At 38.8% G+C, this 243,793-nt stretch overlaps 4 protein-coding genes across 18 annotated transcripts; 1 reads left to right on the forward strand and 3 right to left on the reverse strand.

Annotated features, from left to right (window-relative positions):
• Window positions 1-24,884: 24,884 nt before the first annotated feature.
• On the reverse strand, window positions 24,885-49,167 carry LOC120525119 (ceramide-1-phosphate transfer protein-like). 2 transcript variants are annotated; one of them, XM_039747144.1, is made up of 4 exons: window positions 48,842-49,167; window positions 37,512-37,597; window positions 35,976-36,151; window positions 24,885-26,284 (listed from the first exon to the last, which is right to left on the reverse strand). In XM_039747144.1, the coding sequence occupies exons 1-4, from the start codon at window positions 48,942-48,944 to the stop codon at window positions 25,771-25,773; spliced, it is 879 nt and encodes a 292-aa protein (XP_039603078.1). In that variant the 5' UTR covers window positions 48,945-49,167; the 3' UTR covers window positions 24,885-25,770. The 2 variants fall into 2 exon arrangements, with proteins under 2 accessions (XP_039603078.1, XP_039603079.1); XM_039747145.1 differs by having other exon boundaries at window positions 37,512-37,594; window positions 48,842-49,165.
• A 17,184-nt stretch (window positions 49,168-66,351) lies between these two features.
• On the reverse strand, window positions 66,352-107,623 carry LOC120525120 (espin-like). Of its 11 annotated transcripts, XM_039747147.1 has the most exons (6): window positions 103,148-103,162; window positions 102,453-102,570; window positions 86,335-86,414; window positions 74,027-74,201; window positions 71,047-71,162; window positions 66,352-66,848 (listed from the first exon to the last, which is right to left on the reverse strand). In XM_039747147.1, exons 3-6 carry the CDS (start codon window positions 86,347-86,349, stop codon window positions 66,741-66,743), a joined length of 414 nt encoding a protein of 137 aa, XP_039603081.1. In that variant the 5' UTR covers window positions 86,350-86,414; window positions 102,453-102,570; window positions 103,148-103,162; the 3' UTR covers window positions 66,352-66,740. The 11 variants fall into 11 exon arrangements, with proteins under 11 accessions (XP_039603081.1, XP_039603089.1, XP_039603091.1 ...); XM_039747155.1 differs by lacking the exons at window positions 102,453-102,570; window positions 103,148-103,162 and adding an exon at window positions 107,586-107,623; XM_039747157.1 differs by lacking the exons at window positions 102,453-102,570; window positions 103,148-103,162 and adding an exon at window positions 102,727-102,750.
• An 8,112-nt stretch (window positions 107,624-115,735) lies between these two features.
• On the forward strand, window positions 115,736-189,997 carry chrne (cholinergic receptor, nicotinic, epsilon). 2 transcript variants are annotated; one of them, XM_039747159.1, is made up of 12 exons: window positions 115,736-115,908; window positions 131,581-131,714; window positions 143,992-144,036; window positions 146,646-146,755; window positions 149,717-149,872; window positions 149,968-150,065; window positions 152,625-152,825; window positions 152,953-153,067; window positions 159,342-159,456; window positions 162,265-162,475; window positions 181,199-181,332; window positions 189,343-189,997. In XM_039747159.1, exons 1-12 carry the CDS (start codon window positions 115,848-115,850, stop codon window positions 189,505-189,507), a joined length of 1,545 nt encoding a protein of 514 aa, XP_039603093.1. In that variant the 5' UTR covers window positions 115,736-115,847; the 3' UTR covers window positions 189,508-189,997. The 2 variants fall into 2 exon arrangements, with proteins under 2 accessions (XP_039603093.1, XP_039603092.1); XM_039747158.1 differs by having other exon boundaries at window positions 115,738-115,908; window positions 131,578-131,714.
• A 5,724-nt stretch (window positions 189,998-195,721) lies between these two features.
• On the reverse strand, window positions 195,722-238,306 carry LOC120525123 (eukaryotic translation initiation factor 4E type 2-like). 3 transcript variants are annotated; one of them, XM_039747163.1, is made up of 7 exons: window positions 238,236-238,306; window positions 216,955-217,054; window positions 215,988-216,122; window positions 199,618-199,722; window positions 197,978-198,130; window positions 197,500-197,636; window positions 195,722-197,313 (listed from the first exon to the last, which is right to left on the reverse strand). In XM_039747163.1, the coding sequence occupies exons 1-7, from the start codon at window positions 238,274-238,276 to the stop codon at window positions 197,250-197,252; spliced, it is 735 nt and encodes a 244-aa protein (XP_039603097.1). In that variant the 5' UTR covers window positions 238,277-238,306; the 3' UTR covers window positions 195,722-197,249. The 3 variants fall into 3 exon arrangements, with proteins under 3 accessions (XP_039603097.1, XP_039603094.1, XP_039603096.1); XM_039747160.1 differs by lacking the exon at window positions 238,236-238,306 and adding an exon at window positions 237,796-238,019; XM_039747162.1 differs by lacking the exon at window positions 238,236-238,306 and adding an exon at window positions 237,796-238,013 and having other exon boundaries at window positions 195,722-197,289.
• Between the last annotated feature and the right edge of the window lie 5,487 nt (window positions 238,307-243,793).

Consider the following 243,793-nt stretch of genomic DNA (forward strand, 5'->3'; position numbering starts at 1 on the left):
CCCATAGTTAATGTGGGAATACAGTAATCCCTCGCTATATCGCGATTCGACTTTCGCGGCTTCACTCTATCGCGGATTTTAAATGTATGCATATCTAAATATATATCACAGATTTTTCACTGGTTCGCGGATTTCTGCGGACAATGGGTCTTTTAATTTATGGTACATGCTTCCTTAGTTTGTTTGCCCAGTTGATTTCATACAAGGGACGCTACTAGCGGATGGCTTAGAAGCTACCCAATCATGTATTACATATTAACTAAAACTCCTCAATGATATAAGATATGCTTCTCGCACGGTGCTTGATTGTTTGCTTGTCTCTGCCTCTCTCTCACCCTCTCTGACATTCTCTACGCCTGACGAAGGGGTTGTGAGCAGAGGGGTTGTTTGCACAGAGGCTATTTACGTAGAAGATACAGACGCTCCTCTAAAAATGTTGCTTTATCACGGTGCTTCGGCATACTTAAAAGCCCAAAAGTACGTATTGATTTTTTGATTATTTGCTTTTCTCTCGCTCTCTCTCTCTGACATTCTCTGCTCCTGACACGCATTCTTTGAAGAGGAAGATATGTTTGCATTCTTTTAATTGTGAGAAAGAACTGTCATCTCTGTCTTGTCATGGAGCACAGTTTAAACGTTTGACTAAAGGGTGTTATTTCATGTCTAGAGGGCTCTAATAATGTTAACAGTGTGGGAGAGTTTATAAGGGCTTAAAATATATAAAAATAACCATACAAACATATGGTTTCTACTTTGCGGATTTTCACCTATCGCGGGGGGTTCTGGAACGCAACCCCCGCGATCGAGGAGGGATTACTGTAGTGGAAAGCTGAATATACCCACATACAACTTTAGGTGTTATCTTTGAGGCCTGTCTTGTAAATTTACCACCCGATATGACAGAGGAAGGTTTTTCATCTCCTTGTGTAAACTCTCAATTAGTGGATACACGAATTGTGTAATCTCGGAGATCAAACTGAGTTACCTTTATTGTCTGGTGAAAAGAAAAAAAAGAGATCAAAGCCCTAATTGAAAACTGTTAAGTCAGTGTTTGCGACTCATAAGGGGAAATCTGGGTTGTGCAGATCTGGTGATATATGATATTCCAGTAAGACACACATATATACAAATTCCACCATTATGATATGTTGCTATTAAAGCTCATGCTCAACAATTGCTAGAAAATCAGATTATTAGGGAGAACAGTAGTCCCTATGCATCCCTGATTGTGCTAGTGTATAAGAAGGATGGTACCATGAGAATGTGCACAGAATTTTATGGCCTTAATCCCTGGTAGGGAACCATCCTTCTTCCAGGTCGAGACACCAGTACAACTCTGTCCTTTTTCTATTCCAGGAAAGGAACTATCCTCCATCTGGGTCAGGCCTGTCCTTCCTGTATGGCATACACACTGGACAGAGCAAGTTCAGACAATGGATCTGTGAACGTATACTGTTTTATAAGGTTGTTTTCATTATTAAAAATAATGCAATGTCCTTCTTAAATTTTTGAATATTTACATACACAAACATGGTATTTGACCTGAGGCAGCAGTAAGCTGATCAAAAAAATCTATTTTTTAAATGTTGTCTGGCTTTGAAACATCACACAGAATATCATGTGCTAAACTAAAATTATCCACCCTTTCCACTGTCACAATCTGTTTATTCTATTACAGGGTGATAAGGAGCTTAGTCTATCACAACGTCGTGGCAGTGGCCGGCACAGTGTGGGGTGGAAGCTCATTGTAGGGAATACACAAACCACAGATCAATGCAATTTTCATGTGCCTGTGTTTACACCATTTTGAACAACTGTGGTGGTGGGCTGACATGTGCCAGTAATTCTGTTATGTTATTTTGATGCTGTAAAAGTCCATCATCCAATGAATTCAGCTCTTCAGGGGTTGAATAGGTTGCCAGATCCCTATTAGGCAGGTGAATGTAATAAAGCAATTACTTTAAAGCTAGCAACAAACAGGAAGAATTTCTAAAATATCTAAAATTCATTAAATGGTTCCCCTCTATCTTCTTAGACTTTGCATGACCAACCAACCCATCAATCCAACTCTTACTAAATCATATTCCACCTTTCTGAAATAATGACTAAAATATATGCATTATATTAGCCAGAAAGACAATAAAAGGGGTAGGATGCACATTGAGGCCTACTGGCTAAGGGGTGTGCTGGTTCTGTTTTCATCACTGAGAATGGCCGCTTCCTGATAAAGAAATATTGGAAACAGATGTGTTTTGTGAGTTGGAAATAGGTGTTGGCTAAATAAAAACAATACCAAATACATTTTAATATTACTATTTATAGTATTTCTATTGTAAACATTAGAACATTAAAAAGATTTTGTTGAGAACAGGACATTCAGCCCAACAAACCTTATCACTTCTATCCACCAATGTTCTCTAAGAAAGCATTAAGTCAAGATTTGAATGTCCCAAATGTCCTACTCTCTACCACACTAGCTGGTCTGTGGTTCCCTGTGTGAAGAAAAACTTGTATGAAACATACCCTTAACAAGTTTCTAAATGTGCCTCTGGATCTCCTTGAGCTCATGTTTAAGTAACACCCTGGATTGACTGTACTGGTTTCTTCTCATAATTAAAAAAATCTTCTATCATGTCCCCTCCTATTCTCCGTTTGCTTAAACTGAGGAGGTTTTTCTTCAATCTTTCCTCATGGCCCATTCCTCTCTGGAATCCAGAATCAGCCAAGTTGCTCTTCTCTGGGTTTTATCTCTAGTGCTTCTGTGTATTTTTGTAATATTTAGAACAAAACTGAACACAGCAGTCCAGGTCAGGACTTACTAGTGTGTTATGAAGCTTCATCATAACCTCCTTGGACTTGTACTCGACACATCATGCTGCATCACCTACAATTCTGTTAGCCTTCTTAATGGCTTCTGTCATGATGTAGCTAGTGACAAGTTCTTTATGACTCCCAGGTCCTTCTCATGAGGTGTACTTTGAAGTTTCAGTCCTCTCATTTTGTATTCAAACCTAACATATTTACTTCCTAAATGTAATATTTTACATATACTACCATGAAATTTCATCTGTTACAAGTCTTCCCAAGCCTGCATGCTGTTTAAGTCCCCCATATGCTGCTTTAAATTTTATCATTTTAGATTTTCGCTTTTTATATTTATTTTTTTGTATTCTGTTTTGTCTTTGTATGTTGTGCCAATACTATCAAGACAAATTCCTAGTATAAGTTAGTGTACCTGGCCAATAAAGTGAATTTTGATTCTGATTCTGAAATGATTCCAGATTATTTTCCAAACCTCCTGTCTTGGTATCATCTGCAAACTTAATCAGCTTGTTATTTATATTCCTATCCACCCCCAGCAGTGACCCCTGTATGCCACTTTTAACATCACCCAATTTTGATACGGTACTTCACACCATAACCCTCTGTTTTCTTGTATTTGAGCAATTCTAAATGCACAGGTAACCAATGATGTCACTACTGTCATTTATAATTGCCTTTAAAATACTGCTTATGGTTTACAAAGCCTTAAATAATCTTTCTCTGTCCTATATTTCAGAATGCCTTTCACCTTACACTCCAAATCGTAACCTTAGATGGTGGTGAGGCGGCCTTCTGCTGTTATGCACCTAAAATCTGGAATAGCTTACCAATAGAAATTCACCAAGCTAATACGGTGGAGCACTTTAAAAAAACTGCTAAAAACACATTATTTTTACATGGCTTTCTCATAACTTCATTTTTGTTTAATCCTGATACTCTGTATATGCATTTAATTATCAATATAATTCCTGGTGGCTCCGAAATCCATACTAACCCCTACTTTCTCTGCTGATCTTTTTCTGGTTTTCTGTGGTCGCGATCTGTGCCACCACTACCTGATCAAAGCACCGTGTTGTCTCTACATTGATGGATTGAAGGCCAGAGATCCACATGACCATCATCATCAAGTTCTTCCATGCGAAGCCTGAAAACCATGAGGACTGATTGAGATAATTTATGTTAAGTAGAATGCCTAGAGGGGGCTGGGCGGTCTCATGGCCTGGAACCCCATCAGATTTTGTTTTTTTCTCCAGCCGTCTGGAGTTTTTTTGATTTTTCTGTCTTCCCTGGCCATCGGACCTTACTCTCATTCTATGTTAATTAGTATTGCCTAATTTTATTTTTAAATTTGGTCTTTTTTTCTCTTTCTTCATCCTGTAAAGCACTTTGAGCTACATCATTTGTATGAAAATGTGCTTTATAAATAAATGTGATTGTTGTTGAGCCAATGTTGTACCCACCTGCACACCATGACTTGAATATCCCAATGTCCATGCTAAACTGCCCACCTCAGCCTAGTCATTCTGGACCCCTAATCATCCCCAGTCTCTAACTGCTTCCCTATCGCACCTCTTCCCCACCTAACATCTAATGAGTGGTGAACGTACTGGCACCAATAAGTCTGCCATTGGATTATCTAGGTGGACGCTACACATTAGTGGTGGATTAAATGGCTCCCCACTCACTATGTAAAGTGTTTTGAGTAGTGAGAAAAGCACTGCATAAATGTAACAATTTATTATTATTATATTATTACCCATGATGCAACACTCTCCCAAGGTCCATTATAGACAAAGTTTTAAACAAATATTTATATATTCCTACAACTTCAGTACTGGCATTCGAAATTTTTTTTTGTTCCAGTAATTTTTTAGTGTGTTTGCATAAAATTCAAAAAGACCTTTCAGCATCACTTCTGTTTATTAGTTTTTGTCTGTTTGATATAATTTGGCCCCCGTTAAACTGATTAAATGTTTGTTGCAATATTTGATTAGAGCACAATGTACAAATTTCTATAGCTTCTTACTAGCATGAGTATCTACATGTGCTGCCAAGCCACACCAGATGATCAAAGCACAGCAGCACATCGTAATTTTAACCAAATTTTCTGAAGTCAATGTCTTATTGAAAAAAAATAATAAGTATCCATTCTATCTTTGATCAAAGCCCAAAAGTGAAGCCAAAACTCATAGTTAAAATTGCATAGCAATTCTCTTGAACAAGTGAAGCTTATGACATGAAAAACACACTAACTTGCAGAGATTAGTTTTAAATTACCCATAATCCTGGATGTTCAGGAATTGCATGACACCAATCTTTGTCTTGTTGCGGGAATGACACTGAATGCCATACACTTCCAGTTGTTAACCCAAGCAACTCCACGGCAATGGATGGCAGTGCTCATAAACAAACATGGTATCAGGAAAAGACGTGAAACAAAAAAATTCTGAACTATTTTTAACATGAAAAGAAGTAGCACAAAAATGAATGCTGAATATAACAAAACCCTAAAAAAAGGAATGTTCAAAGATGCAAGAGTGTGTCCTCCGTCTACATTCAAACCCTTGATGCTTGCCTACAGTGCAGTCAATAAATCAGCACCTATGTATATGGAGGCACTCATTAGGTCCTACGCTCCTTCTCAGCTACTAATCTCAGGTCTGCTAATGAATGGTGTCTGGTGAAACCACCTCAGCATGGCACTAAATCACAATCCAGACTCTTTAATGTGTACCACTTGGCCTTTAAAACAAGATGTCCACTTTCATCCAAACTGCTGATTCCCACACTCTGTTTAAGAAGAGTTTGAAGACTCTCTTCTGCAGTGAATATCTGTCTAATTGATAATAAGGGCTTCCTTGTAGCTAAGAAAAGAGTAACTACTCAAATGTTCCTCTCTTTGATTTGGAGCTCTTCACTTGTGGTGATCGATTTTGTAACCTTATCCAGTAACACTTGTTACTGGATAAAAGTCCCACTGAGTGTTATTTGCTAGATTATGTTGACCTCTTTTATAAGTCACTTTGGAAGAAAGCATCAGCTGAATGAGTGAATGTAAATGTAATTTCAAAAGCTTCCGTTACTATTGAAGAGTTCTTAGAATTGTCCATCTTAAAATAGAGAAATGTTCTGTATAACCTCAGATAGAGGATAATTTACTCTTTCAGATTATTTCAGCTGTCTCAATTCTCTGTGCCCTTGTCCTAAATAAATAAAATAAAACCAGAGGCTGGGTCACTCGCTTGGGCACACAGAGCCAGTGTAGCTCCATCCCTGCTAATAGCCACTCTTAATTGCAGTGTTAATCCCCAATACAAGGTACTGAAATGCTAGCGGTGTTCACTTGCTGTGAGATCAGTGGTTAGCATGTTGGCAGAATCCATAAACTCTCCACAACCAACAACTACCAAGAAAGCATCACTTTGGTGTCCATGAAACCAAATTCAGCCACCCCAAGCTAATTTTGTACTAACTCAAAGTGAGAAAGGGAAAATTTAAGAATGGGATCAGGAGAAAAGATGTGGTCAAAGACGGGCATAGATCAATACCAAAAAGACAGCTGACCAGTCATCAAAAATCAGAACACTAACTCAAAAATTAAAGACAAAAGCATTGAGTTTAATAAACCAGTAAGTCAAAATGTCTACATGAAATCCAAAAAGAGAATCTTAATATGAGATGCTCAGGAAACCTTTGAGCAGACCTTTATGTCGACACTCTGAAAGATGCCATGTGTCACCCAGGCCTAGGGGTTGTTGGAAAGGATCGTTGTGGCAATGAATGATGCTAACTCAACAAAAGGTAATGCAAAATAAAACAACAAAATTACACTGAGATAAAATGCTGTAAAACCTAAACTTTTTAACTGTTACAAATCGTTAAAATTCATATTCCTTGTAGTTCAAACCTCCAAATCCATGGGACATATGTTGCCAAAAACCATACAGAAGGCAGGGAAAATAAAACAAGACATCTCATTATAACAGATATGGTCTTTAACTACAAATTATTATAAAATGCTGTTAAAAGTGAGTTTTATAAACTGTGTACTACGTACGAGGGACATTCAAAAAGTTTCCACAATTTTATATTTTCATTTGAAACTGTGAAGGCGGGAGGAGTAGTAATTGGGCATTAAAAAGTTGTCACGACGCTGGGAAAATTGCATCGCAAACGAAGGTGACTATGTAGAAAAGTGATGTAATTTGTTTTTGAAATTCTTATTAAATAGAGTTTAAACAAAGTGCGGAAACTTTTTGAACATCTCTCAGATAATTATATTCCACAGCTGAAAAAAAATAAGCAATGCTCCAGCTTTCAAAAGGGATAACTAAGCACCTGAATGCACATGAATGTTATGCCATGCATTGATTTCCTAATTTATTTAATCTGCTTTATTCAGTACAGAATCACAGAGAATTTCAATCAGCCACCAATTCTGAGATGTTCTACACACAGGAGGGCATGCACCAGCAATTGCACACATCAACACTCAGCAATACTGAATTAGTTTTAGAGATGCTGATTAATGGAACATGCACACATTTAGGGTGACAATATAAAACCTGGAAAAAAAATCAATCCATACAGACACTTGGAAAGCATACAACCTTCACATAAACAATGGCTGTGCCAGGAATTAATTGTGACACACTACACAGAGATGAATAACCAATCCACTGATGTTTAATAAGAGTAAAGAAGACCAAAACAGCCTTTATTAAGGTCTTGTTAGATAAGAGTAAAAGAGGAATAGTTGCATTTTTGCAGTACCTAAACTAAAGTGTTACCAAAATTTTGAATGATCTGGCTTGGTGTAATGGTGGTAGTTGTGGAATTGTGAGAAGAATTTAGGTGGTATTCTTATTCTTTTAATTTAGATAATTGAACTATGCCTGAAACCTATCCTTGTAGCACTGGAAACAAGGTAGGAACAAACTCAAGATAAGGTGACTGTCCAGTTTAGAGTCACCAATTCATTTAACCTGCACATCTTTGGGTTGAAGGAGTAAACCATGAGTACCCAGAAAAAAAATCCATATAAAGTGACCCAGCTAAGATTGAATCCAGTCTTCAGGGGGTCTAAGGAAGCAGTTCCACTGACTGGATCTCATTGCCTTGAGGGTGTCAGACTAGACAACTGAAAATAGCAGAGGATGACAAAATTACCACTAGACTCCCTGAAGCCTATGAAAAAACTTGGAATCCTAGCCCACCTTAAATTCCTTTGCACCTATCCATCAGTGTCTTTTGTTTTGTAAATGTGTTGATCGGCACAAGCACCAAGAAACCTGCTATCCCATCCCTACCCCTCAACGGAACTCAACTCGAGCAAAAAGTTCTCCCAGCTCAAGCCAAGGTTCCTAATCTGCATGTGAGGTTCATGGAGTTGTATTAGGTAAATAACACAGTATATCGTTATTTGGAATACATTCATTTAACGTGTGTTCTGTGTCTACAACAATCTGTGTAAATGTAGGCAGAAATGTGAGGCAAGAATTGTTGGACACATAACTAAAAAAGAAATTTTTCCATATTTTAGTAATAATTGACAAAATGTAGACATGAATTATATGATGTGCGAAGACTGAAGTCCAAATATCAAATAAACACTTTTGCAAAAGGTACAAATAAAAGCAAAACAAGTGTGCTTTTATTCAAGAATATAAACCCTGTAAGCCCTGCTTTTTCTTTGAAGGACACTCGTGCGGCACATTGACTGACACCCGACCTGTTGCTGCATCCAAACGGTGCCATCTTTCACCTTTATGCCTGGTGCAGCTGCGTTGTTCTTATATGTGAGTGGACGTTTCTTTCTCTGATGTAGAACCCTCATTCTCATCTGAGTTCACCACTGTTATAGCACATCTTAATGTGAAAGCAGCAGTGTGAGATCGGGGGGAGTGTGAACATGATGGAGAGAATAAAACTGAATAAAAAAAGGGTAACTTTTACAAGTACCATACATTTACACCGGCTGTTATAGACTGAAATCAAATGTATGTTTTTATTCTATAATAGTAACAATAAGAGTAGCTCACTACTCAAAACAGTCACGCTCAGAATCGAGCCAGCGACCTCTTGATTATGAGTCAACAGTTCTTACCACTGCACCACCAAAGCTGTCATGTCAGTGTTGTACCCTAACCAGATTTCTTTTTCTACAGTTATATTCTTGAATAAAAGCATGTTTGTTTTGTTATATTTGTACCTTTTGTGAAATGCGTCAGTGACTCTAGTGTTACATGACTAGATGATAAACTTTAAACTTTACGAAATATTGTAAGCTCGAAGCATGCAGAAACACCAATAATTAAATTGACTGACAATGATGATGCCTGTTCCAAGTATGGTTGTTTCAACCACAATCGCAGCCCTTTTATTTTCCTCCTTTATTCTGGTCATGGTATGACACACATGAGGTATCAGATAGATGAACCTCTTTTATAGCTGAGTGGTTGAAAATATCCAAGTTCATTCTTTCCTTGCGACCACATTCTATGCTTTGTGCTTCTGGATTAGCTCCAACTTGTGGATAAGTATTATCTGGCAGATAGGGCCTTTTATTTCACCATAGCCATTTCAAAAATGTAAAGATACTGCACTAAGAGGGGTTGGAGTGCAGTGAGCTAGAAAAGTGTACACAACTATAACTTCTTAATTTCCTCAACAGAGAGACCAATACCAATCTGTGACAAAGAAGAACGAAACTCTTTCAGTAATGGACCTATAGAAAATGATCATTAAATCGCAAAGACGTCCGAGGATAACAGAGCTAAAGGTCGGAGAGTCTGTTTCATGGTGAATGAAACTCACTCCTGCTTACATCATCTGCAATATCTAACCATCAAGTGCCATCCATTTAACCTGCTTAGGGAGTTCAGCTTAGTTATCACCACTGTAGTTTACATACAACCTCATACGGACATAGGTAGGGCTTTGTCTGAACTACACAATGTGCTTAGTGTGACACAAAACAAACACCCAGATGCAGTGATCATTGTGATAGAGGACTTTAATAAAGCGAACCTCAGACAAGTTAGGCTGAATCTTTGTCAACATGTTACGTGTACAACCAGAGGAGCTAACACTCTGGATCACTGTTTCATGCTGTACAAGCACAGATACAAAGCTAGAATATAAAGAAAAGTTTCATCTGGAAGTTCTGGTCACAAGGGATGTAAAGTACTGGTCTGCCCAATCAGAATCCATGGTACAGGCTGTGCTCGATGGCGTAGACTGGGAGATGTTCTGGTCATGCGCAGATGACAACAATCAATGTGTTTGCAGAAAAAGTTGTTAGCTTTGTTAGCATGCTTGAAAATGACATTATCCCCATTATCTGGGCATTCATATCACTTAGGATTTGATATGGAATGAACATATTGAAACCAGTCCAAAAGGACAAAGCAGTGTCCAAAGGACTATATACTCTGGTTGCTGTAGAAAGTGTCTTGACTCTCACCTTCTGGCTTAGGAACAGATATGTAAGGAACTACAGAGAGTGACCCAGGCATCGGATCGGTGCACCAGATCTGATATACAGTCTCTGCAGGATATCTATACTAGGAGATGCAAAAACAGAGCAACTAGGATCATCAGAGGCTCATCTTACTCCAGTAAATATTTGTTTGACCTGCTGAAATCAGGCAAATGCTTTAGGAGTATTCTGGCCAGAACAGAGAAGATCAGGAGGAGCTTCTATCTGCAGGCTATAAGATTCCTTAACTTGGACATGTCATCACACTTTTTTTCAGCAGTTCATCATAACATAAACTGAATTTCTTACCCCACTGTCTCTTAGCTAACACCACATTATTTTGGTCTTTTACATTAAGCAGAAAACTAGAACACTGCACTTACAGTTCATAGATATTCTATTCTATTACATATGCACACAGTTCAAATCTTGTTTAAAATTGTAATGCTTATTGGATATATACATTTTTTATATTTTGTATCACCTTAGTTCTACCCTTTTAAATTTCCTTTTAATTTAAATGTATTTTTAAATTTAATTTAATTTAATTTTTCTACTTGTTAACTTTATTGCACAGTCTCATGGCCTATTCAGGACACTTTTCATTACTTATTGTACTTATATAATAATCTTAAGTCTCTCTTGGATGGTTGAAGACCAGACATGCTGGTAAATTTTGAATCATCTGCAGTGGCTTGGTGAAACATGATCTTGCTTAAGCCAGAAGAGAATTGCAGTATTCCAGATGTGACAATACCAAAGCCTGAACCAGGAGATGTGCTGCCTGCTCTGTTATATATGAACTGATTTTGCAGATGTTGTATACAGTGAATTTGCAAGACTGAGAGACCACTGAAATATGGTCAGGGAAGGACAGCCGGTCATTGATCTCCACCTCACAGTTGTGCAGACACATGATGGTAGTTAGCAATAGTGAGCCAAGCTGAACAGAGATGGGGTGCTGAATAGACGAATGAGCTGGAATAACAAGAAGTTCCATATTAGTCAGGCAGAGCTAGAGATGGTGCTCCTTCATCCAAGTTGCAAAAACAGTAAGACATGCAAAGATTCTAGCTGAAAACGTGTTGTTCTCGGTAGGAAACAACAGGTACAACTGACTATCATCAGCAAAATACTGATAAGAAAACAAAATGGAGGACCCAGCACTGATCCTTGGGGCACCCTGGTGCTTGCCTGGTGCACCCTTGAAATCTCTCTGCATAATGTTAGGACTTGAACCACCTGAGAACCGTTCATGTAATGCCAAGGTCAGAGAGGGTGGCAAGGTGGATTTGATAGTTGACCGTGTTGTGGCAGAATACAGTTCTAGCAGGATGAGGATTCTAACACACACTGAATACAATTCAATGTTATATGAGGGGCCTATCCCTATCATGGCAGCACAGGGCTCAAAGCAGAAATCATTCACGGACACATCTTCAATCAAATTATGCCAATTTAGATTCACCAACTAATTTAACTCGCATGTCTTTTGGGATGTGGGAGTAAAAGTGGAGTACCGTCAAAAAAACACATTTAAATATGCAGTGGGTATGGAAACTGCACCCAGTCAGCCACTGGACACCACATTTGAACCCTAGACTCTGGAACCATGCATGCATGTGCAAATAAAGAAAAAAAGAACACTAAAAGAAAGTGTAATTACATTTTAAAAAGTAAACTCTGGAGTGAAATGTGCATACGCACCAAACTGTATGTGTCCTCACCTTACTGAGTTCTTTGTGTTTCTAATTTATGGTTAGCATTTCTTATTTATCAATACAGCACAAATAATAAGTTAGCCATAGCAAGGTTAACTTTATACCTGTAAGCTTGTCATTGTTCAGGCCTCCACCTTAAAGCTGCTTTTATAATAGTACTCACAACAGAACCATAACCTGCTTTGTGTCAACTTGTACTTTAAAATAGTAGACCTTTGAAATCCTTTGTAGTGTTAAATATTTTACCTGGGCTGGTACCTTCAACTCCAAATTACTTACTGGTTTTTATTCTTTCACGTCCTGTTCCATGTGGCAATTTATATTCCTTTCTTTATGTGGTACACTCTAAAACTGATCAAAATACACGTTCACGAGCATGAGTTACATTGCACAACCTCATCATTCCTTAGCTGGCATGACCACACTGACTGTCTGTCCAGCAGTAAATGACCTGAGCAGCTCTTCCACATTTTTACAGAGCTGTGATTTTCAGCCCATCAGCATTGTTCTGTTCATTGATTATCTCCTAAACAAACATGGCCTTCTGATATTAGCCTTCTCATTCAGTTCAGCTACTGCTCTCTGGAACTTTGCCCTTTGGTCTTCTTGTGAGGCTTTATGTGTATAATTCCTTGAAAACTTACTGTTTTCTATCTACTGTATTATGATGATTTTATTGTGTGGACTATCATCGCCTAACATGTTTACTTCATTGTTTTATATAGAGGCTGGATGTGTGGATGTTCGATATCTGTGGTGAGATATCTTATCCTGTGCTGCTTTATGTTGTTGTACGTACAAAGCACTTGATGACAAAGTGCTCGTTGAATGTTTAACCATTCATTCATTTCCTAAATATACTTCCCTTAGAATGTGGATAATGGATCCTATCCCAAAAATATCAGCGTTATTATGAACGTTAGTCATTAATGTTTTTTATTAGTTTTCCCTTTTGCCCAATTCTGATTGGATAGCCTTTGGCTCCTACAACACTGAAGTGGATTGAGAAGGTTCTAGAACCTACCTAGTGAACTCAGTCCCTTTAAGGCTACAGTGCCTGCACAGTCCTCACATGCACCTGAATGTTACACCTTGTATGTGTTTTTTTTTTTACTTGTTTGCTCATGCAGCCTTTCTGCTGTTTTTGAATAATTTTGTATATTATATAATGAATTCTCTTTTTGGTTTAGTTTTGTCTTTGCATTTATGTAATATGGCTTTATTAATGTAACATTTTTTGTTCATTATTTTTTAATTTTATACTTTGCTAAGCGTATATGCATTAAGTGTTATTTGTCTTCTGCCCTGTCTCCTTAAGATAGAGTTTCAAGCAGCGGGACCACCTGGCAATCCAACCCGTTTTAGACAACCGTGTCTTTCCAGAAGTGTTTAGCATTCAATAAATAATTATGCATGACATTGAGCGTGTGTCTACCCGGCGTGGGTAAGCCGTTGAACCCCATTCGGGCTGCAAACCATGGAATTCCCACTAAGTGCGACTCATACACTCCCACTGTTTTTTGTCCCTACCCTTTGTACGACCTCGCTGCTACCGTGGTCGGGTGTCTTGGTGGATTATATATAGAAAAGCAGCCAAAACCGCACAGAGCAATGAAAAGTCTACGTCAGTCACAGGTACATCTGGACTGTGTAAAGACGACGACTCAAGTGACGAGTTGGAGGTGGGCACATGAGCGGGCAGTGCATACTGAATGAGAAATCAGCAGACTAGCATGACGGACGGAGCTGAATGGACATCATTCTCCTCTCCTCCCGTTCCAGACTCCGCGCCGTGCACCCCCATCCCTCCGTCTGGCAGGAGAAGGCGCGAGGACGGTCCGCCAGTTTTCAGTCACAGACGATTGTGTGTTGGTTCGTTTCGTGCATTGTTACAATGTTGCTTTTCTTGCTGATTTATTACATTACCGATTTTTCAAATGTTAATTTTCTCCCTGTGCTTAAAAATCATTAAAAAAACTGGCCTGATTATGCGCCGTATGGTACGCCGCGGGTTGGCTAGTAATGTATTAAATGTGCATCATTTCAATCAATGCAATTTAACCACAAAAATGGCCTTTTTTATTGTATACAGTTGAACAAAGTGAAAGGTCATTAATTACATTTATATAGCACATTTCTAAACTACTCACAGTGCTTTACACAGACAGTAGGGAAACCCCTTCAGCCACCACCAATGTGCAACATCTAAGTTGGATGATGAATCGGCAGTCAATCATGTGTCAGTGTGCTCAACATACATTAGCTGTTAGTTTATGACGGGGTCAGAGAGATAGTTAGTCAGTTAGGGACAGGGGATGATTAGAGGGCTAGAATGATCTGGCCGTGGTGGGCAAAATAGCTAGGACATCAGGAAACACTCTGCTCTTGTTGAAGGAGGTCCATCTTATATAACCACATAAAGTCAGGCCCTCAGTTTTACATCTCATTCGATGGACGGCACTACACTGCGGCATGGGGATCCACACATTAGCTATAGAGAAAACAGCCCGTGCTTTTCTAGTCTGTGGGAGACATGAAAGAATTGTATCATACAACACATAAATGACAACGTTATTGAACCTGAAATTCATCTTGTATGTTTTACTACTGTTAAGTGTAACACTAACCCTCCAGTCACAGGAACATAGAAGAAAATACTAAGTGATAATAAAAGTGCAATCCCCATGGTAGCTCTGGCTTTATACTAAATCTGATTGCTGTTGCCAGGGTCATTACTGACCGAAGATCAGTTGTAATTGAGGATAGTCTTTTCTTTTTCAAAATTAATGCTGTATTTTATAATCAGTAAGTACATTTGGAATATTGTTCTCTCCAGTTCATTACTGGTTTTCAAAGAAGAACTCTGAGGTTGTGGGTTCAAATCCTTATATTGACACTGTGTGACTCTAAGCAATGGGATGGAATGAAGATCATCACTGGCTGCAGCTCAAAGCGGGGTGCCACCATTGAGAGAGATGTGGAGAGAGCAAACCAGATGAACAACTTCTTCAACAGGTTTGACCACCCTAACCTATTCTCACCTTGGAGTACTGCACCCTCCACCCATCCTTCTGCTGATACCAGCATAGGAGAGAGTTTCCCCCAACCCACAATTACAGCAGCCCAGGTAAGCAGAGAGGTGAGGAGACTTTGTGCCAGCAAAGCAGCAGGTCCAGATGGAGTATTGCTACGACTGCTGAAGGCCTGTGCATTGGAGCTGGGGAGTCCTCTACAGCGCATCTTCAACCTGAGCCTGGGACAGGGAAGAGTCCCAAGGCTTTGGAAAACACCTTGCATCATCCCAGTCCCAAAGATATCACGTCCTAGTGAGCTGAACGACTTTTGGCCTGTTGCTCTGATGTCACATGTGATGAAGACCATGGAACGGCTGCTGCTTTTCCACCTGAGGCCACAGGTCCGCCACGCCCTCGACCCTCTGCAGTTCGCATACCAGGAGAAGGTGGGAGCGGAGGATGCCATCATCTATATGCTACACCAATCCCTCTCCCACTTGGATAGAGGCAGTGGTGCTGTAAGAATTATGTTTCTGGACTTCTCTAGTGCCTTCAACACCATCCAATCCTCTGCTCCTTAGGGACAAGCTGACAGAGATGAGAGTAGATTCATACCTGGTAGCATGGATCATGGACTATGTTACAGACTGACCTCAGTATGTGCATCTCGAGAACTGCAGGTCTGACATTGTGGTCAGCAACACAGGAGCGCTGCAGGGGACTGTACTTTCTCCGGTACTGTTCAGCCTATATACATCCGACTTCCATTACAACTCGGAGTCCTGCCACGTGCAAATGTTTGCAGATGGCACTGCTATCGTGGGCTGCATCAGGAGTGGGCAGGAGGAGGAGTATAGGAAACTAATCAAGGACTTTGTTAATGTCATCAAACCACCTACAACTGAACACCAGCAAAACCAAGGAGCAGGTGGTGGATTTTAGGAGGCCCAGGCCCCTCATGGATCCCGTGATCATCAGAGGTGACTGTGTGCAGAGGGTGCAGACTTATAAATACCTGGGAGTGCAGCTGGATGATAAATTGGACTGGAGTGCCAATACTGATGCTCTGTGTAAGAAAGGACAGAGCCGACTATACTTCCTTAGAAGGCTGGCGTCCTTCAACATCTGCAATAAGATGCTGCAGATGTTCTATCAGACAGTTGGTGAGCGCCCTCTTCTACGTGGTGGTGTGCTGGGGAGGCAGCATAAAGAAGAGGGATGCCTCATGCCTGGACAAACTGGTGAGGAAGGCAGGGTCTATTGTAGGCACAAAGCTGGACAGTTTGACATCCGTGGCAGAGTAACGGAAGCTGAGCAGGCTCCTGTCAATCATGGAGAATCCACTGCATCCACTGAACAAGATCATCTCCAGACAGAGGAGCAGCTTCAGCTACAGACTGCTGTCATTGTCCTGCTCTACTGACAGACTGATGAGACTGTACCCCCCACACTATGAGACTCTTCAGTTCCACCCACGGGGGAGTTTAACAATTTAATATTGTTCTTTATCAGTATGCTGCTGCTGGAGTATGCGAATTTCCCCTTGGGATTAATAAAGTATCTATCTATCTATCTATCTATCTATCTATCTATCTATCTATCTATCTATCTATCTATCTATCTATCTATCTATCTATCTATCTATCTACCTTGATCTAGCTGTGCTCTAAGTGGAAAACCAAAAGAAATGTAGCCAATTGTATAATAATTGTTGTAAGTTGCCTTGGATGAAAGGCGTCAGCTACATTTTAAATGGATGTGGAGAAATGTGCACTCATGTCTTTTCTTGCTGGCCTGGTGAGCTCATAACCTTGTATATATAAATTCTCGTGTCTCCTAGAATACATTTTGATGGGCCATATGTATATCCATCATCTTTGTGTTGTGCTCAGATTCTGTCTTTGATCAGGGCCTTACCTCACCCTCCTTTTTAGCTGTGTACCTGGCACAGAGCCATAGTTTGAGAACAAATGTGTAATCACACACACACACACACACACATAATCATAAATTGGCTGTATGCTAGCTTTTAAGGAAAGGTCGTAGTTTTTCCTGACTGTGCAACACTCCACTTCCAGGAACCAGTCAAGCTTTGCCCAGCAGAGAGTTTTAGCCACTTGGAAGGACCAGGGCCTCAGGTATGAATGGTGTGTACGCCGATTTCCATGCACACTTTGAGATATATAAAAACTGAAGTTACCGTAAAGCACTTTTTCACAGCAGCCTTCCTCTTTGCCTCAGCACTTTTGTACTTGGTTTTGCAAACTGGCAGCCCCAGTGTCAAAGCAGTGCTACAGTTTCTGTGGTCTGATTTTCTTGTTTAGATTCATACCTATGATGCATGTTTTATCAAATACACTGAAATTAATTGCATGTCGTTTACAATTTTAATTCACTTGATTGTAATATTTCTGTAACAATATAATGGTGCACGGAATGGCCAAACTATTCCAACTACTATAGTTGCTTTAGCGTTGTTAGAAGGCATCGCAAATGGAGGAATTAGAAGAGAGTGCGTATTTATAGATGATGGTGACTGGCTTCTAAGTCTATGTCAGTTTTCAAGAGCTGTCCTCTTGGAGCTGTGTGCTGAACAGTCACCTGCTTTACAAAGGCAGACTTTGAGGAATTGTGTTCTCCCTGCGCCTTTGTAGGTTCTGTTCACTCTCGGGTTTTTAGGCACAGGAGCTTTTCAAAATGAACTTTCTGACTGGTTAGTATTTATTTGTCAGTCATCACTGAGTCGTGCCATGCCAGCTGTATAGGATGGTATTATTCGCTTGTAACTAAGAAACATGAAAGCACAATTCGCAGCAAACGTAATTGGAGCGGTCAACGCCATGCACATTGCTATTACAACAGCACTGGACAAGTTTCATTAGCCAGGGATGAATCACCAAAAGAATGAGCTGGCATTACATCATCTATAGCAGGAGAACCTGTAACAATGGCAGCTTCACACAGTTTGCAGGTGCTTTTTCCAAATAGTGTGGCAGAAGGCAAGTAGTTCTATTAAGGATAGTGAGTTACCAGAAAAGAGAGAATCAATCCGTTGTGGCACTCAGCGCCAATGCTACACTATAAAAGTGCCTTCACAGAATGAATCTGGTTAAATAGAAAGCATTACCACTCTATTAATGTGCTGCTGTATAATCCACAGAAAGTATGTCATATTGTGCATCAGACAGTATTATAACTTTGTTTGAATGTAATTAGCAGAATGTAAGAACAGGTAATCAGATGCAGCATTTTTTTTTAACCAATTCATTTAATTTGTGGTTAAAATCACATAGTACAGCCCTTATATTCCTAGGTCAATTGGTCACATCTCTTACATCATCCACTTTTGCATTTTATGACTCCAGAACGTCTGTTAACACACAGCCAGAAAGTCACCTGGCAATTTCTGAGGCAGATGTGCTGGGCACAGCAGCACCATCACCACATGGATTTGCATCCTCAGCGCGGGGTCAACTTTTGTAATGTTGTCTGAAACAGAATAAACAGACAGTGGGCTGTGACTCACTTTTCACGTTGACTTTGATTTCTTTTTTATTGTGGGTACTGCGTGACTTTCTGAACTTTAACGTCCGAGTGTCACTGCCATGTTGTATCACTCCATAAATATTCTTTTGATGTTTATACCACTGCTTAAGCCAACAAAAAGTATGCTTTTTCTTGCCTCCACTTCACATTCGCTGAATTTTTTTTTTCCATGTACTTTTGCCATTGTGTTTTAACAAAGCACTGAAGAAAAGGGGCTATATATATTTATTCTGGGAGGAGTTGGGTTGGGGCTGTAGGCATGTGCCTGTGCATTACATTTCACATTCGTTGGGATTTTAAGAGGGGAAGTGCATGGAACTTGGCGTATGCACAGATTTATGCATCTGGATTTTTTTGTGCATACAGACATTTCCACATTTGTCCACACGATATGTTTTATTGTGAGTTCTACACACAGCGTTATACATGAGGCCCCAGATATAATGCTTGGAATTCAACCGTGGAAAAATTGTTCTGCATACAGCATTACATAAAATATACACTAGTGATAAAATGACATGTAACAATAACACTAATCAATCACAAAACAATATTTTTATACTTAGCTTTTCTTAAAGAATCTTCCAACATATAAATACACAATCAGAATCTGTCGGGAGACTCCTAATAAAAATTGAAAGAATATTTTGCGTGTGCTTTGAGAATAGGCAACTAGACAGGCCTTCCACAAAGCAATTATACGTTTAAATATGGCCATATGGAGCAGATTGGATTTGAATATTCTTTATCTTACTGCTGGCCTTTTGTATTGTTTCAGCATAGCATTACAGTGGGTAGCATTGCTATCTGAGTGGGATGTTCCAACTATGTTCATGTTAACTTTTTTCAGTGGATTCTTGCTTCCACCTACAGTGTAGACATTTATTGTTAACATGAGTTGTGAGAAGAGGCTGGCCCTGATGAATGTGTGCTTGAGTCAACTGGCATACCAACAGTACATTACAACTGGGGACTAAATTGGTAAGTTACATTTTAAAAAATGATTCGATTTGGGTTTTTAAGCCAAGCCAGTAAGGACAAGTAAATAGCAATATCATAAATATCTGGCCATCCACTTTCTCAACTCGTTTTTTTCCTTTACACCCTATGGTATCTGTTGAAAGTCACGAAACACAACACAAGGCTACAGTATCATACACAATCCATCTATGTTCATACTGAATTAATGAACATGTTCATTATCAAACCCATTTAATCCAGTTCTTAGACATAGTGACCATTCTTATCAAGCCAGAATTGCATATATGGCAGGAACCAAGACAGGAGTGCCCATCCATTACAGAACATACTTACGCACACACATAATTTGAAGTATCAATCCACCTAAACCTTACGTATGTGGGATGTGGAATGTGAAAATCTGGAGAAAGAAACATACAGTAAAAACAGGAATAACATAACAACTCTAAACATACAGTGGACAGGCTGGGTTTGAAATCCAGATCTGTGAGGCAGCCAGCACACCAACATTCTGCCCCAAACCTAACTACAATATGATAATAAACGAATAAAGCACTAGTGGAAGGAATTAATCTTATACAGTACATAATTGCAAATACAAATTTCTTTAAATTCTTTGCTTTTCACATAATCATGGGTATTGCCTCTCTGTATACAGACATTTCTCACAGGGTTTCATTGCCCTTAGGCTAGCATTAAACAGATGTCCAGTCCAAGATCCTCCTTTGAACACACTCATCAAACTGGAAGAATTCATTTTTACCCTCAATGCTTTCTCTTATGATAACATCTTTTTTCACCAAATCAGTGTAATTACATTGGGAACTAGCTATGTCAATATCTTTGTCAGATGGGCAGAAGACCATTTCTCTTCTTCCTGCCTAGGCTTTGTACTGGACTTGTACAAAAGATATATCAGCCACTGTGTTGAGGCTGCCTGTTTCTTCAAAAGCTTGTTACAGAAATTAATTAACGATTTTACTAGTTTCCATCCATCTCTCAGATTTACAGTTGAAGTTCCCACCACTACTCTGCCAAGTTTAGATATGAATGTTTCTATCGACTTTGCAGGACTTAAAACCTCTGTCTACTGGTTAACTGACTCACACAATTACCTTTTCTACAGCTCCTTCCAACCCTCTTTTCACAGGTTCTTAGACTCCACTTCCTCTGTGGTCATGAGATATTCTTCTGTACTCAAGCACTCAGAATGAGGAGTTTCTTTAACAACAGAGGATCCCCTTCTCATATTGTGAACAAGGCCTCAATCAATCCAGGAGTAGACCTTGTCACATCTACTTTAAGTGGAACATCAATAATGAAACCTGAATCCTGTTGGTTGTCCCATTCCACCCTGATGGTCTATCTCTCCCATAGGTTATCAAACAACATTTTACAACTTTGTATATTGATTCTTCCACAACAGCCATTTTTCCTAAGCAAGATTTCCCCATTTTTCAGACTGATGTTTCAACATGAGACTTTTTTACCTAACCTTCTATTTATCTCCTTCTATTGGCCACCTAACTTATGCAAAGTTCTCATTTGCAGCTCACAGTCCCCCACCAGGCACTTTGAGTTGTGTCACTTACAAATACTGTATGTCATGAACAATACCCTTGTACCTGGTCTCTTTGGTAAATTCAGTATTAAGCAGTGGGCCTTTTTGCCCGTCTTAAAATATTATTTACTGCATTCCTTGTAGGAAGTGTCCAGACGTCTACATAGATGAAACAGGATGACAGTTAGCAGACCATTTCAGGTAGAACGTTTAAGCTGTTTAAACCAATGACCTTACAAAGTGTATTAAAGGACATTTCACATCTGTTCATCATACACACACTGAGCTCTCTGTGTTCTTTCACAGGGCTTAAAAAAACAAAAGAAGCTAAGCACATTCTCAGACTGGAATCACATGTTTTCACAGGTCTTAATGTCTGACTAAGTTTCTAATTTTTCCCTTCACCTTCTTAAATGGCAACTTTTTCTCACCTACTCTGACATTCTCCTTTCCTCTTCCCTGGCTTTGTTCCCTCCTGTATACGTTACCTGCTCTTTCCTTATCAGTTGCACATCTGATGAAGGCTTTATAACCAAAACATTGTGCCATTAACCTTCTTTCTTTTTCAGCATGGAAATAAGCTTTAATCTTTTTTTTATTTCACTATGCTGTGACAATACAACAGCTAATATTACTACTCTTAAGGGCTGTGTAACAAAGGAACATTGAGCTGCATGACATGACTCACTCAGGGCACACTCACGCTAACATTAGGCCATTTAAGAGTTTCTAGTTAACCTAACTCTGAATGTCATAGAAAGAAACACTCTGTGACATAGAACATGGCCAGCATCAATAACCAGTCTCCTTGAGGTGTGAGGCAGCAGTGCTAACCACTGCACAGCCATTAGAACACATTTATAGATATGTGGGGCAGGTAGGCAGTAAAAATAAAAAAGTAAAGATAAACACATATTATTGATAAATTCAGACAAATGTTTTAAAAAAAGGCAGGTGTACAAATTCTGCTGTTAAGTGCATTCACTGAAAAGATCTGTTACTATGATTTCTACAGCAAATCACCCACCAATCAACAAATCAGTACATAAAAAATTCACAGAGCACTACAAAGCAATCAAAACTTACAAGATGAAAGATGGCATCTTTTGATGTACCTGTCTTGTAGGCAGCTGCATCCGTAGTTCAGGGCATAAAAAGGGCAGGCATCAGACAAAGAAAGAAAATAAAACATGACTAACTGAGGAGGAGAATTTCAGTTTAAACTCATAAGCTTGGACTGCAAAAAGTGGACCTGAAGGTAATGAAAGAAAGTTAAAAGACAAAGGAAGCTATGCACTGAATGGCTTAAAATGAACCTTTAATAAGGCTTTAAATCAAATAAAGTACTCCTGTACTACATACATGTAAAACTATCAGTCTATCCCTTTTTGAACTTGTTTGTTGTAATTCTGAGTTATGAAGAACTAAAATATACAGAGGAGCACTTGGGAGCAAATGGGAAACCAACTCTGGATGGCCTGCTGTTTCATCACAGGATATACATGCATAATTGAGCCCCAAGCAAACACATATTAAAAATAAAGCATTCTAAGTTTCTTCCTCCATAATGATGTAATAAGGATTACTAGCCCCCACGGTAGCTTTGACCTGATCCAAGTCATGGGGTCTCTGTTCTTTCAACACTTTCTTTGTTTAGCTTTAAGAACTTTTCTGCAAGGTGACAATGTTATGCCCTCTGGAGTTCCACAAGGTCTCATTGCACTTTGCTGCCACACAACAACCACCAGCAGGCAGAGACTTGATTGACCTGCCTATATGTGCTGACAGGAACCTCTTCCAACAATTTCTTACACTATTGACTAGAATGAACTTCAGAGTACAGCCAAGTGAAATGTTTTTTAAGACAATTGAAAATAGAAATCTGCTTTATTTTTATAGTTCTTGTGTTTGTGATGTGTATAGTAAAGCTGTATATCCACAAATATGAGTATGCTAGTTTAATTAGTGATTTGAAACTGGAACAGTGTGGACCAGTGTGGCTGAGTATGTAAGTGGGTCCTAAGATGGACTCTGCACCCTTTCCAGGGTTGCCTTGCATCCAACAGTGACAGGGTAGACTTTGAGCTCCAAACCCATGATCCTAAATTAGATAAAATTTGAGAAAGTTATGAGAAATACATACATAGTGAATTTTTATTCTTTAACAGAAACAGTATGAGCTTATCAGATTGAAATGTGCTGCTTAATCAAGATGGCTACAGCTGTGGCAACCTCAGAATAATTGTAGACACACATTTGAAATAAGGCTGGTCAGGCTATGAAGAATGGCGGTTGGATGATTTCAAAAGTTGTTCTCAAGGACCATTCAAGAACTCTAGAAAATTGGTCTGGTTGTTATGGTTTGACCTTAATAGAAGATTATATCTCCAGGTGAAGGGATGAAGCTCACATCATTGTCATGTTAGAGCTTTTCATTTATACTAAACACACAACCATAATCACAGTTATCAGTGTAGTAATTAGATTGTCTTGGATCTACAGATCAGGCTGAGTTGAACTGACGAGTCAATAAAGCAAAGGTTTCAGCAGATGCTAAAATGAAGGCGTGAGTTGGAAGGGTCAGTCCTGTAGCCTTGCTTGCAGCAAAGATTGTCTGCTACCACATGAGTAATATGAGAACCTGAACTTCATTCAATGTAGAAAATAGACATCAGTGTGTCAGATTTGACTGTTGAGTCAAGAATGCAACTATGTGGAAGCTTCAGAGTGGAAAAAAGGAAGGCCAATGTATAAGCAAACATTAAGAATGACTTTTAGAGAAATTAGGAAATGGTTTACTGGCTATGAAAGGTAAGATGAGATATCGACTTTTACCTTTATTATGTCAATCACTGTAAAAAAAATGGATGTTTAAGATGTCCAGTTTAGAATGAAGTTCATTTAGACCATGTGGTAGTCATGAAACCCTTAAAACAGAGCAAGCAGTGCAGAGAATTGATAACATTGCTTTTTGGAACTCATTATTGATGTTCTGAGAACAGACAGAGTGCCTCATTACACCCCCTCACACACCACCTCCCAACCCCTAATCCATTTTCGAATGTGCTGGTGCTGAAGGTGTTGGAGCTGGCTACATAATTTTCAGAAAAAAAGATTAACCCTGTCAATAATTTAAGAGAATCAGCTTTGGACGATGACATTTTTTTATACTAATGAGAAGTATTTAGGATAGTATTCAGTTACTGCAGATCTGTTTAGTCCTCCAGCAAAAGAAATGCAGAGCCAAATTTTACCTTGATGACAGCTTGTTTGGACTCCTGCAAGTTGGTGGTGTGCAAGTCCTCAGGAATCTGGGGGCAAAGGCCATGACTCAGTGCTAATTCTCAAGAAGCTTAACATATTTGCCTATTGCATGTCTGCTGGGACTGATGGAAAAGAAATAGCTTGTGGTCCCTTGAAGTTCTGTATTCACAAAAACTAAATCATGTGAAAATAAAATTTTGTTAAAGGTCTATCTGTAAATCACACACTAAGAGGGGACCACCAGTATACCACTCCATCTCCAAAAGTCTATAGGTTTACAGGGAACGTAGATGTTTATAGGTTCATAGTGTCATTATTAGTGATATGCTGGAAACTACAACCCTTTACCAAATATCCAAAAGAATTCTCAAACATGGAAACAGTAGGATAAATAAAAAACAGACACTGGACTGTTAGCAGACTAATGATAATAATTCTTTGCATTTTCTCACTACTCAAATCGCTCAGCAATTGCAGGTTAAGAGCCTTTCTCAAGGGTCCCAACAGAGCAGAGTCCCTTTTGACATTTACGGGATTCCAACTGGCAACCTTCTGATTGCCAGTGCAGATCCCTACCTCAGAGCCACCATTACTACATCACTACAAGTGGCTATGTTTGAAAAACAGTTAAAATAGTCCTGGTTTATTGAATACAATGTGGGAGTTTGAACTGGCATATTTGTGGTTTACAGTTCTTCAGCAGTGGGCCAAATTGCCAGATGTGAGTCTCCAACATTTGATGGGTATGAAAGGCTTGACTCCTTTAGGATGTTAACAGCTGGATGTTGGCTGTTATTTTTAGGGATGTGTGGGGGTGGCTGTTAGTTCCATGTCATTTTCTGGGATGTGAAAGGATAAAGGCTGGCTGCCTGTGTTATTTCTAGTGATGGGGGGTGGGGGGAGTGTTGTATTTTATATTTAGACACACAACTGACTCTACATTGTTATTAGAGGTGTATCAGTAGTCTTATTATCAATGCCAATACTTGATTTTTTTCTCTTTGCTATTTTTAGAGACTTGTGGCAGACACACTTGCTCTCATGTTAAAGAGATAAAGGAGTGGGAGGATGGCTCTGCCTCTTGGTGGGTGCAAGGGGGTGGAATATTGGTTGTTAATTTCATGAACATGTAGTAGTCAAATTAGCACATCCAGTAATTGATAAATATCAGCTAAAGGTAAGCACTGGGGTTCCTTTAGTCTGTGTCCTCACTGTTTTAACCATAGAGAGAAGATGATGGCTCCTTTGTCGTTTTTCAGTTCTTATTGAATCGGCTAATGTTGGAATGTTATGGAGAGCAAAGGTTATGGAAAACATTGCCTTTTCTGAGGCCTTTGAGTGATGGACTAACTTTATCCTCCATGGAATCTCTGACAGTCTCTAAGGCAGGTATAGCATACCCCGAGAATGGTAGGCCTCCTGCGTGATATTGTACACATGGACGATAGAGCGAACTGTCCTCTCTAGGACCAGTTGGGCCTCACCTTCATGTTCAATGCAGACAATATCAAAAAAGACCTTCCTCCCAGGCAATGCCAAGAAAGCCATAGATGCAGCTTGCCGCACAATCCAACTGTGGTAAGGGGCTAGGGCTTCATCATAGGCCTCCTGGCACAAGTCAGATGTATTGCTCTCATCTGAGCTCATCCCTAGCTTATGCAGGAACAATTCCAGCCACTTGAGAGCACGGTGGAGCCGTAGCAGAGTGCGGCAACCTGAATTGGTCTGTTTGTGAAAGTTCACTAGGTTGTGCCGCAGCTCATGGTCCATCATGGAACGGACAGAATAGTACTCATTTCCTCTCGCTGTGCTCTGCAGCTCACGTAGGATGCCAATCTTTCCTTTGACTTCTTGAGAGATGAAACTAAACACTGTCCCCAGGGCTTCCATGAACCTGAAAATAAAAGGAGAGTGTCCCAGAGTCAGGAAATTATTCTGATCTCAGCAGCTGCTTCTAGACATACTTCAAAAGACTAAAGAGGCATTGCAGGGAACCCAATGACTCCCGAAATGACCTAGAATCAAGACTGTCTGAGTTGAAGACTAGCAACAGCTGTGACTCTCAGATTACCACTAAGAGCCGAGTTTCATTGCAAATTCAATTTCACATTAATCATTTCACTCATCACTAATGTCTACTTATGGGTTCATGCACAATGATGTGATTTGTGATGCTTTGTATTTCTTAAGTGCAACTAACTGGCCACAACTCATCTCTTCGTCTATGATGAAATAGTTTTGATTAATCAAACACATGCATATTAAGTTAGCTACTGAGTCTAAAATGGCCTAGTGTGAATGAGTGTGCCTGGTGATTGGCTCGTGGACAGTCTAGGCTGGGTTCCTTTCTGGGTTCCTCCTTTTACCTCCTTTAAGGTTCCAGCACTATATGAAATAGACTTGAAAGGGGATGGATTGACATTGGCATCTCAAAGTGACAAGGTTTCTTATATTTCTGAAATACAAAACATTATGGATAGAAAAAATATGGGACATTGTCCCCTCAAATGAAATGTCCTGCCCCTTAGTTTAGATGAAAAGATTTATGGGCAATTTCCCTGCCAAAGCCTGTACCATAAAAATAGTTGTATTTTGTCAGTGGTTAGATAAATACACCGATTTGTTTTCAATCCTATTTTTGTAAAATTGATCTATTTATATGGAATGTTGTGTGATTTCAATAAAATGTAAACATAAAAATTAAAAAAAAAAAAAGTTAAATACACTGGCCACTAATTCACATCAAAAGTGACACACTAGTGCAGCATTGGTGCTTGTCTGTCCAGTTCACACAAACTCCATTCTCTATTGAAATGCAACCAACAAGATTAAATACATCTGCCTTCAATGTTTTTGAGTACTTGGCTACAATAATTTCTAAACACCTCTGGATTAATTATGTAGTAACATACATTTCTGTTGATGTCATTTTTGTTTTTATTAATCTAAAAGCAATTGTTCTACAGAAAATTCAGAGAAAAGTAAGTAGGCTGATTTTAGGACTGAAGGGGAATAGGTGACATAACTGAATAATTTTAAATTTTGTAGGGAATTAGTACAGTGGATCCCAGCTGTTACTTTTAAATTAATCCTTCAATAAGAAAATAGAAACAAAGTTGGAAACCAATTAAGTCCAGATTTCACACAAATGTTAGAAAGTTTTCTTAACACAAAGAAACAGAGACACAAGGTAGAAATTACCAAGTATTGTGGTAGAGAGCAGGCCTTCAGGGACCTTTAAATATCAACTTGATCTTATTTTGGACAATCTAAGTGAATAGGACGGGCGAGTTTGTTGGGCTGAATGGACTGTGCTCATCACAATTGTTCTAATGGTTTGAGTCTCTTATTGGCTTAGCAGGCGAATTGAGCTTTCTAATTATAGAAGTGAATATACCACATATACTGCAGCACTTTTACCTTGCATTAACATTTATATATACGTTGTACAGAAAATCAATAAACCTGTTAAGACACATGTTGGAGAAAATCAAAAATACAGCCAGATTACATTTTTTCTGGAGAGAATATTAAAGGGATAACGAAATATCTCTCTGTATACTGTATTCATTTATTTAATTTTCCTTTTTATTAATTTTATTGCAATCCATACAAATCAATCAAGTTTTTACAAAAAGAAAAATTGAGTTAAGAACAAATCGATCCCCACCCCTGAGAAAGAGAGCAAGCCAAACAGCATGAAATTTAAGACCTGTAAACATACCTAAATTAATAAATTCTCTGTGCTTTATGAGATTATTTTAAAATATTATTGATTAGATCCTGCCATGTTTTGAAAAAAGTCTGTACGGATCCTCTAACTGAGTATTTGATTTTTCCAATTTCAAATAATATAACACATCAGTTTCCCACTGACTTAAAAGAGGAGAGTTTGGGTTCTTCCAGTTTATCAGAATAAGTCTGCGTGCCAACAGTGTAGTGAATGCAATCACAGTTTGTTTGTCTTTCTCCACTTTAAACCCCTCTCTGGAAGAACCCCAAACACAGCTGTTAATGGGTTAGGAGGGATTGTGAGTCCAAGGCTGTCTGAGAGGTAATTAAAAATTTTGTCCAGAATGATGTTAATTTGGTGCAGGCCCAGAACATGTGACCCAGTGAGGCTGGGGCTTGGTTGCAACGTTCGCAGGTTGGATCATGCCCTGGAAACATTTTGGAGAGTTTTAGTCGAGACAGATGTGCTCGATATATAATTTTGAGTTGTATAATTGTATGCTTTGCGCATATGGAGCTCAAGTGAATTCTCTGCATTGCTACTTTCCACTCCTTTTCTGATATATTAATTGAGAGATCTTTTTCCCAGTGTCCTCTTGGATCTTTGAAAGGGAGGGATTGTAAAATGATTTTATATATTGTAGAGATGGTGTCCTTGAGATTGAGCAATATTTTTTCCATCATGGATGTGGGTGCAAGATGAGGAAAATCTGGAAGGTTCTGTTTAACAAAGTTCCTGATTTGAAGATAGTGAAAGAAATTTGTAGTTGGAATGCTAAATTTGGAATGTAATTGTTCATAGGATGCAAAGACGTTGTCTATATAAAGATCTCTAAGCAAGTTAATTCCAAATTTTTCCAGATATTAAAACTGCATATGTTTGTGAAGGTTGAAAGAGGTGGTTCTCTTGCAGAGGTGCCACAGATAGAAGCTTCTCCGTCTTAAAATGCTTTCTACATTGGTTCCAGATTCTAAGTGAGTGGAGCACAATTGGGTTATTAGTGTATTGCCGATAACGTGTGTTTATTGGAGCACAGAGCAAGGAATACAAAGAAGTACTGCAGGATTTTACTTCTATTGCGGTCCAAGCCTGTATATGTTCTTCTATTTGTGTCCAGGTTATTATCGCCTGTATATTTGCTGCCCAGTAATAAAACTGGAAGTTAGGTAGAGCCATGCCGCCTTCTTCCTTTTGTCTTTGTAGGGTCGCTCTTTGATGCGTGGATGTTTTGAATTCCAAATAAATGAGGTTATTGTTGAATCTAATTGCTTAAAGAATGATTTATTAATGTATATTGGAATGTTTTGAAATAAAAAAGGAGCTTAGGAAGAATATTCATCTTAACAGTGTTAATTCTTCCAGCTAGTGTGAGATGAAGGGTTGACCATCTATGCAAGTCTTGTTTAATTTTTTCCATGTAGACAGCGAAATTTTGTTGATAAAGAGCTTTATGTTTACTTGTAATGTTTACCCCGAGGTATTTAAACTGTTCTACAATGATAAAAGGTAGGGTATCTAATCTAATATTATATGCTTGAGAATTCACTGGAAAGAGTACACTTTTATTCAGATTAATTCTGAGACCAGAGATCTTTTGAAATTCTGTGAGTGCTGTTAAGACTGCAGGCACAGAATTTTCTGGGTCCAATATATACAGTACCATATCATCTGCATATAATGAGATTTTCTGTTCCAGTCCTTCTCTGCTAATCCCCTTTATCTGATCAGCATTTTGACAATGTATTGCCAGTGGTTCAAGGGGCATCCTTGTCTAGTACTACGTTCTATATACTGTATTTAAAATCCAATGTCTGTCCGCCTGTCTGTATGTATGTCTGTCCGCCTTTCATGAGAGATTCTAGAATTTGCTTGAACATTCCAGTTGATTTTGCGACTTCTCTCATTGCGCTAAGAATCATAGTTCACATGCAGGAGTGATATATTTGCATTAATCCGAGACAGAGGCTGTGGATTGAGGGAGCGGGAATCATAACGTCAGGAGTATGGGGCCAGGCAGGACCCTTCTCACTGTCCTATTTCATTACTATGCAGGTAGAGCCATGGGGGACAGCTCATGGATAATAATAAAAAACTTTTGACCAACTTATAATGCCAAAAATTAGTAGTTAGGGTAAGTGAGTAAGTAAATAAAGTTTATTTATAAAACACCTTTTGCAGATAAGAAGTTACAAAACGCTGTACAATAAAATGAAGAAAAAAAAAAGAAAAGGTGAAACTAGGCAAGACATAGATATATTAAGATATAGAGTAAAGTAAAAGCTAACAAATAAATTAAGCAAATTCAAATAAAATAAAAATAAAATTAATAACAATTAGACCCTAAGCAAAAGCCTGACTAAACAAGGACGTTTTTAACTGTTTTTTAAAAGAGTCCACAGAGTCAGCAATAGAAAGGTACACAATGAGATTGCTCCAGAGTTTTGGTGCATAAGATTGAAAGGGGGTAGACCCCTATCTCCCCTTGTTTTATCCTTGTATTGTGGAGCAACTAAAAGATTTTGAACCTAAGCTCTAAGCATGCGAGAGGCAGTAAGTTTGAGAATGGAGATTGAATAAATAGCCCGGAGGTTGTCCATTAAGTGCTGTTTAAACAAGTGCCAGAATTTCAAAACAAATTCTAAAATGATCCGGAAGCCAATGCAAAGAGTATATAATAGGTGTAATATGATCTCTTTTTCTAGAATGTGTTAGCAACCTGGCCGCACCATTTTGTAAAGGCTTGAAAATATTCCAAAAGGGATGATTTGTCCAAGCGAGTAAAGAATGCAATTACAGTAATCTAAGTACGAGGAAATAAATGCATGAACAGTTTTTTTCCAGCTCCTGTGGTGAAACTATAGAATGCAGTTTAGAAATGTTAATTAAATTAAAGTAACAGGAAAGAGAAATAGATTTAACATGCAAATTAACACCCATACAAGAATCAAGTAAAACCCCAAGGTTTTGAACACTAGACTTAGCAGTCAATCACGAAGATGCAAGTGCCTGATTAATCTTAGGATAAGGGTCAGGGGAAGCCATAATCATAGTTTCTGTTTCGCTGGAATTTAAATATTAGCAATTGTTAAAAAGCCACTTATTTATCCACGAAACACAATCAACTATGGTGGACAACTTATCAAGCTTGGTTAATATGCAGCTCAATCATCATCAGCATAACAGTGATAAGAGCTTTCTTTAAAAGACTGAATGATCCCTGCCAAAGGATGTAAGTAAAGTGAAAATAAGAATGGAGCAAGAATGGAGCATTGGGGAACTTCACAGTTTAGAGAAGTAGTGAAAGATGAAAATGTATTTGTACTAACAGAAAAGCTCCTATTTGATAAGTAGGATGAAAACCAGTCTAAGGCCGAGTCAGAAACACCAGCCTACTGTCTAAGCTTATTAAGTAAAATATTATGATCCACAGTATCAGAAGCTGTACTGTACGAGTACGGAACAATTTCCTACATCAGAAGCCATTAGGAGATCATTATAGACCTTTAAATGAGCAGTCTCAGTAGAGTGCCGCTTTTGAAAACCAGATTGTAAAAGATCAAAAATCTGTAAATTGTGTAAGAGGGATTTAACTTGGATTTCAGCAACCTTTTTCTGATATTTTACTAATAAACAGTAATTTTGAAATTGCACAAATAATTATACAAAAAATGGTTAAGACATGTATTACAGTCATCATCTGAAAGAAGGAAAAACATGCTGGGGAGAAGGTGTAACAGTGTTGCTACTGGTATTGAATAATACCTTGAGATTATTTTTCTATGAGTTATGAGATTAGCAAAATAAGAAATCCTAGCTTGTTTCAATGATTCATTATAAGAGTAAAGTAATTCTTTAAAATGTTCATGGTGGACAACCCAACCTGTGGACTTCCATAGATGCTCCGCTTTCCAACAGTATTGTTGAAGACCACGAGTAAGATTGTTAAACTAATATTTGCGAAAAACAGCAGAACGACAACTAATTTTATAAGGGCCAACCTTATCAAGAATGGCTTTGCAATGACAAGGAGCACAACATTATCGTAAGAACCAGACAAATTAAAAAGAGAAGAAAATTAAGATATAACAGAGTTCATTATTATTCCAGTGTTTACTGAGGCTAAAAGTCTAATTAAAGTATTGCTTAAGTAGCGCCACAGCTCATTTTCCACCAAAATACAAAAACCCACACCAAAGAATTGGCAAATAATATTGCAGAAGACACTGAAGGTGGATGGCCTCTCTGACAAGATTGATATTTAATTTTCATGCTTCTTTTGACTGTCCATCCATTCATCCATTCATTCATCAATCCATCTTCTAAACCCATTTTGAGATATGCAGGTGAATGAGCCTCTGGTATCCTGGATAATGGAATCTCTGTCAAGCACACCACAGTTTATGAGACTCAAGGACTGTGTCTGTGATATGGATGTGAGCAATATTGGAGCACCTAAAGAAACTATCTCCTTTTCTCTTTGTGCTGAACACTTCTGACTAGAAATATATCACCAAGTCATGGTAGTTGCAGTCATTCTCAGATGATTCTGCTCATATGTGGGGTATCACTTGGAGAACTTTGTTTTTTGGTGCAAAGAGAATTGTCTGCAACATAACATCAACAACCAAGAAATCAGTTATAGACATTCGCCATATCAAAAAGTCTTTATGTTCGGTCAGTGCTGATGCTAGGGTATTTTGCACCCTAGGCCAAGCTTATTAGTGCGCCAACCGACTGTTCGGTCCCCGTGCCCCCCCCCCCTTAAGATCTGTGCCCTAGACAATGCCTAATTCGCCTTAATGGTGGTACCAGCCCTGTGTCCGGTCACTATTCAAGGAGTGGATTTAAATATGTCACACACCTACAAATACTTGGGGATCTACATTAATGACAGCCTGGACTGCTCTTGGAACACAGAGGAACAATGTAAGAAACTGCAGAGCAGGCTCTTTTTTTAGGAGTCAGCATTCCTTTAATGTAGGAAGTGACATCCTTCACATCTTCTACAGCTCTGTGATGGTCAATGCAAGTTCCTATGCTGGGCTGTAAACATCACTTCAAGAGAGGTCCACCGAATCAATAAACTGATTAAAAGGGGAGGCTCAGTTATGGGACACACACTGAGCCCCTTTGAGGTGATAGCAAAGAAGGGAACTAAAACAAAACTGAATTATATTATGAACAATGCTGCACATCTTCTCTCTGACACACCAACGCTGAGGACTTTCAGCCACTGGGGCACCTTTACACCAACAACAATATACCTGCATATTACCTCACTGTGACTGCAACTGTCAAGTCAGAAGTTTTCTTTCTTCCTTTTTAAATTTCTTGCTTTTTACTCACTTTGGTGTGTGCTTGGGCCATAGTGTGTGTATATATGTATTTATCTATTTGTTTATTTATTCATTATTTTAGAGGCCAATTTCCATAGTGGGGACAAATAAAGTCTATCTATCTATCTATCTATCTATCTATCTATCTATCTATCTATCTATCTATCTATCTATCTATCTATCTATAGTATTGGGCCATGGCAGAAACAATCCCTGGATGGGATGCCAGCCCATGTGCTATCTATAATCATATTTATCATTTTGTCAGATTTGAGGTCTCAGTGATATCATTGACAGCCCCTTCATTCTTGAGTAAACTGAAGTGCCATCCAACCAGGCTTAATGAATCAGTGTGAAAGTTGACTGAATTGCAGTATTTGATATGCGGTCAGTTCTGTGGCTTTGCTGACTCTTCTAATTAATAGTCCCTATCTAAAATGAAAAGAGATAACAATTTATGGCCTGTGTGTGACAATATGTAATCTTTGAGACTTCAAATTGTTAAACATAACTCCTTGTTTTCTTTGTCTAGTTACTTAGTTAGTTTGGTCCAGACAGTATAAAGCTCTCAATTGACAGGAACAGGATGACAGTTTTTTCGTGTGGAGCAGAATTAATTAAATTTCATATAACATGACTGCTTTCAATCAATCAGTTTTCGTCTGTTAATCTGCTAGTACTGTGACCTATTGAATTAGCAACTGTCATGGACACTGTGAGAGGGACTTTAAAGTCACAGTGCTTATGGGCAACTTCAAAACACAGCAAGAGAGAAAAGAATGGGAAGTCAAACTCATGTTAAAATTTAATACATTACAGCACGGCTTGAACAGAGACAAGGATTTTATAGCCAGGTATGAGGACTGTTTGCATCTCTCAGACTGACGCAGATAACCTGTCTAAAAAGTCTTGGAAGATTCTGAAACCTTAAGCTTTAGGCATCAGAGGTACCCTACAATCCTGGATCTCAAGGTGGTTATGTGGCAGGAGACAAAGAGAAAAAATAAGAGGAGAATGCTCTATGTGGGGTATGGTCATCAGCGGTCTACTTTGGAGGTCTGTTTGTGGATTTTTACTTATTGTGATTTCTGTTTATGACACTGATTCCAGTATAATCTGTAAACTTGTGAAATTTGCAGATGACACTAACATTGGAGGAATGGTAGATGCTGAAAAGGTAGGAGAAAAATTAAGAAAGACTGGGACAATCTTCAGACTCTACATGAACACTTGGAAAATACAGTTTAATGTCGAAAAGTGCAAAGTGCTAATCGTGGGCAAAAGAAATGTCATATAATATACAAGATGGGAAACACTGTCCAACAGAAAGCAACCTCTGAAAAGGATTTAGAGGTTTATGTTGACACAACATTTTCATAATCTAATCATAAAAACTGTTTAATATAAATTAAGGAACATTATGCTCAGACTATATAATGCACTAGTGAGACCGCATCTGGAGTATAGAGTGCAGTTTGTGTCACCAGGCTACATGAAAGACATAGCAGCACTTGAAGATGGACAGTGGAGAGCAACCAAGCATATCCTAGGAATTAAGGAGACATCCTACTGTGACAAACTCGGAGAATTAAATCAGTTTATTCTTGAGCAGAGAAGACTGTTTGGGAATCTAATTCAGGTCTTCAAAATCTTCAAAGGCATAGATCTCTTCAACTTAATGGTGAATTACATACTCAGGGACACCAGTGGAAATCAAGGGGAAGTACATAGGGCTAAACTCAGGAAGCAATTCTTTGTGTAAAGAGTTGTGGGAATCTGGAAAAAACTAATGAGGCATTAAGTTGAAGCAGAAACCTTCACAACCTTTAAGAAGTGTCTAGATGAGATATTGGGACAATTTAGCTATTAACTAAACCAATGAGATTGATGGGCTGAATGGTTTCCTCTCCTTTGTCAAATGTCTTACGTTCTGCTTCTGTTCTTATGTTCACACCTTGAGAAAATGGAGGCACTTGGTAGCAGTGTCCACAAATCTAGTTTTTGCTCCAAAATGATTTGTTTAAAGGACACCCAAACCAGCCTGAAAGTTCCTGGTCATGGTCACAGGAATTCAAGGCCTATCCCAGCAGCAATGAGCATCCATTACTAATTAAGACAGTTTATGCACAAATAAAGACAGAAAAATTCTTTCTTCTCCATGGGGGTCTTACTGTGCAGATTTTTGTATGCTGTCTACTGTTTGGGGACACATTCATACTTGTTCACCATAGTCACATAAGTAGCACATTACCCAGGTCCTTATATTGTAGAAATAAGGTACCTCAGAGTGTGGTCCCCTGAGGGTCCAGTCCATCACAGTGCTCCACACCTGTTTACCACATTTAAATGGTCAGATGCTCACGTAAGTTTTCCTAATCTACACTTTATCCTGCCAATACCGATTTGACCATTGCTCTCATTTCTTGATGCAAGGTCTGCTTTGAACCCATAAAAAATTTAAAAAGCCAAACTATACTTAATCACAGGCAACACTGAAAAGGCCCCGGTCTACTTACTTGATAAGCTCATCCCAGCCCACCAAGTACTGCTCCAATAAGATCTCCTCATCTTTGGTCACGGCTGAATTAAAAGAGACAAGCACCCGAGAAATTTGAAAGTCCTGGCCACTGCAATGCTTGCTGAACTCTGTGGTGATGCGTTCAAGACTTTGAGTGTCTCCATTTATGGCATCCTATCAAGCAAGAAAATAAAAAATGTTACCATTGCCTCTCTCAACAATATAACAAAGCTTTTCTTGAAGTTCTTAAAGAATGAGGCCCTTACACATTGCCAACTGTTATGATAGAATCTTCTTTTAATTTTGTGAAGCTCTTTTGATGCTTTTCATGGAAAAATTGCTAGATTATTGACAACACATTGTTTCCTTATTCTGTTTATTCCACCTCCCATAATACTGGACAGAACACTAACTGGATGAGTCGCATGACTTTATAATGACTGTATATAACTAAGTAGTGCACAGAAGGAAGTGGCTTATAATCAGGGCTACTTTAAGAGGGTGGCCAACAAGGCACTGCCCAAATTCATTCGGGCTTGTAAAAGTGTGCTAAAAGAAGTGGCACAGCGGCAAGGGGAACCTAAACTACTTTGATGGCCTACTGCACCCACAAAAGAAGGAAACTGATCCATCAGTCCTGAAAACAAAAATCCAGGTGTGTTAATCTCATTGTTGGTAATTACATATCAGCACCAAGCTATCTTTAAAATGACATGGACAGAGAATAAGACGTTATAGAACAACAAATCAGACACTATGTATTTAACTTCAAAGTAGCCTCACTATTAGAGAAGAAATCCTCTGTTGGTAAAGTATATAAGAAGTGGAGACAAACACAATAATATAGTTGGTTAACGTGATTGAAGGAGAAGGCCAGCCCCAGACTGATATCTACCCTTGCTTTAGCATGAATCAGAATCAATGATCCAATGTCCATAGTTGTCTGCTACATTAGACCTTTCTCAAAACACAAAGACATTTAACACTCCCATTTCCTCACTCCACAGAGGACTGCATTTGCTTGAACATCCAGACACTGACTTCAAGTCAACAGGAGTGGAGCTGCTTGAAGAAGTGGAATGGCAAGAGGAGTAAGCAGCACCTCTGTGTGTAGATGAATCCAATCAGAAACTTTTAGTTCAAATATGTTTAATGGTTAACTCAAATCAGCCGAAGTAACACATTTCATTCATCAATTTTCTGAAAAACCTTAATCCAATAATGGGCCTATTAATATTGGGTACAGGGCAGAATCCAGCCACACTAATATGCAGACTCGCAATAACACATCCTAGGATGACTCAGATCCTAACACACCTGAGTAACCTTAAGTGATTCACAACAACAAATTCCTTGGTGGGTGAAAGAAAGATGAACTAAATAGAATATTGGAAATATAAATACATAAAAAGTGCAGATCACTAGAATAAATTTAAGGTTGAATGATTATTTTTGGTCACCCAGTACTAAGTATGTGTAACTGTGATGTCTCAGGTACTATATTTGAATTTTAACTGTGGTCTGTAACACTTACTATCTCATTTTTAATGCTCTCCACTGATCTGTGATGCTCCAGACATGGTCCTCCATTCATGCTACACTTCCTCAGGTGGTCATCTGCTGCCGGAGAGAGACAAAATTACACTTTTAGTGACACATATTCACTCTTACCAGATGACAACTGACCTTAAAGCATAAAAAGTATAGGATGACTGGTAAAGCCATGGCGAGTTCCAAAGGGTTGTTTCTAACTCTGTTCAAACTGTAGGAACAAGCCAGGTGTTGTTATAGAGATGGTTCAAGATTCCTTCCAAAGTGGCATTTTTCCTTCCATCTGCAGACTTATGCTACATTAATGGATGAATGGTTGCACTTTAAAGAAAGATGGTAGTATTGCCTCTGATATGATAAAAGCATTTCTGAGAACCTAAGTAGTTTGTCAATTAAGAGTGGGGAATATTAGATCTATTGCAGCATAATGACCAGAAACAATATTGTGGCCATACAAAAAACACAATAGCGAGATATTATTTAAAAAAAACAAATTAAACACTAAATTACATTGCTTTGCCTAAATTACAAATAAAGACGTACTAAATATTTATCAAATTAAATGCAAAATCTCACATCACAACAGGATTCTTTGTGCATTTATTGTGTGAATCGTTACTCATTCATTGTGTTTCCCATTCGTTGTTCATTATTTTAGTTAATGATACACCCTTGGAATTTATTCTGGGTACTGGGATTGACTTTGAGCACCTTGTTGTTCACACTGGGTTTTTATAAAACATGTGAATAGCTAACTGGTATTGCCAAGCATATTATAACAACTGTGGTCAAGAAAGGGTAACAATTTATGCCATTGTACAGCCAATGCTGTTTGAAGACCCCTATGGACCCCTGGGTGTGAACCCTTGAGCCTCACCTCACTCAAATACATATTTTCACACATTATAAATATTCTAAATAATATTAATAATAAATCAGGTAGAGGGATTAAAGATAGAGGAGAGGTTAAGAGCACGCACTGATACAGAGCATTGCTGCCCCCTCCACATGACAGACCAACTCAGGATCCCAGATTAGGACTCAAATGCAGCCAAGCAATGGGTGACACCTCAACACCATTCTAGTTCAGATGGAGTGGAACCAGTGTGAGGTTTTTTATGGTGGCTGGGAGTGCCAATTCTGACACCAACCCCCAGGTTTTCCCTGCAGGTTGGAGGGCCTCCATGCAGGGAGATTGATTAAAGTAGAATAAAATTCAAATCTTTATATCAGGTCAGGTTGACCTTCATTTTTGGTTCATCAGTGCATTACAGTGAGTGTGAGATACACATTTATGAGTGCAGTGTCACATCTGCAGAAAACTGATTTAAACATTTTTAAAAGGACTCTGCCCGTTTATTGTAAAAAGGTGATATATAACTGAGCATTTTAGGTTCTCATATTAGCACCAAATGGAATAAAAGACCATTCATTTAGGTTTATCATTGTTTGGTGTGTCTTATTTCCTGCAGTGGCCTTGTTGTCCTCCATATTGTTGCTCACATTTATGTCAGTGTTAGAGGATGCAGTAGAATCAGACTGCACTTTCTTACTTGGAGCAGCGATATCAGCCTTCTCCAGACTATCTGTAAGGTTGTTCTCTTCAGTCTCAATTTCAATATTTACAACTGGTTCAAAGTACTTCTTCAAATCGTTATTTTGATTTATTTTTTGAAAATGTCAGATATAGTTTTCACCAAAATATAATTTTGTGTATCTCTCTCTTTTAAAATGTTGTTTTTCTTTTTGTTTTGACACTTGGCTCTCATTTTGATTGACAGCCCATTTTTCTTTTTTGAGACATGGTACAACATCAAATGTAAGATCTCATAAAAGTGACCCATAGAACAATGCTCTGTGTGAGTCCCACTCATATTAACCAACCAGGACTGATATTTTTCTTTCAAAATCTTTTTATTTAGGTAGGTTGGATAATTTTATATTCATAAGGATTGAAGTTGAATGTGATGTTCATAGTTATTTATAGAGCCTGCTACTGCTATAAATAAAGAATGTTTTAGAAACCTTCATGTGCATTGGACTTTAGTGAACCAAAAATGTTTCTCCTTCACTTAGCAATGCTCTGGCAATGAACCACTCTGAGACCTTTATTTTTAAGTGTGTATATAGTTCATAGTCTGTCTAACATAACAAACCTCATACACTGGCTAAGCACTTTGCAAAACATTAAGGAGTATAAAAGTGAAAATTAAATTAATATAAAGTTTGATAATGTAAACTCACTGTTGAGGGAAAGGTTCTTTTAATACAAGCAATTTAATCGGCAATTGTGTTGTATGCAGCATCAGCTTTCTTTCCACTCTGTCAGAAATGTTAATAGAAAAATACAATTTAAAAAAAAATAAAAAAAAAACTCTATTTGGCTTCTTTTGAAGAACAAAAATTGAAGAGTTAGGAATAAGTAAAGTAATGATAGACAAGGACAAAGGAGGAAAGGACTTCCCTAACATCCATAACTGATTATTCTAAAATATACTGCTACAACACCAATCAGAAGAGAAAGAAACATCAGATATGGCTACATATTTGTTTGGCTGAGATCTGTTACAATATACAAACCAGTGCTTAACAGGTCAACAGCTCAGAAAGAATTCAAATATTATAGTAAATTCATTGAAGATGGTGAAGAATGTATAAATACACTCTTACCAATAAAAGTGACAGTACTGAGCGATGCCATAGGGCAAGGGTACCCAAGTCCAATCCAGGAGGGCCACAGTGGCTACAGGTTTACATTGTAACTTTCTTAATTAGTGATTGTGGTATAGCGGGTCCACAGCTCAAATTAAAAAGACCAGTTTTAAATAAACAATCGCTGCACTTGTTGGGGTTGGGGGGTGGGATTTGGTAATGTGGCCAGAGTGGTTCCCGGGCGTTTCTGTGATTGAAGCTGGGAGCTGCTAATCGCCACACCAGAACCACGTCCCCGTAATAAATAGGAGAAACGGGAGGCAGAATGGGAAGGAAAAAACTGGAGAGCGAGAGAGCAGAACTGGGGTAGTGCAAGTCAATGGACGAGCCAGCCAGCTGAGTAAAAGGAAGGTCAGTGTGGTCGGGGGTCCCAGATAGACCAAGCGAGCGATCGATCGGCGCTAAAGGGACAGACAGTGCCCACTGACTATGTGAAGGAATGGAGGAGGAGTCCGTCCTAGGGATCTGAGGGATGACCACGTGTGCAAGAAGGAAGACGGAAGGACAACCGACCCCGAGCAGTCTAGCAGACACCGCCGGAGGCAGCTAAGACTGGGGTCGGTAGAGAGGACTGCGGCGGCTGAAGTCTCGTAGTCTGAGGAAACCTTCGATGAGCTGAAGACACTGGGAAGGATCTGTGTCTGGCTGGTGTAGCCCCAGTGTCTGCTGCTGTTTTAGCCTTGTTTTAACCTTTGGGAATTTTTACCTTTATAATGGATTATATGTTTAATGAATATTTGACTCCACTAATTATTTGAACACTGTTTTTTGTTTCGTTTTAATAAAAGCACTTCTGTACTATCTTGCACCATTCCCTTGCTTCGTTGTGTCTCACTGTCCAGCTCATCGGTGACATTACAGACGGTGTCGGGTTCGAGAGCTCCCCAGAAGCATCGTAACAGTGACCAGGTTTTACTACTAATTAATTTCATTTAACTGATTTACTATATAAGATAATTCAGTAGTGAGCAACGTCGGTCCTGGAAGGCATCAGTTTTTTGTTCCAACACCAATTTCTTCATTTATTGCTGATGAAGCATGTATTGTTCAAGTGACATTGTTCTGCTTCAGTTTAGTTTTGCTTGGAATTCAAATTCTTAATTGCCTATTTTAGTCTTTAACAGTTGCATTCACAGTTTTAATGGATCCTTATCAACAATATGATGCAAATGACAAAGAAACCAGGAGTTCTCCAACTAACCTGTCTCCATTTGCCCCTGTGTATTTATGATGCACTCTTTGGTTTACTAAAGTACTCAGAAGGAAACTGAAGAGAAAGTGAAGGGCTGAAAAGTATTAGTCTTTCTTAGGCTTTAAATCATTTGGATGATATTATTTGAAAGGAAGAAAAATGTGATTTAAGAATGACCTGCCTTTGCAGAGTTAAAACACTAACAAGTCATGATATCATATAATCCTGTTATTGACATGGATTGTTTTCTTAAGCAACTGTGTTGGAAGGAAAATGTCCAGCCACGGCAGTTCTCCAGTACTGACATTGATCATCCTTGCCATAAAAGACCCATCCACAAGAAAGTTCCAGACCAAACATTTATTTTATTTAGGTCCGTAATAGGCTCCATACAGTAAATAACTATGAATAGATGGTAACAGATGTATGAAATACCAATGGGTTCCTGATGTTAAAGGGACTCTTGGTGCATGCAATAATACAAGCTAAGTCCAGGTTTTCGTAATCTGTTAGTGTCCTTACCATATAGTACATTAAATATTCTATTTGTTTTACATATATTAGGAAGTTTTTTAGATAACAAAGAACCAACTTCATACGCAAAACATCCTTCCCAGAATGAAATTGTTCCTTGACAAGCAATAGTTATACAAGGAACCACTCAACAAAGTAAAAACACCATAAAGTGGCATCATTTTTAAGAATTTAACAAGAGAAAAATACAGAAATGTGGCAAAAGTGGGAAGACTTTTAAAAATGAGAATAATAAATTAACAGCCAACATTTTTTGTCATACAAGGAATCCAATCAAGAATTTAAGACGTAAATAGAAAGATATCTGGTGGCCAGCTGTAAGAAAAGTGTTAAAAGTGAGAGGTTAGGAACATGCGCTGATACAACGCATTGCCGCACCCACCACATGACAAACCGACTCAGGAACCCAGATTAGGAACCGAGTGCAGCCATGCAACGGGTGACACCTCAGTACCACACTAGTTCAGATGGAAGGGAACAGTATAAGGATTTTCATAGAGGCTGGAGTGCCAATTCTGCCACCAACCCCCAGGTTTCTCCCTGCAGGTTGGAGGGCCTACAGGCAGGGCTGGTTGCAGATTAACGTTATACCCAGGATGGAGCAATTGCAGGTTAAGGACCTTGCTCAAGGGCCCAACAAAGTAGAGTCACTTTTGGCGTTTACAGGATTTGAACCTTCCAATTACCAGTGCAAATCCCTAGCCTCAGAGCCACCACTCCACCCCATGTCTCCAAACCACCTATTTTTACTAAAATATTGTTAAACAAATTGCTTCCAGAAGACTCTCTTGTGAACGAAAACAGAGCATAGACAAAAGTGAATGAGAATTTGAATTGTATATTGGCCTCCCATCGTTACAATTAAACTCAGAGCAGTGAGACACAGCTGGAGTACCTCAGGATTATTTTGTGTCAGTCTATGAAACTGCACAGGCGAAGCTGTATTCTGCTTCTTGAAGCATCTTGGATATGTAAAATTACAAGGCATACAGTGTCTTGTGAAAGTATTCATCCTCCTCAATATTTGTCCTGTTTTGCCACATTACATTCTGGAACTAAAATGGATTTTCATTTGGATTTTATGTAATGAACTTAACAATATAGTCCAAATTGTTGAAATGGAATGGACGTAAAAAACCCTGTATATATATATATATATATATATATATATATATATATATATATATATATATATATATATATATATAGTGTCACACACATGCGATTGGGAGGACAGTAAAGGGCCTAAATAATAGTAGTTCCACATTAGACCAGGGCCTGGCGAGGTGCACTAACTGTCTCTCTGTCATCCAGGGGAAAACCCGCACAGTTTTGGCCACACTGATGATGTTGCTTCCGGTCACACTGATGATGTCACTTCCGGATCTAACCCCACTGATGGCGTCTCTTCCAGTCATGGCCTTTATAGCCGTCATTTTTGCGACCTTTAGTCAGCTGTTTTGGACTCAGACCTGTGAACATCTCACAATCTATTTATTCATTTTACAGCCAGGGCACAATATACGGGTGGCTGCCCCAAACCTTTTTGATGTCTTTCGTCTATTCTTGTGACAATAGATATTGTGAGCTGGGGGGCTGATTTCACCCTTTAGAGAATACAGACGTTCCTGGGAAAATCCCTGAATAACATTAACAGACTACCTTCACATTGCTCCTTACCTTACTTGCGGTGTACTCTGTCGCGTGATAAACCTCTCGCGCGGTACTCATCTTACTTAAAAAGCCTATACGGCACCTGTCAGTTTTGGAATTGATTGTTTTGCTTTTCTCTCTCTCTCTCTCTCTCTCTCTCTCTCAGACATTTCCTGCTCCTGATGTGTACTCCTTTGAAGAAGAAGATACATTTGCATTCTTTTAATTGAGAGACAGAACTGTCATCTCTGTCCTGTCAAGGAGCATGTTTAAACTTTTGGCGGTCGGGGAAGATCTATAGCCCCAATTAGATATTGAACCTGATCTCTCCAGCGAGACTTAGGGAGACACCCTCCCAATTTCCCAAAGTGACACACAGACCCATCTACATCTTCTCAGCTTACAAATGTCTCCGAACTCAAACCAAGCACTAGCCAGCAGTCAGATTTTGTGTGCTTGCAGCATGCTGATAGCTCATTAGAATATGCATTTAAACAGGCTAGCTCTGCTAGTGACTCCTATTACCAAGATCATGATTCCGGGACATTGAAAACTCGCACTTTCTAGAAAAAGACGGTTGCTTTTTTAGAGTGATTTCAGATCATTTAATGGGGAATTTATTGAACAAACTGAAGTACATAGGAAAATTCTTTTGCAGCTGGCCCACTCTCACATCTTGGGAGGGCACCTGGGAGCTGATAAGACCAGAGATCGGTTATCAAAACGATTTTATTGGCTGAATATGGGAAAAGATTTTGAACGGTTCTGTACTTCATGTCCTGATTGCCAGATTATCTCAGCTCATAAACCTCCTCGGGCTCCCCATTGTCCTATGCCTATTCTAGAAGTCCTTTTTCAACGAGTGGGATGAGATATTGTAGGTTCTCTTCCTAAGAGTAAAAATGGGTATCAATATATGCTGGTGTTGGTTGACTATGCAACACGATATCCTGAAGTGGCTGCTTTGAAAAAGGCCAACTCCTTCCCTGTAGCCAAAGCTCTGTGCGAGATTTTTACTCGTATTGGTATCCCAAGAGCAATTTTAATTGATCAGGGCACCCCTTTCACTTCTCGCTTGATGAAACAAATGTGTGACAGCCTTGCTATTAAGAAATTGAGTACCACTGTTTACCATCCACAGACAAATGGTTTGACTGAACAATTTAACAAGACTTTAAAACAGATGATCAGGCGAGTCGCTCATGATGATCCCACATCTTAGGACTCTGTCCTGCCTTTCGTTATGTTCGTGACGTGAGCAGGAAACTCAAAAACGTCTTTACGATAGGCGCTGTAAGCTCCGTGAATGCAAACCTGGTGATCGTGTTTAGGTACTGATTCCGTCTGACCTGTACAAATTCCTAGCCAAATGGCAGGGCCCTGCCATTATTGAGGAGCGTATGGGACCAGTGACTTACAAGGTTAGAATACCAGGCCGGCACAAACCATTTCAGATTTTACACGTTAATCTCTTTAAGGGATGGCATGACCCGCAGGAGGGTTACACTTCCTTGGCTGCTGTCTCTCAGACTGATGTTGCCATTGGTAACGATTTGACTGACCCGCAAAAAACAGAATTGTTACCTTTGATTGAATGGAACACTGATGTTTTTTCAGACTTGCCTGACGTGACTAACCTTGCAGAACTTAAAATTACCACAGATGTGGCCGTTTTGGATTCCGGAAGCACGACGAAATATTGTTTGTGAAGAAGTCAAGAAGATGCTGGCATTGGGTATAATTTGTGAAAGTAAAAGTGACTGGTGCAGTCTGGTTGTATTAGTCCCAAGGCAAGATGGATTGGTTCGCTTCTGTATCGATTTCAGGCGCTTGAATATGGTCTCTAAATTTGATACTTATCCAATGCCCCATGTTGACGAGCTGTTGGAAAAACTGGGTCAGGCGACCTATATCTCCATGCTACAGTAGATCTCATGAAAGGTTATTGGCAGGTGCCTCTAGAGGCTGGCAGTTGTGAGAAAACAGCATTTGCAACTCCTGACGGACTTTATGAATTTACAAGACCTCTGTTTGGTCTTCATGGGGCACCTCTAACTTTCCAGCATATGATCGATCAGATCTTGCATCCTCATTCTGAATATTCCAGGACATACCTTGATAATTGTAAACTAACCCTCACCTATTCTGTTTCTCTTCTCTGTATTCAAATGTGGCACTTGGTGCCAAGACCCACCTGCCAAGTTGTTTTGCCTGCCTAAGGTAAAGTCATCCCTGATGGAGTATCACAGGAATCGTGGGAAAGAGGGGTCTTTTCATCAGATTAGTGCTATTTCAGCTGTGGAATGACCAAATGGGTGAGTCAGCTTGATGAATGAGGTCTACAGTACTCAAACAAATCCAAATCATATTATGTGATATCATCTACTGTTAAATTCTACTCCGTACTTCTAAAATTTTAGCAATGTTAGCCAATGAATTAGCCATAACTCCTGACCAATGGAGTGTTCAATTCAAATGCTTGGTGACATATGAATGCATTCTGTTTTCGTTCAAGACACCATTTTCCAGAAGTGATTTATTTAACAATATCTTTGTAAAATTATGTGTATTTAGGTCATTGTGCACATACATCTGGATGACTTGATGTAGATTACAATGGTCTACGAAAACATTTTTTGTTTGTAAATGTGAACTTCAGAATAGCTCTTTAAGTTTTTTACATAGATTTTATATATGAAATTGGAATTACGCTAGCACGTCAGGTTTTTGAGATACTTATCATTGATGTTTTGACACTTTTGAATATCAATATATAAACACAATATTTGGAGTTTGAACTATGTCCCACGAAAATTGTTTTGATGCGTTTATTCTGAAAACTAACCAGAAGACGATACCACAAACACGTTAAAAAATGTTTATGTCAGATTACCTCAATATAAAAGGGAGGTCATCATGCTCAGAAATGTTTGAGGCACTTGCTTTTGCACTTCCATCTCTCTTTGCAAGAACCAACAGTAGTCACCCATCACACTCAGAGTAAATTTTTCCCTGATATTGGTTTTCCATCACCAATATATCATACATTATATCTGACATCACCCAGATTTGGTGGAAAAAAGTCAAGGTGAGAATGTAAAAAATGCATCATCAGAGACATTCTGGCTCCCATAAGCTGATGTGCTTTCAGCAGGTTCACCACAAGCTTAGCAGAATTCTCTGCTCTGTGACTGCTAAGAAAATTCTGGGCAACCTGCACGAATGCTTCCCATGCTGCTGATTCAGTTGGCTTCAGTTTCCTTTTGAACTCGTTGTCAAGAATCAGTTCATGGACTTCAGGACCAACACCTTGCTTAATTTTGGCTTCGCTTTTCTTGAGACCAAATTTATTTCTTAAATGCTCAAACACATCCCTGTTTCTGTCCATCGCTTTAACAATTTTCAAATTAATGGTGAATCTATTGAATGAAATATCCCAAAATGTAATGTTATATTAAGGAAACAGTAAAACCGACTACCTACTGCAGCATCATGTCTTAGTTGTGTCATTATGCTTTAGAATTATATAAGTCTTGGTAATCAGTAACAAATATTTTTCCTTTAATTTAAAATGAATCATTTTTAAATAAAATGAATAATGACAAGGTAAACAACTCACAGCTGTTAGTAACATGTGGCAAATTTATTTATCTTAATGGCATCCCTAGTGGAATTACTGGTATTTATCAAAATGAGTTTCCGCCTTTACTGTCCAGTTACCCTAGTTTTCCAAAACCTGGAAAATCATAACTAAAAAATGGGACGTGCTTGACAAAAACGGTTTTCAGATTTGGAGTCAGCAAGTGAAATTTATTAAAGTACAGGTGAAAGAATCCCAGTAGTGAAATGCTTGTTGACCAGATTTATGCAACGCATGTAATATGAGATTTTTTCATAGACACTTGATACTGTTTGCTGATGTCTAGTTTTGGTCTCCATGAGATTCAGAATTTTTCTCTGTCATCACTACAAGTGATATGGGGTAAATAGCATTTAAAAAATATTATTTGTTTATGGATTGTTCCTTTAAAAACTGACTTTTAATTTGCCTTATCCATGTAATCATACAGTAGAAGCACAGTAAAGAGTGTGACATACCGATTACAGGGAGTCTACAAGAGTAGCATAGAAATTATTTTACAACTAATAGGAACACTGTAAAAAGATGTGAAAGAAAACCAGTAGTAACATTCAGTATTTTAATTACACATACTGGCACCCCCTGAGTAGGAGTTTTAGGACTTTCAGAAAATGGTGGATACATGCACAAGAGCACAAAATTTAAGTGGAGGTCCCCTTTGTGAATAATTTGGCCATTTACCAGTTTGAAAATGTCTTGAACCTAATGCTTATGAGATGGACTCTGGTTCCATGTTTAAAACTGAACTACATTTTGCAAATAGAATGGCTTTAAGTGTGCATTATACTTTTATAGTATTCTGAACATGACTATTTGTATTTGTACCACACCACAGAAACTGGTCACTTCCTTTTCATAATTTTTTTCCCCTTTTAGCTCTTTTTGGTCACACTGGAAATATCCCTTTGTCTCCTCTGGCCCTCTACTCTAGATGATAGTGCTTCATTCATTTTCTGAATCCACAGTTTCTATTACAGAATGAGAAGGAGCTAAGTCTAAACTAGCACCATCAGGTTCAAGACATAAGGTTTGGATTAGTCAAAAAGGTTTTATAGGATAATGCAAAATGTATAGCAAGGGGTAGCAGAAGGCACATCATGATTAAAATATGTTACCGCTACCTCTGAAGTATGAGGAATAAAGAACTGAAGTGGAAGATGAAGGGTGAGGTGCTCCCCTTGGAACAGCGAGAAACCATAAAGAGACAAGATGAACATGACCACAACTGAACACAAAGAAGCCCGGTTGGACTTGTGAAATCCATAACGGCATCCAAAAACTATTACATTGTTACAATAAAACTTACAAATCACACAAAAGAAATGGCAGGGGCCTTTTTTTAACAAGCTGGCCCATGCAGGTCTTTAACTATGCTTTCCTCACCTTCATTTACACTTCTATTGGCCATTTCCTCTTCATTAATCATCCAAATATTAAGAATGCATGAAGTGGACAGAAAACAAAATTAAGTAAACAATTTAACTTTTTCTTTTTCTCCTTGTGTCTGACAGCATTAGGCCTGGCCTCCTTGGACCTTGCACCTTGAACGAGTTACTTTTAAAAATAAAAGAGCCATACTTACGTAATCTAATGCTGAGATAAAGGAAGAGCAGCCCCACCAGGCTCAGAGGCATAAAGAATTTACAAAACTTTGGCGATGCCATCCCTCTCCTGGCCAACATCATCTCTGATTTTTAATATCCATTGCCGTGAATTAACTCAAACATAATGCCCTGCCTGCCTTGTCGGGGTGTCTGTTTTTCTCTAGATCTCCAAACTACATGTTACCGCCTCCACAGAGCTGCACTGCCTGACTTTGTCACAGCTTGCACAATTCTTAGTGATTGTGTCTCTGCTGAGTCAGTGCACTTCTCTGATAATGCAAAATCAACCTTGCTCCCCACCAACAGTGAGAGTAGCTTGCATTGCTGATACCTGCAACTAGAGCAAACAAGTTAGCAAGCAAGTCTGGGTCATTTCTGGGGCCTGCAGCACTCTTGGCACAGTTGGACACCTGGGCAGGAGGCCATTCTTTAAACAAAATAATCATCAAACACCCTGCCCTCTACCTGCCCCACCAAACAAACCCTACCACCAAGGTCAAAAGAAGGGCTAGTTTGGCTAGAAGTCAACATTTATGGGACACAGTGACCTGAGACACATGGGTTGCAGCTTACTAAACAAAGAATTAAAGGAAAAGCTTGAAGCTCTTTAATATATGTCATCTGAGAGCCCTGCCTAGCCCACCAAAGCCTAACTCAGTCAAACTCTGGCAACAGCTCTTTCCACTTCAGCTCTTTATTTTTTCTGCACTATCTTAGAAAACCCATGGACTCTTCAAGTTTCTGACATCCTTGTGTTTTTCCACATGGTTTAGCACATTTCGTAAATGGAGCTTAGATTTTCTTTAGAGTTCCAGAAGATTTCTTTTCATAATTTATTATACTGGTAGATCCAGTTGTTTTTGGACACTATGTCCTATTCTGCAATGTCATCCCATCACATCTCTTCCTCACGATGAAGGTCTCATTGCCCTCAGAATAGCATTCAACAGACATCCAGTCCAGGCTCCTCCTATGAATACCCTCATCAAAATGGCAGAAAAGGCCCTTACTCTCAATACCTTCTCTTTTGATATTACCTTTTGTTCACCATGTCAATGCAGTTACAGTGGGTACTAAAATGGAATGTAGCTATGCCAGCATCTTCTTTGGCTTTTTGGGAGGGCAATTCTTTTCTTCCTACCATGTCTTTGTGTTAGATATGCACAAAAGATATATTGATGATTTTGTTGATGATGCCTCTTGCTCCAGAAGCCAGCTCTGCTTTATGATCCATGTTTCCACTGCATTTCCAGCATTTTTAGATATTCTTGTTTATATCAGCTTTCCAGGACTTAAACTCTCTGTCTATGAAAAGCCAACAGACTCACACAGCTACATTCTCTACAGCTTCATCAATCTCTGGCATACTAAATCACAGTTCCATCAGTCCCCCCATTCCACCCTAATGCTCTATCAAAGATCATTAAGTAAAATTTTCCCATTTAGACCGATGCTTTCTTTTTTCCTAACCCTTCCTTGTACACCTAACTTAACACTAGAATTACTAGAGCCTACGAAAAAACTCGTAATTCCGTCCCACCTTAAACTGCTTCTTAAATCCCTTCACACCTCTCCGCCAGCGCCCTTTGTCTTCTAAATGTGCTGATAAAGAGAAGCCGGCTATTCCATCCCCCACTAATTTAGAACGTGCACGAACTTCTCTCAGCTCATGCCTTGATTGAGTATCTGGGAGTGAAGTGGAGTTTTAGAGTGAAATAATAGATCGTTGTTTGGAACACACGCATTTCATGTCTGTTCCGTTTCTACAGTAATCTGTGTCAACACATTGTTAAAACAGAAACTTTTTTTATATTCTAGTAGTAGATGACAAAATGTAGGCATAAACTATATAATGTATGAAGCCTGAAGTCCAAATAGCAAAGAAACATTTTCACAAGAATAACACAATTGCACTTTTATTCAAACATATAACTGCAGAAAGAAAAAGCCGCCTTAACATGTGACAATGACACCAGTTTACTATAACTGACTCTGTGGTTCAATAGATACAGCCCCCGCTTGGGAATCAAGGGGTCACGGGTTTGATCCTGCTCCCCTCCCTTTTGAGAAGTAAACTGTTCTTAGTCTTACTGTTTTAGAATAAAAACATACATTTGATTTCAGTCTGTAACAGCCGGTGCAATTTATGATCTTTGTAAAGGCTAGCTTTTTTTTTTTTATTCACTTTTCACTCTCTCAGTCGCGTTCAGAATCAATCCATACAACCCCATCTGACACGGCTGTTTTCACTAAAGACGCGCTTATAGCTCTGCAGTGTACCACGATGCATACTAACACCCCCCACCCCCGCCAGTCCCCGCATGTTGCTGTATGCTTTTTCTTTTGCACCCCATGACATGCAGAAGAAAGAATGGTAAAGACCAACTTCGGCGCTATATGCAATCATCAGACACTCCCCATCTGCCCGTGTCGTTCAAACACAGGAACATATATTGGTGTAAAAGTATAACAAAAGTGCACTTTTATTCAAGTGCACTTTTTCCATAGCCTTTTCCTGTAAGAAGCAGTGTACACACTTCTCTCTATGCTATGGTTTCTATTACACACCTGAAAGAAAGACAATATATGTGAAAATATAATCGCATAATCGTATGCATCGTGGTACACTGCAGAGCTATAGCGCGTCTTTAGTGAAAACAGCCGTGTCAGATGGGGTTGTATGGATTGATTCTGAATGCGACTGAGAGAGTGAAAAGTGAATAAAAAAAAAAAAGCTAACCTTTACAAAGATCATAAATTGCACCGGCTGTTACAGACTGAAATCAAATGTATGTTTTTATTCTAAAACAGTAAGACTAAGAACAGTTTACTTCTCAAAAGGGAGGGGCGCAGGATCGAACCCGTGACCCTTGATTCCAAGCAGGGCTGTATCTATTGAACCACAGAGTCAGTTATAGTAAACTGGTGTCAATGTCGCAAGTTAAGGCGGCTTTTTCTTTCTGCAGTTATATGTTTGAATAAAAGTGCAATTGTGTCATTCTTGTGAAAATGTTTCTTTGCTATTTGGACTTCAGGCTTCATACATTATATAGTTTATGCCTACATTTTGTCATCTACTACTAGAATATAAAAAAAGTTTCTGTTTTAACAATGTGTTGACACAGATTACTGTAGAAACGGAACAGACATGAAATGCGTGTGTTCCAAACAACGATCTATTATTTCACTCTAAAACTCCACTTCACTCCCAGATACTCAATCAAGGCATGAGCTGAGAGAAGTTCATGCACGTTCTAAATTAGTGGGGGGATGGAATAGCCGGCTTCTCTTTATCAGCACATTTAGAAGACAAAGGGCGCTATGGAGAGGTGTGAAGGGATTTAAGAAGCAGTTTAAGGTGGGACGGAATTACGAGTTTTTTCGTAGGCTCTGGTAATTCTAGTGTTAAGCAAAATTTTTTGTACACAGTTCACTTCACAGAAGAGAGCTACTTTCATCACCAGGCATTTTGATCTACTGTATAAAAGGGACCAATGTGTCACTTGCATATATGTCACCAGCAATAACCTCATATCTGGCCCCTCGGGTAAATTCAAAATTTAACAATGGCCCTCCTGCCAATCTTAAAAGCTTTATTTATTTTATTTCTTGTAGGAAAAGTCCATCCATCTACATAGGAGATAGTTAGCAGACCGTTTCAGTGAGCACGTTCAAGCCATTAAAATCAAAGACCTTACAATGCCTATTGTAGAACACTTCACATACGCTAATCATAGCCATACTGATCTTTCTGTTTGTGTTTTTTTTCACAGGGCTTTAAAGACACTTAGCAAAAAAAAAAAAAAACAGATACAGCTATACTCATTCTCAGCTAGGGATCACATAATGACTGACTAACTTTTTAATCTCTCCCTTCATCTTTTGTATTGGCACTTTTTTCTTTCCTACTCTTACCTTTTCTCCTTTCATCTGACTTTGCTTTGTTCCCTCCTTCCCCTCCTACATATATGTTTACTTGTGCACTTGATGAACATCATACAGTTGAAATGTTGTGTTGTTTATCTACATTCCTTTTCAGCATGAAAATAACCTTTAACTTTTTTCCCCCTATATAAAATACATTGAATTAAATGAAAGAAACAAGAACCAATAGTCCATGAAAGCCATACTTGTATACATGTCATGTGGTTTCGATTTGGTTCATACTTTATTAAATGACATCAGAAATGAAAAAAATATATACTCACACTCACTGTTAAGCCAGTGCTTTAACTGCTTATACATACAGACAAGATGTACACAACCATTCAGAGTCAGAGAAGTGGGCTATGAGCAGCTAAAGCACAACTGTAAGCACATTCAGATGTGCTGGGAAGAGGCATGGGTGGCAACAAAAACAGTACACAGATCATTGTGTTAATATTTTGTGATGGATTGCCATCTACTTCAGGGCTGTTCTTTGCCATGTGAATGGCTAATGAGCTCCAAACCCCTGTGACCCTATACTGTGAATTGGGTAGGTTCAATAAACAGATCACCATGGGGGCAAGAGAACACAATTGCCCATAAGTTTAAAATGAACACTCACATATTCTGTTGTATGCTGGGAAGAAGCGTGTAGAGTTTATGGTACCTAAGATCACACAATAGTCCTACTGTACATATAGAAGGGTAGTGCAGGCATTTCTGTCTCTGACTTTATTCTTACTTTCTCAGGTATCTTCCATTTTGTGCCTCCTCTGATTTTCTTTCTAGCAGCTACAAGCTTACTACAGTATGTCTCACACTCACATGTATTATGAGGTATGCTGACGAGATCCCTGAAATGTTTAAAATGAGGCAGAAATGTTTATACAACCAGTGGCCTCTTTATTAGATATACCTTCTTATTAATTCAGATAGCCTCCAAACAGCCAACCAGATGGCATGGTCAGGTGGTTTACTGGTTACTTAATGAATATTTAAATACGTAAGACACATGACCCAAGTTAATTTGAGCACAGAATGAATGCTGGTGCTATGTATAATAGGACCAGCATTTCACAAATATAGAATTTGCCCTGCGGTCAAAGGAGAATGTCCAGGCTCATTGGTGCTAACAGAAAAGCCACATATACTAAAATAAGAAAGGTGTTCAAAAGGACATTTCTGAATGTGCTAGTCCTTGAAGTGGATGGTCTACAGCAGCAAGTTCCACTCCTGGTTGTGAGTACAGGAAGATGATACGACAATAGATACCTGATTACCTAAACTGGACAACTGAAGACTAGAAAGATGTGACTAGGGCTGGAAAACCTTGATTTCTGCTGCAACATGAATATGGTCTGGTAAGAATTTGACTTAGAGGACATGAATCCATAGATCCGTCCTCCCTGTTGATGCGACATGCTATTGAAGCAAGTGCAATAAGAATGGGAATGCTTTCTTGGTACACATTAGGCCCCCTAGTACCAATTAAATGTCATTAAAAGCCACACTGTACCAAAGCATTGTTGCTGACCATGTGCATCTCTTTTTGGCTTCAGTCTTTGCTTTTCAAAAGGGTATTTCTAGCAGGATAATGTGTCACATTACAAAGCATACACCATCTCTGTAAACATTAAAGCAACTTCAGTGACCTGCAGAGTTCTCAGATCAGTCTATTAAAGCATTTTTGTACTGAAGTAGACCCGAGGGCTCACAGCATGAACGTGTGGCTTAAAATCTATAGAACTGAGTCAGCATGATTAAACGTCATATGAAAGATTCCAGGACCTCAATGAATTAAATCCTCCAAGAATTCTGCCAGCTCTCAAGGCCACACAGGTGGGCAGACCCCCCAAAAGATGTACAGCATATAGACTTGATATATTTTATTATATGTAGTACACAAAACAGAAAAGTTTTTTTCAGGAAAGCAGCTGCTGGAAATCACATTCCAAATTATACTGTTTCTATATTGTGCCCAGCAGAACCCTTCAAGGTGGGAATTGAACTGGAAGTATAAGGTCTCAAGCCCAGTACATAACGAAATGTGTGTGCTTCCTTAAGTTGGCTCCTTAACTTCTTCTTGGAACGTGAGTGACTGAGTAGACAGGCTCCTGTATCCCAGCCCTTTATGCTCTCACCTTCAGCTGATGCACACAGAGTGGTTAGATAACAGATACAAGGTTGAACAACAACCAAAATCTGCTTTTTCAAATGAGTTAAACCTGTTGCTTCCTCAGAACACAACCTGAGGTGGATTGAAATTGGGTCAGTGATTGGTTTTGTCGCATTTCCCTCTACTCAGTCATACTTATACATTCATCATTTAACCTGCGCTCTATCCGGAAGGAACAGCTTTCTCACATTTACACTTGACTTTATTGCCATAAGTGCACAAAAACTGAGACATCACAAAATTCTGGAGTAAACTGATAATATGAACACCATATGCTGTTCCCTTAGACCATAATAATGCAGCTTCTACAAGCTTCCCATTCCTAACTTAGTTGTGCCAGAGCTGACAGTCACAGTCTCAACCGATCTGGAGCGTGGCAGAGTAGCTCTGAACCCAAGGGATTAATCATTAGTTCCTTAACTGGTCATATACCTTAACTCAATTCCTTGGCCCTTCATGGACCTGCTACTGACAAGAAAGGAATTTGGAGCAGGAATGAAGAGAGTCATTTGGTAGAGATGGATTAGAAGGAGTTTGGAGTGACAACATAGAGCATAGGCGATAAAGTAACATAGGCGTGTGCAACAAAAGTGTGGAGCACCTAGGAAAGACTTTAAAGTTGTGTACGAAGCTGTAAGTTGGGAATGGAGTGGATACAATGACAAATCAGAGGGGCAGTTTCCATTGTTAAAGTAGCAGACCACTTCCCCAAAATGCTATTGACACCTTGCTAGATAGTCTTCAAGATAAATCACTCGGTAAGATGGTTAACTGAGACACAGGAAACATTCACATTGTGACCCTTCCTTTAAAGGGAATCGAGCCCAATTCTGTACTTGAGGGCATTAAGCCATTAATGCCATGTTCCCATACAGACCCAAAACCAACTATTTAAACACCAATTCCTGGTACTCAGTTAATTTTGCTTCCTATTGCTTTTACAAGTTGATTGGCACCAAAAACTATACACCTAAAGGGGGCAGAGAAGGAAGATACATAGATTAAAATGCAGAAAATAAAACACACTATTAAAACAGTAAGAGGTTACTAAAAACAGGAGTGAACCTGACTGTACACCCCTCCACTGAAAGGGCAAAGAACACCAAGAAGTAATTCATTAATCTGAAAACAGCTGGAAAATTAACCAGACAGTGCCACGTCACTCAGATAGCACGCTGCTATTGGTACTCTAACCTGTTGTGTTATTAAAACTGCACCTGTAGAATTTCACAAAAATACATGCACATTGCCTGTTGTACTCCCCACCTCCATACCATGTATTTGTTGAGCCAATGACCTTTCACAGCAGGATTGTGGCTCAGAGTGCTTGGGTTAATCCAGGTGTGGGGTTGATGTTGTTTTATGTGCTGCTGATGACACCTCTGATTGGATGACATTTATTCAAACTGAATCAAGAAAGAACCTTTACAGCTAATGCTTGGACGTCGACTGTCCTAGATGGGATCTTTCACAAATGACTGAACAGTGCCAAGCTATATCTTTGAATAATCAAATGATCACCCTCTGAACCGACTCAATCTAATTTGAGTTTTTTGGAGATGGACTGTCATGGAAACTATCCTATCAATTTGGGGCACACAGCAGAAACCACAGATGTGTGGGGCGACTGTCCATCATATAACACAATCACAAGCTCATTTGTATGGGGAAAATTTAGAGTTACCATTTAAGTTAACCTAACCTATGTATCTTGAGGATGTGAGATGAAAACCATGCCACTTTCTGAAAAGAAAAGAGGATAATATTATAATTAATATAATAATAATAATATTATATAACTTCATTAAACTAGAAGATGATGATGATGATGATGATGATGAAGGGAGAAGTTTCAAATGAATGAACAGAGATTCAAACCCATGGCACAGAAGCTTTGAATCATCTGCATTGTTTGCACATAAGTGAAGAATATCAAAATTGATTTATTAACACTTCTTTGGTGCCTTTTACAATGGACTGAACACTTATTTTTTTGTTACTTGCAAAACTTTTAGATGTACTTTGGAGATTTGAGGGTACTGAATCCAAACCTGGCAACAGAAATGCTTTGATCCTATCCTGTCATTGAGAGATGAAGATTCATATAAAAAACTATCCAGGAGGTAAAAAAAAAAAACACAACAGATGTGTTTTAAATATAACTATTACTTACAAAAAGTAGTGACCTGGTAGTTTTGTTTCCCCTTCTTATAATCCTATAATATGTTTCACAATGGAATGACCAATAGATCTAACACAAGCATAGATTTAGTTCACTTTCCTCTAGAACATCTCTTCATTTGAGAGATGTCCTCCTGGAACCTCTTCCTATGTTTATCAGAGGTCATATTCTGTTTTACCATTTGCTTAACTGCTATCTGGTTAAAACAACAGATGGATCATCTTAAATTTAGCAAAAAATAAATAAATAAATAACCAAATGTCTCTGCTTTTGATAATAAAATGGCATAATTGCTAACCTTCTAAATATAAACCTCTGGCTATTTTGAAGGAATAAGAGGAGGAAAAAAAATACTGATTAGCAGCAAAACATGTGTGGCAAATTTTGATTTTAGGTTGCTTCCAACTCAACTAACAGCAAGAATGATTTTTTGCTCAAAAATACATATTAATTTGAATAATATTCTGGGCTTGAAACCCACTTATACCATAAAACAACTTATTTTAAAAAAATATTTTAAACACTTTTTACTGAATAATTTCTCTTCTTTCCTTCCAAATATTTAACCAAATAGTGCACAATAAATACACACAGGTGTAAAGGGTAACAAGCAAAATGGATAACTGCTGGTTTCTTTTGTCATTTGCATCTTATTGTTAATAAGGAGCAATTAAAAACCGAGAATGCAGCTGTTTAAGACTTAAATAAGCAATAAGGGTTCAAAATCTTAATGAGGGAGATAACTAAAATGAAGTAGAAGTGTTTCTAGAGCAATAAGTGATTCTTATTAAGCAATTGGGTTGAAACAAAAACATGCAGAAACTGCAACCCTCCAGGAATGACTTTGCCCACCCCTGCTTTAAAAGGATTTGCAAACTATAGAAAATAACCAAAAAGTAGGAATGTGTGCATAAGAAGCCCTGCAAAGCAGCAGCCTAACTAAGTGGTTCCTCCTTTCTGCCCAGCGCTGTCAGCCCCCTAGCCCTTGAGCTTACGTAGGCTGAAGAATGTTACTGTACTTAGTATTAAATGAATTTCATAAGTTAAAAAGTCTTGAAGACATGATAGGTTGCAAGATGAAGCTGTTTAGAAATTTTGTTGTGCTGTAAGATATTTAACTTCACCTCACCACAATACAAAGACCTGACATTTGCATGCAAAGAAAAAAATACAGTTGTGATTGTCTTACCATTATAATCTTCCCAGGTTGGCCCTCTTTACATGGCAGAACACTGGTGATAAGGCTGTATCCAGTTTTGCCATGTCTGTACCTCTCGAGGGGTAGGTTATGGATGCACTTCCGGTCATCAAACTTGCAAAACGTGAATGTGGTGATGTCTCATAAGCAAAGCAACCCCTGTTTAAAATTTGACACCAAGTTCTCCTCATGTCTGCTTCAGTTTTCTGCCCACATTCCAAAACACAATGCATGTTAGAAAAATAAGTAGCTGTGTATTAATGAAAGTGCTAGTGAATGCACGAGTGGCATCTGGGATGAACTGGTGTCAACCTTTTGCTCAGAGATACCTGGGATAGACTTTGGTCCCAATAATCCTAAACTGGATGTAGCAACTCATTGCAGGACTCTAGGGCAATAACAACAATTGTGCACGGTATTTTCACATTTGTTATTCCTACGTGTTTTATCTTGGTAGATTTCGATATCACTCTCATCCACAACACTACTGTAATACAGTTTTCCAAATTCATTACGGGTTGGCCTACTTTTGCCCCTGTAAGCAAACATACACATAGATAAATATGCACATATACATAAACCCTAACCATATAAGTGACCGTATGAATGACAAATGCACTGCCCGTCACTACCTAGCACTCCAATTTGGGACTCGCTACAACACGAACAAACAAACGTGGGTGTCCCTGTGACACACATGAAGTCTCAACATTATCTTAGTTATTATATACCTTTTGTTAAATCAAACAATGTTTTACTTCCACTGCATTGTACTGTACATTGGGTGCCCTAAAATTCACAAACATATTGTAACGACCCGGCAGCAAGCGCTGGCGGAGTGATGCCGTATGGGTAATTTATGTAAATAGTTTGTGGGGAATTTATGGGTAATTTATGTAAAGCTTATTGTTGTGTCGAAATTAACTTAATAACCTAATTGTCTTTCTTGTTGTAAGTGTTGTATGCGTTTGTGCTCAATCAGTGGGGTGGGTTGGGTTATCGCCGTCCGGGGTTGTTGTTATTGTAAATAGTCACCATCAATGAGAAAGATGGCTCTGTAAATGACCTTGACCATGGCTATACAATGAGTTTTAAGCTTTGTTTTACTGACTATCTGTTAATAAAAAGATACAACAGGACAACAGGACAGAGCTGTATCATTGCTAAGATTCTATCTAAGCAATTATTGCCGAGACACTCGGAGTCGTGCGGTGTATGGGACACGAGTGCTCGTTATCTAAAGAGCTGGGTGCATAACGCTGGCAATCCGCTAGCCGACAGCTTGGGAGAGGTGCATGGCAGAGTTCGGCTCTAAAATCTTTAAAGACTCCACCACGGGTCGCTACAATACACACACGCGTACGTCAAAACAGTATTTGAAAACACAGTGCATGTGTTAGCCCAAAATCCTGCCGACTATGCTAGTTGTTTTGTCTTGGTAGAGCTATATAGTACCTTTACTTTCCCCTTTTGAATTATTATTGTGTAGCCTTTGTCAGAATGCCTCAAATCCCACAGACTTACTACTGTTTTTTAAGGTATTGTACTTTATAACCTCTTTCCACCTTCTAGTCTACATCTATAACCACAGTAAATTATATAGAGTAAAAGGACAAGCAGGAGTTAAGTTACAACTTAATGTATTATTGATAATATTCATAACAACAAGCAAAGTAGATTTGAATATTGGCAACCATACAACCTGATAAATGCTGATGTGTAGGTTCAGGTGGAACACAGACTTGCAGTTACATTAAAATGTCTCTAGTTAAGTCATCACTTTTAGTAATGTTTTCTTTAGAACAGGACACATGCCTGTCTCAATATGGGTGCCAAGTTCTGTTTCTCAGTGGGGTCTCTTCTTCATTTCATGATGTGTGAGATGCTCCTTCATCATGATGGTGAGAGAGAGAGAGAGAGAGAGAGGCAGGGATAAAGCAACCAAATTTGTATTTTTTCTGCAAATCCCTACACCAATAGGGTGTTGCACTACAGAATGTCCTCTGAATCAAACCAATCCCAAAACAGTCATACTTAAGACCAATAGGGGCACACAGTATCTTTCAAACCTGTCCTCAAAACCATTTCCTGAGCTGATGCTTGCCACCTACTGCAGGTAATTTGGTTTTCCTTTTGGGGTTGATTAAGAGAGTCCTGCAGATAAACTCTTGACAAACTGGTTTTAGGCACTTCACCCAACTCTGTCATAAAATTACAAAGACTCAGTCCTACAAGGAGGACGGTGCGGGGTATGGGCTGGTTAGCCAAATATCAAACCACAGCTGTTCCTATTAATGATAACACGAATATTACATTGCTTTGTGAAAGTTACAAAAAGACATACAAAATATTAATCAACATGTATACAAAATGTCACACCACAACACTACGAGTGCCCATATTCATGGCATGCTGCAAAAGAAATGGGCAGATCATGAGATGATTTAGACCTATGGACTACCACAATTTTAAGAGTTTTCACACTAAATGAGGCTGGACACACATGTTCAAATGACAATAGAGGATATTTGCAGAACACATACAAACACACAAATAGAGCAATTCTGGGTAATTTTTTATTTTTATGCTGGCGATATACTCCATTTTTTAATGACATAAGCTATTTGAATGCAAGTAGTAATTCAGTAATGCACTTTATTGAACCATAAGGACCCAGACATAACATTAAGAGGAACTTGGGTTCACCAGGCCTGCAGCCAACATCAAAAGTCAAATATTAAGCAGTGATTTTAGTTTCATGTAAATGGATGTTTGGTGATAGGAGCAGAAATTCACATTACATTATCAAATTAAGGTCACATTCTGATTCTGCGATGTTCAAAACTTTGAGGCAATGTTGATTTCAGCATGGTGTCTATATGTGTGTTGGTCTTAAAATTAAAATTTCTGTCAATCAGGTATGCTGTTTTGTGTTGTAACGTGGTCAAAAAAATTGTTATAAAGTTATCTTGAGATTCTGGTTCTTCGATGTTCAAAATGTGAAGAGAAAATTGAGTTTAGCATGACGTCTGTATATATGTCTGTGGAAAATTGAAAGCAATTTTCTTATAACTGGAAATATTTGTTAGAAAATTGTTTTTATTTGTGTTGTGTAGAGCGCTCGAAGGACTACAACCTTGCAAAGATACAAACATTTAAAATGAGTGTTTCCTGAACATTGAGAAACCTGTACAATAACTTCTGGGGGCAAAAAAACAAAAAAAAAGAAGCTATCAAGTTGCATCAGGTTTGCCTTGCTACAGACTTCAGGCTTATTGTTTTTGGTGCAGTTTGGTTCAGTACTTAACCTTCAAAAATGGTTTGACCTTTAACCAAAAATAATTACTGTAGGAATTATTTAACTGGGATTTTTGCAGTGTGTTACAATTAATAATGGGACTGGACTTATTGATTTGCAAATGTAGTGCATGAGTTTATTTAAATGTACATGTACATACTAAGGGAGGCACATTCACAGAACTTAATTAGTGAAGATAGCCGACAGCATGCTTGGTCTACCAGAACACATGCTGGATGATGGAGAAAGAAATAAACACACACCCCACAATAGGTCGGTAAAGCGACATGGAATAAGGCATTGAGCCACCCCATAATAATCTCGGCAGCTTGTTTACTTTGTTTGAGGCAATGTTGTTAGTTTCAAATTAAATTGTTATTTAAGCTGCTCACTTGATTCAATTCCCTGTTCACCTTGCTCTATATTTATTTGTGTACAAAATAATGAGTTAATGCATCTGAATGTTATTTTATAGTACAATCAATTGCATTATATTGTAAAACCTTCCACTAAGTGATGTCCTGTGGCATCACTGAAATTTAATTTATATTAAAAGTACCATAATGACCATTCCATTGAGATTTTTCTTGAATGACTCAACAATGTTACTGAAGTGTTACTGAAACTGCATTTTGTCAAGTAAATATCAAAGGTGAGGTTTTACTTTCATTTACAGATGCAGAAAGTCTAGAGATAGCTTGTGTTACAAGCAGAATTGACAGTTACAGTATATTTTATCTTGGCCTGCCCAGAAGTTTAACTGAGCGTTTGAAAATAATGCACTATGCAGCTGGATGATTATGGCCAAATAAGTGAATGCATATCACTCGTGTTCTTAAGACCCTGCACTGCATTCCAGTGACATTTGGTATTGCTTAAAGGTTCTTTAATTAGCTTATAAGGCCCTAAATTATTTAGATTTTTCCTATACAATATTACAGAGAACCAACTCTTGGGGCTAGCTGTCTGTGTTTGGCAATTCCTTCAGTTAATTTTAGGTCACCAAATTATGGAATGGATTCTCATAGTAGCTAAGAAACTCTCCTACTTTTAATAGTTTTGAGGCTAATTTTAAAAAATACTTATTGTTTAAATTTATAAATGTATTAATTTATTTATTATGGTTGCATTCTCTTTTACGGTGCGTCTGAAACACTTTGACACAGTAAGTGCACTCAACCTTAACAGAAAGACCTAGAAGTCATAGTGGACTATTCACTGTAAAGAAGTGATGAAGAAGGTGAACATGATACAGCATGATGTGTAAAGTACAAGTCAAAAGATGTCAATGCTGAAGCTTACACATTAGTGAGGCTCATCTCAGCTTATTGCACAAAAAAAAAAAAAAAAGACATAGCAGCGCTAGAGGAAGTCCAGAGAAGAGTGACTAGGCTGATTCCAGCAACTGCGACATACAGTATGAACTGTGAGGAAAGAATAAAGGGTTCAAAAATTGTTAGTTTACGCAAATATTCAAAATTAAAATGAAACTACTACAGTGGATCCAGGCTGTTATTTTAAAACATGTTCATCAACAGAAACCTGGGGATACAGATGGAAAGTAGATAAAAAGATTAAACTTTCTAATAAAAAAGTTACACGTTTTTCTTCTTTACACAGAGAATCACAGACAAATGGAATAACTTACCAAATAGGTTTTGGACAGTAGTTCTTTGGAGATCTTCCAAGGTCAACCTGATGAAACTTTGGAGACATAAATCAAATAGGATCGAGGGGCTTGTTGGGCAAAATGGCCTGTTCTCATCAAAATTGCTCTCATGTTCTAATAGCTGCTATATAAATAAAAATATTATTATTATTAGGCATCATGGGGAGAAAGTGTAGTGTTCTTAAGGACTTTACTGACAGCCACTGTTAATGAAAGCTTTGGCTCAGCAGACATGTTTCAGTGTGATGCCTCTTTAAGCAGAGGAGCATGGCAGGCTGATGACAGATGATGTTGGAACAACATATGGCAATGACACTTAGCCTCTTGAGTTTTTTTTTTTTTTATAAAAAAAAACACCCTCTGCAATGTGGAAGTGCACTGCTCATGAAGTTTTGGAGTGTGCCCACTCAAGATATAAATATACACACACACACACACCACAAACACAATTTTACAGGAGCTTTTGGCCACTGAGGCCATCTAAAAGTTTTTCTTTATTATTACCACCAAGTGCTTTGCTGCTTTCAATGTACTGACCATGCAGAACATCATTTTAAAATGTAAGCGATAATGAAGTTTGTTTTTCCTCCTGGCAACCGTTGTTGGAGGTGTAGCGAGTACCACATCAAAATAAAAATATTCAAGTGCCTAAGGAAGGTAGGGAGTATATATGTAAACCCTTGGCATGTATTTTTCAAAAATCTCTGCACACTGAGGAAATGACTAAAGACTATAGGCTTCATAATACTGTATATAGACGGTATATATGATGGTGTATAAAACACATGATCAGGCATATCCAGGTAACTACAGGCAAGTAAGCTTAGCATACATCACAGGGAAGTTAAACAAAGCAGTTTTTAAGGAGAAGATCAAGCAGCACCTGTCTACTACTCTTTTTTTTTTTTTAACTCTCTCTTCTGTTTCTTTGTGGTGGCGGCCTGCGGCACCACCACCTACTCAAAGCATCATGATGCACCAACATTGATGGACTGAAAGCTAGAAGTCTATGTGACCATCATCATCAGGTCCTTCCATGAAAACCCTAAATACAAAGAGGACTGTTTGACTTATGTTAGGTAGATTGCCCAGAGGGGACTGGGCGGTCTCGTGGTCTGGAACCCCTACAGATTTTATTTTTTTCCAGCCTTTGGAGTTTTTTTTTTTTGTTTTTTCTGTCCACCCTGGCCATCGGACTATTCATTTTGTAAAGCACTTTGAGCTACATTTTTTTGTATGAATATGTGCTATATAAATAAATGTAGATTGATTGTCTAGAATAGGAGTTTTAGTAAATAGTCAAATTGGGATCATACTGGGAAGGTCATGTTTTACTAAACATGCTGGAATTCTATGAAAAAAACAACAAAAGCATATGATCAGAGAGTTGCATGTGATAATATTTATCATGATTTTCATAAGGCTTTTGATAAAAAGTACCACATAAAAGGTTAGGTGATCAAGCTACAAGAAATGGGAATACAGGGAACGGTCTGGAAGTGGGTAACACAGTTGGCTCAGACATAGGAAGCAAAAGGCAATGGCGAGGGGACCTTTTTCAGAATGAAGTTATTTTAAAGGAGGTGCCCCTCAGGGGTCAGTGCTAGGACCACTGCTGCTCTTAATAAACAAACATGATTTGGACAAGAATATTACTAATAAACCAATTAAGTTTGCAGATAAGTGCAGATCATGTAGATTCAGCTGAATTGTTACAGTGGGATTTGATTAGCATACACATATGTTTGAATACACAAATGGGAGGTCTGAAACTTGAAAATGCACCTCATGAGAAGGACCTAGGAGTCGCAATGGACTCTTTACTATCATCAGACAGTGCACAAAAGTTATTAATGTGTGGAATATAGTGCAGTTATGTCAAAGTTATTTAATGCACTAGTGAGGTGGCATCTGGAGGAATATCCTCAGTATTTATCTCCATATTACCAAAAAGACATAGCAGCACTAGAAAAAATCCAGAGGACAGCAATTAGGCACATTTCTGGCCTAAGAAGTGTGAGATATGAGAAGAGAGCTGAACTTTTTCAGTTTAAGCAAACAGATTAAGAGGCGAGTGTTTAAAATTACAAAAAGAATTAGTATGGTATATCTTAGTTGATACCTTAAATACAACAACAAGAAGAACACAGGTAAACAACTGGAAACCTGTTAAGGGCAGATTTCACAAATGTTTGAAAGGTTTTCTTGGCAAAAAAAAAAACCAAGACACACATAGGATAAAATTATCAAGTTGTGTGGTGGAGAGTAGGACATTAGGGACATTCCTACCTCAACTTGACGTTAATTTAAGTAATCTAGTTGCATAAGACAGGTAAGTTTGTTGGGTTGAATGGTCGGTTTTCAACAAAACTTTTCTAATGTTGTAGTGAGTATGTGTGAAAAAACAAAATCACAAAAACTAGAAACTTGATGTTCAGCTTCATCAATGGTGGTCATAGTCCATCTTTAAGTGAAGCATACCCTGACCTTGCCATCCAAAATAGCTACAACTGGTAATTTATATCCTCACAAGGTATCTGGTGACCAACAGGAAATGCAGCCCGAAAGAAATCTGAATATATGAGCACGTGCTTTAGCAGAGAAAAGGCACTCATTGAAACTCTTTATTAAGCCAATTCGCCAAAATTTAGATCTCAGTGAAATCTATTCTTATTTTGTTTACTACTTATTGTGATAAAAGGTGACAGTTTGTTGAACCAGCTCATCAGCAGGAGTCTAAAGGCAACAGTAGACAAAACAGGCTTAAAAAAAAAAAAAAAAAAGAGTGGCAAGTCAAATGGCGAATGTGAAGTGGAGTTATTAGCATCTTGACTGCTAGCCTTTAGGCTCCTGCCGGCCTGAAAATTCAATTAAGCAGCAAAGGAAAATGGATGGATGGAAAGAATGCATGAGCATCAAGTAAGATGCCCGTTATGTGCACTTAGGGTAAACTAATACAATAATCTGATACATACTTAACAGAATTTATAAATGGGATATTTATCATAGTGTACACATTAGATAATTTCTCATTAGACTAACACTTTTATCGTATTTTATTGTGCTGCCAGCTGCAATACTACATAAGACATCTTATAATTCATGATTTTCACCTTCACAGACTCAGCACGTGAGGTTTCAAGGTACAGTGGATGAACTGGCAGCAGGCTTGCAAGGTTTTGGATTTAGGCAGTTACCAGGTAGGTTCCCATTTTTGAAAAGTTACAGGCCTTTGCAGCAGCAGCATAGCGTACAGCATAGGTTGAAAAACTGCAGGTGTAGGAGACATTACTAGAGTTACATTGCACAGACAGGTTTTGGCACAAAGCTGTCTTCAGTCTATTAGGCACTCTCGACCCTGAGAGGATCACGTTAAGTTTCATTGGTGAACTATCTTCCTGCGGCATACATAACCGCTGAAAAAATGTCAGTGGTTACTTCTGCCACGGCTGGTCAATGGCATCTCTACTCCTTCTCTGCTCATCCTGTTCACCTTGGCTGGCCCATTTGGTTGTACATCCTGAGAGAGTTGGGGCTGCAACAGGTCAAAGAGATATTATTTCATTTGTGTGTTCATTTCTTTTATAAAAATTACATCAACTGCTAATCCAAAGACATTTTACATAAGCATCCTATTTCAAAGTACCTTATGAAAAAGCAAAACAGGCTGTACATTGAACCAACTAACTGCCCTACATTCAAGTTTCCCCATTTTTCATGGAGTGGCCACTTGAAAGCTATGAATACTCATCTTCATTAAGATGACCAACGTTAGTAAACAACGACCCATACACTTCCAACAATTAATGCTACATTCACATAAAATGGGACAGAGGCACATGCCGAAGTTGGAAATGTTACATGAAGGTTTTACAGTTTTATGGCTACCAAGCAAACAATTCACATACAGTAAATGCTATTTGAATAAGCCAATCTGTGATGTAATGTTGAGTCTCATTCCATTCAGTAATATAGAAAATAATAATCAGATGTCCCATAAATAGCAGTTTTGTGGACCAATTGTGTGTGTATATATATATATATATATATATATATATATATATATATATATATATATATATATATATATACATATATATATATATATACACACACACACACACACACACACACACACACACACACACACACACACACATATATGTATATTATAAAGGCAAAGCCCTCACTGACTGACTGACTCACTCACTCATCACTAATTTTCCAACTTCCCGTGTAGGTAGAAGGCTGAAATTTGGCAGGCTCATTCCTTACAGCTTACTTACAAAAGTTGGGCAGGTTCCATCCATCCACCCATCCTCTTCCGCTTATCCGAGGTCGGGTTGCGGGGGCAGCAGCTTAGGCAGAGAGACCGAGACTTCCCTCTCCCCGGCCACTTCCTCCAGCTCTTCTGGGAGAATCCCAAGGCGTTCCCAGGCCAGCCGGGAGACATAGTCCCTCCAGCGTGTCCTGGGTCTTCCCCGGGGCCTCCTCCCAGTTGGACGTGCCCGGAACACCTCACCAGGGAGGCGTCCAGGAGGCATCCTGATCAGATGCCCGAGCCACCTCATCTGACTCCTCTCGATGCGGAGGAGCAGCGGCTCTACTCCGAGCCCCTCCCGGATGACTGAGCTTCTCACCCTATCTTTAAGGGAAAGCCCAGACACCCTGCGGAGGAAACTCATTTCAGCCGCTTGTATTCGCGATCTCGTTCTTTCTGTCACTACCCATAAGCTCATGACCATAGGTGAGGGTAGGAACGTAGATCGACTGGTAAATTGAGATTTTTCACCACGACAGACCAATGCAGAGCCCGCATCACTGTGGATGCCGCACCGATCCGCCCGTCGATCTCACGTTACATTCTTCCCTCACTCGTGAACAAGACCCCGAGATACTTGAACTCCTCCACTTGGGGCAGGATCTCTCCCCCAACCCTGAGATGGCACTCCACCCTTTTCCGGCTGAGGACCATGCTCTCGGATTTGGAGGTGCTGATTTTCATCCCAGCCGCTTCACACTCAGCTGCGAACCGATCCAGAGAGAGCTGAAGATCACGGCCTGATGAAGCAAACAGGACAACATCTGCAAAAAGCAGTGACCCAATCCTGAGTCCACCAAACCGGACCCCTTCAACACCCTTGCTGCGCCTAGAAATTCTATCCATAAAAGTTATGAACAGAATCGGTGACAAAGGGCAGCCCTGGCGGAGTCCAACTCTTACTGGAAACGGGCTCGACTTACTGCCGACAATGCGGACCAGGCTCTGACACCGGTTGTACAGAGACCGAACAGCTCTTATCAGGGGGTCCGGTACCCCATACTCCCGGAGCACCCCCCACAGGATTCCCCGAGGGACACGGTCGAACGCCTTTTCCAAGTCCACAAAACACATGTAAACTGGTCGGGCAAACTCCCATGTACCCTCCAGGACTCTGCTAAGGGTGAAGAGCTGGTCCACGGTTCCGCGACTAGTTGGGCAGGTTTCATTTAGAAATTCTACGCGTAATTGTCATAACTGGAACCTATTTTTTCATCCATATACTGTAATAGACTGCGGCTCGATGGCCGTGGGAGGCGGAGTTGCGTGTCGCATCATCACGCCTCCCAAGTAATCGAGTGCCTGCCCATATAAGGCCGTCTGTCAGTGGCAATCCAATAGAAACACTGCTGCTAAATATTCACGGGTGAAGGACTGTGCTTATGCAAATGAAGATGAGATGGTCAGGGTGGTGTTTGGCACAAACTCAGCAAAACTGTGAGAGAAACTTAAGTGCCGGGTCTTAGCTAACATTAAATAAAGCTGTGGACATCGCACGAGATGGCACAAGCACAGCTGGGAACCTTCAATGCATGTACACGAGCGGCTCACGTGAACTGACGCAGTACGCAGACAAAAAGCAACAGTTCCAAAGAGCGCTGAACAAAAACTGAATTACACAATTGAGAAGGAAGCAAAAAAATATGAAGTGTGTGACGCATACAACTATATTCATAAGTGCAACTACTGCGGAAACAAAGCACACGGTGGAAAAAGTCAATGTCCAGCTAAACGAAGACAGTGTAAAAAAAACACGTGCATGCAGTGTGTCACATCTCAGATAAAGAGGAAGACGAGCGGTTTATTGATGCAGTAAGAAACGAATTGATGAATGAAACCGGTTATCTTTACAAATTTTGACAAACACGGAATGTAACTTGAACACAACACATCCTCCAAATATGAATCTGATTGAAAGAAATAATGATAATCAAATCCGTGATGACAGCAACACTCATAACAGTCACAAAACAATTATATTGACAATCATGTTACATTATTTTTAAAATGTTCCCTTTTCTTTTTCATACTTCTCCGCTGCGAGCGCGGGTATTTTGCTAGTACTTAATACAGGGATGGGCTATCCATGAACTGCCCAAACTGCTAGAGAAGGACGTGACTACATCTCCCTGAGTGGGATGCTATCAGAAGCTCAGTGACGTTTCAGTCACTTGAGTCCTCCAGTTCAGACCTAGCGGACAACAGTCTATTATCCCTGAAAGCTTGTTTAGTTAGAAACATAAATTTTGTCTTGATTTAACAATCCATCCATTCTCTGTGCCGCTTTCATCCTCCATAGAGCCGTTGGAACCTGAAGCTCTTTCCAGCTCCTTGGACAAAAGGTCCTTGCTGGAAATGCTGTCCATCATGGTGTACAAAAGCACATTTTAAGCAGACAATTTAAAAACATTTATTTTTTTACACTTCTCTTCACCAAGATTGGATTATTTAGAGACTAGGGGGCTTCATCCCCTGTTCACTTCGCTCGCCAACCCCCAGGCCTGCACTAATGCGTCAGCCACTTTGCACCTCTGGATTTCACTTTCACCAAACAACAAATTTTTTATTCTTGTGGATACGCCTCTTCATTGGGATGAAACACTACTTTTCCCTGATGGTAAACCGAATTAGACGATCTACAAGTCTCCGACTTAAAGTTTAAATCCGAACAATATATTTGATCTCTTTTCGCTATTCCATTATTTCACTGAGTAATAATTTCCGTTTGTTTGCATTAATACGATCTTTACTATCTTTATTATTTTTTGAGCCTTTCGAATTTTAGTACTTTCATTATCTTTAACCTGCTCTGCATGTATATGGTGCCAACGTTTTTGAATACGTTACGACATTCTACTTTGTCATCTTTTATTTCTAGCCCCAGACGTGGTTAAATCTCTTGGCACAAAGTCTCGTCTCACGGGACATGAAAGTATTGCTCGGAAAATGTCAGGATTTTTTTTATTAAAATAGAGAGATATCAGTTAGTGCTCAGTAATAGGCAGACACTTTTACCCAAAAATAATTTACAAAAGCAGGACACACAGTTCAGGGTTTTTTCTTTTACCAAAAACCAATGGAGCACAAATTGTTTAGGTGACTTGATCAGAGTAATTATAAATTAATGGGAGATGGCAATGTACTGAGCAACCTCCTGGATTAAAGTCCTTTTCCATTAATACTGTCTGTCAATTAACCTAATTTTAATCTATGTGATGAGTAAAGGAACCCATAAATCCAGTCACAAAAATCACATTTCTAAATTAAGCTAGTGATGCGCTCAAGGGAAAAATTCCTCTCATTCATTCAATGTGCAACATTTTAACATGTACTTCTCCATGGGTCTCTTAGAAGTTGCTTAGGTCACTCCCTTACATGTTAATCTATCTCTTTTGCTAGCAGGGTAACTCACAGTGCGGCCTCGGCCTGAGAAGACAGTAGTCAATCCGGTGCTTTGACGGACATGCCTCAGGGACTTGCCAGCCTTCAACTCGGTGAGTAATTCTGGACTACTCAATGACGGCATAGCTGGAGAGAGAGGAGGAAGCAGATGGAGAACGAGAGAGGTCTGTTAGTAGAGAAACTCTTGCAGGAAAGTAGCAATGAGAGAGACGAGATGATCAATGGTTACAATGGGGAGGAATCAGCAGCTTACTGGAAAAACGTGTCTTATATGAGAGCTGGGAATTTTAAGTGTGTGTTTAGCAGATACTAAAAACATTAAAGCATGACATATTTGGACATGAGGCTGAATGTCCAGGGTTATAACAAGCACTGAATGGTTGATATACTGGCAGAGAAGAGGCACTTTGGCATAGGGGCACTTAGTACATAATGGGTTACACTGTTACACATGAGTCAGCATTGGGAAACTTCAGACTGTGAATTTCCCCTTGGGATTAATAAAGTATCTATCTATCTAACAGTGTGAATGTCAAACTCAGCCATGGTAGGCAAAAACTCTTCTTTCGGCTTCTCCAGTTAGGGGTTGCCACAATGGATCATGTTTTTCCATATCTTTCTGTCCTCTGCATCTTGTTCTGTTGCACCCATCACCTGCATGTCCTCTCTTACCACATCCATAAAACTTCTCTTAGAGCTGCCAGGGAAGAGGAAAAGAGGAAGGCCTATCCTTAGCATCCTTCTCCCAATACATCCAGCATCTCTCCTCTGCACATGTCCAAAGCAACGCAATCTCACCTCTCTGACTTTATCTCCAAACTTGAGTTGATCCACTAATATACTCATTTCTAATCCTATCCATCCTCATCACACCCAGTGCAAATCTTAACATCTTTAACTATGCCACCTCCAGCTCTGTCTCCTGCTTTCTGGTCAGTGCCACCTTCTCCAGCCCATAGAACATAGCTGTCTCACTACCATCCTGTAGACCTTCCCTTTCACTCTTGCTGATACCCGTCTGTGATAAATTACTCCCAACACTCTTTTCCACCCATTCCACCATGCCTGCACTCTCTTTTTCACCCATCTTCCACACTCCCCATTACTCTGTGCTGTTGATCCCAAGTATTTAAACTCATCCACCTTCGCCAACTCTACTCCCTGCATCCTCACCATTCCACTGACCTCCGTCTCATTTACACACAAGTATTCGGTCTTGTTCCAAGGACCTTCATTCCTATCCTCTCTACAGCGTATCTCCACCTTTCAGGGGTCTCCTCAACCTGGTCCCTACTATTACTACAGATCACAATGTCATCAGCAAACATCATAGCCCACGGGGACTCCCGTTTAATCTCATCTGTCAACCTGTCCATCACCATTGCAAATAAGAAAGGGCACAGAGCCAATCCCGGATATAGTCCCACCTCCAACTTGAATGCATCCATCACTCCTACCGCAGACCTCACCACTGTCACACGTCCCTCGTACATATCCTGTACAACTCTTATGTACTTTTCTGCTACTCCCGACTTCCTCATACAATACCACAGCTCCTATCGAGGCACCCTGTCATAGGCTTTCTCCAGGTCCACAAAGATGCAATGCATCTCCTTCTGGCCTTCTGTAAACTTCTCCATCAACATCCTCAGAGCAAACATTGCATCTGTGGTGTTCTTTCTTGGCATGAAACCATAGTGCTGCTCACTAATCATCACCTCACTTCTTAGCCTAGCTTCCACTTCTTTCCCACAACTTCATGCTGTGACTCATCAGTTTTATTCCACTGTAGTTACTGCAGTCCTTCACATTTCCCTTATTTTTAAATATCGGCCCCAGTATACTACTTATCTACTCCTCGGGCATCCTCTCACTTTTCAAGATTTCATTAAACAATCTGGTTACAAACTCCACTGCCATCTCTCCTATGCACCTCCATGCTTCCATAGGTATGTCATCTGGACCAACAGTCTTTCCATTTTTCATAGCTGTCCTTACTTCCTCCTTGCTAATCCATTGCACTTCCTGATTCACTATCTCCACATCATCCAACCTTTTCTCTCTCTCGTTCTCTTCAACCTACCCATCACCTCCTCGTATCCACTAATTCCTTCACCAACATGTCAAATGAAATCCGCTCCAATCACCACTTTCTGTCCCTTGGGTACACTGTTCATCACTTCATCCAACTTACTCCAAAAATCTCTCCCACCCATTGCACATCCAACTTGAGGTGTGATGATGAATGTTGTTAGTGCATATGCACCGATATTTCCAGCTTCATAATCATTACAATGCCCGACACTTTTTTCACCTCCAAAACACTCTTGACATACTGTTCCTTCAGAATAACTCCTACCCCATGTCTCTTTCCACCCATACCATGATAGAACAATTTGAATCCACCTCCAATATACCTGGCCTTACTCCCCTTCCATTTAGTCTCTTGCACGCACAATATATCAACCTTCCTTCTCTCTATCATATCTGCTAACTCTCTTCCCTTACCAGTCATACTGCCAACATTCAAATTTCCTACCCACAGTTCCACTCTCTTTACTTTCCTCCTCTCCTGTCTCCGGACACGTCTCCCCCCTCTTCTTCGGCCAACAGTAGCCCAATTTCCGCCAGCACCCTGTTGGCTAACAGTACTGGTGGCGGTCATTGTTAACCCGGGGCTCGACTAATCCAGTATGGAAATTTGTATTGTTGTCCGCATATTGATTTGGCAAAATTTTACACCGGGTGCCCTTCCCGATATAACCCTCCCCATTTATCCGGGCTTGGGACCGGCACAAAGAAACACACTGGTTTGTGCATCCCCTGTGGCTGGGTTCATGGTAGGCAAAAACAAGATAGGGAAATTAATGGCAAGATAGAACATTGTAACATTTCAAATTGATTTCTACAATAGAAAAACTGTCTCTGTTCTATAAATTCTGTAGCTGCATGGTAACAATGAAATGGGCAATGCAGCAAGGCCCCCTTACATTGTGCAGATGCAGGGATCCCTTTTGACGAGTGCGGTCTAAGCAACTCAGCGTCATTGTCAGGAGACTGAGGTGGAGTTAGGTCATCAGCAGGATGGAGGCCCTGCAGAGGAACCACAATGCGTTCTGGCTGTGACTGGAGATCACCCTTTGAGGAGGGAGGAGTAGGCAGCGTCTGTTGGGAGATATGAGATGGTGACACAAAAAGACAGGCATTTCCAGCACTATACCATTAGGGTAAATGTTTAAAAATTATCCTCTTTAAAGAAAATGAAGGATTACACAAAAAGAGATCTTGATACCATTTGAGAAGCTCTTGTGACGCGCTGCAGTTTGACTCTGCTTTTTGATAAATTACATAGTGCACATAATATATAGTGACATACAAACCAAACTGACAGGTATATCGGAGAAGAATAATGAATGAAGAAGAATGCAATGTGCTCAACACTTTTCATCTGCTGCTCAAACCACAGCCTTTATGTTTTTATTTACAAAAGTAGTGCTTACTTCCAATTAAAAAGCAAACATTACAAATAAAATAATCATTTAAAGACAATATTAATGGATCCATAAAATGCTTAAAAGGGTTTGGCATGCATCACAAAAAACATCTTTCATATTTTATTTTACATCACATGAAGTTCAATAATGGGTACTCGGTGTTTGACACAACAGACACACTCTCACCTTCTTATACTCTTCATTTACTTTTCTTTCTTCACATAATAGGTCAACATGACAAATACAGTCTGTGATTTTTCAGGCAAGGAAAACAGAACTTTCAACATAAGACTTATATACTCCCTAAGCATGGAATGGAAACTTGTTGCCTGGTGATTAGCACATGCAAGTAAGATTTTTAGCTGTACTCCGCCCAGGTGACAACTTTATAAACCATATGAAATGCACATAAGAGTTTATTAGTAAAAACCTTCAGAATATAGAAAGAAGTAAAAGTTATATGCTTTAAATGTAGGTGGCATTTCAATTGGCACCCAAGTACAAGACCTAGCACTGTAATAACCAATCTTGGGATCTTTCACAGCAACCACCAGTACAAGGCACTACTAAAAAAAAAAGGATGCTTTGCAGAATTACAAACCCTTAGTAGAGTTTTTTGATGCAAATGACAAAATACAATTAAATGCTATGGAAATGCACAATTTAAATATATTTCTAAAGCAGCCACCATTACTGAGACTTTACAAAACCAAACATATATTATAATGTAACTAGCCGACGCCCACCGTAGCATACGGTGGTGTAAGAATAGGAACAGAAAACGGTGAGAAAGGAATTCAGAAGTCAAGAAGAAAGAAATACTTCTTGAAAGATGCAGTTGTGAATAGGTGTTTTGCTGGAGATGACAGATCAGTCGAAAGATCTAACCATAGAAAAAGCCACGTACAACAATAGTTTTGTTGCATGTATCTTGGACTTCCTGGAAATGTGGACGGTAATATGATAATTTTGCCTACACGTACGTTATTTTCAGCCTTTGCTTGCAGTGCGTCCGATAGTCCTTCGTATTGCTCCACGTGCAGATCTTGTTGATGTAAATCGGAGATAGTTGAGACGCGCACCCTCTGTTTTAACATACGCATCTACGACGTACTGTTGGAATAGTTTGCCACTGGAATGCAAAATACTAAATGTATTCCTCATTGATAATCTGTACGCGTAAAATTGGCATTGAGTAAGCCTGATTCGGTTGGCAGTTCTTTTATCATGAACATGTAGTAAATTTTTGTGCCAGCCAATGTCTCCGTAAGGGTAAATCATAGGATCGTAATTCATATTGAGCGTGAAAATCTGTTTATAGGAGTTGTCTCTGGGATAGATGCAAATGACCCTTTCGGCATGGGGTTCGCCATCTTCTCCGACGAAAATCGCTGCAACATCGGTGTGACATGTCGGGGCATTGTATCGTCGTAAATCCTGCCCAGGGTTTTCCTTGAAAACCATTCGTACAGATGCTGTTGGATTGGACTGAGTGATTTCATGCATGTGTTTGTATGATTTAGTGAAGGGTTTGATGGTTCTGAGCATGGAATCTAGCTGGAGAAGTAAATTTTCGTTGCATGCAGAGTTTGCTTTATATTGTAAGCGTACTTCATTAGCTTGCGCTGCGTCAAAAACATACAGCTGTCCATATCCTGGAGAGGTAGAAGTGTTAGCGTATAGTGGAGAGATTTGGTGATGAATTTGCCTGTGTATTTTAAAACAGTATGGTCCTGGAGGTTAAGTTATCTGTGGAAGAGGACGAATAGGAATCAAGAAATGCCGTGCTAGCAGGACCAGTTTTTATAGTGCTAGCAGGACAAACCTATTATAAATAAAATAAATTTCTGTTCTGGTTCGTCCTGCTAGCACATATACATATACAGTGATCCCTCGCTATATCACGCTTCGACTTTCGCGGCTTCACTCTATCGCGATTTTTTTCTCATACACGCTTACGTCACTACGCATGCGCTTTCTGAGAATTTTTATCTAAGCCCTACGATGGCTCCTAAACGTGCTGCTTTTTCTAAGCCTTCTGAGAATAAAACTAAGTGCCCGAGGAAGATGCTTACTATCCAGAAGAAGGTGAAACTCTTGTATATGATTAAAGATGGCAATACCCTACAAAAGCCTCCTCACGCATGTGAAAAGACAGCGCCAGCAACTGCCTATCAAGATGTTCTTCAGCCGCGCACCCACTGCCTACTCCTAGTACTTCTTTAGCGGAAGAAGACAACAACGCACCTGCTGAAGATACTGCACCACCTCTGAAGACTCTCCTACTGAGGTCGTGCCTTCATAGGTTAGTGGTTGTGTGCAATTAAATGTACAGTACAATAATCTACTATAGAAAAGCGTTCGGGATTGTCCTTCCGTCCCATGAGTGCAAAGTGTAGTAGTATTCCGCTTATTACAGACTTACTACTTGCGGCTTGAGGTACGAAGCGATGCGATGTGAGCAGAGTTCTGGTGCTCTCATCGTTCCCTTGCTTTTGTGCGCGATGCGCTGGAAAAATAGAAAAAATTATGTCTCTGGAAATAATTAATGTTGATGGAGTACAAATGCCTCACCGCGTAGTAAATATCAGGGAGATGGTGCTTGCTTATTCTCATCTATAGCTTATTTAGTGCATGAAACTCCATCTTTAGCGGTACAGATTCGGGCTGACATTGTACGACTTTGGACAGGCACTTGAGGGGATAAAAAAAAAAAAAAGATGTTATGAATGGACACTTTGATGTTCTCATTCTCTACACTTACATGCCTGATGTACACATGGAGCGCACAATAATTGAAGATAAAAGTCGGTCGCCTTAAAAGGCGAGTGCGCCTAGTAATATGATATTTGTAACGTTTTATATGTCTTATTTTCTCTTATTTTGTCTAATATATTGAGTAATACGAGTGTAATGGTGACTAAAGGGTGTCGTTTCATGTCTAGAGGGCTCTAATAATGTTAAAAAACGTATTTAGAAGGTCGTAAATAGGTTTTCTATACTCTAACCGCGAAAATATTTGATTTATAAATAAAGAATCCTACTTTTCGAAAATTAATTTATCACGGTAGAGTCTGGAACGGATTAACCGCGATAAAGGAGGGTTCACTGTATGTATGTATATGTATATATATATAGTGAACCCTCCTTTGATATATATCAGTTTGTAAATCAGATTCAACTATCCATAAGGAAACTGTGTACAGTACAAGCACTCTTGACAAGATGAAGTGTATGCAGTTGCTTTCATGATGAAAGGTTTTGAGCAAAGCTACCAACCATTAACAATTAGCCAATTAACAGTGTGTAACACCACAGGGTCCAAAATCCCACATACGAATATTGGCATAAAGTACTGACCATCTGATTTTGAGAGAGAGACACTATCTCTGCATCTGTTTAACTTCTGAACTATGACAAACCATCTTCAAATGCACTTTTTCCTTGCAAAAGATACATCTTTGGACACAAATCTTCAGTTAAATAAAAAGTGACACTGGTGCGAAGCTTTGTGACTTTGAAACAAAGGTGCATATGTTTATTCTGGCTTTATATCCAGACTTTGCTTTTATTATTCTTTTTTTACTTCTATTATTCCATCCATGCATTTTCAAAACTTGTTTATCTAGTGCAGAAACACGGGGCAGCTGGAGTCTATCCCAGCATTTTTGCTAATAAATATTGCTAGGCTTGAGACCTCTGTACTTTTTCTTCACACCTTGGGTGATCAAAGTAATAAAGGAAATAAAGGACACCTGGTGTGGTTAAGTTGCCACTTTTTTCCCCACAGGGTCAGTGGCTGAGAAATGACGCCTTCAATAGTTAGCAGCACAGGATGGAGTGATGTGTCATTGGCGAGTGTACAGTGTCTATGGGACACCCAGGAACACCCATCGGCTCTGCTCAAGACAAATCCTGGAAGTCCTTTTCTGGAGTACTGAGTAGGGGCTGAGTTAGGTCTCTGCTGCCCATGATTAACTTGTGTGTAAGTGTGGGAATTTCTGTGTGAGAAAGAGAGAGAGATAAGTTTAATCTAATAAGTCCTGCTTATATTGGACAAACACACATCCAGCTTTATATATATTAGAGAAGAGAGAACAAAGACATTTACACTAAAGTGTAGGTCAAAGATCTTTACAAATAGAGCAAGAAAAAAATGAAATAAAAATATACATAAATAGAGGACTCCCTAATGGAAATTAAAGAATAAGTTTGGTATTTTTCAAGTCAAAGTTGTTTCTTCACAATCATATTAATTTGCCTCATGAAACTGCATTCTAAAGTGAAGAATATTTCTTATACTTTAAAACAGAACTAGTCCGTTTTTGCATTTTATAAATGGTACTAATGGATATCAGAATCCAAATGTGATGAAAAGCATCAAAACTTAATACATTAATTTTTAAAGAAACTAGCGGGCTTTGCCACCTGCTCGCTTCGCTTGCCAGCCCTTGGGCCAGTGCTCAGGCACTCATGTATGGGGATGCGGATGTACAATTTAAACAGATAGTTATTTTGATAGGAATTGTTACAAATGAATAATAGAACTAACTATTTTACATTACAGCGAGTAATTAACCGTATTAAAAAATAGTAAAATTCAAAAGTAAACTATATTTCATTTTGCTTTAAAGTTATGTGTTGCGTTATACGATTTTGTTCTGTTTGGATTTGAAATTAACAAGCAAATACTTTTTAAAGTACACTAACTGTAAAACTTCATTAAAAACTTTTTTTAAATAAAATTTTCCTCAATATCGCATTGAATTTTGATTCTGTGTTTGGACTTGCATCATGACAATGCAACATATGACTGCCCATGAGTGAATTGTTTCTTTCCCTCTAATTAATAAACCGGCTTTTTCAAATGTTTGTCTCTGTGATTTGTTAATTGTCTTTGCAAAAGCTATTCTAACAGGAAACTGTTAATGTTTTAATACAAAAGATATATCAAGATCTCCTTTCGTGTCTAAGTGTCAGGACAGAGTGGTGGCTCCGAGGCTAAGGACCTGCACTGGTATTCCGAAGGTTGCCAGTTCAAATCCCCGTCATGGGCAAAGAGAGATCCTACTCTGCTGGGCATTTGAGCAAGGCCCTTAACCTTCAATTGCTCCAGGGGCGATATACAATGGCTGACCATGAGCTCTGACCACAAGGGGTATGCGAAAACTAACAAATTCCTAATATGAGAAATTGTATTAAAAAAAAATAATAATGTAATCCGCGGGAGATGAACTACATTACCTTTCTTGGATACATCCTACTTTCAACAGTAATTCTGGTGGTGGAAGACTGTACGGTGTTAACCTTTTTAGATACTCTTCATGATATTGTAAGTTGTTGTTTTCATTTTCCACACGATCAGCACCAACTGTTTCAGCATAGTCTATTTATACGCATTTAACCAATCTGCCCTGTAACCGACTGACAATTTTCGCGTTTGACTTCATTGTTTCTCGGTGCTAGGATTGCCCGTTATAAGATGGCCAGGAACCCTGTCCCACCGGGATGCCTGGAGGAAGGAGGAACCAGGAGAGCGGCACTTCTTTTCCCTGGGTAACAGCACTTCTGGGACACCAGTGATGGTTTATGCCTGGAGTGCTTCCGGATGCAAGGGCAACACTTTTGCCACACTGGGGAATGCTGCTGGAAGTCCATCATCAGGTACCTGGAGCACATCCGGGGGTGGATAAAAGGGGCCGCCTCACTCCATTTGGGTAGCCGGTGTCGGAAGGAAAAAAAAAAAAAGTGCCGCTCTCCCGGTTCCTCCTTCCTCCAGGCATCCTGGCGGGGCAGGATTCCTGGCCGTCTAGCACACCGTGTACTCATTTCTTCTGTTGATAACTCTTTAGGATGAAATTTTTCAATAAGAGTTGGACAGAAGTCTTCTTTTATTGAGAACTTAAAGTGAGGATAACGTAAAAATTTATAAGAATTTAAAGAGCAGGAACTGTGTCTGTCAAAAGCATTCACACGAATGAGAGGCGAGAGGGCCATGTGCGTTGGATATTGTTGAGAGTAGGGCGTGACTTCAAAAAATCTCATGGCCAAAGGCTCGTCTCGTGGGACTTGAAATTATCTCTTTGAAAAAGTCTCGTTTCAGGATTTCCTTTTATAATAGAGAGAAATGTTATTGAATTTGAGACTACACACAAATTGAAAAGAAAACAAAAAAAAAAAAAAAAAAAAAAAATGTATCCATGTTGTTTAAAGAAGAAAAAATCAAAAAGCAAAACATTGAGATTCAGCTAGTTTAAAAGGAAACCTATTGGGCACTTTACTACGCTGCACATCCTCCTCTGTAGCAGCCATTCAGGGCGAGGGGCATGGCTTCACCCTAAAAAGCCACCGTCAAATGTAATTATTGACAATATTCATGATTAGGTAAAGATACGGCCTACTGCCACCCAGTATCAAAAGGCATGCGTATGTTTCAGTGGTCTAGCAAGAAAAAGATTGAGCATACATGTAGATAACAATCATGTGACAAGAACTGAACAGACCTTATAGGCATACATTTAGTTTTAATTGGGTTAATGTTTTGTAAGTTCAGATATTCTAGCATAGGCAGCATGATAACAGAGTTATCATTCTTGCCTCATAGTACCAAGGTCTACATCAGTGGTTCTCAACCTGTGGGGCGGGCCCCCCTAGGGGGGCAAGTAACAACAGGGGGTGTGAAGATGTGAAAAAAGAAAACTAGAATCAAAAATATGAAACCAAAACAAATTAACAAACTACATTCTGATACTAGAATAATAAATATAGGAGTTAGATAAATGCAGATAAAAGTTAAATAGGTATAATAAAATATGGTCTACTTTAAAAAAAAAAAAAAAAAGAAAAAATGTTAGGGGGGTAAAACTGTTATGAAAGCTCGGGTGGCAAATACTTAAAGGTTGAGAAACGCTGGTCTACATGGAGTTTACAGGTTAACCCTGTTTAATTTTGCATTTACTGGTATTAGTGAGGGTCAGCAAGTTTACTCACTCAAAAACATCCTTAGTTATTTTATTACCATATCCTCAACAAGAGCGACTCACCATACATTAAAATGAAATTGATAACTGGTTGGTGGTGCTTCAATCTGCTCTATCACTCACCGTTTTTTTTTTTTTCATTTTTAGATTACTCAACACTGCCACGCAAGTGCAACATACAGGTGGCATTTGTTAAAAATTGTAATGTAGTTTAATCACTTTTAGCTCAGATTTACTGTTATTTAAATGAAGTACGATGAAACTCCAATGTGGGTTCCTTATTAGCACCGTGTTCCACAGAATTAAACTCACTCTATAGGCTATGTAAAATAACAATGAATGTAACGGGTGTAATGTTTGGCCTGTTTGGGGGAAAAAAAAAAAAAAAAATAGTCCTATGATTTCAGCGTGCATCTGTTTTGCTGTTACAAGACATGGCAGAACATTACTGCTGAAGAAACAGAATTAGAGAAACAAAAAAGTGGGATTATAATCAGAACAGAGCTTGGTTGAGGGTGGGGATGTCATGACTCCATCCACAGCACCAGCAATGATCAGATAAGCGAACAGAAAACATATCCTTACCTCAAGAAAAATAGACCCGAGAATCTGTAATAAAACTTATTTCCAGTTTACTTTTGTTGTCACAAGAATACTTTGGAAATTGAGAAGGCATTTGTCTTAAACAAAAACTTCTGTTAATACCAAATAGACATTCCGTAAGTATTATGGCTTCTTTTAACACCTGGACCAGGGTATCAATCAGCCCCATTACAAAATGAAAGAGAAGGCTATTTATTTTTTTAAATTTAGAAAATATGCTTCACTTTGGAATGCAATTTCATGTAGCAATTAACACATACAATGAAAGTGAAGAAATAGTTTTGAATTCAGTTGCAATTTAATTTACCTTAAAGGATAAGTGTGAGTCAAACCTAAGTAGTCTACAGATCTCACAAATGTGTCTACTGTCTACCACTCAAACATATTGTGCCTTTTACATGAAACACCATCACAACATTTTGCAAAAGACAGAACACACCACAATAGCTTGCACATCTCCATGTATAACCAGTTGGGGTGCTTGCTCTCTTAAGGCTTCAGTCTATAGCAAGAGGAAAATTCATATCATTAACAAGACTCTTCATTGATCCTTCATTTTTTCATCCACTTAGCTCAATTCTGGGCCACAGGGAGGCACCCCCTATCTACAATACACACTTACTGTACACACCTCCACACTAAATCATAGCCACAAGTTAAAGATCATCAAATCAATCTAACACTTCATGTTTCCTCCCACATTTCAAAGATCGATTATCTGGATGAAAAGTGTCAGTGGACTGGGGAGAACATGCAGCTTCATACAGACTTTGACTGAGCCAGTCCCTGAAGCTGAATGGTAGCATGATTTTCTAGTATATTTGTAGTGTGCTTCCTAGCAAAAAACCACCCTGAGACTTAAAAATAAATAAATAAATAAATAAAACAAAACAACATGTATTCACCTTTCACAAAAACTAGTCTGGCTTTTAATATCCATTGATTTCTTTCAGCATCTAACGTTAGGCTGGCTTTTCCATTTGCAGATGCACGATGGCTCAGCTCTTACTAAGTATATATAATACAAAGAAACATCAGCCATCTAAAATTCTCACATAGGTCAGCTACTTTCAAATTTTATACTCCAAAGATGCACTTTGGAAGGGAGCTCCAATCAACTGACAAATAGCCGATTGATCTTTAGGTTATTAAATGCCTTTTACAGAAAGCACCATCACAAGTCAAGTCAAGCTGGGGAGCATGCACTGGTACAGGTCATTGCTGCATCCACTATATGCCGAAACTCGGGATCCTGGTTGACAACCCCCCCAAGCAGGCACACGGTCCAGTCCCACCCTCCAGAAATGACCCTCTATCTGTTGCAGCCGGGTGTTACGTGGGTCACGCGACCCCTTGGCCTGGTCCAGCCACTCGGGTCCCCAACAATAAGGATCTTACGAGCCGGATCACCCACTGGGAAATGCGCCACATGGCCGTAATCGACGCTCCCTCACAATGTAGGTAATGTGCCTCATTCAGGACTGCTCATTCGACACAAATTCAAACCAAAAGGTACCCAAGGATTTTCCGGAGAGACACAGTACCAAAGGAGACCAGTCTTCATCTCAGGTCACTGGATAGCGTTCATGTCTCGCAACCATATAGCAAGACAGGAAGCACCAGGACTCTCAAGACTTGGACCTTCATCCTTTTGCATAGTAATCAGGAACTCCACAGCCCCCTTTCCAGCGACCTCTTGATCCCCCATGCTCTCCCAATCTGTCTACTGACTTTATAGGAAGAGTCACCAGAGCCATAAATGTCACTGCCAAGGTAAGTAAACCTCTCGACAAGGTCAACACTCTCTCCACACACACACTGCTGATGGCTGTGCCCAAGAGGTCATTAAATGCCTGGATCTTGGTTTTTATCAGGACACTCGCAAGCCCAGACACTCAGACTCCTCGCTCAGTCTCTAGACCACCCCGATCAGAGCCCCCAATGACTCCATGAAGATCACAGCATCGTCAGCAAAGTCAAGATCCGTGAATCATTCTTCACCAACAGATGCCCCACAGCCGCTGGACCCCACAACCTTGCCCAACACCCAGTACATACAAGCATTGATCAGAGTAGGAGCAAGAACACACCCCTGATGAACCTCAGAATCAACTGGAAAAAACACAGAGGTCCTGCCTCCACTCTGCACAACACTCACAGTACCAGTTTACAGGCCGGCCATGATATCCAGAAACCTCGAGGGAATCCCACGACCCTTCAGGATGTCCCACAGGGCAGCTTGATCAACTGAGAAGAACACTTTGTGAAAAATCGACAAAGGCTGCTAAGAAACTCTGCCGATATTCGCATTTGTGCTCCTTGATAACCCTCAGTGCCAGGATGTGGTCAATGGTAGACTTCTTAGGTGTAAAACCAGACTGTTCTGGCCGCTGGTAGGCGAGCAAGTGATCACGGATCCTATTGAGGATGACCCTAGCAAGGGCCTTACCCGACAATGAGAGCAGTGTTACCCCCCTGTAGTTGTCGCAATCCAGGCGATCACCATTCCCTTTCCAGACAGGGATGACAAGTCCTGTTTTCCAGTCAGTTGGGATGATGACAGTCTCTCAAATGGAAGGAAAGATTGCTTGCAATGCCAGGAGGATAGCCTTACCACCAGGCTGGAGAAGTTCACCCCAGATACCACAGATCCCTGCAGCCTTTCCCACCTCAGCTGGTTCATTACCTGTGCAATCTCAATAAGATTGAGTGGTTCACAGCTAATTGGAGGATCAGCCTCAAGGACCGTGAACCCAGAGATATCCAATGTCCGGAGGATCAGCTTTGAACAACTGCTCAAAGTAGCCAGCCCAGCGGGTTACAACTGCAGTGTCATCCGGAAGGACCATTCCATCAGCTGCCCTGACTGTGACTTTTCAAATAACAGATGCAGATGTGCGTAATGCTTTGATTCCTCTGTAAGCAGGACGTGGGTCGCTAGACCACAGATGGTGTGTCAGTTGCTCACAGATTCCTCTAACACACACCTCTTTATCTGCCCTCAGAGCCCTTGCAGCTAACCTTATCAGTTCCCACTACAGACCACAGTTGCCATTGAGTCGTGCACTGCGACTCCTCTCAATGATATCCAGGGTGTCCTGCAAAATGAAACGCCTCTGTCTGGGAACACCGGCAACATCAGCACAACCCTCAGCAACCTTCCGGGTCTTGTCACAGAAGGTCTCCCACATCACATTAGGTCGTACCAAAAATCTGAAAGCTCCTCATACAAACTGTGTGCAAACTTATTAGAATCAGTCTGGTCTTGGAGTCTGGCCAAGTCCAAGCTCATTTTCCTAGTAGGTGGGAACCTACTGGACCTAAGCTAGATCCTAAGAGTAGCAACAACAAGTCTGTAGTCAGAATTCACACACTGGGCACTTCTGTAGACCCTGCATTTTTGCAAGAACCTCCAGCATCTGCCCACGAGGATGTGATTGATCTCCTTCACTGCACCACCAGTATTGGAGTACCAAGTCCAACGATGTGGTACTGGGTGCTGGACCCAGGATCTAGTGATTTGCAGCCCCTGACCTTTGGCAAAGTCAAGGAACACAAAGCCACTTTCACCATGGTCACCAGACCCATGGGGGCGGAGTCAATCCTCATAGCCAGCCCCGTCAGTGCCAGTGGCTGCATTGAAGTCACCCATGGCCAGAGGAGTGTCACCTCGTGAGCACTAAACAACCACCGAGCGAAGCTGCAAATAAAATGTCTACCTCGCTGAGACATTATTCACCGCGGTCAGAGCATACACAGACAATAGACAAGGCAGCACCCAGGGAGTGCCGTAATCCGAGTCTCATAATACGCTCATTGAAAGGAGTGACATTGGACACCATCGGAAGAAGCCAATCTGCTACAGTAACAGCTACTCCCCAAGTATGATCGCCATCAGACCGATAAAATGTGTATCCACCATCACAAATACTTGATAAAATAAATGACACGGGAATGAGACAAACAAATTGTCAGGTCCATATCTCTTTAAAGTTTAGGCTCCCACCAGCCATTGCACAACTACAATAAATATGAAGACCCACACCCACATTCTGGATAAGCTGGAACCAAGGAGCCACTTTTACCAAATGGCTTCACAGCGGCAGGCAGTCAGCTACATCAAACTCCTCAGAAGACCGTTCTTGCAACGATCTGGACACTTCATTCATACAAAATGGAGTGCCACAGTATGAGAGGCACTCAGGGCCGAGTTCATCTTACCTGGTTATCTTCCATTGTTCCTTGAGACAGGCAGGGCCTGTGGTGCTAGGAACTGAAGACTGTATGTGTCAGCTGTTGACCTGAAAGACCAAAGAAAAAGGTTCACATTATGTGTTACTCTAGATGTGATGAAAGTCTCAAAAGGGGCTAGTTTAGTGTTAAGTAGAAAAGGCACAATATACATGCTTGTGTAAATCTGTGGGGCAACTGTGGGGCAGTACTCTGTTTTGGAAAAGTGGTGCTGCACCTTCACACCACCAGTGGGGCATTGGTGTACCCTAAGCCAGCACACTGTGGTAAAAATTAGATGAGCAAAACACACACTGATGTGACTAACATTTTCCTGTCAATCACACTCCAGTCCATTGCAAACAGGGAGCCATTTAGGACATAAAAGGCCAGCACTTATTAGAGACAAAAGATTTGATCTTGAAAACAATATACCAGTAATTCTGAGAAAGCCAAAATTCAACCTGGTTCATACTTTCAAATCCAGGAATAGATAAACAGCTTAAAAAAATAAAACAATAATAAAATAAAAACAAAATTGGGAGTGGTCTCCCTTTGACTTTCTTGTATACTCGGATATGTGATGAATATTTGAGGAGTAAACCACAAGACAATGATAATATAAAAATATAATTTATATTAAAGAACCAACGACAACAAATCAAATTAATAATATACTGAACAACTATTATAAAAGTAAAATTCAATAAATCGGACTCTGCAGCTGCATGAAGAAAAGGTAAAGTACAACTTCCGGTTGACAGAAATACCCCAGAAGTTGATAGAAATCTACGTTTTGTACCCAATACTTGTATAAAAAATTTCGTTGACCTAAGTGAAAGCATACTCAAGTTATTCTGCTTACATACACACACACACACACACACACACACACACACACACACACAAATTCTAAAAATGGTATCTTCAGACTCAGGGAGATCTAATATGTAGAGATTCATCAAAATCTCAAAATGAAATTTTTGGAGGATTCCAATATGAGAGTCAGGGAGCTCTAAACCATCAAGATTCATCAAAATCGTTGGGCGATTACATTAAAAGAGCTGACAATTGGCTAAACCGAAAATACAGCACTTCTGTGGCCCACCATGATCCCTTATAATGAAATGCAGATATAATGAAGGAGTTCAAATGGCCCAGGGAGAAACTGTTGTGACCTCCACGGTTATGCAGCCAGCACTATACCATGCCTAAACCAAACCATTTTACTTCCACGTGCCATGAATGACCTGTCAATAGCAGCACAGACATACAGCACTACAAATGGTGAGACTGTCAGCTGTCACAATGGACATTTTTATGTATGTCAGAGTGTTGTAGTACAGGGTTGGTTCTTCCTGGTTTGTGGGGTGTTTCTATGCCCTCCAAGGGTTCATGTGAATTTCAACATAGATGCGTTAGCTTTAAAAGGAATCATATTTAGATCTGAAGCCAGGAAGCAATTCTTATTCAAAGGAGTGGCAGGAATCTGGAACAAACTAATCAATCCATGAAGATGAAAAAGAAACCTTCACAAGTAACTGGATGAGATATTGGGGCAGCTTAGCTATTAGCTAAACAAATAAGCTCAATGGACCAAATGTTCTCCACAACATCTTAAAGTCTTTCATATTAAGTGGACTGTTGAACCTTTTTTGCCCCAATTCAGGCCTTATCGTAGGGCTGCCACCTTGTCCAGAATTAGCTCCCACAGAACAGACTCAGGCTCACCTTTAATGGAAAATGAACAACAAAATTTGAACTCATTATTAGAAGTGTGCTGCCTGAAATTGTTCTTACTTCCCAAAGTTGAAAAAGTAAGGAATATCTAAAGTTTCCTTCTGATTGAAATTACTTTTACTATTTTATTTGCTAATCTCCATTAAAAAAAAAAAAAAATCTGAATGCTAATGGTCTGTATTTTCTTAAAGTGCTGTAACATGGCAGCTTCCAATAAAATTACTTTTATTTAAATTTATTTAACTGACACTTGTATTCATATCATAATACAGTTGCTTCTGTAGTTCTAAATTAAAAGCAGGCCCCATATGCTTGTCTCACAGATTCATAGTCTCATGTTTAAATCCAAGGCTTTCTTCACTGCATTTGTAAAGTTTAGAAAATTAGAATAAATGAGATGGGCATCAAGCATTAAATCTAACAAGGTTGTCCATCCATCAACAGGACTGTACAAAGTAACATCAAGCCAAGATCTGAAAGTCCCTAAAGTTGTGCTATCCAACATGCTACTTGGTAAATTATTCAATGTGTCTATGGTTGTTTGCGTGAAGAAAAACTGTGTAACATTTGTGTAAAATCTGCCCTTAAGTTTCCAACTGCCTCCTTGGGTTCTTGTTCTAGAATTCCTTAAATTTTATTTTATTTTTTTTATATAAACACTTCAACATCATATCTCTGATAGCTTAACTTCTAAAGGTTAATCTCCTTCAGTCTCTTCTCAAAGCTCACACTTCAGTCCTGAAATCAGTCTAGTCCTAGACCTTTTCTAGTGTTTTGATGTCTGTCTTTTTTGTAATAATGAAACCAAAACTGAACACAGTACTCTGGATGTGTACAGTTTGCACATCCCTTCCATGTCAAAGAGTTTCAGTCTAGATAGATAGATACTTTATTAATCCCAAGGGGAAATTCACATAATCCAGCATCATACTGATACAAAGAAACAAATATTGAATTAAATAGTAATAAAAATGAAAAAAAAAAAAATAAAGCAGACAATAACTTTGAGTAATCTACAGTAGTCTACAAGTCTACATCGCTTACTTAGATTTCAACTCATCTTAGGAAGGTAGCACAACTACTTTACAACTAAAATTAAACAAGGCACTTATAATTTATTTGAACATGTTAGCCATGGCTAACATGAAATTGAAGTTAAGTAAGTTGTAGTATAGTGATTCAGACATTCTTTTGATGTTCATTGAAAATAAAACTAAAATAACTCGCTTACTCCAATTCAAGGCCTCCCGGTGCTACACCCTATTTTGACAGCACTGGGTGCAAATCAGGAAATGGCTCTAGAAAGGGTGCCAATCCACTGCAGGACACTCTCACCAATACCCTGGGCTAATTAACCTGAAACACACATCTTTAGAACACACAGTTTCATTATATGGCACCTTTCACAGTAAATGTACAAGAAAAGCAACTCTAAAATGAGAGAAAAATAATGAAACTTCACTGAAGTGTGATCACAAGGACAAGGTATAAAAATCTGCAATTTGTGCCAAATTATACGGATTTTTAAAAAAAAAAAAAAAAAAAGGAAAATATGAATCACATGAAAAAGTGCAGCAAAATGTAGCTATATATTGTACATACATATACACACACGGTCAAAAGTTTTAGAACACCTTACTTTTTCCACTTTTTAAAAAAAATTTAAATCAGTTGAAATGCAATGAATGACATAACATGTTTAAAATGCAAAACACACAACATTAAAAGTTTAGGTTAGCAAAAACTGAAAAAAAAGAAAATGTTACAACCTAGATGTTCTGCATCAAAGTAAATTAAGCCTTGCAAGATGAAGCAATCAATTAGCACAAGAGACCCAACTTCTGTTAAATTACTTAAAAACCCATCTTAAAAGCAGAGGTGGAACAGACTATGCTACTCCAACCTCTGAAGTACTACTTGGACAAAATTAAACTGGCACTGAACAAATAAACAATGGCAAAAAAAAAAAAAATCTACAAATTTTTGATTCTTCATTTGCTGACAGAACTACCAAACTGTGGTAACCCATTTGATTCGGAATGCCAGTCACTCTGTACAAGTCAACAACTCTGCCTCCAGCAAAAGAATGCCAGACCATCACACTTCCTCCTCCGTGTTTAACAGTTTGTGTCACACACTGAGGAACCACCCTTTCACCAACTCAATAGTGTAGAAAATACCCTGCATGAAGAACGAAAGACTTCAAATATTTGATTCATCGGCCCATAAGACTTTCTTCCAGTCTCCAGTAGTCCACAGCTGGTATTTCAAGGCCCTATTTTGTCCTTTAAGGAATGGCTTTCTTAGTGCCACTCACCTTGTCAAACCTGTAGCACAAAGTCTCCTGTTCAAAGTAAAAACAGACTGTTGTGCTGTGAGGTGTCTATCACACAAGGTGGTGACCCTGAGAAACTTGTCCTCAGATTGAGTGGTGACTTTGAGCCTGCCAGATCTCTTCCTATCAAGATTATTTTCCAGTTTCCAATTGCCTTTAGATTGTGTACTCATAGACACTATCATTTAGAGAAATTGCAAAAAAAAAAAAAAAAGCCTACACTTCTTGGGTAATAATGCTCTCTCTAATTTCATTTGTTAATTGTCATTTTCTTGCCATTATCACTGGAATTTACAACTTCCTAGGGTGCAGAGAGTGTAATGTAATAGACAGTTTGCTCCAACCTTGCTTTAAAGACAGAGAGGGAATTTTTAAGTAATCAATATAAGTTGTGAGACCTGTGCAAATTGTTTGCTTCAACTTGCAAGGCTTAATTTAGTTTAACTGCTGCAGAACATCTGTAGGTTGTAAGCTATTAGTTGGTCCCTTCAGAAGGCCTATTTATAATACTCTAGAATTCACCCTCCAGCCCCCACCCCCTGTTTTTGCTAACCTAAACTTTACATTTAAAACTCTGGCAGTTTATTGCTTACCTTTTCACCATCTAAGGTCATTCATTGCATTTCATGTGATTAAATCTGAAGATAAACTAGAAAAACCTCAAGTGTTCTAAAACATTTGACTGATGTGTTTTAATATATATATATTAAATCTTTATTATAAAATATCTGGAGAGGAGCGAAACACTACGGCAAGATCACGGAAAACACTTAAAAGAAACTGCGAGATGATAGAGATTAAGGTCCCGCGAGATGCTCCGTGTCCAAACATGAGACTTTGTGCCAAAAGATACTGTATGTATGTAATTTGTGCCAAGAGATATGTATGTAATGTATGTGTATAGAGTCTCGCGATGACGTGGAACATGAGATTCTTGCAAGACACGCCCTACTTACAATCAATATCAAATAAGCCAAGAGGCAGCAAAACACTCAGTCATGTAAAGGAGGCTTTGAGCACAAACAGATCCAGGGCTCTCCATGCATATAAAGCGTATAAGAGCAATACGTTATAAATGAAACGTAGACAACTAAGTGAAGAAGAAAACCGTGCGGAGAAAACAGACTCAAAAGCGTTGGAGAGAAAAAAAAAAAAAAGAATTCTAGGTGCAAATTCAGAAAATAAGGAAAGTAATTATCAGCCTGGAACAAGTGGAACTGGGGAAAAAAAAGCACATCCAGTCTGGCTCAGAATTAAAAGACAGAGAGTAAAAGACAAAGTAGAACTTCATAAAGACGTTCACAAACGTTGGTGCTATACACATGTAGAGCAGCTTAGAGATTATGAAAGCAGTGGAATTCGAAAGGCTCGAAAAATAAAAGTATAAAAAAAGAAAGTAAACATTAGAGTAGTGCAAACAAACTGAAATTACTACTCGAAAAAGGGAAAATAATCACCATGGACCAGGTGTCATTGAAGGAAGAAAAAAAAAAAAAAAAAAAGCAGGATAAAGCGAGGTCAGAAATAAGACAGTAGAAAACAAAGTAAAATGTCATAAAAAGGTTAAACAAAAAAAACACATTCAGTACAGGTTAGAGATAATGAAAACTGGAATTCAAAAGACTCCAAAAAAAAAAAAAAACGCGAAACACATGCAGAGCAAGATAAAGAATATGAAAGCAGAAGAAAAAAAAAAACGACAGTATCAAAACAAAGAAAGTTAACATCGCATTAGCTCAAAGAGAGAGAAATTATTACTCGGAGAAATAACGAAAAGGTGAATAGAGATCGAATACATGGACACGGGTGATGTGTCAGAAGTATATAAATATTGTAAGGCTTTGAAGTTTAAGTCAGAGAATTTCAAAAACAGAGTTTACCTCACATGCATTTGTTAATTACTTTGCCAAAAAAAAAAAAAATGATTAACTGCTGATGATGTCGATTGTTTTGTCTGCTGAAATTCCACACGGAGAAACCTATCCTGAATTATGGCACAAAGTTATTAAACAAATGTCTCGGTATATTGGGACTCAGATTCCTAATATTGTTTTTACAGAAGTTCTAAAATAAAAGTGAAACTAATGAAATAGCATCAATTCGAAGGAAAAAAAAAAAAATCTTAAGTGTGTATCCAGAAAACCAAACACAGGGGTTGGCAAGAGTAGCGAGCAGGGGGCAAAGCCCCCTAGCTGTGAAAAAAAAAAAAAAAAATAATAAATATACATTATTTTTATCTTGTTTTAATAATGCAGTTAGAGCAAATTATTGCACAGTTTACTTCAAAATGGCATTATTCTTAAAGACTTATTCTGTTTTAAAATTGTAAAATCATTAAATACATATTTACAAATTACTCTTTCATGTCTGTGCTATTTATTTCAGATTACCTCTTTTCATGGTTTCATACCCTTTCAATCAAGACTAATGGGTGGGACTAAACAAGACCATTAGTTGATTACATATTCAGACCCAAGCAATAGCAAGGTGAACACACACACACACACAGACATTTTAGCCTCACCAAGTCACGTATCGTACCCATATTTGAACCATGGGAGGAAAGCAGAGTACCCACAGTAAACCCACTTAGACATGGGAAAAACATGCAAGGTCCTTATTGCAGGGAGCACCCAAGACTTGAAACCCAGTCTCCTCATTGAAATACAGCAGTGCTAGGTAGGGCTGTGCCACCATGCCACCCACCTAAAAGCCTTTGTTCCTATTCAGTCCACAAGTTTCCATATATTTCATACCACCCACCAAGATACACAATATAACAACCCAAGTCATTGGCTTATGAAAACACAAGAGGGCTGAGCCTATCAGCCTGGGTGCACTGGTCCCTGCTTTCTATACTCTTAGGTCAAGAAGGGAGGCCATTTCACACCTTACATTAGCCAAGCCTTCCAAAGTGTGCATAATAATTTTAGGTGATGGGGAAAAGATTCACTTTTATTGCCAGTTACCTGCCCAGTTATCATACCACACACTCAAACGTTTAGACATCTTGGGAGTTGTAGGGAAATACGGCAAATGACATCACATCTGGCAAACTTCATAAATCACACAAAGACTCGCTTATCTTCAGACTCAAGAGATTCCTTAAGAATGTACATTAAGCTCACAAACGAATCGTTTTCAATACGAGACCCAGTACCTGCAAAAGAAAATTCCTCCTTCTACTAGTATGTGGGAGCATTTTGCTCTTGACAAACTTCCACAAGGCCATCTGCAGCTTGAGTTCTTACAGACATGTAGTCTGTGGCAGGGTTTCAGCCCCTCGTTTTCAAGGGCTCCGATGTCAAGGGCTTCAATTCCTTCAACCCAGTGATTCACATTCTGATTCCGAAGTTACTATTAGGTTACTTCATTCAAAGGGTAGCACAGTTCCAGAGACCTTGGTTCGTCCCTGGCCTAGTCGTATTTGTAGGAAGGGTAGGTTTTCAAAGCGTCTACATGCTCTCATGTCCAGGTGCTCACAAACTCAATCAATTCAGGTGAAATGGAATAGCTAAACTGTTGAGTGTGCCATGTGATTAACTGACATGCCAGCCAGGGCCACTTTATGCCTTGTACTCCATAATTATATGGAACAGTGTTTAGTGCATGACATCCTAAAAATGGATTGAGTGGGCCCAAAAAAATAGGTGAATGGTTAGGTCATTAATAAGTTTACCCAAAGTGACCTAGAACCACGTACTGCATGCATAGCTCACAGGTTTTTACATTTCTATATATGAAATACTAGCCGTTCCCTGCAGCTTTGCCCGAGTAGTAGTGAAACAAAAGAAACTTTAAAAATCAATAAACAAAAAGGTATCGCTAGCTAAGGTGAGGCAAGTTACACTCCAAAACACAGAGGTAGACCAACTGCCCACTCCTGATGTCACTCATCCCCCTCCCGTCGGCCTGCAGCCTCTGTCTCAGATTAGCTTGTATATCTCGCTCCTGCAAGTGAATTATGATTCTTAGAGTGATGAGAGAAGTCGGAAAATCAACCAGAGTGTTCAAGCAAATTATATAAAAAAAAACTGATCTAAATCTGTTAATTAGTTCTCTCGTGAAAAGTGGACGGACATTGCTGCACAGACGACAAGCAACCACCACAATCCAAGGTTTGAAAAAGGCATACATTAGATTCCTATTTCAGATGTTTACAAAGGGAGAAATGTTAAATGCTGCATGGGCCATTCTGTACGCTTGCTTTTCAAAATTGAACTTTTCCGGATTTTTTTGCAGTAAAGTCCTTGATCTGTTCACTAAAATCTTGTTTCCAAACTTCCAGATCACTCTCAAATTGTCAAAAGTCTCAAGATTCAGTCTTTCTTGTCCCATTGTGGACCTTAACTGAATTTCATCTGAGCCTGAACTAGGAGAACAATTACTCAATGTCAGGTAAAGCCTGAAGGTTTACGAGTCCTAATTGTAAAGGCTCTGGAGTGGGTGAAATGCTTATGAATTCTTTGAACAGCACAATTTACCAACCACAGTGTCAAACTGCAATGACACAGACAGGCCAATTACCACAAAGAAAATACAACAAATGGCTACAAACTAAGAAAATATGAAAAACACACACACACACACACACTTAAACATGTATATATGAACAACAATGATAAAATCATAACGCAGAATACTACTACAAGTCATTCATCTCTCTGAAGCTCCCAAGGTCTTGTTACACCTAACAGAAGGGCTCAGTGGTATTATTATTCTTCTGGACAGATTTTCAATTCATATGTATCTAGTTATAGGTACTGAATTTCAAGGAATCTAAAAATAATTTGAAATGAAAAGATGCTAAGATTTGCACTGGGTGTGATGAGGATGGACAGGATTAGAAACAAGTACATTAGAGGGTCAGCTCAAATTGAACAGTTGGGAGACAAAGTCAGAGAAGCGAGATTGCATTGGTTTGGACATGTGCAGAGGAGAGATGCTGGGTATATTGGGAGAAGGATGTTAAAGAGGAGCTGCCAGGGAAGAGGAAAAGAGGAAGGTCTAAGAGGAGGTTTATGGATGTGATGAGAGAGGACATGCAGGTGATGGGTGTAACAGAACAAGATGCAAAGGACAGAAAGATATGGAAGATGACGATCTGCTGTGGCAACCCCTAATGGGAGCAGTCGAAAGAGAAAGAAAAAGAAGGAGAGGTGAAATGAAAAAAGGTGACGATATTTACCATCTTATCATGATGCTAGATTTGTTGTTTGGGAGCAATTGTATCAGCCATTGCCATGGCAATATATCCCAGAAACACTCAATAATGAGCAACACATATCACAATATCAGCTTTATGGGGTCTCTAGGGGAGAAGAGAGGAGGGAGGGAAAGGAAAAAAAAAAAAAAAAAGACTAAGCCAAGTGCATGGCAAATTTTCAGGAAAAAAAAAATCTGCAAACAAAGCTGTAGGCAAACCCAGCAAATTTGCTGTGAACTTTTTTTGGGGTCCCGTGGCTACTGTCCAAATAAGCCCTTGCAACAATATGAGCAGACCTACAGGCTAGTAATAGAGGTTTATAACACACCTATGTCTAGGATTCTTTATACCAATCACACAGTTGTTTTTAAGCAATGTACACTGTCAGGTAAAGTGACTCACTCGAGGTCCTTCCATGCCTAACATTTGAGCGACACAAGCCTGACAAAATGTAAGTGAAGGCTGGAGAACTTATTTGTAGAAAATGACCTTTCATAGCATTTTTTAATTGCTAGGCCACACTGCCAATACAGTTCCAATACAGGAGTACAAAACATATCTAGGAAATGGAAGAAAATATATGTAAAGTCACTTCAGGACATCGCTGCTGTACGTAGGTCACTTGCATATAACTTAAGAGTCACAACCCTTTAAAAAGAACACAAAGTAAAAAAAAAAAAAAACACACACACACTACTCCAAATCTACATTTTGAAAAAAACACAAAAAATAAAAACAAAACCTCCCAAGACTGCACATGCTATCTGATGTACCTATTTAAACTCATCTTTCTAATGCATCTGTAAGACGCAAATAAATTGTCTAACTCTAAACAGCCACAGTGTAGTTTCTGTTGCTTTCTTTCAAATACATACACAGCCTTATGAATATAAATATTAAAGGCTCCACTAAAATCTAGATGGACACATTACATTTCTTCACATACAGCATTTACATGTTATGTATATTACTGGGCTTTGTACACTCTTAAAAATAAAAAAAGTGCCAGAGAGGTTCTTCAGAGGAATCCCACTTTTGGCTCCAAATGAACTGTTAAAATGAAGCTTCCAGAAAGAACCTTTATTTAGATCTGTGACAGATTATACAAGCTGCCTCAAACAGATGACAGCGCTTTTTATTTTTTAAATTACCACTGGTTTCAGGATTTTAAATGGACTCCTGCTAAATAAAACAACACAGAACAGGGTTTCTTGGTCCGTTAGTATCCTTCTAGGTCAGTGGTTTCTAACTCCGGTCCTGGAGGGCTGCAGGTTTTCATTCTAACCCTTTTCTGAATTCGTGAACTGTTGTTGCTGTTAATTAACTTATTTTGAATTAATTTTAATTGACTTTTTTTTTTTTAAAGATTGCTTCATTTCTTTCCCTAAATGACACGCAAACAGAAATGAAATGTGAAGTAAATGAGCCAACAGACGACCAAGTCAGGGCCTCAAATTCCAACCAGTTCCAAAACTGGTTATTTAATTCCATGGTTTGTTGCTGCTCTCATTGTGCAATGGCATACTTTTCTGAAATTGCTGATTTTCTCTTTTCCAAGAGCTCTGTTGAAATGTTTTGGGATCCTGAGTAGATGAACATTTCCAAAACCTTCACTTTTTTTTTTTTTTTTATTTTATTCCTGTATGATGGACAGTGTTTTCTGGTCCTGTTTTGGCTCATTTTGGATTTCATTATTGTTTTACTGCAGTCTTCAAGAACAAGTCAGTTCATTAATTCTAAAGAAGTTAACTAACAGCAAACACAGGTTACTAATTAAGAAAAGGGTTAGAATGAAAACCTGCAGCCACTGTGGCCCTCCAGGACTGGATTTGGGGACCCCTGTTCTAGGTAAGCATATTTTTATTACTGAAAGGAAAGTGACATTCCATACAATCAAGTCAAACTTACCAAAACAGAATTCAGCCCCCACTTAAACTTAATATTTAACAATTAGATCATCATCATCAATCATATTAGAAACCTTTTCAAAGTCCATGCAGAATGAAATGCTTCTTTGTCAAACAACTGCAACCTTTTAAAAAAAGAAAGTGTGTCTAAAAATTGGAACACATTTTTGGATGGTATGGCTGACATTTATGAAGCTGCTCATCCACCCATTTGCTGAAGCTACTTTTGTACACTACCTCAGTGTGTAGGAGTCTTTCCCGGAATTAATAGACTGAAGACAGAGACCAGTCCTGAAAGGAATGCTTGTCCATTTTAGGTACAAACAAACACTAAGAGGGCGGCGCAGTGGTAGCACTGCTGCCTCGCAGTAAACAGACCGGAGTTTGCTTCCTGGGTCGTCCCTGTGTGGAGTTTGCATGTTCTCCCCGTGGGTTTCCTCCCACAGTCCAAAGACATGCAGGTTGGGTGCATTGATGTCCTTAGTGTGTGGGTGTGTGTACCCTGCAGTGGGCGGACACCCTGCCTGGGGTTTGTTCCTGCCTTGTGCCCTGTGTTGACTGGGATTGGCTCCAGCAGACCCCTGTGACTGACTGACTGACAAACACTAAGCAATGGAACAGCAGATCTTTAAAACACAAGGAAACCTTGGGAACGTAGGGAGAACATACAAACTCTAAACAGACAAAATTCAGCTCAGCAGTATCTTAAATAATATCTTAGTAAAGCTAATTAAGACACTGCCATGCCATCTTACATTAGAAACAGAAAACACATGAACAAGTTAACTAAAAAAAACTGGCAAAAATATTCAGCTTTGCTTTCACTATAAAGCACGGTGTTGCAGATTTAAATCACTGGGTGACTTAATTCAGCCTGCCAAGATTTCGAAATGCACAGACTTGCCAGTACTCTAAGACTTCTTGAAGAGTAGTTCACATATATATTGTAGCCAAAGTGAAAGATGCGGATAAACCAGGCTTTATTATTAGCAGCTCGCACCAGTGCTTCCACAGCTAACACTAATTCCTCTAAAAGAAAACCCTGCCACTATTTTTAAATGGCAACTGTGTGCTCTTTTCTTTTTAAATAGATCAGAAAAAGACAAGACGTACAGCAGTCTGTCCAGCTCCCTGAAACCCACCAGGGTTACAATATGTTCAATAAAACAAGTGTGTTTATGTGCATCCCTATTCTAAATCGGCTTATTCACAGGGCTGCTGGAGTGAACATATTTAAAACACAAATTTGTAAAAACATGCAAATTACATTTCTATTCATCACTTCTGCATCCCCCGTAAAATATCTATTTTTTAATTACCTTCATTACAGTAGTGCATAGATGTACCCACAAAACTGTTCCCCTCTCTGCTGCAATGCATATTCTAAATTATGTATGCATGGGTCTAAAGGAATATTTAACCTTGAGAGAAGAGCGCAAGTAACTATGGACCATCCATGCCAGACCCTCCACTGCTCCTCGTGACCCGACTTTTCCTTTGCAGGGTTGTGGGAGGGGCTAAGGCGCAAAACAGGAGACCACTGTGAAATATTCACTCTAGAGTAGCTTGCGTTTTGGAAGGAAGTACATGGAATAGTAGCGCGGCACCGAGGTAAAAGACGGATTAAAAAAAATCAATCAATATCCTTGACACATGCAGACTTAGGACTTCGCCGGCAGGGCACTTTCCTAAGCAATATTCCATGTATGTTATTTATCCCTAATATACGCATACGCCCATTCCATTTCGTCCACTTATTTTCCCTTTGACAATTTCGCGGCAACTTCTCCAGATAGTGTCTTTCTCCTCTTTCCTAAGTAAATGAACGCTACGTGCAGCCGCAGTATACGGGCCAAGAAAACTTCCTGTCGCATTTATTTTGACATGATGGTCTTGTTTACATTTTTAAACAAACAAGACGTGCACACTATAGTTTAAGAATAAACGCGTCTACTGGACACAATCCAGCCGAGGCTTACCTGCAAAAGAAAGCCAGCCGGTGACATCGCCGAATACCAAGGAATTCCAAGGTTCGACCCTGCTTTACAGTGTGTAACAAGAGGACACAACGTTCATATCCGTATATTTTGAAGATCACTTACGGAAAATGACATCGCAATTAATGATTGACTTACCACGGCAATAAGAACAGAGGGCGTTGCTCATGGCAACGCAGAAGATCCTGGGCACCTGGGTGACCTATGATAAATAACGCAAGGGGGCACAGAACCACGTCTGGACATTACAAATAATCTGCAGAGGATGGAAAATGTTCAATTAGTGGGTGATGTCATAATTAAAATATAAGGAGGTAAGCACGTCTTTTAAACAAATGGTGCTTTTTCAACCCTATTTTTGAAGAAGGAAACGATTTTGTGTACCTGCGAAAACTTACAGGCGTCCCACCTTCTCAACCAAATTTGGCATTGATCTAACCATTTTCGTATTGTAGAAAACTGCGCTCTAGTGCCAACATTCATTGAAACGTGGTTATTCCAAAAGCTAAACGCTGACTTTAGTGATGTTAACCAAAGTAAATCGATCACCCTGGTTAACACTCCGTCCTTTAATTATGGGTGCAAAGCAGCAACCAATCCAATGCGGTTAACAGAGGCAGCAGAAAGTCCAATCAGTAGGGAAACTCCATATAAAGAAACAAGAAAGCCGAGCAAATTTCAACCTCAGCATCCTGAATCTGAGTTGGAAAACTTATGGCACCGCTCGTCGCCGAAATAAACAGCAGTTCTTTAATCACTAAGAGACAGACAGACCTTTTTAAACAGAGCACAGCGCAAAGAAAGCACGCGCCCGTGAATTTCACCACAATATTATTTATTTTTATATATAATATTATATATTTATTTATTTTTATATATAATATTATATATTTTTATATATACACATTTCCCCCCCAAGTCCAGAGCTGGCAAAGCGACGGGCTCAACGCAAGAGCCCTCTACAGGCGAGGTGCTAATTTTAATATATCAGTCGGGACCCACTAGTCTCAATTATAGTCGTCACTCATTGATTTCAGGGTGAAAAGCTGGAATCAGTCCCAGACCGGCACACCCGTTAACCCTGCCACGCTCACTAGGCCAATTTACAAAGCTCACTCATCCGTTCACTCTAGTACTGTATTATTCACTTTAGGGTCTTATTGAAAGAACCCCCAACGACTTGCCAGACAGAACGTTTAACTTACAGTACTTAGATCCGTAACAGGTTCCAAAAACTTTCACAAATAACCGATTTCTAAAATGCCAACGGGCTCCTGATCTTTACAAAGACTCTTGCTGTATACAATCTACAGGCTAAGTTCAGGTTTTCCCTGCTTGTCAGTATCCTGGTAGGTAAGCCTGTCAAAAATGTATTTTGTCCACATATTAGGGGCCTTTTCAAAGCTCAAAGAACCAATTCCTTATACATACGCAGAACCATTCCCAGAATTAAACCACTCTTTGACCATCAATAAACAACCGGTAAAGTCCCATTAAAGAATCAGCATGTTTAAGAGTATAGCACACAATGGGGTGAAATAATGATAAAGCGGGTTCGAAAACGGATGGATGGAGAGATGGTAATTGATTTGTTAGTTATCAATGGGGGGTCCGATTTTAAAAGGACTCTCGCTATGTACAAAAACACAGGCTAAGTTCAGGTTTCTAGACTTCGGCAGCTACACATTCAATATTTCTGTGTTTTGTCCACATATTACGAACCTTTTCAAAGATCAAAGAATTTAACTTCATATGCAAACAACCGTTCCCAAAATGAAACAGTTCATTGTCAAGCAATGAGTAGCCTATACATGAAGCCACACAACCTAATAAAAATTTCCGCAAGCAATCGGCAGAAAATGCTGAACCTCGCATGGCGTAAACATTCGGGATCTTTTTAAAGTCGCCGGTTAATATTACAGTCACTTCTTCGGGTTATGGGAAGGAACCCGATGGAAATACAAGAAAGGGAAAAACGTGCCAACTCCACACCGAGAGAGGGATCTGGCTTTGGCTCCAGTGTAACACTCGGAGGCAGCATTCACTAACCTGCCATCCTGTACTAACAGCAATATCGCCTCAGCCCAGACATTTAAAAAGGTTGTAGTTCACATAAAACTACGTACAAGTCGCAACAACAGGAGATGGCTCCCAAATCCTTACCGGTATTTTTGGACGCGCATGCTCCTTTGCGAGTTCTGTGGAGTTTTAACTCCCAGCCGGCCTCCGGTCAGTTCTAAGTATGTAACTGACATGGACGACCGGGGTCACGGAGCACCTGAACCAATCCGTAACAATTCTATTCTTAGAAAATAAATCACCAATCATTCAGTACGTATTTAACGAAAAATTCGAATAGGTTATATCTAAATAAATCAGAAAGAATCAAGCACCACATTCTGAAATGTATTAATTATAAAATATACGGAGCCGAATTAGACGATTAAAATACCGTCCTAGCCCAATTTATGACAACCAGACATGAAAGTAAAACGTTTCCGAAACGCGGAGGTGCAGTAACGGATATTGTTTAAGATCAGAAACACTTCTAGATCCACAATGAACGGATCAAATTAATTAAACATACTGAAAACTATTAATTGAAAACAATTGCTCTCCTGATACAACGACTTCTTCAGATTGAACTAATGCAGGATAGACCGGTCGTACAATTCCAACAGTGAGAAAAGTGATCTCAATCTCCGTTAACCAGAGAAGCAGCCATATGCGCCCTACAACACCTTGCACCCGCTTTGCTTTAATTCTCCGCACTCATACACATTATATATGTAAATTTCAAGGGTGTGTCTTATTTTGCCACTTGCGTCTAAACATTGAAACGTTTTTGTCAACATATATTACTCAGTCATCTGCAATGCTTTAAAGATCTTTCGCCAAAAGGAGCTAAAGTAAACCAAACAAACCCTTTAATCATCGTCCTTTAAGTAGTCTTATGGATGAGCCGTGACGCTCAAACTCCTGTTTGAATCATCTTCAGAATGAGGTTGCTGTAAAGTCCAGTACCTGTACGTTGATCGGCAACTAAAACAAAAATAACTGCGAGTAATTTTTTCCAGAAAATAAAAAAGGATCACCACCCCCTCCCCCCAAAAAATCAAAGCGGAAGTAAAGCCTCTTAATCAGATCGGCAAGGAGTGCAGATTTGATTGAAAAAAAAGAAACCCTGAGAGAACAAACCCTGAAATGCGGGTTCAATGCAAAGACCCAGAAGTGGATTATTTACTAAACCCACTAAACCACGTGCTGAAGTAGTCAGCAAGTGCCGCGCAGTTTCAGGTAGCTCGTTCCATTTAAAGGGACAGAACAATGAGTGACTACTTTTTGGTGTCATTCTTGAAATGTCTTATCTAGCTTTATTGATTAATCAGCATAAGACACGATAAAACTATGTGGAGAGTCAATGAAACAGTCTAATTTTATATCGAATCTCAAATAGCACACTGTGCACCGCGCGGCTCTTTATAAATTACACAAATGTACAACGTGAGATTTAGTCCAAATCCCGCCCTTGGATGCTCAGCTCTGCATGTTCTCCCAGGGTGTACATTGTTTTGTCTACTACTTCCCAAATGACGTGTGTTTTGGGTTAAATTGTAACCTGAATCTAAATTAGTTCCGTGTGAGCAAGTGCGCGACTGAAACTTGCAATGGACTTTCGACCCATCCAGGATTATTTCGTGTATTTCATCCAGCGCAGACGATAAAAACCCCGTCCCACTTCATTGGGTTAAACCTACTTAAAAGGCTGGCGTTAATTAATGAACGTCAACGTTGTACTCAGTAAATATATTTCTAATGGGTCCATTGACAAGAAATTTTCACCAGATGTTGGTAACAACCCAAGTAATCCACACATACAAAGAAATTAAAACAAATAAATCCATAAATTATGTGTAATAAAGTGGAATGACACAGGATAAAAGTATTGAACACATGAAGAAAAGAAAGTGTAAAAAGGAATGGAAAGCGAAGAAATCAGCTGAAATCTGTCAGTATTTAGAAAGCAATCCTGTCCCCTATCGGTGCAAATTAATATCAGCTGGTTTAGGCCTAATTGATGGCCTATAAAAAGGGTTATCATTGCCAAGGTGTCACACAAGAAGCATTTCATGATGGGTAAAAGCCAAAGAGCTCTTTTAAGCCTTTACAACCTTACTGTTGCAAAACATACTGATGGCACTGGTTACAGATGTATTTCTGAACTTCTGAATGTTTCAGTGAGCACCATTGGGGGCCATAATCCGGAAGTGGAAAGAACGTCATTTCACCATAAACTGTCCACGAGCAGGTGGCCCTCGCAAGATTTCTGACAGAGAAGTCAAAAGAATAATCAGAAAAGTTGTCCAAGAGCCAAGGACCACTCACAGAGAGCTTCAGAAAGACTTGGAATTAGCAGGTACAGTTGATTCAAAGAAAACCAATAAGTAATGCACTTAACTGCCATTGCCTTTATGCACACTCACTGCATAAGACTCCACTGCTGAAGAAAAAGCATGTTGAAGCTCATTTAAAGTTTGCTGCACAACAGCCAAAAAAACTCTCAGTTGGTTTCTGAGAAAGAAAATAAAGCTGCTATATGGCCCAGTCAATCACCAAACTTGAATCCGGTTGAAAATCTATGGCAAGAACTGATGATCAGAGTTCATAGAAGATCCCCTGGAACCTTCAAAATTTGAAGACAGTTTGTGTGGAAGAATGAGCCAAAATCCCACCTGAACAATGCATGTAACTAGTTTCTCCATACAAGAGGCATCTTGAAAGCTGTCATTACCAACTAAGACTTTCAGTGAGTATTAAATAAATTTCAGTTAACGTGTTCAATACTTATTCCACTTTATTACACAATTTATGGAGTTCTTTATGTGAATTACTTGGATTGTTACCAACATCTGGTGAAAATTTCATGTCAATAGCATCATTAGAAATGTTTACTGAGAAAAACGTTGACGTGTTCAGTACTTTCGGTAGCGGTCAATTACTAATCTTTTTAAAAGGTACACAAAAAATATAACTCTATGCTGCACTGATTGTTGCTGGTGCCCCGCATCTCCATTATACTGGGTTTGAATCCTTTATCTTGAGAAGGGTCATGGGGAAGCAGTAGACCATTCCAGCAAGCATTGGACATACCTGGACAGGGTACCAGCCAGACCTGATTATTTGAACCGATTATTGTGTAAGTCGCACATTGGATTGAAGAGTTTTCCCCGTGGTACTTCACGCAAGTCGTATGCACAGCTGGGGCAAGGGTCTGCTCAAAAATCAGGGGCTTAAATGCCAAAAGGACGCCACCAGTCCATTGCACGGGGAACACACTCCAAACACACACACTCACTCGTGCCAATGAGCAACTCCAATTTATCTAAACGACATATCCTGGTTTCTTCCACAGTTCAAGAGCACCCGAAGGAACCCCAACCTCGTTTTCATATGTTTATGGGATGTGTTACGGATATAATTAATAGTTCTTTCAAAAGAACCTTTATATACTCTGAGATGGTTCTTTTGGGAATCAAATCTAGTTTCCCAACGGCATCGCTCTGAAGTACCCTTTCGGCATCTTTTATTTAAGAGTGTACGTTGGACTGGGGTCCTGTGATTTGTTCCAGCTTAGCACCTAATTGTATTAGAACTATAGGTTTAAAAGGGAATAGACATGGGATGACGTCATAAATTGTTCAAAATGCAATGTTACAATATAGCCTAAATCGAATGATAACTCCTTTAAAACTTTGAAATGATGACAAAGTACACCACGCCCATTAATGATACTGAAATGGCAGAAAATGTGTGTGTGCTTAGTATATTTGCAAAAAACTTTCATATTTTTAAACAATTTAAATGTATGTATAACGTAATATTCAGGAGTTCTGGCATTAAGTTAACCAATAAGGGCAGAGTGGTGGGTCTGAGGTTAAGGATATGCACTGGTATCCCGGAGGTTGCCGGATTGAATCCCTGTCACTGCCAAAAGAGATCCTACTCTGCTGGGTCCTTGAGCAGGGGCCCTGTACAATGGCTGAGCCTGCTCTCTGACCCCAAGGGGTATGCGAAAACTACGAAATTCCTAATATGAGAAATTGTAAAAAGCGAAATAAAGAACAAAAAAAAAAATGTTAAAGACATGCAGGTCTGGATAATGCTAAATTGGTGTGTATGTGCTAGGGGTGGTGCACGCTTAAAGGTAACAGTAATGCCAATTTATGGTTATTTACTGGGTTGTGTGTTTCCTCATAGAACCCTTGCGTACCCAGGAACGATTTTGTTTTGGTAAAGGTTCTATGAAGCATATGAAGTTGATGCTTTTTGCTTTGAAAAAATTCTTAATATGTAAAAACAAGTGAAATCTTTAATGAATGGTAGGCTATCTAGCAGGACAGCAACATTAAGAAAACCTGGACTTGGCCTGTCTGATTGTATATAGCGAAAGTCCTTTTCATAAATCTGGTATCTATTCCTGATCATTTACTCTATGGAGCCTGCAATAAAGGTTCTTTCTGGAACCTTCGTGCGGATGGGTCTTTTAGGAAACCCAGTGATATCACTCTAAAGAAACACACTGGCACAGTTATTTTTAACAGTACACAATAGGCTGGCGTCCTGTCCAGGGAACGTTCCTACCTTGTGTCCGATGGTCGCTGGGTTAAGCACCAGCTTTCCTGCGTTCTTACTCTAGATTGATGGAAAATTGGAGCATATTTCATTTTGCTTTTACTTCACCAAAAGGACATTTTCGGCTTGTTAAATATTTTGTCATGGCTGTGAGTGCGACGCGTTGCTAAAGCTTGCTCAGACGGCGGCACCGCCCCTTGTACAGGTAGCACATTCCAGCATGACGCGGGTACGGGGGCGACTTTGCAAAAGGATCTGTTTTGCCGACAGGAGCGGTTATCTGACATGCATAGGAAGAAATAATATTTAATACACAACATATCAGTTGAAGTGACCTATCTCAAAGTAACTTCAAAACAGTAACTTATGAAGTACAGAATGTCTGTTTTAGGGGTTTGCGGAAGTGAAACAATAAGTTGCTTAAAGGACAAATTAAGTGTAATTGAGTGATTAACAATTAACATAATATCATTAGCTATGCCCTTAAAAATTTTAGAAAAAATAACCCCTTCATTGGAGACTCCCACCTCCGCCTTAAACTCCGCCTACAATCATAAATAAAGGTGCCAGAGTAGCAGGAGCTCTTCAAAGCGATGTCACGGGGGGACCAGGTTTGTTTCCTTAAAGAACCATCCGCTTGAAAGTTCTAGAAAGGCCCTTTATTTATTTAGATCAGTAAGGGGCTCCATAAAAAACATGAATAGATAACGGATTTAGAAAATACCAACGGTTCTTGATTAAAAAAAATATATTGCTGCATACAATAACAGACTAAGTTCAGCTTTTCTCGATGTGTTAGTATCCAGCTAGGTAACTTACATTAAATATTTCGTATTTTTTCACATACTCAGAACTTTTACGAAACCCAAAGAACCACCTTCACGTGCTTCATAGAATGAAATGGATCTTTATCAATCAAATGTAAAGTGTCATTGTAGAACTTTTATTTTTAAGAGCGTATGCTAGGACTCTGAATCAAAGAAAATAAGTAATTCGATCGATGGGTCAATTCGTATCTATTTTTGAACCTCTTTTCACACCGAACATGTGAAAATTATTCTAAATATATTGTCATTCCACCTAACGATGACCCGTGATTTCCAATACGCCAGTGGTTCTCAACATGTGGGGCTGCCCCCCTAGGGTGGCGCGAAGATGTGGAAAAAAAAAAAGAAAACAAGAATCAAAAATATGAAAACTACATCTATTGAAACCAAAACAAATTAACTTAAACTACATTCTGATACTAGAAAAATAAATATAGATAGATAAATGCCGATAAAAGCTAAGTAGGTATAATAAAATATGCATCTATGATATATCATTAATTTAAAAAGAACAAATTGGTATTAGTGGGCTCCTTTCAAAAATAGTTAGGGGGCGCGATTAAAATTGTCATGAAAACTCGGGTCGCATATACGTACAGGTTGAGAAAGGCTTCCATAAGCCATTAGTGGATGGCGCAGCACTTTAAAAAGACTAATGCTGCATCTGCTTCTCAGGTTGTGTTTAACGTTACAAGTGGTTTTAATTTTAATATCGCCACCTAGTGGAAGCAGTGAATATTGCAATTTTATGCCATTCGTTTGAAAATGTTTTTTTGCAGAGAAGAATAATAACAGGTAAAATACATAGAGTGGGCAACTAAGCCGATGGACAGAACATAACCCACTTTCTATTGTCGCCTTCACTGTTGACAGGGTCAACACTCGCCCGTCGCCGGTTCTTTCACACCTGTCACTGCCAGCTGTCAGGCCTCCTTCCCAAACTGACTTCCTCCTTACTGGGAGATGGCTGCCCTGTTAAGAATGACTGCTTACCCGATTTACTGAGTAAAGCAAAGCGCTGAAGTGAACTAGCTGGCAGTAGCAGCGACGAGACGTATTTCGCGGAGATGGTCACATAGCCTTCTGTTCAGCGTTCTGGCGTGCGTCCATTTCTCTTTAAGTCTTTACTTCAGCGATGATTTTAAGTCGTGCGACACAGAACCGCTGCAATTTAGGTTTGTTACAGAGGTATCCTGGTCTTACTTTTTTCCACATACATAACCTCAAAAAAATAATTGTGATGATGCCTTTGAGATTATTTCTGTTCTGATCAAATGCATATACTGTACCTGTATACATAATATTGTCGTTCTTCTACGGTTGACAAAAAGCAAAGGCTAAGCAAACTTTGTGAGTGAAGTCACAACAGCTGGTATTCGTAACAGTACGTATTCTCAATATGTGAGGTGCAAGAACATAACTTGATGTTAAGAGTAATTTTCAATAATTGACTTAATTTATCTGTATGTTTTGTTAAACTGGTTGGTGCTGGAATGTGGAACAATAACTGCTCTCCTTACGCTGCCTGTTGTATTGATGAGCTTCACCAGATCAAGTTAATTCTATCCAACTAGTTGTTGGGGCAGTAAAGGATATCATTATCATTATAAAACTCCTGGACTTTCTAAAATTACAGATTAATAATTAATAATGGCTCTACAATACACTGGTGCTTTGATTTTTGTTTCATACCTAAAACTGCCAGGACAGGCTCTGGCAACCTGTAAATACTACTAGTGCAACAACATTGCATCCAAGAAGCACTTCCAGGTCAGATGGAACTTCTCTCCACCCTTTAAAGGTGAGTGATGCAATAGGGGGGTCCATTTTTTGTTCCCAAAAGAAAAATCTATGTGAAGATTCTAGAAGGAACCTTATTTTATTTAGATCATTGGCTCCATGAAAAACCATGAACAGATGATAACATATTTATGAAATACCAATGGGTTTCTGATTTGTAAAGGACTTTTGCTAAATACAACAGCACAGGCTAAATTCAGATTTTCTTGATCAATTAGTATCCTGTTAGGTAGCCTGCTCTCCATTCAAGATTTGATTTTTATCCCCATGTTAGGGATCTGAAGAACCAATTTCATGAGAAAAGAAACCCTCTCAGAATTAAATGATTCTTTATCAAGCACTGGTTATACAACCCCAATTCCAGTGAAGTTGGGACGTTGTGTAAAACATAAATAAAAACAGAATGCAATGATTTGCAAATCCTTTTCAATCTATATTCAATTGAATACACTACGAAGACAAGATATCTAATGTTCAAACTGATAACCTTTATTGCTGTTTTGCAAATCTTCACTCATTTTGAATTTGATGCCTGCAACACGTTCCAAAAAAGCTAGACAGGGGCATGTTTACCACTGTGTTATATCACCTTTCCTTTTAACAACACTCAATAAGCGTTTGGGAACTGAGGACACTAATTGTTGAAGCTGTATAGGTGGAATTATTTCCCATTCTTGCTTGACGTACAACTTCAGTTGCTCCAGAGTAACATTATCGTGAAATTTGCAGATGACACTACCGTGGTGGGGCTCATATCTGGGGGAGATGAGTCTGCCTACAGAGATGAGGTGGAGCAGCTGTCTTCTTGGTGCAAGGATAACAACCTCCTCTTAAATACTAAAAAGACAAAAGAACTCATAATAGATTTTAGAAGAAACAAGACAGAAGTTCAACCACTAAGCATCAGCGGTGACTGTGTGGAGAGGGTGGCAGACTTTCGGTTCTTGGGAGTCAACATAGAGGAAAGCCTATCCTGGAGCGTGAACACCTCTGAGTTGCTGAAAAACACCCAACAGAGACTGTTCTTCCTGAGGGTACTCAGGAGGAATAACACCACACAGAGACTGCTGGTGTGCTATTATAGAGCTTCCATAGAAAGCATCCTAACATACTGCATATGCATATGGTATGCTAGCTGCACAGTGGCTCAGAGGAGAGCACTTCAGGGAGTCATCAACGTTGCCCAAAGGATTATCGGCTGCCCTCTCCTTACACTCGAAGATCTACACGGCTCCCGCTGCCTCAAGAAAGCCAATGATACAATAAAGGACACCTCACACCCTGGTCACTCCCTTTTTGAACTGCTGCCGTCAGGAAAATGGTACAGAGCAATACACGCAAGGACAAACAGACTCAAACATAGCTTTTACCCAATTGCAATAGCACGTCTTAATGCCACTAAAAGTAGAAATGGTCACAAATAGCTATATGAGTTACGTACTTATGTATGCACTAATTTATGTAAATCTCACTACTGTATGTTGTTTATATTGTTTGTTTAGTTCTACCTGTTTTCTTTATTGTTATATATGTGATAAGGCACTGACCAGAGACATCTTTTTAATTTCGTTGTACTTGTGACAATGACAATAAAGGATCATTCATTCATTCAACAGTCCGGGGTCTCCGTTGTCGTATTTTGCGCTCCATAATGCAACACACATTTTCAATGGAAGACAGATCTGGACTGCAGACAGGCCAGTCTACTGTAGTACCCACACTCTTTAACTACGAAGCCACGCTGTTGTAACACATGCAGAATGTGGCTTTGCATTGTCCTGCTGAAATAAGCAGGGACGTCCCTGAAAAAGATGTCGCTTGGATGGCAGCATATGCTGCTTCAAAACCAGATGTGCAAGTTACCCATGCCTTGGGCACTAACACACCCCCATACCATCACAGATGCTGGCTTTTGAACTTTGTGCTGATAACAATCCGCATGGTCCTTTTCCTCTTTGGCCTGGAGGACACGATGTCCATGATTTCCAAAAACTATTTGAAATGTGGACTCGTCAGACCACAGCACACTTTTCCACTTTGCGTCAGTCCATCCCAGATGAGCTCGGGCCCAGAGAAGCTGGTGGCATTTTTGGGTGTTGTTGATTCGCTTTGCATGGTAGAGTTTTAACTTGCACTTGTAGATGTAGTGATGAATTGTTTTAACTGACAGTGGTTTTCTGAAGTATTCCTGAGCCCACGTGGTAATATCCTTTATAGAATGATGTTGGTTTTTAATGCAGTGCTGCCTGAGGGATCGAAGGTCACGGGCATCCAGTGTTGGTTTTTGACCTTGCCGCTTACGTACAGAGATTTCTCCAGATTCTCTGAATCTTATGATGATATTATGGACAGTAGATGATGAAATCCCTAGATTCCTTGCAATTGTACATTGAGAAACGTTGTTCTTAAACTGCTGGACTATTTGCCCATGCAGTTGTTCACAAAGTGATGAACCTCACCCCATCCTTGCTTGTGAACGACTGAGCCTTTTCGGGATGCTCCTTTTATACCCAATCATGACAAACACCTGTTTCCAATTAACCTGTTCACCTGTGGAATGTTCAAAACAGGTGTTTTTTTGAACATTTCTCAACTTTCCCAGTCTTTGCTGCCCCTGTCCCAGTTTTGTTGGAATGTGTTGCAGGTGTCAGATTCAAAATGAGTGAAGATTTGCTAAACAACAATAAAGTTTATCAGTTTGAACATTAGATATCTTGTCTTCATAGTGTATTCAGTTGAATATAGGTTGAAAAGGATTTGCAAATCATTGTATTCTGTTTTTATTTACGTTTTACACAACGTCCCAACTTCATTGGAATTGGGGTTGTACAAGGAACCACACAACCTAGTAAAGTGCCATTAAGCAACACCTTTATTTAAGAGTGTAGGACAGGGGTGTGTGTCCCTGTGGCACCCAAGTACTCCAACAGGGTGCATTGTGGCTATAGCTCCTATGCTTTCATGCAAGTGCACAAGCTGGAGCACCACCAGAGGGATGCTGCCACCTAGCATACAGGAGGAACACAAGTCTGAGGAAGGCTGCCTCATACTGTCCTGCCATTATAATGGTCTTCTAGATGGGTAAGCAACCACCACCCATCCTAGCCAGAATGTCTGCTTGACCTTGCCTTCTTTGACTGTATATAATATATAAAGCTCCCCAGATCGGGAGCTAGAGAGGAACATTCTACTCAGGTGGCAGAGACGGTCTGGGCCAAGGAAAACATCAAAGTCTTAAGCAAAATTCCAACAATAGTATGCCTGATTCAAATTAAGCAGATGTGTTTAGCCAAGCAAGGTGTACTAATGGTACTATTTAACAAATAAATGGGCACACTGGACTGTAACCACAAATACAGGGGCATATTAAAGGAGAGGTTTAGAAATAGCCAGCTTAACACATTTTGAAAAACGTAATTTCAAAGTTTTGTATAGGACCACAGTGAGCAAGAATAGCAGAGTAATCCAAATTTTCAAGGTGTAATGTTCAAGCTGCCCTAGGAAAATCTACAGAAAGAGGATGAGCTAAATGCCAAAAACTCAACTGAAGACCCAAAAAGCAATTTGTGTCTGATGAATAGTACTTCAAAGGAAATTTATTAAGGAAAAGAATCCCGTGAAGTGCTTGCTCAGCAACTATTACTAAATGTGGCGTATGGCCGGCCATTTATCCCAGCCAATACCCCAAGCCGCCAGGTGGAGCCCTCCCTGCAGTATGGAGGTTCCCCGAAGACCAGCAGGGCATCATGGACATTGCAGTTTTTATACGCAGCCCTGCTGGATGCCGTGGGGGCCAATAGGAGGCGCTGCAGGCAGGAACAACGGGTATTTTCCCTACGCCCGGAAGCACACATGGACAAGGGGAATGACGGGCTTCCAGGGTGAAGAAAAGGACATTTTACCTGACCTGGAAGTGATTGAGAGTCACATGAACTGGGGATTGGAACACTTCCGGGTCAGGGTATTTAAAAGGACTGTGGGAGCTCCCAGACGGCGAGCTGAGGTAGGCGGAAAGGTGGCAACGCGTCTGGGAGTTGGAAGATTGTACTATTGTTCTTGATTGTGATTTGTATGAGTATAGTGGAGGAGAGGGTGCTTTGTGCACTGTGGCGATTTAATAAAGTCAAGTCTTGGACTTGTACCTGGTGTTTGGAGTTGTGGACAAGGGTTCAAGGGAGCGATAGTGCCCAATATCTGTCACACAAAGGACACATTTTGACCATGCAAAGAAGTTTCAAATTAAATGTTCTTGTAGGATGTGTTGCAGCTATGGAAACCTTCTTACAGAAAGGCAACAAAATAGAAGAAACTGTAGCACACAAGACCATAAACACATGGAGTGACAACCAGTGGTAAAAAGTAGTATGGAGCAATGAATCCAAATTTGACATTTTTGGTTCATTAAGGTACCATATGTGCACTAATGGCAGTCTGCAGCCTTCTGTGAAGCATGGTGATGGATCTGTGATGGTTTGGAGTGCACTTATGGGCCTCATAGTGTCTGAGGTGTGAGGATCTGTTTTGAGGCTAAAAACTGTTGTGGAAGATCAGCCTCAACACAGACAGGCAGAGACCAATGTTCAACTCACAACACGTTTATTTACAAGTTCATAAAGTCCCACACACAACCCAGTGCCCCTGCACCAAGCACCCTCGGTCCAGGCCTCTCAACAAATCCTGTCCTCTCTTCGCCGCCTCCATTCCTCTCTTCCAAGCTTCGTCCTCTTCCACCCGACTTCAGCTGATGACTGGAGGGAGGTGGCCCCTTTTATGTCCACCCGGACCAGGTGCCCCCTGATGAGCTTCCTGCGGCACTTCCCAGTGTGGCGGAAGTGCCGCAAGTGTACCTGGAAGTGCTCCGGGTGTCCCTGGTAATACTTCCGCCAGCACCTCCGGGTCTAATAGAAGTGCTGACGTCCAGGGCTTCAGAGTCTTCAGGACACCCCCTGGCGGTAGCCACAGGCCCCTATAGGGTTGAGCTTCCATGCTCAATTCCTGTGGCCCCCACACACACCAGGGTCCGGGGGAGGCATAGTCTCTCTCCCAGTCCTTCTTGGCGTCCCAGCTGGGCACAGCTCCCACCTGCCAAACACACACTGTCTTGGCTGCAGCTTGATACTTCTTTTAGTACCATAGAGAGACATTTCAGACAAAACGTAAAAAATTAAGTAAATTACTATGCAAACAAATAAAGTTACCATAAAAAATGACAAATAAATAATGAAGAGCATAAAATGTGAGCATAAATAATTAAATGAATCAAGAAATGTATTTTTGTTGCCTTTTTCTTATGTATTTTTTAAATCATTTCTTATTTTTTTATTTCAGTCATACCACAAGCACAACACAAAATAAGCCCTGAAGTGAAACTGTCACTTTTACTAGTCCATGCTAAGGGTTCTAGCATGTACTATTTATTTTTATTTTTGGGAATCGCCGGTACACTGGATCAAATGACCATTTACACAGGACACATCAGATGCAAACTTCTTCAGAGTTTCTTCAATGAAAGCACACTAATTCTGGGCAGTTTCCATTATTCAGATAAAACTCCCACAACCCTAATCTTAACCATAGAGTTAACCAGCTCTGCAGCAAGACTCTATTGGCGTCCATCACTGTCAACTCCATGTACTGCAGAGATACCAGTCTCCAAGTCATGCACAGCGCTTACCTCTCTATTATATAAAAAAAATCCTGGGAGGAGACGAGACTTTTTAGCCTGGGCCTCTTTCTGGAGTCTTCATGTGGATGGTTCCTTTGGGAACCAAAAGATAATATATGGTATCACCCAGAAGAACCACTTTTGGCACCTTTGTTTTTAGGGGTGTATGACCACTCTGCGTATGATTCACCTGATCTCAAAATTGTAAATGCTAGAGCCCACCCTCACGATTTTGACGTGCGACAGTGACAGTTTTCATTTCAGGGCTTATTTTCTGTCTCGCACAGTGTCACTCAGTTAAGAAATAATTAAATAAATAGGCCTACATAATGAAATAGGCAACAACATATATATATTTCTTGACAATTATTTATACCAGTGCCGGTCAATCCATTAGGCGACACCGAAGGCGGCCGCTGTCATCTGAGGGCCGCCATTTATGCAAGTAAGGGGAGCGCGCTCCGGATACAGAGGGCCGCTCCTTGGTCAAAGTCTAATACCGACTGGCATAATAGACAACGCACGCCGCCTAGGGCTTCAAATGGGCGGCACAGATCATACTTACATGTCATTTTATCATTTATTTAATGTCATATTTCACAGCTTCGTCCGAAGTATTCCTCCATATAGTAGAATAGTAGGACACTTCTAAAGCAATTGATACGCATATGACTGATTAAATAGGCCTACTGTACATTTGAGCATCATCTAACTGGGTCTTCTGCCAAACTATATGGGTGAACTGTTATTTAGTTGTTGCAGTTTTTGAATATAACCGTATTTGCACATTATACAGTACAATTTACGTATATTACTGGGGATCGCGGAGTTGGAGTCCGCTCTCGAAACAATTGGTGCAATTCAGGAAATATCCCTGTCGCACAACAAGGCCGCTTAAAGTCGCCATCACCAAATAACTTGCGCGTCTTTGCAACTGTCGGACGAAACCAACACATACACAGGGGGAACATGCAATCTCCAAGTGGCGGCGCTAACGTTATCTAGTCTGTTAAAATCTTTGTGTTCAACATTTACATACACCAAGGTTTGTGATCGCTGAATTGTATGCAGAGCTAAACTTTTTTTTAATCAAACGTAAAATCTTTATCAGATAAAGCGCCTTTCACAGCAAAGGACATTTCAGGACAGTTTACTGTACATGGTAGACAGGAGCACAAGATCACAAGTCAGATTACAAGATAGGCAGCATGACTTGATCTCTGTCTCTTTAAAATAAGTTGATTGGCTTCTGCAGCTGTGAAACTGGAGAACACAAACTCGACAGCTGCGAGGAAATGGAAATGCAGCTCGTAATAAAGCAGATTACACCTCCCTCGAAATAAACAGTGAAGTGACCAACGGACCAGTCCGACCGAGCGCCTGGGCTCTGAGCTATGAGGGTTTCGACAAGCCTGGCCCTTACGCTGCTGTTGCTCTGCTGCGTCTCCTTTCTCGGTGAGTTTAGCTCTACACTAGAGGTTTTCGATGTGACGGGGACATGTTAGGTTGTGCAGGGTGAATGAACTGGAGTGAGGTTTGGAAAGCCATCAGCGGTGCACGAGTTCAGACCTGTAAAGACTAGACGGCCTGAAACCCGTTGTGCATAATTGTGGTGATTCGGATCTGCGCTACGCAATATTCGAGGACGCAATCGGCTTAATCTCAGCCAGGTACCCGCTCCCCGGCTACGCCAAAGAATCTAATTGATTAACTGAGAGAAAACGGAACAGCCCCGACAAGAACTTGAGCTGAATTTATAATTTTAGTCGCGATGCCGTGTGAAATCTTTATGTGAATAGTTTACCTTTTAGCATACACTTATTTCTTTCTGTGGATGGCCAAGTGAAAACTATCCTGCCCATTGTGAGCTGATTGGTATAGCAACTGGCAGAAGTGGAGCAGAACCCATCAAGAACAAAGCGAGATAGATAGATAGATAGATAGATAGATACTTTATTAATCCCAAGGGGAAATTCACATATTCCAGCAGCAGCATACTGATAAAAAACAATATTACATTAAAGAGTGATAAAAATGCTGATATAACAGACATTAACTTTGCATAATGTTAACGTTTATCCCCCATTCCCGCGGTTGGAATTGAAGAGTCGCATAATGTGGGGGAGGAACGATCTCCTCAGTTTGTCAGTGGAGCAGGACTGTCACTGAAGTTGCTCCTCAGTCTGGAGGTGATACTGTTCAAGTGGATGCAGTGGATTCTCCATGATTGATAGGAGCCTGCTCAGCTGCCGTCGCTCTGCCACGGATGTCAAACTAACTGTCTTTGTTCAAATTCCGGCATGGGCACGATCTTTGTGAAGTTTGCATGTTCTTCCAAATTTCATGCAGGCCTTTCTCAGGGTTAAGTTAACTGGCAAGTTTAAACTGTCTCAATATGAGTGGGTGTGTGCTTTATACAGGATTGGTTCCTACTTTGCCTTGTTGCGTTTCATATTGGTTCTGACCACATGACCCCAAAATGAAATATGTGAATGGGTGTAATAATGGATGGGTGAAGGGGATATTCATACATACTTACATATGTACATTCCCAAACCGATCAAATCCAGTATAGTATTGGCCAGAGCCAATCCTGCTGCACTCTGCATAAGGTCGGAAACACTCTTCTACCGGGCACTGGTTAATTATGGTGCACAAATTCATTGCACATTGCCACCCATGTAGATTCATCAGTTGGTTTAACCTGTACATTTTTGAGGTTGATAGAATAAAAGCAGAATATGTGAAGGAAAAATCCAAACAGAGTTAATACAGGCTGTGTCTGAGACTGTCTGGCAGCAGTGCCAGCTGATGTGCCATTATGGATTCCTGGATGGAATACCCATTGTGATAAAGTTATGCAGGGTCCCCTTTCAATTGGTTTTTATTTTTATATTTTCTCAGGTAAATTCTGATTAAAAAGGCAATATATATAATTAAAGAATAAAGATATAACAATTAAAGAAAATTGCAGATTTATATACTGTCAACTGTGGGCTCAAAATGATGGAATTACAGTCTTGAAAATTACAGCACTGAGCCATGTAGTGATTCTGACTCAAGTACAAAATGTTTTCTGGAGGGGGGTGGTGGTGGTTGGGTTGGGTTGGGGAGGGGAGGGTTGCGTGTAGGTAGCCAGTCAGCCAGCCAAGGTCTCCAGGATTCTGATTATGTCTGATGTGGTCTGTTATAACTGGATGTAGACCCCCATTGGTTGATTTTTTTTTCCGGGATGCTGCTGATTGGAGCTTTTGTTTTCCTATCCTCTGTTGTCAATTGGCCATAGTTCAACCAATTATTATGAGACAGATACTGTTGGTTTCCATTCATGTTAATCAGTTTCTACTTTGTGTTCTGGGTGCTTTAACTAATCTATGTCTTTGTGTACTAATTCTGTTTTCTTAATTTGTAAAATTTATACTTGCAAATATAAACTGCTCAAAAAAGTTAAAGGAACTCTTTGAAAACGCATCAGATATCAATAGAAAAAAATCCTGCATGGTGTAATTACTGATATGGACTGAGTAATGTGTTAGGAATGAAAGGATGCCATATCGTTTGATGGAAATAAAAATTATCAATCTACAGGCTAGTCCATTTTGCCGAAATTTCATTGCAGAAACTCAAAATCATGCTCTGTAGTTTGCATGGCCCCCACGTGCTTGTATGCATGTGTGACAACGTCGGGGCATGCTCCTAATGAGACAACAGATGGTGTCCTGGGGGTTCTACTCCCAGATCTGGACCAGGGCAACCCTGAGCTTCTGGACAGTCTGAGGTGCAACCTGGTAACATTGGATGGACTGAAACATAATGTCCCAGAGGTGTTCTATTGGATTTACTGTAGGTCAGGCGAGAGTGGGGCCCAGTGAATAATATCAACTCCTTCATCCTCCAGGAGCTGCCTGCATACTCTAGCCACATGAGGCCGGGCATTGTCGTGCACCAGGAGGAACCCAGGACTCACAGCACCAGCATAGCGTCTGACAGTGGGTCCAAGGTTTTCATCCTGATTCCCTATGGCGGTCAAGGTGCCATTGTCTAGCCTGTAGAGGTCTGTGTGTCCTTTCATGAATATGGCTCCCCAGACCATCACTGGCCCACCACCAAACTGGTCATGTTGAATGATGTTACAGGCAGCATAACATTCTCTACAGCTTCTCCAGACTGTTGTTTGTCTCATGTGCTCAGGGTGAACCTGCTCTCATCTGTGAAAAGCTCAGGGTGCCAATGGTGGACCTGCCAATTCCGGTATTCAATGGCAAATGACAATCGAGCTCCATGGTGGCGGGCAGTGAGCACAGGGCCCACTAAAGGACAACGGGTCCTCATGAAGTCTGTTTCTGATTGTTCAGTCAGAGACATTCACACCAGTGGCCTGCTGGAGGTCATTTTGTAGGGGTCAGGAAGTGTTCATCCTGTTCCTTCTTTCCCAAAGGAGCAGATACCGGTCCTGCTAATGGGATAAAGACCTTATATGGACCTGTCCAGCTCTCCTAGAGTAACTAACTGCCTGTCTCCTGGAATCCCCTCCATGCCCTCGTGACTGTGCTGGGAGACACATCAAACCTTCTGGCAATGGCACGTATTGATGTGCCATCCTGGAGAAGTTGGACTACCTGTGCAACCTCTGTAGGGTCCAGGTATCCCCTCGTTGCTACCAGTAGTGACACTGACCATAGCCAAATGCAAAACTAGTGAAAAAACAGTCAGAAAAGATAAGGACGGAAAAATGTCGGTGGCCTCCACCTGTTAAACCATTCCTGTTTTGAGAGTCATCTCATTGTTGCCCCTTTAGTGTACCTGTTGTTAATTTCATTAACACCAAAGCAGCTGAAACTGATTAACAACCCCCTCTGCTACTTAACTGACCAGATCAATAGCCCAGAAGTTTCATTGATTTGATGCTATACTCAGATTAAAAAGTGTTCCTTTAATTGTTTTTGAGTAGTATATTTTTCTTTTATCTGCAAACTTATCACAGCACTCTCCTCAGAGAATAGCACTATATAAAAATAAACTGAATAGTGTTAATCTATGCCACTCAAGCTGGCCAGGCTTGTTATGCCTTCTGTGTTGTAAAAAAAATAGTCTGTGCCATGCCCAAAGGGAGCATTGAAAGAAGGTGTAGCAGTGTGCTGCACAATAACATTTAAATAATAATAAATATTTCTGGGATATGCATTTAACGTCATGAAATGCATACTTAATTATCAAAGTAGCAACTGGAAAATATTTTAGAAAAAGATATTGCAGAATAAATCAAGAACATTATCTTAAAGGTCATGCATAGTGAAAAAACTGGAAAACTAGAAGAATTGTACCATCCTACAAACAATTAACAGTAGAACCTTTAATTGTTATAAATAATCAAAAGTGTTAAATACAGTATTAGTATGAAAACCAATTAAAGGAAAACTACAAGTACGAAACACATTTATTATTGCTCTTGCAATTATTAAATTTGGTGTTTTTGTTTTGTTAACTTCTGGTATATCTGAAGTCTGAAAGATAATTCGCAAATGGACTGTCTAAGTCCTGTTCCACTTGGATCGTCCTGTGATGCAGGCTAATAAATAACAAGAGAATGCAGAGGTGAATGAAGTGTTTGAATGAAACGGATACCCCAACTTGCCACGAGATCCACTGCGTCATATCCTCTAGGACGAAGCCTTAAAAAAAAAAAAAACAAAAACAACAATAAAGAACTACTTAAGAGCATTTATATAAGGCAGAATATTCAGTGGGGGCCAGCCAGCTCTATATGTAAGGATTCTATTTCTGTCTCTCACAGTGTCACTGGAATAGGTAAGTTAAGAAATAGTTAAATAAATATGTAAAGAAATCGGCAATAATATATGTTTCTTGATAATTATTTATACCAGAGCTGGTCAATCCATTTAGCGACACAAAGTGGCCGCTGTCGTGTGTGTGTGTGTGTGTGTGTGTGTGTGTGAGCCAGATGCATACATATATTAAAACGGAGAACTTTTTTTTTTATTAGAAAACACAATCACATTCATTCATAATAATACAACAAATGCATACAAGATAACAGACAAAAATACATGAAATGTTGTAGACAATTGCAGGTGTCGAGGTGACCGCCTCACATGCACATTTGTGAAAGGCAATATTTTCTTACAACAATATTTTTTACATTAAAAAATGCAAAATTGAGATTGAAGTATGAGCAGTAAGAGTGACATACATATCAAGTGCCTAATTTATGTGCTGTCTGTAAAAATATATAACTGAAAGTTACTGAGTTTTGAAAGTAACTGACATTAGCATTCATATTCCAGATTTTTCAAATATTGTATTGTGTGTTTGTGTGTATATATATATATTAATTGTCATTTTGTAAAATGTTGCTTATTTCTGGAATGGTATAAAGGTATCAGCCACAACAGAACACCATTTCATTGTCTCTTACGTTCGCACAGTGCACGTTCAGTTTAGTTAGGGCAGGCAACTTTTAGCTTGTGAAGCAGAGTTTTAAATATCCAGGTAATTTCACATTCAATTTTGCAATCTCAAAACTCAAAAATATGTATCTGAGTGAAACGGAAGCAGTAAAGAATATACACATTTGCATTTTTTTTTAATGTCTCTCTTGTGTGTTCTATAGATTTTAAGTAAATTCTTTTAATTTGTTTCACAATTTCTTCAAAAATCCTATTTATTATTCAATAAAAAGTAATAATAAAGCATTTTTTTTTATATCACCCATGGTTTTAAGAATATGCTGTATTTGGGGGTATTTTATTGTGAACCCAGTATTACAATATGTATTGAATGCTGTAAAACAAGAAGCAGACACATTAAAGGTTGAGCAAATGCCTGTGACCCCTTATAATGAAAATAATTCAAAAAGCAAAATTATTTTTACAAAGATAAATTTGATACCTTTTCAGACAGAAGTCTGATAGTGGACAGACTCAAAAATGGCCAAACTGCTGGTCATATGGGATCCAGTCAGGAAAAATCAATTCCAGGAGAATGGACACTGGAAGGAAGTCATGTCAGAGGTAGAATGGCCTTCAGACTTAGATTCTACAGAGAGAGGAAGAGAGGAGGCATTAACACACTGCACCAACTCCTGGTTTGGTTAGTAACTACCATCACCAGAGCCCATAAACTGCTTCCCAAATGAGTGTGATAATGTGAATTAAGTATGTTGACTCTTACTTAGTAGGGATATATGGTGGGGAGGTTTTGACAGCCATGCATAATCGTATCTAGACAAAGACCAGAGCCCATATTTATCCAGCGTCTCAGAGTTAGACCTAGGAATTGCACTACATGTCAGACTAGGATAAACATTTGTGCTGCTTCAGAGTAGGACATAAAAAGGATTTGCAAAGCTCTCTACACCTATTCCTAGCTAGGAGTGAAGAGTTTTCCTTGTAGAATGAACAACTTCACGATACCCCAGGTTGCAAATTGGAAGTCATGATAATGTTTTATAGTTTTCTGATAATTAATGCTAAGGCTGAACCACAAAGATAATAATAATATTCAAAGTAGTAGTAGTAGAAGAAGAATAATAAGGTAGAATATTACTGTAAGTTACACATAATTGTTGCCACTTTTCAATAACATAAAGAATAATTCTGTAATGAGCACAGAGACGGAAAGACTGAGCTACACACACTGAGTGTAAAGCCTGAAATCGGGCATGATTATTTGACGATTGTTCTTGCATTGCACCCTATGCTTGCTAGGATAGGCTAAAGCAAGTTTAGAAAATGGATGGATGGGTTGATCAGATGGATGATCCAAAGCTGCACTTTTAGATGAATCCCTTTGCTTGCTGTTATGGCCATGGGAAACACTCTGTAAAATAAGTTACTGAATCTAATCATAGCTATTGCTCTGTTTCTGAAGTATTGTTCACTTTTTCAGTGTCCTGATGGTCTTCGACTGTGCTGTGCCATGCGTAGTCTCTCTCCATGACCCCACTTATCTTCTGCAAGGCTGTATTTATCCAGTATCCTGAGGGGCTGTGCCTGCCTTCTTGAACATTCCCAGGCTTTTAAAATGTAACATGAATGTCCCAGGGCTTTGTGTGACATTTCGCTGTCAGTAGAGTTTGCATCCATGACCCCTCTGTTTTTTGAAACTGTGTTATCACTTGCGATTCATGGATGCCTACTCAAGCACACTTTGGACAATGAGTGCACATTTTCATGAATGTAGTTTGTTTTAACATTACTTCACATAGATTTGTGTGGAAATGGCTACATCTGCTTATTACCTTTCAACGTCTGGTGCAAAATTCAAAGAATGGCTGGTTGTAACATACCCAAATCATCACAATTGCAAAGCTGCATTTTACACATAACGTTAAAAACTTTAATATTGGCTGATAGCACATGAGTTCTCCACATAGATGGAGCAATCACGAAGGTACAAGATTAGTTATGAATACATATATTCTCTGTCCAATGAATATCTTTTTCCGAGTTCATTGTTGTCCAGCATTTCCAAAACATTCTGCCTTCCTCAGGGTGTGCATGCTGTTACAGCCTACCAAAAGGCCTAGGGGTATATAAATAGGCCGCACACAAGTTAGAGAGAAAGGGAGACAAAATACAGAAAAAATAACTAAACCAGCTAACTAAAAAGACTCAATTTATTGTCAAAAAGAAAAACCTCACAAAATATGGAGAAAGTTACACACAAAACAGAAGCAAGACAGGAGGATAACACTAACTTAGCTATCTAGTTAAACAAAATGTACACAGCTAGAGACACACTGTCCCCATTTATCACATAGATGGTTAGCTTACAACAATTACATTTCTTCAACAAGCAATAAGAAACAAAAACCCAAAACCAGGCCATCCATTTCTTACTTTGTGAAACCCAAATCATTCTCCTCTCGCACTTTTTCTCTACCCTAAAACCCAAACAAGCTTAATTTTATAACCTGCTCCCCACCCACAACCCAGGAGATTTAACAACATTGGGCAACTCAATAGGTGGGTAATTATGGCAGGACTCAAGTCATCTGCACCAAATTAAAAAAAAACAAGCCAAGTTTAACAAAAAGATCTAGAGTACATCATAACACATGCTGATCTCTTCCTGAATGGCATCTTCTGGCAGCTCCTAGTGAGTTAGGACAGCTCATGAGTTCTTTGAAATCCTAGTGAAGGTTTGGAGTCATTTTGTAATCTAGGAAAGCTGATAAAACGCTTTTACCGGTACTCCTTTTCTAGGAGTAGGACCAAATTTATGAGAATTTTGAGCCCATGAGGCCAGTTGTCCGACTATAAAACACTTGATGATAAATACAAGCATAGATACTACAGGGTGGTCCAGATCTAATTATGCAGATCCAGAAGTCTGGATGACTTTGATTTATGCAGGGACGATTCCAGTTCGGCACGAAGACGATTCTTCATGTCGTCAGTTCACACACTTCTCATTGGTCTGGGATTTTTCGGGTGATTTTGTATGTAATAAACTTAAAGTTATAGCGTAATGAAAATTGCATGATTAGATCTGGACCAGCCTATACATTAAACAGTGGATTCAGACAGTATTCAGACCCTTGTGTTTTATTCACACTTTATTGTATTGTTGATTTGGTTTTAAATGGATAAATTTGCAATTTTTGCTCATCAATCTACACTCAATAACCCAAAATAACAAAGGGAACACCTGTTTTTTTAGAATTTTCATTATGCATTCTTTTCCAGTTATACTTCATAAAGTTAAAGACTAAGAAAAACAATCAATTGTAATGTAATATAAAAAAGGGGTAAATGTATATACAGTGCCGTTAAGTCAAACAGTCTGTTTTTCAGAATTGGAGTGCAGGGGATATTGAGAAATAGTTGATTTTAAAGAAATGGTAGAGCATTATGTAAATGCATAAACTTCTAAGTATAATGGGATATTGTGCCAGCATAGACAGTGCTAATTTACCAAAGATTTAGACAGTAGTCCTGCATCATATACTGTGGTGTACTTGTATGAAATACTGGGAAATTGTAAATCATTGTTCTAGCCTCCATCGACTTCAGGTTATTTTACAAGGATCAGGTAAAGTCATAAATACCATTGAGGCCACCTGTCAATGTGACATCTAATTGATATATCCACCTGGCTTTGTGCTTTAACAAGACGTTGTTGTAATCCCCCGCCCCCAACCCCTCGGACGTGGCTTAACAATCTCGGCCACAGTGCAGCTGTGCTACTGTGTGAGCCATTTCAGTAAAGCATTTCGATAATGGATGTTTTGAGGATCACTTACAGATACTGTATTGCTCTTATACTCCAACGATCCTATTACAAACTCAGTCTTGCCAGCTTAAAAATAGGGACAAGAACAAAATATTATGTACACAACACCCTTAGAATTACAATTAAAGTGAGCATTTAATGTGAGGTAATGCACCCTTAGCGGCTGAGTCTTGTGAATGTACTGTGAAACTTTTCTAAAAGAAAATGACCCAGAGATGTGCTTTGTTCCATGTGTGGTGTGCTGAGGTGTGTCACACAAAGGGAAAAGTTGCTGATTTTGTACTCTGTGAAAGCAATAGCTATACACTTTATACTTCAGTCTTTATATGTACACAATTATGCGAGCCTTCTGATCCAGCATCTCATCCAGGAAAGGCCTTCCAATCTTCTCTACTAAGGAAAAAGAGAAGTGGTTAACAAATCTTTTTATTACTCAGTGTTGTGAATTACATGTAGGTCAGGTTAAAAAAACGAATCTCTTCTTTACATCTAAAAAGGGTTAAAAGATGTAAATACTTGCTAGTGGTATACACTGTTTAACAATTGATTATTCTATACCAGGGTGCCCAGGTTTTTCTTTACCGTCACTTTCTAAATCACTTACCAATTTCTACTGTTAATTGACTTATTTACCCTACAATTACCTGTTTTTTTAAGACTCAATCGTCAGAATTGCTTTGTAAATAAAAAATCAAACAAAAATGAGATGCAAAGTGTGCAAACAAATGACCAGCTAAGTTGGGGCCTCAAATTCTAACCAGTTTCTTAATTAGAAGCTGCTTGTTGTTGTTAATTAAATCTGTTATTTAGTTCCATGGCTTGCCAGTGCTCTCATTCTGCCACAGCAGACATTTCTAAAAGTGTTGATTCTCCATCATTCTAATAGCACAGTGTGGTGCAGTGTATTAGAGGTCTGTGGTGGAACTGGTGAGTGCAGAGTTTTTAAAGAATAAAGCGGCTCAGATTTCATGAGTGTAGGTGTGTGCAGAAGGAAAGCTCCACCGAGTGCTTAATGGGGGAACTGGCTGACAGTTCATTCACTTGCATGAGTGCAGTCAGACCAGCCATCCCTCGTCAGTGCTCTGCCATTCGTTATGGAAGCATCTACACTCCTAGGGTTATGACTAGATCTGAATAGGATTAAAGGGGGAGACTGAAAAAGAAAGAAAAGCAGAGGTAGACAAAATTGGGGAAGAGGTAATGGAGAAAGGCAGAATCAGAGCCAGAGTGAGAAGTGAAGCTGTCAGTGATATCTCATGGAGGAGCATAGGCAGAGGTGGATCATCCCAGTTGAGGTATAGATCAGGGATGGTTGTGGGCTCCAGTGGACCTGCTGCATCAATGGAAGTTGACAGGAAGAGTAAACTAGGCTTGGCTTGTCCCATAGGTTACCTAAAGGTGTTGGCAGGGGCAGGATTCAGATTGTGGATGGTTCGCCAGTTTCTCAGTTCTGCTGAGTAAGCTGCAGGGGTAATGAATGAGGGAGAATGGAGCAAAGGGAGCAGATTCAGACTTTGGTTTCATTCCTGGTTTTAGATTTGAACATATTTATTGGATTTTCCTATTTATTGATTTTTAATTTCCTCTAGTCCATCCTCAATTATGACTATTGATGTCCCAGGAGGCAGAAGGTGGGTACGCGAGCTATTACACACCGTCAGAATGTATTGTGGACCTGAGCTGATCAACATTATTGAGATCTTATCTTTCAGATAATTGATAATACACAAGGGTGAGCTTGTCATGTGCTGGATCATTTTGTATCTCATTATTGTTTGGCTACTAAAAGGACAAGAGAAACAATTAAGGGGTCTGAGTCTTTCATAGCAGCCAATTAAAATGGAGGGGAAAAGTAGTTAAATTGCAGCAAAACTTGGTCACTAATCAAGAAAATGGTTAGCATGAAAATCTGCAGCAATTGTAGACGTGCAGGATCCACCCTTGATCTAGATGTTGATTAATAAATCAATTTTAATACAATTGTTTTTGTTATCTGAAGTAGCATGGCAGTGGTTCGCATGGCCCCTTCGCAGCTCCAACAATCCTGAGTTTGAATTGGTTTTTGATTGCCGTCTATATGGATTTGTGTGTTAATCAAAGACTCTAAATTGACCAATATGAGATGTGTGTCCTCCAGTGGATTGGTATCCTGTCCAGTGCTTGTTCCCACCTTCTGCCCATGCTGCATATAGGTATTGACTCCCTCTGACCTGGAATTGCATAATTTGGTTAGAAACATTACTTTAAACAAAATTATTTTGGAATGCATTAGGTAGCATTCTTATTCAGGATGTGCTTATGAATTGTATTCACTTTCCAGCCTCACACAATACAATATATTGGTACAGTTTAAAGTCCAACACAGCCCTGTCAGTCACAAGCAGGCCCTGTTGCACCTGTGAATAAGCACTGCTGTGCTCTGTCATGCTGTCATGGGTGATGGACAGCACCACGCTGACCAAACTGCCTTTTCTGTGGTATTGCATTGTGAAAAGGAAATAATTCCAGAAACCCCCTAGAGTAAGCCGCTGACATTGATGACACAGTCCTTTGCTTAAAACACAAAGGACACATGAAAGAATTGCTGGCCTAGATGACCTTGATAAACAAACCCAAGTTAATTGCTAAATATTGAAGTAGCAGGGAGGAGTAATTTAAACACAGAGCATTATTGGGAGGTTTTCCAAGAACGATAGTTGTGATGCAAATGGCCCTGAACCGCTTTAGTAAGTATTACAGTCAATTACATACACTTAACCTTTAAATGTGTTTCCTTTAACAAACTAAATGTTTTTCCTGACTCCTTTAAATGTTTTGGTGTTGATGTGACATAAACCACAATTGACAGGATTATATGGAAACTGGGTAGGGAAATTAAAAAGACGATGGTCTGATAGAACCAATGGTGGAGACTGAAAACAAAAAATGTCATCAGAGCTTGTACCTTTTATCATTCAGCAGAAGACCTCATTTACACTTTAGCGTGTTACAATACTGAATATATCCTTTCTTTTAAGAAGTGCTTAGGCAACCAAGCTGAAATTCTGTGCTGGTAAAACACGGCTATCTTTAAATAAGGCTGCTGCTCAGTGAACCTCACAAAATACAATTCAAACATGTCTATGCTTCACTTTTATCACACAAATTATTCACCCCACTTGACAAAGCAATATATAAAGAAGTTGAATATAACTCAATGATGAGAAATTAAAATAAAGGAGAGGACCAAGTAATTTTCAAAGTTAACTACTTATCTCTATTGCTACTGGAAAAATGCAGAGACTGCACAAAGGTTTGTGAGCCTCTGTTGTACTTTTTTTTTTAAATGTATTATATATTTAATATGAAATTTTGTGTAGTCAAGATATTCAACAGGTTCTTATTTTTTTCACCCAGAAGGGGTTTTATGTCCTTCAATTCATTGTATCCAAATAGATATTTTATATATGCATAGAGATGTACTATTCTAGTAATTCTACAGTAAGTTATGTTATTGTATATAACTTTCAATTGCTATCAAATTTACACATTTTCATACAAACAATATAGCTCAAAGTGTTTCACAAGATTTCAAAGAGAAAATTAAATGAAAACAAAAATAAATAAGATTATTTAAGAATAATAATAATAAATAAGTAATATAAAAAATGTACATGATCTTATAAAACAGGTATATAACTGATACAAGAGTTGCTTCCTTATATACAATATCATGATGTACGTCATGATGTACGTCTCATGATGTGAGTCCCATGATAAGGTTAGATGACCAGGATGAAAAAAAAATTAAAGAATAATGCACAAATAAAACAAAATGTGCAAGGGTTCCAAGGTCAAAAGACCACCCAGCCCCCACTGGGCATTCTACCTAACATAAACATTATTAAATCATTCCTCATTGTTCCAAGGCTGAGAGGATTCGGTGCAGTTGGTCTCATGGGCACAGGGCCTTGGTCCTCACCATAGAAGAACTAGAAAAGACAGCAGAGAAAAGCAGGGTTTAGTAAAGATTGTAAATCCCTAATGAATATAATAATTCTTTTCCTATATAGTTTAAGAGTACAACATTAAATTTTACTTGTGAAAACAGCAAATTAATGTTTTTTTTAAGCAGTTTTTTAAAAATGTTCCACAGTATGAGCCTGGTGAAATTCTACTGGTAAAGTATTCCAGATTTTAGGTGCAAAGCAGGAAAAAAGGCCACCTCACAACTTCTTTTAAGTTTGCCTCTTGGAATTATAAGAACACCATCATTAGGAGATTTAAAGGTACAACTTAGAATATAGGAGGACAGGCATTCCAAAATAAAGGAAGAGGCAAGATTACTTAAGGTTTTATACACCATTGGTAGTATTTTAAAGTCCGTTCTAAAGGGCACAGGTAACCAGTTTAATGATGCTGAAACTGGTGAGATGTGATCAGATTTTCTTTTTCTAGTTAGGATTCTTGCTGCTGCATTCTGCAGTAATTGCAACTGATTGATGTCTTTCTTAGGTAGTCCTGTTAGGAGTGCATTACAGTAATTTAGTCGACTTAAAACAACGCAGGAATTACTTGCTCAGCATCTTACAATTTTATAAAAGGTTTAACTTTTGTTTAATTCCTTAAGTGATTAAACCCCCTGGACTCTAACTTAGCCATCACAGGGCATTCACATTGTTTTTTTCGAAGATATTCCGGTGTTGTCTCACTGGAGAAAAAATCTCTCCCACAATGTAGGTTTCTTGCAGACTTCACAAGATTTTTCTCAAGGATTTAGTTGGTCTTTAGTTGGAGTGTTGGTCTCAAGCAGCGTATGGCAGAAAAGTGGTAATGAACCAGAAGTCGGGTCATTGGCCAACACATCCATTTTCTTGTTTATCTGTGTTCACAGTTTCATCTGCTGTCATGCAATAGCAATGAGACAATGATTTGACGAGTGCAAGTGCCTGGCATGAAGTACTTAAGGAGAATGATTGGGTTCCCTCTCTTTCATAGGGAGAGAAACTTGAGAATCTAGAAGGAATTTAGAATCTCCCACATGCCTTCTTCTGAATAGTGTAACAACCAGACAACAGCTGTTGTCTGTACAGTCTCTCCAGTCTTATCCAATGTAGTTTGTAACTCCTTCAGAGTCATCATAGATCTCTTGGTGGCCTCCCTCACTAGTCTTCTTGCACAATGATTCAGTATTTGTGAGTGGCCTTCTCTAGGCAGTTTTACAGCTATGCCATACTCTTTCCATTTTTTCATGACTGTCTTCATTGTGTAGATTAGGCCACCATACTGACACCCCACACATTGGCCCTTCCAGGCAAGGTGCATTTATACTACAATCAACTAAAACACCAGACAGACTGAACTTTCTGCTTACCATATAGAACAAGCTAATCCCTTTAATCAGTGGTTCTCAACCTGTGGGGTGAGCCCCCCTAGGGGGGTGCGAAGTAACAAAAAGGGGGGGGGTGAAGATGTGAAAAAAAGAAAACAAGAATCAAAAATATGAAAAAAAATCTGTTGAAACCAAAACAAATTAACTTAAACTACATTCTGATACTAGAACAATAAATATAGAGTTAGATAAATGTCGATAAAAGTTAAGTACCTCCCAAAGTAGGTATAATAAAATATGCATCTACATTTCAAAAAAATATTAGGGGGGCACGATTAAAACTGTTATGAAAACTCAGGTCGCAAACACTTAAAGGTTGAGAAACGCTGTCGCCTTTAATAATAGTGAAAACTCTGAAGGTGGATTCCATGTTCATAAATACCGTCCTCTGTGTTTTCAGATGAGGCAGAATTCTATGCTTTTTAACATTCATTCTATGAATTTATGTGAAAATCAACACTCTCTAGTGCTTTCAAAAATTAAACCAAATAGAGTTGAACAGAATTGCTTATTTACCCATCCCTGGAATGCTAACCCTTTGAGGTACACTACTGGATGTTTTGCCATATTCCTTATCAATTTTCCTCAAAGTTCATGAGCGTGCTGTTCCCCATTCATTGTTCCCCATACACCGAAGCTGTTTCCTAAGCAAGAGTGTATGACAGCACTTATGCAGCATGATTCCCCCACATGCCCACAACATGGCAGGCCTCAGTTAACCTAACACACACATGTCTTCGGAATGTGGAAAGAAAAGTAATACAAAATCCACCATACAACAGCAAAGCTTGGGATTTGAACCCAGGATGCTTGGTACATAAAGCAACAGCATCAATAATAATAGTTCTCCATACATTCCATCATGAACTGCAAGCTGAGATGTTTCAAATTAAAGTGTGGCTTTAGTACCCCTTTAAATATTAGGCCATAGCCCTTCTTCCTAGGACCAGCTGTCGAGTTCACTGTTAGAGTGGCACAGTGGTGGCCAGCAGACATCTGTTGCACATACCACCCTCTGTGTCTGATACCAGTGTAATAAATAAGTGGCCACTGCTCCTATTGTATAACTGTGTACCTATAGCCCCTTATGGAGGCCCCTGGTGGACCGACTTGTAGTAGAGGTATCTAACCTCCCTGGATGTTCATGTCTTTCCCTGCACAGGCCCCTTGCTGCCCACTAACCCAGTAAATATTAGCAGCTGTGTTTTCTTGCGTGGTCTTACAGGACTAATTGTCAAAATGGAAAAATAAAGCAGAAAGAGCTGGTCCAGCCTGAGAGCACACTTAAGCAGTGTTTATTGAAACTCTCACAGTCAGTGTAAATCACATGTTAGATTTTAATCATTTATCCACCTCCATTTTTAACACACCATTAGGCTGGGTCGAGGTTGTGTTGGACAAAAATAGCCACATAGTTGTCTTTGACTCACTGAACCAAAGGGCAGATTACACTTTGCTATGCTGTAGCTTTGACATGACGTCCTCTCTGTTTACAGCAGTCAGCGGCAATGAAGAGCTGAAACTGATCCAGAGCCTACTGAAGAATTACAATAAGAACACCCGCCCGGTGAAGGCCACAGGGGACACTTTGGATGTTCAGATCAAACTGACCCTCACCAATCTCATCTCGCTGGTAAGTAAAAAATCTGACCTGTTCATTTAGTTATTCATTTTTGAACTCTCTAAACCTGTTTAGAGAGAAATATTAGATGAAAGAAAGAGACCAGCCCTGGTCAGAGCACTGTGGAAAGAGAATGCAGACATGGGTTCACAACAAAAAAGTGCAAAGTGTAAACATTCAGCTATAGCTGCCACAAAGTCAAGGTTGTCTTGCAATAACTGGGAGTTCCATCTCCTGTGGTCTATGATCCATAGGTTACAGCCACTTCCTCTGCATGGCAGGAATATATGGCTGCTTGCCTGGAAGGGCCAGGGCTTTTGGAGCATGGTGGAAGCCAGGTTAGGTGTCCTGTGCATTGGGTTCCCCTGGACTGAGGAAACAAGGAAGAGTTAGTTAGTGACAGTAACCCCTTTCCCTCCATAGGGTGGTATTAGTCACTACGGAAGAGCACTGAAGGTGTTTCCTAAGCAAAAGTGCATGACAGCACTAGATAGATAGATAGATAGGGAAAATTTATATATAGAGAGAGATAAAGATATATAGATATAAAGATAGCCATGTAAAAGGCATCAACATTTGAATACTGTACAGTAGATCCAGCTTGTGTCCATGAACATGCTGATAGATGTTTGCTTCTTTATTTGAAGTCACCAGCATTTAGAATGATTCTTCTTCTGTCTGAGATATCCATTAGCATTGATGAAGATTTACACTGTTGGTAATTTTGGGTCTCATGAGAATCTAAAGCTTAAACCAATTTGCATGAAAATTAACATAAAGAGAAATTAATCAAGCAGTTATTTTAAAATGGAAAGAAAACAATAATTCATTGGTTCATGATGGAGCTACCTGCGGGGGCCATTGTAATTTGATTAAGCCTCAATGATTTGTAAATAAATTGCATATACTGTATGTCATGGCATATGGTCATACAAGAAGTGAATGCTGCCCTCTGGGACATCCAAGCTACAATTCCCATAAGCAGTCAATGCATTGTACATGGCACAAATTTATTCTCTATTTTATTAGCATAGTTCAAGTTGTCACTTTAACAGATTTTACTGAAGTTCAGAGCTGCTGCATCATTATTGGTTAACTGGAGTCCTTATAGTGTTCTGAGATTTTTCAGGTAAGAAAGACATACAGTGAATTCAGACATTTTCACATTTTGTTCTGTTAAAATCATTTAAATTCATTTTTCCTCACATTAAGCAACACACAATACCTCAGAATGACACAGCAATAGTAGTATGTTTGAATTTTTTGCAAATGTATTAATTATAAAAAATTGAAATACCACTTTGACTCAAGTATTCAGATCCTTTGCTGTGACACTTGCCATGAAATATGGAACAAGTGCATCCCATTCTATTGATCATCATTGAAATGTTTCTGCAGTATGTTTAGAATCTACTTGTGGTCAAGTTAATTAATTGAACATGATTAGTAAAGGCCCATACATACCTTATAGAAGGTTCCACAGGTGACTATGTGCTTCAGTGCAGAAGTCAAGCAATGAGGTCGAAGAAATTGCCTGCAGTGCTTAGAGACAGGATTGTGTTGAGACACACATCTGGGGAAATATACAAAAACTCCTACATAATTGATGTTTCCCAAGGACACAGTGGACTCCATAATTAAACCGAATTTTGGAACAACAACAACTCTTCCTAGAGCTGGTCACCTGGCCAAACTAAGCAGTCATGGGAGAAGGGGCTTGGCAAGAGAGGTGACCAAGAATACAATGATCACTCTTGCTGAGCTCCGGAGAATCTGTGTGGTCATTCTGGGGTATTGACTGTTGCTTCATAACCGAAAAAATTTACATTATAATGATCTTAGCACAAGGTTGCAACATAGCAAAATGGGAAAAGTGAAGGGGTCTGAATACTTTTTGAATGCTCTGTACATTTTACGGTAAAATTGTTATACAGTACAATCCCTCTTAACTGGCCTCGCATTAACTGACCGACGGATTAACTGGCCTGTTAAAATAAAATATTTTTTTTATTTTAAATTGAGTTCTTCTTTATATTATATGTATGCACTTCCTTCTTTCCTGGAAGGTGAGAGGTATTTTAAAACCAGCAAACAACAAAACAGTGTTCAAATTAAATAAAGTGCAGTGTATCAAAAGTCTTCTTTAAATAAATAATCTATTAAAACAAATGAATCAGTGGAGGTTAAAATTCATTAGTAAAAACACAAGTCCTTTAAAAACAAACGCAAACAAGTGTGATAAGGTTTCTTTTTGAAAAGAATAATGCTCCAACAAAGAAAAAGTTTTGGGGACCGTCCCCATATATTGTCGTCCAGACAATCAAAGAAAACACGATTCAAAGTCTTAAAAATAAAACAATGAACAATCTTCCTGAGAAAAATGGCGACTTTATAGAGGGAAGGATTATGGGACAGGAAATGGTTGGCAGTAAGTGACGTTTGAAACAGGATCCGGAAGTGACGTCATCAGGATGGGACGGAGGTGATGTGAATTGATGGAGCCGGAAGTGACGTCATCATGGTGGAACCGGAAGTGACGTCGTCGCGGCCATTTTGGAATCCGGAAGTGGAGGAGTTATTTTTCTTCCAGTTTTCTGTCGGGCAAAAGAGATTCAGGTAAGTACCACGTGACAACCCTCTATCTCGCGATGTTTCACTCACCTTTAGGCTCTTTGACTGCCTCCTAATCGCACATGTGTGACATGACCCCCCCCCTCAGCCCAGACCCCTCGGGTCGGGCGACCTGCACCGAGAGGTCGTGGACACGAGAGAGCATCTGCGTTGGCCTGCAAGGAACCTTTACGATAAATGACATTGAAACGATAAGGTTGAAGATTCAAAAACCACCTAGTGACGCGAGGGTTAGACTCCCGATGAAGGGACATCCACTGTAAAGCGGCATGATCCGTCACCAGAGTAAACTCCCGCCCCAGTAGGTAGTACCTCAAAGACGTAACAGCCCACTTAATCGCCAAGGCTTCGCCCACCGCAGCATACTTGGTCTCTCGGTCCAGCAGTTTCCGCTCGGGTACATAACAGGGTGTTCAGCACCATCAACGCATTGGCTCAGCACGGCACCCAAGCCTGTGGCCGATGCGTCGGTCTGGAGGAGAAAAGGAATAGAAAAATCAGGAGATCGTAAAACAGGTGCTGAAGTAAGGGCCAACTTTAAGTCACCGAATGCCTTCTCAACCGAAACATCCCATACCACTTTTAAAGGTGCTCGTTTCCTTGTCAAATTAGATAAGGGCGCAGCAATTTCTGATAAATGAGGTACAAAACGACGATAGTAACCTGCCAATCCCAAAAATGCTTGTACCTGCCGCTTATTCATCGGACGGGGCCAATTAAGAATGGCATCAATTTTGGAACATTGTGGTTTAACAACACCCCCTCCTACTAGGTAGCCCAAATATTTGGCTTCTTTTAATCCAAAAAAACACTTCTTTGGATTAATTCAAAGACCAGCATTCGCTAGCGTGGAGAGTATTGTTTTAACCTGGCAGACATGATCCTTCCACGTGCTGGAATAAATGACCACATCATCTAGGTAGGTAGCGCTATATGAATTGTGGGGCCTTACCAGTGTGTCTACCAGACATTGGAAAGTAGCTGGTGCCCCGTGCAAGCCAAAAGGAAGGACCCTGTACTGCCAATGTCCACTGGGCGTACTAAAAGCGTTTTTTTCTTTGGCGGAGTCCGCTAAGGGAATTTGCCAATACCCTTTTGTCATGTCAAGAGTAGTTAGGAATTGAGCGTTCCCCAGCCGATCAAGTAAATCATCTATCCGCGGCATGGGATACGCATCAAATTTAGAGACCTGATTAAGTCGACGAAAGTCATTACAAAACCTCCACGACCCATCAGGTTTAGAAACTAAGACAATTGGACTAGACCAAGGGCTATGGCTTTCCTCAATAACCCTCTCAGGCTGGTTAGTAATAATATCATGAACAATAAACGCAGTACGTCCTGGTATCTCGTCCACAACTTTAGGGACAGACAAGATAGCTGTCTCGAGATCTTGTCGTTGTTTGAATGTCAAATCGGGGCCAAAATTGAGATGGGCACATGACATAAACAGAGAACGAGGCTGATTGGACGAGGGATCAGGTTCCCTGTCTTTCCATGGTTTCAGCAAATTAATATGATATACTCGTTCAGTAGGTCGCCGATTAGGTTGTTTAACCAAATAATCAACGAGACCTTTTCTTTCTTTAATTTCATAAGGGCCTTGCCAATGTGCTAACAACTTTGAATGAGAAGTTGGGACGAGTACCATCACACGATCACCCGGGACAAACTCCCGAATGGTGGTGTTTCGGTTATAATAACGGGACTGTGCTGCTTGTGCCTTTTCCAAATTTTCTTTTAGGATTGGTCTGATTTTCTCTAGTCTATCGCATAATTGCGCGATATATTCGAGAATATTTGAAGTTTGGAGGACCTCCTCTTCCCATCCTTCTTTTAGCATATCCAAAAGTCCTCTGGGTTGTCTTCCATATAATAATTCAAAGGGAGAGAAACCAGTAGAGGTCTGAGGGACTTCCCGATAGGCAAACAAAATGAGAGGAAGCAACTGATCCCAGTTTCTTCCATCCTCGTTAACTACCTTGCGTAACATCTGTTTCAAAGTTTGATTAAAACGTTCTACCAATCCGTCAGTTTGGGGATGATAGACAGATGTTTTCAGATGTTTTATTCTGAGTAATTTGGCTACTTCCCTGAACGTCTCCGAAGTGAAAGGAGTCCCTTGGTCCGTTAAAACCTCTTTGGGGATCCCAACACGAGCGAATATCCCTACTAATTCCCGTGCGATGTTTTTTGTATTAGCTGAGCGCAAAGGAACAGCTTCCGGAAAGCGAGTGGCATAATCTACTAGCACCAAAATATATTTAAAACCTTTTAACGAGGGTTCCAATGGTCCTACGAGATCGATACCGACTCGTTCGAAAGGGATATCAATAAGGGAAGGGGAACGAGAGGAGCTCGCGTCCTTCTAGGAATCTGGCGAAGTTGACACTCCGGACAGGAAGCGCAAAATCGCCGGACCTCCTCGTTAATTCCCGGCCAATAGAATCGGAGCTTTATTCTCTCTAACGCTTTTTCGAGCCTAAATGGGCTCCTAGAAGGTGAGCGTGTGCTAATTCACACACCTTTCGCCGAAAAGTGCGTGGAATTAACAACAACGTTCGCACTTCTCCCTCGTGATCTGCCACTCTATATAATAATTCGTTTTTTAATACAAAGAACGGCATCGGTGGCATGGGATCCAGGGTTGTATAACCCTCGGTAGATACTACTGCATTCCTAATATTTTTTAAGGAATCATCGTTCCATTGTTCCCTTTTAAAAGATGATGGTGTTAATAGGAATTGAGCAGTTAAATCTTGTATAGGGTCTTGTGCGACCTTAAGGGGCGTGGTTTCTGTCTCCACATCTTCTGCGTTAACTGCACTGGTTCCCGCAGAGGTCGATGGGACATCAATTTTTTCACATTTGGTACCCGTATGGGTCCGTGCTACTGTGGGACATGGCGTGGAGGCAGTCGGAGCAGTATTCTCCATTACTAAGCCCAAATGTTTCGGAGGTACAGTTACGTTATTACCGCTGGTAATATTATTCCAGTCTCTACCCAATATAACTGGAAAAGGGGGATCCGGTAATACAGCCATGGCCATACTTGTTAGGTGATGATTCACGGATATTACACATCTGGCCGTTTTATAATACCTGATATCCCCATGAATACATTTTAGACTAGTTTTTATCCTAGTCCACTGTTGCGGTAAAACGAAACGGGTGGCAACAATGGAAATGTTACTCCTGGAATCAAACATTGCTCTTACCTTCCTGCCATTTATAATAACTGCACCTGTATATGGAAGAGATAAAGGATTAGTCACAGTGGCACAATACCTTTCTCCCTTAACTAATGAGCAATCCATAGGCTCGATGGTACAGTTAGGGGACAGATGTCCAATCTCCCACACTTGAAACAGCGGGAAGACTAGCACCTCTGTCCCGCTTACGGACGGCAGGCTCGGGAGCTTGTCGGGTGGGCTCAGGAGTTGCCCCACGTGCCTGTTGGGTTCGACGAGAGAACCGTTCTGATTTCCCTGATTTGCAAGCCGCCCAATGACGCTCCGTGATCTGGATCAAGGAGTCCATGTCCTCAAAATTATGTTTCCGGACTTGCTGGGCGATATGGTCAGGGAGGGCATGCACAAAAGTCTCACAAGCGAGCAGTTCAGCCATTTTGTGGAATTATTAATATCGGGCCGTAGCCAGCGACATACTTTTCCCCAGGCTTCAAAGCCCTGGGTTCTTATGGGTCTGTCGGGATCAAACTGCCACTCCCTCCATTCTCTCGCCTGCTGTTCCGGAGATACGCCGTAGCGTTTGAAGACCTCCTTTTTTAGAGCATCATAATCAGCTGCCTGCTCCTCAGTTAGATCGTAATAGGCTCTCTGCGCCGTTCCCTTCAGGTAGGGAGCCAGTATGTACGCCCATTCCGACCTCGGCCATGCGTTCCGCTTAGCGGTACGCTCGAAAATCAAAAAGTATGTTTCAATGTCATCTGACTCAGTTAGTGTTGCTATAGCAACAGGTGGTGGCCGAGCGACCTCCACCGTGCACTTGCAGTAGCAGCAGCAGCACGAGCGTTGGCTTCAGCTACTTGGGTCCTTGTTTCACCCATCTGTAGCTTCAGGGTTTGCAGATCTGTCATGATGGTGCTCAAAATAGAATTAAGGTCCTGTTCTTCCGACATCTTTTAAACTCGATGAAAAACAATCCTGCCGGCTACGCCAATGTGATAAGGTTTCTTTTTGAAAAGAATAATACTCCAACAAAGAAAAAGTTTTGGGGACCGTCCCCATATATTGTCGTCCAGACAATCAAAGAAAACAAGATTCAAAGTCTTAAAAATAAAACAATGAACAATCTTCCTGAGAAAAATGGCGACTTTATAGAGGGAAGGATTATGGGACAGGAAATGGTTGGCAGTAAGTGACGTTTGAAACAGGAACCGGAAGTGACGTCATCAGGATGGGACGGAGGTGATGTGGATTGATGGAGCCGGAAGTGACGTCATCATGGTGGAACCGGAAGTGACGTCGTCGCGGCCATTTTGGAATCCGGAAGTGAAGGAGTTATTTTTCTTCCAGTTTTCTGTCGGGCAAAAGAGATTCAGGTAAGTACCACGTGACAACCCTCTATCTCGCGATGTTTCACTCACCTTTAGGCTCTTTGACTGCCTCCTAATCGCACATGTGTGACACAAGGTTAAAACAATGGTTGGAAGCAGTCTCTTAACACCCAAAGCATGGTACCTTCTTCTTTCTACCAGGCAGCTCCCCTGCTTCTTCCATCGGGCTTCGCAACAGGGGAGTCGCCCTACTTGCAGGTGCAGCTGCCTTCCACACTGGTCTGGTAGCCTTCCGATCCCTGGCTACATCAGGCTCCATCTGGACCGAGACTTGGGTTCTTTCCCCAGCGGCCAGGGCGCTCACGCTGGTGCTAAACCAGCCCAAAGCCTCCATGACTGCCGCTGCCTTTCGACGGCCAGTCGTCTTCAATACGGTCACTCCAGCTCCGTGATCATTCAGCTGGAGTGACCGCATTCTTCAGCCCCACTGAGTGTCCGCCAAACACTTCTCTGCAGGGGTTCATCTCCCAGCTACCTGCCTTTGCTCCATCAAATCTGCTCTCTCTCACTTGCTCTCCTGCACCGGCTTTCCTCTACCTGTTTCCTTCTCCATTAACCTCACATTCTTTCCTGTTCTCCCCCTAGCCGCTTTGCACTTCTATTTATCATGGGGACATGGATCAGATGTGGCAATTAGCAGTTCCTGGGAACAATTACGGATGCGGATGACTCCTCACCTGTGCACTTAAGCTAAGATCGCCCACATCACGAATTCCCTGGGAACCAATCGGCCACACATACCACACCCCCTTACTAAGCTATGAGTGCGGCGATTATTTATTTAAAAAGTGGCCTTTTTGACTTGAGCTGTGCACCCACTACACCATACTGTCGAGTCGTTTTATGAGAAAAAAATCCATGTGCGAAATCGTGGATGAAGCCTTGTGGATATGGTTTCTTCAGGAACGTCAAAGAGGTACAGTACATACCTTAGAAATATTTTTCTACATGAAAATAGGTATGCGTCGGATTAACCGGCCAAAATGGCAAACGACCATGGGTCCAGTCCCGAGGTGGCCGGTTAAGAGGAATTGTACTGTACTTGCTAATTACTTGTTGCATTTTAATTTCCATATAGAAGAAGAATTTCATTGTGCTACATGTGCCAATTATTGATTATAAAATATTGACCACAAAAAGTGTTAAGCAGAATCTAGTAGGCCTTCCAGGATGTTCCATTGGAGGCAGGCTCAAGGATACAGGTAGCCAAATGTTGGGTGTGGATGTCACAAAGAAATTACTAGAGTATTGCTTCCTTGTATAATCGAATGTTTCCGAATGTAAAATGCCATGCTCTTAAAGGTTGTATTCCTTGATAGGTAACTGGATTTCTTTGATGTATCATGACTCCGTCACACTACCCCTAAAAGACACAAAATGGCACAGTTATCCTAGGTACTAGGAGTTCCATGAGGTCCCACCATGGTAAGGACTGTTGTAACAATGTGCTTTACAAGACTATTGTCCATGTAAAAAACCCAATGATCATTATCCCTAAGAAAACGATGCTCTTTACTGAAGACTTCACGCAGCCTGTGCCTAAAATTAGTCCAGATTATCAAACTTGGTCAACGCCAGACATCTTTATGGAGTCCCTCCCACTGGTCAGTGGTCTCAAGGTTCTGTGACATTCTTACTGGTTTTCTACCTCATTCAACCTCATTTTCATAATCTTAGGGAATTGATGCCATATGCTTCTTGACAACCAGTCATGTAGTTTCATATGCCTAGTGACTCATTCCAACCAGACCGTGACTTATCCCTGACAAAATCAGGGCAGGCTGTATGTGTATGAGAGCTGACAACCAATGAGTGCTTATCTGGAAATGCGATTCATATAATGCAGCTGTGAGAAAAAGGAATGTTGAAGTTTTGGATCTCATAAACAAAGAAGAATAATAAGAAGAAAAAAGGCAGATAATATGGGTGAACGTGCCATACCTGGAAAGCTTTCCTACAACACCAGCTCTGTCAGGTAGTACTTTATTGGCTGCCAGGGGTGAGTTCGTAATATTTTGGAAATGTGAGACTATGCTGGAAAGTCGTCTAATTTGTCATCCCAGGTTAGACATCCCCTCCAACTAGAAGGTGTGTAATGTGTCAACAGGTATATTTTTCATTGACACTGCCATATTGTTTATGGCAGTGACAACATTGCTTGTTATCTGGTTTGTGAACTTTGGATGCCTTTACGGCTCCCCTTAAAAAGATAGCGGTGTACATCTTCTGGTGTGTAAGCTTTTGGAAAAAATCAGAAGTAAAATGAAACTTTTTATAATAGTTGTTACATAGGAAAAGGATTTTTACTTACTTGTAGCATCATCTTTTGCCTTCATTTCTGAGTAAGGTTATTGTGTTTAGTTTTATAGCTAGTGCATCCTTTTGTCTTCCTGGCTCCAGACCACTGCTTTAACTTCTGACTTTTGGTTTGTTGCTTCTAAAACACTCTTCAAGTTCCAACCCTTGTTAAAAATGTTCTTGTCCATTTGGACGCTCCTTCCACGTCTTCACCTTGGACTTCAGCATGGTCTCCGTGCTTCAAGAAATATGACACAGTATAGCTACTGGACCTTCTTTGGTTAGTCACAATGTGACTCAAGTGCTTGCTGCTCCCATGTTTCACAGGTGCACGTGTGTTTCTATAGGTTTTCTAAAATTTGTGCTAGAAACATGAGGATACAGCATAAATAATGTATAGGTTTTAATTCTGTAACAAGTTATTCACAGCAGCTGGAGTGAAGCCATAACAATAAATGAGGATAAAAGGGATTATTTTGAAGAGAGATAAAAACATTAATTATAATATAATAAATATTAATTTAGATAAAAGGGATTATTGTGGACAAGATTAAATATTCATTTATTATGGGTCGACTCATTTAGCCATCTTCAAAAGCCTTATCCAGAATGTCTAATTTAGAAAAATGGCTCAGGAAATGAAGATAACAGAATGTCAGTAAAAAATAGAGAGAAGGCCTGTAGTGTTTAATCAATGGACAACAGCAATTCACTGACAAAAAACTGCTAATACGTTGTGTTGACTTTTATTTGTTGTACTGATCCACATGAGTAGCCTTTCATTTTAGTAATAGCCACAACAAGAACTAAGAGACAGAGAGAAACAGAGGATGGCATTTAGGATCCCAGGGTAATTTGGGATGGTGATGGTATGGCGGTGGGCTACATTGACTGGGTATTATCAGAGTGGGTTATGGCAGGTATTAGTTGTACAAACTGGCATGCTCTATGAGAAGGTGGTTTAACACTTTCTTAGATGTGAGAAAATCCAAAATTGGCACACATGTGAATTTACTCCTTTTTCCAAACATCATGCATGTTTATTGACTGGATTTCATGCCAAGACTCTGCAATGTGTTTTATGGCATCACAAATACCATAAATCATGTAACACTTCCAAAACTTTACAGATTTTTTCCTATCCACTTTCAGTTACATGGCTAGCCTCATACACCATACATAGCAGGCTTTAAAAAATTTAATCACTCCGTTGGTTCAATCACTAACTGTTGATTGTGGGAAACATGCAAAACTATTGAAAATAGCGAGAACGTACACACTTTTCTGTGGTACACTTAAGCATTAGGGACCACAGTTTCGTATTCCTACATATCAATACTAGTTCTCCATGGTTGTAAATTGAAAATGGGAGGCATTATTTGAAAATTTAATTGAAATTCAGTTGAAAAGAAAAGTGTGTGTGTTTTATGTGCTGGTTTGTACCTGCAGAACTATCAAGTCCAGACCACTGTAATCCGCAACCTGCATGTACTTCTATCTGTTTTTTTGTGAATGATCACCTGTCTGTTTTGGATCTTCCTTTTGAATTTTAATTTATTTAAATAAATCATTTTTACTGTTTATTCCATTTCTTCTTCTGTTATTCACTTGGATCTTTTATGTAACTTGAAGAGCATCTATTTGCAGAGCTGCAGTGCTTTGATATCAGTTCAGTTTTAGGGCTGATGTTTGTATACACAGGACGTAATGTTGTATATATGTTGATAGAAAAACAAACATCAAATGAAGATGAGAGAGAGCTATACGTGCAGTTTGTAAAAAATACAAAAGTTTAGCTGTTTGCGAAGTACGTGCTGAACCAAATATCTTGAGTTAGGTGTAAAATTTATGCCATGAAGAATGTGGATACTGTTCACAATAAACATTAAACATACTAACACCTAACCACCTGAAACTGCCATTCTAGAACTTGTGGACCACCAGGCGGGCACCACCGCCCCAACCCAACACAGACAGGCATGGGACAGAAGTTCAAGGCACACAAGTGTTTATTTTTCTTTTTTCCCTTGTGGTAACGTCTTTCATGTTCCCCACAGGTATAACACAGTCCCCTAGCACACAGGCACAACACAGTTCTTTTCTTCTCTTTCTCTTTTCTCCTCCAATCCTCCCAGCAAGCTTCATGTCGTTCTCCTCCCAACTCTGGCTCCCCGAGTAGTGTCAGCTTGCCACTTTTATAAGGCACCCAGAAGTGCTCCAGGTGCTTGTTGTTCCATATATGGCAACACTTTCAGGTGTGGCGGAAGAGCTGCTCATAAGGGCTCAGCAGCTACTGCAGCACCCCCTGGCAGTGGTGGCCACAGATCCCAGCAGGGCTGTGTCCAACTCTAACTCCCAAGGAGCCCTGCGGGAGTCCAAGACACCTCTACAACCCAGGGGGGCTGCCATCTAGCATTCCGGTGGAGGTACTGCTCTGGATTCGCTTCCTCCCCCGGTCCTTCTAGTGTGGAGGCCTCCCAGCTAAACATCAAAAACTGTACTGAGCTCATGGCATTGTTCAGACTGAACGCTAACCACACTAACCCCAACCTTAATTTCTGTCCTAAACCAGCCATCCCAAAACTCTGGTAATGTCATGACTCTAAAACTTTGCAAATACAGTATATGATATTGTATACTCTGGTGCCAGCGCTCAAGTATTCTTTACAAAGTGGTGTGTTGCACAGTACTGCTCTGACCAATGCTTGTTTACTCCACAGAAATCCAGTTTTGACAGTTCATAGCTGACCTCTGATTGTGATGTCTGACTTTCTCTTTCAGAATGAAAAGGAGGAGGCCCTGACGACCAGCGTATGGATTGAGATTGTAAGCAGGGTGGCATACAAACTAGGGACTATTCTTCTGGGCTGTGGTGAATGCTGCCCCTAGTTCTATCTCATGGGCTAATAAATCCAACTGACAAGTCATTAACATTTTGGAAAAAGCTTCTGTCCCTGTAGGATCACACTGATGAAGCTAAGCTTTGATGTTTGAGTTTAGAAACCACAGACCACATTTTTAGGACATTCTGAACATGGCTGTTTTTTGTTCTTTTGCTCAGATGAGATATGTCTAAAGTGTGCAATTCAGTGAAGTTGTTTGAATTAGATGAGATCAAGATTCAAACATGGAGCTAAACCAGTAATTAAGTTAAACATAAGATCTCAGCTAAGCTTTGCATGGTGTCTGAGATGCCATTACAGATATGTGCTGAATCACATTTTACTGTTGGATAAATGAAACATATGAGGTGGTCAGTCCAAGAGAAATCAGGTACATAACTGATGCTATTTAATTATAATTCTTAACTGTCATCTTAACACTGAATATACACAACCTGAGTTCAGTACCCTAAAAAATTTTTTGTTGTTCCATAAGATTAAAAGAGTCAGGTCAATGATTTCCTGTTTTATAGGGTTGCTCTTGCAGAGGGTGGAGCTTTACCGTATAAGATATTCCAGAATAGTACAAAAGTAGGCCTTCTGAGTAATGTGGATCATCAGATGTACCTGTAATTCTACAAATAATAGAATGAATGGGCCTTTTTTTTATAGAAGGAGAAACTCAGATTTATTCCACCTACAGGGACAGGTGCAGATGTGCTGTTGAAAGATTAGCAGACATTTCCCTGTAGCTTTTAAGTGGCCATCTGTATACTTCTTTCCATATAGGTCACAGCAGAGGTACTGTGTGTCTAAAGTAGGTGAATACAGAGTGTTCCTCTCTAGTAGAGGAGCCATTCCCTGACACTTTCCTTGATGTAAGACCTCAGGGGTGTAGCTGAGGCTGGGGCCTCCAAAAGCCTGAATTGACATGTAGTTTCTGGCCCTGTGAAAGTAACTTCAAGATGGTATATAACAGTGTATCAGTTGCCACGAAGAAACAACTTTCAGGTTATGAGGATTGAACCAATAGGTGCGACTAAGATCTTAAAAAAGGGTGGATCTAAATTCATCAAGACTGGGCCTAATGTTATTTTTAGTATTACTAAATAAACATTACTTTTTAAAAGTTGTCCAGTCATGTTAACATAACTGGGGTCATCGGTTTTTAGTTTCTTCTTTGGCACGTGTAGTTTGAATGGTATTTTTTCACACTAATTTAAATCCATATACAAATAGCAAAAATAAATTGATCATAACAGTCCAAGTAATATCTGTTATCATAGTGACCTAGTAGCATTATATCACAGATTACCGTTATTGGCCTTCCTTGAAATTTGAGCATTTACACAGCATTGTTCTGTGAGTTACAGTTGATGCTTTGAACGCCTTGAATGTAGAATATGAACATGCCTAATATGTGCGTTTCCAGTCTCTGAGTCTACAAGTTAATCTGCATTATCACTGAAATGCTAAAATCGCATCTTTTGATATATTGTATTCCAGGCACACACTGTTATCTGTTGTACCAATGAACAGCAAAGCTGCATGCCTTACTGGCTGTAACAAAAGTTGAAAACTGAGTTGGTGATTCATGAATAAAAGACAAATCCGTGGCGGAGTCTTTTGGCAACAGAGTGGTTGTAGATTTTCCAGCATGCTCCGTAGTAGTGTTGGTACAAATCCCACCACTTAGGTTAGCAGCAGGATTTCAAATGTCATCAGGGCATCAACAAAATTTTCTGTGCCAACATCAGAATGTGGAGCATTTTGCCATTCTGTTAATTTCTTTTCCCTAATACAGCTTAAAAGGGTTGTTTTTCCAAGACATTGTTCACGCTTATTTTGCCCTACTTATGTTTCTGGACCTACCAACACAACTCGTAATTTCAACAAGTTACTAGTTGATAGCCTCCTGTTAACATCACATGTTGTAATTAGTAGAAAATGAGATTGACCTTAAATTTGAAACCTTGGGATAAATGAATTGTTTCATTGATAAAGTAACACTTGTGATAATCTGTAGATTTATGATTAATTTAAAATTTTAATCAAGGAAGATGCATACCTGCATTATAATATACAGTAAAGGCTATTTATTCATTTGTGAAAAAAGAAATAATCAAAAAAGCTAAGCTACTAAACCTGGTGGGTCAGTGAGCAAAGTGGGTGGGCCAAGGCTTATCTAGGCCCTATACTGGTGCCATGCCTGAAATGAGCTTTACAGCACTGTGGCGAGTAGATGTATAATTTAAAAAAAAAAAAGGCCAGTTGACGACAGAGGCAAAACAGAAAAGATCTCCTCAGTGTAATGATTTTAGATGTGCCAGATAATACCTAGATGTGCCCATTTCACCTGACAGGACCTTGTCATAGAGTTGAATGGAGTCTTTGATTAGGTCAGAAGAGCCCTGGGAAGACCTGAACTGAATACTAAACTAAAGGCAGCGGAGCTGCTTTGACCAGCCTGACTGTTTGTGCATGGCCAACAAACATTTAGCCAGGTTTACTTTTAGGTACCTTAGCCTTTAATGGTTTTATATTCTTTTACAGCAATGGAAAGACTATCGTCTAAAGTGGAATTCTTCTGAATATGGAGACATTCAAGTGGTTCGAATTCCTTACAGCCTGGTGTGGTTACCGGATATAGTCCTTGAGAACAAGTATGTCATTTGCCCAGAATACTTTTGAATTCAAGACTAGACTAAAAGCTGGTTCCTAGTTTCCATAGTCCACTTCATAATAAAAGATTTATCCATCCACACATACATTTTCAAATCAACTTAACTCAATTCAGGGCCATGAGGAATGGAAGACCATCCAGACAGCACAGAGCATAAGGCAGCATTCAGCTAGTCCATCATGGGGTAAACTGAGTCTTGATCATGTGGGGTCAACTAAGGTATAAAATAAGTTAACCTCCACATCTTCACCCGATCACTGGTAAAAACCCCAAAAAGAGAAGAGAAAATATGCAAACTCCAAACACATACACCAGTGTACAGAACTATGAGGCAATAGCGAATACTGCCATGTTCTTCATCAAATTATAATAGAATTACAATCAGTGTAACTGTCTTCTTATAAGCGCTGGTTCATCTGCCTCTTCTGAGGAAGGATGTAAAGAGGGTTACAAAATAAGCCTATGATTTCTGCTAAAGAAGGAAGTCATTTTCCAAACCATTTACCTTTAATTTGAGTAACTACCTCAGTAGGCATTTTTACATGTTTAAAATGGAGACATACATGTTTGGTCTTTAGATAAAAAAATACCTTAAATATCACAGGCTGTGAGAGACAATGTGGTGAAATTTTGTAAAAGTCTTCGGTTAAATCTGTTCTCTTCAAACTGCGCCATCTGTGCCTAGCAGCATGATGTGGCTGCTTGATAGAGCTTCCTATTTCTGAGCATTCGTTACTCTTGGCCCATACATAGTTTTGAAGCTTATTTTCATGGCTCAGCTTCTGGTGATCTTTACATCTGTGTTTGCTTAGCCAACTTGTTGCTTTGTTCAAGCAAACTAATGTCAACTTTGTTACCACCCTGTCAATAAATTAACCACATTCATCCAACACCAGTTTCCTTTCGCTCTTGTTGCATTCCCACTTACCTTGGAGACATGGTACCTGCTTGGTGAGACAGTCGAGAGTAGTCAGCTTGGCGACTGGAGTTCATGGCAAAGCCATGCAATGCGTCACTAACCAAATGAAACATACAGTATATAACTGGGAAACCATGTGACCAATGAGGATGTTGTGAAAATACAAGAGACAAGAATTTGTAAAAAGGTTTCGGGTGTCAGTCATAACCACATTTCATTGTTACTGAATGAACAAAGATACAAGATTTAGAAAAAACAGAGTTTGGCGCCATAGTACTACTTTGATATCTGCTGGGCTTTTTCATGAATTTATGGTGGATTACTGAAACAGGAACGGCTTCCTACTTTTCCTCTTTTGGTCCATGATCATCTTATCTAATTGGTGAAAGAGGAAGATAAATAAATGCCTGGGTGATATCCAGAGTCCACCCTTAAAGTCATTTGCTGTAAGAGACACCTGATGCTCAGGCATTTAACAAAATCTTTAAAGAATGGAGCATACAATATTATTGGAGGTTGTATTTGTTATTATTCATGAGTGGCAGATCATATGCTTGAAATCATAACTGTAAAGAGAAGCAAGGGTTGATAAGTTGGGTGAACTTTTTTTTTTTAACTGGGCAATTATAGTTATTATATTATAATTAGAAATTATAGTAGTGCATAGAATGCATTTACAGTTCTTAATATGTTTTTCTCTTTTGCCATTCATGAAAAATAAATAACTTTTTACTAAAGTATAATTTGCACAAAATAAGCCCTCCAACAGCATGGAGTCTGAAACACGCATGGCAGCTCTTCAGTGATGTGTGTGTCTATGGACAATTACCCATGACACAAGATGGACAATGTCATCAAAAGGCTGCCAAAAGACTTTGAGCAATTCATAAAACTAAATTCCAACAAAATGATAAAGTTAAAAGAGAAAAAATGCAACTCTTCAGAAGTGGTGCAATATGACTAAAAATCATAACAAGCACCAAAGCCATGATAAAAAATTAAAAATTAGATCTTGATAAACACTTTGTTGTCCACAAAAGCAGTCCTCTATTCAAGTAACAATAAGAATTCCAAATAATGCAGTGCAAAAAGGGACAAATACAAAAACCTGGCAAATCTATGTGTATAGAAAATGTGAAGTTGACTGACTGACTGACTGACTGACTCACTTTCTCACCAACCAAAATAGTTTTGCCATTAAATTTAGAAACTGAAATTTGGCTGGATTGTTCATCTAAGGCAGTATGTATCTGGTAAGAAAGTACACTTTCCAATATCAATACTTAGGGGTAAAAACAACCACTACAATGGAAAAACAAAATTTCCCAAAATCTAAAGAATGGTTTCACTGTTTTGATTGAAAAATGGTGATGTTATAGAAAAACGAAAATGAGCTGGCAAGTGTTTTTGTGTTTGTTGATAATAATACTGCAGCAAGTAGCCTATGCAGCCCATTGCAAGTAACACTAACACACACTCACTTTCCAGTTAGCCTAACGTTAGAAGATTTGTGATGAGAACTGGGCATTCAGCCCAAAAAGCTTGTCCATTCTATTCACTTAAATTTTACAAAATAACATCAAGTCAAGATTTGAAGGGCTCTAAAGTCATACTTTCCACTAAACGACTGACTCCATGTTTCCATGGTTCTTTACATGAAGAAAAAATGTGTGTCGCTGGGATGTGCGTGAAGAACTGGAGAGCCCAGAGTAAAATCCTTGCAAGATCCAGGATAACATGTAAACGCCACATAGATAGTGACTTGGGTGGGGTTCAATTCCAGCCTTCTGTAGCTGTGAGGAAGCAGTGCTAAACATGGATCCACTATGCTACCCTATAATTTTTAAAATTTTTTAAAGTAGAGGTATAAAGCCATACTAGCTTCATAGCAGCTGTTTTATATTTAATGCAGCAACAGGTAGGCCACAGGTCAGTCTAGCATTTAAGAGACCTATGTGGGCAGCTGGTTTGTTTGTCAATGCTTGAAGACTGCACTAATTTCGGCTATTTCTGTTTGGGTAGCATCGATGGGAAGTTCGATGTGGCATACTATGCCAATGTGTTGGTGTACCCAGATGGAGGTATTACCTGGCTGCCCCCCGCCATCTATAGAAGCACATGCTCCGTGGAAGTGACTTATTTTCCTTTTGATTGGCAGAACTGCACCCTCATATTCAGGTACTGCTGAAAAGGAAGTAGAGTGTTCAACATGCTAATGTTTCCAAGTAATGACACTTTAGAATGTTTCCCCTTTTATTTATTTATCAATCCAGGTCTCAAACCTATAGTGCAAGCGAGATCATCCTAAAACTGGCAACTGAAGAGGACAAGTTGATTGAGTGGGTGGTAATTGACCCTGCGGCTTTCACAGGTTGGTAAATCTGTCTTTGTTGTGAGATATCTGCGTTCACTTGGCAGAAGGCTTGAGTTTTTTTATAAACTAGACACCGTGTAGCAGTTCTCTCAAGTGAATAGCTAGCTTCACAGAAAGTCATGGAGGAAGACTGCTGTTTCATTCCTCTTCACAGCCTTGTGCTCAGACTGGATTGTGTTCTTTCACAATGCTTATTTAAAAAAAAAGAATTGTACAGTACTTTTAAGGTAGTAATGTCTTTCACAGAGGTTCACTCCAGATGTTATGTGTTTGTTCTTAAATTTCTTCAGGCTTCTCTTTAATCCATAATGTACAGTATGTAATGTAGGAGACTGAGTTCAAGTATTGGCACTGCCAGTTTGTGCAGTTTGCACATTCTCCAAGTGATCATATGGGGTCTCCTCTCACATCTGAAAAACTGAGTTGTTAGGTTGATTAATGATTGACAATTGCCAAAATATTACCTAGTGTGGAAGTGTGTTTCATAGTGCCCAGTGACAGTGACATTGATTAAACCAATGTAGTTTGTTTTGATGAGTGGGAGAAAAAAACTTCATGCAGAACATAGATAACAGATTCTTTTAATATAACAAACGTATAGTGACAAAAAGTGGACAACTGCAAATGATCTCAAAGTCCTTTAAAAGATCCTACAGTACTCATGTTGCATAATCAATCCACTCATCAAGTATTGTATGCTCACAATATCCCAAACACATGCATTTTTACTAAAATATTGATAAGCAAACTTCCTCCAGAAAACATTCTTATGAATGAAAACAGAATGTGCTCAAATAAGAATGAACATCTCAATTGAAGATCCGGTTTCCTCTGTTACATTTATATTTATAGTTGTACCTACAATTGGAGTACCTCAGGATTATTTAGTGCCAGCCTGTGAAACCTCACAGGTGAATCAACCTTCTGCTTGTTGAAGCATCTTAGATATGCACAAGTGAATTTCCCCTTGGGGTTAATAAAGTATCTATCTATCTATCTATCTATCTATCTATCTATCTATCTATCTATCTATCTATCTATCTATCTATCTATCTATCTATCTATCTATCTATCTATCTATCTATCTATCTATCTATCTATCTATCTATCTATCTATCTATCTATCTATCTATCTATCTATCTAGAGTATTCTCTTTCTGATAATGTTTTCACTCTCTTTTCATTAATCTGTACATGTTTTTTATTGATTTCACGTGCAGTGCAGTGTTAACCAGTGAAGAAGCAGTTACAGGGCTGGACACCTGACCAATGAATGAAGCGGGGATGCAGGTCTTCAAATCGAATGATCATGTGCATCTGAACCTGTTCTGTTTTCCAGATGTAGTTTATTTAACAATATTTTTGTAAAAAAAAAAGAAAATAAACGTTTTTGGGGTGCTGTGAACATATGTTGATTATGCGACACAAGTAAGGTGAGATTTACTGTTGTCCACCAGGCATGGCAACTCCGCAATGCAGCTCCTTCAACCTGAATCATCTTTTGATACTACTGAGAATACTTATTGTCTTGCATTTCTTTACACACCATACAACTAAAAGATGGAATTGTGCCTTTTTTAATATGGTATCTGTGTTGGGACTCAAAAGCAGGCCATAAGAGAGCTGAACCTCTAGGGTGCTTCCAATAGTGAAGCCACAGAAATGATTTCCTTATTTAACACATCGACCGCTGGAACACTTAGTACCAGGACACTGCAGTATACAGCAGGCCCAGGCATATAGGAATTCTATCAAAATGTGTTAAACAAAAAAAAAAAAAATAGAAATAGAAATGTATTAGAATGCAAAGGATTTATTATCAACAGTAACTCTGTTATAAATGTAAAGAAACTGTTCATTGCTTTATTTTGACCACACAACACATCTAAAAGCCTTCAACAGAATGAGACTCCTTGAAGGATTACACCATGCAGAGTGCAAGTTTGGAAGCGCATGTGCCGTAAATACTGTATAATGTTTCTTTGCATTGTCCGTGCTTGTTGCAGACAACACATTTGGTAGTTGGTGACTGTTGGCAGTCACTGGGTGGCAGAATGTCCATGTAGTGCAGTCCTGACACTTGTAACAAGTTGTTGATAAAGAATGCATTCAAGGTAGCTATCCACATCAGTACCAGAGCCTACAGGTTCCACATAGATCGTCACCATCTCAATCATTGTCATTATCATCAAAATATTCATCTTGCAACAAATTTAGCTGTTTCATAACATCAGCAGCTTTATACCTCTTCGTGATGACATAGGTATGTACTATCTACAGTATTTTATGCAAACTGTTGAGTCTAAAAAAAAAAACAAAGGAAATTCTATGGCAGCACTATAGTAGATAACTGAGACATGTCAGCAAAACTCGCCAGCAAGTTGGTTGCATCTTTAGTGGCTGTATAATGAGATACGAGTTATAGCGTACATTGCACCTTGACAGGCTCAATGAGATACGACTTAACTCATACCTTGCACTTATAGTTGTATTTGTAATAAGTCAGTGGAAATTTATCCTCAAAGAAATTCTTTTTGTTCTCTTCTTTGCGCCCAGAAAATGGGGAATGGACCATCCGACATCGGCCAGCAAAGAAAGTCATCAACCACAGGTTCACCCCTGATGACATGGAGTATCAGGAGATTCACTTTTATTTAATCATTCAGCGGAAGCCCCTCTTCTACATCATTAATATCATTGTACCGTGCGTACTCATCTCATCACTGGTCGTGTTGGCGTATTTCCTCCCAGCTCAAGGTATGTTGGTTGCCCCTCTCAGGGCAGGCGACCTTCTGGATGTCATCCTATACTGTACACAGATTGGGTGTACACATTTGATTGGTGTACCTGACCTAATCTTAACCTTTCATGGGTAATGTTTCAGCTGGAGGTCAGAAGATCACGGTGTCTATCTCAGTGCTGCTTGCTCAGACTGTCTTCCTCTTCCTGATTGCTCAGAAGGTTCCAGAGACCTCCCTTGCTATTCCTCTCATTGGAAAGTATGTGTTTCACAATTGTGTGTGTTTTTAAAGTATTCAGCTTTGTCTTGTTATTAGAAAAAAGTGTGAAAGTACTAACCTGAGTTTTCCACCAGTCCAGAGTTGGAGAGCTCAACTAACAAGTTAATGTGAAGCTGTTGAGCCAGGAGCATGAAACTTTGTGAATGTCTTCAAGTCCAATTTTGCTGTGTACTGGGTCAAACGTGTCCATTTGTTACTTTGCGTTGAATCCATTTATAACGCTTCTCATATTAACCTTTTTTTTTAAATAAATTTTTACTGAACAGTCATCATGGGTTCAGAAGAGGGAGGTAGTGTTTTACCAACATGCTGGAAATTTATAGGGAAGCAACAAAAGGATATGATCGAAGTGATACATATGATATTATTTATCTTGATTTTCAGAAAGCATTAGATAAGGTGCCACATGAGAGGTTGGATATCAAACTAAAAGAAGTGGGAGTTCAGGGTGATGTTTTTAGCTGGGTGCAGAATTGACTCAGACACAGGAAGCAGAGGGTTGCAATGTGAGGAACCTTGTCAGAATTGGCTGATGTTAAGAGAGGTGTTCTACAGAAGTGGGAGCTAAGGCTGCTACTATGTTTAATACATCTAAATGATTTTGATAGGAATATAACTAACAAGCTGGTTAAATGTGCAGATGATATCAAGATTGGTGAATTGGCAGATAATCTGGAATCTGTGGAATCATCACAGAGTGACTTGGACAGCATAAGGGTTGGGCAGATTTGTGGCAGTAAAATGTAAAAGTAAATGTAAAGTATTACACAAAGGAAGGCCTAAATACAAAATAGGACATATAAAAATCAAAAGTACACCTAATGAGAAGGATTTATGAGTTGTAGCAGACTGGACGCTATCAACTTCCAGTGCTCAGAAGGAATTAAGAAGGCTAAAAGAATGTTGGGTTAAATAATATGATGTGTGGAGTACAAGTCCAAGGAGGTTCTGCTCAACCTTTATAATGCACTGGCGAGGCCTCATCTGGAATACTGTGTGCAGTTTTAGTCTCCAGTCTAAAAAAAGAACATAACGGCACTAGAAGAAGTCCAGAGAAGAGTAACTAGACTGTTTCCAGGGCTACAAGTGATGAGTTATGAGGAAGGATTAAAAGTTCAGTCTTTCCAATTTAAGCATAAGAAGGTTAAAAGGTGACATGACTGAAGTGTTTAAAATTATGAAGGACATTAGTACAATGGATCAAGACTGTTATTGAAAAATGAGCTCAACAAGAACAAATTTCACATAAACATTAGGCAGTATTTCTTTACACAGAGAAACACAGACACATGGAGTAAGTTAGTAATAAGTAGTGTGGTAAACGGTAGAACTGTAGGGACTTTCAAAACTCGACTGGATTTTAAGCTTTGTTGGGCTGAATGGCCTGATCTTGTTTAGATTGTTCTAATGTTCTATTGTTCTAAAAACCCAAGCCATAAATTAAAGTAAAAAGTGTAGCATGCAAAGAGTTCCATAAGTAAGATTTTTAAATAAATGTTAGTGTGCACTTCAAATGCTTTTGTAAATCATCAATCTGTCAATATTCAGAATGCACATCTCCACAACTTCTTTCTTCACTCCAAATATCCAAACCCACCCTGTTTGGTGGCTGGCAGGAGGTCAGTGTGGCTGTTCGAAGCACCAAGACTGGCACTGCACATCACCAACATTCAGTCCTGTCCTGTTCTGCAGGCTGCAGTGAGGCGTACTTGGAATGACTGCACAGATGACAGGGTGTTAGTGGCAGCAACATGCATTTGAAATTCATCCCTGATGCTTCATGTATGTGAATTCTATATTTTGTAGAACTGATTGAGCAAACCATTCAGTGTAAATGTTTAGCTCATTTGTTTGCTGGTTTAATTTTGCAGTAAATATAGTAGATTTTCATTTGAAAATGTAGCTAAGTAAGAGTGAAAGTAAATAGGAAATCAAGTAACGTAGAAATATTCTCAAAACATATTCAAGTATAGTAACAAGTATTTGTACTTTGTAACTATACAACACTGTTTCCATCTTGGCTCTCAATAACAGACCATATTTTATGATGCTGCTGGTTCAGATCCCTGAGCGAGTCCTTTCACCCTTCATTGCTCCATTTCTTGAGCTAAGGAATCAGTTATTCCACTGTGGAAAAAGCAGAGGTGCTCTGTGTTTTGAAATGGATCTGCATTTGTTTAAGGTGATCTGCCTTCAAACCCTTCTTTATTCAGTAAAAGACAGCGAAAGCTTTTATTCTGTTCCTTATTTTTATATTCCAGAGTTAGCTGGGGAAGAATGAGGAACAGACTGCTAAAGACAAAGCAGCATAAATGTAGCCAGTCATGGGAATAATAAAGCACAAATTAATAGAAAACAACATGTTTCATACTTCATATGCTTAAGGTTAGCTGTCAATGGAGGAGAGGTTCATGAAAAGGTTAGTATTGACAATCTGGAGAAAAAAAAACTCTCTGGATGGCTACAATCCTCATAGAAATGTCAAAGTCAAGTTGACGCAGACCAATTCAGACTGCACAGTAAGAGCTGTCTAGCAGATATTTACTAGCTGGCATGATGTGGCATCCAATGAACCTGACTGATAAGAACATTGGGCGCAAAGATTGATGCAGTCATGGATGAGGTACCAGAACATACATAAACACACCACACTGGGTAATTACAGTCTCCAGTCTGCTTATTTTTACAATTTGAGTTGAATCTCCATGCAGACATCGAGTTAACATGCAAACTAAATACAGAGACTGGGCTGGAAGTCTGAAGATATGAGATATCAGCCATAACCACTGTGCCACATTGCACCATATGGGTAGGTACAAAGTAGAAACTTTTTTCTACCTTACACAATACGAACATAGTGTTACCACATATTTGCTTCTTTTTAGATTTTTAAGGGAGGAAATATTCTTAACCTTTTTTATTCCTTGTCCTGTCTCTTTGCATTGACTTCATTATAACCTTTAGCCTTAAATGTCTCTAGTTAGTTCAAGCTGTTAATTCATGTTTGTCCTTACAAGTGTTTGCTCATTGTAGCCAGTGACTGTTTCAGTAATCGTGCTAAAATCATAGTCTGTCTGTTTTTTTCACTATGAAGAGGAAGCTTTGGTAATGGCAGTAATAGTTGTATGCAGTGTAGAACATTTTTTGTCCTTTGAGCACCCATCAATCCATCCATTTCATTTTGCTTATCTAGGTCTGGGTTGCAGGGGACAGCAGTCTAAGCAAAGGTGCTTTTTTTCCTGCCACTTTCTCCAACTCCTCAAGGGAAATACCTAGCATTCCCAGGACAGCTGGGAAATATAATCAATCCAGTGTGTCCAGGTCTTCTCCTGGTTGGATGTGTCTGAAACATCCCTAAAAAGAATGAATCAGATGACTGAAATATGAGGATAAATAAAAATGTAAAGGTAATTTGGAAATTACACGGGAACTACAATAGATAGAAGCTGACACAATACAACATGTTTGCAATGGCTTATGGGAAGTTTGAACACACACAGCACAACGCTCTGCCATTAGTCTAGGTGAAGCCAAGGTGAAATGAATGTGGATGATCTGCTGTGGGATTGCACCATTGTTGAACCACGTGCCATAGTGAGGTTTTTTGGGCTGAGGGAGTGAAGCAGAAGTTTAGGTCTGCATCCTCAAACCTCCCCTACAGACACTTAAATTTGATTGCTGACCAGTCAGTGTGGAGTTTGTATGGTCTACCCCAAAAACATGTTGGTTAAGTTGATTGGCTTCATTTGACTGTGTGTGTAAATGTGCTCAACAATTGAATATGCATACTATCAAGGACTGGATGCTCCATTGCACTTATGATTGGCTGCAACTTTTCCTCAAGGCTATGCTGGAATAGGCAGTTTATTAAAATAAAGGAATGAATGGAATTGGCAGCATATGAGCATCAACTCACCTTATTTGAATTCTTATGTTTAAAGAAAAATCCTTTTTTGCAACATGAAGTAAGTCTGAAGCAAAGGTCACAACATTTCAAATAAAGCCAGTTAATACAACTTCAAGAATAAACTTGTCCTAAGTGTAAATTTGATGAAGGATCTTCAAAGGCCCTGAATGTCCTCTGTGGCTCATTTTTAAATGGAGTCATTTTGACTCAATGAGGTTATACTTTTAAAATCAGTAACTGAAGGTAATGGAAATCACACATGGAGGTTGCTGTTAGGTCTAACATTATTTTGAAAGACCAACTCTGGTGCCTAGAATAGTGCCTGCAGGTTCCTTTTATGGCACCCCCAGAAGTGCTCCAGGTGCTTGTTGACCTACTTCAGGCTGCACTTCCAGGTGTGGCTGCAGTCCAGCCCACATGGGCTCGTTAAGCCATGCAGCTCTCCTGGCAGTGGCCATGGAGCCCAACAGGGATGAGCTTTAGTGTTCCACCATTTTGGCCCTAATGTAACCCGGGGGGCTGCCACCAAATGTTCCGGGGGATGTAGTGTGCATCCCACGGCTGCTCCCCCAGATCAAGTATCAAATGCATATGCTGGATTTATGTCCAAGTGTCTGTTGATGGCATTCTCATTTGATAACCAGGATTCGGCCAAATGAGAATGCCATCAACAGACACTTGGACATAAAGCCAGCATATGCAAACTTAAGAAGAACATATTCATAATAAACAAGACTTTACACCCAATAAGCTCCCGACCACACTGACTTAGCCAGACCCAGGAGTACTTCTAGTGTTACTGCGCTACAGCTGGAAGCACTCCTCTGTCAGTCGAAAGTTCCCTAAAGTGGGGATAGTCTGTTCCTTCATTTCCCAGCCTGTCATATGGATTTCCGTACAGGCAGGAAGACTGCCTCCTATTATATCGGGGGAGCAAATAGTCCATGTGATTGGTCTCCCCCTGTCTTTTTGTTAAACTGGCCTCCTGGCCAAGTAAGAAACCTAGAACCATCCCAGCTGGAATGCCAGGCCATACCTGGGTATCCATGACAGTATATGTTTCCTATATACCCTTAAAACCTTTCCCCTTAAAAGACTAACATGACCCATCCATCTGACAATAAATAGTACCTTCAGACAAATTTAGTTTTGCTAAATCTTCTAATTATTTGGTGTCTTTTTGTAATTAGACATTTATGAAGGTGTTTATTATTTTTACTGCTGTGTTAGTGACATTGTTTTGCTTTCATTTTAAAATCAATTTGCTCATTGATGTTGTCATTTTTGAGCCCAAATCTATACATGCAAAGGTTAAAAAGCACAGCATGAACAGAAAGCACAAAACAAATCATAGACCAACCAAGAGCAAGGGGATTGGAAAATGACAAAAACAAAATGTACATGTATAAAAAGGTTGGACAGGACGGAAAAGCTGACAGAGAAGTGTGGTGTCCTGGGTATCATAACATTTAAAAGTAATGAAACTACTTCAGTATGAGCATTCAGTAACACAGCTAACAACTAAGTGTATGAGGAGGCGCACCTTTCTTGTATCAGTCACAGAGCAGAATAATCAGATAACCAACTGATACACATTTAGAGTAAGTTTAGCCACCTAATGGAATAAATTATGATTCATACACAAAATAAAATGTGCATCATACAATACTTAAGAAAGTGTGAGTTTGATTTACTGTATACATCCATAGGAAGGAATAAATTCAAGAGTATGAAGACTTTTGCAGGCACTACAGTAATTTTTAAGCCACCAATAAGAGAATCGCTAAAAAAGTCATCATTTAGTTTAAGGCAATTGGAGGTGGCTGATTTATTCTTTTATGTTCCTTGTCTGCTTCTCCTTTCCATTTAATTTTAAATGAGAAAAGCAGCTATAAATATAACTCAGGGTCGCTGATGCCATTAAGCACAAGTCAGGCTACACTCACTGTGTGATACACACTCATACACAACAAAACTCCTGCCCTCAGGCTTTTAAAAACCACAATTTGTTTTATTTGCATGGAGCTTGATGAACAATTCTTGAGTGACCATTAAAGAAAACAAAACCTAGTGAAGCATTTTTCTGATGTTTAGAATTTTAATTCTCCAGAAACATGTCTCATGACCTTTAGTTTTTTGTTTTTCTTTTTTTTGTTCTTTTGTTTTTTGTTTTGTTTTATACCTACCATCCACATTGTGAAAAGACCCAAATCTACATTTCTAGACAGCTGCCTTATCTTGGATTGGAATCCCTTTCAGTACAAACAGACCTCTCTGTCTTTAAATGTTTTTTTTTTTTTTCTTCATCCCGTAACTCGGTGCTGTAGTCTTCTCTTTCCACCGCAGGTACCTGCTCTTTGTCATGTGTGTGGCAACACTCATTGTGGCAAACTGTGTGATTGTCCTCAACATTTCCCTAAGGACCCCCAGCACTCACAGTATGTCCCAGAAGCTCAGGCAGGTAAGAAAAAGAAGGGAAAGGTGCAGCAGGGGTAACTAAGGATCTGAAATTAATTAAATGTTTTATTTGGTTTCTGATGTTTAGTTTCATTGTTAATCATCTATTTATATAATGCCTTTCAAGAACAGTACTGCAGAATGGTGTTTACTAGGGGTATTAATTACAGTGATTTGCACCATATGTTAAGCTGAATATTGTTGTTCCCAAGTGAAAGGTGACATGTAGAGTCATAATTCAAGGGGTAAAAAATCTTTCTTTTATGATATTTACCTTTTTCTGTGGAGATTACTCCCTTCAGTTAGTGGCGGGAAGTGCAGACACAGGTCTAAATAAATCTGTATGCAAAAGTGAAGCAGCTGCTTCAGTGACATATTCAAAAAGTTAGCTAATGAAACAATTAGATCAATCAGATATAAATGTCACACATTGATTTGTGAAACAGGTTGGAAATAAAAAAAAAAAAACCCTGCAGCCACTGTGGTACCCTGGACTGAACTGGAGTCCCAGTTGTAGAATATTAAGCTCTGCCACTCTGAAGCTAAGTATGTTCAGGCCCGGCCAGTACTTGGGTGGGAGACCAACCAGGAAAAGCTTGGGTTGTGGCTGGAAGTGGCGTTGGTGAGGCCAGCATGGGGTGTTTACCATGTGGTCTGAAAGTGGATCTCAATGATGGGGACACTGTGCTGTAAAAATGGCTCCATCCTTCAAATTAAATGTAAAACTGAGGTCCTTGCTCTCTGTGGTTGTTAAAGATCCCTGGGCAACCTTCATAAAGAGTAGTAATGTATCCTGATGTCTTGGCTAAATTACCCATCATGGCCTCGTCCAATCTGGTCCCCTAATCATCCTCTGCCTCTAATTGGCTAAGTATCTCTCACCCCTTCACCATCTAACAACTAATATGTGGTGTGAAATGGCTGCCATCATATTATCCAGGTGGATGCTGCACATTAGTGGTGGTTGAAGTGGCTCACTATTGAATATGTAAAGCACTTTGAGTAGCGAGAAAAGCACTGTATAAATGTAAAGAATTATTATTATTATTAGTTACAAGCAATAATTATTATACTTCATTCTCCACTGTCTGGTGTATAGGATACAGTGGTTATTGCTGCTACCACACCGCTCCAGAGATGAGGATGTCCAAGAAGGTTTTTTTTTCACATCCAAGAGTTTAATCTATCATTCCTTACTTTATATAGTGTCTTTCACAGAGTGGCAGTTTATAGAGTTAAAATCAACACAACACAACATGATACAAAAAATAAAAAATAACAGCATGGATATTGTGGCCTCCTTATCCGATGTCTTAACTTTAGTAATATTGAATGTGCCAAATAAGCTAAGTCAGCTTCACTAAAGTAGGTACAGAAAGACACAGGGAATGTATATGAAATACAGAGATGAAATCTGAGTGCTGTAATCAACAGGATTTCATAAGAGTAGATCAGAGGGGTCTTTTGAATGCAAGGTGGCTGATGTGAGATCTTTGCTGTCTGTCTTTGACTTATAAGGGTAAGTATTAATAGTACATTTTGAGGGCCTGGATTAATAACAAGCTTTGTAAATACCCCTGCATGTAGGCCCGCCATCCTGCAGGGGAAAACCTGGGGTTTGGTGGCAGAATTGGCACTCCAGCCACCATACAAAACCTCACACTGTTCCACTCCATCTGAACTAGTGTGGTGCTGAGGTGTCACCCGTTTCATGGCTGCACTCAGGTCCTAATCTGGGATCCTGATTTGGTTTGTCATGTGGTGGGTACGGCCATGCGTTGTATCAGCGCCTGCTCCTAACCCTTCTCTCTCTCTCCCTTTCTTTGTAAATGAGAGGCAAGAGTTATGAAAGTAATTATGTTTTGGGCAGGAAGCCACACAGTCAAGAAATCTGGGGGCTGTTGTGGACATCACATTGCTGGTCTGAGACAACAATCTACTTACAGGGAAGCCACTGAAAAGTTTGCAAGTTTGATGGATACCACACTAAATAAGTGTGTAACAATTTAACTTGGAGAACTAGCTGTGCTACCCATCTAAGATGGTTTGAAATCACAGTAATCTACATAGAACTCAGCATTATCGTTTGCAGTGCAGTGTTTCCATTCGTTTGCTATGTCTCTTTTATATACCATTTGGTGTGGTATTTGTAAAAACAGTGCTATTGTTTGTAATATCTCTTGGATAGCAGAGACGTAGAAACTGGACGGACACACGGATGGGCACACAGACACTTGTCCTTTTATTAAGGTGGACACCATTTTAGGTTTTATTTATTTCTGGGAAGTTACCTTATAAAGTATTCTGTGTTTGTGGCAAGCAGACAACCTGCATTTCCTGAGACTGCCCATATATCAGCACTGGTTTTAGGTGTCTTATTCGTAATTCCATAGCTGTTAATCTAAGAATTAAAATATTAGGAGAAAATGTAAAATATAAGCAAGAAAAGCTGTGGGGTTTGAAGGGAGATCCTTATGGACAGACCAATGAAAAAACGTCCATGCAATGCCAAGTGCAATCACTGACTTTACAAGCAGTTGCTCAAACATGAGGAATATCAGACTCCCATTTGCCTTTAATTTTCTTTAGCTCACCGAAAGTAACCTAAAACCCAAGACTTGTTTATATTTAAACTGACATGGGCCATCTCTAATGGGGTGAACCTGAAGAACAGCAAGTCAGCTCAATTCGTGTCTACATTTATAGTGAGGAGTGATCAGAATGCAGATTATTGAGCAAAGTTTCTGTAGATAAAATTAGCATGGCAGCACATGTATTTTCCATATACCCATAGATGACTTTTTTTCCCCAGGTATTTTTGGAAATCTTGCCACATTACCTTGGAATGAATATTCCATCATCAGAGGAGTCCAATGAGGAGGACCATCTGACAAGGAGGAGAAGCTCCTTTGGAATTATGATAAAGGCCGAAGAGTACATCCTTAAGCAACCACGAAGCGAGCTAGTCTTTGAGAGGCAGAGAAGCCGTCACGGCCTCTCCCGTCCCTACCTGGATGCTTTTGGTGAGTTTCTGGTTGAAATGAGGGCACGGTAGGGTTAAAGGGAAGGAAACAGATCCATGGATCAGAGCCAGAAGGCTCCAATTACCCTGTAAGTACTGAAAACCTCTTAAATTATTTTTTTTAATCTCCTGTTAACAGGTACACTTAACTTTTTCACATCAAAGGAAAGCTTGTAGAGATTGGGGGTTATTTCAGATTCTTGCCCATCACCACTGCAAGTCCTTTTTACACAGGGGGTCAACATATTCAATTACGGGCAAGGAAGCTGACCAGGTGCTGTTGTATTACAAACATTTAAATACATTTGCAGTATCATAAAGATCAATGATTCTCTTTAACTGCTTGGGCAAAATATCTCCCAAAAAGTAAAATTAGCTGCTAGAGAGATTTGTGTGCATCACTTCCAAAATCCTATGGTGCCACCGAGCAGTTATATATTCACTCTACTCTGACAGAAAGAACTGTAAATTCTTAAAAATCTTATCCAACTGGTCACACATCCTCTGTTACACTTGTTTCCCAGTGCAGTAATTTAGCATCCTTACTTTAGGTCTTTTCTTGTCTACGCTCTTCTTATTTTATTTCCTGTATAATATGGAAGGGCTGTCTATTGAATTTGTCAAAGTGTTTTGTTAAGTTTTGTTTGGTGAAGTATTCTGGAATGATAATTAGCACTATCCTCATGATAAGAACTAAAAATAATTTAAGAGAACTGTTGGTGTTATGTGTTTTATGTTAAGGTCCTAGTGCGACCCTATCCTCTCCTTTATATACAGTAGACCTTAAATCTTATACTCTTACCATGCTATTAGGTACTGTAGTTCAGCACACTCACCTTCCTGTTACATCTATAACACCAGACAGTTAGACAGAGCAAAAGAACAGGCAGGAGAAACAGGTTACATATTTATTCATGTATTATAGATAGTATATTTTATTATAACTAGTGCCATATAAAAACAAATAGAGTATACAACCTAATAGTGCTAGATGTGTAATTCCAGGTGGTGCATAATCTTGTGGTTACACTCAATTTGCTTATTAGCTAGCTTATCATTTGCATAGGGCCAAGCAGCCTGCCTGCCTCAATATGGCTGCTGAGAGAGAGTTCTCAAAATGAAGAAACAGTGAGAAAGGGAACGGCAGATAGACCACACTTATACAAATCCTTTGGTTTCCAGTCATACGTCATGGACCAATGGTATGTCATGTTACGGTGTGACCCTCCTGATTCAGCGACCAACCCTAATCAGCCACAACTCACAATAAGCCAACTCCCTACTTCATACCAGTTCCTGTTTCAGCATGGCCCAATTCCATCTCCAATTACTGATTTTTTTAATGTCCTAGCCACTTGTGTTCCCCTAGGCTTGCTAGCCATTTTCAAAAGATAAGTGTACTTGCCCCTTCCTGGGGAGATGGCTCATAGAAGGTCATGCATAGAGTCATTGCAAAGCACATTGTAAAACCAGTTACAAGTAGATCAATAAATGCCTCTAACCCCACAACCAAAACTTACATTTCTCAAAGAAACATTCAACAAAAAGTTCTTATTCGTGACAGCAGTCCTAAAACTTTGGGGAGTTCACAATGACTTTCTTAAAGAAAGCTGTTTCTTTAAGTCACTAATTCTTAAATTACAGTTTATGACAATTACAATATTAAATAATAATTTACATTACATTATGAAAATAAAGTTAAGTAAGTAAGTGAGGATTGAGATGGTCCTCATTACCTTGAATTCGAATGAGTCTGCGTTCAAAAATGGATGGATAGACCGTGAGATGGCCATTGTGTGTCATATAATGGATTGGCACCCCTTTCAGGCAACCTTCGCACCCTCTGCTGCTGCAGCACTCCTTTTAAATAGATAAACTTTGTATAACTTCTAGCAATATGCTTTCATAACATTTGATACATTGCACTATCTATCACATTAGCAATTCTCCCATGTGCTGTCATCTTCTATTCAGCTTCTGGATTTGCAAAGCTCAATCTTTCTCCTCTTGCTTGATATAAATTCGGGTTGACCTGAGTAATAGATAAAAAATTAGTAAGAAAATGAAATAACTCCCAGTATTGTAAAGTAAAAAATAACAAACACGAGTGAACATGTGGTGAGGGTAATGTTTTTGCAGACACAAGTTAATCATTAGACTGGAGAAAGATTGCGACTGTGCCTAGTATGGTTGGTGTGGCAGAAAGGGACAGTCCAGTAGCCCCAAAACCGGAAGTAATGTCATGTGCTGGCATGTTGTTGGTTTCTGAAACTGCAGAGGTAAGGAGAGGAGAAGCCTTACAAGAGAGCACAATCCCTTAATTTGAGGTGAAATTACAAGTTGACAAACCCTGAAGCTGTCTCCCAGGCATAAGTGTGACAACACATAAAACTGGCAGCAATTGTGTGTGTGTGTGTGTATATATATATATATATATATATATATATATACACATAGGGTCCAAGGATTTCATCCTGATATCTAATAGCAGTCAAGATGGAATTGTCTATCCTGTAGAGGTCTGTGCGTCCCTCCATGAATATGCCTCTGCAGACAATTGCTGACCCACCACCAAACAAGTCATGCTGACGATGTTACAGACAGCATAACATTTTCCACGGCTACTCCAGACCCTTTCACGTCTGTCACATGTGCTCAGGGTGAACCTGCTCTCATCTGTGAAAAGCACAGGGTGCCAGTGGTGGACCTGCCAATTTTGGTATTCTACGGCAAATGCCAGTCAAGCTCCATGGTGCCGGGGAGTGAGCACAGGGCCCACTAGAGGATGTCGGTCACTTAGACCACTGTCATGAAGTCTGTTTCTGATTGTTTGGTCAGAGACATTCACAGCAGTGGCCTGATGGAGGTCATTTTTTAGGGCTCTGGCAGTGCTCATCCTGTTCCTCCTTTGCCCAATGGAGCAGATACCAGTCCTGCTGATGGGTTAAGGACCGTCTATGGCCCTGTCCAGCTCTCCTAGAGTAACTGATTGTCCCCTGGATTCTCCTCCATGCCCTTGAGACTTGGCTGTGAGACACTGAAAACCTTCTGGCAATGGCACGTATTGATGTGCCATCCTGGAGAAGTTGGACTACCTGTGCAGCCTCTGTAGGGTCCAGATATTGCCTCATTGCTGCCAATAGTGACACTGACCTTGGCCAAATGCAAAACTAATGAAAAAACAGTCAGAAAAGATGAGAAGATAAAAATGTCAGTGGTCTCCACCTGTTAAACCATTCCTGTTTTGGGGGTCGTCTTATTGTTGCCCCTCTAGTGCACCTGTTGTTAATTTCATTAACACCAAAGCAGCTGAAACTGATTAACAACCCCTCTGCTACTTAACTGACAAGATCAATAGCCTAGAAGTTTCATTGACTTGATGCTATACTCTGAAGTCTCTGCTAAATAATCAATAATAGTAATAATCACCATAATGGAATGATAATGTTGTTGTGATTGTTCATCTTACTGTGATCTCGGATGTTCAGTGGAGCGGTGGAGCAGTTCTCAATGTGATTTGATGTCAAGACAAGAATCAGAGTTCCCTCACATGGTGAAATTTATGCCTTGGAGTTTTGGTCTCAAGTAGGGCATGGCAGAAAAATGGTAATGAACCAGAAGCCAGGTCAATAGCCAACACACCCATTTTCTTGTTTATCTGCATTCACAGCTTCATCTGCTGTCATGCAATAGCAATCAGATAATGATATGATGAGTGCAAGTGTCTGGCACGAAGTACATAAGGAAGAGTGGTTGGGTTCCCTCTCTTTCATAGGGAGAGAAACTTGAGAATCTAGAAGGAATTTAGAGTTAAGCTTCTGCTGCCTCAAATTAAGAAGAGCCGATTCAGTTGGATCGGACATTGAGGAAGGGTATATATTAATGTTTACCGCTGAGGATGCAATGGGTACAGCCTTCTGAGAGAAGATACAGAACCATCTAAAAATAATTTAACTTTCCCATGACATGATATCACACAGATATTCTTTACTTTCAAAGGGGAAGGTTGGATCATCCATACCCAGCTTATTACCAGCATGACCTTGATCAGGAAGACATGTTCACCACAGGATGGGCAGTAAGACTGGGACATGCGAGATGATCAGGATCAGCTGATTTATTTTGTAGCCTCATATGAACAAAGCAGGGTATTCTGTTTATTGGTGCAGTGGCATTGTAATTTAATGAAGAATTTTCTTAAAATTATCCTAAAAATAAGCCAATGCCGTTGAGTCAACTGAGGTTCAATGTCTTCACTGCACTGCAATATCCTAAAAGATGTAGTAAGTTGTATATTGTATTTAAAACAAGTATAAGTACATATTTCATTGCCAAGGCTAACCTAAAAGAAGCATTTTGTTGTGCTAGTGGGTACAATTTCTAAACTGTCAATCATTTATTTATGAAATGATTTTTAAAGTGTCAGTCCTGATTCCTATCTCACCAGCCATTACAGTAAGTTCTTTTTTTTTTTTTTTAAAGAGAATATAATAAGTAGAAACATTTAACCTTTTGTGGTACATCATGTGTAGTATATGTAGAAGCAGCACACAATTGTTTCAGTTTCTTAGTATTATGATAAAGTTACTTTACAGGCTGGACTCGGAGTTTTGGCTTTAATTTTGTTAGTAAGTAAAAATTGAAAGAAAAAACATTTTTGTAGTGCTTTAATTAGACTTACATCTAATTTATTTATTAATCTGAAATTTACAAATCAAAGTAAAACTGTGTCTGGTTTTCTGTAATGGCAACAGTGCCAGATGAAGTGACTTGCTCAGAGCACACATTCAGTCTGGGGAAGGTCTGAACTGGCAGCCGTGTGACTTCCAGTCCAATATGTTAGCTGCTAGGCCACCTTATCTGCTTTTCTTACCTTTATCTTTCTGCTTTTTTCACAATGAAATTTTAACCAATCACAAAGAAACCTGTGTCCCAATTAGGTCCTATACTGGCCCACTAGATTTTTTTTTTAACTGCTTATTCAGCTACTAGGTCACAAGAAATAAGAGACTGTCAGCAACTGACACACATCAAGAACCTGCTGTGGATGGGGCTGCCAGTTCATTACACATACAGTGCTAAAAAAGTGTTTTGGAAGTTTTCACATTGTATTTTTGTGCAACATTGAATCAAAGTTGATTTAACATGGGACACCAATCAGCAGATAAATACTCTAATTAAAAGTCCAAGTGAAAACAGATCTCTGCAAAGTGGTCTAAATTAACTACCAATATAAAAAACAAAGTAACTGTTCACATAAGTATTTGCCTCCTTCAAGTCAGTATTTAGTAGACACACGTTTGGCAGCCATGAGAGCCTTGAGTCTGTGCGCTGAGGTCTCTGTTAGCTTTGCACGTCTGCACATTGCCATTTGTCCCAGTTCTTCACTGATAAACTCTCCAAGCTCTGTCAGGATGCATGGGGATTATGACTGAACAGCCTTTTTCTAGTCCATCCACAAATTCTCATAACTGGGTTGAGATCTGGATTCTGACATTGTTGTTTTTAACCCATTCCTGTGTTGCTTTAGCTTCATGCTTAAGGTTACAGTATTGTCTTTCTGCAAGGTGTTGGTTTCTTGCAGACTGCATCAGGTTTTCCTAGAGATTTCTCCGTATTTTGCTGCATTCGTTCTAAGTTCCGATTGCCGCTTCAGTGTTGGCTGAGTACTGAAATCTTACTCTATCAGGTATGCAAAATGCTGTCAGTTAGGATATGCAGATTTTATGTAGATTGATCACATCATAGACAGTTGTGCACTATGCCAACAAAAGCCACACTGTCTTGAACTTCTGACCAGCATCATGCAGAACTGCCAATTCTCCTGACGTATACAAATGTGTGAATGCTACAATGACTACTTCAGCATATAAACGAATGCAAGTGCAGCTTTGAATCAATTTCCACCCAGCCATAGACCAGTGCTATAGCTCCTGCTAATTAATAAGGCAGAAGCAGGTCGTTTTTAAAGATAAGGTGGTGTTGGATGTTTTTTAGAAGAATTAAGTGGATAAGACTGGCGAGCTTTGTTGGGCTGAATGGTCTATTCTGATCTTGATTTTTCTAATGTTCTCATGAGGTGGTTTGTTGTGTGGTGGGTGCGGCAATGCACTGTATCAGTGCATTCTCCCAGCCTCTAATGGTCTAATGTTCCCCTGCAATGTGAACACTGTCAGTTTCACAGTATCGGCAACCTCCATCACTTTCTTCTCTCTACCTCTATATTCTTTAGCATCACTCCGTGCACTTGCATGCACTTCAGTAACACAGTTATGCACAGCTTATTGGCCTTTGAGAGACCTGATTAACAAAGTTAAATTTCTCTGTGAATAACATGATTACGTGGCCATGTAAGCACAATCTTTCAGCATTCAGTTCCAGACACAAATGCTCAGGCAATCACAGTGTTTCTCATCCTGGCTAAAATAATCGGTCTCAATATTTCAGAAATCGCTATATTTATGTTGATGAGCTGAATGCACAGTGCTAAACATGGCAACACACTCTACAGAGCAGATGAAAAACATGTTAAAAGCAACACACTTTATGTAGTCTCATTCACTTTTTAAAGTAAGGAGTAATCTAATGCATATCTTACTGAAGTAAAAATTCCTGCTTTGTTGTTATCCCAGCAGCACTGGGTGTGAGGCAAGTAGCACATTCAGCGGGTCCTTTGCAGGGCTCACTTGCTCAACCAAGCAGAAAAGAGTGTGCAAGCCACTAACATAAACTTATAAATAAAGCCTCAATTTGACTAAATACATTTATAAAGCACAAAAATTATCATAGGTGTCATGCTTATTTTCTGATTTACAGTCGGCAATCATGACTTACATTTTTTTTTTTTTTTGCACAGTTTAATTACTTTTCCTCATGTAAATGTGGATTATTGAGAAACCAGGTTTCTGCCCTGACCGGGTTATCCATCTTAATTCAGTTACATGTGTGCATGTAAAAACATTTACTGAGACCAAAACAAGAAAAAGAGTCTGTGTTGGGCTCCTATTTATACTTCTCTTAAAGTGAATTCCAAATCAAATGGGCCACCCATATGTCTCCTCTTGCCCACAACTGAAATCCTGGCTTTAATTTTTCCAGTTTAGGTCTTCTATTTTGATTTTGGTCTTCTGACAGGCATCACTCCTTGTTGAGGTTGCTGAATTAGATTAGGAGGTGGGCACAATGGTGTTGGCTATTGCCACACAGCTCCAAGTAACTGGGCTCAAATCCCATCTCAGTCACTATCTGAGTAGGTTTCTTACGTTCTTTCTGTGCCTTTGTCTATTTTTCCGAAGGGCCTCATTTCTGATCTCACACCTCAGAGACATAAGGGTTAAGCTGAATGTCAATTCTAAAGTGAGCTGATGTATGGGATGCCTTTTGGTGGACTGGTAGCCTGTCTGTGATTGGCTCCTGTTGTGTTCCTGATGCTGTTGGATTGGGCTTTTGCCCCTGCACTCCTGAACTGCATTAAGTGGATTCTGGGAAATTAAACTAAACATCAAAAACATGAATATACCATCACTCACAAAATGTAAAATCATTACCATGCAGAATTTCACTATAATACTTAATAATTGTTTGTGCATTATTTCACCTAACCACTCTGCAAATTAATTTCTGTAGAAACCTTATGTGCAAGGACATCACTTACGAACAATGTCCAGGTCTGTGGAGAAGGACCCATAGTGGTAAATCAGGCAGGTATCAGGAGAGTTCTCCAGTACTTGTCTCTTGGCTACTAACAGAGGTACGTTGGCAGTTGCCTCAATCTGATCTTCGGGAAGTAGAACATCTGTAGAAACAAAAAATCAGTGGCTTTCATGGTGCAGACATCCAAACAGGAAGCAATGAAAGAGACATTTCCTAAAACAATGGACTAGATGTGTGTAGTTTGGGTCACTTTGTAACAAAAACTTCTGAAATGAAATACATTTGTGGTGAGCAAATGTGGCAATAAATAATAAGAAATTTATTAATACATGTAAGTGGTGGTTCCTCTGAAATGACAGAAAAGCAGCGACTGATCTAAATCAAGAAGACTCGTAATAACAACACAAGCATGTTTTCGAAAGTCATGCTGAGGAGTTTTCTAAGTGAACAACTGAGCCAGTTGATCAAAGGTTCCACTTTTAAGTTATGGCCTGGACTTCTCTGGCATGGTCAGGTCCAGTCTCAGAGGACTGTGCCCAGTTAGAATGAGATGGCTTTTCCTCATCGTGTTTCCTCCACAAGCATGTGCACATTTATAATTGTGTTATGGCCGCCAGGCCGCGCTGTGCCCCTGGAGCTCATGGAGGCATTTTGGTATCAGGAGGAGATGTGCTATTTCAGGGACATGCCGCCCCCTCCTCCTCCTCCTGGCGGCTCCCCTGTCACTTTCGCTTTTGTTTGCGTTGAGATTTCAATTCTACTGTTGTCTCCTTAAGCAAGCAAGTGGCTGTTAGAAGGAAATGTTGGGGGCGGTGGAGGCCTTCTGATCAGCTCAGCTTTCCCTGCACGGGAGCTGAAATACACTGAGAACAACAGCACACTAGTAGCAATGTGTCTAAAAGGAATTAACAAAAGAGTTAAGGGAGCCACATTTTAAGGACAAACTCAATGTTTTATGTTTCACATGCATTTTTCTCTGTGTTAGTTTGGACACCCTTATGTGTGGTGGTTCCTAACTTTTAATGTTGGACTATCGTAACACTGTCTTTTGGGCACTGCTAAACAGTATGTTGGCAGTAGGTTGTTTGCCCCCTTTAAAATGACAGATGAGTGGTCTTCTTGAAAGGAGTTCATCCATCTATCCATCTGTTGTCCCGGCAGCATGATTCCAGGATAGATGGAATGCAAAAATTCTACAAAGCACACTTAAACACAGTCCCAAGATTATGTAGAGTTGCCAGTCAGATCAGAAAGAGCTTCTTGAGAGTTTGGAACACCTTGGTGTAAACGCCACAGTGAAGTCATCCAGCCAGGAATCAAACAAAGGGTCAAAGTGATGTGACATGTCCAACTGAATCACAAGAACAGCTGTAAATGAATTAATTTATCCTTTTTTAAGTCTTCTGTGTTCATTGCAGGGCCGTAGGTGCCAGAAGACAAAGACCAGCAATCACTCATACCCTCACTCTCACTTTTTTGGACAATTACCCGTGAAATACATGTACATTTTGAAAACAATTCAGGGAGATAACTCATGGGAAAAAGGAGGAGACTGTGCAAACTACACACACAGAGTGAAAGGTCCAGGAATTCAACATAATGTTTGAGGACCAGGCAGTAATAATATGCATTCATTCATCCTTTTATTTTTTTTCAGCACCTACTTAGTTCAGTTTTATGGTTTTTCAGGGAACCTATTCTGGCGGTAAGACACACAAGGCAGGAAAAAAGACTTGACAAGGTGCCAGTCCACCACAAGGCAAACAGATATCTGTTACCTTAACATACAAGTGTTTGGTATGTGTAACTCTTTTATTTTTTTATCTGGGCTTACAGTTTTCCTTCCATGGTGAACTACCCAGGAGTCTAACTACATACCTGGAACACTAACCGCTGTGCCAGCCACAATGTACTAGGTCAGTTTAGTTTTAAAGTCACTGTAATGCACACTGTAGATATCAGAAGTTTCAATGTGCACATGCAGTGTGGTGTAGGTGTCAAGACCTGGGGCCTCATGCATAACGCCGTGCGTAGAATTCGCACTATAACATGACGTAAGCATAAAAGCGGAAATGTACTTACGCACAAAAAAATCCAGATGCATAAATATGTGCGTTCGCCAGCTTCCACGTTCTTCCACTACGTAAATCCCGGTCAGCATGTAAATTGACGCACGTGCACACACCTGCAGCCCCACCCCAACTCCTCCCAGAATTATGCCTCTTTGAATATGCAAATCAATATAAATAGCCCTTAAGCTCAGTGTTCTGTGAAAAGGCAATGGCAAAAGTACGAGGGAAAATAGAAGAATTTCAGCGAATACCAACTGGAGGCAAAGAAAAATGTACTATTTGTTGGTTTAAACAGTGGTTTAAACAATAAAAGGAAGTCGATCGAGTGACATAGTGTGTCGGAGAAACTCGTAAGCTCAAGTTCACAAAGTTGCACAGTGCCCGAAATAAAAAAGAAGTTGTCACATATCAAAGTCACCGTGAAAAGGCGAGTCATAGCCCACCGTCTGAGTGTCATATGGAAGCTTATTAAGGTACAGAAAAAAAACGCACACAGTGGGGAAAAAAGCACGAAATGGCAACTTTAATTTCGAAATTGATAGTTTTAATCACGTAGTTTATTTTGTCATTAAAGTAGAACATCATAAGCTTCATCTTAAAATCGTTTTATTTACTAGTTTCTCAAATCCCATTGTAACTAAAGTAGCACGTTAAAAGCTTTGTTTTGTATTTGATCTTCTATGTGCTCTATTTGTGTGTGAATCACTACGTGCTTCCGGGCTTTCTCTTCCTCTGACAAGACACAGAATCCATTACATTTGTAATATTACAGCTCTCTAAATAATTAAAATACTGAGAAGTATATGTGATATCATTTTCATGGTGATGGGAGTTAAAGCATGTTATTAAACATAGGAACACACGGTGGCACAGTAATTGTTCATGTCTCACGCAAGATGCTTGCTGCGCCATGTGCGACCTTCGATGAAATGCTTTATTACAGAAGTACTGTCTTTTTCAAATGTACTAACCTCCAATTCCTGTCCTTCCTTTTCTTTCTCCAAATACGCAATCGCCACACAATCCGCTCTGTAATAGACGTTAAGCCATCTGTAAGCTTAGAACACCGATTCTTCGAAACTTTTAAGGAACATTGAAATATCTTCGTAATGTTTAATTATTCTATCCATCTATCTTTCCAGTGTTGCGCCAGCCACAGCAAGAATACAGCGTGAGGGAGGAACAATCCATGAATAAAGCTCAAGCTTCTCTCTAGCACTGTGGCACTGTGTAGTTAAAGTTAATGTTTTATCTGTATAATATAATAAATATATTTTGCTGCATTTCATCCTAAAAATGGTATCGTCATCATATGTAAATACACGCTTTATAAAGTGGCTCAGGTTGTGCAATTTTATAACTGTATCATAAGTACAATTGCCTCACTGTAAACTTGCAAGTACAAACAGTTCTACAAGGAGCACTTGATGGACTGGTTGAGTACATGTATAGTTCTTGGGATGAAACTGTTTGTGAACTGTGCGGTCCGAACAGGAAAAGTTCTGAAGCGTTGTTCAGATGAGAGCAGTTCAAATAGCGAATGACTGAGGCAGCGTGTACTAGATGCTGTATACCGATAATTCTCTTTCCGATCAGCTGCTGTACTCCTGTGATTCACACTCCGATACAGTGATATAAATACAGTTCTCTGAGTGGTGCAGTGAGAGTAATATGGAAAAAGATGATCCAATGTGGCAACCCCTAATGGGAGCAGCTTAAAGAAGATGGTGCAGTGAGAGTAACAACGCAAAGGCAGCTATGGTATTTAGAATAGTTTGACCATTCTGTGGACCATCATATTGTTACAGGTTAATTACAATCAGATGCATTAAACTAATAAACAATATGCGGTTAATTTCTGTGTATTTATAAAGCTGCGTCAGGGATGTGGATCTGAAAAAAAAGGGAAACCACACTGGAACGGTAGCACTGCTTTGATGCTGGGTGTCGCCAGTCTGCAAAACCAAGGGCAGAACTTGCATACGACAGGGTATGAGCTACCATGGAAATGTGCATGGCTTTACGCCAAGTTTAGGTTTTATACATCACGATTTGAATGTGGAAATGCTCTTACACAACATTTCTGTGTGTACTCACTGTTTATACATGAGGCCCCTGGACTGTAAACCACAATGTTGCTGGTTTAATTCCCTTATGTGACACTTGGTGTGACTCTTAGTAGTTACTTCACCATCTTTAAAAATATCTGCAAGCAGCTGTACTGTATCCTCATCATGAACAGTAAGTTTAATTGGGATAGAAGTGTCATCAAATTTTTAATAACTAGTGAAATACACGGACCATCCTAATTTAAAATACAAATACAAAACAAGTTGACGATAACGATATTTGTGTTTTCTAAATAGACACTTCTTCAATTCCTGTAGAACTCATAATACATTTTATTATTTTCTGGTGGTTCATTTACAGCAACACGTTCTTTTGTTTTCATCTTGAAAAAATACAGCTTGACATCGATCACATGTAACTTTGGTAGGTAGTGGTCTACAAAAATATTGATGTAAGGATGTAAAAGCAATGCTTCCATATAGTTGGAAGTTTCAGCTATTTGACAATCTTCTCGGTTGTCACCAGGCATTTCTGTCTCTGGTGCATTTCTGTATTGTGTATCTTGGACTTTGTCTTGCCAACTTATGAGCTGTCTTGTTTGTCTGCTTCTCAATTGCTCTATAGTTAGGATTGCTTCTTACTTGTCAATGTAGGTCAGCATCTTGTTTTCTTATTGTTTTGTCATTCGTTACTTAATCACTATCTGCAATATGCTTGACATTCAGCAGATGTCACACTCTTCTTTTTCTTTCTACCATTGTGGTGGTTATCATTTTATTTTTGCAATCACTTCACTAAGTTCATTATCTCAAGTCACTTTGCCACCCTTTATTTATGTTTTATAAACTTTGTTGTTCTGTGATCAATAAACACAAAACTTAAAAATTGATTACGAATTCTGAACACATATGTGCCTTGTCCAGGGAGGTTATCAGCATTAGGGCTTGCGGGAACATTATTATTACAATAAACAAGTGATGTGACTACCAGGCAGCCTGAACCTAACATTTTATTGAATTTCCACAACATATGAGCCTTCTGCAACATCCTTGACACTCGGCAGATGTCTTTGCTCTTCTTACCTCTACCATCATTTTGGTTATTACTTGGTCTGCCAATCACTTTGCGGTAAACACATGACCACAGGTGATGGCCACTAGGTTGCCACTACCTAATATTGTTTAAAGTCCCAAAACAGATCAGATCATACGCTTTCTATTAAGACAAAGATCAAGGTTCTATCCCCCTTTAGTCTGCAAATGATTGCATGACAGAGAAAAAGACCATAGCATTTTATATACATCAACGATAAGAACATATATGCAGTCTGCATACTTCATCCATGCATAGTACAGTTGTGCTGTGGTTTTAGAACAGAAAGTTCATTTCTCCCATATCATGTGAATTGGTTGAGGACAGTCATTTTTTTAAATGAATGGGGAACCACTGCAACCTTAGTAATGTGTAGTATCCACTTGGATGATGCAACAGCAGCCATTTTTGTGCTGGTACACTCTCCACACATGAGCTGTTAGGTAGTGAAGTGGTGATAGATAGCCAATTAGAGACAAAGGATGATTAGGGGGCTGGAACGATTAGGCCATGGATGGCATTTTAGCCTTGACATTGGGATACACTCTGCTCTTTACGAAAGATGCCCGGGTACCTTTTATGAGCACATAGAGTCAGGACTTTAGTTTAACATTTTAATGCACTGGGGCATTGGGATCCACTTTCAGACCACAAAGTAAATGCCCACTGCTGGCCTCACCAACACCTCTTCCAGCAGCTGCCCATGCTTTTACTAGATGTTCACCCATCCAAGTACTGGCCAGGCCCAAATATCCTCACTGTAGCTTCAGGTGGATGACCTCTTCTGAAATGCATGTGGTTAGTGGTAAATTTAAAACAGACAAATGAATACATGACCAGCTGTGACACCAACATCAATGTTCAAGTAAGAGTTTCACTGTATTCTTTACATGAACTCGATCATACTGTATGTTTTTATCACCCTGCCCTGGATCTTTAAAATCAGTTGGGCCTTGAACATTGAAAGTGAAACAGTGCCACCTAGTGGGCAGCAAAAATCACCTCTTCCTGCTGCTATGTTAAGGAGGCTGTCTCAGCTAATCAGTGCCACTGACTAAAGTCTGTGATGAAAACTTATCCATTTATATTGGTCTGATTTTCGATTTTCTATTGTCATTACAAATGGATTGCAGCCTGGGTTTTACTTCTCTATATATTCGCACAAACCCAAGCTATCAGACCTGAACCATTGTGGATGACAGATTACAAAAGAGACAGCCATGTGTAATGTTTGACACCCTTGCTTTACTTTGAATCCACTGGCTGAGTGAACAAACTACAAAGGCAAGTATGCCCTGAGTGAAGATATTCAGAAAGATAAAAACAAATGAGACCTCTGAAGACCAAGGTCAAGAAGCACTGGCCTTAAGTTATGCTTTACTTCTCTTGGTGAAGTTCACACTAACAGCATGCAAAGCAATCTGTCACTAGCACCAGCCTTTTGGTAATCCTAACAGCTCTGAGGCCATCCAGGAACAATATAATCCCTCCAGTTTGCCCTGGTAGGCCATGCTTGTTACACACATTCTTTGAGTTGAGGTGGGCAGCCTTTCTATTATGAGATGTGGAAGGACACACATCCTAGCTGGAGTGGTTGCTGGTACCTTTTCCATCTATGAGTCCATAATGGAAGGGCAGAGGAAGACTGCTTCTTGGGGTCATATATTCTCCATATACACTGGGTGGCAGCATCCCTCTGGTGGAGCACACCACCGGGCATATTGAGAGCTGTAGTCCTGAGGGTCAGCCCTGATGGGGTACTAGGGTGCCACCAGGGGGATCTGCAGAGGAACACCCCCGCTGCTTTGGAATGCTTCCACCTGGCCTGAAAGTGCTTCCAATTCTGCATTGCTGTGGTCACCAGAAGTACTCCCAAATCCAGCATAAAAGAAGCCACCTCCTCTACATCAGGGGTTCTGTGTTGAGAGGAGGTGGACAAGACCTGCTCGAAAGAGAGTGGAGGTGGAAAAAAAGAGAAGAGGAAAGGAAGGAAAGAAACGAAATGGAAATGAACTTTGACTAATTCATATATGGTCACAGAAACCTATAGAATGTATTGTTTAAATTAAAAACTTCTTTCCTTAAGTCTGTGACTGTGTGGTATTGGTTGGGTCTGGGTGTGTGGGGTGCAGGTGCGCCCCCTACTTATCAGACCTCCCATATCCTTGAGCTCTTTATCCCACAACATGGTGAACACTGAGCCCAATGAAGCAACATACAGGAGCTTAATTTCAGCCATTTGTTATCATGATCTCATTCTCTCTGTTGCCACAGCCCCAAATCTCAAGGTGACTTCAAACAGCAGGATCCATTTTATATAATTACATATATACAACTGGCTAGGTTAAAAGTCTGCATCACCTGGAGAATGAAAGACGGTGACTGAACCAACATCCACGTCATTTACAGTTCGGTTCCCCAGCCACTGTGCCACTGGAGAGCATCTCTTCACTGCTCCCTTTTTCTAGTATGGCAGTTGTAAATTCGAAGGCTATATTGGGAGTAGCAGGGACAAACTCTGGATGGGATGCCAGTTCATCACAGTGCTAATTTAGTGTTGATTTAGTATTGCTAGTAATGAAATGTTTTCAGAGTGCTGAAATTGAACTGGAGTTCTGGCATGATGAAATATAAATGTGTCCTTCTGTAGCATTCTGCCATCCATAACAGGAAAAGAGACACTTTCGTAACACTTTAGTTAAGATGCTTAAAAATGCAACTATTTTTTTTTTGAAGTTTTATTAATTTTACTGCAATACATACAAATCAATCAATTTTTTACAAAAAGAAAAATTGAGTTAAGGACAAATCGATTCCTACCCCTGAGAGATTGAGCAAAGCAAACGGCGTGAAATTTAAGGCTTGTAAACATACCTAAATGAATAAATGTTATAACCCAATAGAGATGAATGCAGAAGACAAAGAAATACGGAAATAATTGCTACCTCTGTGCTTTAAGAGCTTATTTGAAAATATTACTGATTAGATCCTGCCATGTTTTGAAAAAAGTCTGTACGGATCCTCTAACTGAGTATTTGATTTTTTCCAATTTCAAATAGTATAACACATCAGTTTCCCACTGACTTAAAAGAGGAGAGTTAGGATTCTTCCAGTTTTTCAGAACAAGTCTGCATGCCAAAAGTGTAGTGAATGCAATCACAATTTGTTTGTCTTTCTCCACTTTAAACCCATCTGGAAGAACCCCACAGCTGTTAATGGGTTAGGAGGGATTGTGAGTCCAAGGCTGTCTGAGAGGTAATTAAAAATTTTGGGCCAGAATAATGTTAATATGGTGCAGGCCCAGAACATGTGACCCAGTGAAGCTGGGACTTGGTTGCAACGTTCACAGGTTGGATCATGCCCTGGAAACATTTTGGAGAGTTTTAGACGAGACAGATGTGCTTGATATATAATTTTGAGTTGTATAATTGTATGCTTTGCACATATGGAGCTCGAGTGAATTCTCTGCATTGCTACTTTCCACTCCTTTTCTGATATATTAATTGAGAGATCTTTTTCCCAGTGTCCTCTTGGATCTTCGAAAGGGAGGGACTGTAAAATGATTTTATATATTGCAGAGATGGTGTCTGAGTCCTTGAGATTGAGCAATATTTTTTCCAGCATGGATGAGGGTGCAAGATGAGGAAAATCGGGAAGGTTCTGTTTAACAAAGTTCCTGATTTGAAGATAGTGAAAGAAATGTGTAGGTGGAATGTTAAATTTGGAATATAATTGTTCATAGGAGGCAAAGACGTTGTCTATATAAAGGTCTCTAAGCAAGTTAATTCCAAATTTTTTCCAGATATTAAAAACTGCATAAGTTCGCGAAGGTTGAAAAAGGTGATTCTCTTGCAGAGGTACCACAGATAGAAGCTTCTCCGTCTTCAAATGCTTTCTACATTGGTTGCATATTCTAAGTGAGTGAAGCACAATTGGGTTATTAGTATATTGCCGATAACGTGTGTTTATTTGAGCACAGAGCAGGGAATACAAAGAAGTACTGCAGGATTTTACTTATATTGCGGACCAAGCCTGTGTGTGTTCTTCTATTTGTGTCCAGGTTTTTATCGTTTGTATCCTTCTGCCTTTTGTCTTTGTAGGGTCGCTCTTTGAATGCGTGGATGTTTTGAGTTCCAAATAAATGAGGTTATTGTTGAATCTAATTGCTTAAAGAATGATTCATTAATGTATATTGGAATGTTTTGAAATAAAAAAGGAGCTTAGGAAGAATATTCATCTTAACAGTGTTAATTCTTCCAGCTAGTGTGAGATGAAAGTTGTATGACAATCTATGCGTCTTGCTTAATTTTTTCCATGCAGACTGCGAAATTTTGTTGATAAAGAGCTTTATGTTTACTTGGGATGTTTACCCCGAGGTATTTAAACTGTTCTGCAATGATAAAAGGTAGGGTGTCTAATCTAATATTATTATATGCTTGAGAATTCACTGGAAAGAGTACACTGTTATTCAGATTAATTCTGAGACCAGAGATTTTTTGAAATTCTGTGAGTGCTGTTAAGACTGCAGGCACAGAATTTTCTGGGTCCGATATATACAGTACCATATCATCTGCATATAATGAAATTTTCTGTTCCAGTCCTTCTCTGATAATCCCCTTTATCTGATCAGTATTTCGACAATGTATTGCCAGTGGTTCAATGGCAATTGCAAACGGTAGCGGTGACAAGGGGCATCCTTTTCTAGTACCACGTTCTAGTTTAAAGTACTCTGAACAAATGTTGTTGATACAAACTGAAGCTTCTGGGTTAGTATACAGTAATTTGATCCATGCACAAATGTTCGGGCCAAACCCAAACTTCTCCAATGTAGTAAAAAGGTATTTCCATTCAATCATGTCAAATGCTTTTTCTGCATCCAATGATAATAATATTTCTGGGGTGTTTGATTTAGTTGGTGAGTATATTACATTAAACAGGAGTTGAAGATTTAAGTGTCGGCACCTGATAAATCCAGTTTGATCTTGTGATATTACCAAGGGGATCACTTTCTCCATCTTTCTAGCTATGATTTTAGAGATTATGTTAACGTCATTATTCAGAAGTGAAATTGGTCTGTATGATGCACATAGTAATTAGTCCTTATTTTGTTTTGGAAAAATGGTGATTAGTGCTTGGCAAAGTTTGAGTAAGAGTTTGGTTTTCTCTGACTTCTGTAAATGTTGTTAATAGGAGGGGAGTTAGCTGAGCAGAGAATTTCTTGTAAAATTCTGCAGGGTAGCCATCAGGGCCTGCTGCTTTTCCGCCTTGAAGTGACTTTATAGCATCTAGTAATTCTGATAATGAGAGAGGTTTATCAAGTTCCTCCGCACTAAAAGTGTCTATTTGTGGTATTTGTAATGTACCCAGAAATGCATTAGATTGTGTATTGTCTTCTTTAAACTCAGTAGTATATAAGGATTTATAGTAGTCTCTGAAAGTGTGCATTATATTTTTGTGGTCGATGATTTTATTTCTGTTCAATTTTATCTCACTCTGCCATCCATAACAGGAAAAGAGACACTTTGGTAACACTTTAGTTGAGATGCTTAAAAATGCAACTATTACTCACTTACTATTAATATCTTAGCTCTGAGCAAACAGTAGGCCAGTAATGGGGATTGAAATGGCACTCTGATGTTCACCAAATCATCCAGACTCCATTATTCATGCAATGCCTTGCCGGACTGAGTTCTCTGCTTTCTAGTTATTTGTTTGGTGTGAATAAAAAAATAGAGCAGTTAGACAAAAAGATGAACATTTCATCCGAGGTGAGCCCTGGAGAGCTGCTGAATGTTTAGATTTATGGACTTAATCGTCTTGTGTAACCTTCTCTACAGGGGATGGTGTAGACGTGGGCACCACAGCCAACCTCTACAAGAGCCTGGCACACATGGCCCCCCATATCAAGGAGTGTGCTGATGCCTGCAACTTTATTGCTGAAAGTACTAAGGAGCAAAATGACGTTGGATCGGTGAGTCACAATATGTTTCCTTCTGAATGTCTGGAAAATGAGAAAGGAGGTTTTTTGCTGTCCACCTGTCAACATCTTTTAAGATGGTTTCCTATTCTCCATCATGAAAGATCTGGCGTGGTATTAATGTTTTGTGAATACATATAACTAAAGTAATTACTTTTATAGGACACTTTTATTCAATGTGAATTACAGATATCAAGTATGCACTATAATTACTTCTATATTTCCAAAAATGAACCTCCAGCCTTGACTTGCTCAGCCTTAGACGATCAGTCTGAGGTTGGAAGTGAATTGGTGACCTTGTGTTTTACAGGTTTAGCTCTGAGGTCAACCAAGAGATATAATCCATCTAGGTGTTGCCTTATAATGGGCCTTGTCTGGTACACACCTGCCCAAACAATCCAGTTCAGGTTTAAGTCATCTTCTAAATTGTTGTTATTATTATTATTATTATTATTGTTAATGTTCCACTTTTTGATTTTCTCGCCTTTCTGGCGGTTTCTGGTGAATCCAGATATCAATGAGTGACAAAAGTGATTTGCTTAAGCACGTTTCTGAGTACGGGTTTAGTGGTCATAAGTGCAATCTTATGCACTTCACTACCTGGCCTTGCATGACTTGGAAACATTCAAAAGAACTTTTTGAAACCTTTCTTGAGTGTTCCTCATCCTCTCACTTTGACTGGCACCACTCTTGTCTTGGCATTCATTGTCACACTGATCTTGATTTCAGGGTCTTTTTATTTGTTGAACTTCTCGGACTCTTTCAGCAAGACATTCGCATCATATAGAATAATTATATCAGTCAGTAGGCATATCCTCTCTTTCTTATTGTGCAGTACTATATCAAGATGATTGGCTAGAGTCCATTTTAGTATTTCTGAGGGTACAGTTAAAGAGGAAAACCAGACAATTCAGTGAAACATTCATGCAAACATGTTACAAAGTTAAAATGTTTTCTCTTCATTTCATGTTCAAGTAGCACTTAGATAATGCAAGACCCTGAGAGACTGGCACTGACATTCAGATCTGTACAACTACAGGAGACCCTGAAGGCATACATTGACACTGCCATTTCAGGACCCCTAGATTACACTGGACAATAAAGATTTTGCTTCCTCAACACTTTGGGATGTGAACTCCCCTTTAAATTGTCCTATCATCATTAACAACATTTGTTTCTATATCACAGTTTGATACATAGAATGTAGCTTAAAGTGCTTTATAAAATGTCAAAAAATAGGAGTAGGTCAAATGGTTAGGAGGACAGAGAAAAAAAAAACAACTCCCAATATGCTGGAGAGAATATAAACTCTGCGGGGGTTCCAAGGCCAAAAGACCATCCAGACCTCGTTGGGCATTCTACTTAACATACAGTCATATTAAAAAGTTTGGGAACCCCTCTCAGCCTGCATAATAATTTACTCTACTTTCAACAAAAAAGATAACAGTGGTATGTCTTTCATTTCATAGGAACATCACAATACTGGGGTGTTTTCCGAACAAAGATTTTTAGTGAAGCAGTATTTAGTTGTATGAAATTAAATCAAATATAAAAAACTAGCTGTGCAAAAATTTGGGTATCCTTGTTATTTTGCTGATTTGAATGCATGTAACTGCTCAATACTGATTACTGGCAACACCAAATTGGTTGGATTAGCTTGTTAAGCCTTGAACTTCATAGACAGGTGTGTCCAATCATGAGAAAAGGTATTTAAGGTGGTCAATTGCAAGTTGTGCTTCCTTTTGACTCTCCTCTGAAGAGTGACAGCATGGGATCCTCAAAGCAACTCTCAAAAGATCTGAAAACAAAGATTGTTCAGTATTATGGTTTAGGGGAAGGCTACAAAAAGCTATCTCAAAGGTTTAAACTTTCAGTTTTAACTGTAAGGAATGTAATCAGGAAATGGAAGGCCACAGGCACAGCTGCTGTTAAACCCAGCAGGTCTGGCAGGCCAAGAAAAATACAGGAGCGGCATATACGCAGGATTGTGAGAATGGTTACAGACAACCCACAGATCACTTCCAAAGACCTGCAAGAACATCTTGCTGCAGATGGTGTATCTGTACATCGTTCTACAATTCAGCACAATTTGCACAAAGAGCATCTGTATGGCAGGGTGATGAGAAAGAAGCCCTTTCTGCACAAACAGAGTCACTTGTTGTTTGCAAATGCTCATTTAGACAATTCAGATTCATTTTGGAATAAAGTGTTTTGGACTGATGAGACAAAAATTTTGTTATTTGGTCATAACAAAAAGCACTTTTCATGGCAAGAACATTCCAAGAAAAACACCTGCTACCTACTGTCAAATTTGGTGGAGGTTCCATCATGCTATGTGGCTGTGGGGCTAGTTCAAGGACTGAGGCCTTTGTTAAAGTTGAGGTTCGGATGAATTCAACCCAATATCAACAATCATTCACAAAGTTGAAGTTATGCAGGGGTTGGATATTCCAACAAGACAATGACACAAAACACAGTTCGAAATCTACACAGGCATTCATGCAGAGGGAGAAGTACAATGTTCTGGAATGGCCGTCACAGTCACCTGACTTGAATATCATCGAAAATCTATGGGATGATTTGAAGCAGGCAGTCCATGCTCGGCAGCCATCAAATTTAAATGAACTGGAGAGATTTTGTATGGAAGAATGGTCAAAAATACCTCCATCCAGAATCCAGACACTCACCAAAGGCTATAGGAGGCGTCTAGAGGCTGTTATATTTGCAAAAGGAGGCTCAACTAAGTATTGACGTAATAAAACTGTTGGGGTGCCCAAATGTATGCACCTGTCTAATTTTGTTATGATGCATATTGCATACTTTCTGTTAATCCAATAAACTTAATGTTACTGCTGAAATACTACTGTTTCCATAAGGCATGTCATATATTAAAAGGAAAGCTCAGCCAATGATAAACATAAATCCAAAGAATTAAGAGGGGTTCCCAAACTTTTTCATATGACTGTAAATGTATGTACGTTGTCCTGTATTGTTTTTTTTAGGTTTCATCTTCGAGGATTTGAAACAGTGGGTCGTGTTGAAAGTTGGGGTATGTTTTTTCATTTAAACATCACAGGTTGCTCACCAGTTCTTAGATCAGATGGTGGTGGAGCAGAACATCAGCACAGAAAAAGCAGAGATTAATAATGATTACAAATTCATTGAAGAATATGATCATTCTTTGCATCTCTAGTGTATTATGATTAGAACTAAACTGTAGCCATGAAACAGCCAAAATTTAAAAAGTGGGTTTTTAGGAGTTTTTTAAAATGTTCCACAATGTTAGCCCGACGTATTTCTTATTGGTGAAGTATTCGAGAGTTTTGGTGCATAATAGCAGAAGGCTGCCTCACCACTTCTTTTATGCTTAGCTCTTGGAATAATAGGCAGACCACCATTAGAAGATGTAAGGTTATGACATATGAGTGTAGGAGGACAGGCACTTCAAAATGTAGGAAACAGCAAGAATATTTACACCTATGTGTTTACAATTAGTAGTTTCTTAAAGTCAATTTTAAATGTCATGGGTAACCAATGGGTAATGACGCTAAGCTGGAGAGATGTCCACAGATTTTCATTTTCTAGTTAAGATTCTTGCTACTGCATTCCAAGCTAACTGCAGCCGAATGACGTGTTTCTTAGTTAGTCCAGTTAGGAGTACAGTAATCTAGTAAAATAAAAGCGTGAATTAATTTTTTGTCATCTTACAATGTTTTAAGAGGTCTCACTTTTGCAATATTCTTTAATTGGTAAAATGCATTGCTAGTAATCTTGTTAATGTGTGACTTAAAGTTTAGGTCAGAGTCCACGATTATACCTAAATTCTTTATTCTAACTTGACTTTTATTGGTAGGGAATCAAGTTTATTTCTAAGACCATCCATTTTAAGATTTTTTTTTTTTTTATTTAGGTTGAGTTAATTACTACTCACCCATTCCGACATGAAAGGCAGATATTGAGTCAGAGAGCTTCAGTGTCTTCATGGTGTTATGGATGAGTAAAGCTGTGTGTCATCTACATAACAATGGTAACTCACTTTGAGTTTCAAAATAATCTTGAAAACATGTAGACTGAAAATAACCAGGCCCAGAATATAACCTTGTGGTATGCGGTATCCGTTATCGTGGACCTCCGAAATACAATCACCACAACTAACAAAGTATTTTCTAGCTGTTAAATAAGACAACAAACAAATTTAAGACACTACCTCTGAGACCTACCTATTGTCGAAGGTGATATATGAGAATACTGTGGTCTATGCTCTCAAATTCTGTGCAGAGATCTAGGAGAACAAGAACAGATATGTGGCCTGTGCCAGCATTTAGACTGCAGGTCGTTTACTAGTTTAAGCAGTGCAGTTCCTGTACTTTAGTTCGTCTTTTCTAGAATTTTACATTAAAAAGGTAGTTTAGTAATAAGTCTAAAGCTGTCAGGGACAGAGGAGTCTAAATTACTTTTCCAAAGGAGAGGTTTAACTACTGACTGCAGTCTTTAGGCAATCTGGAAAGACTCCCATATCTAATGATGAGTTAACTATGTCAAGTACACTATCAGTTAGCACATTGGACACTTCTTTGAAGAAGCCTGTTATGATCGGAGATCACAAAAATAGGTGATTGCAATAAAACGGTATATGATAGGCATATTATAAGCATACATATACAGTACACAATTACAACTGGAACATCAGTGCTGATCTAAAAATAGTGGCACTGCTACTAGGAATGTAGCTCAGATGTACCAAATACTGTTGTGTCATTTGTAAATGGGACAGGCGTAACAAAGAGACCCATTACTTTGAAAAGAACTGGCCGTTCCATTAGCAGTTTGTTCCAAGTAAGAAATGTGTGGCCTATAAACCAGTGGTTGACCCATCAAAAATATTTTTGCCTTCTCTTCATGTAAGACCTGGACTGATAAAAAGTTTTCTGAAAGTGATGAACAAGGAAAGTGAAGAATTTCAACCTTTGAAACAGATGTTTCCATGAATAACTGATGTAGATATTAAGGAAGGAATTAATTGTAGGTCCACTAGCCAGAGATGTGATTAATGACAAGCGATTTGAAGATCAGGAGGAAATCACACTGAAGACATTTCGGGATGATTTTGAAAAATTTCTTGGCTGCTATAAAACAATAAGCTACAGCCAGCTGCTTGACAACATGCTTCAAGCATACAAAACCACAAAGTGCAAAATGTTGCTTAAGATTCATTTTCAGCTTTCACATGTTGGACCTCTTCCCTACTAATCCTGGTGTGTCTATGAGGAACATGTTGAAAGGCTTCACCAGAACATTGCAGTGATGAAAAAGCAGTAGTAGGACAAATGGAATCCATCAGTGCAGGCCATCTTTTGTTTGGCACTGACAGGAGAAGCATGGCACCCTAAACATTTTTGACTCAAAATAATGCAATGTGTCAGCATCATTAAGCGATTAAACACTCTAAATTCAATAAAGTTCCTTTCGTGTTTCTCCAAATTTCTACATGATCCAGTTAATTGGAAATTATATTTGTATTCAGCTTGAAGCTGTTATGATAATCTCCACAAATTTTTCAGGCAGCAAACCTTTTTGAAATGTTTGTTGTCCAGTGATCAGGAAGAGAGCTTTCAGTTCCATGAGTGACTATAGGCACGTCTAACGGGATGGTGGTAGTGTCAGTGATGCTAACTATCTTGTGTGGGACGTGCTCGTTCATACTTGTCAGACACATTTATACCTTAGGTGCGTACACATGACCTAGTGGATGGAACTGGCCATCTTGTTGTGTCAGACGGTTTTGGGTTGTGCAACCAGCAACTATGTTGTTCATATGCCAATAATAGTCATATATTTTGCTTGCAGATTGTTCATAGCACTTTGCAAATGTTTAAAAGCACACAATTAGAATAGAAGCACCAAAGTAGATTTCTTGCTGCTAAGTTACTGGACTTACTGGGAATCACTGGGATGTAGATTAAATACACAACAACAACAACAATATTTATTTATATAGTACATTTGCATACAAATTATGTAGCTCAAAATGCTTTACAGGATGAACAAAGAGGAAAAAAAAGACAAAATATAAGAATAAAATTAGGCAATACTAATTAACATAGAATAAAAGTAAGGTCCAATGGCCATAATGGACAGAAAAACCAAAAAAAAAAAAAAACCTCCAGACAGCTGGAGAAAAAAAAAAATCTACAGGGGTTCCTCAGCCACGAGACCACCCAGTATTTACGTTAGGCACTCTATCCAACATCAATGATCTTCATCACTCCTCATGGTTTTCAGGCTTCACATGGAAGAATTTGATGATGACGGTCATGTGGATCTCTGTCCTTCAATCCATCAATGTAGGGACATCACGGTGCTTTGATCAGGTGGTGGTGGCGCAAATTGCCACCATAAAAAAACAGGAAAAGAACAGCATAGAAAGTAGGGGTTAGTACGGATTTTGGAGCCACCAAGAATGATAATGATAATTGAATGCATGTACAGTACATGATAATTAAATGCATAGTATCAGGATTACACTAAAATGCAACTATGAGAAAGCCATTTTAAAATAATGAGTTTTTAGCAGATTTTTAAAGTGCTCCACTGTATTAGCCTGGCGAATTTCTATCATCAAGCTATTCCAGATTTTAGGTGCATGACAGCAGAAGGCCGCCTCACCACTTCTTTTAAGTTTAGCTGTTGGAATTCTAAGCAGACACTCATTTGAAGATCTAAGGTTACTATTTGGAGTGTAAGATGAAAGGCATTCTTAGATATAGGATGGAGTGAGGTTATTTAAGGCTTTGTAAATAAGCACCATTTTAAAGTCAATTCTAAATGACACAGGTAACCAATGTAGTGACATCAGAACTGGAGAGATGTGCTCGGATTTTCTTTTCCTAGTTAAGATTCTAGCAGTTACATTCTGTACTCATTGTAATTGATTCATGTCTTTTTTTGGGTAGTCTTGAGAGGAGTGTGTTACAATAATCTAGCCAACTGAAAACAAAAGTGTGAACTAATTTCTCAGCATCTTGCTATAAGAGGTCTAACTTTTGCTATGTTTCTTAAGTGAAAAAATGCTGTCCTGATAATATGATTAATACATCAGAGTCAATAATTACCCTGAATTCTTTACCTCCGTCTTGACTTTTAATCCTAATAGATCAAGTTTATTTCTAATACCCTCATTATATTCTTTTTTGACAATAACTAAAATTTCTGGTTTTTTCCTTATTTAGTTTGAGAAAATCACTACTCATCCATTCAGAAATACAAGTAAGACATTGTGTCAGTGAACCAAGAGAGTCGGGGGTCATCAGGCGCTATTGATAAATACAGTTGCGTGTCAGCATAGTTGTAGTAGCTCAAGTTATGCCTTGAGATAATCTGACCTAATGGAAGCATGGAGATCGAAAAGAGCAGTGGACCCAGGAGAGATCTTTGTGGACTTTCAGCCACACACTGAGGTCCATTGTGGAAAATAAATAGAAACAATTGTACTGCAGATGTTTGTGTTAAGAAACTTGGGTGGTTTTCAATACAGAAAGATGCTATATCAAGTAGAGTAGACATTAATTTATTGTGTACAACAGAGGTCCACTACCATCATTTTATTCATATGTTTTTTTGTATTTCCATTTCTGGTAAAAGCTCTGCTTTCTAAGCTATTTATTATTCTTACATTTTAACTTAAATTACTGGGTGGTACGGTGGCATAGGTCTCTAGGTATTCCAGCTTTTGTCGTAAAGACACGGATGTTAAGAAAACTGGCAAGTCAATTACAGTACAAGAGTAAATGGGAAAGATGTGAATGAATGTGCTCTGTGAAGGTTCCTACATTGTTCTTGATGCTTCTGGGTTAAGCTGCAGTCCTCATGACCCTGAACTAGATAAGGATGCTTCACTGGATAGATGGATGGGTGGATACTAGGTGGAAGGAGAATAACTTAAGTGTTATCACTGTGGATTTCAAAAATCTAACATACAGCTGCCTCTGATCTTATCTATTTCAGGAAATGGAGAGCTGGGTCCTAATTGGCAAAGTTATCGACAAAGTGTGCTTCTGGGCTGCGATTCTGCTTTTCTCCATTGGAACGATTGGAATATTCCTCATGGGGCACTACAACACTGTGCCAGACTACCCATTTCCAGGGGAAATGAAGAAATACCAGGAGTAGTAGCTTTCAAGGAGAGAGAGAAATCCCACAGGGACGACTTGTTCACTCTGCAGATTATCCCTCAGATGTGGGCCAGAAAGTAGCAGGCTGAAAATGGTTACTTGGCTTCTGACTGTCTATTGGCATGTGTCCATGCAACGGCTGACAAATAAATTAAGTTCCAGACAGCGCTTTACTCTGATTCCTCATCCTTGGTAGTCTCCGGACTTAAGTAATCATGAAGTGATTATACTTACAGTATGTCCTGCAGAAGATTCCAGATGTGAGTCATAACTGATAGGATGTGTTTAGATTCATGTGCCACCTCTAGCCAGGTTGGACTGCAGATTGAGTGTCACTTTTGTACTTGACGTTTTCTTTGCAAATGATCACTTTGTAATTTCAAAAGACTATCTGTAGACATCTTGTAGTTTATATGAGGTAAAACTACATGTGTATATAAACAACATTTCTTTTTTTTTTTAATTAAAAGTTGAATTCAAATTTTAAATGGAGGATTTTTGTCCTTTCTTCATAAATTAATTAGAGGTGATACAATTGCACCATTTATGTTCCCTCAAATTGGTGTGGGTTGAATTGTCAGGACATGGGATCAGTTCCATGCTGTTGTGCCTTTGTGTAGTGTCCCTGAATTGACTCTTGTGTCCATGTGTAGGGGTTGATTGGGCGAAATCCACCGAAATATTTATCCCACCAAATTTGCTGGGTTTACCAGTGACCTTGTTTGCCAAATTATTTTCTGAAAATCCACCAATGCAGCCATCTTAGGCAAATTTCTTTTTTCAGTGTCTCATAATGCTTTGAGAGGACATCATGACCTACCACAGAGCTGTAGCAGCCATGTTAGATGGCACAGAACTTTGACACATGTGTGCTGTCAACGTACTCCACATCACACTTTATGGCACTGTCTGATCTGCTTCATACTTGTGTGAGTATTATACGGCAAATACATGCATGCGTGATGTCACTAAATAGTATGCAGTATAACACTGATCAATGTATGCTAACTTACTCGCCATTGTGCCACGTGGCTAATTTTGCGTACCAGTGTGCTGACAAGTCAAAATGAACCTCAAAGAACACACAAAACCCTGAGAAATAATAATAACAAAAGATTTATTACTGCTCACATGGTGTTTCATTCTTTGATGGAAGAAACAAAAGTGTGAAGCATCTGTACAGGTAGATCAGAAGCATAAAAGACTTGCCAGATACATGGAGCACAACTTCAAAGAATGCTGCCTGGCACAGCCAGTCGGTGCCCTGAAGATTCAAACTCTGTGGGCCCAATGATATAAATATTTTTCTGCTTGTTGCTAGTCAGTGACCATTTGTTGTGGTTTGCTTGCAGTTAACATTCCATCTGTGTCTTTTGTTATGTGAGACATAGGGGCACAGTACTTAGCACTGTTGTCTCACAGGTTAGGTCACAACAATTGGTTCAGTATAGTTGTCAGACACTTACGCAGCCCTCGGGGAAACTTAAAAGACCACTGCACCATTATAATCCACGCAAAACTAGTTTATCTTCTGCAAAGTTCCTGAACGTTTCCATGATTTTGATGAATCCACATCAAAGCAAACTCTATAAGATTTGCCCATGCCTATCAGTGAGTAATCAGTATGTGGGAAGTAATTCCAGTGTTAGAATGTCATCATTTTCTAGGTTTTTCTTCCAGTCTAAATCCAGCACTGATCCCCTCGAGAGAATCGCCACCATCTGTCATAGTGACAAGGTTCAGAGCAATGATCCTCCGCAACCCATGACCCAAAATGGAAACTATGATCTAAAATACAGGTTTCCTTCATTTGAAGAACAGCTGTTTTAAGAAAATGTGCATATATGAAGAACCAAATGTGCACTGCTGGTGCCAACATCCAGTAATTTATACATTCACTCCATGGACACCTCACCACAGCCTGCACAAAAAATTGGCATCCAGTTTTGCCAACATCATGTTTTCCTCAACAGCATCCAGTGTTCAGAGTCAGTTGTGTTGTGGAGATGGTTCTCCTGATAAATTTGTACTTTCCTAGAAGACTGCAGCGGAGAACACCACACTGGCTACTATGGACTGGTACAATATCTCCACCAGCCTACTGTACTCCTCAAAAGACCGGAGTGTCATCACGAGGTGCAGTATACTCTGACCTTCTTCTTCTTGTACAGGGCCATTATGTTGTCAGACTAATCCAGTTTTCTATTTATATGAACCCCCAAGTACTTACCGCACTGTAAATGCTTCCATGTTCTCCCCCAAATGGTGACTGGTCTCAGAGGCTTCTTAAGACACCCAAAGTATATCATCAACTATTTTGTCTTGCTGATGTCGACCTGCAAGTAATTCTCCTTGCACTGCAAAATATCGTCCTTCACCAGCGTCCTGCACTCTGACTTGTCTCCATTATCAACACGACCTATAACAGAGGGGTTGTCTGGGAACTTCCATAGATAGCAAGAGCGGGTATTGTACTTGGAATCTGTTGTGTAAAGGGTAAATAGGAGGGGAGTCAAAACAGTTCCCTGGTGTACCCCAGTTTTACACGCCATCATCTCTGACATACAGTCCCTCAGCTTCACAAACTGCTGGCTGTTGGCCAGGTAGTCCATGATCCAGGAGACTGGGGGTATCAAGATGCATAGGCCTTAGCTTGTTCCTTAGTCTGTGAGGGAGGATGGTGTTAAAGGCACTGCAGAAATCAAAGAACATCATCCTAACTGTGGTGCTGGCTTTGTCCAAGTGGGAACAGGCTTTGTGGAGCTTACAGATCACAACATCCTTTTCACTGATATGTATCTGGTAAGCAAAATGCAGACGATCAACATAGTGTGTAACCAGAGATTGGCGCTTTTTCAGGGCCTGCCTCGCAAAAGTCTTCCTAATGTATGAAGTGAGAGCAACTCGACTAAAGTCCTTGGAGTTGCTGGAGTGCACCACCACGACTAGATAATAAAAAAATACCTAAATGTAGTCAGCTTTCATTTTTCCTCCATAAATTCAACAGTATTTAAAATGGAGAGAAGGTCATGTTGTCCTTTTATTGCAGTGTGATCCAATCTATCATCACATCTCTAATGCCCGGTTTAGTGGTCTGACCAGTCTCAAGATACCAGGAATGCTGCAAAAATTATTACAGCAGATGATGATAAGCATGTTCTAGAGAGCAAGGATGAAGAAACTCAATATCGTCCGAGCCGATGACAGGCACCCAGTACATGCAGTGGTAACCTTTGGAAAAACAGAAGGGACAGTTGATTTAAAAGACCCCCAACCAAGTGCTCCAGAAATTCCTTTCACCACAGTGCCCTAAGGGTTTTCCCCAAATAAAAAATATATATCAAAGGTTGTTAAATGTACATGGGTGAAGAGTGTCTTCCTAAGTTTTTTGTACATGTCTGGGATTAAAACCTTCTGAAGCTGTTGTCAAGGTATTTTTTTTAAAATTAGGTGAAAGTTTTAAATTTTGCAAAAAATTGGACCTCCTATTTTTACATACCTTCTATTTTCTTGTCTATCTGGATGCAGCAGAAAAGATAAATTGCATGTTTTCTTGTATAAATATGACTAAATAAAGCATCTTACACCTTACAGGGTGGTGAAAATCTATCCTGGCAGCTTCCCATCGAAGGAATGAATCAGTTCTCCAAATCACAACATGGATAAACCAAATAAACGTCATGGGGGCCAGAGTCTGACCCAGCCTGGTTAGGCACAAGGCATAAATGAACCCTGAACACATACTAATTGAGGTACCACTGGCTTCTACTGTCCCTGAGTTGCATTCATCTCAAAAGTTCCTATCCGTTCATTTTCAAAACCACTTTTATTCAGTCCACATTCCACTTTCACCATCTATCAGTCAGTCAGTCTGTCTATCTCAGGTGGTCTGGCTTCAAGGCAAGTGAGAACCCTGGATGGACGGTTCATTGTGTTCTCCGAATTATTGTCTGTGGTGTACAGGTTGAATGGAACAAATTAGAAAGGTGCAGGAACCCGGGGAAAGCAATTCTATGTATTTTATTAATTAGTGAGACCTGAGTACCAAATTTCATTTCTGCACACGGATGTTGGAATGACAAAAAATGATCCTTGAGGTCAGTTTAGCTTGCATGTCTTTCAAAACAGTTAACTCAATCATGGAACACCAGATTATCACACCATATATACATTTTGCAATTTTCTTAAAAAAAAGAAAGTGAGGAAGCATTTATTTCACCACAAACATGGTAAATAGACCCAAAATTGAAAAGTTTTGTTGCATTAATATTGTTAGCATAACTTGTGTACTTTTTCAAAGTGTTAAATGTGTGAAATTTAGCTGATGAATTTTTTTTATTATGGACAATTTATGGTATGTGACTTGAGATGTAATTGAAATATGTGGCAGTACTGTTGTGAAAATGTAAGTTTGTTTTAGGGATCATCTATTAAATGAGCAGTGAAGCTGTAGTCTGCAATGAGAGCCCGTATTTATGCAATTCAGATAGTATTATTCAGACAAGCAGTCACTGCAACAGACCACAATTTTTAAACAGCAAAATTCATGCATTTCATCAAAAAAAAAAAAAAGGAATACTTATTTTCAATTATATGACACTATGGTAAATGTTTGTAGTCTGCCAAACATATGGAGATAAGAAAACCATAATGGGCCTTTCTCTACGTAAGGCAAACAAGTAAAGTTTGATTACCATAAACATATACTATTAACATATTTTATTTTGAAGACTTAAGAATTACTATTAATATTTTTACATCATTTAGTCCTATACATGGATATTCCATAAAGGAAATTACAAAGACTATGATTCTATTAAACCAGTCAAAAAATCTTGCTGCACACTTAGTGGACTCAACAGCCATAAACGGTCAGCTTGATTTCAGTATCAGATACAATCCGATATGACTAAAATAAGAAGCAGAGTTGATGCTAAATGAATGTGGAAAAACACTCCATATTCAGTGTAACTTTTCATGGCCTTTAATAAAGTACGGCAAAATGAATCTAAATTGAAATAGAGGAAATACTAACAAAAAACACGTAAAACAGATGTGCTAGAATATTGCTTACATTGTTTCTTAAGTTTCTATAAATGGTCACTCGAAAAACGTTTTAACATTAGTAACTCATTTAATTTGATCTTAACTGGTCTAAACCAAACAAATTAAAGAATTCTTGATTAAAAAAAATAAAATGCTCCCATTCATTGGCCGCTGCTGTAAACCAGGAATTCAAGGAGTCACCCTGTTCATCATGGGGACAGCAGGGTTACATGTTGTCCACGTGAAGCTCAAGTTGAAGTAGAAGAAAAGGGGCCATGTTGATAGAGAAATGCGTCTTTGGTAATAATTTCGCCCTTTAATAAAACAAACTCTCCTTGTCAAAGTGTGCACAGTGAGTTAAGCTTGTGTTTAGAACAGCAGCTCAGATATTGAAGTACAATAATTATTAAAAAAAAAATAAAAATCGCCCTTGTCTATTTTACTTGTGAACTTGTTATGCATGTTAGCCGTTACCTTCTTGGCAACCATCTTATGAATGTTTTATTAGGACAACAGCTCATACAGTAATTATACAAGCATTTCATTTTCTTTTATGTCATATGCATCAAGAATAAATGTTGTGTTAATGCCTTGACAGTAAAAGTTTGTATTTTAAGGGATTTTACCATTTTTGTATGGTCAATGAACAGTTAAAAAAGAAAAAAAAATGGAAGTAAAAATAATAAAATAGAACATAATGCTTCAACATGGCTGGTTATGCAGAAAAAAGTGTTTAAAAGGATAAAGGGTGGAAAAAGAAAAAAAATAAATATTGCATTTGTCAGATACTAGTAACATTAACTTGGTGATTGATATCAGCCTTAAAATTAAAAAAAAAAAAAAAAAGCTGATTGGAGTATCCTTAAAAAGATGTATACACAAAATACTGGCACATCAAGTAAACACGTTATACAGTTTTTGCAACAATAGTTGCCTGAAAATTCACCCAGTGAATAATTATCAACTGTCAACCATGCAATCTAAAAGCTTTGAATAAAATCTTTGAGCCTATGGATCCAATTCCTGACTGTGGAAGTTATTAATTTACCATAAGCCCACACTTCTAAATCCCCAAAAATACAATATGGCTTTCTAAAGAACAGCACATTAATTAGTGATAACATGAAAGTTTACTGCAAATGACTATTATGATTAACAGACATTAATTTATGAGTCGAATAAATATTTGTATTTTACATTCATATGTTCACACAAAATGTACTTCAGAGTTAAGACCTCTTTGCTAAGCCATTAACAAAGCAAAATGCAATTTAACATTGTTGCATTTGGCATAAAAGAGGTACTTCTTCAAGAAAAGTTTAGCGTGTTTATTGATATACATTTAATATATTTAGAATTCACAACAATACTGGGAGGAGGAGATGGAAGAATAAAAACCAACACAGAAATTAAACAAACTGTCTCCTGTGTATTTTTAGAAGGACAGTGAGAGAAAGTGGTGAACATGTATATAGACATAAATAAAAAGAAAAAACAAAATTCATATTGTAAACTTACTCAGAAATAGAGCAAGAGACAACCCATCTTGATTTGTATTACTCTATAAGAATGCTAGATACTTTCACAACGAGACTGAAATGTGCAAAGAAAAGGTCACCATTACAAAGCTATCCCACATACAAGAAGCAGTGTCTGCCTCTTAAGACTACTGCAGTGACCTCATAATATGCAAAATAACAGTTTCGGGGGAAAAAAAATATGTAAAAGTTGACACAGTAGGCAGAAGTGAAGAATAACAAAATAATCATAATAGATGTATAAAGAACATATAAATTAACATTTAGAAATTCAGCCATAATCAGTATGTTAACAAATCCTAAAACAAAAACATAGCTGATTCAATGACTAGCAGAACACTTTTCTGCAGCCACCCGTGAGGCATGCCCCTTTACTACCTAAGCAGCACTGTCTTTTCAATCCAGTTTAACACATACATTCATATATGGCTTCAGCTCTAATCCATAAAGGAATTCTCTTAAGACCACACTTAACATTACTAGGGTCCAAGAAGTCAAATTACAAGTTCATTGTGGTTATTTACGCTCTTGGAGTGTAAATGTTTAAGATACAGAAATTACTGGTCCACCACTCAAATGCCACCTTCTCAAAGATATCAGATACAGTACAATGATTTATTCATGCTATATTTTCACACTCACATCCTGATTTAATAAGCCTTTACAATACAATGATTCTATCTTGGTCATGTAAGTTTGGTGCTCTAAGCCTTTAGAACATATATTTTTTTTCCATGGTTACCTTTTATGGTGCAAGGTGCTCCTCTCAGAGGTCTGTCCCAAAAAAAGCTAACAAATACCACCTGTGCACCGTAACATCAAATCAGCACATCAATTAACCCCTAGTCTTAGTCTTTAAAAAGACAATGTAGAACATAAGAAGTCAAGAAATCTCCAATTTCAGGATCACAAAGACACTTAAAAAGAAAGATGATTGTTTTCCTGATCTGTTTCACCATGTAAATAAAAATCTTCTCTCACCCACCCAACAACCTCAAAACAATGCAGACAAGTTCATATAAGGTTTGACCACGGAAGCACTTGGAGATGACTGGAGCCAACTTTTTCAATGTATTTCTGCCAAGTTAAAAATTTCTGCATGTTAAAAAAAATCCCTGAATGCAGAGAGGAATAATTGGTCAGACTATTTCCCGTATCACAGTGAAATCTTCGTGTTCCGGAAACTGGAATTGTCCCTGCAGACAGATACGAAAAGAGATCTAATTAAAAGAAAAAGACAACTTTCAGAATCTACATAAAATATTGCACATGTAATCTATTCATTCAGTTCTTAAAGCCAAACACTGTAAGCAAGAAAATTGTATTGCTTAATTTACTGATCGATTGAGTTCCAAAGCCAACAATAACTTGTGCAGATACTTCTCTGCATTTCACATGATACTCACTTCAAACTGTCATTGTGTGTCTTGTATTCCATAATAGTATTGGGGGGCAAGTTTAAAACTCGTCGCAATGTGTCCCTTATTCTAGATGTGGTCACCTGATCATTTGCTGTCTTATTCCAAATTGACAAGATGTCCTCCTATTTAAAAAAAATAAATAAATTTAAATTACATTATTATTTGCTAACACTTGGAAATTTAACACAAATATGTAACATTTTAAGCTAGTCAGGAATCTAAAATTCTGACTCAGTAACTTTATTGGTTAGACCAGTTTTGCTCCCAAATGTTTTGGAAGCTATGAACCTTGCACCCAGGTTCAGCCAGGTTAAACTTAAATTTTGTAAAACATACAACAATTAGCCATTTTATTTAAAATGGAAAAACTTCAATCTAACATTTAATATTTGCAGTATAAAATTAAATACACCAACTGTCTACGAAGGCAGTCTTTATAATATGATACAGAAACTAAACTTACTTGAAACCTTATGGAAACCACAACTCCACAAATCTCTTCTCCCACCATGAACTGCTCACCAAGCATAGCCAGAATGATATTCTCCCAGAAACGAGATGCTAAGCCTTTACGCAATCTAATAATCCATTTGCCTCCATTTTTGTTTGCTTCATCCTGGTGACGAACAAATTTGTCATTAAGGAATAATAAAAATCTCAACACACACTTTCCACATTGTATTTTTTTTTTTGTTTCGTTTCTATTAATTTACTACCACAAGTATACAGTAACTTACAAAACAAAAAAATATTACAACTTTTTACTTAAAAACTACACTTTTTTAAGTAACCAAATAATGTAATAAAAAAAAACATGTAATACAAAATCAAGTCAGGGCTTAACAAACTTTACATTACTTTTGTCACAACTTCCAGTGTAGTAAAATATTATTTACATAGGCTGGCAGTGTGGTGTTTTATAATGTCTAAGGCACTGAACTTAAACCTGCAAGGATATCTATTCACTGTCTGCAAGTAACTCAACAAAAACACTGTAATGTTTTCCACTCTTGCAAGTTATCTTGAAATTCTTGCCATAAACATAAAATATGTATGAATTTGATTACTGTATATGGCAGAGAAATTGAATGGGTTCCAAAAAACAGGCAAGTTTGTTAATTCCATGTACAACTTCCTACACAGGAAAACCTAGTTTGGAGAAAAATAGTTCAGCCTTACTAGAAGAAAATGAGAAAGGGTAGGGTGGAAATGCAGGCAGAAAAATTTGCTTAGTGATGAAACTGTAAAAGAATTCAATACTCCAGTGTGCCTTCATTCCTAAGAAATATATATATGACAGGCCCACACTATAAAACAGAATAAATAACCACCACTTCAGAATATTTAAGAATAACTTTGTAAAAAAGTATTGCATTAATAATTACAATACTTGTATTACTATTATTAACATTCTATTTATACAGCACCTTATCCATGCTCAAGGCACACATTATGTCTGAAAACAAGAGAGAACGTTACAGTTCGACCCCAAAAAATTAAGAAATAAAGTCATTTCATTTAACTGGACTTATAGACTAAAGAAATATGCACTCACAAGCAATGCTGCACTTATGTATTAATGAAGTACCAACCAATCACCAGCAAATGATCATATTTTAACAAGAACTTTCAGCACAAACAAGGCAATGAGATATAGCATTGCATGAAGCAGATGGCTATCAAATCATTCAGCTGCAGATTTTAGCCCGTCACCAGTGCTGTAAACTGGACATTAGGTGTTTTATGGTGGTTACTATGAAATGAGATATGATAAAACATGGTGAACAAATATCAGATAGATAAATAGATAGGTACTTTATTAATCCCAAGGGGAAATTCACATAATCCAGCAGCAGTATACTGATACACTTAGTATACTTAGCAAAGACAGCAACATGAAGGTTGTAGATAAAAACAAAACATACTGACTGATTGAAGCACACATGAAGATGTACCAAAATTAAATTTAGCTACTTATCACAAGTGTGTGTTCACACATTTTTTTGTATCAAATAAAAATAGCTCCAGAATGAACAAAAGATGAATGATGCCTCTGCATAAAAATCTGTTTAACTGAACATCACCTCTTCCAGCATCACTAACCTCCCACATGGGTTTAATTCCTTCTTTAAACAAATGAAAGTCACTATGTCCAGTCAGGTCTCCTGGTCTGACCAAGTGGCTATAAAACTTCCAAAACTGTTCCACCTGCAAAAAACATTAAAAAAAAGCGTGATTAGGTTTGAAAGGTCAGAAATTACTCAATAAATAAACCCCAACATAATTATGATTTTATAAATATATAATTATCCTATCCTCTTTAATAAAACCCCTGTGTGCGTTCAGGTGTCCGTGTGTGTGTGTCTTCTGGTGAAGTGCGCATGTGCGGGGCTCGGCGCAATCTGCACACAGTGAATCGTGTCGCCGCGGCCGCACGTGATTAACAAATAAAGGACATCATTGCTGGGGAGAGTGCTGATTGGGTAGCCGCGGCCACGCACATAAAATCCGTTGCTGGGGAGATGCCACACATACTGCCCCGCGTATATTTACTTACTAACTATCTACTAACAACATGCCACCCTGAAAAAAGGACACGTCAAGTAGGACAAAAGACACAGACACTCAAATCGTATATAAGCAACATCTCCTGGAAGAACGGTCAGCTCAGCAAGTAAACATCAATGAAAGAAAGGCTGAAAGACAAAGAAAAATACGAGCAAATAGATCGATTGAAGAAAAAGAAAAAGAGCGTCAGAATATTCCCCGTATTGATTTGGCTACATCCTCTACTAATTTACCCTTTACCTTAAGAAGGCGACAATTTCCAGTTACATTAGCCTTTGCCATAACAATTAATAAAGCTGAAGGGCAAACCTTAGAAAAAGTTGGCATTTACTTGCCAGAGCCAGTATTCAGCCACGCTCAGTTATATGTTGCATTATCAAGAGTTAGAAGTTTTACAGATGTTGTTGTCAACGTTGTAGATGGTCCTGAACAAGGCAAACTGTTGACAAACTCAGACAGAGTATTTACAAAAAATGTTGTCTATAATGAAATTTTATTGAAAAATTTCATGAGGTAAAAAAATAAAAACTTTTTCCTAAATATCTTCTTCAGATATTGTGTATTACAGATTGTTACAAAGTTTTATACTAAGGCAATATTAATTATACTTACCTGTATTGCCATATGTTTCTATTTTCTTTTTAATATTATTTTACTTTAGGCTTCTTGCAAAAATATTAACAAAAAAAACAAAGACAACAAACAGAATGAGGTCAAGGTCCCTTGCCATTTAATATAGACTGCTCCTACTAATGTTTATGCAATACAGTTCTAGCGCCCGTTATTGTAACGGGCTTAATGTCTAGTATATTTAATAATACATACAGACACACACAAATGTGCACTATTTCTTTCTATAAAACAGACAAATATCAAGATGTGCCAACATTTTACTCTGAAGCAGAGCTTAGGATTAACAAAGCAGTCACTCAATAAAACCTGAAATAAATCAGCAGCTTCAATGTTGAAATCAAATCTGTACAAAAGAATAGGTTTTACCATGAGACACTATTGTACGTGCCAATTCCTATTTTAATGCCAACAACCATTTTGACTAGTTACAATTTTAATTGATGGCATTAAGTTAAATTTTGGTTTCAGAATTTAAGATTTTTCAAAATGACTACTGTATATATTTCAAGAACAACTGCATTTTACATGGCCAAGATCAAAATTATATATAATGTTTAAAGTATTTGAATTAAAGATTATAAGTCATGCAGAGTACTGTTAAATCCTCCTTTCCAAAAAAATAAAAACTTCTATGGCAAGCTCTCCAATGCAATTACTATTACAATTACTACTTAAGAAATTAAGGACTCCATACAAATTGTTAGTTAGAATACAGGAACACAATCTATAACAAGTGGTTTGCACATATCCCTCATGTTTGTCTCAAAGTTGAAACTGTTTAGGCTCAATCTTCATTTGAGCATCCAAATTCATTTAGATGGTGAAATCTTCTTATGAAAGCTCACATGAGATGTACTTCAAATATACACTATTTTTAATACATAAATAAGTAGTCTAGTTCTACAGTTGTGTACAATAAAGGAAGTAGGATGAATGGATACAATAAAGGCTACATAATTAGTCCATACCATATCAATAAGCAAGAATAAATGCATTTCATTAAGTAATGTTTCATAAAATTAATCAATAGCTTTCATAATTATAACTGCATTACATAATTAAAGCATTAAGTAAGATAGACATGCTTAAATTATACCAAAAATAAAACATCTGACAACTGTGCTCTATAGAAGGGAAAAACAATGCAAAGAAAATCTGGACATTTTATTATATTATATTATTATATACAGCTGAAAACACATTTGGAGTTTGCTCAATAGCATGTGGCAGACTCCCGAAACAAACGGAAGAAAGTTCTCTGGTCAGATGAGACTATAATTAAACTATATGGCAATCACTGGGAAACACCATGTGTGGCACAACCCCAACACTTCCCATCACCCCGAGAACATTATTCCCACAATGGAGCATAGTGGTGGCAGCATCATGCTGTGGGGATGTTTCTCCATTAGAAGGGATAGGAAAGCTAGTTAGGACTGAAAGAAATATGAACGACACTAAATACCGGTCAGTTCTTGAGGAAAACCTATTTCAGGTCACCAGAGATGTGAGACTGGGATAAAGGTTCAATTTCCAGTAGGATAATGACCCTAGACATTACATGCTGCTAAAGCTACTCTGGAGTGGTTTAAAGGGAAAAATGTAACTGTCTTGGATTGAGGTCTGGGTTTGATTTGGCCATTACAATACTGAATCTGTGGCATGACAGGAAGACTTCTGTACACCAATGCAACTCAAACATTTATGTGATAATCAACCATTTTAGGAGACCAGCTGTGCACTTCACCTCTCTACTTATCTATTCCTGCAGCAACCTTTCAACCCAAGGGGGCACAATTTCCTCTAGTGTATACCTTGAAATAGTATACATCTCGCCTTGAAAATAATCTTCTTGATATACTGAATGTTGTGAATTGTTGTCTAGTTCTGTTGACAACTACACAATATTTATAGAAAAAAATGTTTCACAATTGCTCACTGTTAATGTTCCATATGATGTATAACATGCTGAGGAAGAGAGGATGGATGTAATTTACTTCACAGCACATGAACTACACTTTTTTGGTAATTGTCAAGTATTACTAATACATTTCCAGTATTACTGTATGTGTTAAAACAGGTAATCTTCAACAGTTAAAAACATTGACCAATATCAATCTGTACATATATGGGGAGAACCTGTAAACCCCATGCAGACCCTGGTGCTGTAAGGCAGATAAATAGCAGCCCTTCACTACACTCAGTCTATGTTAAAGCATCTGCACTAAACTTAAACCAGATTAATCATAAAATGTATGCCTACTTGATTGAGTGCTACATGCTTGCTCAACCTCCATCTCACTAACTGTCTTTAGAATACTAAAGCATGTTCAAAGCCAATTATAACAGCTGCAGCAGGAAATAATTTTATATACATATATATAATACATATATACATATATATACATATATATACATACATATATACAGTAATCCCTCGCTATATCGCGCTTTGACTTTCGCGGTTTCACTCTATCGCGGATTTTAAATGTAAGCACATCTAAACATATATCACAGATTTTTACTGGTTAGCGCTTTCTGGACAATGGGTCTTTTAATTTAGGTTACATGCTTCCTCAGTTTGATTGCCCAGTTGATTTCATACAAGGGACGCTATTGGCGGATGGCTTAGAAGCTACCCAATCAGAGCATGTATTGCATATTAACTAAAACTCTTCAATGCTATAAGATATGCTTCCCGCGCTGTGCTTGTTTGCTTCTCTCTATCTTTCTCGCTCTCTCTGCCTGACGGAGGGTGTGAGCAGAGGGGCTGTTTGCACAGAGGACACGGACGCTCCTCTACAAAATGCCGCTTTATCGCGGTGCTTCTGTATACTTAAAAGCATGTATTGATTTTTTGATTGTTTGCTTTTCTTTGCAGCGCTCTCTCTGACATTCTCTGCTCCTGGCGCTCCTTTATGACGCGCTCCTTTGAAGATAAGATATGTTTGCTTTCTTTTAATTGTGAGAAAGAACTGTCATCTCTGTCTTGTCATGGAGCACAGTTTAAACGTTTGACTAAAGGGTGTTATTTCATGTCTAGAGGGCTCTAATAATGTTAACAGGGTGGGAGAGTTTATAAGGGCTTAAAATATATAAAAATAACCACACAAACATATGGTTTCTACTTCGCGGATTTTCACCTATCGCGGGGGTCTGGAAGCATAACCCAGCGATCGAGGAGGATTACTGTATATATATATATACATATATATATACATATATATATATACATATATACATATATATACACACATATACACATATATACATATACACATACATATATATACACATATATATATACATATATATATATATATATATATATATACATATATACATATACATATATATATATATATATATATATATATATATACATATATATATATATATATATATATATATATATATATATATATATATATATATATATATATATATATATATATATATATATATATACATACATATATATATATATATATATATATATATATATATATATATATATATATATATATATATATATATATATATATATATATATATATATATATATATATATATATATATATATATATATATATATATATATATATATATATATATATATATATATATATATATATATATATATATATATATATATATATATATATATATATATATATATATATATATATATATATACATATATATATATATATATATATATATATATATATATATATATATATATATATATATATATATATATATATATATATATATATATATATATATATACATATATATATACATATATATATACATACATATACATACATATACATACATATACATATATATATATATATATATATACATACATACATACATACATATATATATATATATATATACTAATAAAAGGCAAAGCCCTCACTCACTCACTCACTCATCACTAATTCTCCAACTTCCGTGGGTGGAAGGCTGAAATTTGGCAGGTTCATTCCTTACAGCTTCCTTACAAAAGTTGGGCAGGTTTTATATCGAAATTCTACGCGTAATGGTCATAACTGGAAGCAGTTTTCTCCATTTACTGTAATGGAGATGAGCTTCAACGCCGTGGGGGGCGGAGTTTCGTGTGACATCATCACGCCTCCCACGTTATCACGCAGTACATAGAAAACCAGGAAGAGCTCAAAAAGCACTCAAGAAAACATGCATTATATAATTGAGAAGGCAGCGAAACAATAAGAAGTGAGCGAGTGACATATACAACCATATTCATGAGTTCTGCTACTTCGGAAACAAAGCACGCATGTAAACCTACACTTTAAATTAAGTTCATAGACAGGCTGCCGCTGGCGTGTGTAATTTAGTGCCTGCCCATATAAGGCTGTCCGTCAGCGGCAATCCAATAGCAAACTCCCACTAAATATTCACGGGTTAAGGACTGTGCTTATGCAGAGGAAGATGAGATGGTCAGCGTGGTGTTTGGCACAAACTCAGCGAAACTGCGAGAGAAAGTTTTAAGTGCCAGGACTAAGGTAACATTAAATAAAGCTATGGACATAGCACGAGATGGCACCAGCACAGCTGGGAACCTTCGATGCAAGTACACCGAGTGGCTCACGTGAACTGACACAGTGCACAGATAAAAAGCAACAGTTCCAAAGAGCGCTGAACAAAAACCGAATTACACAATTGAAAAGGCAGCAAAAAATATGAAGCGTCTGATAAGCATATTCATAAATGCAGCTACTGTGGAAACAAAGCACACGGTGGAAAAAGTCAATGTCCCGCTAAAGGAAGACCTTGTAAAAAAAACCCGTGCATGCAGTGTGTCAGGTCTCAGATAAAGAAGAAGACAAGCTGTTTATTGATGCAGTAAGAAACGAATCGATGAATGAAACCTGTCATCTTTACAACGATTGACAAACACGGAATGTAACTTGAACACAACACATCCTACAAATCTGAACCTGATTGAAAGAAATAATGATAATCAAATCCTTGATGACAGCAACACTCAGTAACACTCACAAAACAAATACTGTATATTGAAAGTCATGTTACGTTATTTTTAAAATGTTCCCTTTTCTTTTTCTACCTTTTTAACACACTACTTCTCCTGCGATACGCTGGGTATATATATATGTATATATATATATCCCGCTCTACATACTCGAATAATGGATACTTTATTCGCCATCAATGATTGTTTTGGTAAAGCCATACTCAGTGTATTCATTAGATGAACTGTAAAAAAGTAAGAGCGAGGGGAGGCATGCAGGCTGTAGTGCGCGTCAACTCTATCTGAATTGCGCGATCACATTTGAAAAAATATATCTTTTCAAGTTCTATTTAGTCCATATGTGTCAAACTCAAGGGCATGGGCCACATCCGCCCGGCGTGTAATTATATCCGCCTGAGATCATTTTATATACTGTATTATTGTTATTAAAGCCCGGGTATATGAAGCGCTGGTAACACAATAAACTACAGATCCCATAATGCAGCGCTTCAGCTGCCTTGCCGAACACTCACCGCGTTAATCAAGTCTATCTTATGATGCTGCAAGTTATTGCGAAGCTACAGTTATTGCGCACTGAGTTTGCACGGCGCTTTGGTGACTTTGAAGAACAAAAAAAGTCCTTCTACATGCGGCTCGAACCTTGTGCATGTTTGGTAGCACATATCTGTGTGAGAAGCTCTTCTCAGTGATAAAGACTAACAAAACAGCACACAGGAGTCGCCTCACTGGCAATAACACTGTCCGTCTTGAGAGGCGCTGCTATTTCTCTAATATTATAAATAACAATGCTAGTAATCCCAGAGTCTTATTTTCAACAATTGACCGTCTGTTAAACCCAGGGAACACAAAGGAATGCCCCAGAATACTTCCAGTGAAACCTGTGAGAACATTGCTGTATTTTTCACTCAAAAAATTAATGATATTAGAGATAACATAGTATATCTCCCGAACACTGCAGAACCTCCAAAGCCCCGGTACTCCGTTATAAACAAATTAAATGCTTTCACCAGGATAGATTTACCTGAATTACATAGTATAATCTCTCAACTGAAATCCTCCACCTGCGTCCTTGACCCAATACCAACCAGGTTTTTCAAAGAAATATCAGGCGTTCTAATTGACAATATTCTGGACATAGTAAATTCGTCATTAGATACGGGGGTCTTTCCAGACTGTCTTAAGACTGCTGTAGTTAAACCCCTTCTTAAGAAACATAATCTTGACCCCTCTGCCTTTGAAAATTTTAGACCCATTTCTAACCTGCCCTTCTTAAGTAAAATTTAGAGAAGGCAGTCATTATGCAGTTAAATGACCACCTAAATAAACATGCTATTCTTGATACTTTTCAGTCAGGCTTCAGAACAAATCACAGTACAGAAACTGCACTTGTTAAAGTAGTAAATGACTTACGGGTAAATGCAGACAGAGGCCATTTATCTGTTCTCATCCTCTTAGATCTGAGTGCTGCATTTGACACCATTGATCATAATATTCTTAGAAATCGCCTTAGTCAATGGGTGGGCCTCTCTGGCAGTGTCTTAAATTGGTTTGAATCCTACCTGGCAGGGAGAAAATTCTTTGTGAGTTGTGGTAATCAAATCTCAAAGACACATGATATCCGATATGGTGTTCCACAAGGCTCTATCCTGGGTCCGCTGTTATTCTCAATCTATATGCTTCCGTTAGGTCAGATTATCTCAGGTTACAATGTGAGCTACCACAGCTATGCTGATGACACACAGCTGTACTTATCTATAGCACCTGATGACTCCGACTCTTTCGATACACTAACACAATGTCTTACTGGTATTTCTGAATGGATGAATAGTAATTTTCTCAAACTAAATAAAGAGAAAACTGAAATTTTGGTAATTGGCAATAATGGATTCAGCGAGGTTATCAGAAATAAACTTAATGCACTAGGATTAAAAGTTAAGACGGAAGTAAAAATTTAGGGGTAACCGTTGACTGTAATCTGAATTTTAAATCGCATATTCATCAGACCACTAGGACAGCATTTTTTCATTTAAGAAACATAGCTAAAGTTAGACCTCTTATATCATTGAAAGATGCTGAGAAATTAATTCACGCTTTTGTTTTCAGTAGACTAGATTACTGTAACGCACTCCTCTCAGGACTACCCAAAAAAGACATAAATCATTTGCAACGAGTGCAGAATGCAGCTGCTAGAATCCTAACTGGGAAAAGAAAATCCGAACACATTTCTCCAGTTTTGATGTCACTACACTGGTTGCCTGTGTCATTCAGGATTGACTTTAAAATACTGCTTATGGTTTATAAAGCCTTAAATAATCTCGCTCCATCTTATATATCGGAATGCCTGACACGTTATATTCCAAATCGTAACCTTAGATCTTCAAATGAGTGTCTCCTTATAATTCCAAAAGCTAAACTTAAAAGAAGTGGTGAGGCGGCCTTCTGCTGCTATGCACCTAAAATCTGGAATAGCCTGCCAATAGGAATTCGCCAGGCAAATACAGTAGAGCAATTTAAAACACTGCTGAAAACACATTACTTTAACATGGCCTTTTATAACTTCACTTTAACATAATCCTGATACTCTGTATGTTCAATTCTTCATAATAACTATTCATGGTGGCTCTAAAATCCGTACTGACCCCTACTCTCTCTTCTGTTTCTTTTTCCGGTTTCTTTGTGGTGGCGGCCTGCGCCACCACCACCTACTCAAAGCATCATGATGCTCCAACAATGATGGACTGAAAGCCAGAAGTCTACGTGACCATCATCATCAGGTCCTTCCATGAAAATATGATGATTTATGTTAGGTAGAATGCCCAGAGGGGACTGGGCGGTCTCTTGGTCTGGAACCCCTACAGATTTTATTTTTTCTCCAGCTTTGGAGTTTTTTGTTTTTCTGTCCACCCTGGCCATCGGACCTTACTCTTATTCTATGTTAATTAATGTTGACTTATGTTTATCTTTTATTGTGTCTTCTATTACTCTATTCATTTTGTAAAGCACTTTGAGCTACATTTTTTTTTGTATGAATATGTGCTATATAAATAAATGTTGATTGATTGATTGCTCACTGATGAGCACCTGCAATCCATCCTGAGAATCTCCACAACACAGAACCTCACACCAAACAGAAACGAACTTGTGGCCAAAAAAAGATGCCAGGCGTCCAGCTCTAAAATGACATATGAGCAAAGACAACTGAATGATTTGATTTGTTATTGCACGTAAGAGCTGGAGTCAACCGTTTTAACAAACAGCGTATTGCACTGATCTGAAATAGCTGTGTGTGTATATATGTAGATATGTATGTATATGTATATATATGCTTATATATGTGTGTGTGTATGTATATATATATATATACTGTATATATATGTTTATGTGTGTGTGTAAATATATATATATATATATATATATATATATATATATATATATATATATATATATATATATATATCAACAACACTCAACACTCACAACAGTGACAAAACAATTACATTGACAATCAGGTTACGTTATTTTCAAAATGTTTCCTTTTCTTTTCATTGCTTCTTAAGCTGCGACCTGGTATTTTGCTATACTATATAAAAGAAAAGGCAACTTTCCTTTCTTTACACCTTTTTCCTTTTATCCCAAACCAAAGCCTTTCTCTCTTAACACTGCAGAGGACACAAAACTAATTTTCTTTAAATGCCGGTAAGGCACATTACCAGAGGCACAAATTTGAATGTTCACATAGAAAATGTAATTTCAATGTACCTGTACTTCTTAAAACGTTAATGTTTTACTGTTTAATAACTTATAGACTATAATTTATTATTTTTCCCTTGCACTCAGTGACCAAACCTATACACACACATATAGACACATACAAACATATACACAAGTATGTATGTATATATATATATATATATACACACACACACATATACATACATACATACACACATGTATATAATTTGTGTGTGTGTGTGTGTGTGTATATGTATGTATGTATGTATGTGTGTGTGTGTGTGTATATATATGACAGCAGCAATCCAAGCTGTGAGAAAACAGTAAAAAGGACGCGTGTCAGACGTCGTGGTACATTTTCTGATGCAGCTACCGAAAACAACTTTGTGACGCTGCCGCCAAATACACAAAACAATTACTTTGACAATCATGTTACATTATTTTTAAAATGTTTCCTTTCCTTCTTTCCTTCTTTAACACACTACTTCTCCGCTGCTGGTATATATATATATATATATATATATATATATATATATATATATATATATATATATATATATATATATATATATATAGATAGATAGATAAATATATATATAGATAGATATGAGAACAACACTCATATCAATGACAAAACAATTACATTAACAATCATGTTACGTTAGTTTTAAAATTTTTCCTTTTCTTTCGGTCATACCTTCTTTAACACACTATCTCAATGGGATTCTCCTTTGACTTGCCAATCTGGTATTCTGATGGTCTCACATGTTCTTCAAGCACCTTCTGATACACAGTAGAATTCATCGTGGATTCTATATATATATATATATATAGATAGATAGAGATATATATAGATAGATAGATAGATAGAGGTATATATACTGCTCAAAAGAATTAAAGGAACACTTTTTAATCAGAGTATAGCATAAAGTCAATGAAACTTATGGGATATTAATCTGGTCAGTTAAGTAGCAGAGGGGTTGTTAATCAGTTTCAGCTGCTGTGGTGTTAATGAAATTAACAACAGATGCACTAGAGGGGCAACAATGAGATGACCCCCAAAACAGGAATGGTTTAACAGGTGGAGGCCACTGACATTTTTCCCTCCTCATCTTTTCTGACTGTTTCTTCACTAGTTTTGCATTTGGCTACAGTCAGTGTCACTACTGGTAGCATGAGGCGATACCTGGACCCTACAGAGGTTGCACAGGTAGTCCAACTTCTCCAGGATGGCACATCAATACGTGTCATTGCCAGAAGGTTTGCTGTGTCTCCCTGCACAGTCTCAAGGGCATGGAGGAGATTCTAGGAGACAAGCAGTTACTCTAGGAGAGCTGGAGAGGGCCATAGAAGGTCCATAACCCATCAGCAGGACCAGTATCTGCTCCTTTGGGCAAGGAGAAACAGGATGAGCACTGCCAGAGCCCTACAAAATGACCTCCAGCAGGCCACTGGTGTGAATGTCTCTGACCAAACAACCAGAAAGACTTCATGAGGGTGACCCAAGGGCCCCATGTCCTCTAATGGGCCCTGAGCTCACTGCCCAGCAGCATGCAGCTCGATTGGCATTCGCCATAGAATACCAGAATTGGCAGATGCTCTACTGGTGCCCTGTGCTTTTTACAGATGAGAGCAGGTTCACCCTGAGCACGTGACAGAAGTGAAAGGGTCTGGAGAAGCCATGGAGAACATTATGCTGCCTGTAACATCATTCAGCATGAGCAGTTTGGTGGTGGGTTAATGATTGTCTGGGGAGGCATATCCATGGAGGGTCACACAGACCGCTACAGGCTTGACAAAGGCACCTTGACTGCCATTAGGTATCAGGATGAAATCCTTGGACCCATTGTCAGACCCTATGCTGGTACAGTGGCTCCTGGTGCACGACAATTCCTGGCCTCATGTGGTGAGAGTATGCAGGCAGTTCCTGGAGGATGAAGGAATTGATACCATTGACTGGCCACCACACTTTCCTGACCTAAATCCAATAGAACACCTCTGGGACATTATGTTTTGGTCCATCCAATGCCACCAGGTTGCACCTCAGACTGTCCAGGAGCTCAGTGATGCCCTGGTCCAGATCTGGGAGGAGATCCCCACAACACCATCTGTCATCTCATTAGAAGCATGCACCGATGTTGTCAGGCATGTATACAAGAACACAGGGGCCATACAAAGTGCTGCATACAATTTTGAGTTGCTGCAATTAAATTTTGGCAAAATGGACTAGCCTGCCACATAATGTTTTCACTCTGATTTTTGGGGCGTCTTTGAATTCAGGGCTCTGTAGGTTGATCATTTTCATTTCCATCAAACGATGTGGCATCCTTTCGCTCCTAACACATTACCCAGTCTATATCAGTATAGATATCCAGGAGGATTTCTTTTTCCCATTGAGATCTGAAGTGTTTTCAAAGTGTTCCTTTAATTTTTTGAGCAGTTTATATATATATATATATATATATATATATATATATATATATATATATATATATATATATATATATATATAATAGAGAGAGAGAGAGAGAGAGAGATAGATAGATAGATAGATAGATATGAGAACAACACTCATATCAATGACAAAACAATTACATTAACAATCATGTTACGTTATTTTTAAAATTTTTCCTTTTCTTTTTCGTACATGAGAACAACACTCATATCAATGACAAAACAATTACATTAACAATCATGTTACGTTATTTTTAAAATTTTTCCTTTTCTTTTTCGTACCTTCTTTAAAACACTACTTTCAAGAAGCAAGGGTATTCTGCTAGTATATATATATGTGTATATATATATATATATATATATATATATATATATATATATATATATATATATATATATATATATATATATATATATATATATATATATATATATATATATATATATATATATATATATATATATATATATATATAATTTCTTGAGTGGTGGAATATGTCTGTGATTCAGACAGTAGGCCAAATGCAGGTAGACAAGCAAATAGGAAATGTATCCACAGTATAAGAATTGGTGATAAAATATATTACTTCCAGTTTAATTGTCATATGTAAGGCACAACTTCCTGAATCAAAACCTTCACTGCTTCAAAGTGAATGTCTGTTACATCTTAAGGGTTTTGTTTTTAACATTTGGACCCAGGTACTTTTCGTTCCTATTTTAAAGCACAAGAACAGACTAAAAGGTTATCTGGAAAAGATATTACATAACCAAACAGACATGAGGTAGGTACTGTACAATCTGTCCATCCATCCATCGATTTTCCAACCCACTGAATCCGAACACTGGGTCACGGGCGTCTGCTGGAGTCAATCCCAGCCAACACAGGGCACAAGGCAGGGACCAATCACGGGCAGGGTGCCAACCCACCGCAGGACACACACACACCAAGCACACATTAGGGCCAATTTAGAATCGCCAATCCACCTAACCTGCATGTCTTTGGACTGTGGGAGGAAAGCGGAGCGCCTGGAGGAAACCCACACAGACACAGGGAGAACATGCAAACTCCACACAGGGAGGACCCAGGAAGCGAACCCAGGTCTCCTAATTGTAAGGCAGCAGCGCAACCGCTGCGCCACCGTGCCAACCCTGCACAAACTGTGTATAAGGGAAATGCATGTTCTAAATGCTAGTATTCATCTTTTCCATGAAGGCAGTAAAAGACATAATGAAGGCAGTAAAAGACATAATGAACTAAACATTTCTACAGTATAAAAAATATCTAAAAACCCATCACTACAGTATGTGGTGTCCCATGTTTTAACTTAATTTTAAACAAGACACTGCATATGCAAGTAATTGATCTTAGATATCTGAAGTTTGCCTTTAAGTATGCTGTTACATTAGTACTATCCACAGTATACAAAAGGCATCTAAATGCAAAGAAAGGTTCACATGCCACTCGCCTACCCAACCAAGGAATACAGAAGGACAAGATTCAAAAGCAACTTCTCCTTTATAATGAAGCACAGTGCATCAATTTTGAAGCATTCTCTGCTTAATCTCTAGGACAATAATAATAAATCTAAAACCTTTGAGTACATAATTAAATACTGATATGTCCATAACCTTTATGTTGTTTCTGAAAATGCCCAGAAACTGCTTTCATTTAGTAGTGGTCAATATGTATTCCTTCAGATGGAAGTTTATTTTTTGCCATAGTTTGGCAAACTCCTAGGCTCAGAGCACAATACATTCTTCAACATTCTATGGGAATATCCCTGAAGCAAAGGTTCTGAAACCTGCATGGAAAAGTCTCCGAAGCATGTTTCATTTATTGGTGAAGTAATACCATACATTACAATATCAAATAGAAGTAACACTGTGAATAAATAAAACAAGGCAGAACTCCACTTTAAGGAAGGAGAGTTTTCCCCACAAACTGTCCAACATTTACACTCTTAAATGTTTGTAAACATTTGAGTTACAGTTTATTGTTCTAATTTGTACAAACTATGCACATTATTGTATCCTGAGAAATCAAAACAACTATGGCACTTATTTGGCACGTATTTCCATACATTGCTGTATTCTGTTACAAGTAAATTTACCAAAAATGGACATCCAAGTGGACCTTATTTTTATTTCAGGAAACCATTAGAGAGTCAATCTGCTATTTACGAGCAGATTGAGCAAAAATCAATCTACTGTAGTTATTGGCAAACTGACTGCTGCAGCACTAGTAAAACCCACTATAAAACATGTAAGCTAATTACTATGCATCCTACAAATTGCACTAGTCAGTAACCTGTCATACTGGTGTATCTTTGAAAGAATATAAGGAAAGCTACATAGAATAAATACAGACTTGGGATGCACTGCATTTTTGGACAAAATATTCAGCTGAAAACAGCAAAAAATGGCACATTCAGTATTTGACTGAATCAGTGAAAATGCAGAATGTTTTTGATAAATATGTGACCATTTCCAGCATTTTCTGCTCTATACAGAAAATTGATATGTCATACTATAACATGGGGCGTGAACGCTATCGTTAGAAGTTTGAACTGTTTAGCTTACAATGAGGAATGAGAAGTACTGTAATAATGCAGAAAACTGAGTTTTTTCTGTGTTTTTTTTTTGCCATCATAGAAAGCATTTCAAACACATAGAAATAGAAGGACTAGGATAAAGTGAATTGGGACGGAAAGGAATAATTTTCAACAAGCTGAGCTAATTAAAAAAAAAAATTAAAATTAAGTGGAGTAAGTTTGTCTCCTTTTATGTTACTTTTCCATGTGAAAAAGCAACTGGGAACAAAAAAAGTATTCAACATTTTGCCAAGTGGTTCTGGATATTCAGTTACAGCCAAGGAACTGGTAACATAACTAATATAGAAAGATTCTTAAGGCACATCTTATACTATATTGCAACAAAAATAGTAGCTGTAAATTATTTTAAGACTACTAACAGTCGAGAGTGCTAAGCAAGGACAGACCTATTAAAACAATTACTGCAGCAACTCAACGTAGAGGGTGCTTCCATTATGTATTTGCAGTTATTACCGTACCTTCATGTTTGCAGTTAATTGATTTACTTGCAATTTATGCATACTGGTGTCATTTGGGGATTGTTTCTACAAAGGACAAAAATCCTCTAGTACAGTACGTATTAAAAGTGGGCTCTTATATTAAAAAATGAGGTCAGCAATCAAGAAAATACTGGTTTCAAATGATGCCTTGAAGTAACTTTAATTGTCTATTATTGAAACAATATATAAATAATCGATGGGCCATAAATGGTAAAATGTCTTTTTCTCACTATAGCTTGTACAGCTATATTCAAGTATAGCATATGAGGTGCTTACATATTTGTTCCATACTTTACACATGAAGTTTTAAACTTCACATTAGGGACAAATAAAGCATATCTAACATTCATCTTAAAACTTCAAAGATTTTGTAAAGTAACATTTTACTCTTAAAACATGATCCCGCCAGAAGTTTCCCTTGGAAGATTACTATTTTTGAAAAGTTATTACCAACAAATGCTTGTTATGTAACATTTATAAATGAATATAGAATTTCCTTTAAATAAAAAGTTAAAGAAAACAGTTTTAAGGCTTTGTAAGATGTATCAGAACAAACAGTGTTTTAATGTGTTTTAGGTTAATTGGGGATTACAAACTGGCCCTGTGTGAGTAACAGCGACAGTATAACTGTACATGTGAAAGGGTCCTGTGATGAACTGCCATCCTGTCCAAGGCTGTTTCATATATTGCACCTACTACTGCCAGGGCAGACTGGGTGCCTGCAACCCTGAACTGCATTATGCATATTTGAGAATATTATATGACTTGTTGCTGCATACTGATAAAGGTGACTACTAATAAATCACCAACAAGAAGATCTGTTAAGGAGTATTTCATGCCACATGGTCCATGGGCGTTTTGTCAAACACCTTATTAAACATCAACATATTTTAATGTTGAATTAATTTTAACTTCAGTCACACAGTAGTGTTGGGATGGAATGCAACCTAAAAATAAATTAAAACATACAGATGCAACAGTGCCAATTTGTTTGATGTTCTGCTCATAGCTCTGAGTGTTGGCAGGCCGACTAGGAGTACGACGGGAATACCAGAAGGTGTAATTGTACTGTAGAGGATGTTCTCCAACTCCTGGCGTTACTGTCTGTAGAGAGAGAGAAAAAAAAAAAAACACTAAAATTAAAGGCATTCTGAGGCAGAATAAAAGGAAGTATAACAAAATTCAAAACATTAAGAAACTATAGTAATTTAAGCTTAAAGATTTGAACCAAACATACTAAAACTTGATTTGAATTATAATTATTTTGTTATTATTTATCATCATTAAAAAGCAGACACATCCAGGTTACAGTTTCTAAACTGCATCAATTATTTTAGACTGTTCCTTTGTCTAAGGAGGCAGGAGTTAGTATAAAAAAGTCAATTAAACATGCTCTTCCTAAGAAAGAATTAATGAATATTAGGGTTAATAACCCAAGATGCCAAGCTACAGTATTCAGAGTGAATTAATTACATGAAGACTGAATCAATCCATATTGCCATAAAAGTAAGCATTTGAGAGACACATTCACAAAAAGCCACTTTACTAGATCTTTTTTTTTTTGGTAAACTGCTTGAAGTTCCTACTGTTTCCCGGGTATATTTCTATAATGTTTTATGGTAAAAAAGCAAATGTGTTTTATTAACTACTGACCCTTTTGTCAATGCTATCTGAAATGCAAGTCTCTCATCGTTTATAAAATGAAAGATTTACAATTGCAGTTTCCAATACTTATACATTTTATGCATAGCTATTTTACTACTAGGTAACTGGCATTTAGTATTCTGCACATGATAAGCAACTTTAGTTTTAATACCACATTTGATTATATTAGGCTGGTTCAAATCAAATTAAGGAAAAAAAATACACACTCTTCCAGTTTAAATGTATTCAGGAATGAAAGAAATAAAAATTAGAAAAAAAGAAAACTGAGTACCTTTCTCTTGCCGTTATTCTGAATACTCTCCTTCTCACATTTCTCTGTCTCTTTTTGTGGAGTAGGGTCATCATGATCACCACTATCATCATCTTTTAAGCTGAAACAAAATGCCACAGTAAATATGCCAAAGTACTAACTTTTCCATTAGATCAATATATACAAATTGGCTTTCTCATTCACATAATGGAACAACTCACAATGTTAAATATTCAAAATTGTGGAAAAATATTCAAACATGCATGAACAGGTTTAACATTTAAGAAAACATTTTCTGCTTCACTTCATTAAAAGCTTAGAAGTGGAACATGAAAAAATAATATGCAAGAATGAGCATGCATTCCAGATGTGTCCCAAACATATTTCTAAAGTGGAAACCTCTTAGGCTGGTTAAAATCAAAGTAAAATGGAAAGGAAAAAAATAGACTTCCAGTTTAAATGTAATTAGTTTGTTTGTAATCTTGCTGTGTACAATGAAGAAAAAGGTTAAATGTTACAAATTATAATATTAAACAAAAATCTATAAAATGTGTATTGCTCTCCTAGCTTTCTGCTAAATCTCTCTTGTAGAGCATAGAACACAGTAACAGTGTTTTTAACACCACTTAAAACTAAACAAAGCAGGACAAAAGAGATAAACACATATTGAAATCATTATGAAAGAGTACATAAATACGCTACAGGTAATGGTTTTTGTTGTGAAACTCACACTTTTAATACAGAAAAAGGGAATTATTTTGTACATGCCATGTATATACCATCAGTATTAAAACATGTTCACCATGCATCTCATTAAATATAACAAGTGAATCTATTTATAATGTAATCTATATTTAACTTTAAAATGCTATTTATTAAGAAACATTTTCTAAAATCAATTCATTACATATAGCAAACATACAGTGCCAAAATTAAGGTACCTCACATTAAACATTTAAATAGTAATGTAGTGATTACGGTTTTGTATTAGTGATAAAAAAAAAAAAAACAAAAAAAAAACACATTGAGATTTATCAGACATTTTATCTTAATCATAGTGATGGAGTCAGTCATTTTCTAACCCGCTTAGTCCTGAACAAGGTTGGGGAGTTCTCAGCTACCATAGGATGCAAAACTGAAACAAACACTAGACAGGGCGCCAGTCTATAGAAGGGCAAATGCACACACACTAGAGCCAATTTTTTTTTTTTAATCACCCATCCACCTAACCTGCATGTCTTCGGACTGTGGGAGGAAACCAGAGTACCCGAAGGAAACCCACACAGACAAGTGGAGAAAATGCAAATTCCAGTCAGGGAGGACACAAGGTGGGAACCTTGGTCTCCTTACTACAATGCACCAGTGCCACCACTGCCCCACCATGCTGCCTAGGGATGGAGTGTTATGTGAAATCTAGTATTTAAAATAAAAGTGACTGTGTGTTGGGGAGAAATCAGGAGTGCCTGATAAAAACCTGTGTAGACAGAGGAAGATCAATGCCGCTTCCATCATCAGACTGCAGCACCTACCATACTGGTAGCATTAGCAAAAAAGTAGTCACAGAAAATCACGCAAGAGTCTGCTTGCTATGTCTATCATTCTAACAGATAGTGAATTGCAAATACTTTTAGTAATAAACTGAATTGCATTGGTTGTTCCATCAGATGGCACATGAAACATTTGTAGTAATGTATTTTATTACTACAAACATTTGTAATGTGCAACCTGTGGGAACAACAATACATTAGGTGCTGCACTACAAGTGTTAATGCTGAGGTCTATATTGATTACTTACATTTCAACCCATCTTAGACTGATGGCACAGCTAGTGTTAAATAAAAAGTTAATGAAAAAACTGAAATAGCACTGCTTTATGCCTAATGTTCCATACTAACTCAATGCTGCTCCATCGAGCACAACTCTGCAAGAAGTGTCAGAAACTAATAAAATAAAAACCAAACACATACAAAATCTGAGTTTGAAAGTCCCTAAAGTCTTACTGTCTACCACACTACTTAGTAGATTATTCCGTGTCAACTGTTCTCTCTGTAAAGAAAAAGTTCCTAATGTTTGTGCTAAACTCAACAAGTTTAAAAATGTGCCCCCATGTTCTTGATGAACCCATTTTAAAGTAACAGTCTTGATTCTCTGTATTAATTTCCTTCATAATTTTAAACACTTCAATCATGTCACCTCTTAATCTTCTTTCGCTTGAACAAAAAAAGGCTCAGCTCTTATAATCTTTCTTCATAATTCATCTACTGTAGCCCTGGAATCAACCTAGACTCTTTTCTCTGGAATTTTTCTAGAGCTGCTGTCCTTATAGTAGCCTGGAGACCAAAACTACACACAGTACTTCAGAGGAGGCCTCACCACTGCATTATGAAGCCTGAGCATAACCTACTTGGACTTGTATTCTACACATCAGCATGTTAGGTTATATAGCATGTTTGCCTTCTTAATGGCTTCTGAACACTGTCTGGAAGTTGAAAATGTTGAGTCAACTACGACTCCTAAATCCTTCTCATAAGGTGTACTCTTGATTTTCAGACCTTCCATTTAGTATTCAAACCCAACATTTTTACTTCCTACATGTAATACTTGAAATTTAATGTCAGTAAATGTAATCTGCCTCAAATCTGTCCAAGCCTATATGCTGTCCAAGTCCCTCTATAATGACTTAACGAATTCCAGATTATCTGCCAATCCATCTATCTTGGTATCATCTGCAAACTTAACCAGCCTGTTACTTATATCCCTATCCAAATCACTCATATAAAATTTTAAAAATAGCAGCAGATCTAGCACTGACCAATGTAGAAGACCACTCTTAACATCAGCCAATTTTGATAAAGTTCCTCGCACCATCACCCTCTGCTTCCTGTGTCTGAGCCAATTCTGCACCCACCCTGAACTCTCACTTCTTTTAGTTTGATGCTGAACCTCTCATGGTAACTTATCAAATGTTTTCTGAAAGTGCAGATAAATATTATATGCTCCACTTCTATCATATCCTTTTCTTGCTTAATCACAGAATTCCAGCATTTTGGTAAAACCTGACCTCCTCTCTTCTGAACCATGCTAACTGTTCAGAAAATCTTCTGTACTTGCCATGTGCTGCTCAATCTTTTCCTTAATTTCTTCCATTCATTTTCTGCGACATTAAGGTTACTGGTATATATTTGCTTGGATCTAAACAGGATAGTATGTACTATTTTACAGTCCTTTGAATTTCCCCAGGGCACAGTTACATCATAAAAATGTGCATCAAGGGTTTACATATAAACTCAATTACCTCCTTGAGTACTCGAGGGTAAATATCTGGTCCTGGTTATTGGTTTGATTTCAGCCTCTTTAATCTGAGCAGTTCTTCTCCCTCTACAATTTCTATATCACTCAGTACCTCCTTGTTAGTTCTATTTAGCACAAGGAGGTTAAAACCTCAGAAAAATGCATATTTAGAACATCCGCTATATCACAGTCTGTATCTTTTAATTCTCCTTTACTATTCCTGATGCACTTCACCTCTTCCTTGACTGATCTTTTAACATTGAAAGAATCTCTTTGGGTCATCTTTCACCTTATCTGCTCTACTTCTCTCCAATTGTCATTTAGCCTCCCTTATATCTTTCTTAATGGTTGCCTCTCATGTTCTCATATATCCAACGGTTCACTTTGGAGTTTTTAGTCTTATATGCCTCATACAGCTGTTTGTTCCTTCACAGCTTCTTTTTTTAACTCTTTATTAACCCATTGCAGTTTAAGTTTAAGTTTCATTTTAATTCCAAATTTAGGTAAGTACCAGTCCTGTATTACATGTTAAACATTTTTAACCTGTTCCACTGCTCCTCGACTGTCTCCCCACTTAAAAGCTTATCCTAGTCCATCCTCCTTAGACATTGCTGCATCTGCTCAAAATTTGCCCTGTGAAAGTTAAACACTTTTAGTCTTTGCATCCACACTCAAAAACACTGAGAATTGTATTATATTATGTTCACTTGACCCTAGTGCTCAAATCACCTTTACATCCTCAATTCCATCCTGATTACAGTCACTACTTACTTCTATTTCCAAGGTTAACCCAGTTAACAATTAGATCATTAAAGTCCGCCATGACTAGAATATCCCCTTGTGAACCTGCCTTTTTAATATTACTAAAACAATGTGCATTGAAACTACTCTCTGCATTGGGCAGTCTGTAACACACTCCTAAAATAAGACCTCTTACCCTTGTGCTTTCTAGGCAAAGTGACATGTCTTCACTAAGATGGGGCTCATCATCAAACTAAAGAGGACTAGTGTTTAAATTCTGTTTGGCATAAAGTGCAACCACATCTCTTTCTTTTCTGCCTATCCTTCCTAAAAATGTGTTTCCCCCTATGTTATATTCAACCCCATTTCTGTTTTATAGTCAGGTTTCCATTATTGCTATATCATCATAATTATGCTCCTCTACATACAACTCCAACTCACGTTTTATTTTTGATACTTCTAGCATTTAGGCAAGCTATTGTTAATGTGTTACTCATTATACATTTAAATTCTGGCATCTTTATTTTTACACTATTGTTTGTTCCTCCATGTACAGTTCTAAAACTGACCCATCCTAAACTCCCTGCACCCCCCAAACTCCCATTCCCTAATTTAAACACTCTTGCTCTCTCAATGACATCTGGGCTAGGTCTGCCAGTTCTCTTATTACAACGCAGGCCAGCCAACTCCTCCTTCAGTTCAGCAATCTTGAGGTTCTGGATCAGCTGGTATCTCCTGTATCCTCTAAAAAGTCCAATATCCAACAGGACTTGTATTACACTGGCCTGGCGTTATTAAAATTTGAGTTAGGATTACTAAAATGGACCCCGTGATCATCAGAGGAGACTGTGTGCAGAGGGTGCAGACCTATAAATACTTGGGAGTGCAGCTGGATGATAAATTGGACTGGACTGCCAATACTGATGCTCTATGTAAGAAAGGTCAGAGCCGACTATACTTCCTTAGAAGGTTGGCGTCCTTCAACATCTGCAGTAAGTTACTGCAGATGTTCTACCAGACGGTTGTGGCGAGTGCCCTCTTCTACGCAGTGCCCCATTTCCCTACGTTTAAGTGAATGGGTAATCCATTTGATTATCAGTATCTGAAGTAAAAAATAACCATATTCTGTTTTATCAGCATTTTCAATTATTTTGGGGGTAAGGGAATCTGAAGACATGATCATTTCCAAAGATGCCATCATATACAGTTTTGGATTTGGCAGGAGTGGAAAGGGGTTTTGTGGATGTGTTACACTTGTGGCACTTATAACACAGCTGGCACTTCTCGCAACATAAGTGACTTCCTGACATATTCAGACAGAGATAAACAATTTCTACCAGCATATTACGCACAACTATATACCGCCATTTTAAAATATGTCAATAAAGTCTAGCTTAAAATCACATCATCATATGAAGTTCATATTCCTTTAAATTATGACTGGCCTGGTGATTAAGAACTCTCCACTGTTAATGTACACCAAGTTTCAAACATTATGATTCAACTAGGGTGGAAGTAAAAATAATTTACCATTATTTATTTCTATTGATAAGCAATGTAAAGAAGTTTAAATGGCACATGTGTGAAGAGCACCAGTTTGTGTCTCCCTAAATGACAATCTCTTTTTATTTATGTTTATTAAATACAGTTAAACAAGGTGTTCTTAGAATGAAGATATACTATACTATAGGCTCAATCTGTATAGATGGCATCACATTACATGATTTCAAGTCACAGAGCATGTATCAGTCACTTAACAACCACAGTTGCATTCCTCCTTGCCTTGACGATGCTAGATTATATAACTAGGAATCAAAGAGGATGATGGTTAAAACAAATCTCTCATGACTTTTCAGCACAGCTTCAAATTCTCAGTGTATCTCAAGCTCACCACCTTTTTTAGTCAATTAACATCCCACGTGACAACACCAGGCTCTGTAAGAATATTTTTCAGGTATGGTAAGTCTACATGCAACATCAACTCATCTTTTTCCTTTTTCCAATCTGTTGTGGTATGATAAATGGGCACTATTCAGACAAGTCTCTTCTGTTTTTTCAATCCAAAATAGCAGCTTTCCTTGCTCACCGTTTTGAGTGGTGAGCTGCTATTATTATAACATACATTTGATTTGAGTTTCTAACACCCAGTGTAAAGTTTGGCTACTTGTAAAAGTTAGCGTTTATTTTATTCAATTTTATTCTCTCAGTGACATTCACATGGTACAACAAACTTGCTTCTACCTCATTGAGTTGATGGCATTTATCTCCATTCTGTGGTTGATGCCTGCTCAGAACTGTTTGTTGTACCGGCAATCAAATATATGGTGGGGATGGTGTCCCGTGACCACTATCAGACTGGACAAAGGCTGGACCGACACATTTACAAAACAAAAGACGCTGATGATAGAGGTGCAAGGGGATTTAAGGTGGGCCGGGATTTTTTCGTAGGCTTCAGGAATTCTAGTGTTAAGCAGGTTCACATGTGCTTATATAAACTTTTGATACCAACTTTTCAAAAATCACTGCAGGCTCAAGAAATTCCCAAAGACCTGAATTTAGGAAAAAACGTATCTGATCAGCATGTCCAAAGTAACTATAGGCCAGTAAGTTTAATATATACAATGGTTAAATTATATATTAAGGAAAAAGTTGACAGGCACATGGCAAGAATAAATGTATTGCTGAACTGGCAACATAGGTTCAGACAAGGGGATCATATTTCATTAATATGTTGAAATTCTACAAGGAAGACAAAAAAATAATGACATGATCAGAGAGATGCATATCTGATATTTCTGATAAGGTACCACATGACAAGTTAGATATTAAGCTAAAAGAAGTGGGAATTTAAGTTGTAGTGTGTAGGCGGGTGCAACATTTGCTATACCTGAAGTAAAGCATGACGGTGCAAGAAACCTTACCTGAACAACATTGTTTTACAGAACAACTATGGCAAGGACAGATAATTTAGCCCAACAAGCTCACCATTCCTATTCATCTAGATCAGGGGTGGACAATATCTTTCCTGGAGAGCCACAGTGGCTGCAGATTTTTGTTCCAGCCCAGCTCCTTTAATGAGAAGTCAATTATTGCTGATGAAGCACTTATTGCTTAAATGATAATTTGATGATTCATTTTAGTGGTCTCGCTTGTTAAGGTTCTCCACCCTTAATTGCTTATTTCAATCTTAAACTGCTGCATTCAGTGTTTAATAGCTCCTTATTAGTAATAAGATGTAAAAGACAAAGCAGCCAGCAGTTCCACAGTTAGCAAAAAACCTACGACATAAGAGCCTTACATTACACAGACTAACATGCCATAAAATTAAATAAGGTCTGAGAATGGCAAGGATTGGTTTCTAATTAAGCAACTGGGCTGGAATGAAAACCTATAGCCACTGCGGCTCTCCAGGACCGACAATGCCCACCCCAATCTAGATTATACAAATTAAATTTGCAATTTTAAGGCCCCTAGACTCCTACCCTACATAGTAAATTTATTCCATCTATCCATGGATAATTATGTGAAGAAAGACCATCGCACATTTGTGTGAAAATTCCCCCCTTTTCTAACCATACCAACCACTAAAATAGAGATATATATATCTATACTAATACAAGGCAAAGCCCTCATTGACTGACTCACTGACTGACTCATCACTAATTCTCCAAGTTCCCGTGTGGGTAGAAGGCTGAAATTTGGCAGGCTCATTCCTTACAGCTTACTAACAAAAGTTGGGCAGGTTTCATTTCGAAATTCTACGCGTAATGGTCATAACTGGAAGGTATTTTTCTCCATTTACTGTAATGGAATTGAGCTCGAAAGCCGTGGGGGCGGAGTTTCGTGTTACATCATCACGCCTCCCACGTAATCACGTGAACTGAGTGTCAACGCAGTGCGTAGATAACCAGAAAGACTTCCAAAAAGCGCTGAAGATAACATGCATTATATAATTGAAAAGGCAGCGAAACAATAAGAAGCGAGCGACTGACATATACTACCATATTCATGAGTACTGCTACTTCGGAAAGAAAGCAAGGTGTAAACCTAAACTTTAAGTTCATAGACAGGCTGCCGCTGGCGTTTCTCATGCCCTCGGGTAATGCAGGATACAAGTTTAATGAGAGGACGCAGGATATAAACGAGTGTTTTGATCACTTTGTAACTAAGTTAAAATTGCTGGTGAAGGGGTGTGCTTATGCAAATTCCGAGAGACTCTGTTTGTGGGGGATTGACAGTTAAGGCGGGTCGGGGAGTCACGTCATCATCGCCCATCCCATTTACCTCATTTCGCTCTGAGCTGAGATCCGCGGTTAACGCCGTCTTTCGAAGCAACTTCGTCATACTGCCACCAAATACTCACAGAAAAATCCACAAGTTAATACATACGCTGTCTCTAGAGTTTCTCCACACTGAATCCCCCAGGCACTACTTACAAAAGGTTACATTGACAATCGTGTTACGTTATTTTTAAAATCTTTCCTTTTCTTAGCACAAGCACAGCTGAGAAGCTTCGATGCATGTGCTCCATAACGCGTTAAAAAATAATGCATTTAATCACACTTTGCATTCCAAGCAAAGGGGAACTTTTGTCAATGCATGATTTCCTAGTACACCAATTACTTTGATCAGCGCATCCCTATTCATTTTACCCTCACACCACCTTGGTTTGAGAAGAAGTATGAAAAAATATAAGGTTAACACAGAAAAACAGATCACCAATTCAAGCTTTATGAATAATCGATTCACCATCAATAATTGTTTTGGTAAAGCCATACTCAGTGTAATCCTCCTTCCATTTTATAATTTTTCCACCACTAGCCATGATTAAATGAACGGTAAAAAAGTAAGAGCGAAGCGAGGGTGACTTATTTAGGCAGGCATATATATGACAGCAACACTCATGACAATGTCAATCATGTTACGTTATTATTAAAATGTTTCCTTTTCTTTTACATTACTTCTTTAACACACTACCTCTCCTCTGCGAGGCGCTGGTATTTTGCTATATATATATATATATATACACACACACACTGCTCACAAAAATTAAAGGAACACTTTAAAGAAACACATTAGATACATCAGATCTCAATATGAAGTTGGATATCTATACAAATAACGACAGGGCAATGTCTTAGGAACAAAAGGATGCCAAGTCTTTTAATGGAAATAAAAGTTTTCTGCCTACAGAGGGCTCAATTGTGTAGACACCCTAAAATCAGAGTGAAATGAAGATGTGGCAGGCTAGTCCATTTTTTCAAAAACTTAATTTCTGCTACTCAAAATGCTTTTCAGTATCTTGTGTGGCCCCCATGAGCTTGTATGCATGCTTGACAACGTCGGGGCATGCTCCTAATGAGACGACGGATGGTGTCTTGTGGCATTTCCTCCCAGATCTGTATGAGGGCATCCCTGAGCTGTTGTATAGTCTGAGGAGCAACCTGGCGGCGCCTTATTGGACCGAAACATAATGTCCCACAGATGTTCATTGGGTTTAAGTCAGGGGATCGTGAAGGCCATTCAATTGTTTCAATTCCTTCATCCTCCAGGTACTGCCTGCATAGTCTTGCCACATGAGGCCGGGCATTGTCGTGCATTAGGAGGAAACCAGGACCTACTGCACCAGTGTAGGGTCTGACAATGGGTCCAAGGATTTCATCCTGATACCTAATGGCAGTCAAGATGCCGTTGTCTAGCCTGTAGAGGTCTGTGAGTCGCTCCATGGATATGCCTCCAAGATTATCACTGACTCACCACCAAACCAGTCATGCTAAACGATGTTACAGGCAGCATAATATTCTCCACGGCTTCTCCTGACCCTTTCACGTCTTTCACATATACTCAGGGTGAACCTGCTCTCATCTGTGAAAAGCACAGGACGCCAGTGGTGGACCTGCCAATTCTGGTATTCTATGGCAAATGCCAATTGAGCTCCCCGGTGCTGTGCAGTGAGCACAGGGCGCAGTAGACATTTGGGCCCTCAGGCAACCCTCATGAAGTCTGTTTCTGATTGTTTGGTCAGAGACATTCACACCAGTGGCCTACTGGAGGTCATTTTGTAGGGCTCTGGCAGTGCTCATCCTGTTCCTCCTTGCCCAAAGGAGCAGATACTGGTCCTGCTGATGGGTTATGGACCTTCTATGGCCCTCTCCAGCTCTCCTAGAGTAACTGCTTGTCTCCTAGAATCTCCTCCATGCCCTTGAGACTGTGCAGGGAGACACAGCAAACCTTCTGGCAATGACACGTATTGATGTGCCATCCTGGAGAAGTTGGACTACCTGTGCAACCTCTGTAGGGTCCAGGTATCACCTCGTGCTACCAGTAGTGACACTGACTGTAGCCAAATGCAAAACTAGTGAAGAAACAGTCAGAAAAGATGAGGAGGGAAAAATGTCAGTGGCCTCCACCTGTTAAACCATTCCTGTTTTGGGGTCATCTCATTGTTGCCCCTCTAGTGCATCTGTTGTTAATTTCATTAACACCACAGCAGCTGAAACTGATTAACAACCCCCTCTGCTACTTAACTGACCAGATTAATATCCCATAAGTTTCATTGACTTTATGCTATACTCTGATTAAAAAGTGTTCCTTTAATTCTTTTGAGCAGTATATATATGAATGACCTCCAAAGAGCGCTGAAACTTTTGATATCGTGAACGTGTCTGCAAAAACTGGGGTCTCCTGCCCAGCGAAAGTCGAGCAGCCGGCGCGCGCATAGCTGTGCCGGCCTTTGAGACGCCGACTGCGCTTCTGCCTTAAGTCAAAGTGAGCACTTTTAAATTTTTTCATCCTCCCCGTGAGCTATAGCCCAGACAAGTGCAAACACGGGACCCCTTTTCTACACCGCGGCAATATTATAATATTAAGGCGATTCGCACTTTCTTTTCAACGTATACGATTATGAGGTCGTCAGCTCGGACTATGAAGACACGCACACGAGTGGAGGACTGACAGTGCCATCACAGCCGATTAATGCCAGGGACGTCTCACCAGTCTACACAAGACCCACCGCGACTGTCCCCAAAAGGCGATCATAACGTCAGCGAACACATCTCTCTATACTATATAAAAGAAAAAGGCAACTTTCCTTTATTTACACCTTTTATCCCAAACCAAAGCCTTTCTGTCTTAACACTGCAGAGGACACAAAACTAATTTTCTTTAATTGCTGGCAGAAATTTGAACGTTCACATAGAAAATGTAATTTCTATACCAGAGCCATCGTGTAGCGCCTTTCAAAAGGGATCTACTACCGAGAGATGATCCATATACATTTTAGCTGCAGTTAGTACTACTTACCTGTTGTGTTACACCGTCTTTAAAATGTAGTTTACCCAAAACCACTCCAGTAATGCTCAATGTACCTGTACTTCTTAAAACGTTAATGTTTTACTGTTTAATAACTTAGACTATATTTGATTATTTTTCCCTTGCATTTAGTGACCAAAGCTATACACACACATATAGACACATACACACAGGTATATATATGTGTACATATATGTATGTTTGTGTATGTATATATATATATATATATATATATATATATATATATATATATATATAAGATATGTATGTGTATATATATGCATATAGCTATTAAGATACATATATATATGTTGAGAAAGAAAATACTTAAAACATTAACTTGCATTCCTTTATGAGGAAAGGCTGACCTCTGATACTATCAGAAGACCCCTGAAGAATGTAAGATTTTTATGGTCTATAAGAATGTTTAAATTGATTCTAAGTGGGTATAATTAGAAGGATGTATTCCTTAGGTATGCAAATGGCTGTTTATTTCATATTTTAGGACATTCCAGTATGTCATAAATTAAGATTTAACCTTAAGCTATGTATAACCTCAGAATGGTACATTTTCTGATGCAGCTAGACAAAAACAACTTTGTGATGCTGCCGCCAAATACACAAAACAATTACTTTGACAATCATGTTACATTATTTTTAAAATGTTTCCTTTTCTTTTTCATAACTTCTTTAACACACAACATCGCTGTGAAGCGCGGGTATTTTATATATATATATATATATATATATATATCACAGCGACACTCATAACAGTGACAAAACAATTACATTGACAATCATGTTACATTATTTTCAAAATGGTTCCTTTTGTTTCTCTTTCCTTCTTTAACACACTACTTCTCTGCTGCGAAGCGCGGGTATTCTGCTAGTGTATATATATATATATATATATATATATAATTCAGAAAGGCAAGACACCCATGGAAAACATGCCAGAAGGGGCGTGGATTCACTAAGCTGCCGACAAGTAAGGCCGGAGTTATACTTCACGCGATGCGACGCATGCTGCAGCGGACGCTCCTGCTACGCAAGCGTTGTAGTGTTCATACTTGTGCACGTACTTTACGTAAATCTGGAGGAATCCACCAGGTGGCAGTGCGAGATATTATCACGGTGAGAACATGTTCGTGTTCTCTGTGTTGTGAATTGCCTAGAAAACCTATTAAATTCTGATGACACCTTACCGCAATATCTCTGAAAATGAGGTTTATTGATTAAATCCATCAATCCAGGGATGTGTCCATTCCAGGAAGCATTTGGCACGAGTGAGAAACAGTCCCTTGACGAGGCCTCAGCTCATCGCAAGGTGAATACAAGCACACACATACACTAGCGTCATTTTAGCGGCACCAAATCCCCAAATCTGCATACCTTTGGAAGGAAACCGGAGCACAGTGTGGAATACAAGCAGGAAATACCAGCAACATAACTCCCTGCGAGACAGCAGTGCTATCGCTCCGCCACCGTGACACCCCTATGTGTGTAATTAACAGTATTCATTATTTAAACGAAATTATATGTAAAATGTAACATACACACTTTACTGCATTTCATCATGAAAGTGATATCAAGTATAAATCTAAAGATTCTAAATGTGCAGAGAGTTGGAATATCATACATTTAATTTGTTCTGTGTGGCGATCTATTGCTGCTTTCCGCTGCTGAAGCAAAATGCCGACATACAGATGCATTCGTGGTGCTTTTATATTCAAGCGCCGCATATTCCCGATCGTAATGACACGATACATTTTAAAAGTCTCACATACCATCTTTTGTGCCGTCTATTTTATTTTTTTACTTTACCTGCTGTCAGGTCCAAGAAGCTCGTAGCGATTAAAAACTGGGATGCCGTTTACGACGGTCTGCTTTAATGATAAAGTAAACTACGAGGTTAAAGTGGACATTTCGAGATTAAATATAAATTGATCAGAGCTGTACTACCATGGAAGACAGAGGCAGTTTGGAAACTTAAGAGAGAATGCCATAAGGCGGACTATAAATGGGGATGAATTAATTAACAATGCACTAAGAAATACTGACTATTTACATTAACAAACAAAATCATTTAAATTTGATTTGACAGAAGGTCCTGTTTCTCCAAAACCATAAATAATAGTGCAGGAAATCCAATAATCTCACAACCATTGACCAGTTTTTGCTCCTGGCTCAGTTTGTTGAATAGATGCTTAACCTCCCTAGCATTAGATCCAAGGGTTACCCGGGCTGTGAAAAAAGTGCTAAAAGCATTAGCCCCAAATTTTACTCAGGCAACTGTATAGGCGTGTCAGTAAGCATCAGGACCAAGCGTTACCAGGGCAACATTGTAGAGGCATCTCCTATTCTCATAATGGCATCTCGTTAGAAACGTTTTTCACCACACTCTTAACAGTGACATGAACAGTGATGTTAAGGAGCCTCTCATCAGCCTGAGGATGAAATGAATCTGTCTACAATTAGTGAAACTGAAACGGACAGTGAAACCAAATGTGATTCTGATGATTTAGAAACTAACGCTTGTATTTGGGTTTGTGCTGGCCCTGCTTCAAATAAACCAGAACCACTTCGTTTTAATTTTGTAGGGCAGCCAGGAATAAAAGTGAACGCTGACAGCCAAGATCCACTTACTTACCTGAAGTTATTTCTTGATGATGACATAATCGAAAGAATTGTTGTTGAGACAAACTGTTATGCTCAACAGTATCAAGTAAATGACCGTACACCTAAGCAGTTTTCACATTCAAAGATACACCACACAAAAGACATATTGACAGTTTATATGGTATTAGAAATCATTATTATTATTAATTTCATATATATATATATATTCATTATTGCTTCATTATGATACTTTTTACACTTCTGACTTTGTACTTTGTGTTTTGCACAGTATACAGCAGGAAGATTATCTTTAATAAAAATGTCATTTTTCAAGCCAAAAAATGCAAAGCTTTTTACATGTTTTTTGAGGAAAAACAAATATAATGGAAAGGAGTACAGCATTTTCTTCAGAGATAGTATTTAGTATAAAGTGTAACATAAAATGTACTGCTGTATATAACAGACTTCCATCACAAACCTATCTGAACTTCAACTTAATAAACACTATCAGTCATTTCTTTACTAAAATAAACCCAAATGATCTTTGTAGAATAATTACTCAGTTAACACCACCCACATGTATCCTTGATTCAGTGCCTACAGGCTTTTTTAAAGATCTCTAAATTGCCGATGTATGTTGTATTTTTGACATAATTTTTCATTGCACACAGGCCTTTTCCCAGACTCTCTGAAAGCTTCTGTTGTCAGATAGAACTTTATTATTTAATAAAATTTTACAGAAGCTCCAAAAAAATAGATAAATAAATGGCTTGGATAACAAAAAGTTGCTACTGTTAATAAACAACCTGCTCGGATTGTGCCACAGGTTTATATTTAACGGCATTAAAATTTGGATAGAGAAGGGTTCACTATTGAACTGGCCTAAAAGAGACTTGAGTCCTTGTTTGAAGTCACCAGCATTAAGAATGATTTATCAAAAAGACACTGGAACAGAGTGAGGCAGCATGACGCAACTTACTTTCCCAGGCAACAAAATGTGCAAATACCCTTTTTTCATCAATGCACATTCAAAAAAATCTCCAATCTTCCTCGTCTTTCCCCACTCAGTCTGGCGAAGCCAGCATTAAAATATCCTCTTAAATAAGCCACTACAAGTACTTAAGAAAAATAATCTTGTTTTTGTCTTGGTCAATTTTAGATCTCTAATGTGCATTTATACTAAGAATATTAGAAAATGATTTTCAATAATTAAAGTAAATACTTGTGGGGGAAAAAAAATATTCTGGATACATTTCAGTCAGGTTTCAGACCAAATCATAGTACAAGAGATGCACTGTTTAAAGTAGTCACTGACTTGAGTCTTAGCGTAGGTTCAAATAATCTATAAGTTCTTGTTCTATTAGACCGGAGTGCACCATTTGTTTGACCACATCATTCTTGCTGACCACCTTAGGTGGGTTTGACATTTTTTCCAGTGTCATGAGCTGGTTACACTCTCATATTACAAATTCTTTTGTCAGTTGTGGCGGCATTATTCGTCAGAAACCTGTAACAGATCTACAGTACTTCAAGAAAAAACATTTCAATATATCAATACACTGGGATAAATACACCCCAGAAAAAAGAAAATTAACCGACCCATGTTTTGTTTGTTTTTTGATATTTAACAATAATAATGTTGTAAAATGCTGGCTATTTTTAGGCATTACTTTGATAAGAGCCAATTTATGCATATGAAGGCCTAAGTGGAAGTACAAAAGCTTGATGAAGCTCAAAGACAACATGCTTATCAAGTTGCATCCTTGGGTACCTGCAATACTCTCTAATCTGTTGACATCTATTTATTCCTCATGATGTGAGGAAAATACATACAAATTCAATGTGGATTAGGGGATGTGGTTGCCCACCCTTGAATTGCTGATTTCACTTATATACAGTGCACATACTTTAAACAACAGGGTGCATGACTGGGGCCCTTATTGGTGAAATACATGCAACACTGCAGTGATTTCTTGGAGGTCATATCACGATGTACTACTACACTCTAGTTCGCAAAGCAGAAACAATACAGTATCAGTACAGCATACAAGCCCACTTCAAAGCAAGAGTACAGAACAAGCCAGGATTGATGACAAAAATAAGCTATACAAGCATTTAATGTTCAAAACTCACAATACTGAACTATTCTTTAATCAGTATATAAAATAAGACCTTGTACTGCAAAAAAAATAAATAAATAAATAAATTTAAAAAAAAAAACAGGTACAAAATGTGATGAACTGTGAATGCTAACATTGATTAACTGCCAGGGACAAGAACACCTAACTGAACAGCCAGAAATTGGAAAACCTGCACCTTTTGACTTTATTTAAACTGTCTCCTGAAACTTTTAACTCTTGACTCTATAATCCTATTCTAAACATACTCTGTATATTTTAAAGCAACTACAGACTAATTTTAAATTCTGTATCTTTACTGACTTGAACTTTACATCTTTTTAAGTCATCATTTTAGACTTAAACAGATTATTAATTTATTAGACTTGGGGTAATTATGATCTGGATAGATTTACAGCCTGAGAAACGCAAACAGTGATTATTCTTGAAACCATAATTAGATGTGAATTTAGGCTTTTAAATTTGGGGTGCATGCTAGACAGATCATGAGGGCAGGCAGAGCAGAGCAAGAAGGACAAAAGCAAACAGAGCAGAGAAAGAGAAGAGTCCAAACAAACTGACAAGGACCTTTGTGGACTGTTTATTAATGTTCCTTTATAATATTAATTTTATACTGTTGATTGGGTCATGGTATATTGTTATGAGCATGTGGTGTGAGTGATTGCCATATTCCTAAAGGGGTTATCAGCTGAGAAGAGAGGTCTTGAATGCAAAGCAGCTCTGTGAACAGGTACCTACTTAGGTGATTGGCACAGGTGTACCCGAGGTCTGAAAATAACCATTTGTTCTGCTTGTGCAGAGCTTGTAAGTCTAATTGCTTGAGGCAGCTGTCCACATGCAGGTAAGACTGTACACTTGGGGCACTATAAAGCAGATAACTATATTGTTTATATTAGTGTTAGGCAACAGTAAACTATAGTGTAAGCGAACCAAAATACTAAAACACAAATATTTATATATTTAAGGTTTAATGATAAGAGCACCTGGTGTGGGCAACTGCCATATTCCCAAGTGTTAGCAGCTAAGAAAAGAAAGTTCTTGAATAGTAGCATTACTGTGAGCGGGCACCTGCTTGGATGATGGACACAAGCTAAACTAGCAAGTCTCTTTGCTTAAGGCAGCTATGTATGCGTAGATAGGTTTGTACAAGTGGGGAACTATGAAGCAGATAGAGTAAGAAAAGAGTCCAAACTAATTCAATTGCTCAGTTTAATTTCGTGAAAAATATTACCTCATTTTAAATTTAATGGCAGCAACAAGTCTCAAGAAAGTTGGGATAGGGGAAACAAATGATAGAATAGTGATACTAAAAAAAAAAAAAACACACACAGCTGGTGGAAAATTTTGCAGCTAATTAGGTTAATTGGTAGCATGATTGGCTACAAAACAATCTTAAAGAGGCGGAGTCTCTCAGAAGATAGGCAGAGGTTTGTCATCTGCAAAAAAACTGCATCTACAAATTGTGGAACAATTTCAGAATAATGCTTCTCAATGTACAATTGTGAAGGCTTTGTATATCATCATCTACATCATCCAAAGATTTAAGAATCTGAAAAAAATCTGTGTGCACAGGGTATGACCAAACATCAATATTGGATGCCCATGATCTTCAGGCACTCTGGTGGCACTGCTTTATAAACATGCACAATTCTGTAATGGAAATCACTGCATTGACTCAGGAACACTTCCAGAAATCATTGTTTATGCACACAGTTCCCTGTGCCATCCACAAATGCAGTTTAAAGCTATCATGCAAAGAAAAAGACATATGTTAAATGATCCAGAAACGCAAGTCGTCTCTGGCCTAAAGCCAACTTAAAATGGACTGAAGCAAACTGGAAAATTGTTCTGGGGTCAGACAAATTGAAATTTGACACTTTTTGGAAAACAGACATCGTGTCCTCAGACTAAAGAGGAGAGGGACCATCCAGCTTATCAGTGCTCATTTCAAAAACATGCATCTCTGATGGTAGAGGGGTGCATTACTGCCTATACCAGGGGTATCAAACTCCAGTCCTGGAGGGCCGCAGTGGCTACAGATTTTCATTCTAACCATCTTAATTAGTGACCAGTTTTTTTCTGCCAATTTATTTTGCCTTAGTTTTAATTAACTTGACTCAAGCCCCTTAGTTGTTTCTTTTTCCTTAATCAGCAGCCAAACAATGAGACACAAAAGAAGCTTCCACATCTGTGCCCATAACACAATATCTGAAAATAAAGGTGAAGGTCTCAGTAAGGCTGATCTCTCGGGTCACCAAAACATCTTGATGGCGTTCTCTAAAGAAAAACAGTTTTGAAAATTTCTGCTGTGGCAGAATGAGAGCTGCAAAAAGCCATGGAATTAAATAACAAGTGTAATTATCAGCAAGAATTGGCTTCTAATTAAAAGATTGGTTGGAGTGAAATTGGTCGAGTTTGAAATTCCAATTTAGCTGATCATCTGTTGAAATTAAATGGAGTTTGAGGCCAGACTCAGCTTGTCATGTGTTGACTCACATCAAATCTCATTTCTGTTTGGCTGTCATTTAACGAAACAAATTCTTTGAGGACTAAATCCTTAAAAACAAGGCTATTAAAATGAAGGGAAAAGAAGTTAATTAGCAGTGCAAACTGGTCACTGATTAAGGGTTAGAATGAAAACCTGCAACCACTGTGGCCCTCCAGGCCCAGAGTTTGACACCTGTGACCTATACAATGGGCAGCTTGCACACCTGGAAAGGAACCATTAATGCTGAAAGGGATATAAAAAGGCTTTGGAGCAACATATGATCCCATCCAGACACGGTCTTTCTCAGGAAGGCCTTGCATATCTATATTGCCTTGCTAAACCACATACTTATTAGAACAGTCTTTGGCTTTTTAGTACAACAGTCTGGGTGCTGAAATGACCTCCTACAGTCCAGACCTTTCACCAAATTGAAAATATGAAACAAAAAATATGAAGATGACCCAGGACTGTCGAGTGGCTAGAATCCTATACCAGACAAGGACAGACATTACTCTCCCAAAAGTTCAGAAACTGGTCTCCTTAGGTCCCAGATGTTTACAGTGTGTTAAAAGAAGAGGGGATGCTACATAGCCCCCATCACAACGTTTTAGAAACATATTGCTGCCGTCAAATTCAAAACTCTTATTCTTTTCTTAAAAGGTACATTTTCTCAGTTTAAACATTTGATGTTTATGTTCTGCTGTGAATAAAATATTGGTTTATGAGATTTGCAAATTATTGCATTCTGTTTTTATTTACATTCTACACTGTGTCCCAATTTTTGGAATTAACGATGCACTCCTGCTACATTTAATTAACAGAGGCCCATCGTCTTAGGAAATTTCATGACCGAATCTAGGTAACTCAGATAGTAAAAATATACAAGTACAATACATCTTGTTTACTCAAAAGGGCATGTCCCCTTTCCTGCATCGCCATAATCTTTAATTAAAAAGTACTATATACCTGTAGAACAAGAACCAATATTTAACAGAACTGTAGCTTTAACAGCTAAACCACTGCTCAGAGATCATTCTTAATTTTGGCTGATGAGAATGTATTGTCCAAACATGATTGCAATTATTGCTAACAGAACACTTATTTAGCTTAATTTTTCTTATCTTAAGACTCAGATGTGCTACTTATTTTACTGTAAACATATGCACTGTTATTCTTTCATAAGATGGTCCTAATTAAGAATGGAACAAAAAATGACAAATCAGCAGCTATCTTAAACATAAGCAAGTTGATATAGGTATTTGTATTAAGACATTTGGAAAGAAAGGAGGGGGAAAAAGGCGAACATTCGATAAATACTAAGATGCTCTGATCCACAAACACACTTAATAGAATTTGTTTTCAGAACGTCTACAATAACGAAACGTCTGACGTGGCAGGATGAGAACAGAAAACTTTATTAATTACGTTTGGAACAAGGAACTGCAGCCACACAGGCTATTCAGGAATCAACACCAATTTCTCCGGCCTAACCTCTAGAATACAATTAATTAGATCCACATGACTACATTGCGTTTAAACAGGTTTGTAAAAACCGACCTGTCGTTCGTACTGTAAACAATCACAAGCTGAAGTACAATAAATAACGGTATATTCATCAGTTCACATTTTGAATCCCTGCAAAAACTAAAATCGCTTAAGAATATGTTTACAAATGGGCACTGCAGTACAATGTAAACCACTTTTAATGTAGAATGTAATATCCACGTAACGGTTCATTTCTTAAGCCTTGAATTAAAAACTAGCATGTGAATGACATTACCTGATATTTCACCATTAAACAACAAATTAATGAAATGGGCCAAAACAAACACCTGGCAACTATTGGCGCTGCATTTTGGAAATTACCATTTCTTTAACTCGCAGATGTAAACCAACCTCTCAAATGCCATAGCTCCACATAAAATCTGACTAGGACATTACGTTTAATAAAAAAAACCAAAAAAAACTCTGGTACTCGTAGTACCATTTAGGAAATTTAAGCGCCATCCTTTAAGGAACAGTGCAAGTATCAAAACATAAAACGATCCCCGTGTATACATAAAAAATCCAAATGTACGTTACTTCTATGGGCGATTTAAAAATACGGCAACAATTTCGAAATTAGAATCACAATGCTGTCGCTTTCTCGCGTGCCGCAGAAGTAAAATGACATAGGCAGGTCCTTGTCAAACTTCATGAATTTTACGGTCATTCTCGTTTTAAAACATACTAGTTCACCAATATTAAATAGCGGCAAATAGTTTTCATACTTACTGGTCAAACTTATTCATTGCCTGCTCTCTCCGTTTAAACGAGAAGAGGAGAATAAACTTAGCTGCAAACTTAAATGTATATAAGCAAACTGAAAATAATTCAGGCCGGCAAATGTGACTAGCACCAAAAACTGCCAATGCGCATGTACACTCTCTTAGTACTGCAAGCCACGAGGGACAAACTGAACTAACGCCAGGAAAAAAAGCGACTTTTCTCAGGTTTGCTTTCAGAATTATGCTTACTCTGTCTGTAACCGAAATAACCATATTATCTTATTTCATTACGTTTTACAGCCACACAGTAGTACATTACTAAGCTCTGCTGTTTTTTTACGTATCCAGCATTCTGGGTCGTTGCCTGTGTAGAGCTCGCGCATTCTCACGTTTATCTCCCTACAGGGGATAGTTTTACACCAGCAGGTGAAGTAAAGTAGTTATTACCGGAGGATCTCAGTATTTTTAGTCCAGTCCAAATCGCTCATTCTAGTATCTTTTTATAGACAGCGCGTTCACATTTCAGTTCAGTTTACGGAGGGTTTATATTGCCTACTGGTGTGAAATCAATCTCATCCGAATGGGGCTACTAATTACAGAGGTCCTGTGGTAATAATTACTTCACGGTTTCTCCCACCCCCTGGTGTAAAACCAATCCCATCCAAATTGGGTTTTAAATTAACAGTCCCCACGTAGGTCAGCGGACCCTATGATGGACTGTCATACTGCCCGCAGCTAATTCACGCCTTACACGGTCATGAGAGTTCTGGGACACCGGTGACCACGAGTGGGATTTTATTTTATTTGTAACTAAGTAAATAGTAATATAAGTGGGACATTTACCATATTTGATAACTGACATATAAGCTACATAGGTGTCATGTGACGTTTAAACTATGTTTCCAAAATAGATTTGCACATTTTGGCGAATAATTAACATTTAAGACAGAAATTGTTATATGAGATGGATAATTTGCATTTACACTACACGTTTGCTACAAAAGGGCAAAAAATATACATTTTAAAAAAATATATATTTATTTATTACCATCTTCTTAAGAAAAAATGGAAGGGTGCCACACATAGCCCACCCTTTATACTGAATTTAAAGATTAAAAACCTAATAATGTAATTTTGGAATCTTTGAAGAATAATAATAACCAGCATTTTTACCGGGAAAACTTGCCGTGGCAAATGTTAGCTTGACGATTAAAGTATAAATTGTATTAACTTCGCAACAAATGTATAAAATCACATTTTGCAACATTATATAGGTTACAGTTGTACACGGACATACGTTTTCTCCCAAAATGTCAATGAAAGTTTGAAACATGCCTCACAACACGCAATAGACATTGAAATTGCTGCAAATTACAGTACACATAAAATCGACTTCGAGGAAGAGCATATTTATCTATCTGCATTGCATACTCTGATTTTATAGTGGGTGGTACATTGTTAGCGCAGTTAGGAGACCCGGGTTCGCTTCCCGGCTCCTCCCTGCGTGGAGTTTGCATGTTCTCCCCGTGTCTGCGTGGGTTTCCTCCGGGCGCTCCGGTTTCCTCCCACAATCCAAAGACATGCAGGTTAGGTGGATTGGCGATTCTAAATTGGCCCTAGTGTGTGCTTGGTGTGTGGGTGTGTTTGTGTGTGTCCTGCGGTGGGTTGGCACTCTGCCCAGGGTTGGTTCCTGCCTTGTGCCCTGTGTTGGCTGGGATTGGCTCCAGCAGACCCCCGTGACCCTGTATTCGGATTCAGCGGGTTAGAAAATGGATGGATGGATGGATGCATTGCATACTCTGATTTTATAGTGGGTGGTACATTGTTAGCGCAGTTAGGAGACCCGGGTTCGCTTCCCGGGTCCTTCCTGCGTGGAGTTTGCATGTTCTCCCCATGTGTGCGTGGGTTTCCTCCGGGCGCTCCAGTTTCCTCCCACGGTCCAAAGACATGCAGGTTAGGTGGATTGGCGATTCTAAATTGGCCCTAGTGTGTGCTTGGTGTGTGGGTGGGTTTGTGTGTGTCCTGCGGTGGGTTGGCACCCTACCCGGGATTGGTTCCTGCCTTGTGCCCTGTGTTGGCTGGGATTAGCTCCAGCAGACCCCCGTGACCCTGTGTTCGGATTCTGCGGGTTGGAAAATGGATGGATGATTTTACAGTTGTGGACTTTTACTAAGAAGTGAATACCCAGAGCCGGCACAGTCATTAGGGCGAATTAGGCATTCGCCCATGGCTCATATCATAAGTGGGTATAAGATCCCATCCGCACAGGTAAGCTACCGAACGGTCTGTTTGAACACTAATTAGCTTGACCAAGGGCGCAAAATAACCTAGCACCGAGACTGTAAATATTTGCTACTTGATATATGAGGCTGTAGCCCCAGAAATCGTGTGTCTAAGACGAAAATTGAAGTACCTGAGAATGAGTAAAAACGCAAAATATTGTAAGATCCCTTCCCAGACTGGCAAATGAATCTCGCAGGCAAGTGGTGGTAATTATTAAATAAAGAACTAATCAAAAATGGTTTTATTCACTTTCCTTCTTACTTCAACAAGTCGAAAAACAACAACGTCGTCAGGACAAAAAAAAAAAAAAAACAGCAAAAACACACCGCATTAAAACCCAACCCACATACAAGCACCCCAGAAGCTGTTTTATTAAGAGTGGCAGTTGTGTCTCTGACCCCACCCCCCCTTTTTTAACTATTTATAATTAAACACTCTGCCCAGTGGCAATTTCTTTACCAGATCGTTGCAATATGTTTTGCTTTGAAAGTTACATTAGGCATTGATCTAGTTTTATTTTAGCTTACCACTAAAATACAGTAAACAGTCCAAATTACAGTAATAAACTGTATATCAAAATACAGCAATGTACTGTAGTCTATTTCTACAGTACAAATACTGTAATGAAACAACATTTTACTGGCAAAACTGCTGCCAGTAATTTACTGTAATTTTACATGAAAATTTTTTACAGTGTTCTACATGTTAGACTTAACGGTATACGTCAATTATTGTTTAAACTTTTTTAAAAATGATATATAAACAAAAAATACAAACGTGTATAAATTCGCATTTATTGAAAAGCGATTATTGTTGAAAGAGATTTTACATTTTAAAATTAAGAAGGACGTTTTAGACAACAAAGACGGGCTGCAAAATGTGTGATTATTATAATCAGTAATTATGCAGCTGTAGCGAGTATCACAAATCACATGATATTTATTCGCTTCTTTCTGTACCGATATCTGTCCATACCCCATCCAGCTCCAGACTTACATTAAGTCCCGTAAATTAGCTCCGAGAAATACATACTCTAGCATTTTTGTTTTTTCTACTATCTGTAGGGGTAACCTTTTATTTAACTAGTATACTGTTTGTTTTATAATAAACATATAAGCTTAGAAAATTTCTATACAGTACTTGCATTGTATATGGCGAAGTGTATCAGCATTTTTTGGTTCTTCAACATTTATGTTTATGTGTAAAATTATAGTTGATACCAATGCTGTATGTATCCGACTTCTAGGACAGTGTTATGAAGATGTTTCCACTGAATTAGGGGAGGCGCACTAGTCCTTGTGTGACGTTTAGATTTGCCAACAGTTGGAAAGCCCATAGGTAATGTACTGTACATGCGCATCTGCTTGTGATTATTTATTGCTCACCTTGTCATAAAACCACACAAGGACGTTATAAAGACAAAAGAACAAATCAGTAAAACAACATATTGACTACAACTTATCAGACCCCTGGAGGTTTCTAAACCCAAACTTAAGAATTGATTATTTCTTTATAGATAATAATTTCTTGCCTACAATTAAATCTTGCAAGTATGACACTATTGTTATCTCCAACCATGCACCTCTGATCTTGGAGCTAAAGTCATTATGCCCAACACTCTCACCTCGCAGATGGCGTCTTAACCCGCTTCTATTAGCAGACGAGAACTGTACAGAATTCATATCCAAACAAATCAGTTTCTTCCTAGAGACAAATAGATCCTCAGAGGTGTCTGCAGGAATACTCTGAGAAACTCTCAAGGCCTTCTTAAGAGGACAGATTATTTAATATCTTTCCCACAGGAATAAGGTAGAAACCAAGAAAGCATCAGAGCTAATAGGCGAAATTACTAAAATAGATGAAGGACATGCCAGGCGTCCAAGCGAGGCTCTATATAGGAAAAGGCAGGCTCTGCATTCAGAACTCAACCTCCTGACAACTAAAGAAACTGAACAACTAATTTATAAATCAAGACATCACTACTATGAACACGGAGAGAAAGCTAATAAGCTTTTAGCTCAACAAATCCATAAGCAAGAAGTTTGCAATGCAATCCCAGCAATCACCAACACGAACGGAGATGAAATCATTGACCATAAAAACATAATGCACACATTTAGAGACTACTATAAATATTTATATTCTACTGAGTTTAAAGAAGACAACACACAATCTAATGCATTTCTGGATACATTACAGATACCACAAATAGACACTTTTAGTGCAGAGGAACACGATAAACCTTTGGCACTATCAAAAATACTAGATGCTATAAAGTCACTTCAAGGCGGGAAAGCAGTAGGCCCTGATGGCTACCCTGTAGAATTTTATAAGAAATTCTCCACTCAGTTAGCTTCCCTTTTATTAGCAACATTTACAGAAGCTAGAGACAATCAAATTTTAACTCAAACTTTTTGCTAAGCATTAATCACTGTCTTTCCTAAACAAAATAAGGACTTATTACAAAGTGCATCATACAGACCAATTTCACTTTTAAATAATGATGTTAAAATCATTATTACTACTTTAAACTAGAACGAGGTACCAGACAAAGATGCCCCTTGTCATCACTGCTATTTGCAATCACCATTGAACCACTGGCGGTTCACTGTCGAAACGCTTATCAGATAAAGGGGATTATCAGAGAGGGACTGGAACAGAAAATTTTTCTATATGCAGATGATATGGTACTGTATATAACAGACCCACAAAATTCTGTGCCTGCAGTCTTAACAGCACTCACAGAATTTCAAAAGATCTCTGGTCTCAGAATTAATTTGAATAAAAGTGTACTCTTTCCAGTGAATTCTCAAGCATATAATATTAGATTAGACACCCTACCATTTATCATTGCAGATCAGTTTAAATACCTAGGAGGTTAACATCACAAGTAAACACAAAGCTCTTTATCAACAAAATTTTGCCATCTGTATGGAAAAAATTAAGCAAGACTTGCATAGATGACCAACCCTTCATCTCACTCTAGCTGGAAGAATTAACATTGTTAAGATGAATATTCTTCCTAAGCTTCTTTTTTATTTCAAAACATTCCAATATACATCAATAAATCATTTTTAAGCAATTAGATTCAACAATAACCTTGTTTATTTGGAACTCAAAACATCCACGTATTCAAAGAGTGACCCTACAAAGATCTAAGGCAGAAGTTTTGTTACTGGGCAACAAACATACAAGCTATGAAAACCTGGACACAAATAGATGAACAAACACAGGTTTGGTCTGCAATAGAAGTAAAATCCTTCTTTATATTCCCTGCTCTGTGCCCCAACAAATGTAAGTTATCGCCATTTTACTAATAATTCATTAGTGCTTCACTCACTCAGAATATGGAACCAATGTAGAAAGCATTTTAGGATGGAGAATCTTTTATCTGTGGCACCTCTGCAAGAGAACCACCTCTTTCAACCCTCACAAACATATGCAGTTTTTAATATCTGGAAAAGATTGAACAATTGAACAATTACAATCCAAATGTCACTTTCCAGCTGCACATTTCTTTCACTATCTTCAAATTAGGAACTTTGTTAAATAAAACCTTTCCGATTTTCCTCATCTTGTACCCTCCTCCAAGCTGGAAAAAATATTGCTCAATTTCGAGGATTTAGACACCATCTCTGAAATATATAAAATTATTTTACAGTCCCTCCTTTTCAAAGATCCAAGAGGACAATGGGAAAAAGATCTATAGTCAAAATATAAGA

The sequence above is a fragment of the Polypterus senegalus genome, chromosome 3 (genome assembly GCF_016835505.1).
Source record: "Polypterus senegalus isolate Bchr_013 chromosome 3, ASM1683550v1, whole genome shotgun sequence".
In the NCBI taxonomy this organism is placed as follows: domain Eukaryota; kingdom Metazoa; phylum Chordata; class Cladistia; order Polypteriformes; family Polypteridae; genus Polypterus; species Polypterus senegalus.

Coding starts and splice junctions, on each gene's coding strand:
- LOC120525119 (XM_039747144.1), bottom strand. CDS start 48,944: ATGATGTTGGCCAGGAGAGGGATGGCATCGCCAAAGTTTTGTAAATTC. Junction 36,152..37,511: donor AGAGCATTAAAAATGAGATA/GTAAGTGTTACA, acceptor CTTGCTTGATAG/GATGCCATAAATGGAGACAC. Junction 26,285..35,975: donor GGCTGGGATGAGCTTATCAA/GTAAGTAGACCG, acceptor TTTTATTTTCAG/GTTCATGGAAGCCCTGGGGA.
- LOC120525120 (XM_039747155.1), bottom strand. Junction 71,163..74,026: donor GATCCCTGCATCTGCACAAT/GTAAGGGGGCCT, acceptor CTCTCTCTCCAG/CTATGCCGTCATTGAGTAGT. Junction 66,849..71,046: donor TCTCAGGCCGAGGCCGCACT/GTGAGTTACCCT, acceptor GACCTGTTGCAG/CCCCAACTCTCTCAGGATGT.
- chrne (XM_039747158.1), top strand. CDS start 115,848: ATGAGGGTTTCGACAAGCCTGGCCCTTACGCTGCTGTTGCTCTGCTGC. Junction 115,909..131,577: donor CTGCTGCGTCTCCTTTCTCG/GTGAGTTTAGCT, acceptor CTCTGTTTACAG/CAGTCAGCGGCAATGAAGAG. Junction 181,333..189,342: donor AGCAAAATGACGTTGGATCG/GTGAGTCACAAT, acceptor TATCTATTTCAG/GAAATGGAGAGCTGGGTCCT.
- LOC120525123 (XM_039747163.1), bottom strand. CDS start 238,276: ATGAGCGATTTGGACTGGACTAAAAATACTGAGATCCTCCG. Junction 217,055..238,235: donor AAAAATACTGAGATCCTCCG/GTAATAACTACT, acceptor ATTTTGTTTCAG/CTTAAAAGATGATGATAGTG. Junction 199,723..215,987: donor AAATTGGCACTGTTGCATCT/GTATGTTTTAAT, acceptor TGTTTTTTGCAG/GTGGAACAGTTTTGGAAGTT.